The 288,358-nt window shown below is 41.4% G+C and overlaps 2 protein-coding genes and 3 long non-coding RNA genes across 9 annotated transcripts; 2 read left to right on the top strand and 3 right to left on the bottom strand.

Moving 5' to 3' along the window:
- The first annotated feature begins 73,800 nt into the window (after positions 1 to 73,800).
- Positions 73,801 to 88,054, top strand: RXYLT1 (ribitol xylosyltransferase 1). 3 transcript variants are annotated; one of them, XM_037389719.1, is made up of 6 exons: positions 73,801 to 74,523; positions 75,072 to 75,242; positions 76,206 to 76,308; positions 81,082 to 81,396; positions 82,946 to 83,116; positions 84,213 to 88,054. In XM_037389719.1, exons 1-6 carry the CDS (start codon positions 74,379 to 74,381, stop codon positions 84,628 to 84,630), a joined length of 1,323 nt encoding a protein of 440 aa, XP_037245616.1. In that variant the 5' UTR covers positions 73,801 to 74,378; the 3' UTR covers positions 84,631 to 88,054. The 3 variants fall into 3 exon arrangements, with proteins under 3 accessions (XP_037245616.1, XP_037245615.1, XP_037245617.1); XM_037389718.1 differs by lacking the exon at positions 73,801 to 74,523 and adding an exon at positions 74,609 to 74,975; XM_037389720.1 differs by lacking the exons at positions 73,801 to 74,523; positions 75,072 to 75,242; positions 76,206 to 76,308; positions 81,082 to 81,396 and adding an exon at positions 81,685 to 81,748.
- Positions 88,055 to 123,165: 35,111 nt separating this feature from the next.
- Positions 123,166 to 273,589, top strand: SRGAP1 (SLIT-ROBO Rho GTPase activating protein 1). Of its 2 annotated transcripts, none has more exons than XM_037388666.1 (22): positions 123,166 to 123,864; positions 199,442 to 199,637; positions 202,230 to 202,392; positions 210,927 to 210,989; positions 220,832 to 221,014; positions 221,396 to 221,524; positions 228,743 to 228,964; positions 229,765 to 229,866; positions 231,539 to 231,736; positions 231,853 to 231,937; positions 236,292 to 236,319; positions 239,423 to 239,456; positions 242,547 to 242,607; positions 242,768 to 242,845; positions 244,391 to 244,525; positions 255,039 to 255,144; positions 258,611 to 258,835; positions 259,930 to 260,009; positions 267,326 to 267,506; positions 268,084 to 268,218; positions 268,345 to 268,690; positions 270,474 to 273,589. In XM_037388666.1, exons 1-22 carry the CDS (start codon positions 123,798 to 123,800, stop codon positions 270,849 to 270,851), a joined length of 3,195 nt encoding a protein of 1,064 aa, XP_037244563.1. In that variant the 5' UTR covers positions 123,166 to 123,797; the 3' UTR covers positions 270,852 to 273,589. The 2 variants fall into 2 exon arrangements, with proteins under 2 accessions (XP_037244563.1, XP_037244562.1); XM_037388665.1 differs by lacking the exon at positions 239,423 to 239,456 and adding an exon at positions 238,818 to 238,920.
- On the bottom strand, positions 133,522 to 154,529 carry LOC119148468. Its single transcript, XR_005104391.1, has 3 exons — positions 154,519 to 154,529; positions 138,179 to 138,189; positions 133,522 to 133,604 (listed from the first exon to the last, which is right to left on the bottom strand). It is a non-coding gene; the product is annotated as an uncharacterized LOC119148468 (long non-coding RNA).
- LOC119148469 lies at positions 193,497 to 199,495 on the bottom strand. Its single transcript, XR_005104392.1, has 2 exons — positions 199,414 to 199,495; positions 193,497 to 195,899 (listed from the first exon to the last, which is right to left on the bottom strand). It is a non-coding gene; the product is annotated as an uncharacterized LOC119148469 (long non-coding RNA).
- LOC119148467 lies at positions 199,494 to 211,367 on the bottom strand. Of its 2 annotated transcripts, XR_005104389.1 has the most exons (6): positions 211,274 to 211,367; positions 208,582 to 208,818; positions 203,653 to 204,604; positions 202,330 to 202,455; positions 201,243 to 201,331; positions 199,494 to 199,581 (listed from the first exon to the last, which is right to left on the bottom strand). It is a non-coding gene; the product is annotated as an uncharacterized LOC119148467 (long non-coding RNA). The 2 variants fall into 2 exon arrangements; XR_005104390.1 differs by lacking the exon at positions 208,582 to 208,818.
- Positions 273,590 to 288,358: the final 14,769 nt, after the last annotated feature.

The following is a 288,358-nucleotide window of genomic DNA, read 5'->3' as shown; positions in this document are numbered from 1 at the left end:
ATTTCTGGGAAAGACTCTGGATCCCTTTATAGTCAGTAGAACAAAATAAGTGTTTTGTAAGGTGTAATCCATCTTATTTGAAGATTTAGGAATCAGCTATGTAAATCCTTCTTCTTTCATATAGCCTTCTATGCTTGAAAGCGTCTTAGCTTGAACCCTCCCCCAGAGTCCTGAGTGAAAGAATGTGCATTGAGGGTATATCTTTTTTCTTAAAGCACTTGTTATGCTTTGTCTTTGGCAGGGCTGTGAACTTGTCTCCTTTTGTTCTTGCTTGCACATGCTTATGAGAGAAACTCCAGTATTTCCAGACTTGGGGAAGGAGAAACAGGAGATCTGGGTGATGAAAGAGGATGGCCAAGGGAAGAGCTCAGAGAGGAGACAGCACTCTTTGGGATACCATACGTGTCTGGACAAAACACATAGATGCACATGACACACTGTCACCCTTCTCATCACAAAATTCAGCATCGCCACCATAAAAGTCAACCTCTGGCCAGCCACTCCTGCACTTTTTGAACTTCACCCTCTTCTCTCTGTCTTTCATGCCTGTAACACAGAACCATGAGTTTCCCATGACAATGCTCACCAAACAGTCCCATCTAAATCCAGCCAGTCTCTCTCAGATGGGATCCTTAGCATCAGGCAGGAGTGTGCATAGATGACACCACCAGGTGCCTAGTCCACACAACTGGCACAGTATCATACTGTAGGCATCTTATTTAGAAGTGAGTCATTTCAAAACACCGGAGATTAGCACAGTGACACCTACACAAGTGCAAAGTGTCTTCTGACAGAGCAATGCAAAATGGCTTCCCATCATACAGGCAAGTGTGGAGACAAAGGGAAGAAAAAGAAAGGCCAGGCTGGCAGCCAGGGCACATCATCTCCTGAGCAGGGCAGTGCCAAGGGACAGCGTGGGGTGGGGGGGGAGGATGCGACAGGGAGAGGAAGAGCAGAAATGGCCACCTTTAGGGAGACAGCAATACATCCAGCGAGAAACTGGCAAACTCAGACACGTGAGCCCCCTTTAACAAGCCCCCAGGGTCTCACTGACAACTCTCTGTAACAAGCTATTCTGATAGCATCTGCTGTGGGTTAATTCCATCTAAAAATCTCTTAGAAAAAACAGATTTCTTCATTTTTTCACTCCGTTAGACTTCCCATTCAAAATTCTACTCTTCCCGATACCTACACATTCCTACAGTCAATGGCTACATTTCTTAAGTAAAATTTATATAATCTGGTTCAGTATTTCCAGGGTTTTCAACTAAAGCAGCTAGAATCATAACTTTTAATATAGACATGCTGTCTGCAGAAGATTTCTACATTGTGAGGGTTATACTAAGCGGTCTTGTCTGTATAATTTAATGGTTCATAGCTATGTGAAGGTCCATGCACGACATGGCTGAGGTTTTTTTCATTCCTTTGCAATAACCAATGATCCACCTAATCATTGCTGTTGAAAAAATTACATAGCAAATTACAGTTAAACTGAAAACTCATATTTGTAAGAATAAGGAATCTTTACATTGTTTACTACTTGCCTTTATAGTATGCTAAATTATAGCAACTAATTAATTGCCAGCAGAGCCAACATAAAATATTTCTCTACCGTTCTTATCCTACATTTACAGACACTGCAGCTTTCTCTAGCTCAGATTAATTTGTTGCTATAGTTGTAGCAGCTTTAGTTTGCAAGTTTCCAAAAAACAGTGGCTATTCTTTTGGTAACAGGAATGTTCTTCTTCACTACAGTAGCTTCACAAAAGTTCCTACAATGCACTTCTCCATGTGGAAGGTTTGGACCCACTGTGAGTTATCCCTGGTACATATGATGGCATCAGTTCTCCTGTCCACATCCAAAACTTCCCCATGAAGGGACCTGTAAGAATAGTGACCAACACAAAGTCCTTGAGCCAACCAGTATTCACCTCACCCACTGATCACATCACCCCAAAGAGCCCCTTGGCCCTCAGATCTCCAGCACCTGAGTGTCCCAGCCCTGGTAGAGGGTATTTGTTTTGGAGACTTGGCTAGACCCTCCTACAGAGACCTTCTGCAAGGCAGGCCTGCAGGACAGACAGACTAGTACATCAAAATGAACTGCATCACATCTCATTGTCCGCAAATAGAGTCTATAGCTGGCTGTAGCTTTGCAAAGGGAAAGGAGTAGGAGCCTGCCAGCTGACACTGACAACCAAAATGCTGGTAGATATCCCCTGTGCAGCAGTGTAAAGTGAAGGCTCTAGGGAAAAACAGAAAGCAAACAGCAAAAAGGGTCATAGAATCATGAAACAGGTTGGAAAAGACCTGTAAGATCATTGAGTCCAACAATAAACTTAACACTGCCAAGTCCACCACTAAACCACATCCCTAAGTGCCACATCTACAGGTCTTTTAAATACCTCATGTTGAACCATTTGCCTTACTCCAAAAACCAGAGTGTAGTTGAACAAATGAGATTTTTTCCATCAGTGAACATCAATTCATCCAGCATAAAATTGTGAAGGTACTAAACATACATATCGAGGGAAAAGGAATAATTTAACACATTGTGTTTCAGTTCACACACAATTGAATTTTAAATTGTTTTGAACTTTCTGTATTGAATTTTATGCTGTGCCTCTGTAGAATCCTCCAGCAAAGTGATTTCTACTGAGAAGAATCCCAGCATTACTGGGATTTTGGATTTAGTAGCTTTCTGTATATAATTGCAGGAAGTCTGACACTTTGATGTGAAACTAATTTATAAACACATTTTGAGTGCATATCTTTTGATGGAAATACATTATTAATGTGCTCTGCAAGTTGATGGGAAAATGTTCTATTAACAGACTAATTGTTGCAAGCAAAATGTTAGCAAAGTAGGGAAATATGTTGGTGTCTCCTTGGCATACGATCAAGGCATAGAAATATCTTTTGCTCCTTTTACACTGCATGGAAGTTTCACAATTACAGCAAAAACTGTAAAATTGTTTGAAGGAACTGTGATCTTCCATTTTTAAGCCATTAACTTTTGAACATGTTCCTGTAGCTGTACAATTTTCTATATTATTCTGAGCGGATATACAATTTATCTGTAGAGGCAAAGTTTGAACACCTCCTTAAGAAACATAACGGAGGGCAACCACAATATATTCCTGCATGGTGGCCAAAACATAGCCTATATATCCTGAGCAGAAACTGACTTTAATCCCAGTAATCTATTTTAGGTAGAAGGCCATTAAAATTATTAAATCAGTATACCTTTAGGAGAAATAGTAGCAGCACAGGAACAGTAATGGCATTATTCATTAGCTGGTCCAAAAAATGAAAACATAACCATGATGGTTTTATTCCCTGGTCTCCCATATTGCTTAATGGGGCACCATCAAAGTGTAAGAATCTATTTTGAAGTAGGAACAGTTGCCCTGCATGGCTCTGAGACAATCAGCAGCATTTGCCCCAGCAACGTGTTTAGGAAAGAGCAGGACAGGTCCCTGGAAAGCCTGCCTCAACCTCTCTCCTTGATTTGCCAGCTCTACACTCTTCAACTTGGGAAGATGACTCCTCAAGGAATACCATCTAAAAGCAGACAACAGACCTTTCTAAGGAGTCTAGGGCTGCAGCCCGCTCTCTGCAGAAGTGAAGTGAAATACTTGGCATGCTCACTCCCCTAAGGAGCAGGGTTCTGGGAGCTCCCCAGCTGCCCCATGCCAGTCAGGCTGCTGGCCTCTCATCCCATCCCATGCTCGTCATCTACTGGTAGCTAAGAGTGCTTTATCCATTTCCTCATAATCTAGCGGTCTCAGACGAGAACTTTGCACAGTTTATACTACAAAAGCACTTTCTGGGAGGTGAGTAATACCCAAATCAATGTCTGGAAGCCAACCAGAGCATCTTTGACTTCCCACAGGACAAGCACTGAGCACCTCTACCACCTCTAAACAACCAGCTATTTCTTGTATGGACATTTCCTCTAAATTTATGTGGTGCGTGCATGAACACTTCCACACTGCTGACTAAAACAGCAACAGGCTATGCTTTGGAGCATAAAACCCCAGCTACCACCCTAACCCAGGCCACATCAGATGTACCCTCAGCAGCATGTAATAACGCCCTCATGGCTGTGGAGAGGAGTGCAGTAGCTCCAAGGGGGCCATTGCTCCAGCTGGAGTTTCTCTTGCCACCCCAGAAGGCAGCAGCACACATCTGCATTCACAGAGCCACGTCGCTTACCAAAACAAAGCACCCACCGCTGCCTCAATGCAGCCAGACACTTTCAGCACAGACCAGCCCACAGAGGGGTCCCACTGCCAGCTTGGCTCACAGTCCCCATCGCCACTGCAGCTGGATAGACCAGGGGCAGCCAGGGACATCTTGCGTGCAGCAACCCCACACATGACCCTTGAAGGACAGCTCCATCTCCCCCAGCCCCACTCCCCTGCCTTCATCAGCTCTTTTATTCTCCCTGCCCCTCCAGAAGGCCCCACCCATCCTGATGCCCTTTGAGGGTCTTCTGCCCTTCCTGCCTCACCTCTGCCCCATGCCTTTCCCTCAGGTATGGCTGAGGAGTCCCCAGACAGATTGTTTTGGAGATTAAATCCATTTCCTCATCTCTTTGCCTGAGCAGCAGATGTATTTGTTTGTTCCTCAGGGAAGTGTGTATGTGCTGCAAACAACTGATGAGCATGTGGCAGCTGCTGAGTTAAGGAGGCTGGGGAGGGCCAGCAGGTGTGGAGACATTGCTGTGGGTGGGCAGCAAGGCACAGTGGTGAGACAGCTGTGAGATCAGAGACTAGTGGTGGGGAAGCCAGGTTGGAGCCATGGTGACAGGAGGAAGCCATGCCAGTGGAGTGGTGGCAGCAGGCACAAGGTAGGCTGCTCATGGAGAGAAGTTCAGGCAGCTGGTGGCAGCAGGTGGCCCGGCACACATGGGGCACTGTGAGGCAGCCACCTGCCCGGAGGCCCCACGCACATGGGAGCACGTCCTGTCCCACTGTTCTGGGCAGCCCAGGGAGAAACATGGCCTCGCAGGCTTCCCTTTGCAAGAAAAGAGGGAGACATCAGGGGTTCAAGGGCAGTCAGGATGTACTTTAGCCAGGGAACAGCAAATGGCTGCAAGAGCACCAGGAGGGGAAAGATGACCCCTTAAAGACTTCACTATTGTTATCAAGAGAGTACCAGTTCTCCCTGTGGCAATCCCAGCAAGCCCTGCAGCCTCTCACACCACCACCTCTCACACACACACACACAAACCATGAGGCGCACGCTGCGTGCCAGGCTGTGAACACACTTCTCTGAGGGGTGCAAGCAGCCTGCCTGTTATTTGTGTGAGTTTCAGGGTTAGCAACAGCAACTCTGTCCAAAGGACACTGTAGGGATGTGTGATGTTCCAAAGAGACAGATGCTTTATTGGGTTGTAGAGGACATGGCCCAGGAAGCAGAGGTTCCTCCTGGATCCTCTTTGCAGGACAATCCCATTCCAGGCAGTGGATCCAGGCCATTCCTCAACGACTGTGCAGGAGCACATTCCAGATATTTAAGAAGTCGCCTGTGGCAGAGCTGGAGATGAAACACACCAAGCGAGTGCATCTCGATGTAGTTACCATGATTATGTGAAGCTGCCCTGGATCTGACTTGTACAATCATACCACTGCCCTGCCTGTATCCCTATGATCTAGGGCTGCCATACTGCCAGATTACTTTTCCACAATCACCACATCCCAGTCTAGGGCAGCTGAAAAGGACTCAGGAAGGAGCTGCAAACCACTGTTGGGGCCACCTCTTGGCCCACCTGAGCCAGGAGCAGAATGTCTGTGCTGCTCCTATGATCTATCATTCTCTTTAACCCACTTTGTTTTAAGCTCCCTATGTTGCATTTATGTCCAGTCCTATAACTGTTTTCTCCAGAAAGCATGATCCTAAATAGCTGCCAAAGATGGAGGAAGTCAGATCAGACTCATCCAATTGCACACATAGAGTCACTCTGTCTCCCATCTATTCATAGCAGTGGTCACTTCTCTTTGTGAAGTTGGAGGGTGCTTTAGGAGCTACATGCTGTCTAACCAGTTGAGTGGCAGAGGAGAGAAGCAATGTGAGGGCAGCCCCTTGAAGTTCCTAAGGGACTCTGGGGTCCAGCTGACACCATCTTCTTCTGAGTTGTGTAATAGCTCTAATATCTTTCCTGCACAGTAAGAATATCTGATCCTGTCTTCCATCTGCTCTTAGTCACTTGGGATGTGTTCTAGACAACTCAGAGCTGCCACCATCTCTTTGACAAGGCAATACCAATAAAGATTAGAGCAGTTGTAGGAACCTAGAGGATTTTCTCATATATATTCTTCACAATACAGAAATAAAAGTTGATTGAGATCATACATCTGAGCTTCTTATGTGTCTCCTGTTTATAAGAGCCCCTATTAAATGGGGAAATGGCAAAAACGGCATTTATTTTGTTAATTAAGTCTGTGTTTTCCGTCATTAACTTAGTGCCTGTTATAATATCCTCAGAAGAGAAGTATGGGAGGGATTCTGGCAGTTAATCAAATTACATCCAGAAGGGTTGATTTGATAATTGACTTTGCTTTGAGGACTAGTCTTACATTTGTTTGATGTTTGTTATTGTGTAGATTGTTAATAAATTTTAAAAGAAGGCAGAGAGACTTGATGCTGTATCAGGCATGCTTTGTTAATCTTAGGGCATGCAAGAGGAAGTTCTGTCTCACATAGTGAAACAAGCATTTATTAGCCAAATGAACATAAGTGGCATTTGGTCTAGCAAAGCAGCATTCTCACCTGCCAGGAAATAATACAATATTTATTTCAGTTGATTTTCCTAATCTTCCATCTCCACGGTAATTTTGAAAAGCATACCAGAAATGCTGGATCTGCTCAGACAGTCTGAGGGAGTAATGGCTGCAACCTGAGATTTATCAGCTGGAAAAAAAAATAGAATCCGTATCAGAATGTGATACCACAAGGTGTATCAGCACCAGAGAGATAACTTCAGATGTGAGGATAAATAGTTGCTCCTGGGTCGTTTCATAGCAAACCAATTAGCTGTGTCGGAGATGACAAATTTAGGTCTTTTGGGAACTGTTCTCTATAAACAACGTGGTCAAGATTACAGCACTTTAGCTTCTTCCACCAAATACAGGCCTCCAAAATGATCCTGTTGGGCTCTGCACATTCACATACTCCCATGCCCCATGAAGTGCCTCTGGGCGCATCACACATACTTTTTGCTGTCATGTGGTATATACACTGCCCGGGAGGTAGCTCAGTCTTGCCTGCAGACATCTGCCCTGAATCAGCAACCTGCAGTAGACAAAACCAGCCATACAGTCCCAGCAAGCCTTCTGTGGGGTCAAGGTGACCCCAGAGGGCATGGCTAACCTCCTTTCCCCTGGCATGGTCCCCAGGAGGGACAATGCTGCTGTAGGATAGCAGGAACACTTTCCAGCAGACCACTTCAGAGCCTTTACATCCACAAGTACTGACCCCTCTGTTGCTCACCCAGATGTGTAGTGCTGTCTAGGTCCAAACCCCGCATTTGTTGATGGGGAGGTGGCCATAAATGGTGGCCAGGGCTGTCCCTCAAGAACAGAGGGTCAGACACACTGATCCATCACTTGGCAGCCATCAATCACCTCCATGTTGTGGAAAACCAGTGCCTACAGGGTGGTGGCAAATATCAACCTTACGGCACCAACCTTGTGGCAACATGCCTGGTCCTAGCACAGAGGCCCAGCAACAGAGTTGAGAAGCTGGTGATGTTTCCTGGCAGAACAGCTAACACAAGTTTTACTCTGATGCAGGCAAGGGAAAGACTTGGGCATGCAGATCGGAGACGCTCCTCTCATGGCAGGGAGTGAGACTTGCTCCCCAGAGAAGAAGGCTTGTTAAAACCTTGGTGACAGCTCCACTGTGCCTTTTATTTTTGTTTTTGTTTTGGGTTTTTTGTTTTATAGTAATATCAATGAACAAACCTCCTGTAAGGAAGATAATCAAATGATGTCCATCCCACCGACTCATGTTTTGGAAGCCAGCAGAAGGCTTTGTATTAATTCCTAAACTTTGGACAGGTGGTAACAGTCAGTTCAGGATCTGTGCATTTATATGTGAAAGAATGTATTTCCAGAAACCCTTCGCTCAATACAGAAGGAGCAAACCATGAAAACTGAACACCAAAGGCGGAATTAAACAGAGTGATGCCTAAAGCCAGCACCAGGACCTGCACTGCAGGCTCTTCGGAGTTCTGCAGGAGACTCCAGCCATACTCCATAGCTTCAGTACACCAAGTGTTTTATGGGAATAAGTGATTGCTCCTTATGTATACATCAAAGAGGAAATGTACACAAAGAGTGCTAGAGGGGGTTTAGTAATGTTAATACACCTTATAAAGCATTAAACCTTATTCTTAAATCCTGCTAGGGGATATATAACAACCTTGCTTTATAAGTTAGAATTTATGGTGTAATTTGGGTGCAAAAAATGTGAAAGAAAGATGACTTGAGAAAAATGATGATGTATGACAGGCAGTAAAATCAGTGAACATTTCACCTCAACATCTAGAAATTATCACAAAAGATCACATTGGTTCAGGTATTGAAATTAGGCTAAAGGTTAGTTCCAGTAAACTCAGAGTAGGAAGATAAATACATCTCCTTGCTGTGTCTGTGCTATATATTTTTCCTCATTAGTATACATTTTGATAGAAGGGCTCTGCCTTGATATTGAACTCTTCTCTGTGCTCAGGTCCCAGCCTACCCATACAGAAAAACTTTTTCTTCCTTGCAACTTGTCATCTGAAGTTTGGATGAGATTTATTCTGAACACCTGATGGTTCTTCTCCAACACCTTAAAGAAAAACCTGGAAATCACAATACGCAACTCTTTGAAGTTTATAACAGTTATACTAGTTATGTATGTATGACTTTCATGTAATCTTCATCACAATTTTTAATTTATTTTAACTAATTTGATGTAGCACATCATTATCTTTTTCAGCAAAGTTCTTTTATAAATCAGTTCTTTCCAGCACCTGGCTTTTCTGGAGCTAGGTCTTTGAACACTGGAACATGGTTTCAAGTTCATGTCAAGAGGGTCAGCAAAATATTCTAGGGAAATAATTTTTGTGAACAGAAATCACTATAAACACTGATACTTCCCAAAGCCTTCTGACTCCAGAAACTTGGAAACATTACTTCCTTGATTAACAGTTAAGTGCTTAGAGCAGAGGTCGTGATCTATTAGATGACTGTCTTCACATAAGCTATATGAAACATCACTCCTTTTCTGTCTAACTTATTTTTCTTTTCCCCTTAACCCCTAGGGCACTGTAGAACGTTTGATGTTTGGATGTAATTATGGCTGCCACATTAGAAAGTGTCTTAAAAACTGTTAAACTGAAATAAAAGATTTTTTTTTCTTGCAAGACCATTTCACAAACTCTCAAGTGGGAGCAGATGAAAGGAGAATGAGGTTTTAGGGGGAAAGGGGTTTTGACCTCTTAAAATACATTTGTGTGTGTTTTGACAAGCAAAATATTCCCAGATGATACTGGGGTACAAGCCAGACCTCCAGTTACAGAATCAGTTTTACAAGACAGAAACATACAACAGCGCCTACTTGCCTAACCTAAGGGAAAATCTCTGCCCATACCTCAAACCTGCCAATTAATTTAAACAAAAAAACTGTGGCTAAACCAACATTTTTGAGACTCCAGGGTATCTTGCTTCTGTGTTCTTGTTCCTGCAATTTCTGAGAAGGAAACTGTTGCTTCTCCCAAAGAAGAAAAGAAAAAAAATCCTAACTTCTGAGCAGCAGGACAGTTCTTTACCAGCTAAATTATCTTCCAGTTTCTATTTCCATGTGGACAAGCACGAGACATTCCCAGCAGATCTCAGCTCTTCCTGTCTCCACAACCACATTCATATTTTTTCTTTCTCCTCACAAAATGGAAATTAAAACTCTCTCCTGAATGCCCCTGCTTTCTCCACCTCTGACTGAAGCTCTTTACATTGCTTGTCAGACCTAATTCCAGGAGAACTCTCCTCCACAAGAAGATCTTTCACCATAAGCAAAACATAATTGCTTAGGTGCCTTTTGTAACTGTACACTAAAGTCATTGTAACTGTCCTAGATGGAAAGATTTAAGGTCTGACAAAGAAAATCCTTCAGAAAGAGGATTGTGCATTGAGCTGTGAAGACACACAGCTATCCCTGAGAGATCCTTGTTTGCTTTTTGCTTTTATGGAAAAGCCATTTCCACTATGTAAATACAAGGCTGCAGCTTCCCACACAAACAGCAGCTTTCAAAACGGGAAAAATAGGCCATACCAGGTCAAATATCTTCTCAGTACTCAAATATCCATCAGTACTGCACCTAATTAGAGCCTCCAGTCTCCACTCCACACCACTTTTACTCTGGTGTAAGTGTCACGCAGACCTGAAAGAAGGCTGAGAAGCCTGGGCTTTTCAAGTCAGAGAGTACCCTACAGCTACTCTGGTGCAATCCCTTGCCACACTGCAGCACAAAATGAATGCAATATATAGTGGTTCATAAGCTCTACAGCCAGCTAAGAACATGCACAGCTCTCTTGGGATTATTAAGGTAAATCTATAGCACCTCACCACCTGATATATGGTCAGGTTAAAATTAATAATTCAAATATTAACAAATATGACTTGCAGTAATGGACTACACTGTCCAAGCTAGCCCATGCATCATCAGAAGCCTGTTTATATTATCGTAAAATCACCTCTGAAATGGGTCCGGGTCTTGTGATTATGCTGAAGGTTTGTTTACTCAGCTATTCTAAACCTGCTAAAGTGATATATCTTCCAGAATTTCATGCTAAGTGTTCTTACTACTTAGTTTTTTTCCACACAGCTCCAAACTCACCCTCTCACCCTTCTACTCAGACTTATACCAGCTCCCCAGTGCTCTGTATATCAAATTCAGAGCCCCTGCTTTGAAGGCTTGTCATGTAGCAGCATGTGTCTATGGCAGTGAACTTGCAATCTTTTACAAACTGTATTTTCTACATTTGTGTCTTCACCTCCAGCTCAAAAGATATGCAGTTCCTTTCCTATTGCCTTACAATTCTGGAATGCCCACCCTAAATCTGTCCTAGCGGTATGAATCTACAACTGTTCCTGATCTTCTGCTGTTTTCTTAAATTACATAATTAGGCTGGTTTCAATGCAATCAAAAGCTAGTAAAAACTTCGTCATCTAACAATCATGCTCTCCTCTGGTCCTCCAGACACATATTGATACAAATTAAATCAGAAGTCTTCATCTTTTAAACTGTAAAAGGACCTTACAGTTGATCCAAAACTGTTACCTTGACAGTAAGGTATATAGGGCAAACAGCTGTGATTTCTTTAATTCTTGACAAGATATTTTAAGCCTTATCTTACTATCCCTTGGTTGAAGTGGAAGGAATAAGTGTCTGAAAGAAGAATATAGGTAGCCTATTAAAAATAATGTTGATAAAGCTGAAAATGAAGCATAGGCAAGGACTGTCAGGTTAGTGAAGTTCACTGTGGAATTCCTGATAAGACACAGTGAGCTTCCATTTTCTTAATTAGAGACTGAAGACTCCTCTTTCAGATACCCAATTAAAAATGATACAGACATTACTATTCTGGATTTCCATGAGAATCTGTAGTAACCACAGTACAAATACCTCATAAGAATGAATACAATTGATGTATAAATAAATAACCCTCAATATGCTTATTACTACCTATAAATAATGCATCTAAGCAATGCATATGCATAAAAATAACGTGTATGCACATAAATAATATGCAATGAATTACAGCTAAAACTTAAAAGCACCCGCTATGCATTCTGTGAAGCTCTTAAAGGCTTCTGAAGCCTGAAGTCTACTTCTGTTGCTTTACCTGGGATACTCACACCTAGGGTGAGCATAAACATGAGCCCCTGGATGGTTTCAAAGAGGTGCCTCGTGTGTGGGTTCAGGCCTTAGAGCTGTTTCTGCATAGGAGATCTCAATTCTTTCTGGAGGATCCAGGAGAGGATGCCCCACTCCACACCAGCTCCCAAACCAGCACAGGCACACGTTCCAGGCTCGCCCATGGATCGTGTCCCAAGGAGGTCCCCCATGGGCCCTAGCAAACAGGCGTTGCTGGAGGTACAGCCAGCCTAGGAAGCACTCAGACTCCTGCAGAGCTGGCAGACAGGGTTGCTCTTAGACAGAAGGAGTTTGAGGGGAAAAAGAAGAAAAGATGTCCAGATTCCACTTCTGAAAAATATAAGATATATATATGATCTGTCTTGTCTAGATGAGACAGCCTGCTCCTTGGCACAGATGCTCTCTTTAGCACTGATTGCTAAGGAAATGAGGAGTGGAGGATCACGTTGCATGTATCTCTCTACCTGTTCATTTCCCAGAATAAGCCATGGGCCAATTAAGGCAAGTTTGACAGGGGAGTAGAGACCTCAAAGATACTGTTTTCCTCTTACTTGCTGTAAATAGGCAACTAGGCATTTAAAGCAGTCTGCATAGTAAACAGCTCAGACTCCATGAGAACAATTCATCTAGGAGGGAGATGTTATGATTGACCAAGTGCAGGGCAATACTCTTTGGGACTTATTTGCTAAACACAATGGAGAATCTGCATGCAACACACTTATCAATGGGAAGCTAAGTTTCCTGCTATGTGACTGCTAAACCATCCATCTGCATACCAAGCATATGATACAGAGCCTGATCTCTTTGGAGACCTGGTCTGAAAATGATGTGAGGAATGAACAAAGAAATGAACAAAAGCCAGACTAGTCTGTTGACTAGAGCTGATCCAGATCTAGCCATGACCCCTAGCATTTCAGGCAGCTCTCAGGGATGTTGTAAACAAGTGCATTTTATAAGCTACCTCTTAACCTCCAGTAACACACCTGCTTTAGGTCTCTTTCCAGTAGCTAATTCACACCTGTATTTCTTCCTGCATCATTTGGAGGCTAGAGGATGCTATATTAAATGCTGTAGCTTCCTTCTGATAACAAGTCTCTTTAGCGTTAGCTCTGTACCTAGGACTTCATCACTGAACACCAAAATTTTTATGGCCACATTTACATTTGGATGATGAACCTTCATATCATATAATGTTTCAATGTCATATTGTCTCAGTAATATTAGTAAAGTCTGGGATGGGATTTTGCTGAGTTTCACAGGCAACTTCAGGAATTCCAAAGCCAGCTCCAAAAGAGACAAATTTGTGTGGATCAAGATGTCTGAAGAAAAGAGCACAGAACGGTGTGCGTTTCTCTCCTCACCCTGAAGCTGAAGCTGAAGCTGGTTGAGTGGTGCACATAACTCAAATAGATTGAAATTTAATGATTACGCTTTTCTGGTTTTTATTGCTCCTTATAGTCCATTCCTTTGTTTCCCTGTCTTGAGCAACATTACGTTAATTAAGTATAAATAAGCATGTCACTTTTGAAAGATCTCTAATTATCTTGTGCTGGTGGGTTAGCAATTCAGATGACTTGAGTTATGTCTCTGAGCAAGGGTCTTAAGAAGTGAATCTCTGATGAATATTCAAACAGGTTCCCTCAAGTTAACCCAGACTGGCATTGCAAGAAAAACTTCCTTACACAGTAAGAAAGGGTGAAACACTCCCTTCCACCCAATAAATGGGGACCTAAGAGTATATCAGTGTTTGCAACAGACTGAAAACTGCCTTGCATATTGGTTATCTCTTATCTTTTAAAGGGATAAAGGCCATTTTATTTAAGGGATTGAATACCAGAACACTTAACAGGTGTCAGTATTCATCAACGTATAACCATCCTAGCTGGCTAACAGGAGAGAAGTCCACCTGGAAAGCAGAAAGCCTGGTAAACTCCAGAATGGTGAGTCAGCCAACAGATGTTTATTTCTGTAAACACTGAAGGACGAAGAGACCCTGTCAGAAATAAAGAGGATTTTAAAATAATAACAGTAATAAATAATAGGAAAGATAAATACAGCAGTATCCTATTACAATAAACCAACCTGCAGACCAGTGATGGAAAATACCTGAAGATGACACTTGCACAGCCCTTATATTGATCCTGATGACTGTCAGTAGGAGAGGGGAAAAATTTTCGTGATTTTGTCATTTTCCATTTCTTGTAACAGATGAGCTGTTAGATACTAACGGCAGATGTGTTTGTATCAAAGGTACCCTGAAGGGAACATTAACAATAACTTCTATATGTACCTACATGCAAGGTCAACTGTCTTCATATTTTGGGGTGGCCATAGTAAATGTTGGAAACGGAAAGGGAAAAGGAAGAGAATTTCAATGAGGCCATAAAGGTGGACTTCAATAACCAGCAGATTGTTAGGATGGGATCTGAATGAATGGAGAATGAAAGATTTTGAATACAAGAACAGTGTTTTCTAGGCTATAACTACATGACTTACATTCCAGCATCAATATACCCCATTTCTCCAGCACCTTAGAAAATCACTCAACTTCAACCTCAAGAGAGTGAGGTGATCTAATTAATCATCACTAAATCTATCTGGCATTATTCAGCCAGGAGTTAACTTACACATATTAACTTCTGCTTAAGGTATTTACAGGCTTCTAAAAATGGAGTAAGGACTCAAGAGATAAGAGAAAGTAAGGCAATAATGCAAAGTATTATTACTAAAACTTTCATCTTGGTAAATGAAACATAAAGCAAAAAGGGATAAGGTTCCTTCTGGCATTAATTCAGCCAGGAGTTAACTTACACATATTAACTTCTGCTTAAGGTATTTACAGGCTTCTAAAAATGGAGTAAGGACTCAAGAGATAAGAGAAAGTAAGGCAATAATGCAAAGTATTATTACTAAAACTTTCATCTTGGTAAATGAAACATAAAGCAAAAAGGGATAAGGTTCCTTCTGGCATTAATTCAGCCAGGAGTTAACTTACACATATTAACTTCTGCTTAAGGTATTTACAGGCTTCTAAAAATGGAGTAAGGACTCAAGAGATAAGAGAAAGTAAGGCAATAATGCAAAGTATTATTACTAAAGCTTTCATCTTGGTAAATGAAACATAAAGCAAAAGGGGATAAATTTCTTTCAGTTTTGCAATTAAGCAGCAAACTACATAAACTTCCAAACTTCACGAAAAGATACTGTAAGCTGAAGAAAACAGGATCTCCCACGAAATTGTGCCAGTGTAAAGAGGGCAGATAAGAGCTTAAGTAAAAAACATCAGAAAAAATCTCATAGGATGGTGAGCCCATAGGGATAAGGGAGATCTGATAAACTAGCACAGATGAGGTAGAGAATGCCCTTGGAAAATTTTATAAAAACCTGGGTATCACAGAGTAATAACACTCAAGTCAACAACAGAATATCAAAGAAAATTACTACCTCAAAGAACTATCTTTTCTGTATTTAAAAACAGAAGATAGATAAATTCTGCATAGTTTGCATTGCAGAAAAGAAAAGTAAGGGGGTTTAATGTGTGCATTCATTTATTTACCGAACAAAATCAAACAATGAGAAGCAGCAGTTTTCTTTAGTAGAAGTTCAGGTGGTTCAGATGTCTAAAGAGTAGGGCAACTGGACTAGCTGCTTTCCACATGAGCCGATTTTATTAATAAATGTTCACACAAGTCTGTTTGGCAAATAAAGAAAAGTGAGTATATCAGTTACATGCAGCCAGATAAACCAGCATCTGTAGTTTCCTGACTTTGTGGAGTGTGCTAAGAAGACTCTTGAGCAATAGTTTACAGGTAAAAAAGCTTTCAGGGCATTTTAGTCTTTGTCTGCATGACTGCTTACCCTGTCCTTATGCACTGAGAAGAGGGTCATAAGCTGTCTTTGTGGTGTTTAATCCCAGACAGTCAAAAGCATATTGATATATGCATAGTAAACACAAACTCATTCTTGCCTAAAGCAGAAAAAAAAATCTTTTTGACCAAGCAGAACAGGCAGTGAAGTACATGGAGTGCAGAAAACAATATTTTTGAGGTTTTTAATTTCTGCCTTACTTAAGGACTGCAGTATTTCTCTTTTAGAGAGTGAAATTATCTTAAATAGATTTAAGTTAATAGAAAAGTACCTGACAGGGTACTCTCTGTCCCTCTCTGGGGCATGTCTGAACCAGGAAACTCTTGACATAGTAATATCCTAGACCCTACCACATGAGGAATAAATGTTGGATCAGACCCAGATCACAGTTTTATGCAAATAATTGCTACTTTTACTACAACACCCCTGTTCTTGAAAGCAGTAACATCCTTGTTAGATCTTAGTTCTGATTCAACTCCTATTTCACTGCAGATCCCCCAGTCATCCACACTACCCACAGTGGTAGGTCACTCAAATCTGCCTGGAAACCAGGAATCCAGCAGGGATACTTGGTGTTTAAGAATGAATCACATCAAGTTTCAATCCTGCCACCTGAGATCATCCTCCAGCAACATCCCAGGAAGTCCTCTTACCCATTGATCTCCTTGCTATTTGCCAGCATGCAGTTAGCATTACAGGATTTTTTGGAAATGAAACAAGAATTATAACCAGGTAGATTTTGGAATCTAAATGTGCTTTACCAATCAAAATATTTACACCACAGAACACCAGTAAAATAGTATTTTTTTAAGTCATGATAGGTAGTAATCCAAAGAATGTGAAGCCCTTCTATGTCTCCATATAATTAATGCATCTGATATTTTAAGAGTGAATGAGTAATACAATGTTTTGGAAAAAAGATATTCCAACAACAAATAAGAATGTTGTTGCTGCATTAACTTTCCCATGCATGAGAAACAGGCACAACCATTATTCATTTATTTTACTATTCCTGAATAATACTTTACGGCCCTACCAGCAAGGCAATAAAAGTACAATCTATTGACTTACTAAATTGTTAGTGAAAATGGGTATTGCTTATTTCATTTTTTGTAACAGTTTATTCCGTGACACAGATGCTCATTAATATCTTCTTCTGACAAGTGACGGTTACAAGCACAACAGTTTATTTAATGATCTGATCTCCTGTGAATATTCCAGTCATTACAATTCTAGTCAGAGCTAGCAAGTACTTTTGACAAATTCAGTGTATCCACAAACAGCTTATTAAATTCTGTTAGAATTACATTTGACATCACCAAAATACGTTGTTCTCCTTTAAACATTTGTGCAGGCCAGGTTCTTTGAGAACAGAGCTCTGTTACCGCATCTATCATTCACACATCACCTTGCGTGAGCCTGGAGACTCTCTACACTGTGCACAGTGCACAGAAGTCTCATCAGACCAAAGGGCAGGGCACGTCTGCTCGGCTGGAACAGAGGAAGATGTACTGACTCATTGGGAGTACCACACCTGGATGCCAGAGCTGTGTCCACACGTAGCACTTGGCTGTGGAAGCAGTATCTCAGCGCTCACATAAGTGAGACAGCAAAGAAGCACAGCTTAAACGCAGCACTGCATGCATGCAGTGTACAGTGCTGGTGATTTGCCAAAGTTCATGCTGGAAATCAGTGATGGAGAGCAAAGCTGAAGCAGATAACTGCTGGAAAAGCTTAACCCACCAGCCTGTACTTCCTGTTTCAAAGGAGAATCCCAGATTTAGGGTGTCATAAACTTTTTATCACGAAAGTAGGCAGGGAGTGCAGGATCTTATAAAGAATGCAATATTGTCTTTCTTGGACTGGGCTGTTCAAAGCTGCTCGGGGAGGGGGGGGTGTCATTCAGTGGGAGAACTCAGCAGCTGCAGGAATAAGATTGGGCCAATAATGAGCATTTACAGAAATTTCACTGATGTTTTTAAAGCAAAAATCTAGAAATATGAGTTCATTCACAGTCAAGGTTATTTAGAAAAAATACGGTCTTTGCATGGTGAGGCCTTTTCTGAAGCTGTGACAGTCTGACCCAAGCCTCCTGGACTGACATTTTGCTCCCATTTGCAAAAAGATACTCTGGCTGCTGCACTATTTTCACCAAAAGTTTCCATATACTTTCAAGTTAAAGTTTAATGTTAACTTGAAATGAAAACACAGATTTGACAAACAGCTATTTAGGTCACTGTACTATGTGAAACCAGTTAAGGTTTCTCCCAGGTATTCTTAAAAATTCTGGAGCCTGCAGTCTGTTATACGCATAAGCACTGAAATTTCACAGCTGTGTCTGGAGAACATTTAGTTCTTTTACGAGCTTCTGTTCTTCCATTTAGTTTATCCAGCTTCATCTACTGTTTTTTACTGCTGTATTCTGAGGCATTACAAATGCCAGAGAACATGGGACTAGCAAAGGTAGTATCATCTTTAGCAATAGCACAGCAGATAAAAGTTTCTGAATTTTATTTTTTTTCAGTGAGTAAATATGTGTGATCCTTCACTTTTCAGTGAAGCTTTCTTCTGTCTCTCATTTTAGAAATGTTCCTCTACTCCATTTTAAATCATACTCAGACTGCATAAAATGCCGCACCAAAAGCTTCAGTTAGAATGGTTTGCTCATCTGAAGCATTTGCTTTGATCATGACCAACGGCAATAACGAAATTAAGGAAAATTCTTTATAAATTGGCATCGCTTGTAAAATCATGATTCCTACAATACTAATGCAGAGCCACAGATCCCCCTGCTCCTCTCCCCTGCCCAACAGTGTTACTTCTGAGGTAGAAGGTGTGAAGCATTTTTTTTTTTACTATTCTTTCCAGTAATGCTAAGAGGAGGTAATAAAAAATAAATGGCACTTTCATGATATTATTCTTGCTTCACATTCCAAGAAAGAAACCTAGACAATTCTTCAGCCTAGGCTATACACAAATAAATAAGATACATAAGATATATGAGAAACACCAGAAACAAGCCAGAGCTGCTTTGTCTCAGAACATTTTTATTAACATGACGTACAAATGTTGCTCTTTCCCATCATGATCTCACATCATTTCAATACTATAAAGCAACACATAAAAATGACTATCAGAAAGAAACATTGTGGGGAAGAAAACCTTTTTGGGATGACATCCTTCCTACTCCACCAACCTCCTTTCTCCAGGTTTGGTGTGGTATGTGTGGCATGTGAGCAAAGGAATCTCTTTTTTTCAGTGCTACCATGGGAGGGGTGTCAGGCGGTGATAAATCTGAGCAAAGTCAGTGCAGGAGGCCCATCTCTGCTACACCCCAAGACAGGGGGTGCACAGCTGGGTCCGGGTCTGGGACCAGCAGGATCTGCTGGTCCAGCTTCCTCCTCCAGACAGGGCTGCATCTTTGCCACTACAGGTCCTGCTGCTTGGAGCAGGTCAACAAGGAAAGGGAAGACCTCACCCATTTTCCTGATGGTGGCTTTTTCATCAGCCTGCAGGACTGCTATGCTTCCCCCAGGAACGTGTACAGATGGGATGACTGGCACTATCCAGGTGCCACCCTAAAAACACATCCTTGCTGTCTACTGAGGAGATCACCCTGTGGATTAAAACCCACTGAGTCTGAAAGGACTCCAATGGTTGAGCATGATAATTGTCAAGTCTGGGTGAAGACTTTCATAATGTGTGCACAACAGGATCAACAGATCCTGTTGCCTTCAAAAGAAGCTCTGCATTTCATTAATTTCATCATCCATCTAGGTTCACAAGGCAGGTAAAACAACAGAAGTAGTTCACCCAACATCAGGACTCAGTTTTTCCCCCAGGGAATTAGATAGTCATCACTCATAAAAATGTTACATTCAAGAACTAGCCCAATCCAGGATTTACAATGTTGGTCTGTCTGACTGTGGGCACACTGGAATTTGTTGCTGTTTATTTTAGTCTTAATATCCACAATAATCAAGAAAAAGATTAAATTAATTCACTGGGGAGGAAATGAAGCAATCCTTATTTTTCAAGATATTGCCACCTCTAAGAATATGCTAATAGAATAAAAGATCTCTTTACCAGTTTGCACATTTCTCCATGATATGGCATAGGGACTTGTTCAGATATATAAAAAAATTCCCATAGGCTCAGTACACAGTTTTGTACAGAATGTTCTAAAGTGCCAAAAATTATTTAGGACCCATTTTTCAAGAGGAACTACAGTAATTTCAGCAGTGTAGTTGCTTTCAGTTAGTATTTTGCTGAAAACATGATCTATTCACGTAATGAATGGGACTAGTTGTGTATGGAGTAGGATTTGGTTTCAAAAGTGGTCTTGAGCTATGAAAAAACTGTTTCAGTTATGATTAATAAGCAGCTTTGAAGCAGAAAAGGAGCAGATGATAAAACCAAAGCAAGAACTGTGGTACATATAATACGGTATCAAGTTGTGGGGCTGCAGAACAAACACTTAGAAAGTGTTTTCTGTAATATTTTTACTGGGATGATGTTACACTAAGAATTAAAAAAACCTCTTCCAGATTTCACCATGAAACAGTTTATGGTGTCATCTGATTGAAAAGCTATGCAAGAGCCAGTAATAATCACCATCTGGGGAACAGATGCAGATAATTAAGGAAAATAATTCCTTGAGTTCTATATTGTCATTCATTAGAAATTAAGTTTATTTAAGGTGATTAAACCGCAACATAATTTTCAGCAGTAGAGCATCCTGTAGTTGTAATGATACAGTGACTGTACTCTGCTTTTGACTAGGTCTGGAAGTTTTTCATGGGAGAGAAATCCCCCATCCTTTCAATAGAGAATGGAGAGGAAAGGGTTGTTCAGCCAAAAATGGTAAACAAACATTAAGTAAGAGGAATTTACTTAATGTGGAAAAGAAGGTGGCACTTCTAGGTCAGCAAGAAGATAATGTAAGGATCAGACTGTCTTTATGTTGCTTAGCCAGACAGTCACCGTAAAAGGAATTGATCCAGCAAGTATCTAGTACAGCTCTTTTTGATTCCAGTTCAGCAAAGCGTCAAATTCATTCTTGTATCTAAACACATGCTTTACTACTTCACTGTGTTATGGCTATTTGGATTCTTATTTTGTCCTGCAGCTTCTAGTTTTGTGGATTTAAGCATGCAAGCCAAACTGTGTGCTGACACCTATGCCACAGTTGTTCCAAACTAATCCACAGTTAAATCTGAAATAACCAGTTTTGTTTATATGTGTAATAACCACAGAGGTAGTTTTGTAGTCAGCTCCATGTTTGGATATAAATACCATCAAGAGGCAGAAAAACAAGTAAAGATTTTGAGAAACCATAGATGACATGAAAAAGGACAGAAAAACAGTGAAATAGTTTTAAGTTTAGAGCTTATAGTTCAGAAGAGGATGTAAATAAGTGCTCAGTTGTATGTGCTTAAATGGGGCTATGCAAGTGCTTAAATTTAGGCATATTCTCTAATGCATTTCTGGATGTGTCAGAATGGGGGCTTTTTCTATACAAGTTAAATTTCAGACATATAAAAATATTATCACCCATAAGCTGCTAGCTAGTGTGACTTAACATTTTCTCTTTTGTTGAAATACAGCTAATGGATCTCATGTCTAGACACTCTGTGCAGAATTTGGCTCTTTGGTAAGGATCCTATGCTGTAATTCACATCCCCAGGACCAAGCTCGGTGCTGCCACAAAAGTGAATGTGTTTGCCGGAGCCTCTGTGCAAAGGCCCAGCTGAAAACCAAATGTTTATTCCAAAATTAAATTTTACAGCACTGACATTTTCATTCTGATTTATAGCAAAGTAGCTCTTTTTAGAATCAAATCAGTAACACACAAGGTAGTAAAGATACCACTATTTTTTATGCTATGGTTTTCATTGGATTATTCATGGCACTGTTTCAGGGGCTACTCTGAAAGCCTTTTTGTTGCTGCTCCTATTTATATATGAAAATATGACTTAAGACTACTTTGACTATCCATTCTAAGAAGCCTCTTTATGAAAAAAAAAAAGTAGGATCTTAGCATAGTTAGAAGTAAGGACTAGAAGGCACACTATAATTAGCTGAGCCATGCAATCAATGAAGAAAAGATAATTAAAAAACCAGATGTAATATGCAAAAAGTGTATTCTCTTCATTCATTTTGACAGGTGATTTTATTAATCATAATATAGCTGGCTAATCTGATGAATATATTATACATTGTGGAAACAGGAACACAATGCTATAGCAACAAAATTGTCATATTTAAGTTTCTATTTTTATGTATATTTAAAATGGACTCTAAAGAGTAATAACCTATTAACATGTTTTGCTTAGGGGATAACCAGCAGCAATAGATTCCACTGGAAGTCCCAAAGAATCCATGAAGAGAGAGCGTCTCAACCTGAGCTGCTATTGCCAGGCAGTTCTGCAGGTCTGGCATCCATCCTGCTTACTGCTGGAGATCCCCTAGCACAGACCAGGACCAGGACAAAAATGCGAATGTTGCTGGGTAGCAGCTGCCTCTCCCCAGCCATCCTTCCTCCCCAGTGCAGCCAGTGGAAAGAAAACCATCCTGCTAAACCAACTCTTCCAGGTAGCCTCTGTCCTGCTGCACGGGCACAGGGCTCCCAGGCCAGACTGTGCAGCTGTCCAGAGCCACAGAGAAGGGTGGCAGCTCTGCTCAGCTGGAGCCGGCGAGCAGCCCTGCATGGGGGTCCTGCTCCGGCCACAGAGGGCATGGCAAAGAGCCAAGAGGCTCTTTTCTGCCAATCGAAAAGGTTGATACTTTCCTGGCCAAAGTGCTGGCCATCACAGACAGATCTTGAGCTATTTCCGCTGATCCATGTAAAACATGCTGCTATCAACAATTATTAATCATTGATTATGTCTTTATAAAACATTTTTTTGGGTTTAGAGGATCCTACCTCCAAATCTGTGGCATCAAAGGAGGAGAATCTGCTTTGGTTGTAATGCACAGGAGAAAACACGTGAAGACCTACCTAAAACTTGGTAAATTTGGGCATCATTATCATCCTATTTGTGCTGGTGCCAAACTGTCTTTTCAATAACATTTCCAAAGTCAATATGTGTACAGGCTGTTACCAATTATATGGCGTTGCTACAATGCCCCTACTCTAGTACACTTCCTGTTTTGGGGGTACGTAAAGCATATGAAATAAAAAGGGAAAATTATTAGACAGATGAAAAATCTTTCCACTATAAAAGTTCCTGTGGCTGACTAGCTCTGACATTCCACAGGTTTTTCTATTGAACCATCCCTGCAACAAAATAGTAATAAATATTATAATTTACCAGTTAAATACATTTAAAGACCTTGTAAGGGAGGCTGAAAGTAGTTTGTAAGAGATATCAGTAAGATAAATGGCCGTTTTTAGAAACAGACATTTGTAATGTTAGTCGCTTCTCTTTCAATCAGCCCTAAAGCACAGATATTGTTCTTAAGATTGCTGTGTCTAAACATAAATATTTCTTATACTGTTCTATACTTCATTAAAAATAATGGTAGGAAAGACTTTCAAATCTCAACATGAACCATCTCATGTCAAACATCTGGTCAGTTCTGTTTTTAATAAAAATCTCCATCTTCAAATTCAGATTACCCTGGTTTGTTTTGCATAAGTGGAGTATATGCCTTGTACGTACCCTGGGCGGTTCCTGAAGGCAATTGTAAAGCTATAAAGCCTTCCATGTTCCCTGCTTAATTTCTGTATCACCTGTCTAGTTTTCACAACAAGATTTCTTCAAACCTGTAATCCAACCACCAAATTATCTCCTTATAATTAACTTTAACCTGTGGTTTGAGTCTCTTACAAAACAGCATGCAGTGTTACTCCTTTTGTTCACAGACATGCACAAATCAACCTTCTGAGGCTTTCTGCAAAATCTATTTGCATTAAAATGCACTAAAAAGAAAAATAACACAATTTTTTGGAATCATCATTTGGACCAGTTGTGACACAGTGTGATACTCAAAGGAATCAAACTTTCATTACTTTTACACAAGTTCTTGAAGATTAATTCATCCAGAAGTTATAAAAGAAATAATAGTATTAGAGTATTTGCTGTATATAGGGAGTCATAACCTTTCTTTGACTGCTGAAGTCTGTATTGTGTAGTGGTCAATAAATTTGATTACTACTTTCTGATTGCTTCTGAGTTTGGACAGAATCAATGAGAAATAGCTGCTAACCTGCTGCCCGTGATGCTCTGAAGTATTCCTCTGAGAGAGGAAAAAACTAAATAATGAAGAACTTGGAGATTTCAGTAGCAGCAAGTGAAAATACATATCAGACTGGGTGCAATTTTGCCAAAAAAGGATCTGCCTAGGTTCACTGCCAGTGTTACAGCTCCACATCTAAGACTGCAAGTAAAGATCTCTGCCGTGCTGGTGGTGAACACAGGGAGCTACATTCAGCAGCCGAGCACCCCCACAGCCACCCAGCCTCTGTGGCATAGGGAGCAGAGCCCACTACCCACCGAAGCTGCACGCCAGGGGCATGCACTGATGACAGCACTGCAGGGCTTTCTGGAGCAAGTTTACTGTCCTCTGATAAAAGTAAGGAACAGTTAGGGTGAAAACCCTTGCAAACAAAGTCAGTGGAACAGCAGTACTGTTCCAGGAAGAGGGTATATCCAAATGGTGTTACAGCAGTGACACTTTGGTTCCCTACTCAGCATGAGGGAGAACTTCCCTCAGCACTTTGCTCACCTGGTTTGCTTTAATCTCTCTGCTGCCTCAGCTGAGTCAGGTGATGCACTGCCCAGTGAAGACTCAACCATTGACACCATGGCAAGAGTAATTACTGATGAGTTACTGTCTTAACACAGGACCACAACACAGGGCTATACAATGCAGGCCTGGCAATGCACGGGTCCCAACAGGAGTGAAAATTATTCAAAAAATGTTCTGAAAAATTAAATTCCAATTATTTTCTCAGTATCTGCAGGTGTCTTTATTGCAGAGCTGCAGGTTATTGCTCAGCAACACAAGCAAATGATAGAGATCGTTCATTGGTATAGCAAATGAGCACTTGCTGAACTAAGACAAGGTATTTGAAGCATATTCCTGAGCCACACAGGTGAGGACTGGTCCTGCTTCATTCTCAGACTGCCACCGTGGGTTGCAGCTCCCCCAGCAGCCCAAAGCGAGCTGACTTCAGAAACTCCTGATGACAGAAATTCCTTAAACTTTGTTATTGTCTTGCTCAATCTTCTGCTTTAATAAAAAAAATGTTGAACTTCTTGTTCATTGGTGTAAAAGTAATCTCATTTAGTGAATGCAAGTCAAGCTGGTTGACATGGTCATACTTGTAAAGCCCATGTCAGAACATGGGTTGTGTCTTGGAGAATTAAAAACTGGGGCACATGTCTCTGGAAGGTTTCCATACCTTACGAGAAAGTGGTACAAGAACTCTCCAGTTTGTCCAGAAGTTTTTAGAATCCAAAATCATTTAGAAGACAAGGATGCCAATACTCTTCCCAATACAAATCAAAATATGAAAATAACTTTGAACTCTGAAGTTGAAACTTGTTATTTTTGATTAAAGGGTTTTGCATTGGTATTGGTAGATATATATAACAGATAAGTTACCTTTTTTTCAGTAGATCATTTATTTTATAAATAGATCTTTTAGAAAACTGATAACGTCATTATGATGCTGTTAATCTTGCAGGTTGACAGCTATGATGGCCTCAGCCCTGGCATTAGAAGGAAAACACTTGTGAAGTCCTAGCTATAAGACATTTCTCTTTATTTTCAAATTCTATTAAAACTAAGAAAAGGTTACTCTGTTTAGTTTGGAAATATTACACCCAAAGGAGAAGTTTAAGGAGCAAGAACAAAACCACCAGGGTGCAACCTAAACAAAGTTATTCTTAAAAGCAGATGATATATTATTTTATTGTGAGCAAAATATTATGCAATAGTAATTTGGTTTTATGAGTAAGTTCATCGGGCAAAAATATCAATCAGACTGTGTGTCATGAAGTGAACAGTGAGCACAATGACTACAGGGACGACTTCTGAATTAACTTGGGTAAAGTAGTTCTTGGGAAACTTTCATGAAGTTACTCTCAAGAAAACAGCAGTAGAAGTGATACTAAGTAACTGTTTTCTGTTGTTGATCTGGGATCATATGCAGAGGGCCAAAGCAAATACTTTAATCAATAAGATACAGTGCAGTGGCAAAGCCTGCTTGGCTCAGCAGCCTTCAGAGCAGCAGCCCCCACGGCCACAGGCAATCCTCTCCTGCTGGGGCCATGCAAGCCAAGGGCAGGTCAAGTTGCCAAGATGTTTGCTAGCACACAGTAACATACAAAGCAACATGAGCAGGTACCTGAAGAAATCTCAGAGGAAACAAAAAAAGAAAATAATACTTGCTTCTATGAAGAGAATTTCCCTGAACAGATCAACTGCAAATGAACTGGCTGGCAGTCAGTGAATAGTCATTGTGTTTGCTTCACTCCAGGCCACGGGCAGAGATTGGGTGTTGCCACCATAGCCCAAAAAACCATGGCCTTTCCAGATATCACCCTCAGGGAGCAAATGAGAAAGCAGTTTCGTTCCATAGTCATGGTGAGCACATCGTGACTCTCAGTGGCACGGTTGCACAATAGATTTTGTTGGTAAATTAAGGTTCTTCCACATTCAGCCATTGGGAGAGTGATGGCTTAAATTCTATGGCAGTTAGTCACCGAACTGTTACAACATTTTACTACCTATGTATTCCTACATCCAACGTTATTTTGAAATAAACATTTCTTGCTTTGATTTACTTTTATAGATTTAATTACTGATTTCAGTTTATTTTGTATACTCTTATATTTTTATATAGCTACTCATGAAGAAGGGCTTCTTCACATGAAGACATTCAATGAAATTGTTCAGAATTCATTTTTCAGAATGAGCTGATTAAACTGAACCAAATCTTCTTAGGAGACTGTGCTTTCAATGGGAATTAAGGTAAAATGAATTAATTTGGCTTTGGCATTGGAAATAGAATACAGCCATTTCATTTCTGTATTGCATACAAAATATTGTGCTGTTTAACAGATCCACTATAAACTCTTACTGTTAATACAGTGAAAATTTCCTAAGTTCTCCCACAGTGATAGGCCCAAAATACCTACTACAACAGCTGTCACCAAAATGCTGTGTAGTCAACACACAGACAGTTTGTTAATATATCAGCTTTTCTTTTTAAAAAGGCAGTAGGTAGTACTAAAAAGGCTAATATTTTCTTTTCACTCATTGATTTGTCTAAAAAAATTACGAGAAGGGTCACACTGAGCAGCAAGATTATTGTACCTTGCAGCATTGTGCAATGGAAGGCATTTAAAAGTGTATATTCTTCTCTCCCTTTAATTATACAGCCTCTGCTCTGCCCAATTATCCATCTGAAATTAATGGAAATGTTTGTTAGACTGTAACTTAAATTTTTCAGGGTTTCACAGCAGTGCTGTGATGGATGATCTTTGTGTCTGATTGTGATTCAGCTGATTTTCAATTATGAGCATTGTCCCTCTTTTTCTTGGTTGTGGTGTTAAAGACAGGTGCTGACAGTCATTTTCAGAATCCTTTTTCATTCTGGGGTCAGAAAGGTAACTAATTTCTTCTGCAGACTCTCAGGTGTTCTTCCTAAGCCTTTGATATTGTGTGCAACTGGTTGAACCCTTCAGAAACCTGCCTTTATTTCTCTAGTAGCTGTAGCGGCTTAGGTTCTCAGTGACTATACAAGTCACCAAATACCGGCTGCACACAGTTATTCTGTAAGATAACTCAAAATTTAAGCCTTACTGATTTTTACAATCACTGGCCCATTAATTCCATTCAATCTAATTACTTAGCGGTATAAAATTTAAAAGACAGTATTTCCTAATTATCACTACCTATATTGATAGGTCAGCCATTATGGCTGTTTTCTTGCCTAATTATAGAGATAAACCTTACCATATTCCATACAGCATTATAGAAATTGTGAGTGAATATTAATGTTTGAGAAATTGATACTGTATATCCAACTGACTGGTTTGTTAATCTCAGGCAAGCTATTTATAGTAAATATAAATAATGAGGTTCATGCTTTCCCTTTTCTTATTGATTTAACATATTAGTAGGTCCTTGTGGGAAGATGAGCTATCACCGTTTGAATGTCAGAAATAAATGCAGCAAATAGCCAAATGACTTACTGTCTCTCCTCATCAATAACCTGACTCACTTTGTGGACACACTTTGATCAAATCAAACTGCAATTTGTATTCTAAATTTTGTATCCAGTGGGACTGTGCTCACAGGACAGCCACCTGACCTTTCCATTATGAATGTCAGAGTGAAACATATCTCCCAAAGGTAAGTACAGCCAGGAGCTCCACTAGACTGCTGGGCATTTATAGTTGTCCTCATAAACCTAAGACTGTTTCTGCCTTAGTGACTGATTTAAAATACCATGGCAGAAACAAATCATTATGGACTTCAGAAGGTTCTTATAGATGTATGGGACCTCAACTTTTTTTCTTTTTTTTTCTTTTTTAATAATTAGTGTCCAAGGTTATTTACCATCACCCTTTCTTGCAACTGAGTAGCCTGAACAAAATCAAAAGATCCATTCAGTGTCAGTGGAGACAATGCCTGCAGACAGGGACATCCAGAGCTGCACCCTGCCTAGAGGCAACAGTGAAAATATTTAGTGGAAAGGTGCTCATTCCCATGGGGCACAGTTCTTCCTATCAACAATTTCACCCAAACCTTCAGCTGCAAGCCCCCACCTTGTGTTTCCCTCAGGAACTAACCACATATGGCACCATGCTTGCTGTGGGGAACGGGCTGTCAGCATATGCTTTGTGTTTTTAATTGGAAGATGCTCTAAACCCATGGTAAACCCAGCTAAAGGGCTTTAAGGCAGTAGTTAATTTATTTGATATCTCAGTTAACAAGCTTTCTCTTGAATTTTCAGATACAATTTACACCCTTTGTCCTTAATGTTCCATAGCTGGAGAAAGGATATGGAGCAGGCTGTAAAGTCCCAACAGCAAATGAACTGTACATGATTTTCTACATCTTGTAGCCTTTCCTGAAATTTCCACAATTCTTGCCTAACAGTATTGTTTGACAAGCTCAGAAATGATCAGAGAGTTCTTTGCTCAAAAAAAAAAAAGAGTTGGCCTTTCCAGTTCTTCCTTGGCAGTGCCCAGCACTGTGCAGCTAAGGGTAGCTGAGGGGGTTGCTGTTAGATTGGAGGCAAGGCAGAACAAATATTAATGGTGCTACTGGAGGCATTTTCTACATTATACCTCATGGACTGCTCTAAATTGCCATCTGACCTATGTTATGTTCTATGGTACCTGGCAGGAGCTAGGAAGGATGGCTGACAAATTGTCTGAACTTTCTGCTGTCTCCTCTACTCCACTAAAATAGCTTAAATCCAGTTTCTGTCCTCATTACTGCACCCAAAGTTAAAATTATTCACTTTTTTTTTCCCCCCTCTTGAGAAAGCACTCGGGTCATTAATTTTTGGGGGATGGGAGGGATCAAACTTGCATTACCACATACTCAAATTTGCAAAGCATGCAGGAACATTTAGTTTAAAATCAAAAAGCTTCCATTTCCTTATTTCTTTTCCCTTTTTCAGGTGGGAGATTACAACTGGATACCTATGAAGAGCCTCTACAGTTAGAAGACAAGTTCTCCCCTCAGAAATAGCAGGCCATGAGTACAAGGAAGATAGGTACTTCATAATTTCAAAATACATTTCAGCCAATGCACGCTGAGAAACCTTTTGGTGTCACAAAATGAAGCCTAGGGACAGTCAGAAAAAGAGAAATGGTCTACAACAACCCTCACTGAACGTTATTTTGTTTATGCCTGGCCAATTTCCAATACTGGGAGCATTAAGTTCGTAGCAATCTGTTGCAGGAATTAGGACAACAGCACATCACTTCCTTAACATCTTGAGAAAATTAAAGACAGGAAACCCCATTCCTCTAAAGCAATTTCTCAATATGGAGTAATGTGGAGCCACAGCCCAATTATGGTCTCTGCAGAATTTCTAAGCAGAGTTTCTCAACCACCAGGCTGGTTTTAAAGAATATATTGTATCTTTGGTTTTGCCCTGATGTCTTTTTATCTTGTACATCTAATGGTTTGCGTCTCAGATTCTGAGTTGCTGAGCCTTTCCTCATGAGAAGAAAAACAGACTGAACTTTCCCAGAGGTGTCATCACAATATAAAAGCAGGGAAGATCCAGAGACAGCAATGTCTGTGGTGCAGCTGGCAGTAAGAGGATGGAGCTCAACCCAGCCCAACGCTTTGTTGTATTCCCTGGCACAGGCATGACCTTCCAGGGACTCATGCTCTCCTTCAGCTGACTCCCAGATGTTGAGCATCTGTCCATTAAGATGTGGCCACAGCACCTGGCCTCAAGCATGATCTTCCCCAGCCTCTGTTCTTGCCTCACCTCCCTCAGGGAAATAGAGCTGCCTGTCCAAGAGCTGGTTTTCCTGTGCTGGGTGGGTATGTAACTACCACCACAGATGGATCCATCCTTACTTGCCAGAACTGGTCTCTGCCAGATTTGCTGGAGAAGGGAAACCTCTGTAGATGGGTTGTGGAACACCTAGAGCACCTGAACTGCCCTTCCTCCATCTAGGATGGAGGTACAACTCCTTTCCTCATTTGCTTTAAGCTTTCATCAACCTGGCTGTCACAGCACTCTCCAAAGTAGCCAGCTGCAACAAGGTCTTTTACCATCTCATTCAGCATACCCTTCATGCCAGTCCCTCTACTGTCTTCTCCTTGTCTTACCTCATCCAGGGCCTGCTCTCTCTTCTCTTGCTTCTTCCTCTGCTTCTTCCTCAGCTGCTCTCTCTTCATTGGCTGCCCAACATCTTAACTTAACCAGCCACAGCTGCACCTTATCTACATCGGCCAACCCACCGCCCCTGAAGCCAGCCCACAGCTGTATATTATCAATGGTAATTAACCCAGCTTCATCCCTCTACACCTGGCTATCTCTTTAGATTTTATAGCCTTTGCCAACACAAACTCCTCATGGCAGAGAAGCAAAGAGGACTGTAGAGACAACATTTTGTCTTACAGTTTCAGGATTTGGCCTAGCATTAGACCAAATCACAAACTCAATACTAATCCGATTATTAGTAAAATTCTTTGGTATTTTCCTCAGAAAGCCTCTGTAGCAGCGGAGGCAGGTGAAGCTGGTAGGCACAGTGGAGGCAGGAGGAAACGGCTGCTACAGTGACTGGCAGGTTTGGTTTTCAACCTAAGCAACAAACAGACTGAAGTATCCAAATTAATGGCCTTGTGGACCTTAACACAAAGGACAATGATAATCTCTCTCAGTCACTAAGATATTCCTCTTCATTACAATAATCTAAGCTCAATAATACCCCAAACATTAATTTTCTTTTTATGTTATTTATGTTGAGATTTTTCAAAATCCCATTTAAATTGCTGGGGCTTATGTGATTTTAAGGTCAAGATCTTAATAATCGCTCAGAAACTGACAGCCACCCTGATGCTCAGATAACTCCTAGCATACCCAAATAGTTGCGTTGCTGCAACACCCTTTACATTAGAAGAATTACTAGGATAACCACACATGCCAATGTAGGATATACTGTGATGATGAACATCTGTAGGGACAGGAAGATGTAAAGCATTGGAAATACCTGGGTCCTGCTTTTTTCCTGTGTCACAGCATTCTGAGTTTCCTTTGGTCTTTGGTACTAGGGTACAAAGGTCTATGTATACAAACCTACCTCATAAGATTCAGGGGAAGTAAGAGGCGTAGTAGTCTGTTGTTCTCTTTTGAGGTGATTTCACATGCGTATTGACTACCAGAAGACGCTCATCTTTAGTCACAGAATCTCAACGTTATGGTCCTCTCTGCTTTCATGTTTTTATTTTATCTTCTTGTTCTGTGTTTGCATCTGATAGTATCTTTGCATCTGAATCCCATTCCATCTGCTGCATAAGGACTGCAATCTGCAAAGGAAAAATTATGCAAGAGTTTCCAGCATACAGCAAGAGCAGTTTACATGCTCTTCAATGAAAATAAGAGTCTCTCAGTACTCATGTATGCTATGTTTTCATCCTTTATAACTAACCCTACTAACCTTTTACACTAACCCTAGATTGGACTGACTTCAGCGCTACAAAATACTGCCTTAAAACTGCAAAGTACGGTCTTTAGACACTGTATTTGGGCTGTCAAGATAACTGCAAACTCATCTGAACAGCAGCGTTTTAAAGGCTTTTTTTTTTCCACCTTTCTTTTACTTTTAAAATATTTTTCATTTGAAAAACAAAACAAGTGAACAGAAGAAGGTGGTGCAGAAGAAGGATGCCAGAATGGGGGCTGAAGGATCTGTAACTTTGAAGTTCAATGCCTTTGAAGTAGTACTAAATAGCACTATTTCATGCCAGTAACTAAGAATCACACTTGGTTTACTGTTTATGTGGAATTCTACTTTTACTAGCAAAAATAAAAATACAGGCTGTCATGAAACATTCCTGCAAATCTGTGTTGCTAAATACTTTTTCCTAATTTGTGGCCCATCTCAATTCTCCTTAATTTCCCTTCTAAAACTTGAAATTATTCTTTCTTTTTCTAGCAGCTGTAATCTTTTCATGTGGCAAAAATATATTTCTTGTTTTGACTTCAAAAGAAGTACATAAATTTCTAGTTTACTTATTTCCTGGTTTGTCCATCAGTATTTTGAAAAGAATGCATTTTTACAGTTAGGATTTTCAAAGTAAACTTGGACTGATAGTTGTGTGAGTTCCAATTAAAGTCTTCAAGGACTATTGACAACCCTAACCTAAGTGTCAAAGCAGACCAAACACTGGTTATTGGATTTTTGTGGCAAAAAAGCGAACATAATTCTGTGATGCAATGGACATCTAATCACCATTAGCATAGGTGAGAATAAAAACTACAATGGATAGATAGATACCCCAGAGTTACAAGGTTTTGTTCCTACTACAGAAAGGTATAAACATATAACTGGGCAAAACCAGATCATACCCAATGACTATTGTGGGGGGGTTAATTATTATTTTGAAGGGGTCATTGCTGCAGGTAGCATCTTTACTCTTTCAGCAATATCACAATGTCTTCATAAAGCCTCAGCTGTTGAATAAAGAGACTGCCTGAGGATCTTAGCTTTCAGAGTATCCAGAAAAGATTACCAGTCCTATTTTGTGAAGATCATAGTATTTGAATGGGGTAATTTGCAAATATCACTATATTGTACCTTATTGTCTCAGAAAACCAAGCAAACAAAATTAGCCTATCAGGTTTCTGTGGTTTCAGACTCTTAAATTTTGGGTATAAGTCTTGATTTAGGGGCTTTATTTATGATTTTTCAACTTCTAGAGTTAAAATCCCTATAAAACATGACTCTACACCTCACTGTTTAGTCCAGCTTCAAATGTTCCTGCCTGTTACTGAGAAGATAGATGACACATTTACCAGAACATGGATCTGAATCTGTGTCTTTTGAGCTTAGTAATATACCATGGTTATTTAATTCTGCATGAAACAAATTGTATATTCTTTCAGCTTCTTAATTTGATTGAAGTATGCCTTTAAGAAGAAAAAAATAGCAGGCTATGCTTGAAAAATATGATTTAAAATTTCTTTGAACATGAAAATGCCTCATTAGCTCTGAAATGTGTTTCTGAATAACAATTAAACAATAAATCACTGTTTGAAGTAAGCTGATTCTCAAAGATACTAATTAAATAAAATCTATTCTCCTTTGTGAAGAAATTTAGATATATTTGAACATAAACATTACATTAGAAATTATCCACATCTTCTCAGTAGGGTACATAAGACCTAATTCTTGCTCCATTTAAATCTGTAGCTAAACTTCATTAAACTTCACAAGTGCAAGACTGGTTTTATAACATATTATAATGTTTGATTCTTCTCTTTTTAGTATTTTTTATGCATGTAACTGGATTTACTCCATAAAAATATATAAAGAATATTCTAAGAAACTGAATAGCTTTCTTCTACTTAGAACCATTGCTTCACTTCAACAATATTGTGCTAGTTGGAGGAAGGGTTTGCAAATTTTTTTTGTGTAAGCAACAGATACAACTTTGTATAAAAGATCAAAGTAGTCAGGCTTAATTTGGCTAGCTTGAACCTCCCCTGGTCTGTCCAAGTCTGTCCATTTATTTCCTTTGTTACATTGAAAAGACAATTCAACTGAAGTTCTCATCATTCAGAATACATATTCAAACATTAACAACTATAGCATGAAGGAAAAGTTATGTCTCTTCCCTGACTAAGGCTCTCTGAAGCAAGGAAGATGTTAATTAAGATGTCCCAAAGCTCGTTTCCTAAGCTTGACTCCAAATTGGCTGCAACTCTGACTCCAGAAGAGGTTGATGTCAATGAGGCCAGCTCCTCGGCAGCCACCACTGATGGCTCCAGCCAGTTTGACCTTTGATCAGCTTTTTCTACTCAGCCAAACACATCTGGAGATAAGTCCCCCCATGGATTATCTGAACCTGTATCTACATTAGACACCTAACCTTCCTAAAGGACAGCTTGCAAGTGTTTCTCAGTGCAAGGAGCTGTGACAATGTGAATGACAACACCAAAAGCAGGACAGTGTCTGCAAGCATGTAAATGTTCACTATTTCTTATAAGCAGAGTGTCAAACTATGACATATAGCATTTGTGGGTTTGTTTGTTGTGTTGAGGTTTTTTAATAGTATTTAAAAACATGCATGGTGCTTTTTTATAGCTTCTTCACCAGCAATCACTTGGAGTTGAGGCTGGGGAAATGGGGAAAGTTATTTTGTTGCTGGAAACAGCAAGAAAAGGAAAGATCCTACCCTTACCAGTCCCTAACTGAGGAACATCTCCCAGATTAATCAGACTCAGCAGTAGCTAGAGGCAATAGGTCAAACCAGTCAAAGTTGGAAGAATATGTGGGATGTGACTAATGGAAGTCCTGGGTGTCTGCCCTGGTGACTTGCAAAGTCCCTCCATCCACTTCCCCTGTGTGGATGGTGCCAGTGGTGGGGAAATTTGCAGTGTTGCCCAGCCCCTGCAAAAGCCTCTGACCACAGATGTTTCTCCCTCTTGCCTATCAGTTCTTTCCCTTGCTGGCCACCTCCCCAGCAAGGAGCCCAAAACACCACAGTTTTGTCTCTCCTCTGCTTTGCCTTCTCAGCACAGTTCTCCGGTTATCAGGGAGCCTCTCTGGGCTTCATCTGCAGGCTGACATGAACTCCAAGTTTACAAAAAACCTAAGCAAGTTTAGTAAACAGAAGGGATTATTTATACCATCTGCACCTTAAATGCCATTTTGAGTCTTTCAGGAAAGGTCATCTAAAATGGCAGTTCAACACTAGCTCTATATTTATGTGGGATTTTAGTGCATTTAATCATGGGCTGCAAAAAATTTACACCATCTTAATTCATATGTGCAAGATCTTTTTTCACTCTTCTCCATTTAGCATGAGACTTCCAGTATTTTAAAATCAAATTACTTTTATCATTGACCTGTGGAATAAATGCTAGCCAGTAGTTCCTCAAAGCTAATGTGTTTCCTTATCAACCTCCTGCCAATGTTAGCTGTGACAAAGTCAGATTGTAACTCCAGGGCAAATCCAAATATGCTGTACATTCTCTTTGGGAGAGGTAATTTTTGAAATAGACTGTAAAACCAGACAGAGCTTTACTGTTAAAAATTGTTATGCTTTTAAAGTATTTCTATCCTATCTTACATATATATAAACCAGAAAATATTGATATATGCTTTGTGTTCATAATTTGTCCCTGTAAAATGTTTCCTACTAACTTTCTATAAAAGTTACAGAAAAATGCACAAAGCTGATTCATGTCACGTTTCATTATTCAGATACATTTTTAGCAGGTGAAAGGTATGGAATGTTTTGGGGCTTTTTTCTGCTTAGTTTTGTGGGCTGATGTTGAAATATGTATGTGTAAACCCTTTATAAAAAACATACATGTAATTTCTAGTCTACACACTATCTAGTTTATCATTAACTGATGATACCTGATGAGAATCATAGTGGTAACTAACAAAAACTGTATTTTCAGAATTTATTTTTTTCATTTTCACATCTGATCCACAAGGATACTTCTTTTTGTTTAGCCTTATTGATCATAACATTGTACAAAGAAGAATCCAGCCACAAGAAGATTAAATAGGACATTCAAATGGAAATGAGAAACATAACTTTAATTTGTGAAGGACACTATTAGCATATTTTATTAGGCAGTAACATGTTTAATTTGTTTCAACCTCAAGCCATTAGGCTCATGTCATTTACTTTCAGAGCACAGCAGAATGATCCCAACTGCTGCATGTGCTCCTGTTGGAAATTTTATTGTCCCTTAACACCTACACTTGCTGGATGACAAAGAGATCTTCTGGGGCTTTGAAATCAATGTGTATAAACTCTTCAGTGCCATCCTAATCATCATTGAGGCCTTTAGGTCTTCCCTGAATATAATAAAAATATTTAAAGAATATATACAGAAAAATATTGCCATAAGAAAGATCTCAAAGAAATATCCAAAAGGGAATGGAGGAAATAATTCCAAATGTGAAATCTCTGATCTAACACCTGTTGAACTAAATAAAAAGTAGGGAAAATAAAATGTATATAAAAGGCAATTAATTAAAACACCCTAGACTCTACATGCAGTGTTGTGTCTTTATAATTTGTCAGTAGATTTGTGAAAGCATGACTGGCAGGATTTGCTATTTATGTGCTCTCCCAAATTCAGACGGTTAGTATTGTGGGGTATGATAAGCAAAGGAAGTAGAAAGATTTCTTTCCTTTCCTCCATTTTTAAAGAAAACTTTGTTAAATTTCAATCCTAGGCACATATCACCACTTCGCACATTTTACTTCATACTGCAGTCAGTGCCTGAGCAATGTTAAGAAATCAATGTAAGTAGAGCCAATATATCAACATAATTACTGATAACAATGAAACCATGTATACCACATTGGCTATCACCAAAAAACACTGTTCTGAACCATGTCATCTAGAGCACAGTTGATAAATTGTTCTTTCATTCTAATAATTAGGGGGGGGTGGGGAAAGGAGACAATAACATTTCCACCAGCAGAAATTTTTGAAAACAGTGTGCATTATTCCTCAATGTACACAAGGAATCTTTAGCAAGAACTGCTAAATATCCCATCCCTTGCACAGTATCAGAGCTCCAGATACACATGCTCTTGGACTTTTAAGTCTCCATGTAGATGAGATAATGTGAAACATCTGCCATATGGAGGGACCAACCTTCATCTTGGATAGTCTCTCACAGTCCCTACTACCCCACTGAATAAAAAAAAAAATAGTATCCTAGAAATTAAAGCCCAAAAAGGGAGGGAAAAACACTGTGACATTAACCGTAATGGTGAAGGAATAACACCCCTGCAAGAGCTGCTGTGAGAGTCCTGGCACAAATATGCACAGGCAGGGACGTGTTGGCAGGAGAAATCAGTGAGGCAGCAGCAGCTCCTCAGCTGCTACATGGGGCTTTCAGCCTCACAGGCTTTGAGGGGCATTTCTGTACTGGGGCTTTTCTCAGAGCTGCCCAGGCAACTTGTCTAACCCGGTTTCAGCTGCAGCTTCACTCAGCCGAAAGAATGATCCCCGGGACAAGTCCCTCAGCTGTCCTTGGGGCCAGCAGCTGCCTGCCCAGGTAGCCACAGCAGCACCCAGAAACAAGGCAGGGATGTGGGGGACAGGAAAACTTAATACATCTTTATTTGCAAATGTCTTCTGCCTACATTTCTGCCAGAGGAAACTTTAGACTGACCTTTGCTATGAATGGAATAGTAAGGAAAGAATTTTTTAAATAAATATAATTAAGTACAATCAACCCCAGATAAACTTTCACCCAGCATCAAATACACTTGCCGTTCCATAACAGAACCATGTATAGCAACACAAGGCCACATATGCGACAATTCATTCTTCATCTTACCTTTCTCCACCCTCCTTCCTTCAGCTCCCAGCAGTGTCTTCCCATACATAACCAATTTCATTGTGCCGAATTAATATTGGCAAGAATATGCCTTCCTTCTTCTCCCAGAACAATTAATGTAGTGCAATAAAGATGAGTCCCCAAGCTGAAAATCCTGTATTGTTCAATATTATGGGCTCTCACCTTGAACTCAGCTGGAGGCCTGCATCTTCCTTCAGTGTAAATTGGCAGAGTGCTCTGAAAAGTCACAGAGCTCTGTTGTTAGCATCACGTACTAGCTGCATTAGTTTGTATTTTATTTCCTAGCGTGATTCTCTCAGAAATGCTATGTGAAAATACTCACGCTCAGGTTTTACTTTCAATAAAGGCTATAAATAAAGGCATTAATAATTCAGGAAGAGGTATGGAGGAATTTGACCAAGAAAGTTAAAAGCAATAATAGCATTTATAGTCCAGTACTGAAAATGTATCCTTTATACACTAAAATGTATCCATTTTAAGTATGATCATGAATATAAAATTATTTCAGGGACTGGTATTTTATGAGACTTTCAAAAAGAGGTGGTGAAGAGCTCTACTCAGTTCATTCTGAAGATGAAGAAAAATGGCTGTTAATTGATGTTCAGGGGCCTCCTGGAGGAGAGGCTTGTTCTCAGTAAATCTGGGATAATCCAGAACACCTCACGGCATGGCATTATTCACTGCATGTGTTTGTCTGAAGAGAGTTCATTGCAGCTAAATACATTAAATCTACAGCTTTCAGCCCAAAGCTGTTCACTTACATTTAATGCGCTCTTGCCAAAAATACAGCAAGGCAGGCAAAGGGAAATTTTTGTTTGTTTGGGAGTTGTGGGGATTACAAGGAGGGTAGCAGGTCTTTCTGTTTATCCTCCCTGATAACAATCAAACAAGGATTAGAGGCACTTTATAAATAGCAACAGAAAAGCATTTGATCATGGTATCAACTAACTAAAATGCCAGTTTATTTGTCTTGGGTGGTGACAAGATCATCCTTTTCAAAGCACAAGTTTTAATTATTCAGTTGCAAAACAGTCAATTTTTGTGAATTTCTCCCGACACTCTCCAAAGAAATCCATATGCTGTGAAGCTGCATTTATGAACCAATTATTTCTAATAGAAACACCCTACATTTGACAAAGCAGCTTTAAATCATTTGGCCACGCAAACCAATGGAGAAAGTATCCCCTTACTTTTAACTCTCACATGAAATATGTCTAGCAGTGGAGCATGAGACTACATTCTTTAAATATTTTAAGAGTACATATTTCATACACTATATATGTATTTTTAGAAGATAAGTTGTTGTTGTTGTTGTTGTTTCCTTAAGGCCACACCAAAACTTAGAAACAGCCAAGTGAAAAGGGTTTGTATGCCAAAAGTTAATCTTTTTTAAGCACTATATAAGATGACTTAGTATCAGGTACTACTTCTCCTCGCAACCCAAACTCCACTAAACATATGATAAATGCACTTTTTGAAAGACACTCCCAACTTCTACCTGCAATAAATCTTTACAGTTTACATGTAACAGCATGTGTTAGGGCTTATTGTAAGGGTACTTGTATCCTTGTGGCTGGTATCTGCAACAGCCAAAATAAAGACAGAAGAGGAAACAAATTCCTTGTGGTTCCTAACAGTCATCTAGGGAGCCCTGCAAACACCTTGTCATTTCTGCATGTCAGTCTGGCATATGCAGCCATGAGCTGATTATTGAGTTAATTATTCTACAGCCAGATTGTACAGGTTGGTATGTGAATGCTGTTGTGCCGATCACTTTTAGGCATTATTTTTGAGACAATTCCCCAGCTCCAAATTCACCTGAAGCATCACTTCAGATATTTAGGGTGTTTTCGATAGCAAGACTGCAGGGAAGTGCCCTTTACAGGCTGTGAAGTAGATCATCAAACCTAGACAATTAAGTCTGTTTCCATGCACAACTAGTAACAACTCGTTCCTAAAATGTTTTCCACTGAGACAGATAGAGGCAAGAAATTTATGTATTAATTAATAATGGTGAATGAACGACATCCTTGTTCTTTTCCCCGTGCCGTGTTTCTTCACCAGCTGCAGAAGGGGAAGCAGCACGAGAAGTGCAGCCACGCAGTGCTGTCTGATGCTTTCCATACCCAGCGTGGGCACCGGCAGACAGCATGTCGTATTTCATTGTCTTTTCAACGAGTGTTTTTGGGAAGAGTCTCTGCACCGCACACCCTGGTTCTGTGCCATGCTGATGAGCATCGCAGGAGCTGGAAGCCCTAGTGACGTTAGGATAGTGGTGTGCACTTCTTACAAACAGTGCTAGAAAAGCTTCAAAATGTGCTCGTTGCCATCAGGCTCAGGAGGCCCCAGCTGTGGGTCTTGCAAGCATCACAATTCAAACTTCCATGTTTTAACTTACTTTTTAATGTCTTCTATACATGCCACAATGGAAGCTGCCATCCAGGGTATCAGTATGACTGAGGAACCGATTAACTGAACATCAAATCAGTGTGATCTTCAAAGCTGTTACAAATTTGAAGACCTTACTCAAAGAGAAGAAATCACTAGGTGAAAACTTCTCAGCTGGTTTGGAGCCTGACACCAGGGCTGTCCTTCCCCTTCTTTACCTGAAATCACCCCTGCAGAATTAGATGAGGGTCACTGGCATGGTGAACACTGCTCTGTGCTGCTCTAGCAGCCCCCTGCTCGTCTGAACCGGCAAAAGGGCCAGTAGCACCCAGTTTTTTGTGTTGCCAAAACAAAGCAAAATAACTCAGTGAACGGTTTTCCTTGCTCTGTATTTTTTGTATATATATGTAGTCCAGGGAGCAAACGGTTTTGCAAGATTCATGTTCTTTTGCATGTATATATTTAATGAAGTGAATAGCTTTGTTTTCCTTGATTCATTTTGTGATGTGTGTGTGCATGTATATGTATGTCATAAAAGGTCACCCCTGCTCGTCCCACCGTTTAGGCAGTGGGCTCCTCCCGAGTTGCTTCACGTGCATTGAAATCAAGTAGCATAGGTAACGAATGGGACTTAGACACCTGTATTCCAGGGACATCTCAGCTAAAGCTGCTGAATTAAGTTGCTAAGCACTGTCCTCGTTAATGACTGACTAAACATGAAAAGGGAAGCGGCAAGTTTTGTCAGACGTTGACAAACTGGGTAAATCAAGTGCTGAGTACACAGAGGGCTTTTAGGGCATGCCAGATGCTCGCAGCCAGGTCCCCCCAGCCTGACTGCCCTGCTAATGGATTAGGTTGTCATGGAGTGGCTGGATATAAATACCATGCGAATGGCAGAGCCTTGAACAGCTGGTGCCCGGGGTGCGGAGCCCTGGGGGTGACAAGGAAGCCACTCTGAGCACAGCTGTGCCACCCCCCTGGTGTGTGATGCCCCCTCAGACATCCCATGCCAGAGCCCCTGGAGGGGCAGGGGCCGGGGGACAAGCCCAGGGCTCCACGCTGTCCTGGTGCTGGGGGATTGCTCTACTCCTCTTTCTCACACAGCAGATAGCTTCATCCCAGCCCCATTAATGTTACTCAAAGCATTTATTAGCGCCATCAGTAGCCACCTATAAAAAACTGGACAGACTGCTATCTTCGCTCTTCCAGTTGCTAGCCCCTTTTGGAGGACAGAAGCCCATCAGCCCATGTCCTTACCTCATAGTCACAAATCTGCTGAGCAATGGCACACATCAAATCTTACCACAGGGAAGCAGAATCAGTACATGTTCTCCTCAAACACAACTAAAGCATTATTTCTTCTGGGTGTAGAGAAGGCAGTGGATGGTAGCCTTTGGCTGCAGGGCTCCATCTCCTGGTTTTAAGAAGATATTGTGTAGCATAAAGAAACAGGTCATTTTCAAAATACCTAAGAAATGAGGACATTATTGATATACTGGAGAGATACCGATACATTGGGTTATATGTTATTCTTTATTTCTGAAGTACTGCAAACATTATCAGAATTTTATGATCACGTATGCTGTTCTGTGTAGCTTCAAACTTGCTTCTTTGAGATTAAATGAAAACCCTTTGACCACATCGGATATCCCTGCTGTCACTGAAGCAGTGTGCTAAGTTGGAAGGGTCTCCTATTCCATCCTAGCCTTTGACTAGTTGCCGTAGCTGACCTCTAAAGCTCCCTTCCAACCCAAACCATTCTATGATTCTATGAAAACATTGCAAAGAGGTGTTTCTCTAAGTTTTCCTTTTTCAAGGACAAGGTCACTGGGGACATCACCTCAGATGTGGGGGGTGGAATGGCTCCTCCAGAAAATTCTTCCAGACCTCCATCTTCTTCCCCTATAGGCTCCATCTCACCAGCACCCCCAGCTCTGTCCAGACATGCTGGAAATACTGACCTTTACCATGGGTATGTCCTCACTAGCACTCATTCAAAGAATAATTTTGAAATGCATTTTCTTTGGGGTTTTACCTCAATCAAATGAAAAGAATGGGAGAATCCTTTCATGTATTTGCCTCTCACGTTCTACTGGGAGACAGGTACACAGCAACGTGTTCAAGTCACAGACCCAAAGCTGGCTACCAGCATACGGATGGCCATGTTTCCCTGTGCTGCCTCAGTGCAAAGGCAAAGCAACTCCAAAAAAATAATCACAGCAGAGCATAGAATTTGGGCCAACCACTCTAACAATAATCCTTGTATGAGAAGGAGTTTTACACATACATAAACAGTTTTACACATACATAAAACATACCTGGAAAGCAGGATGAAGGTCAAACCTTGAGGTGATCTGCAAAGGCAATGTCAGTGGAGGAAATGTAACATCTGCAGTGAAATGAGTAAGACAACCTGGTATATAAGAGAGTGGAGACCACCAAAAGCAAAATTCCTGCCTATTATTTTTAATTATTGAAGAGAAAGGTTTTTTTATTTCAAACTATGTATTATTAATGATGACTTACAGTGTAGTATCAAAGGAGGCATTGAGGAAAGTCAGCATTCATCACAGTCATTATTTACAGCTAATATTTGATCATCGGTCCAAAAAGCAAAGCACATCAAGGGAATACCAGATCCTTACATCACAAACCTTGTGGTCTGAGTTTCTGTCTTCTTATCTGTTGTTCACACAGCCAGAAAAATCCTGTCAGTTCTTCCTGTAAAATATTCTAAGGGGCCTCTCCTTATCTTCCCACGCTCTCTGAAGTCAATGGAAATTTCCTACTTTGCAGTGGTGATGGATCTAGTCCCATCTCTTTAAAAACACCGCTACCAGTGGGAATGATTCCTCTTCACAATAGATAATACTCCACATGGATATGACACTTTCAAAAGCTGGGGAGGTAGAGATGCAGGACATAAAGACATTTGATGCAAGTTTCCCTTTGCCCTGTCCTTCTCACAGTCTCTCTGAAGATCACACATTTTTCATACAACCGTGGATACAAAAAATTGTCATTTTCTGTCATGAGGTGCTGTTTTCGCTATGTTGCCAGGCATTGCTTTCCCCAAAGAATAGTTGTCCTGTCAATGGATGACATAAATATAAATGATAGTGTGATGTTGAAAGGCAATTTCAATGTAAATGAGCTACATGAGAACAAGAAGAATTCAAATGTAACAGCTTTCCTCCATCTGTAATAGGTGACAGGTTACTCTGCCCAGTGATCTCAGCATATGTTGAGGAGTACTGTGGCAATTAAGTATGTCCAAATTTCAGGCATTTTGCAATGCAATAAAGTGACCATTAACAAATACTTCAACAAACCCTTTTGATCAGGCTCTGGTACCTTTGATCAGGCCATGCAGCATTTTCTGCTGCATCATTCCCAATGAAACATGAAAATAGCATGGGAACGAGTCCCCATATTGTAAATTTTTATCTTTTCCCTTTTTTTTTTTGAGGATAGTACTTATGCACAACCAGGTTACAAAATACTACTTCATATCACCAATATTTGAAAAAATAATTTGACCAAACCCATTATTTGTTAAAATAACTTATGCATAAGGCCAAATGGAGGCAAAATCTTGACAACATCTTGAAATCCTCAATCTTGACAAAATCTTGAAGTCCAGCCTGACTTGCCTGCATTTAAAATGGCAAATGAACCACTGAGAACTGAATCCTCCCAACTTTACAAAAGCAAAATTTTTATTTAACTTCATCCCCTACACAGCTTCCAGATACTACCCATGAGGGTATTGTACACGGTATCATGTTCTTCTAACTCACACGTTTAATTGTTGCCTAGGGTGGTGGCTAGTGGCTCCATACTTTCGTGACTCTGGAAACTGGCAGGACTGGCTTCAGCAAGACTATGGCTGAGAACACGGGAGGTAGGGCACTGTGCTCCCTTGCACATCGTTCAGGCTTTGTCCTGCACAGATGGTGGTAATAGTAATGGTAAAGCGAGGGGAGAAAGGCTCTACAGGCATGGTGAGTTGACCTTGGCTGCCTGGTCACCAGGTGCCCACCAAGCTGCTTTCTCACTCCCCCTCTTCAGCAGGATGCGGGGAGAAAATATCACGAAAAGCTTGCGGGTCAAGATAAGGACAGGGGGATCACTCACCAATTCCAGTCATGGGCAAAACAGACTCGACTTGGGGAAGATTAATTTAATTTATTGCCAATTAATGACAGAGCAGGATACTGAGAAATAAGAATAGATCTATAAACATTTTCCCTCTACCCCTCCCTTCTTCCCAGGCTCAAGTTCTGATTTCCCTGCTTCCTCCCCCCCCGAGCAGCACAGGGGGATGAGCAATGGGGGTTGCGGTCAGTTCATAACACTTGGTCTCTGCCCCTCCTTCCTCCTCACACTCTTCCCCTGCTCCAGAGTGGTGTCCCTCCCACCGGATACTCATACTCACACTCACACGAGCTACTCCAGCGTGGGTCCTTCCCACAGGGTGCAGTCCTTCAGGAACAGACTGCTCCAGCGTGGGTCTCCCACGGGGTCACAGTTCCTGCCAGGAGCCAGCTTCCTCCCGTGCATATGTGCTCCAGTGTGGAGCCCCCCGTGGGCTGAGGGGCACAGCCTGCCTCACCATGGGCTGCCGGGGAATCTCTGCCCTGGTGCCTGGAGCCCCTCCTGCCCCTCCCCCTGCACTGGCTGGGGGGCTGCAGAGCTTTTTCTCACACATTTTTCTTACTCCTGTCCATCACAGCTGCTGCTCAGGATTTTTTACCCTTTCTTAAATATGTTGTCACTGAGGTGCTACCCACAGCAGTGGGTCTGCCACAGAGCTGGCTGACACTGGCTCTGTCCAACACGGGGGCAGCTCCTGGTATCTTCTTCCAGAAGACACCTCTGCAGCCCTCAGCTACCAAAACCTTCCCACACAAACCCAATACAACAGGCAACCCTTTCAGTAGTCCACCCTCATGACAAATGACAGTCAAGCCCAGACCTATCATATTTTAAATCTGCTTATGGAGATTAGTACCAGCTTTTGGTGAATGTTCCTAGTGGAATGGTGGTGCTGATGTATGAATGTAGAGCTGATGTTATGAACAGCCCATCACTGCATATGGTGAGGAAAATGGGAGTCAGCTAAGCAGAGCACTAGAGACTGAATCCTGAATTTTAGGGAAGCAGATAGTCCATGCTTCAAGACAGTAGAAATCAAATATGTGAAGTGCCCCAAATTCTCCCACTTCATTCCCTAATTATATTTCTGACTCATTTAAAGCTGAATTCTGAAAATTATTGCAGCAGGGTATGATGCTTAATGCTTTATGTAGCCTACTCGAAATGCTGCAGTGCTGCTTTTGTGGTATTTGTTTCTTTGTTTACTTTTTTTCCTTTCTTTATTTGCACACATTTTTGTATGCATCCTTTTTTCTCTAGTTTTAAAATGCATAATGAGATGTCAAAGTGCAGTGAGGTCACAGAATTATAGCCTCAATTTTCCTGATTTTATTTATTATTGAATTTCAGAATGCACATTTCCTACTGCCCAGGGAATAGTGAAATTCAACGGAACTATTTAAAAAAGATGGGGAAAGCTATACAGTATTCTGGTTTGTCCTAAGGAAAGCTGCATCTGTGAATCACTACATTTCCATTTTGCCTCCAGATTATCATTATTTGCCTTTCATCTCTACTGTGTATTATTCTCTGACATCTTGGGCGTACCATAAGGATCAGTATTTGTTTCCTGAAAGGGGGCAATTTTTTTTTTTTTATTGTCCAGTTGAAAGGGGTAGTGTATCGTTCATTCCTGCATTATCTAAAACAATATTTCTCAAACAAGGGACAGGGACGGATAAGGATGCATGTCAACCTCCAGTGCAGACAGGAGCCCATGGCAGTTGAAGCCTTTGAGGAGGTCGGTGAAGATTTTGAGGCAGGCAACAGCTGGCTTTTCCAGGCATAATCCCCAATGCATCAGCTGTGGCCTTCTTAAGTATAAAGGTATGGATCAAGCTCTTTATTTTTGTTCCACATTCACAGCAGCTGCATTGCTATTAAGAGGAGTGGGGACATTTATTCTGCACAACTATTAAGAGGACGTGGTGCAAAATTAAGAAGGAGTGGGGATGCGTTCAGCCTGGAGAAGAGAAGGCTCCAGGGAGACCTTACAGCAGCCTTCCAGTACCTAAAGGGGGCCTAAAGGAAAACTGGAGAGGAACTTTTTACAAGGGCATGTAGTGGTGGGACAAGGGGTCTTTAAACTGAAAAAGAGTAGATTTAGATTAGATATTAGGAAGAAATTCTTTACTGTGATGGTGGTGAGGCACTAGAACAGGTTGCCCAGAGAAGCTGTGGATGCCCCATCCCTGGAAGTGTTCAAGGCCAGGCAGGATGGGGCTCTGAGCAACCTGGTCTAGTGGAAGGTGTCCCTGCCTATGGCAACGGGGCTGGAACTAGATGATCTTTGATGTCCCTTCCAACCTAAATAATTCTATGCTTCTATGAAATGACATCCTCTTTGTATTTGGTGCTTGCTAAAGGAACAGCTGTATTGCCTACAAGCAGATAATTCCACATCTAATTTGATTTGCAGAGACTGATTAAGAGTTCCCCACAAGCGCATTTTCCTTCATTATCATCACCGTGTAGCTACAGACAGTCCCCACTGTGCAGAACCACTTCTCGGTGCAGGCGGGAGGATGGGGTTGTCTCAGAGAAGGTGAGACAAGAAGCCGGTGCAGGGTGATGCGGCAGGTGCTTGGAGCAGGTCTTGCTGTGAGTTCTGGTGCCTTTTCACAAGCACTCACCAACACTGGAGAAGCACCCCAGAGAGGGATTGGGGAGGACATTCTGGGGAAGACAGGGGAGATAAGTGAGGCTGAGGAAGGGTGTGGGTCTTATCTGCTCATCTGCATTGGTAAAAAATGTTAAGCCTGTTTCTGACACATATCTTCCAGACAGGAATTAATTTAGAGGGATTTGTACCGCTTTTCGTTGGACACTACATTTTTCCTGATGTTCCTCTTTCTAATTAATGTGCTTTGCTTCCTAGTGAATACAATATGTTCAAACAATATTCTGAGGTGAGTTTTTGTGGCTAGATCCAAGTAAAGTGGTTCTAGTGCAATCAGGGCTCTGACTCTGAGGTCTATTCCCTCAGTCAATCATCGGTCTTATGGAAAAAGCACATAACTCAGCCTGAAGCCAGGTCTTTCTAACATCACCCCTTCGAGGGCTTAGTTCAGTGGTGGTGAGTAAACGTCCACTTCAAAGCTTACTTCTGGCATAACACCAAGTTATAACAACCCAGAAATTACTGTTTTACTTTTGTAAGACAAAAACCTTACTGCTTTAACTACAGATGATTTGGGCTATTTCATTATACCACCATAATTTATATAATTGCTATTGAAAATTATTCTAACAGAGATCTTAGATATACAAGTAAGTTCTCATCTCCCTTCCAGAAAATTAAAAAATTATCACCCCAGAGTGTGTAGAAGGGTAATTTTGTTCAGTTCACTACCAGACTTGCTTGGGAATAAAGACTCAAATGTGAAAATTGACAAAACTTTTGTTTTTCTTTTCTGATTCTGCATGACTCTTGAAACTCCCAAAAGCTTCCATTGCTTTGCTCAGATCATTTTGCCTCTGAGAGAAAAGGATGAGACCATGGGGAGCTGCTGGTGCAAGACTGATGGGAATCTCGCAGAAATGTATTTCCAGCCTCCTGTGAAGAGCCGATTCCAGTCCGCTCTCCCAGACATCCAAATGCCAGAAATGACAGAGGTAGGCAGTAGACACTGAAGACGTAGGAAGGACTTTTATGATGTGGAGTGGCTTCCCCTAAATGTCACAGTAGCTATGATGAGAGACAGAACATAGCATACACAAACATAATTGAGTTCCAGTTTTACCACATGACATGTTTTATTCATAGGATATACTACATATTTTTTAAATTGCATCTTGTCATTTAAGCAGGTTTTGCAGGGAGAAACATTATGTATTTTAAATCAATTGATGGAGTTGGAAAAAGTGGGCAAGTTTTTTTATTTGGAGTTCCTTCATTAGCCCTGACAAGTTGCAAGTCCCTGCTATTGCTTGTTCAAATGACTTTCCGTGGCAGTAAGGGGGAGGAGAGAAGAAAGGGGGGAAAGAGAAAGAAGGGTCATGGAAAGGTGGAACACAGAAACACACTGTTTGCATTTCTATTGTGAAACCTGCTCATTTCCTTATTATCTACCAGAAACTGTCTTTTCCAATTTACATATATATATATATATGTTTATTTCAGAAGCTTCAGTGGAGTATTCTCATTTGATTAGAGCTGCAGTTAGAAGCGTTATATGCAAGCGTACAAGAGCAGTTATACAACAGAATATATATGATCTCTTGTCAGTCACTGCTAGTTCACCCCAAACCTCAAGATTTCAGGAGAATGTCGAGTTTGAGTTAAACATGATAAATTTCTGGGTGCTCAACCCTTCTCAGCCTTCAGGGAAATATGCTGACTGTAACTCTGCATCATTGCTGCTAGCCAGTTGAGGACTACAGGGGACATCTGAGCCCATGCCCTGCCACTGAGCTTTGAGAACAATTGCTTCAGCTTTGTCACCGTGCCATCAGTCTGCGATGTTCTGCTTATGCTACAGTCTTAATCAAACCACACAGAAAAAAAGGTGAACTTCTTAGTTTCACGCTAAGATCCCCTGCTTCTTCTCCAGCCCTTCATGGTACAAAAGAAGGGTGCAGTTCATAAAGGACCCTTCAGGGACCATGGCAGTCCCATGGCATGATGCACTGCAAAATGTTGAATACTGCTGCAAGCCTAAAAGACAAAGGGAGCAGCTGACAACAGAGCAGGTAGCAGGACCCCCTCATCTTCCAAGGCCAGAGGTCACCCAAGGTCTGACCTTCTGAGGTCAGAGCTGCACAGGCAGTCACCCTGTATTTCCAAACCTTAGTGTCCTCTACATTGTCTAAATAGATGTGAAAGGTTTGCATCCTGAATGCAATGCAGAATCTGCAAAGCAAAGAGAAAAGACTGGTTTTTTAATTCAGCCTATTTTAAGACAACTACTCTATCTGGAGGCATTTCCCCTGCATCTGTGACATGCTGTGATTGACATTTGCTTGAATTCAATGACTGGAACAAGCACAGCTTTCTCCCCATATGCAAGCTATCTTTTCCTTGGGCAACCATACAAAATCCCTCAGGGCATGAATGCCTCTTTGCTAAGGAAAATGAACCACTGGCCAGGCTGAACAAGGCATCAGCTCTCACCTGGCTCCAGCACTCTCCCAGTTAATGCATGAATTCAGCTTCCCAGGTGAGGCTTCAGTGTGCAACAGCAGAAACTGAGGAGCCAACATGCAGAAAACAAACCCTGTCACAGAGAACGTTTTCACACAGGTTGCTGTCGTTTTCCAAGCCTGAATTTGTGAAAGTCATATCAGGACAGAGATTGTTCTTGTTTGCATTTAAAACCCTAGATGAATTTCTGCTGAATCCCTAGATTAATTCCTACTCAGCAGGATCAAAATCCAGTCACTGCAGCACACGTACACACTGGCCCCTGCAGGGAGTTGTATATGGTTCTCTATTTGTAGCAGTCCTAGAAGGTTGTCACAGCACTCTCCAAACCATCAAGCTGCAACAAGGTCTTTTACCACCTCATACCAGCGTACTCTACTCTTCATAAGTCCCTCTGCTGCCTTCTCCTTGTCTCACCTCATCCAGGGCATGTGTTCTCTCTTCTCTTGCTTCTTCCTCAGCTGCTGCTCTCTTCATTGGTTCTCAACCACTTAACCAGCCACAGCTGCACCTTATCTACATCAGCCAACCCGACATCCCTGAAGCCAGCCCACAGCTGTATATTATCGATGCTAATTAACCCAGCTTCATCCCTCTACAGAAGGTAGCATTTGGGAGAGAGGCAGCACAGCCTCACAGCACATGTGTATTCCCCAGCAATATCTTTAGGACTACAAATAGCAATTTAATGCTGATGAGCAGAGCCCTCAAATTTGGGCATATTTAAATAGAGGAGAGAGCCTATATTAATGTGAAGCTTACTTCATGAGGTCCCTTATTTTTGTCCATCGCATTATGGGAACTTGGAAGTGGGATTATCCTCCGGTTATGGCAAACAAATGTGAATGTTAACTTAGGGGTCTTAAAATGTCCAGAGTACTCCACGAGGATGTGGTCAGAGGAGGCCAGAGGGTGATTCAGCCCTGCCTGGGGCTTGGCTCTGCTGCCCACACAGAGCCACCTCCTGCTCTCTGGGATGCCCAGAGGTTTCCAAGACAAGTGCTGAGGCTGAGCAAAGCTAAGGCAACCCACACGAGACCTATGCTGCTTTGGAGTGTCTGCTGGTGGTCAGCCAGGAGCCCTTACACTCTCTCAGGGGCGATAGATGCTCATGAGAGGACACCAGTGGCTGTGTAACCGAGTGGCTCGCTGCCAGCTGCTGACTGTGTCAGCTGGATCCCACAGACTCTTGCTGGGAGCTTCAACACCCACAAACCGTCTCTGACATTTAGGTGTGCAAGCCTCACACCAAACCCTGCTTTGGCAGTTTTATGGAGCATTTGCCATATCTCCCTTCGCATGACTGCAATTGTCCTTGAAGGGCAATTTTCAGTTTTTATTACTTTGTTAATTCCTCTTCATTTTACCAGGGTTCATGAGGATTTCTGAGGTAGATCAGGCATCACTGTTACCTATACCTTTTCATGACGTAAAAGTACTATGAAATATTCCTTTCATACAGCTATCCCATACTGACTTACTGCTTAATCCAGCACCAAATGCAAATTACAACATGAAATAAAATTATATTGTTGTAGGACCACAAGGGAGATGGTATTGTCAGAACTAAGACGACAACAGGAAAATACAGATGTAGAGTGTGTTCTGTCACACGGCAGGTAGCTCGTCACCTGCACATCCAAAACCCCAATCACAAACCTATACAGTAACAGCTTTTTTCTGTTCCCCTGCCATCCTGTTCATGACAGCAAGCAAGCAAAGGGAAGTCTGCTCAGAGCCTTTGCTTGTGTAATCTGCTAACAGATCTACAACACAGGGGTGGTCCCAGCAAGAGCATGGTCTCATGGATGCTCTCATGGAACAAAGCGCCAGCAGACAGCACAAGAGGGCTTTGCTCTGCTCATCTGGGCAGCCCACAGGTTTTCAGCTGGTAGCCCAAAGAAAGGCTACTGGGTAGGAACAGTGGTCTCAAAAGCAATTCCCCGCTTCAGTAGAATATTTGTAAATTATTTCACAGCCAAAAGAGCACCAGATAAGCTTCAAAAGAAGAGAGAAGTGTTTGACAGAGCACTGCCCTTCTAGAACACTGCAAGTGTGCAGCAAGAACTTTCTGGTTTTTTGGCAGCTGGTGACATTACTAGATCAAATCCTCCTTTATTTTATAAAATGCCTTGGCTGGGTAATACTTTAAAATGAAAAGAATTCTCATAAAATACATTCACTTCTATTGTTACCTTTTAAGGTATTAAAAATTGTATTTATTACATTATTGTGGATACCATATTACTTCCTGCTACATTACTAATGGACACTGCATTTTTATTGAAAAGTGACTGAGGTTTAACTGAATGAAAAGAAACCAAAATCTTCAAAAGCAAATAAAACTGGAAACACCATCACAGATGTTATGATTTGCAAAAGCTGCATAAAATAAATAACAGACACTTCTATGCTCAAAATAACTCTATTGCTGTTATAAAAGTATTTTTATTGCTTTCTGTTTCACAAAGCAACCCATGCTTTACTTAAAGATATTTCAGGCATTTTTTTTCTTCGCTGCATCAGCAGTGGCTAGGCGTACATTAGTTAAAATGTAAAAAACTTTCCCCACAGTCTGTACTAACTTACATAGGAGAACTCTGATGAGACAAATGCATTTCTGCACTGGACTGTTACACATGGTACACTTATGCTATGATGCAAAAATCATCTCTGCTAGAAAAATCTCAGAGCTAATAAGCAGCTGAGTTTTGTCTGCATCTAAACTTTTCACATGTGAGATGTTTGCATTCAGGATTTCAGCTCATTCAGAGCGGGATGATGCCAGGGATGTACCTCAACTGCTTGAGTATTCAGGAGTGATGAGACCCAGTGTTTTGACCTCAAGCCAAGTTCAATTTGCCAGTGGCGGCCAAGTCTGTTATACAAGATCAGACTTTAGAAAGCAAGCCTCAGAGGTCACAGAGGAGCTACTTATTTCAGTGAAGAACAGGTTGTCCTTACCATGAGGCAGGCTGCAGAGGTAAAGTCTGATCATTGCTGAGAGTCATGTGCAATTCCATTTATTTGATTTATTTCCATCTAAGGCTGTTTCTATTTTGACCTTATTCATGATTTGAGGTCTTTCTTCTGAAGCCTGTCCATTGAATTCTCAAATAGCAAACTCTCAGAGCATCCTGATGGCATATAGTACATACCACTGCAAGCAAGCATCTCAGGATCAGCTGCTAGGATCATTCTAGTATAAGCAAAATATTGAGAGTTTAAATCAGAAACAAATGACCATGAAATCAAAGATTTAATGTAACTCCTCAGTATTACTTGTCAAGGCTTGAAAATTATAGCTTGCTTTCTCTTGGGTTTATGAAAATGAAAATTTTGTTGAAAGCAAGTACTCTCACTTCTATTGCCAGCCTTATCTAAACACAAGAATGGAAGTCAGAGACCTTCCCATCAAAAACAGTTATCTTCCTCATGTCACTGTGATTCCTCATGTATATGTGATTAGAAGATTATTATTTCTAAGGATATGTAAACTAGCTGAGATGAAGAAACTTTCACATCCAAAGTGAAAGAGAAAAAAAAAATCAGTGAAGTTCCAAAAAGTTTAGCAAAGTTCCTTTTTCACTTCACTTTCTCTGGTCAAGTTTAATCCACATCTTAATGTATTAAGTGCTATTAGCATTAATCTCCAGGGATGTGAGACAGATGAGGCCTAATCAGTTTCTATGCCTTATCATCTAGCATTCATATGCAAATGTACTCAGATCATTTCATCACATGAGATAATGTTCCTTAATCAAGCTACCAAAACCAGAAACCATGCCAGAGAAAGATTATCCCCACAGATAAGACAGAGAGAGAGATTTTCAATTTCAAATGTTGGTTGTCTTTTTTACCTCTCGCTCAAGAATCCTTGAGTTATTTTAGAAAAGTTAGGGAAGCACATATCCTATGGCCTTCACTCTTTTTTTTCTTTAAACTGGTCATTCTTTTCTTTGGCCCAAGTTCCAGAATGAGCAAAGGGACCTTGAAGGCTTCATGCACACCTCTGCTGTGGGCCCTGGGGCTATACAGCATGCCAACAAGGTTATCAGAAACATCCTAACTCTGTAGTTAAAAGGAATGGTGATTAATTAGCTAATCCAGTTGTTAAAGTAAATAGCTGTTGGATTAACAAACAAAACACTGTTTTAGCAAAGCAAAACATTCAGAATTCTTTTTTTAGTTTCCATAAAATTGAATTTGATTATAGACTTCATTATCAAAACAGAAAACCAAGAATCATGATGGAAGTCCATGTGCTTTGTTTGGATTCATGTCATCGAACCTTGGTTATCTCACATCAGCATTTACATCTGAGTTGGTTATATAGTCTCTCTCTCCAGCGCGCAGCAAGAAATAGGCATTTAGGGAATGCAGTTCATACGATCTATTTTGTATACTTACATTTGAGTGAGCAATAGTCTGGAAATGCCTATTTCCCTCAATTAGGTAAAGTGGGAGACTGTATGATGAGCTCATCCGTAAATATTTAAAGCTGGTGAGGTGCACCTCCCCCATTTTTTGTGTATATCAAAACACTCTCACACACACGCTTGCACATACACACAAAGAAGCCCTTTATATTAGAAAAATTAGGACCTCAAATCCAGCATACAAAAATTTAGATATCTGGGGATTATGATGGTTTGAGCATCTTTAATTCACCTGTCTTACATCAACGGGTTGTGATACAGTCTTTAATTACAGGATGACATCCTTTTTTCCCATCAGATGCCTCCTTTGCTCCATCCACAATTAACAAGCTCTCACACAGTGACTGAGAAAGGGAATAGAGGTTATATGGAATAGTCAGAATCCTACAAACTTGCCACTATAAAACATTTTGATAATTTGGAAAAAAAAAAAGCAATGTGGTACACAGAAAATGAATTTTTAAAAGCTGTTGACAGGTCTCAAAATCCATTTGTAAACAGTGAGACCTCATTAAGGGCATGTATTCTTAAGGCCATGCTGAGGTCATTTCTTGGCCTTTACATTTTTATTAATGGTCTGGAAGAAATGAGAGAATCCTTACTGATTAAAGTGTACATGTGACACATGAAGAGGGTACACTGAAACAAATGAGTTGATAAGCTGCTGCAAGCAAATGACATGTGAATCAATATGCGTAATTGTAATTCAACAATATTCAGGAATTATAGACATAATGAGACACTATCTTGGGAACAGTAACTGAAACGATAGGGGCATCATGTCAGTCAGCTGGAGATCAGCTCCTTGTGCAAAGAGAATAACAGCAAAACAAAAAGGCATTGCTGGGATAAATGAGCAAAATAATACTGAAAAGGGTTAGAAAGGTTACACCACCTGGCACTAGCAGGTCTTCTTCTGAGACGCTGTGCATAGCCCCAGCACCCACAGCTCAGGATGGATGTCTCTGGTTCAGAGATGAACCAGGAGAAAGATTAAAGAATTGGAAAACCTGCCTTAGTGGAAAACTCGAGTTCAGTCTGTCTACTTTAACAGAAAGGCTAAAGTGTACCTTGATCACAGTTTCTAATTACCTCTAGGGGGAACAGAAATTCAGTAATTGAGGGCTCTTCAGTCTCAAAAGCACAAACATAACAAGATCAAGTGCCTGGAAGTTGCAAGTAGAGACATTCAAAAATAAAAATTACAAGCATTAGTATTATGAAAATTAATCACTTCAATAATTTAACAAAAATAATGATAGCTTTTCCATACTGCAAATATTTAAATTGATATTTTCTATCTTTTAAAATGAGATGCTCTAGTTAAACAAAAACTAATTCAGGGAAGAACTGACCTGTGCTACACTGGAGGTCAGAGTAAACTATCATCTCTGAATGGGACCTAGGACTATGTTGCTTCATTTCACTGCTGAGTGGGGGCCCCATGTTTTATTTACAGTACATAATTCAAAACCTCAAATAGTTAAAAATACTCTTTTTTTCATGGAATTTCCTTTACTGTAATGCTAGGGTGCTGCACCAACATTAATCTCTACGGCAGGCCAGTCCAAGATGGAGGAGTGGAATTGCTGGTATTTTAGGGAAAGAGCACCAATGTGAGATTAAATCTGAAAACACCTGTTAATTGTGGATGCACAATTTGAAAGGCTTGTACCTCATCTTTCAAAATACCTTACACTCCTGAGCACTTCACATATTTAAAGCACAGCTCTAACCAGCATCAGTCATGGCTCTGAAAGCTCAGTACTTCCACAAACCAAACCCTAGCAATTTGCATGGAAACTAGGAAAACAAGATCACACAGTTAACGATCACTTCTGGATGAAAAATTATTTCAAATGATTCCTGCAGTAGAGAACTGCAGGAACGCAGTGTCCAAACCCAGTTCTGCAGGGCAATGTTCAAAGATGTAATTCTGAGATCAATTTTTCCTACTCTGAAATCCCCTCTTATGATCAGTACCAACCTTTTTACCTTTTTGCTTCTGCAACCTTCTGCTTTTGCAACATTTTTGACCTCATAAAGGTCATACAAGAAAACAATGCACAATGAGGAAATAAAGGTACAGTATAATGCATATCCGTGAGGTTGTAGAGAATTTTTCTGCAATTCTGGTATTTCCTAGTTATCATGAGTCCAAATTTGCAATCTTGATGTTTTTTCTAACAGTTTCAATTTTAAACGTGTCAGTTCCTCGGTTCTTCTATTATCTTTTAAGCAGAAAAAGTATCATTGCCATTTTACCAGCTGGTTCCTCAAAGGAGTAAAAATACTCAGACCCAGAATGCAGAATTGTGCTGTATGAGCAAGCACAAGAAGGAGTTCACACTAGGCAGCTGCCATCCTTCTCTACCCTCACACTGTCTCACTGGATTTCCTACAAGATTGTTGGAGCAGAGGAAGAGTGCTCCGCCACCACAGATCGCTCTCCGTCATACCTCAGCGTGCCCATCCCTCCCAATATATTGCTGGTCTAGACATTCCTGCGTTCACTCACAGCTTCCTATCCATCCCTCTGGGTGCACATAAGTAGAGATACAACCGTGAGCTCTTGCAGGTGCAGAAACTAATGGAAAGATCTTCTTGGCATGCCTGTGTCTGTGTGCAAGAAAGGTAGGGAACCAAGGGAAAGTCCACAGAAAGCTGGAGGAGCTAAGTAGAGAGGGGAACCTGGAAAAACAGCTCCTCTGGACACTAGACCTGCTGGAAAGGCATGCCTGGGAACCGAACCAGGGACCAGCTCCCAAAGCTTTGCATCTAAAAAAAAAACCCTTTGGCTGCTGAGCACTTAGGGATGCATTGGGTGCATGGAGCAAGCTGAAGGCCAGGCAGAGCTGGCAGGGGCCACCAGCTAGTAGCCACCCCCGCGAGGCAGCCACAAGCCAGGCTCTGTGCCGTGCCTGTGGGCCAGCAGCAAACGCTTCCCAAAGCTGGCTGGGACATGCCTGCTGCATTGGGATACATGGTCAAACCGTGCAATGGAAGCACTGCAACAAGGCAGGGGACACCAGGCTGCTCCACCATCTTGGCACGACTCACCAGACAAGGTTTCTTAACTACTTGGTATAGTGCATAACTTTTTTAATAGTGCAGAGGTGCCTGGGAGGAAGAGGCTTTCTCTAACACACAAGGAATATACTATGCCTGAAAATGTTATGGGTCCCTATTGACAACAGACTTTATCTGTGCTTTCTATCAATTTAACTATAAATTTCCTCATTTGTGAGTTTTGACTCAAGGAGACCTATGTATTTAGTCTAACAAATGATTCTGTGTTTTATGACACTGCAATGAAATCTGTTGGTAAGATGTAATAATTCATTTTGTCATAATTAATGGGTGACAGACAACACAGTACAGAAATAACAGATTGTTAAATCAACAGACATATCAAGGTAAGCCAAAGCTTATACCAGCTGCCAGTTAAGAATTAGACAGGAGGTTTTGTACCAGTATGTAATCCAGCACAAGGTGTAAAACCAAGTTGTAAACATATTTCCAAGCAGCCCTGGTCCCAAATATCTACTGCCTGTGGTATCCCTCTAAGACATCTCTCCCTCCTCCTGTGTCTTGTTACACTGCGGTGCCACATCATATGCACACACTTTGCTTTTCCCAACCACAGTAACTTGATCTTCCCATCATATAATAAGCCTCTTACATCTCCTGAATATTGAAATACTATTATAATGCAGTGAAAAGCCACAAGCCTCCCAAAACAATCTAATTTCCCAGAGTTAACTTTCAAGATGAAGTTGAATAATGGAAATGTTACCAGTAGGTAACCCTTTATGGGCATTTAAGGTCTTTAACAAACAAAAAAAAAGAAAAATTGTGGGGTTTTAATCAGAATTTCTCCATTACCTATCCCAGGACATTTCCCACTGGAAAAGGCAGAGGCTTGAGAGGAATGCCTATGATTTGCAACCACAGGAGTAAGCCTACTGCAAACGGTGGGGGATCTGGAGCTGGAACACTGTCCTGGCAAGTCCATTTTCAGCAAGGAACCGTAATCAGCAGTCAATGTCTTCACAGCCAAGATGAATTAAGAGACTTTGCATCAGTGCAATATATTAACAAAGGCTCGCCTGCAAGGGGGGCTTTTGTGAATCTTTCTACAAGAAGTATGCCCCTGAAATTGCCAACAGCATTGCAAGCCTGCTCCTGCAAGGCATCCCGTGTCAGGCTGGGCATAGAAGTATTTACTATCTCCCTTTTTGTCTCATGTTGCTAAATGCGTGTGGCAGGTTGGAGAAGATCAGATTTACAGAGGATGTGGAGACAGAAAACAGAGAATAGAAATTTGGTACAAAATCCTCCATATTAGCCTTGACAAGAGCAAGGGAAATTGGCCCTGCGGCAGTGCAGTTTCTCAGAGGTTGGTAACGGAAATGGCTGGCAGCACTTCTGAGGCGCAGGCACTGGCTGGGGTTCAGGCTTTGGCAGCAGTGTCCCTAGCTTCACCCAAGCAGCCGCAGAAACAGCTGCTGGTTACCAGCAATGCTTCTGCTCCATCAACACCTGACCTCGCAGGCCGTGGGCTGGATTTGCTACAGCTGACTTGTCCTTCATCAAAGCCTTACACACAGAGGTGCTGCCCCTGCAGCCAGCCTGGTGATTTCCACGGACCTTTCAAGTGGATAATATTGGCCAGACAGTTGTGGAGTTGGCTTGGGTCTGTGTTGTCAGCAATAGAGAAGCAGTCTGTCTCATGAGGGCAGATACTCCACCCAGAAACAGTCCTGTGACATTTGCCATCTAATTAATATGCCATTTGGGTCCTTACATATACAATATTTCTAGAAACTTGTATTTCAATCAACAATCAGTGACTGTGAATATCAGTGTTATTATCAAAAAGCTTTTTATTCTCTGAGCAGAGGCTCTCAAAAAGATAATGTTTCTTCACCTTATTTGTGGGAAGGTCAAAATGGTATTGCAGAGGATCCTGCTGGCGTTCTTTATATATTCAATAATTATTTGGAAAAACAAAAAGTATAGACCACAGCTGATAGGCTAGACAAGGTAACAGATGTTGATACCTGTAAATAAAACAAGCCCTCCATAATTATATCTTAAAGTATTCAATTGTGAAAATCTATTAAAAAATACTAATGATGCCTGTTTTCCACTCAGTAGCCTATGGCAGTGCTCCTACAGTTTATTAAGAACATGAGCAAAGTAAGAAGCAATTTAGAAGCTTTGATTTTTCTTGCTGCTGGAATATCTCCACAGAGACTCTCCTTATGATCAGCCCAATGATTTGAAATTTGTACATAGCTTTCACCAGCAAAGACTTTGTCTGACTTGTCATATATATTAACAGATGCTTCCTACTGCAAATACTTGCCCCTGTGTCCTGTCAGCTGGGCTAGCTGCCACTTGTATTCTGAATATAATGAAAGACGGTGGTTTTAACTTTTAAACCATCCACAGCTTGGTGGTATACAAAGGAGATAAGCTCACACGCCTAATGTACAGGGAAGGCTGTAAACTCCACATTTCTAAGTAAATTCCACTTACCTGCATTTATCCTTGATGGCATGCTGGCAGAGCACATCTGCCTGCCTCCTTGCAGGGTGTGCTGGCAGCTGCAGCCACCACAGCTGCTGAAGCCACCTGCCTCTGATAGAACAATGAAGAAGGTGGCCCGTGGGCATTTTATGCTGAAAGGTTAATGAGTTCTGCCACCTTGGATCATGTGGCTACAACCACTCTGCTGTGCAGAACAGGCAGCCTCACTCATGGCCTCAGAGCCAAATCGGCTGCTGCTGTCTATTGCCTGTTATCGTGACATGGTGACAATGAAGAGGGGATTTGAGAACATGCTCTACAGCACTTCAAGGGTTTCATTACTTGCACCATATATGTGTCTGATGCTCAATGCAGTGGCTATCTGTCCTGGATGTGACAACATTAGATAGCCCAGTGACACAGGGTCCTTCCACCAAAGTCCCTGGCCACTGCTGCAGGAAGGGCTATAATTTACAGGCAGTCTGGGATCAGGATGAATTCAGGAAGAACTTTTATGTTCAGGAAGAAGCTAAGATGCATACTGTTCTTCAGGGTGGTCTGTCAAGTGCTGCAGACAACTTGTTAGGGTCTTATCTACTGCAGGGTCTTACGATATCTCAGCTGGTGACCTTCATCACTGGCAGGATACTTGACAAGGTGAATCTGTTGTCTGATCCATACATAGGCAATCTTGCCTTTGGACATATTGACCTTTACAGTGTACTGCAAAAGAGACCTTCCCAGAATTTTATAAAGGAATGGAGGAATTTGTGAACTAAATTTGGAAGTAAAGGTCATATATTGATGTTGATGCCATCAGTGTAAGGGCAGGACGTGTGGTATAAAGGAGATGTTGGGCAGCTAAGTTTTAAATCCTATTCACTACATTAAAATTACTTTAGCAATCTGCTTAGTATAGCACCAACACACAATAAAGACTAATTTTAAGTAGAATAAATAAATGAGCAGTAAGATAACTATTTTGGGGAGTTTGCTGTAGGACTGTTATAAGAGGGAAGTGAATGCCTGTGGTGGGGCTTCAGTATCTGATTAAGACATCTATCAACAGTCATTACTTTCCTCCCAAGACGAGCAGTTCCTGCTGCTGTGGAGTCTGTCCTTAGCCTTTCCTGGAAGAAGAAGGTCAGAAAAAACAGGTCAGCCCCTAGATAGGAGTGTTTGGGGGAAACCCCGATGCTTTGGTCTGATTCTGGGGTCTCTTACAAAACACACTGCCTCAAGTCAGTCTCCCCTTACTACCACCCTTTTTTTTTTCTTTTGAATGAGCAAAAAGGTTCCAGTCTCAAAGCTACTCTTGTCACAGGCTACACTGGAAAATGCTTTTTAGCAATCAAAAATTTCCTTTAATAAAAGCATCAACAAGCAAATCTTTACCTACAATCATTTGGGTCCATGCAAGCGGTCTCAGCATCAACCACAGAAAAATTTGCTGTCGAAGTTTTCTGCAAACACCCTAATTTGACTATTTATGAGCACTCCGAGATTAATATTGATGTGGTTTAGAGGTTCATAATCCACTTTAAAAGTTACATTGCATACAGACATCACCAGCCAAACCAGATGACTTCCTACTCCGAAATTAGTCAGCCAGGCTTCCGTAGCAGTCAGAGGTAGCCACTGTGCCTCTACAGAATGGTTTCTCTCTGAAACTGTGGAGCTTCGTGCAGCACTCCAAATGCACATTATCCCTGTCATAGTTTGATTCTTGCTGTCAGAGCAGGGGGTTGCCACTAAACAAGAGTCTGAAAATGATGTTGATAAAAAGGCTAGCGGACACCCTGAGAGGAATCCTGATAGGTTCCTAGTTCCGTATTTTTTATCATTAACAGTTCAATTGCACAGATTCATTCCTGTGAATGTACTATTTATTTATTCAGTGGCATAATGATAGTACTGTTTTGTTTTCTACTTCTTCCCTAATGATCTCTAATATGAGGCCTTTTTGACATTCTCTGAACATTACGTTGATGTTTTTAGAGCACTAGCTGCAATAACTTTGAATCTTTTCTCCATGAATCACAACAACTTATTCAGAGACAATCACTATGCATCCCTAGTTAGAGAGATTCTTTCTTTTTTCAAACCAAAAGCATTAACTGCCCTTATTGGGACTGAAATACATCTGCCATATTGCTGTGCAGTTCATTCAGACGAGGTCTTCTCTACCTTAAATGAAGCTTGTAACACATATAGCAAACAAGCTAATACTACATAACATCATTGTGCAGATGTCATATAAAACACAGCAGAACCAAAGGTAAGAATTTGCAGTTTTGATGCAAATTATAGTCATTTGAAGGACTGAACAAAATGCAACCCAAAGAAAAAAAAATCTTTTTCTCTCTTTTTCTCTGTTTCTCTCTTATTACTTGGTGGATTTCTCTCTATCACAGAATATTCCAGATGAGGATCTCATACTTGAAAACATCATCAAGCTGTACTCAGTATCACCAAACATTTCAAATTAACAAGATGTATTGCTTCAGTTACTTCATATGAACAAAAATTAGAAATGAAACCCTCTCTATTAATTTCACTGTTAGAACATATATAAATGGTGTTCATGTTATACTGTATTTGTTAATGAACCATGCTACAGAGTTCCCAGGAAACTCTATCGTCTTACTGAATACTGATAAAATTAAAGTGTTAATCATAATGGAAATGTTCAAAAGGTTATTTTATTGGTTGCATGAGTTTTTGTGAGGAACTTCTATCTTGAAAACAGAAGTTGCTCTAAAATTAACTGGAAAATAAGGGAATAAGCATTTGAAAAAATCAATGCCATCAATGACTGAAGGACACTGTCAGCTGACCTCAAGCTGAAATTTTTTCTATGGGGCCACACTGTTTTCAGTCCTAGTAAATGAGTATGTACCATATGACTTCCTGCTACCAGGCAAAATAAAAAGAGAAAAAAATATGCCAGATACTGCCTTCTAGGAAATCCTGAGAAGTCAGCTGCTATTCCTGTTGCAGCAATGCTTAACACTGCTGATTTCTCTTATGCAGGTCATGGTGCCCTAGCAGGCAGAATACATAGGCAGTCATGGGGATCAAGGCGTTGACTAGGATATGGGGTTTTCCCTCTTTTATTGAACCATGTTTGAATACAGAGAAAAACAAGGTGTTGAATAGGTTAGAATTCCTGATCACCCTCAAGATGATGTGTTAGAACACTCAGTGCTAACAGAATCTCTTTCCCTCTGTATGCTATGCTATCTTGGCTAACTAGGTTGTATATTTGCTATCCAATTTTCTTTATTTTTGGTAATTTGATCTCTTATGACAACCACTGAGCAGCTCTTTTACCAAATTTGCAAGTATGCCATTCTCAGAGGTCCCAAGGACTTTGAAATCAGGAAGCACTGGAAAATTTCCCTCAACATTGTATCAGATTCATCTGCTTCTCCCTTGACAGCAGTGCTGGTCCTGTCTCTCCTCTCTGGACCACTTCCCTGTAGAGGCCATGGACTAGAGGCACTGACATCAGGAACCTGATGGCATGTAATCTAATTCTCCTTAAATATTTGCTCAAGCCAGCAGAGGTTATGGATTTTCCCAACAAGAGCAACAGTCTCTGGCTGAATTAATCTATCAGAAAATGGCAAATGTCCTTTCTGAATTAGTGCGAGCATCCCCGATGTCAGCCATACCAACATGTCAACCACCATACACAATTGTAAGCAAACTCTATAACCAATAATTATAAACCTGTATTCAGATTGGGTGTTTCAGTATGTATTAGGTCCATCAAATCAACAGACAATATCCATGTGTTAACAATCTACTTCCCTGCACAGTGAGCTGTGGAGTAAATATACACAGGTAGATCAAATATGAACAATCAAAAATACAAAATCAGTAGACCAAACATATGCTAAAGTCTGCAACACTGACGCATAAGGTCCTTTCAATGGATTAGAAATCCGTGCATTAACACTTTCATTCTCATCCTGTTCCTGTTCTGGAGGGTGATACATGCTGGCTGGGTAACTCACTGTCTATAACATGGAATAGTGCTATCAACTTGTCTGAGATGTCTTCACCTGAAAATGGTATGATCAGAGACTGCCTTTCCTCAGGTCCAGTGTGCTGGCCTGGATTTTACCTCCTCATGACAGTAGGTGGTGGGTTAGGATCTCACTCTGGAGCAGACACATCATAGAGGACCAGAACTGGACTTCAGATTTAGAAAAACTAAAGCCATTGATGTATGGACGCGCACAATTTATCCACTTCCTGAAGTTTGTAAGGAGGCTGTCACAGAGCCGTAGCAAAAACCTCTCCTTAAACTGCTAGAAATATGACTACATTCAATCAGATCTTCTTGTCAGTGAAGCCTGAGTGGCAAGCCTCGCAGCAGCACCCATGAGGTCCTTGCAGAGAAGAGATCCTGTTACCTCTGACTGGTACAAAAGATGGGAGCATTAAACAATCAGTACCTTCATCATGCCAGGATGCCTAAGCACCTTCAGCGGGAGGACAGATTTGGCCTACTGTTAGAGCATGCCCCACCTGATAGACAGAGAAGACAGGCAGAGCCCTCATGCTAAAAGAGAAACATTCCGTTCTGATTTCAGTAACTTCACTTCCCCCATAATTTACTTAATCGTTAGGGATGTGAGATTCCATAAATAGATGCCATTCAGAATATAAACACTGGAGTCACTTTGATTTGTTCCCTTGTGACAGAGTACATCTGCAAGGATGATAAGCAAAGATAACGTATCTTGAAATGCCATCCCAACAAACAATAAATTAGTCTGCTGAAATCAGCCCTTCAAAGTACAACTCATGAAATTTCTCAGCCCAGCACACAGCCAGATGCCTTGAGGCCAAGTAAGCCTTTAGAAGAACAGTAGATGGCAGATCATGTAAATGGTCAATAAGAGAATCACACAAATCTCTGAAAACCAGACCAAATGAATTTCATTACAGATTCATATTCAAAGTTTCAGAAGAGTAGTTCTGAAGACAAAAAGCAGTTTTAGTACTCTTCTGTTTACTATCTGTCCGAGGACACTAAAAGAATTTGACATATAATTAAAAGCTTTCAGTGGGATGAAAGAGCTCAACAGGAAAAATCAGATGCTGAAAAATAAAAAGGTAGCTTCTAAATATAAAATCATGCTACTTGTTACAGCTTTCATAATTAGCTTATTTTTTAGTTCTTTTAACTCACTTCCTACTGGGATACATTCAGAAAGCTTAGGGCTTCCATTATTTCCATGTCTAGTAGAAAAAAATATAAAAATTAGGAAGATAAAAAAGACACAAAGGACTTGATTTAGACTGCATACATAAGAAGAAGGGAACAGCTGCATTTCCTTAGGTAATTCTGGTATAAATAACCAAAAGCAATGCTCACAATCACAAAAAAGATGAGCTACTGTTTCAAAAAATTATCTTTCTTCCGCTGTTCTCAGCCAAGAAGCAGTAATTAACTGATTTTGTGTGTCTTCTTAAGACTTATACAGTGGGAAATAAACAAGATTCACTTAAACCATCTAACATGGCCACTCACATGAAACCCAAACAGAGCTGTGACAGTAACTCTCCTAGGTAGCTAGCCCAGCTAGCACCTGGAGGACTGAAGCCACCATGCTTAAAGCACAGCAGGTTATTTTGGTTCATCTCAGAGCATTTTCTTCTGTTTTATCACTACAGATTAAAAAAAAAAAAGAAAGAAACTATAGATTAAAAAAAAATAAGAAACCACAAACAAACAGCTACTCTTCAAAATGAATTTTTACTCAACCTAGAATGAAGGAATCTCATTCAAGAAGGTGATTCATTTTATTTCTTTGCACTGTTATTCTGAAATGACAAACTAAACTGTTCATTTAAAACAAAATGTTCCACCCTCTTAAAAGTTGTTAAAGTACTCATACATAGCCTCAGATTCACAAACAGATTTGGTTAATAGACATGTGCCATTCTCAATAAAAATTTGAGTGAAAGATCATCCATGTATAGTGACTTCTTGATTGTTCAAATGGCATGAAAGAGAGTTGGAACACAGCATGCACAACAATAATTCATGCTATGTCAGGCAGTAGAAGATGAAATAGTGGATGAAACCTGATAAACAGCCATTGTATGGAAACACTCAGAGAAGTCATAAATTATAGGAAAGCCCAGGCCTTCCTGCTCAATACAGAAGTGTATGAGCTGGAAAAAAATGTGGTTCCAGTCTCCTTCTTGGAGCAGAAATCATTCTGAGAAAGAGGTCAGGGACTAAATGGTTCAGATCAGACCTAGTTCTGAAAGTTTTGATTTAAATGTAAAGACAGCAACTTAACGAGGATGTTTAAAATAAGGAGGCAGGGAGCTCTTGCACACCTAACTTTTTCCATTATACCTTTTTCCAGTGAGACACCAGGCATACTGAAATCAGGACGAGTGAAATGATATCTCTACAACAGAGCCCCATGCTCAGGGTTGAGACTAGCAAAAACACAACTTCTGTTAGCCTGTCTTTGGTTCCCAATAGGTGTTAATTCATTCAACTTTTGGCAATGAAGTTTTGGGTAAGACACAGTGCCATATTTTCAATGCCTGTGTCTGTTTTCATGGGAGTGAAATCAGGTTCCAGCAACAACAGATTCTGATCAATTAGCAACAGCTAATTCTTCCTCTTCCCCCAAACTGCAAAACTGTCATTACTGGTGCTATTAAAGAAATTAGAAGTCACCATGTAAGAATGACCAGCTACTGCAGGGTTGAGGGGATGCTAAAGAACTGAAGATGACTCACGGTCTCAGAGCCCTCCTCCAAATATCTGTATCCTCTATCTAATGAATCTTTAAGAGGTCTGGACTTTAAGATAACAAAAACTGAAGCTTGGGCATTGCCTACATGCTTCACCTCAAAATAATTAGAAATGCTGATGGGAAGAATCATAGAAATCTTGGTAGGAATGTACCTCTAGAGTTCTCTAGTCCTATGTCCAGCTTATAGCAGGACTATGGCCAACGTAAAATCAGTCATGGCTTTGCCCAGCTGGGTCTTGAAAATTTCCAAGGATGAAGATTCACAACTTCTCTGGGTAACCTGTTCCACTGCTGTACTACCCTTCTAGTGAAATGGTTTATCTTGTCTAGCTTGGACCTCCTGTGCTGCAGTCTGTGGCTCGCTGACCTTCTCTGAGTAATCTGCCAGTATTAAGAACATTCTGCCTCCAACATCGTTGTAACTGCCCTTCAAGTAGTTGTAGGCTGCTATTAAATGTCTCTTTACCCTCCTTTTTGCCAGACTAAATAATGCCAGCTTCCTAACCTCTCCTCATTTCTTGTGGGCTCATGCGCTGACCTCTCAGTAGCCTGCCATTGGACTCTCCAGTTTCCCAACACCCTGCCTGAGCTCAGGGTCTCAAAACCAAGTACAGCTGTGGCTTCATCAATGTCAAGAAAATGTATGAGTTCCTTAGATCTGCTGGTCACACTTTCCCTAGGGCTGTCCAGCATGCAGTTCACCTTATTTGTAAGTAAAACATTCAGATGAGTGACAGTCAATTTGGCATCTACTGTAACACCCAGGTTCTTCTGGCAGGTCTTCTGGCCCACACTCTGTACTGGCAACATGGAGCTACTCGATCTCAAGTGTGAAACTTCACACTTCTCTTTATTAAATTTCACAAGCAATCTGTTGGCCCAATTCTCAGTTTTCTCAAGATCTCTCCAGACTGAAAGTTCAGCATGCCACCCACCCTCCTGTCCAAATCAGTAGCACCTGCAAATTTCCTATCTCATCGTTCAGGTAATCAATAAAAAACCTGAACAGTATAATCCTTGGTATGGATCCCTGGGTAATTTTGCTCATTACCAAACACTAACTGTGCACAGAACCATTGATTACTACTTCTTGAATGCTCCTTCTTTGATTTTTAGTTCATTATGAATTTACTTCTTAGGCAAGTAGGCCCTCTGCTGAATTTTACAGTCCTCCTGCACAAAAGGATAGTTTGTTTCTGAGTGCTTAGTATGTTTTCCTTAAAAATCAGCCTGACCTTTCCACATTTTGGCAGCTTCCCCGGTGATTCTGTCTAGCAATACACAAACAGAAGTCTGCTCACCTGAACACCGGAGTCCGAACTCTACTGCTCACCATTCTAACCAACTCTCAGCTTTTAAGTAATTCACTGCCCTAAATAATTTTTAAAAGCCATTTTTTAAAAGAACTTGAGCTTCAGAACAGGCTAAATTCTTCAGTACTGAATCATAGAATCACAGACTCATTTAGGCTGGAAAATACCTTTAAGATCATAGAGTCCAACCATAAACCTAGCACTGCCAAGTCCACCACTAAACCATGTCCGTAAGTGCCACATCTACATGTCTTTTAAATACCTCCAGGGATGGTGACTCAACCCATCAGCCAAAGAAGTATTGGGTTCCAAAATCCAGAAACTTTGACCAAATTCCAAGCAAGATATGGATGCAATTTCAGAAATTCTTCTATTTAATTAAATATTTCTCCACTTACAGCTAACTGAAATTTTCTAACCTACGCTGAATGAAGCCTACTGCAAATCCATGATACCCAGCCCCTAAGTCTTTGAGCCAGAACAACTTTCATACAGACCTGCCCTTCTCTTGATAAGTCCCCAGATACAGTCAGTGAATAAACTACAGCTGATCTGAACTGTTCAGGCAGGCAGCAACACTGCCACTCTTTGCCAAGTGTTCTCTGTGTTCCTTCTCTTATCACCTGTGTAACACCATGTAAATGACGCCCGCACATGAATATCACACGCGATAGTCTGATCAAGTGCCAGAAGCAGAAGAGTTCATGTGCAGAGGGAACCATCGACTGCAGCTCTAGGATTCCTCCATGAAAGATTAAATTGCTTGCCTTCCTGAAATTAATTTTTAAAGACATTGCAGCTTCAAGTGATTTTTAAATGGTACTGCAGCCACCTCAATTAACACTGTAGACTTTAAATGATCCCTTTTTTCCCAGGTAAGCCACGTGATACAGAAACTCAGAGTGACTCGCACCACAGTGTGATATGCTAATATAGTTTCATTTTTAAATATTGTCAAAATTCCTGCTAGTATAAAACCTACTACAGTTCCTCCTAAAAGAATAAATTCTTTCCATTGGAAGCTGTTAGGTGGATGTGGTACATAAATATCTGTCTTCATGCTACTCAAAGTGAGAATGGGGGGAGGAGAGATCGTAATGTCATCTATCCACAAAGCAAGCATCTATACTATTGAAAAACCTTGAAGGTTTATGCAAAAGGTCAATGTAATGGTGTTGGTTTTATAAATATATTTAACACATTTATCTGTCTTAGATTTGCACTTAAAATTGTAGAAGATTGTGAAAACAATGGTTTTTAAGAGGGTGTATTTAGCCTATTGCAATAGATAAGCCATAAAGATTTTATCTGGGTGGGTACATCCAGTGAAATCTTAAAGGAGCAGGGAACTGACTTTACTGCCTTCTTTCATTATATACCAACAAAACAAAATATTGGAGAAGGGACAGTTATGGGAACAAGGGGGAGCATGGCTGAAGGTAGATATGGCTAACATCAAACATCTGGGTTGTTGGAAAGGTCTAACCTAGTACTGACACAGATTAAAAAATGGGTAAGACATAAAACAGTCTGGGAAATAGCAGCTATGAGTCCTTTCTTTGTGTTACAGGAGGAGACAGTGTTCTGAAGGAGAAGAGAGGAGAGGAGAGGAGAGAAGGCGAGGGGAGGAGTAGAATAGAAGCCTATACAGACAACAGCATACTCTACATGTAACACATGCTACATGGGAGGAGAACCCTTTGATATCTAAAAATGTCTTGGGATAGGTATGTCTTGTATCTGAGAGAAATACAGAACTAAGTACAGCAGTTGGTTTTGTTATTACATTAGGCTGAAAAAACCCACTTGATTTGGATGCTCCTGTAATGTGTTAGTTTCTCAGAAAGAAGCTGTTCTCATTTAAAGCTACAAGGCCAAAGGTGGTCACCTTCTTATTGGTCCAGCTGTACCAAAAAAAGAGGTCACTGTCCTTAATTTTTCACCACTATCAGTAGTTCTTTACCATCACCTCTCTGCCTCAGGCAATCACCCTGTTAAGGTGACAGTTCAGCCACCATAATTAGTTTCAGGTAAAAGTGAAGTTAACCTAAGCCTGATTCTGCCTGAAGGATGACGTCACGGTGTACTCGTATGACCCAGAGCCATCAGAACAAAGAACTATTTCTACTAATCAAGCAGTAATGAGCACCAAGGGACATTACCTCTCTCTTGTCACAAAAGACCTATCCAGAGAGGAACCTCTGCCAAAGCCCAGGAACAGGCACTGTGATGTGTGGCCAGCAGAGAGGCCTCTCTCTGGCTCTGTATCTTTAATTGCCTCCTGCAGACTTTTCCCTTTCATTCAGCCTTGTATGGTGCAGCCTAACAGGAGACTCAGGCTTTTGCAGAAGAAAAATTGCAATAGCAGCTGCCTACTACATTCTGCAGATGGCAGTAGAAAACCCTGTAAACTTCTTAATTAATGAAAATAGGACTAATAGAGCAGTAATTACATCTCAAAACCTTTCTGCAGGGATTCTGGCAACAACTGTCTTCATTCCATGTTCTCGGTAGATGTCTAATTGATGCTTTAGGTTTTTGTTCCTAGCTGTGCTCTAAAACCTCAGGTTACATGCTCAGGTTTGCATATGTTACATGCTATTCAATACTGTTTGCTTGAACTTCCCAGTGACATCTGTCAATCACTTCCAGCCCAACAGTCAATGAGCAGAGACTAAGATAAGACAAGTAATGCCACAGAATTTAACAATATTTTATTGGAAGGGTGTAACAGAGACCAAAAAATACTTTATTGTAGGCAGGAGTGAGTAAGGACTAACAACAAGTATCAGGAAGGATTGGTTTTATCATAATATGTACAGAAAAAAATACTTGTCACAAAGAAAAAAGCTTATTTTTACAGCTACTTACTCAAGTTACCTGATGTACAGCAGAATGTATTTTGACTTGGGCTTTCAGCCACACTTATCACCTTAATTTTGAAACTTCAGGTTAATTTTCATTTGCTGTAATGAACTCTTCAACAGAATAGGCATTTGTTGCATGTATTTGATACTTCTGTGCTCTTTTTTGTTCTTCTTCCTAACTCTAAACACAGTTATTGAACCTGATGAAACATCTTTCCCTTGTATCTCCCCATTTATGATGCCTTATAACGTAAAGAACTTGTAGTGTTTATTTACTGCTCAAAGTCCTTGTTATTAAATAGATTCTCCTTTTTTTGTTAGAACTCTTCCTGTCTTTGTTGAGTACGTCATTCTAAGAAAACTTCAACTACTTTATATCAATTAAGATTCATAACACTCCCAGAAGTTAATTTATGAATGTTTTACAAGGAGTCACTTGGAGCCCTGTGAGACAAGATAATTTGCCACAAGATCATACAGCAAGCTGTCTCAGAGCTAAGAAAGAATCTAAGCCTCCTGATTTACCAGATCCGGGTTCAGAACCTTTTCAACTCTCATTAGCTGCTGCTCTTTGGCTTTTCCATCCCTTCTAGACTGTAGAACACGTCTGCTTCTTAGTATAATGTAGGAGATATAAGTATCTTGCTTGCACAGAGGTCTAAGACATCACCAATGTTCTTGATCTCTCCTCCCTTCTTGTAACATATCACTTGGCTTTTGGTCTTCTACAACATATCTGAGGTTTGTTACCGAGTACTAGGAAGTAGTACTTGCTATGCCTTTGTAGGCCCCCGCAGCCACCATGTATGAAGTACAGGCATTTCCTAAATTTGGTATGTGCTGTATGGTTTCCCATGATTTCAGGGAACTCCATGGTTAAGGTGGTTCACTTCCAATTTTATGCTCCTGTAAATTTTACCTCTGTAGTCCCTAGACAAAGCTACTCTAAGATCTTAATTCATGTAGGCGTTCTGTTAAGTCCACCCCCTCAACCCCCTTAGTACATTCTTAACATTATATATATTCTTAAATCCTACTAGTTCCTATGTGATTTGAGTTTCCATTATAGGAAAACCACTTACTTGAGTCTGTCCTGAACTGGCTGGCTATTTTGAATAGGAGCCAAAGCTCTTTTTATAAAATTAACATGCTTTTTTACATTATGTATAGCTTTTTCCATCCTGTTTTTGCCATGAAATGAACCAATGCAACTTGCAAAACGTACAATGAATTAATATGGGTAGGAAATATAAGATCAAAATATTATGCTTAGGAAGTGTATGCTCTTCCTTCTCACACTTTTTCACTTCTGCATTTGAATTTCTTTCCAAACAATCAGACATTGCCATTTAGTACAGTTGTTCTAAGGCTTTGATTGATACTGTTTACTGCATTTCAGTTGGTATGCCTTTCTCATCCGCTGTAAATAAGATGACTGTGTCATCACTATTGTGAAAGATCCGCTGAGCAATGATCACTACTGTTGCGAATCACATTAACTTTCTGCATTTTTTATTGAAACGCACACATTCAAATGAAGACTTTCAAGACACACTATAAAATGCTCTATAATTCTTCTTAGATTGATCCTTCTTGACTTTTTCTTTTCAAGACTCATCTGTCATTTTTAAGAGAAATTAACTGCATCTGTATGGGGAGAAGAGAGAACTTTCTAATCATCATTCAAAGTGGGCAAGCTGTGCAAAAGGAAACCTGTCTTCCCACAATATTTAACATTTTACTTTCTTCTTTGCCCTTCTTAACTCACCTCTATTACCCTCTTCTTTCCTTTTGGCTCTCTGTCATATTTTCATTATCATATTCTGTTTTAAATTGAAGTCTTTGCAAAAAGGTTTTCTATGAGCTTTTGCAACTAAGTACACAGATCCAGTTACGATACAATCTAGAAAACAGACTGCAGTTGAAGTTGAAAATAGTTTAATATCAACTATAGACATCGTGTCTCTGACCTTCAAGTTTGTAACTGTACCACTTCACTGTGTATTCACACCGATGCACTAAGCTAGAAAGGCAAGAGAGAAGCTCAGTCTTCATTTTGAAAGTGTTTATCTGGTGCCCTTTTCCCATAAAATTATAAATCACTATAACCAAAGTAAAGTGGCCATGATGCCTAACAGGAATGAGTATATTGATTTCAATGTATAAAGAGGGCTTATAAGAAAGATGGAGAAAAAACTTTTTACCATGCCTGCAGCAACAGGCCAAGGGGCAATGGTTTTAAACTGATATTGGACATAAGGAAGGAAATTTTTACAGTGATGGTGGTGAGACACTGGAACAGGTTGCCCAGAGAAGTTGTGGATGGCCCATCCCTGGAAGTGTTCAAGGCCAGGTTGGATGGGGCTTTGAGCAACATGGTCTAGCAAATCATGTCCCTGCCCACAGCAGGGGGTTGGACTAGATCCTTAATGGTCCCTTCCAACTCTCCAATCCGAACCATTCTATAATTCTATGGTTCTGTGAAATCAGGGTCACATTTAGGATTAAGACCTGAGCTGGAAGAAAGTGGTGACTCAGGCTAATGCAGACAATCAGAAAGGGATGTCAAACTAAAGGACTCGTTGCTGCCACTGTGGGTCATCAAATTTGTAGTTCAGTGACTGTAGGAAGTCATTAAATTGGATTTACAATTTGCCAGTGGGCTGACTTTAAGCTTGTTTCAGAAGGTGTGCTAAGGCAACTAGTTACATTTTACTTTGGAGCAAGCAGAGGTCCATCAAATAACTCTTAGGTCAGAGGCAGAGCAAAGTTTAGCGTTGCTAAGGGTAAAAATTGATCCAAGAAAAAAACACTCGGATTTAGAGCAGGCTGCAGGCTTGTACGTTGTGTTATAATCTGTAGAGTTTTAGACTCCCTCTCTCCTCCAGGTTGGTGAAGGTCATTGTGCTTTTGGCTACCATTAGGATCATGGTGTTTGAGAACAGGCTGGTAGAGGCTTCACATAAGTTCTAACATCTACCCTGAGAAAGGACTCATGGATAGCCTACCAAGACCTTCAACTGTCTTACTACGCAACACAACTCCGCTTGGTCGGCCCACAGCTTTCCCCGTTACGTAAAACTTCCATGGCTTGACAGTGCTGGTCACCTACCGGCTAACAGCCCAGCTACAGAGCTCCATCACACAGCACCAGCACACAGCACCAGCACACAGCTCCATCACACAGCTCCATCACACAGCTCCATCACACAGCTCCATCACACAGCACCACCACACAGCACCACCACACAGCTCCATCACACAGCACCACCACACAGCTCCACCACACAGCACCACCACACAGCTCCACCACACAGCACCACCACACAGCACCACCACACAGCTCCATCACACAGCCCTGCAGCAGGCGGCTGCTGGCCAGGACCCCCCTTCCTCCCGCAGCCCAGCACCAAGCCGCTGGTACGGATGGCAGGAGCTCCAGCCCACGCCATCACCGCATATATAAAACGCCAAAGGTGACGTGTATTTATGTCCGTGTGACAGCCTGAAGGTGTTGGGTGCTCCTGAACCGACCTTACTGCGTGCCGATTCTGCACCTCCGAAAGCCGCTGGAGGCCCTCACGAAGGCGAGCGGCCAGGAGGCCCCAGCACCGCCCGGACACACCGCGCCGGCACCAGCGGGGAAGGACAAGGCCGGGAGCTCTCGGTCGCCACGGGACAGCCGTCTTCATGCATTCACCGTGCGCCTGGGGCGGTAACAGCAATGCCCAGCGGGCGCTGCCGCGGCAGAGGCAGAGGCAGGCCGTGGTACGCGGGCTCTAAGCCTCTACAGCGGGGGAGGCAGCCCAGGGCCGCGGGCGCAGGCCCCTCCCGCCGCCGCCGCCTGACGGCACCCCCCGCCGGGGCCTCTGCCCGCGCCGGGCGGGATGCGGGGCTCTCGCAAGCGGCTGTGCTCCGCCTTGATCGTCGCTTACGGCCTCTTCTCCCTCTACGCGGCCTACACCGTCTTCCTCCGGCCCCGCCGCCTGGCCGCCCCCCGCCCGCCGCACCGGGACCGCCGCGGCTCGCGAGGTGAGAGCGGCGGCGGGGCCGCTCCGAGCGACCCTGCCGGGGGCGGGCCGGCCTGGCCGCGACCCGCGGCGCAGCGGCTGGGACTGGGGGCGGCGGATTGATGGGGGGCGGCCGGATCGCCAGCTCCTGCCTGCGCCAGGGAAGGCCCCGGCGCCCCCGGCGGGGCGGAGCGGCTCCGCGCCGCCTCCCCCCGGTGTTGTCCCCGGTCTGCACAGCCCGGGCCAGGCCCAGAGCAGCGCGGCGTGTCCCAGCCCCTCTGCTCGGGAGCGCCGCGGCGGGCTGGCCCGGAGGCAGCCCCTTAGGGAAAGCGGGGCCGGGGCCTCCGCTCGCCGCTGCTGGGCCTGCGCCGGCGGCGGCCTTGTCGGAAGGCCCCGGGCCGCGGGCCCGGCGGAGGGGGTGCTGCGCCGGGCGCGGGGCGGCGGGAGGCTGTCAGGCGGTGGGAGGGTTGTCAGGTGCTGCTTGAAATGAGGAGTTCAAGAAAACCCGTCATTTTTCTGAAGTTGTAAATCCCTTCTTTTTAATGTAAATTCCGCTTTTGGGTTTCTTAGATCATGTTGCCTTGGGAAATGAGGAGTGGAATCCATGGGAAGAGGACGAGAAAAACGAACTGGTTGCTTCTCAGCAGAAATATGAAGCTAATCTTAAGATGATAAAAAATGCAAGATCTCATCTAGACCAAACCAGTCTTAGAGTACAGATTTGGGGCAAAGCAGCAATTGGTAAGGAGATGTAATCAATGTCTGCTGATCACTTAACCTTTCTGATACGGCACTTTTCTTTGCTTCTTTAGTGACTAAAATTTGTGTGTATGATTAAATAATATGGGTATCAGGAACATTAAGGAAGTGGTAGCTGTTACTCAGATTTAATTAATACAAGTAAAAATGTAGTTAGACTCCACTTTGTGTTGGTTCTTTTCAAGGCAGTTTTGTACATCTGTGGAAGAAAATGGCTCAAATGGCAGAGAAACACTTAGTTTTTATACCAATCTAGCTTACAATACAACACAAGGGCAGGCCTCATATTTAGCTAAACCAGAATATTTGGTTTTGTCACACTGTGTGAAATAAAGCATCTCACAATGAGAAGTAAGCCATTTTTTGTACTGCAGTACTGCTGCCACTGGTGAACTTGCAGATGACACTGAGTTTTCTGTCTACATAAACTGGGGGCCAAGGTCCTCTCAAGCTTTTTTAACTACTGCTGAAGGCATACTTGTTTTAACTTCTTTGGAAATGTAAAATTTCCAGCTTCAGTTGAACTTCTGTGTAGCATTGTAGAATTGGTATGGTACATGGTGATGCATTCCATCACAAAAATTTGATGTTTCACAAAAGCTTAGGAGAAGTATGCTTGTCCTTAAAATACTGATTAATATTTGCGCATTTTTAAGAAAGATACTAACAGAAGTGGTATACCATATCTTCATCTACTGATATTCTGACAGCCAAACAATCTTTTTAAATGCCCTGATGTACGAAAAATTCATCTTAACTGATTCGAAGTCATATAGAATTTAGGAAGCACTGTCTATATTATATAGGAAGCGCTGACATTTCTTTCCTGAGTTCTTAACACTTACGCTTTTTCATTTCCCAGAGGTACTTTTTTTTTATTTGCTTGAGTGCAAAGTAGGCAAGATCTGTGCATTCAAATTCTACATCGTATCTTCATTTATGTAGGTCTTTACCTTTGGCAACATATTATTGGAGGGCACCTTGAGCCAGCTGATGTGACTGCACAGTGGAGAGAAGGAAGCCAAAAAGCAGGAAAAATGTATTTCAGGTACTAGCTGCATGATGTTGACTTCAGTTGCATTAACTTGTAACACGTGATGCAATGGAAGGTTAATGAACATGATAGGATGCACGGTTGCATTATTTTGTCTGCCTCAAAGTTGCAGTTATTTTAATATCAGTTGCAAATACTTTAATTTTGTTGTGTTTTGATAATTCTGGAATATGCACACAGTTTCTCATTCAAAATTATCACAGAGAACCTTTAAATTTATTCATGGCGACATCCTTGATAAAACCAGCAAATTCTAGCAGAAACATGTCGTGTTTGAAACCCAGAAAACTAGGGAGCAATTTCATCTGCTGGTTTTTTTTGAAGATTTATGTGTTTGAAAGAAATGTGGAAAGGTTTGCCAATGCTGAGAGGGAGGGCCCCAAAGAGACCTCAGAAAGGGGGTGAACTACAGCCCTGAGAAACATGTAAGAATTGGGGTTTGTGGCTCATAGTTAACTGAAAGAAGCGTGGTGTTGTGAGGCAGATAGATGTCTGCTGTTTGCTTTCTGTTGTATTCAGGGAAAAGGGACTTCACTCATTCATTGATAAATAGGATTGTAGCGAAACCATAATGTGTTTCTATTTGTAACAAAAGCAATTTGTGAGATCTAGCATCTGGTTAACTATTTTATTTGCAAAGTAAAATTTTTTATGTAGAGGAAGGTTACTCTTGAAGCATTGCTTGATTTAAAAATGGATTTTCATCTTTGATTATGAATGTTTTAAGACTGTTGTCAAAGATTTTATATTATTTAGTGGCTGATACAGAACTTTTCTTTAAGGTCCTGTTTAATACCATTTTTAACACTTTCTGTAAAGATACAGTGAAAGGTGAAGGACTTTTCTTCTATTCAGCCAGTTTGCCAGTCTGCAGTAGTAGGTCTTCTACAATATTTAGTCACTTGCACCAAGACCCATCTGTTAAAAAAGTTTTCTTTTAAACCATGAATTATGTGCTAAAGTCAATTTAACTTTGAAAAATACTTTGTGTCAGAAAGGTGTTTTTTCCTCTCGCAATAAGACAGGCTTATAGTTGAAATTTGCAGATAATGTTTGAAGTAAATACGTGACTCTGAATTTAAAGGGTTTTTTTAAAGTGATCACAGAAGGTTTTTATCACTTTGAACTGTTTATCTGTGTACCTGACTGTGTACATGGTCCAGGCCATAGAATCTTTCCAATAATGCCTATATCACATTCATAAGGGATTAAAAAATGTTTTCCAGAAAGACAGGTAGGCTTGATTTAAACATAGCAATTATTAACGGGTCTGTCTTAGATATAAAGAAATAGATAAAATTACATACTCTTTAAAAAAAAATAGCCATATTTCTTGTTTGCATATACAACCTGATTCTACAAGATTAGGGAATCGGCTATGAATGATGCTGCTGCAATCTTGGTAGTCTCCTTGACAGAGCAATAGAGCTTTCCATTCACGAATTTGTACAAAGGGTACAATACTTTCTTTGAATAGGGACCAGTGCCTGTAGTGTTGTCTTGGTGGGAAAAGCCTTTTTTGTTTACAGAATTAAAATCTTGGAAGCTATAGAAATCAATTACACTCTGCCAAATAGATTGTCTTCTTGGTGTGGACACGAAGGTTTTTTTCAAACCCTCGCTTTTCATGTTTCTAATGTGAAAATAATTTGCTGCACTTGATGAGGCTGTCACTTGACTGATTATGGTTATTTTCTCTCTGATGCACCTGTTTCAGATGAGCAATAACCTCACATTGTTCCTTAGGGTATTCATCTCTCGAAGAAAGGCTTCTGTATTAGCATTTAAAAATCTTCTGGTTATGTTTAGAGGAGTCAGGGATAATAGAGTCTTTATTTAAACTTCAACTTGGATGCTAGATCATATAAAAAGATAAAGTTTAAGTTTGGCACCAGCATAACAGAAGTTAAAATTTGACAAACTAGTAGGAAGTTGTTCAAAGTATAGAAAATACATTAATATGTTATTTTAAATATTAGGATCCTGAAATAAATAGATGAAGTTCTACTTTTTACTCAAATTGGAAATGTTATTTTGTATTTTTTTTGTGTGGAAGATCTAGGACATGATTTTGGCTGCTCACTGGTTATAAAGTTTTCTAGAATTGTTGGCTTTATTGCTTGGCTAAGGTAATTTATCTCCATATGATTACTACATGAGGCTAGAAGGAACTAACTGAGGTGACATGGAGGATATGTACTACTGTGCAGTTGTTTGTGGCAAGTGTGATGATTGTTAAAACAGAGCTCTGGTGAATGGTTTTAAAGAATGTCAAAGCTAAAGGTGCAAAAATGCCAAAATATCTTGAACACAGATGCATGAGTAAGCCCATTTCATATACATATATGATGAAGAGTAATACAGATCTGTGATGGCTTCAAGTTTCTACCAAAGAAGTTGCCTAAAGAATACTAAAAGTATCACTTCTGCATGAAGTGCAGGGACATTCATTTAAAAACACGAGTGGAGAAGGAACTTCATAGCTGTGGATTTTAGTGGCATGTTGGCATATTCGTACAAGAAGTAGGAAAGCAAGGGTTTTGCACTTTCCTTGGCCTGAAGCAATTCACATCCTTCCCTCCCATCATCTAGGAGGATGATGTAGAGCAGGTAGTGCCAAACTTCTTACCGTTAAGAACATTAATAAATTTATGTTCCACTGAGAGTCACACCCTCTCTATTTTATAAATATTCAGTGCTGCCTTTCCCCAGTCTCTGTGAACCTCAGTTGTTCATCAGTTCTTAAATCTCGTTCTTCTGTCCTCCTTATGCATATTGCAACCACCTTGATTGATGCCAGAATGAAAGCATGCTGGTCAACAAAGTTAATCAGCAAAGATTTCTTTACCTGCCAAAGGATTCCACCAAGGATAGCTTGTGGCAATTTAGTTCCCTTAACAGCCTTTGGTGAAGCTCTTTGAAAATCCAAATACACTATTCTACTGGATCCCCTTTGTCCGTATTCTTATTGACATACTCTTAGATCTCCATCAGATTAGTGAGACAGGAGCACTCATTTCCAACACTGTTTATCCATGTGTGTGATCAGTGATCATACCTTTTGATAATACCCAGTGATCTTACTATTTATTACAGACTGTTCCAGAGAGGGAATTCATACTGATTGGTCTGTTCCAGAGTCCTCTCAAGCTGTTTTTGTAGATGGGAGTGATGAGTGATGCTGGCAGACCCCTTCTTATAAGGCATAGTGTCTCTTCATAATGACAGCTGCACACCTTTGCCAGCAGTTCTGCAATTTTGTGTTTGTGTTCCTTCAGAACTCTCAAGTGAATGCCATCCAGGTCCAAATTCTCCATTCAGTATAATGCTTGTGGTGTTTCACCTTGTATTTCTTGCTGAAGAGAATGAGCTAGCTGTTGGAATCTTTCCTACTATGGCTTTGTCACCCCCTTTTAAACTCTTTTTAAACTGTTGTCCCTCCAGTTCTGTAGTTTTTTCATATATTTGGTTTTTCATATATTGATGATATTTAATATATCCTCTTCACTATTTTAGTCATTGTGATGCTCAAGGTGTTTTCTCTTATGAATCCCAGTGATTCTTTTCTCATTATCTGTTAAACTGAGTGGAGTTGTTTTTCATTGTCTGTTAAAAGTTTGGGTTTAAGTCTTGACCTGACTTACATTTAATATATTAGAAGTCCTGATTCCAAATCATGAGTCTCATAGGTCTTGGCTCCAAAATATGCCACTCCCACCAAGCCAGCAGCGTGTCAGTTTAACTCAGGTTTACAATATGCTTGCCAAAGGTCAGTCTGCTTCAGATAACCTCACTGGAGTAGCTCTTAGAGCTTTTGCTTTTGCTTTTTGCTTGTGAATTTTCTTTTCCTAAGCACACTTGAACTGAAACTGGCTGTCAGCTTGGCACTTTGTGAGTTAAAAGTCATGGTCATTCTAAATTAGTTAAAACTCATGCTCACTCTAAATTAGGTTTTGCTGGTAGCTGAGAAACTGTAATAATGCAGCAGACCTCAAAAACTAACACTTAATTGACTTGAGGAAAAAAAAAAATTGCTAGATTTGTTTTCCTTTCCAGTCTTCCCCAAGCTGTGTAATCGCTCATCCTTTGAGTTCAGTCAGTCTCTGAACACAGCAGTTACCTGATTGTTAAATTAGCAGTTAAATACATTGTGCAAGATCTAGAAATGCAATTTCCTACCTAAAATGTTTGTGCTTACTAGATTGTATCAGAGCCTCAAGTTTGACCAGGGTCACACAAGCAATGTTAAGTTTACATTTAGATAGGTACCTCTTGTGTTATAGATTCTACTCAGTATCAGATGACGCAGTGTTTTTTTAGTTTAACCTTCATTTAGCCAAAATTAATGTAGTATGCCAGACCAGCTAACTGTCCCTCATAATGATACCTGGTTTACAGTATTCATTGGTTGTTACTGAAATTAGGAAAATGTTTGACCTTCAGTGAACATCAATGTACATACTTTTTTTGAAGTTAATCAATTTACCCACATTTTGAGGTTTGGATATGGTAGTAATTCTGTTTTGTTGACAAAATACCTTATTTTCATTTAAGTATCAATCCTCTTTTTCCTGAATAAAGAGAAAGGCAGCTTTATTCCTGTGTCAAGTTCTAAATAACTGACAACAGAAATGGTTACAGTTGCACAGTTACTTTGCAGTATATTGTGTTTACTGAAGAAAAAAAATCTCTGGAGTAGAGACTGTATAGTAAGGATGTCAATAATTTGTCTTCAGGGTGTTTACTGTTTTATTTTGGTTTTCACAGCTTCATCACTGGTCCATCTGTAGTTCCTGGCTACTTCTCAGTTGAAGCTGAAAATGTTGTGCTAGTTCTGAATGGAAGAGAAAAAGCAAAGATCACGTACGCCACTCAGTGGTTGCATTACGCACAAACATTAATTCAGACTCGCAAAATACAGCATGTGGTGGTTGTGCTGCTTGGGAATGAGCAGTGCAACAATGAGTGGATTCAACCATACCTGAAAAGAAATGGAGGATTTGTAAATCTACTCTTTGTTACTTATGACTACGCATTGGTAAATGAAGAAGATATTTTCCAGTGGCCTTTAGGAGTAGCTACGTAAGTGCTATAGACACAAATTACAATTGAAACTTAATTGTTATGCATGAGGTATGGAAAATATGTCTGAATGTTACTGCTGATACCCCAAAAAGTCATAGTAAATAAATTGTAGAACATGATCCTATTAATGATTTTCTAAATTGAGCTTTGGAATCTTTGGAAACTACATTTAGCAATAAAAGTGATAACAGGAGAATAATGCTAGGATTTAGGGAGCTTTAAAAAAAAAAAAAAAGCACCCATGTCTGGTGGGGTTTTCTGTTTATTTATGTTTTTCTTCAGTAGATTTGCTCTTGAGGTTTACCATAACTGCTGATGTAATATGTACCAGCAACACGGGACTTAAAAGGTTTTTATATAATCAAGTTCCAACCACTGCTTGTTTAGGAAAGGAAGGGGATGGTACTGGTGGCACTTTTTTTACCTCATGTTACAGCTCTCAAAATATTTGGCATAAAGAAAAAATGGTTTTCTGAAAGTAAGTGAATTAACATTCATCATGCAGAAGAACGAGGAAGGGGCTGTTCCATCAAAATTTGGGAAGTTGAAGAAATTGAGTATGTCTTCAGAAGCATTAATGGCAATGAAGAAATCACTGAATTAAAAGCAGAGACTGCATTTGAAACCAGTAAAGAATTGAGATCAGGGTATCGCTTTTCTTACAAAAAAAACCCCTGAACGACAGGGAAGTAGAAGAATAGTGATCCATCAAAATTAATAATATTAGAAGGAATATCTGTCTTAACTTGAGACTGCAAAGGAGCAGACATCCATCTGTTCCAGAAAAAATGCTACCTTTATGTAATGAAAAAGTTAGTGCTGGTCCTTCAGCTGAAGCAGTGTTTCAATGCCTGTCATGCTGACCAAAATAAGGGATGTAATAAGATTTGAGGAATCAGTCAAAAGAAGAAAAATGCCTGATGTGGCAAAAACCTTTCTAAAGGGATGGCGTTCAGTTTACATTGAATCACAGGACTTTGCATTTGTTTTGTTGAGTCCCAAAAGACCAGTTAAATAGCTTGTATGACACGCTCTTTAGGACAGAAGTGAGATTTTCCTTTGAGAGGTTACCAATGGTAATTTCAGTTCATAAGCATGCCCAGAAATTTAAGGTAGCTGAGACATGAACTCCATCATTACCATTAACCTGGCCATTTCAGTTAATACTAGCGGTTGCATCAACAACAGCTGCTTTTGAAAAAGCATGTTTCTCAAAGATGTTTTCTAATATGCACAAATTATGTCTCTGCTATAAATATATATAAATATAAAGACATAAATAAAATAAAGATAAATATATATAAATATAAAGACATAAATATTTTGGAAAGTCTCTTCGGAGAGTGGTAGGGGCAAAGGAAATCCAACTTTTAGGACGGGGCTTGCACTGGTTTGCTTGTGGGTTTGTCTGTGTTTATAGATGTGGATTGGCAACAAGTAGGTGGTTTTAGTTTTGGAATCTGCTGCAGTAAAGATGAAATGGTGCAAAATGTGTTTTCTTGGACATAAAAAGTATACTTGTGTAATGTATATGTTGTTTTTACAGCTACAGAAATTTTCCAGTTGTAGAACCCAGCTGGTCGATGCTACGCGATCCAAGATCATATCTGTGTAATTTCTTAGGAACAGTTTATAAGAACTCTTCTAGGGAAAACCTAATGGAAATTCTGAAACAGGATGGGCTTGACAAACTTTGCTGGATTGCAGCCAGAGAACAGTAAGACTTTGATTTACCTCATGAAAATATTCAGACTTGCCTGGTTCATTATTACCAATCCTTTCTTGAGTGTTAAAAAATAATACAAATAAAGGTAACCAGTCATAATTAAACCAGACAACATTGCTGAGACCCTTTGTGTAGGTCTTCATAATATAACAGCCTTTCTGTTGCTATATTTTACATAAAGCACATTTTAAAATACATATGTATTTTAAATAGAATTTCTACAATATACTGTATATAAAGACCGTCTGTTTTTTCTTTTATATACATTTGATTATGATGGAAGAAGAAGTACTTGTCTTGCACCTAGGGTATATTAATGTCTTAATAGAAGAAAAAGCTGTATTTTGTTGTGTTCCATACCAAAGAGTGGATTTAATTTGTACAGCATGGCTTTTTATTTCAAGTAGGCAGAACAGATCTTTTGATTAGCAGGAATAGGATTGTGATTGTTTTTTCTTAATTTTGCCAAGCAACACCTGTAAAATACTTGACAGCGGGCACAGCTGTGCTTAGGAAGACCTCAGCTGCCCTGATGAAGAATTTCAGGAGATGGATTGTATCTGTGACATAAACTTTTATCTCACAGACATTCTGAGGCATTTCAGGCAGATAGATTCAGGTTAATGGATTCCTTTGCATCCTTTCTTTTGAAGAGCAAACCTCTACTGATTTAAAGTATTTGAGGCAAAAAAAAAAAAATCATGAAAAAGTCCATTGAGTGTCTCCCTGAATGTCTTATGTCTGAACTGTGCTGTGAAGTAAATTGACATATGCATCATCCAAATCTTGGAGATTTAAAATGGTGTTTCAATTTGCATCTTAAACTTGTAAGTATTAATAATTTCCTAAAAGGACCATATCTAAAAAGTGTTACAATCTATTTTTAACAGTGACATTTTCAATAAATTTTTAGAAAACTCTTTAAGAATAGTTAAGACTAGAAGTAAAACCCCATTGATTGTCTGTGTAATATAAAATCCCTACATTGACAGCATTTTCAGTTTTATAAGTAATTGACATTAAAACATATCTCTCATTGCAGTGCCTGTGGGAAAAATATTAATTTTCAACCCTTTTACTTTCCTAGGTGGCAGCCTCAAGAAACAAATGAAAGTTTCAAAAACTATCAAGATGCCTTGCTGCAGAGTGATTTGACATTGTGCCCAGTGGGAATAAATACAGAATGCTACAGAATTTATGAAGCTTGTTCATATGGATCTCTACCTGTTATAGAAGATGTAATGACATCGGGTGATTGTGGAAATTCATCAGTGTACCACAGTGCTCCATTACAATTATTAAAAACCATGGGGGCTCCATTTATCTTTATTAAAAACTGGAAAGAGCTTCCTGCTGTTCTAGAGAAAGAAAAAAAAATGAGCTTACAAGAAAAGATTCAAAGGAGGAAAAAGCTTATAGAATGGTATCGGAACTTCAAAGCATGGATGAGACAGAAATTCATTAATACCTTGGAAAATTCATTTTTGCCCAGTGATAAAGGATAAATTGTCCCTTTTGAAAATCTAGAATAGATTGAAAGCTTAATTTCCATTAACCTTCCAAGGAAGCTTTTATTCAAAAGTAAACTCACAGGGCGGATGCATTCCTTTTGAAGTCAACGGAATTGCACTAGGTTGGCCAAGAGCTATGTATAGCCCTCCATCCTTAACAATTTTCAGAGGTTGTTGACTTAGCAGGATGATAGTCTGTAAGGATTACAACAATTTTATTACTATTTTTACAGTTTCCATGTTGGTGTGTGACCTGATAATTTTTTTATAGAAGAATATGTTTAAGCATGTGAACTTGTTAAAATCCAGCATGATAACAACAGTTGTGTTTGAAGAAAAGAGAAGAATGAAAGCTGTATGGTAGGGGGTAATTTGTTATGTAGATGAAAGAAGGAAAGTATGATTATAGCAAAATTGCCAGGTTTAGCACAATCACTAAGATATATCCTGGTAAGTGCTTGTTTTGAAAATGTGAACTATTTACTTGATTGACATTTCATTTCCAAGAGAGTGGCCATAAAGCTAATTAAACACTGGAATAAAAGTGTTTATTCAAGGTAAAAATAGAAAACTCTTTCTTAGAAATGTTTCGTAGTAGTTTATTTCCCCTTTAAATTCAGGTATCAAAATTGCTTCGTTTCATTTCTTTTTAGTCCTGGACATACCTTACAGAATTTCTGCTGCAGGAGCATTCATTACCTGCAGTTACAGCTGCACATTCTAAACACCAGGCCTTAAACATGAATCTACTTGGAGCTTACCTGATTTCTCAAGATCTGCTGAAACTTGTCAACTCCAAAAGATGGCAGAAATATAACATTGCATGTTTGTGATGCTACATGTACAACAAACCACTTCAGTGTTTTTTCTGAAATGTAGTCAAAGGGATCCGTTGCTGTTCTTGTACATCAGAAGTGATTGTGTGCTATTATCTGCAGTGTGTTCGGCTGAGCAGTGTTACTGTATACACATCATCGGCATACCAGAGGTGGTGTATTATCCCGTTTTCTGTCTTTAAATATCAGCGTACTATGTGGGTTCCTTCTCCTGAAGGAATTCAAAAGCCCGTGCAACTGTACTGCTAAGTAACACTCATTTGTGTAATTATACTGTCCAGTTCTGGAATATGTATCATGCAAGAGCACTTCTGTGTTTTTTGCAATTTTCTTGCATCCCTTCTGTGTAAAAAACCAAACCAAAAAAAAAAACCCCAAACCTAAACATAGCAAACTAAACCCCAGTGTTTTTAACAGTGGACAATATTCACAGTAGCTGCTCGAGATCTGGAATAAGCTACGTTTCAGAACACAAGGATTTTTGCGAGCTTGCATTCTATGTGCTTAGAAGATACTCAGAAAACAAGTAATCTAAATCCAAATAATCTGAATTGTATGTCTTAATATCAGTTTCCTGTGACTATCGTGCACCCATTTTATCTGAAGCACCATGCAGTTGCAATACAATGCAAACATGCTCAGTTCAGCAGAGTCTGAAGTGCAACTATCACAACTCAGCATTGAGTTGATGACCCCTGCTTAGAGGTGGACCTTACACGAAATTTACCATAAATTTCCATACTGAGGATCTGAAGTAGCCATCTGATGAGCAGTACACTAGTACTTAGAGGGTTAGAGGAAGCTTGAGTAGCTGCAGTAGTGTAATGTGATTACTATAATTCAGTAGAATCTTTCCATAGAAGCTACAAAACTGCAGGGCAGTGATCTGGAGCAGTGTTCTACTTGTAGTCAGCAAATCCCTTGGCATTCCTGTAGGATTTCAAGGAACTGTAAAAAACAGCTGAGAGCAATTTTTATCAGTCAGCCTGGATTCTTATAAAAGAGGCTGCAGCTCCTAAAAAATTTTAATGGTATACAAGTCAAAATCTGAAAAACAGTTCAGTGTGTTTCTTGGTCATCAGTAGAAGAAACATGCTGCTATTAATGTGTTCATTTCTAAGTAAATTGTAAATTTCCAAACTCATGTGGCAATTACGGTTTAAGGGAGGCCAAGACGTGCCAAAGTTTTATCAGAATTTCACATCGAAGCTGTTTGCCTGCTCTTGGAGTTCAAAGTGATGCAATTTACATTTCATCTGTACTTAACCAGTTCTTAACGCTTCAGATTCACCTGCTTCAGTCTAACTGGAACTATCGCTAGAATTTTTTTCTTGTCTCCTATTTTCAGTGCTAATGGAGCAAAGAGAGCAGAACATCTTGCAGATAAAAGTAGGTTCCTAACACATTAGGAACATTGCTGGTATTTCAATTATTTCCTTATTCCACTGTCAAACTTGTAGGGGAGATTGTAGTTCTCCTGTTTTTACTTTCTAATTTTTTCTCATTTGGAAAAATTTTCGACTCTGTGGCCTATTTGGATCCAGAAATGAGCAAGACAACAAAAGGAACCTTGGCAAAAAAGGATGACACAGAGTGAAGAAAAGCAGTGAGAGGTGCAAGAAATCAGAGAATAGGTCTTAGCAGTGGTAGAGGAAGCTGGTTTAAAAGAAGGGAAGCAGTTAAGCCACTGGTGAAAAAGGTAGTTTATCCCCTGCATGCCGCATCTAGACAGGAGTAGATATTAGCTACTGTCAGTGAGAAGATGAAGAATCAATTCAGTTAATACTGAGAGGAGAATGCATGCTCTGCTTTTGCAGTTACCCTGCTGGTTCAAGACTGGAATGGCAAAGTACAGCTTTCCAGAGCACAAAACAAGGGCTTGAGGCCTCTTATAAGTACACGTACTATCTGTAGGAAAGGGAATTCTGCACAGAACCGAGCCTGTCTTGAGTCAAGAATGCCAATTGTAACATCAGGTAGACAGATTGCTAATTATGCAGTATTTTACATACCTTGATTTGTATGCAGAATGTATAACTCCACTGCTTTGATTATCAGAGGTATTTCCTGCTGATGAAGACCACAATTAAGCTGGATTGCCTTGCTATAAGAAGAAAAAGACCTGGCTTCTCACAATTTAGTCTAACTGTTTCTCCTACGTAATTATGAACCCATTAAGAGTGGCTGTTAATACATGGTATAAACTTGATAAAAGATTGGCTTCTAGAAAGCGCTGTGTTTCCAAAGAAATATAACCTGTCTTTGTAATTGTTGGTAATCCTGTAGATAAAGAAGTGGCTTACAAAGGATCTGGCTGCCAGTTGCTTACCATTCTTGGTCATTTAAGTTGTGATTGATAGTGTATTTCCACTAGTTAGGTTTTCTGGTATTTTTAGATACTGTCTTTAAATGACTGAAACTTATACAAACAGTGATACAATTAAGAGTTTTCTAGAAGCCTTTCTCACAGCAATTAAGTAGGATTGCTGTGTGCTGGAATCACCAGTTTCTCTCTTGGCTTACTGCCCTCACCAAAACACTTGCGAAACCACAGAAATAAAATCCTGTTCCTTCTTGGCAAACCTTGCATGTTAGTAATAAACTCTAAAAGCTGGGCAAACTCAGAAGCAACTTCCATACTATAACGTCCTAAAATATTTCCAGGAGTTCTTCCTGCTGGGGTGGGAGAAATGAATGACAGTTGAACACGATCATGTTTATTTTGGCATGTTCATAAAGACTGACATTGGGAGAGACAAAAGTATTTCAAATGTGTTTTGTCAAGCATCCCATGAAATAACATGACTCATTCTCTCAGCCAGTCTTACACAGCTTAATCACAGAAGGATAGTTTTAGGTAAGTACCTTCAAATTGCTTCATAGTTGGTATTCTGCAGTCCCAACTGACAGTGCAAAATTTCTGTTTTTCACATGGCTGCATTTGCCATTCCTATGGTTGACTTTTTTTTTTTTTTTTCATCTTCAGGAATATATCATTTGTAGCTTAGCCTGCATTTTTAAAACAAACATCAGAACTAAAGTATACACAATTTCTATTAAATATGTGTTTTCAGAAGATACAAGATGCAGAATAAATACATCAAACAGAAATGAGTCATTCACTAAGATCCAGATGAGGACACAACCCATTGAAAGACACAAGTTGTGCAGGTGGCCACAAACAAAAAAAAATTAATCTCTGAATGACTGAAATCAGCCTGATTCTTTCAAATGGAGTTATTCAAACAACATAAATCTGTTACATGTCATATTTTGAAGCTTGTTATATGAAAGAAGTTTTGTTCGGTGCCCATAATGCAAGGTTTCTACTTAAGCGATTTCTTGCTTTTCATATTTTCCCCTCTTCAATGGAATTATTTTCTGAAGAACAAGGGTAGTCCCTGGACATGGCTGGAGATCCACCTTAAGTAGCATTTACCTAGAAGATGCTGACACATCTGTGGCTGCTTATTTATTACATTTTAGTATTTGTGGCAACTCTTGTCAGCAATGAGGCTACTTCGGTGCTAGATGCCAACACACAAAATCCTCTGGGATGTGAGATAGCCGGGTTGATGTCTTTGGTCCACCTCAGGCAGGGCACGAACACGGCCACTGCTGCTGCCCAGCTGCCATTTCAGAAACATGACCACGGGGAAGGTCTGTGTTGAATCTCCTTGCTCCTACTTTTAACTGGGGGTGGGTGGGGAGTGGGGGTGTTCCTTTGTCATGGTGAAAAGCTGGGAATAATAAATCTCGAAATTTTATGAGACATGAAAACAATCCTATGCTATAGAAGACAAACCATCTCTGTCTGAAGAAACTTGAAAGACCCAAAGAAATAATCTGTGACAGGCTTTATCACAAAACCTGATTGTATTTGTCATCTCTTTTACTTCTGTTTTCTCTTTCTCATACTAATAATGTTTTCATTATTTCATTTGACATTCATAATGTCAAATAGCATTTCATCAAAATCACGTTACACTGGAATCAATTGAACTATTTGAACAGTAGGATCTACCCTGTAATGGTGGAACACAGCAGCACAGTAGTAAAGTTTGAACCTTGCTTGATGTTAAGGAGTTTTACAGGAGAAGCTATATTCCAAGATGAATATGAAGAAGTCCCGTATTCAGAACAGGATTGTATCACTATTTAACAACCTTTTTTATTCATCAAAATGTGTGAAACCATGTGTATTTTACGAAAGGTGCCATTTCACTGGAATTTAGACTGTTATAATAGCCTGAGCAAATTTAGTAACTGAACTGAACTTCAAGATAAAGTAGTAGATTTTTATAGCCTTATTACTTTGTTTTCTATTAGGCAATTGCTACTTCAGATGTAGCACAAAGATTTATTTATTTATATCCTCAGTCAAAAAGTATTGCATCAGAAACTATATAATTCTTTTTAATAATCTGTTGGCTGCTACCATTGGGTATGGGGTAGTTTGTAGTAGTTCGATTTCAAGAGAGTTTTGATTTCCACAAACACAGCCCAGTGGACTTCAGCTCAGGGATTCTCTTGATCTCCATACTCATTCGCTCTGAACATGAAAATGGAGAATTAAGGATAGCTCTGTTTCCCCTAAGGGGAAATGGATACTGATTAATTGCTGTAGGAATTTAAATGGTGCCTCACACTTCCTTCAAATGCCAGCATAGATTTAAGACAACCAGTGATGTGTGCTCTCTGGTATGCATCCTTTAAATGCATATTCCTTATTGCTGGAGGGTTCCATTTATTCATTTCATAGTGATTTATCAGTCTCTGTCAATGCAGCCCTTTGCTAATGATTGTAGATTATCGTGATTGTTTTACAGTGAAAACTAAGTAGTCTTACTAATGCTAAAACCGAAGACAATAAACCATCTGATGAGTATACAAGCACCAATTTTCCTTACTTCCCTCTCTAATCAGACTCTGATTGTTTCTTCTTGTATGTCTCTTCTTTGCTTTTTTCTTCCTTTGAACTGATTTTACCCAGCTGACCCTCTTTTCACATTGTTATTTTCAGATTATAGCAAATTGCTTTCTATCTGGCAGGGATATAATTTCCTTATCCCCATGGAGAATTTCTACCAGGTACCCAATCTCAGTGTAGATGTAATAAGGCTTTTGCTGAATTTCAGCCTTAGCAAAACTCTTGCTGTTAGACAGCTTGCTGCCAAAATATCTCTCTGTAGGATATTACATCATCTGAGTGCTTGTTTCTTAAACATTTATAGTCTGTTGTTTAAGGTTTTTGACTGTCTGTATTAAAAAGTTCAGTGAAAAGGATTATGTTTGTAGGAGCAGAAAAGAGGACTAACTTCATGTATTTCTTTGCTTTCTATTTTACAGCAAGGAATGCTCTTCATCTGAAGACAGCTTATGGTGTTTGACACCAAAGTCTTAGATATTGGCTCATAACTTTTGAAATCTGAAGTCGGTTCCCCACAACATAGATCACCGAGGGCCAAATCCACAAGAGGATATTCACATCCAGTGTAATACCTAGGACAGGTCAGTTCTGCTTAGATTGATCCAAAGGACCAATTCTTTGAAATACTACTAGATAGCCTGTGGTGCTTGGCTTGCTGGGGAGCCGTGAAACACAACAAAGTGGTCCTTAAAACTGTTCCTTTTTTTGTTTCTCAATTGCAAATGCACACTCCCCACATGCTTTGTTTTGTCTTGATTGACAAATCAAGAAGTCCCGTCCCCGGAGCCTGCCAGTGTTAGTGGTGAAACAAGATCACTTTGTTTGCTACTTATTTTTAGTAAAGCCTTTACAAACAAGAAATACAACTTAAAAAAAAAAATAAATCTATGTAGTAAGTATTTTACTATTTTTTCCTCCAACATCAAAGAGCAGCATGATGTAAGGTGGAGGCTAGGCTCTCCCCCAGCCCCCCAGCTGTTTTGAGCTCCCTTGGTTTAAAACCTGGTAGTTACTCCAGAGCTCCCACATTCTCACCAGTGGAAACCCCTCTACTTCTGCCCTTCCACGTGTCCCTGAGTTTCCTGGTCTGGTCAGGGCTGAATGACTCCGTGCCTATCTCCAGCCAAATGTTGCTCCTCAGACTATGTATTCTCATGTTTGTTTCCCTCGGGGCCCATTACACATGCCCACAGTATGCCTGCTGCTCACCTCTGGGGTTGGATTCTTCAAAAAGGAAAGGCAACTGGTTTTGTTCAGAAAGCAGCACCTCAGAAGGAGGGGATTATGCCTGTTCTTTCATGTCACTCTTCAGGCATGAGAGCACTTCTCCAAGACATCTGAGAACTGGGCTCTGTTCCCTTCCCCACCTGTGAAAACTTGAACTCACATGTTTCAGCTTCCAGAATGAAAAATGCACTAAGTGTCAGCATAAGCTAGAGTTGGCCTTTCTCCATGCAAAGTCATCCCACTCCTCACAAAACCTTCTAGTATTCGCTGGGATAGCGAATATGTGTGTATTGGTTATGGCATCCACCTAGAGGATGGGCATCCTGAGTTCCTCTCTCAGTTCCAGATGTTCATGTATTTCACATGGTATACCATGGTTATACTATAGGAAACCATTAGATAAACACCAGTTCCCCATCACCTGTTGCAACCCCCCCTCCCTGTAAGGCAACTCACTTTTGTAGGGACTTTGATGCGTAAGTCAGTATGAGGGACTCCAGCGCAGAGATCACACACCAAAGTTGAACACTGCAACACTGACCATAACGGCACTTCCATGTCCTGGCCAAACCCAGCCCAGCACACCTCTGTGCCTCTGGTCCGGTATGAGGGAGAGGTGCTGCACCTATATAGCATAAACCAGTGCAGGGCTATAAGCTTAGATCTGGAAACTGTAACGCTACGCCCTTCGTGTGTCCAAATGTGGTGGTATGTCCACAAGCCTCCCAGAGGGGCTCATGAGGAGCAGCAGCACTACGTGCACAGCAGTCCCCCAGCTGGCATGGTTGCCACTAGCTCCTGTTCTTGCTAAGCACCCACAATGGCAATATAAATATTAGAAAGAAACAGAGCAGCAGGAGTACTGTACCTAAAAAGCAACTTAGGAATTCCTGAGTTTAGCTCTGGCTCCACAAACCCTTCTCTGCCAGTTTCCCTGTTTTTCTAGAATAGCACGCTCTCTGCCACCTCCCATGGGTGCAGGTGTTGTGAAGCTGTACCGTATTGATCTGCCCGTGATTGGTCAGTAGGCTGATGTTTCAGGTTGTTGTACAAATTTATATATTCAATCCCTGTGTTGGACAACTATACATTTTCAAACTTTGCGAGTTTGAGTGTGCCTTGCTATTGGTATCCCAGTAACTGCTACTCTTGGTTTATATTTTCTGATTGTGATTTTATATATGGTTTACAAATGCATTAAAAATAATTTTTCTTAAACAGAGCTGACAACTGGACATAGTGTTTTTCTGTTTAATGCATACATCAAGCACTTAACCTGCTTCTGGGACTATAATCAGCAAGATATTTCTGCTGCATACAGCAACTACCAACCTCCCCCTTTTTCTCTGTTGACTTTAATTAGAGTGTTTCCCTTATTAACTGAACCTCCTTCATGCAACATTAAATTGTTTTATCAAAGGATCATAGCTTCTCCCTGTTGAATTCACATCCTACCAGTAACGCCCTGTTCTCCAGTGCCTTGATTGCTCTGAGCTTTCATTAGAAGCAGTGCTCTGGGCTTTGGCTAATTTTGGTTCCTTAGCCTGCAAAGTCGTATGCTGTAGTCACCCCCCCCAAAGCCTACTCATGATCAGGGCTATCCTTCTGCTACCTTCTGCTACAAACAGAGGTAACGGATGATACTGAAGGGAGCCATTGTTTTGTTATGATCTTGGAATGACCATACCTAATATACTTTAATATACCTAATGTCAGTACAAGAAGTATCAATCTTTCAAAAACTTTGTTAACAATTTTTCAGGTGCTTAATGTGGCAACCATAATGTAGCATTCATGGGGAGGGTGTGTTGGATGGCTGACTTGCAGCAGTTCAGTAGGCAGAAAAGAGAGACAAATATACTTACTTACTTATATTTTATGGACTTCCAGCAACACTTGACAAAGAAATATTCAAGTTGCTAAGAAACAAATAAAACTGCACACACGAAAAAAAAAAGAAAAAAGTTTTCAACCTCACGTTTTCTCACTTGTCACCCACAATCACAGAGCAGTCTGAGTTTTTGGTGAAAAGTTTTGGTAGGTTTTGTAGCTGGCATTTCACATGGATGGGCGAGGGGATGAGACTGAAGGAGCAGCAGAAGAACAGAAACCTGAGGCTCCAACAGCATGGGACAAATGAGGATTGGGGACGGCAGTAGCAAGGTCTGCTTCAAATATCTTCAAGCACTGCCCAAAACAGTAGGTTCACTTCCCACTCTAAGAAACTTGGCAGTGTGATACTTCCAGTACCCATATTAAGTGTATATCCTGGAGGCCACTGTTTCCGTAGTTACCAAGTGAAGCGACTCAATAATACAGTGTAAATGCATTCTTGCCAGAGACAAAAGACTGCCAGTGGCTGAGGCACTGAGGATTTGGGTAGATTTTCTGTGGGTTTATCCCAGACACACTTGACCTTCTGGGCTGGGCTTGTTGAAACTAGATACATAGACTCTGAAGGGAGCCGAGATCTCCAAGCAAATAGGTTTTATTTAAACAGTAAATGCATGGCATGGGGGCAGAAGTGGAGTGAAATCGGAAGCACTGAAAACAACCACAGGGACACAGGGGCTCTGGCAGTGGCTACGAGTCCTGATACTCCAGTTTTGCAGAAGCAAGATCTGGGGTCATTCATTGTCAAGGCTGTTGATGACAGGGTGAACTGGAAAACAAAATCTGAGCACTTTAGATGAGTACCAGCCCCTAAAGAGCAAAACAGAAGAGAAGCAACGTGTCTGATAAGATCACAGGCTAAACTGTAATGCTGTATTTGATTTTGGTGATTAAAGAAGGAAATCTTTATAATATTTTAATTAACAAGTTTGAATAAATATTTTATCTCTTCCTGAACTATCTTCTACCTCAACTTCAGAATGATTAGAGGAGAATTCTGTGCAAAATTTCAGTACACCTCTCTTTAACACAATATTGCAGTGTTACTGGCATACTGAAATGGTGCATGTTAGAAAAGCTCCGGTTTGCTACTGATTCAACACTTACAGTAATTCAAATGGCTATGCAGGTCAAAAATGTGAGGATGTAACAACAGATGCTGTGGTGTCCCACTAGTTCCACAGGCAATATTTATATTGCTGCCCAGTGCTAGTCATCAAAGAAACACCAAACATCATTCTGATAATAACCCAGTCACCCTGAAAAGAACCAGACAGGTACACATAGGCAAAAAATATACCAAATCACTGTATGCACCTGGTGTTGATACATCATTAGACATGCCCATAATGAACGCCTTCTAAGAACGTCCCATGGAGCAGAATCACAATAGTGAGCCAGTGTCCCTAAGGCAGGCAGATTTCACAGTCCAGAGCTAACTTCTGCCAATACTTTCCTATGATTAGATCTGGCAAATAGACCTCAGCCAAGTCATTGGTCCTTGGACACCGAGACACTTCAGTCTCCTTCAAGATTCACAAGGGAACAGAAGTCACAAGTGAGAAGTTGCATAAATCTATTTTGGTTTTCAATTTAAGCAGCTTCCTACTGACAAGAAACTTTCTGCACATGAGAAGATGCTTCTGCAGATCATCAATATGTTGAACAATTAGCTGAAAAGATGCTATGTGTGTAGCCAAAGACCTCACATCATGTCTGCTGAGCTGCAGTGGAAGGGAAGGAGGCCTGGTCACACGCTGAAGTTCTGGGCCACCTTTCATATTTGCAGCATCCCATAATTCCATATCCCTTGGGGAAGGCTGTCCACAAACAACTCCAAGTAGTCCACAAGGGAGTTCTTGAATCAAGCAGTGAGTCTTCTGAATGGTACATGCTACCTGCACTGATGACTTGGAGCTCAAGAAAAATATGAAGTATATGTGTTATCCCAAATAAGATCCAACTCCACTGGCTGGAAAATGGCAAAATTCCCAGCAAGTTCAATGCCAAACTTTGGATTTTGGCAGATATTTCTGTTGATAATCATTCTGTCTGAGAGTTTCAGTTGCCTGCTCTTTGGATTTTTGTCGTCATCTGAGGTCTTTCAGAGAAAGAAGAGACAGTTGTTGGAAAGTCTGCAAGGGATGGTCTGTCATTTTTATAATATCCTGGTTCATAATTCTTTTGTCAAGACTAATAACAATTACCTATGCAAAATATTGCAAATACTTCAGGAAATCACATATCATCTGGTGCACAGTAACTGTAATCTTCAAAGAGGCAACATTTTGCTTTCTGGGTCTCATAACCACTGGTGACAGTGATTATTAAAGTAAGGATAAGAATGAAGCCATTTTCAAAATATTAGCTGAACCAATCCAAGTCAGTGTCATGAGATGCTGTCTGTTTATACTAATTGTTAAGGCACAGCAGTACCTGGAACTTCTGATGTCTACAACTTTTTCATGAGCTTTACCCTGCAACAGTAGTTATTGGCACCATTTGAGGAGAAGGCTTTTTATCAGATCAGTGAGGTTTTTATATCCATTCTGAGTTCGGTCATTTCAATCTGTGCAAAGCAATGATTGCTTTGCCTGATGAGTTGTCCAACATCAGATACAGCAAAATAAGATGAGAGCTCTACTACACGTAGAACTTCTCATACAGGGAAAATAAAAACCTAGAAAAAGGGAAAAGGAAAGATCTGGCAATGACCTCAGCATGTGGATCCTTCTGTGACTCTGTTGTAGACTGGCGTAACCAGCAAAAATAACAGCAAACCACCCTTTTTTGGAAATGCCTTGGATCACAATTAATAACAATCATTTAATATTTTATGACTGATTATTGATTTTGTGATCAACCCTCCTAAATAACTCTGTACTCATTTATGATCCTTTATACATATTTGCAGCAGATGCACTATGAAGAACCTTTGGTAAGGCAGTGCCTCTGAAGGCAGGTAATCCTTACTGCTTTACTAGCCACAGATCAGGAGTTATCTGAAATCCATCTGGATGTGAACCATGGCTGAAATCTAATCAGCTCAGCAAATCAATAAAACGTACCACCAGCTGGCCAGGTGGCAAGTTATTTGGCCTATGAAATATAAAATGATTTCTGATTACAGATTGTAATGGAGACACGGACAGTAAACTATGGTACGAGATGGACCACTGATGAACAGGGTGCTTTTGGTCATCCCTGCAATCCTGCTAACTATAATTCTCCAGAGGCTACATGATGCACAGCATCAAGGTACACAAAATGATGAGCTCTGCAAACCATCTGAAGGCCAAGCCATGTCTCAGGTAAGTACTTATCAGCACTGTCTGATACATCCGCATAAAGAGAACCACAGACACGGACACTTGTGGATTGACCACGGTCAGCAGCTAAGCACCCACACAGCCTCTCAGCAGGACAGGGGAGAGAACAGGAGGAGAAAAGGTGAAAACAGTCATAGGCTGAGACAAGAATAGTTTAATAAGTAAAGGAAAGAGGAAAAAGCAAGTAATGCAACAGCAATTATTCAGTCTCCTACAAGCAGACCAATGCCCAGCCAGTCTCCGAGCAACAGCTGCTTTGGAAGACAAAATCCCCCTTTTTCAGTGGTAAACAGGACATATCACAAGGAATATCGCTATAGCAAATTTGGGTCAGGTGTCCCTGCTGTGTCCCCTCCCAATTTCTTACCCACCCCCACGCTACTCACTGCAGGGGAAGGGGCAGAGTGAGAAAAAGAAAAAACATCAACACCGTGCACGCACTGCTCAGCGACAGCCAAAATGTTGGTAGTATCAACACAGTTTTAGCCACAAATCCAAACCACAGCATCATAGGGGCTGCTATGCAGAAGGTTAACTCTGCCCTGGCCACAGCCAGTGAACGGCTTCTGCTGCCTACCTTCCCTGAGCATCTTGCTCCCCTTGAACGGCCAGTGGTGGCTTTTCATGGCTGACTGCTATTCATATTATTTCAGGTAGAGAAAATCGAGGAGCTTTCGCTTCAATGCAGTTATCACATGAATTTCACCGCTGCCAGGTGTGATTTCCGAGAGACACTGGTGAGAAGTTGCACTGGAATCATCCCAAAAGCGTGTCTCTTCATCGCAATAGAAAAAGACCAGTCTTACCTAGTCATCCCTTCCTGTTCACTGGGAACTGAGTCCACCAAGGCTGCAGTGAACATAATGGCGTTTAGAGAAGGCCAGTGATCCAGACAAGGCCTTACAGCTTACCACAACACCCCACGTACAAGTGGTTTTGGCCCGACTCCTGAAGAACTGTTTCTGCACCACAGGTCCAGTAGTAAGTCTATGACAGTTTAAACATCCCTGGCAGCCACAGGAAGGAGAAACAACACTTGGAACAACAAAGGAAGGGTTATAACAGGCATTACACAGCATGAGATCTTTGTGAACTCTGGTTTAGACTAATCAGTCCAGATTACCAGTAGGTAAATAGAGCAGATGGTCAGTTTGTCACATGGGCGGCACTGTAGACAGCACATGCCTGTATGTCTTTCACTGCAAGTATCTGAGGGAGCAATACGGACTCAAAGAAGATGCCAGCTGTGCTCCTGCATCCATTCCCTGTTTATCACCCAACTTTGTTCCAGTTGTACTTCTGGCTGGTAATTCTTGTTCATACTTCTCCTACTGAAAGCTGAATCAGGAATGAGGAAAAAGTCCCCAGAGGTTACTTTTAAAAAGTAATGCATAATTCCTTTCATTGGAAGTAGATGAGCTCTTGCTCACCCTTTTTTTTCCCCCACAGTCTTTTCACAGAAAGTACTGGTTTGCTGGAGAAACTAAATAAACACAAACAGCAGAGAACAGAGCTTTAGCTAGTTTTTATTTTAGCAATAAAAAAGCAATACTGCGATCCTTAATTATAGCAAGTTTGAGACAAATATGTGGTTTGATGATCTGGTAGAACCTCTTTTATTCCAAGAAGAGTTACATTCAGCAAGAAAGGAACAATCGGGGAAATATATCTAGTTTACCTCACAACAGAACCAGTATCATCTGCTGAAAACAGCAGAATACTCCATTTTAGGAACTGCATTCATAGTTACCTTCCCAATTCCCTCTTTGTGCCCCTGAGTAAATGTGCATGTGGTTATTTACACAGGAGTACCCTCAGAAGACATGGAGCTGGCATCATCTGCTAGGCAGCATCTATTCTTACTTGTCACCTCATCCCAGCATCGTAGCCATGCCAGACAATAAATGGCAGCACTGTAGCAAAGCATTGCAAAAAGCACTTGGCAATTCTAGACTACCAGTCTGTGTAGTTACAGAATTATTTCTCAAACTCTCCTTTGCTCAGCTCTCTTCAGCACCTAATCCCCCAGGTCATACATGTAAAAGCTGCTTCTACACAGCAAGGGGTCCTCTGTTTGTACACTGGGAACATACTATCTACCTCAGATCCATGGTATTTCATCAACAGCAACTTGCCTATGAATGCGAATGGGAAGGGATATGCACAAAAGCACTTGCATCCTGCTTGGTCTGGAGATTTTCCCCTACGATGCCCTGAGCAGCTATGACTAGAAAGAGCAGTATTATCCTCCATTAAGATCACACAGAGACATGTGACAACTGTGGCAACACCTTGTGTTCTTAAAGGTTGTTTTGTCCTAAAAGAGGGTGGAATTTGCATCTTACTTTTATATAAGCTTGATGCCTGCCTCAAAGCAGCAGGTGGCTGGAACCATTTAGTCACATTTGTTCCAGTAATTTTCCTCTGATGATCACATTTACTAATGTTTAACTCCTGGGAAACTGAGACATATGCCCATGGTATCAAGAAGACTGTAAAACACTGGGAGAGATGTTCTCTGCCTTTGTGTTTCTAAGGAGCAGAAACACAAGCTGTCCCTGCTAGTGCTCAGCTCAGGTAAGGGGCTTGTGCCTGGAACCACTTTAGCACATGAAGAGCATTTCCAGAACTGTTTTATAATTAGGATTTATAAAGATCATTAAATACATAGCAGAAGAGGATTTTTTGTACTATCCTTTTCTTTTTGGGAATCCCCAAAACTGCTAAGATATTAGATTACAGGTTTTTCCAGAAAAAAAGACATTTATCAGTGGTTACAGGCTGGTCTCAATTAAGAATAGTGAAGTGCAGTTGCTTTATGTTTCTTTTTACCCCAAAATCTGCAAATAGAGCATTTCCATGATGACTATTTAGAAAAATGGTGTGTAGCCAGGCCAGTTTTCATGACACCTTTCCACCAGAGGAAAACAGCACTTTATGACATGGTGCTTTTCAAAGGAAAATGTATGTGTCTTTTTCTGGAAATCTTCTTTCAATGCGTATTTTGGTATAAAACTCATTTATCTAAAAAATATTTACATAATAAATTCAAGCTGTTTATTTCAGAAAGCTCTCGCAGATAACGACTGATCCATGCAATGGAATAAAAAGACCTGAGTAGACCAAATGAAGCAGATCTGATGGGTATCCTGAGAAAGCCTGAGATTAACCTTCACATCTGAAAACTACGCAGTTCTATTAAACTAAACAGCGAGGCTGACTGCTGGCTGTAGTGTTCACTAGGTAAGCTCATGAGATGGGACACACAGGTAGTAACTTTGGAGCTGGACACCCTGCGTGGGGCATGACCAAGGGCAGCTGCTGGCCAAGCAGAAGAGCTCTCCTGGGGTGCATGTTCTGCCAGAAAGAGCAAAGAAAATCATCTTGTGTGGGGTGAGCAGGTAGCAGTAGGGTGCTGAGGGGTTCCTGGGGCCAGCCAAGGCAAGGATGGATGCATTTCAAGCTGACTAAGCAAGGAAGGCTGAGCTGGTGGCCATGTACCATGGACCCTGTGCACAGCCTGCATCCTTGGAAGAGCGTGGAAAGCAGAGGAATATTGAGACCACTCTGAAGCTTCCTCTGTACCTCTATAATCAGAGGAAGATTAAATTCTTCCACAGTCAGTCCCCACGGGATGGGAATTGTTGGTGCAGACACAGCCAGTGCCAGGGTCAGTCCTGGCTTCTGGCTCCTCTCCTTGCCCCCAGTCCCCATCACACACTGGCAAAAAGAAAGAAAAAATGAGCACTTGTTCCACCTGAGCTCAGGATGCCAAGAACAAGAACTGATCTAGATGCCAAGGAATATAAAAGAAAGAAAGAAAGAAATTAATTGCAAGAGGAATTAAAGCTGTTCCTTTAAGAACACAAATTCTGCCTACTTGGTGTTTTTCAAACCTGTAGGATGATTCAGGTGATTAGGCTAATAAAAGGATGGCTTACGGCCTGCTGAGGAAATAGAGAGGGCAAAAAGGAAAATGGAGCAGGTCCCTGTGTCAAACGTCACCATTTCTTTCTGAGTCACTAACAGCTTGAAAATAAATTGCCGTGGTTACATCTAGACCAGTGCTCTGTAAAGGCAGAAAGAGCCTTGCAAGTTGGTGTTTACCACAGATCACCATAACACTTTGGTAGACACAACCACCAGCACATAAACAGCTGTCTGTAACATGCAGGGAGAAAAAACAGCATTACTGTGAGGGATTTTGGTATGAGTGATATAAATAGAAAACTCATAAAGCCAGAATGAAATAGCCTTGAAACTCTTCAGTATTAGAAATTATGATTTTCTAACTAGTGAAATACTACATCCAATATCAGGGGGTTCTAGCTGTGCAAAAACTTCATCTTGCAAAGGAGAGGAGAAAGGACTGTACAACAAAAAAGCAATAGTTTTTAGGTTATACTGACAGTGTTTTGGCCATAAGCAGCCTGTTTGCTGTGGGGCAGCATCTCAGCCAGCGCTGCAGGTTTTGGTGATTGCCCCCAGAAAAAACTCTGTCTGGGTTTGGGGGGAGTTCCAGCACTGAATGTACTTAACCAAGATTGGAACTTTTTCTCAAAAACATGTTCTGTTTCAGTCTGAACTACTGGACCTTAAGCAGCCATTAATTCCTGAAATCTCATGCTTTGTATAATGCAGCAGATCAGCCTGGGAGATCAAAGTGGCTTTTTCTTAATAACTCAGCCTGAATAAGTATGAGTATTAGTGTAGGCTAGTGTCATAATTTACTGGTGATGCCATATCCACAAGCACTTGGTATTCTCAGGGTAAACTCTGTAAGATAAACTGTAGAAATGAATGAATTGTAATGTTTGAGTTCTTCATACACTTCTGCCTTTAGCAGGAGGCACTCAGTTTACATTTTGCTGAGTATTCTATGTGTTACTTAGAGATTGGCAATCTTTTCTAACATCCAGATGATGTGGGATATCATTGTAAATATAATAAGCATCGTTTTCATGTAAGTCACACTGAAAAAGGGAATTATTATCCAGAGTCAATACTCCACCAACAAGTATCCCTCAGGGACCAGGAGCCAGTATGTTTACAAAAATAAAGGAGGAACTGGCACGGTGTCAAGCCATCCTAGAACCTACACTCATCTGTTGCTTGCTTTTGATCATTTTCTTTCAACAGCTTTTTATTCCTGGTTAAAGACAGAACATCAGGTTCCCAGAGCTGTAACCAAATATTTAGAAAAATGTTAGCATAGCTGAATAATAATATATAATTGATAATAATTATGATTATGACAATAATAAGATTCATTGTGCTAAAATAAGATATTAGAAATTACTTATTTTTTTGCTAGAAAAAAATTACTATAGTCTGACATTGTGGGTTCAGCATTCTGAGGATGAACTAGGTATCATCCTGGTTTGGCACTGAGACTCCCATATTTTATAGAATATCACTAAATCAACAACATGTGAGCTTTACTCTCACAGATGAATGTCAAAACGAGCTTGAAAGGTTATTAGAGTTGGTATTTTTATTCTGCTGGCAAAACAGGACCCTGTGTCTATCAATCAACCACATCTGCTAGTCAAAACTCCAAATGGTCTTTCATTTGTCTGCAACTTTTGAACCATTCTTTGAGAAGATTATATTACACTAATCAGTGTAGTGCCACGAGAAATGCTGCCTTGACTCTTGTAGAAACGCCATATTCTGTGTTTCTCATCAGCTGTACTTCCTGAGGCATTTTTATCTTAATCCAGTCACAGGAAAAGATTAAAGCAAAGTTTTACAGAAAACACCCAGGCTAAGACAGTTTGAAATAACCAGGAGTATGTTGGTAATGGTGTAAAGAAAGTGAGCTTTAAGCTAGCACTGAAAAGCATTCAAACTCAATTCTTGCTCAGCGGAGTCTCTTAAATGACATTAATGGGAGAAAAAGTCACATCATCCTGAAGTGGAGGAAGAAAAAGGAGTATGTCCTTTCTGGTAGAAACACTGTTCAGAAGGTTTTACTGTATCTTAGTGATAGTACATTTAACAATGCACTGATATTATTTTTTTTTTTTCAATCTGGCTGATTAAAAACCACTTTTCTGACTGGTTACTGTAGGCCTTTGTGCTACTTACAGTTTCTGTTCTCAGTCAGCTAATAAGCCTAGTCCTACCTGCACGCACCAGAACTGCTGCTTAGTGTTCAAAGTAAACATTTTCTTTCCACCAGCAACATTTGCCCATTCCTCCAAGAAAGGTTTGTTATTTCACTTACAGAGATGAAAAGCAAGCCCTCCTGAGGGTGGGCTTAATGGGTGACAGCAGACTGCACAGGCAGCTGGAGGAAAGGGATGCTTCCCTTGGCATCCCTGGCCCAGCAGTGGTGCTTACAGGAGGGGATGCATGTCACTCTTGGCTGACAAGGAGCCACCACAGTACCTTGCTGTTATATCTCTGTAGAGAAAAAGGCTGGCTGGGAAGTCAGTCAGTTTATCGTTACTATTTTTCAGCTCTGTTTCAAAATATTATATTTATCTGATTTAAACTGAGAAATCCAGTAGATTTCCTCATCTTAGAAATATTCTTCATGTTGTGTATTCTTTAGAGATTAATGCTCTAAGCCTGCTGTAAATTATGACAGGATACGTGTGATCTCACAGTGACACACCTCGGTGCTTAAAAGCCTTTGGCCTCCAGCCTTGGGCATATCAAGGACCAAGCACGTTGCTCTTAGCTCATCCTGTTCCCTCCCTCACAGCTCAGTAACCGGCCCCCACTGAAGCGGAGGGCAAAGCTCTGCCCTTCATCAGTGTTTGCAGAAGAAGTTTAAGCGGTTTAGCACTGGAGACATTCTTGTTTCACAAGCACAGGGTCAAATTAAACACAGGGAACAGCCAGGTAGCTGTTAGCATGAGGAAGATGGAGATGGTGGAGAGAGCCCCAGCCTAGGAACTGGGAGCTCTGATGACAGTTTGCTGTTCTGCCACAGGCTTTCTGTAACTTAGACTTGGCAAGTATGGCTACACTGCTAACCCAAGCCTGAGCTGGCTTGCTGTAACTGTTCAACGGTGCCAGCTCTCCCTCAGCTTCTATTTTCAAGACAGTTAAATTTGCATTCATGCTATAGATGTTGTTTCACGGCACAACTTTCCACATGACAGGTGGTTTTCAAGTGAGATGACATTTTGTTCTAGAGAGATGACATTTTGTTCCTAATTAACGTATGCAGTTCTTTGCTCAGGCTAGGTGATCAAAACAAGCCCTGCCAAGAAGAAAGGAAAAAGCATCCACAGCTTGAACACTGGGCCAGCTTTCCCAACTGTTTCAGACAATTAGTTCTGAAGCTGACATAAAATGTATCCTTCCTTCCTGTTCCACTTACATCTGTTAGTTTATGATTATATTGCCTTCTGCAAGATCACGGACAAGGTGAGACCATTGGGGAGCAAGTTGCTCTGAGTGATCTAAAAGGGGAGGAAGCCTCTCTGTTCTTCCTGTCTCCCTCAATGAATTTTCTTTCTTCCTTGTGTAATGAAAATGACTGCTGAGTTGTCAAGAACCATCAGAGAATTTACAAGTCCATCCATGGAAAGAAGACCTTGAAAGAATAGAACCTTTGCAAGTTCATGATCCCTTTTGGGTAATGGAAACCAGAAGACAGTAGGTAGCAATAGATGTTGGCTGAATCAGAAATGTTCTGGAAAACCACGGGAAACAAGTTTGGGAGTTTGTGTCATTTAGAAGTTGGGAAAAGAGAATTGGTGGAATAGTTTCTTTAGCAAATCCTGGCTTCCAACCCTGACTTTTAGATGACTACCGCATGGTTAGAAGATGCTCCTGCTCAGCGCTTGCATTCACATCTGCACAGCCCAGTGCAGGCTGCTCATCATGAGCAAGAGCTTAACTTTCTTGCCAGGAGCTCCAGTTCCAGAAAGCAAGCTAGAAATGGCTACATGCAGACCCAAGACATGTTATGGCGTATTTTAAGACTGAAGCGAGGCTTAGTCTGCGTGACAGAGACAAAGCCGTTATTCACATGCGAGCGTACAACATGACTCTGATACAGCCTGTCTCCAAGCTCTCCGTGGAGGGAAAGCCAAATACTAGCACAGGCCCAAGGTATCTTCATGCAGTGTGAACGCAGCCAGCCCCAGCTTGGGCCAGGTACACCACAGGCCTGTAAATCATTTGACCCACACTCAGCTTTAAGTATGGCAAAGACACTGCAGCCAGGCTGGCAGCTCCTCAGTCCAGACAGAAAGCACACAGTGGTGGCTCAGTGTCCTCCTGGGGCCAAAGCACTAACTAAAACTGAAGACATGACTTCTGTGTGTCTGATCACTGTTCCTAAATGAGGCATTGCAGAATTTGCCTCTTGTCACCATGCCTTGGCAAGAACCAGTACAGAGAAAGCTTCAGATGCTCAGGAGGTGCCATGGTAGGGGCCAAGTACATACTGCAGATACTAAGTGCCTGTGTCCCTCCTTATGTTCAAGGTTTGTTGCTTCCTCTGAACTGTTCCTCAAGTTGGAGCTTCCTTTAGTCACCTGGTTAGTGCCATCATTTCTTGGTAAATACAGCCAGCCGTGTGCTCCCTGGCCTGCCCTCTGATGAGCAAAGCCTGTGCTACTGTGCTCCAAGGCTTGTAATTTGTAGCCAGTTACTTGAAGGATGCCTTGGGTGCATCTGCATTGTCATCTTTGCTCAGAACATCAGTTTGCAGTCAGCCAAAGCTCCCTGCTCCCTACAGTGCTTTGCCTTGCTTTGTGCCCTACTCTGGAGAGAGCCAACTGCTGCTATGCTCTGTGCAACTTGGGTAGCCCAGCAGAAAGTGGCACTGGTCCACAGGTGTATTCAAGCCCTCTGGCAGGATGGATGCACCTGGTTCTGCAGGTTTGTACCTAGCAGAGGTGGCTTAGCCTCTGCCCACCAGACTAGCCAGGTCGGTAAAGAGACACAGACTACCCATGCTACCCAGCTCCTCACCTACCCATTGTCCCTGCACCACTGGAGCAGGAATGGTGGCTGCTACAGTGATGGATGCAACTTAGTGCAAGTAGCAGAAGACCTCCCTGGCCCCTAGAAAGGGGAACATGCTTCCTCCCCTCTCAGGGGAAGATGATCCTTTTTTACACACAGTGAGAGAAGAGGACAGGGTATGTGTGTAGTGGGACAGATATGGGCCAGAAAGGGTCAGAAGAGGGGCTGCACTGACTTTCCAGACCTGATGACTTGGGCTTATCAGGTACCTGGAGAGTACGAATGGCAGGTGTGTGCCTGTGGAGGTGCAAATACCCATCAAAAGGGAAAATACAGAGTGGAGAGGGCAGCACAAGAAAAAAAGTGAAGCCTGCTCTTGGGAAAAAGAGGAACTGTTCTTCATCTAACTCTGGAGCCTCTCCTGAAAGGGTTTTTTTCTTTAATTCCTCCCACTACAGAAGGAAGTTATTAAAATATGAAAAGATGCTGGGATAAAGCACCTAACATCACTGTGTACTCAGTTAAAAAAGTCTAAATCAATATCCTAATGAAGTTTTAGCTGAGGCACAGCAGTCTCTTCTTCTTACCTGGTACTTTGAGGAAGAGTCTCTTATTTGTCCTCACGGTATGAGTCATCTATAAAAAAGGAGCTTATTGCGTGTGCTTGCCATAATTAATGACACCCACATAAAATGAGACTTTTCCCCCTCTGTGAGTTAAAGCTTAACTTGCAGTAGGATCCTTTTGAACGCAGTGGCGCTAAACTTATCGGTGGCTGAGCACAAAGCATTTTCATCTTACTTTGAAGCTGTTTATGAGGGTCTTGCAGGAGCAGAGAATAAAGTTACCTTTCTCTCCTATATGCTCCTTCATTACAAGTTCCCCAAGGATCATAGAGAAGCAGAGAAAATAATAAATATTCATTTCAAAAAGTTCAGTTAACTCTTGTGCATGAAGACTTTCAGTGGGTTTACGCAAAAGCACATTGGAGACTTGGCTGTGTTGCTGTACATAAACCCCAGAATATCAACCACTCAGAAAGTTGTGGCTGTCTCTTTCTCTAAATTGTACTGCAAGATCTTATTCCTCCTCTACTTCATCTTTCTATCATCAGATGGCTTTAAGTAACTCTTCATATTGAGAAAATTACAGGATACAGTGGACTAAATATGACATGCAATAACCCTTAACAAACAACTTTGCCATAGGACTATGCGTAAAGCAGTCTCTTTTTTATACCTTGAGGAATTCCTTCTTTAAAGCATGTGTTGTCTTCTCCATTAAAGTTAGTAACCATGCTGAATCACATTTCTTTTTCTATTCATATATTATGCAAAATAGATTTTTTAAAAATGTGACTTTACCTCCCATTTGATGCCTCACCTGCCAGGGTTCAGCCCAAGTGCCCAAGCAGTATGACCATCTACTTACTCCTCTTTTTGAGGACTAAAAAATGGAACAAAATCATAGGCTCTGGTATTTTAAACTTTTTCTTATTACTTTCAGCAATAAAGGACTTCCAGTTTTCATCATCTAAGCCACTTTTCATGCACTGCAAAATTGCAGACAGAGCGTATTTTGACCTGGGCCTCCCTGACATCCCTGCTCCCACCACCATCACTTCCATCCTTACCCGTGACGTGGCTGCCTAGACAGTGGAGTCTCCTGATGTCCCTAGCTGGAATACAGCCATTTGGCACCCAGCCCTTTGCTCTTTCAGCTCCCAAACACAGGACCCCTGTCTGTGGCTGACGGTCACAGGGCCACCACCACCACTGCCCCCAGGCTCCCAGCATTTGGGGGAGCAGGGGTCTGCAGATATGGCATGTCCAAGCGACAGGTCAGGCTACAGGCAGTGATCCAGAGGAACAGAGAGATTGACTCTGGCTTGGTGACAAGGTGATTTGTTGGGGGCACAGTGTGACAGGAAGGTGTAAGGGGAATGGGACAGTTGTAAAAGCCCTAGAGGTGCAGCAAAGTGGGGACTGAACTCTGTCTATGGGGCAGAGTGCCAGTGCCAAGAGGGGCAGAAATTGCAGTCACCGGCTCTGGTCCTCAAGGTGGTTGTGTCAGCTGGAAAGAAGGGAGATGGATCAGAGCTATGAAAGCTACCTCCTGCCTTCTCCTCCTGGTCACCCCAGAAGCGACACAGCTTTCCCTCCAGGGAGGAAGTGTGGTGCCGGGAAGAGAGGAGCCTATGTCCCACTTCCCGTTTGGTCTCATCTCACCCACCAAGAATCCATCATGAAAAAAAAGAATTTAAAGGGCTTACTTCTTAGTCTCATATAAGATAAAAGAAACTTTTTGGCTGGCATATAAGAGTTGGACTTTGAAAACATTTGAACAATTCTGAAGAGCAACATGAAAATTGTGGCGTTGTGGCAGGACTCAGTAACCGGGAATGAAATGAGGTCTCAGGTAACTGAAATGAAGCTAAACAGTACAAAAGCCCTGATCCAGCAAAGCCACCTCACACAGGCGCTGCAGTCCCCATGTTCTATCCTGATAGTGAGGTTCAGCTGAGATGTTGTGATTACCATCTTATGTCTGGTTTAATATCCTAGTGAATAAGCTACTGACAGCATAGCTGAAGGTGGAAAATATGTTTTTCCCAGCAAAGACAACACAGAATATTGACAAGTAGAGAACTGTTCTCACCAGATTGTAATTTTCTCTTCACCTTTGAGCCTGCCTTCTGTAAAAAGGCATTAGCTTCACACTCCCTTGGCAAAGTCAGTGGCAACAAAAATCCAAGGTTTCAGCTTTGCAATACATGAACTTTGAAATGTTTGTTTTCAGAATAGTTATTCCACACTCAAATTAAAATTTCAGCTGTTATGCTAAAAAAAAAGGTTAATGAGATTTCTGGCAGTGAAAGAACCATCTCAGATAAAATGCTTTCTAAACATCAGATATAGACTCTTTGTATTCCTTTCTATAAAGGAATATCACGTCAGAGTACCTGCCCTTTCCTCCCAGCCCAAGGTAAGTTGTAGCCTTTATTTCAGAGAGTTTCTGGGTTGACTCTTCTCAAGTTAACATACATACTGCTAAAGAGAAAAGTGACACTCTTTCTGGCTTTTTTTAAAAGCTAATGGAAGACAAGCTGGTTGAAATTCTGTTTGCCTGAGGCAAACAGGTTTTTTGATATGTGCGTAAGGTATTATTAGTTTTTTTCATCTTAGTAAACGTAGGACAAGTAGGACTGTGTGTCTAGGCTTGTAAATTTTCATGACAGCTTTGCATACTGAAATGATTCATGAAATGAAATAATGCTGGAAGTCAATAAAAGAAACACAGCTTCTCCCATCATGCAGATACTCACCAAGATACAGAATCCTATAGCTTCTTGAAGTCAGTATGATGCCAAATGATTTCAGCAGCTTTGGAATATACATATCAAGGCCAAATTAAATTTTCCTTCTATTTTGGTACCTGCTCTTCATGGTGACTTATCCAGGGCATTGTTCTAGCAGAAGGTAAGTAAACACTTGCTTAACACTAAAGACAGAAGAATCACTCCTGTGTTTCATTGGCAAAGTAATGAAAGTCCATGAAAAGAGACAGTTGAGTTCTAAATACCAGTCTGGGCACAGTCCTGTCCTAGAATAGGACTAAATAGTTGGCCAGTGTCCTGGTTTTGTCTGGGATGGGATAGCTACTAAGAAGAAAATTAACTCTATCCCAGCCAAAACTAGGATAGCCAGATACCTAACCTTGCTGCATACACACTTGTCTGCTTAACCTAACCATCCCCTCCATCCCTGCTTTTGGGCATGCAGAGGATCAGACTCATCTGAGCAGCAAATTGGCTGTTCTGGACCTGTAATTAAACATATCCAGAAAACAGAGGCTGGTTAGCCAAAGAAAGAAGAAAAGGAAACAAAAGGCTTAATGTCTACAGTTTATACCAGGGGTCCTCAAACTACAGTCCGCGGGCTGGGTAGAGCCCCCCAGGGTCCTCAATCCGGCCCCCGGTATTTACAGACCCCTCCGCCGGGGGTTGGGGGGGGGGGGGGAACCAAGCAGCCGCAGATGACTGCCTGCCACTGCATCCGCGTGCCAGCCCCCTGGTTAAAAAGTCTGAGGACCCCTGGTTTATACAACGAGTTCAAACTTAAGCACCGCGGGGCTTAATGTTGGATGTCTGAGCCCCAAAATGGAGTCCAGGACCCTGTGCTACAGCTTCATACTGAATGCACAGAGGTAGTCAGGCACCCCATTTCCTCCTGGCTACTCTGTTGGCCTGCTTACACATCAGTTTTGTAGCTCTCCATCCTGATATAATTCTTTTATCCCATGCACTGCACAGTTTCATACCTGACTTTGTACAAACTTGGGAGATGCCTGACACAAGCCTTGGGACTCTGTTTTGCATGCCAAATACCTAAAAGCCAGTACATCATCTGACTCACCAGGGCTGAAGTCCTCCATTGAATTCAGCCAAAGGAAGTAGCAGTTTAAATCCATCAAACATTAAATTGGACCTGAGAAGAAAAGAAAAATTTTAACTGCATGGATAAATGTCAATATGCTGTGGGGCATTTTGGGAAGGTACAGCTGCAGTTGCTGGTGTTCTTGAGGAGTCGGCAAAAGCTGCAGCTTTGCAAAGTGAACCTGATTTGACTTGTTTCCTGCGGCTCCCAGAACTGAGTCATACTGTTCAGTATGTCCAGCTTTGGTACAAAACCTGTTCATTACATCACCTCTAGATCAACTGTGCAAGGAAAATAGATCTGGCACACATTTTTAACTCGCAATGATTGTCTTTGCCAGCTTTTCCTAATTCGTGCAGATTCTCTCCATGACCTATTTTCAGGAACTGAGCAGTTCAGTGAGGTCTGGCTAATAAAAGCCCACACTTTTACTTCTACAAAATAACAAAAAGCTCATCTGTAACTTCAAATTTGCCTTTAGCTGCTGCAAAAAGGTTATAGGTACAAAACAGGCCACTTGTTTTCAAGGTTAAACCTTAAAAGTCCTTCAAGTCCTCAACACTGCAGACATTTTCAGTCAGAGAATCTCTTCTCCATCTCCACATTACTTTATATCTATATAGAGCAAATGTGACTTCCTCACCTCAACTCCTCACCAGACTACAGAGTAAGACTGGTTTTTTTCACTCTTTCTTTCTCTTGTGGTCCTGCCTGTTTGTTCTTCAGTGAACCTTATTATCCTATCTGAACAGTTTAATGGGTGTAGCAGGAATGACTTCTCCAGACATCACTGCCTATAGTCTAGCGGACAGGACACTTTCTTGGGCAGTAAGAGATGCAGCTGTGAATCCCCTGGCCATGGCAGGCATGCATTCTGATGGAGCACTCTAGCCTGTAGGCAGCCACAAAGTGGAAAAGACTGGAGTATGCCCCATTCTTTAAAATAATAACTGTAGGTATCAGACACTATGCCCTGTGTGGCCGCCTGCTCCCACGCTGGGGACCTGCGGGCTTACTCCCATGCTGTGTCTCCTGGCCCACACAAGGCAGCTCCCACACAGCACACAGGACTTTCTGGGCAGCCGCTTCTCCCCGTACACTGTAAAAGTGAAGAACAGCTAAGACTGCATTGCCATAGCGCTTGATTTGTAGGGACTAAAGTCTTACAATGGGCCAATCTGTTCTATCTAAAAGACAATCCCTGCAGTGTGCTGATAACCCTCTATCAATCCTTCACAGTTCTTACGGAAAGAGACATAAAGCCCCCCCAGCCTAACACAATTTCAAACCTAATCAAGAAACTCTCCAACAAAAAAAAGTCTTGTGGTAGATGGTTCTGTTCTGCTCTGCCCTGACTGCTCAGATGGGATGTATCAGCTGCCGGTCCCCCAGCTCCCTTTGGCTGCTTGGGAGCTGCCTGTAAGTCTCTAGATTTAAAAATGGGCTCTTTGCTCTGCTTGCCAGGCTGAACTTGCCAATTTCAGAATCATATCCTATTGCCATGGGTTTGGGTACTGAGATCTATTTTTTCTCTGTCTCTGCAGGTGCTTTCATGTTAGCTGAGAAGGTATGGGGGAAGGGAGGAGGGAGAGACAGGCAGTAACTGGGTCTTCTTGATTAGACTCCCTTCACTATACATTTCACAGAATCACAGAATGGTTGAGGTTTGAAGGCACCTCTGGAGGTCATCTGTTCCAGCCACTCTGCTCAAGCCAGGCCACCTACAGCTGGTTTCCAAGGACCGTGTCCAGATGGCTTTTAAATATCTTCAAGGATGGAGACCCCCTGCGTAACCTGTTCAGTGCTGAATTTAATAATGTACATGTTCATATTCATAGTAAGTTCAGTACATTGCTTATTAGGTGAGAACTCCATACACATAGAAGAAAAAAATAGTAATATGAAATTAGTTTTCAAAATTCTGAGTATGAAGCAATAGTGCCTGAACAAATGTGGCCTTTGTTCTCATGTAACCATACAGTGAAAAAGCTGTACAGAGCTGAGTATGATATGAGGGAGTACTATCAATGCCATCCACTCTAAGATGATCTCCCAGGGCTATTTTCTTAGAAGGAGTGATCTAGCACTCAGTTATTTCTAGAAGACTCCTTAATAGGCAATTAGGTGTAAAAACACCAAAAAAGCACAATCCCAATAGGGACTTGGGCCCATATATAAAATATATATATATATTTAAAAAAAATTGCAGAAAAATGTACTAGGTTTTTGGTAAAATATAGAAATAAGGTAGATCAGAATACCTATGTCCAAGAATTCAATTCAAAGAACTCTGCAGCAACTGGTTAGTAATGCTGGAGGCACCTTACCTCATGAGAAACTTGCCCACGCAACTTGAAAATTCTCGTTCGGTGCAGCTAATTTCCACATGTATCTGGGATTTCTTGCCTATGAGCAAGACCCTCAAACAGGCAGGAGTCCACAAAACAGAGATGTGAAATCGTGACACCCTTTATATCACTCACCTTCAGGTTAGAATATTCACCCCTAAAATAGGAGAGCTACTCCTAATTCATTCCATCAAAGTGGGCTTGAATAGCAGGGTGACTCCTACACTGCTGGACATCCCAGGCAGTGTGCTTCAGGGAACTGGTGACACCTTTCCTGCTGAAGCTGGGCCTGCAAAACTTCATGAGATTTACAATTTCTTCTCTACATATGTTCTTCTCAGAGGCTAGTGCACTAAAGACCATGGATTAGAGTGTGCATCAGAGCTGTGATTTTTATTACTAATGTATTCCAGTCTCAGCCTTTTTAAGACACAGTGCAGTAGTTACAGTTTACAGAAACCTAGCAGTATAGTATATATTGGATCAAATTTTTCAGGTGTACTTAGCTTACCTAAATCCAGATGAAGTATATTGTAAACTACTGATATGTGCCAAGACAGTCTGCAAATTAGTGGCTTTCCTTACACACATTAGAGTTATATATACATATATATATGTACATATATATATATACATATAGAGAGTATATATACAACAGAGCTATAGGAGAGCAAAATAGCCCCAATTTCTTGTCTCTGTGGGTACAGGGACATAAGCACAAACTGATAGAGAAACAAGAAGAAGCAGCATCCCCTGGCTACATGAAGGATGCTTTATAAATCCTTTAAATCCTGCAATATTCAGTGAAAAGAAAACAGCTTCTTCATAATTATCCTTGAACTGCAATTCTGTAATGTGTGCTTGGGAACAACACCAGGAACACAGAATTCTTGATTAAGGTAAGGCATACTGATGACTGGGAAAATGAGCTTTATTTTCTTAATAAATATAATTTCTAAAGTGATCAGGCAGAGTTAGTGTTCTTAATTCTATGGTCATGCAGTATCACAGGGAATAATTAAAAACACTTGGCCAAGCTGGGAGACAGGCAGTTGCCAGGCAACATCTTATGTACCTTGAGAACATATAACAATGCATGTGTTTTGTGTAGTGCTGCTGTTGTGTCTCCAGATGCTGATACCATTGTATCTAATGCAGATCCTCATAGGCTGAGCCACCACTTAGCTATAACCATCATGCTGAGTCTATTCTTTGGTTTGCCAGCACCATCCATCAGCTGCACGCCCATTTTTAAACCTATAGCTTGATTCACTACTTAATATAGTCAGTAATGTAAGTAGAAGTTGGCTGGAAAGAATCGGTAATGAACTGCATTAAACCCCATTACTTTTCCTCTCATATCAAATTATTAATCTAATAATATTAAATTATCAATCTAAAATTATTAATATAGGTGGTGTTTTTACTGTATTTGGGAAAGTCAAGATACTAAAAAAACATGTATGTCATAAGGCATCATCTCCCCAGAAGCCACAAAGATTCTTGGGATATGAAAGTCACACAAAAAATTACTCCCAGAATTAGAAATATTGGAGATCTCCCAGAAAAATTGTTCTGTGTTCTCAGGTTCTTGAAAAGAAAGAACCCATTCCCATTGTCATTCTGTTACTTAGACTGGGCTAAGACTTTGTCATTCACATGGACGTGGCTTCATCCACTGTCACACTTGAAAACCCACAAAAAGAGGCACTGGCTCCTGTAGAGGTTCAAAAATACTGGTACTCTGTGTTACGCAAGCAAACCTACACCAACTCACACATGTTCAAATAAACGACATGCATTTTGTGCTGTATTTGTTGCAGTTATCTGGTGTTGGACAATGACACTTGCAGGATGTTAATACAGGAAACCTTCCTTATCCTAGTCCATCTCAGATGCTGTGGTTTCATAAGCTGTGCCACCCAATTCAACATGACCAACCATCTTCACATGGTAGTCAACGAACTGTTTTGAGCATACATGAAAATTTGGTCCATTTGGGTTAATTTTCTCAGATTTTATACAAATCTTTGGTTCAAATATTATTGTGAGGAGAGAAGAGAGAATCAGCTACTGTATTCGGTGGGGGGCGGGGGGTGGAAAGGTGATTTCAATATTTTCTTGTTAAGTTTAGAAAGCTTTGGGTAGATGTCTGCAGAAACCTCCTCCCTGCAGCAGCCCGCCGCCTTCATCTTCCCACTGGAGGGAGCTGTGACATCTGAAATACATCCGCAGCCTCTGCTGGAAACTGCCTGGAGGCCCCCAGGAAGGATTTTCTACACATCTTTTGTCTTCCGCACTTTTGAAAACTATGGATGATCTTAAACAGATATTGTCAGTTACAGTAAGTCTTTGGACAAAATAAATTTCTGAAGCAGTTGGTGTTAGCAGAAAGCTTTCGGTTATATGTGTATGAGAAACAGAGAGACTACTCTATAAAAAAAAATACTCAGAGACAAGCGTTTGAGTGTAGTTTGCGATATTTGTACACCCAATTATTGTGACATTGGGCTGCCAAACAGAAATAACAGAAGGAAGTTAAGACCAAGAAAAGTACAAACAAATGCCAAAAATGAAAAGAAAAAATGCTTTTGAACTCCTTACTGATTTTCTTCAATGTGGAAGAAACACACACTGGAAAAAAGCTTAAAAGCTTTACTTTGAAACCACAGTTGTGAGGGTCAGATCATTATATTTTACCTTTGAACTACTGTGAGTCTCCTATTGACAAGAGCCAGCAGCCCAAGTGTGCAGAGAGGGTCAGCCGCAACCTCAGGATGTGACAGAAAGCCAGGTCCAATGGAGGATGTGGGTACCCACAGCATCTCCGGCCTCCCAGCTCCCCGAGAGTCCACACTTCTGCAGCAGGCACTTGGGCACTGCCTGAGGAATCACAGGCATCTCAAAATTCACCCCAAAACCCGCATGCTACATGAAGGGATTCTCACAGCCAGGTGATAAGAAAAGCCAAGGACAGAGAAACGTCCAAAGTCTCCCTCTTCCTCCTGCCCAGGACTAGGTGTTTAGCACAGAGTTTTGTCAGGGACACTCAGCAAGGACCACCTTTCCTTTAGAGTCACGGAAGTATCAAGTCTTTAAAAGAACATCATTTGGGTCTTTTAAAACCCGATGGCAGGAGAAGGACATTGTGACGCCTTTTAATACAGGAGAGCCGCAGCCTGAGAAGTGGAAGGTCTGGCATCAATTCCTTCTGCAGCCTGAAACCACTCCAGCTGCCACCACACAGCTCACCCTGGACTGGCCTCGAGCCATGCTAGCAGCTGGGATTTTGAAAGATGTTAAACTGGTATTAAGCAAAATGTAGAAATACCAGGTGTCCCCAGGCCCATCTTGGTGCCTGTGTCCTTTCCTACCTCCATTTACCTCGGTATCACCACCTTTAGCCACCTGGCACCCCACCCGTGTGATGCTGGTTTGTCTTTTTGCAACAGCAACGGCAAAAGTAGCTGAGGGAAAAAAGAACTCAGGAAAGCAGCATGTTGCTGCTATCACTGATCAAAAGACAAAATGCTACAGAAATAGCCTTCCTTGTTCCATTCTTGTTTCTCTCCATGTATGCCTTTCTCTTGGGCAAGGGCTCAGCCACAGGGTGGGACAAGGGCCTGAATCAGAGAAATGGCAGCGTGCTGGGTAGACCATTAATAGCAAGGCACTTTTTTAGCCTGATAGGCTGCAGCTGTTCCCACCCCTTTAGCCCACACTAATGCATAAGCAGACTAGCTGGATGTTTCCACAAAAATGAACTAGGCTAGGCTGACATTTGAAGTGTCATTGCTAGGCTTCAAAATTAATGCCCTCTTGAGATAAATGAGGGTGATACACAACCTTCAAACTACTGGCACAGACTGAAGCAGCCCAGAAAGCTGAGATTCTGCAAAATCTGGATGGCCTGTGAAGACCATTTAAGCATAGCAAGACCAGGAGCTGCGTTCCCTTATCCAAGTTCTGAGGGTACAATCCATCAGCCTTATTTATACAACCATTCTAGTTGAAGTCAGATAACAGTAGCACAATGAAGTACACAGGACTGCTTTTTTAAAATACTTAATTCTTTTTTTTAAGAATTTTAAATTTTAAGAATTTTAAAATTCTTACTTCTCTGATGCTGCTTCAAGCAGTTTCTTCATTTAAATTTAACCCAACTTTTTATGTTCTCCACTCAAAATCATTAGCATGAGAAGGTCAGGAGTAATGAAGTAGCAGAAGTATTTTATTTTTAGCTGAGAACTGACAGAACAAACACAAACAATGCAAACAGAAAATTTAAACCCAAAAGTTAATTATCAGAGTTGCAACTATCTGCTCATCAAAGACTTGAATTACCACAAACATAGTCCCTTAGGCTTGCTTGGAAGAGTTCTCTCAAACACACTGGTGTTCCCATACCAGGCTTGGAAAGAAAAGCTGAACCAAAAATGCTCTTTGTGCTTCACTGGATGGCATAGCTGTAAAATTTAAGATAAAGATCCAGAATAATGCTAGCACATGTAAGCTGGCAGGCGTAAGGCACATGCCATTGCTTAAATTTAGGTGTGTGAAGCTTACCAATTAGACACTCAGCTCATTATGTTCAGAAGAAGCGGAATACCAGAGTCTCAAAGGCTACCAACAGGACAAAAGTAGCCCCACAGAGAACACAAACCCTGCAGTGAGGACGCAATTACGTCTATATTTCTTCTCCTTCAAAATGGCAAGACTGCCTCAGACTCTTCTCATTAAGTGAGAAAGTTATTACTCAGAATTCATTCCTCCCTGTAATTACTAACTGGGAAGTGAATAGCAACACCATATAAAAAAAGGATAGCATTCTTAACAACAGTAAAAGGCATAAAGTAGCCTCATCACTTTCTATATATGTTATGTCATTAGTCCTATTAGCACTGCTCAAAACGAACAAGTTAACAAGGAAACAAAAATGCACTTCATGACTGTAAAGCCAAACGACTACTAAATATTGACATACCAATTACTACTGCTTTAAGTGGCGTTAATTTCTTCAAACAAAATAGCTATGAAATGAATGTGGGGAGGTTTGGGTTTGGTGCTTTTCTTTTTGCTTTACAAGAAATACAGTGCTCGTTCATGTCCCAGACTGTATCAGTCCTCCAGGGCTGAAATCTTACCTCACTGAGACAGAAGGATCTCTTTCATTTCAAGCCAGTGATTTGACCTGGAAGATTATTTTTTTCCTGTGATGTGAACAATTCTCTACTGGATTCAGATGTATTTCATACCGAGAGAGCTATCACATGCATTTGAACATGGCAAATTGGCTGTATGCATGCACACACACACACATACAGAAGGTTACCTAACGGTATTTTTCCTGAATCCTCCTTTAGATGACAGGCTGACAGGATTCCTTTCCAATGTGACTGCAAATAGTAAATGAACAAATGTACTCTGCATAAGCTTAGCCGTGCATTTTATTCAGGAGCAAGTGACTATAAATAATAACCATATTCCTGATAGACTGCTGTTAACATTCACCATATTACATTCAGGTTTTATGAAGAGGATGTCATTCCTGTGTTTTATGACCCCTGGTTATGATAGCAAGGAAAACTGGAACAAAATCCATACTAAACAAAGTATCTAAAAGAAGTGAACTGTAGTGATCACCACCAAAGGCATACCCACCTCTCTTGATTGACTTTTGAAGGAGGTTAAATGACTTGGTTAAATGACTCATTTAGATCAGTCATGTGACTTTGGTTGCCTAAATTTAGGTGTATGAAACTCACAAAATGGACACTCAGACCATTATGTCCAAAAGAAACCCAGCAATTGCTCAACAGACAAAACCAGAAAGCTGAAGAAATAGTAAATCCCTAGAGCTCAAAAGTCATTATAAAATCATAGAATCATTTATGTTGAAAAAGACCTTTGAGATCATTGAGTCCAACCAATAACCTAGCATTGCCAAGTCTACCACTACACCATGTCCCTAAACACCACATCTACAGGTTTTTTAAATACCTCCAGGGATGGTGACTCAACCGCTTCCTTGGGCAGCCTGTTCCAATGTGTGACAACCCTGGATCCAGGTATAGCATGCATTTGAAGCCCATTAGCAATTCTACACACTCCACCTGTAGAGACTCTTAGTGTGATTTACTCTGCTTCTGGAAGAGATTGTGTCCGCACGCCCTTATAATTAGTACACCTGGGCCAGTGGTCCGAGTACTGTTCCTGGAAAGGAAAGGTTAGTGACAGCTTAGGCTCACAGAGGAACTCAGGTAACAAACACATCTTCACTGAACTACTGAACTTCGGGCAGCTCGCAATCCTCATTTCATTGCTGCAAAGGTCCAGCTGAATGCTTTAGAGCAACTCTCTTTCAGATCAGCCAGGGTGAAGTCCTGGCTCTTCTGCAGCCTGTGACAAACCCCATAAGCCCAGATTTCATCTCCATGTCTCGGGAGTTCATAAGCATGGAGCAGCATTAAGTGCTGCATTGGTTGGGGGCAGGGGAGAGGAAAAAAGCCTCGCTGGTTTTATATCTTAGATAAGCAACTGTATTTACTAAAATAATCTCATTCCTAAGCAAATAGATTTGATTCTATAGAAATGTGCATCTTATCAGTAACAAACATTTGAACAAGCTCTTTGAATGGTGTCTCTTACTGATTTTTTAATAACAATCAAATGTTTCATTGTTTCAATTAAGGCTTGGTTTTTCATTTAGAGACTTACTGTCCAACTGTAAAATGACTGACTGCAATTATAAAACACGATGAATTATTTTGGTCTTCTTTTCAGCCTAAAGAAAATTAGTGTGGGGTTTTGTTGTTTAAGGGGGTCGATGCATTTCATTATGTGCTCCCAGAGAACAACTCAGTGATATTCCAGCATGGTCTATTTTTATTAGCAGCACAAGAAAGCAAATACTGCACAGCTCATCACACTGTGTAAATGAAATGCAATAATGAAGTTCTCAAGCAAGCAGAATTCAGCATGCCTGTGTTATTCCCTTTTTGCACTGAGTGCATGAAGTATTGCAGGAGCTGCTCTCTGTATAAACACATCTCTCCTCTATCATACATAATTCAGAATTTCCAGTTCCCTGATGGAGTGGATTATCTAACTCCATACACTGAGATACAGTCCACAAACCCTGCATCAGTACTGTACTGCTGCAGTACCCTACTACACTGCATTATTGATATAACTCTGCCTCTTGCAACAACATATGTTCTCTCAATCAGCTTTATCCTAATACTTTTTAAATGTCTCCCTGCCAAAACCTGGATATGCTCTACATGCAATAATTTAGAGTTCACAGAACAGTTACACTGTGGATAAACATGAGTTTTCAAGCATCATCCACAGGTGCGGATGGGTTCACATAACAAGATTGCTCCACAGCTCCAGCACTCGCTGCTGTTGGAAATGATGGGAAGTCTGTGGGCACCTCTTATTGGAACAGGTCTCAAAAGACAGGCATTTCTGTAATAATCTTCTGTGTCCTGTAAGTCACCTCAAACCTGGCATTGCAGAGCCCTGGCAGGGTCTGTTCCTGTGCAATCGCCATCCTCACAATGGGATTGCAGGCTGTGTAAATCAGTGTGGAATTGAGTCCAGAGACTTGAGCTGCCACGAACATCTTAAAAGAAGATTATACCCATGTAATAATGCACAATCCTTTGCCAATCCCTAAAGAAGGGTGGGGCAGGGGGGGAAATCAGATTTCTCATCCAGCTCAATCTTGGTTGTCCTGGAGGCCAACCCTAACTCAGGGATTCACAGTCTGTGCAGCTCTGAGCTTGGCACACTCAAGCCTGCTAGGATATAGGTCCATCCTTTGTTGGTGGTCCTGCCACAGACATGCAGCCCTGAGCCAAGTGGCTGAATGCAGGGAGATCAGTCTCCAGAGCCAGAAGATGGTTTCTGCATCTTCACAGGCAATTGCCTTTGCAGAGTAACAAAAACGCTCCATCTGCAGCCTCTGGTTTGGCTCTGTGGAGCCAGGCCCATCCTCTGGCTGCAGCATCAAGCACAGAGGGAAGGGATGTTGTAGGCATGGGCATTCAGCCTGCCTCTGCACCCTTCTCCTGGGGAGAAAAATCTGGACAGCATTTTCAAGCATATGTTCAGTGGCAAGAGAGGGCTGTGCCCTTCAGCTCCCAGGAGAGGTGAGGGCAGATAACTTTGTGTCTACACCTCCAACCACGTCAGGTGTTTCTCATGCCCAGCTGCTGGGTAAGGTTGATGGGGACTGGACGGGCTGCAGGTGCCAATCTGCATAGCCTCAGGCAAAACACGAGGGGACTTGACCACGTTCTCTGTCCTTACCGTGCTCTGCAAGACCAGCCAAGACTCACAGATAATCTCCAGATAGTGTCCTGTGTCCCCCAGGAACATGGCCCACTGTCTTGTAAATCAGCCTGTCCCCAGCCTAAGGGATGGACTGGAACAGCCAGGAGGCAAGACATGAGCATCAAAGGCTGAGATGAAAAACAGAGTTGTGTGGGATTACAGAGGTGATTGCTCTGAGGCTGGGCTTCTTATTCAAGGGATGTAATTTGACCATCCAGCTTGGAGTTAAATTGGCTTCAGACAATAACCTCCTGTACTAAGATTGCTTTAGGTGATCTGAATTGGGATCAGCACTGCAAAGAGATTGTGCTGGGAGGGCAAGAGGAAGAAATGTAACAAAATGACAGAGAACAATACATGAAGAGGATAAGGGAACAGGAATCCTGCTACCCTGACCCTGTAGCAGGGGACAGCATGCCACCCAATGAAACTGTAAGATGAACTGCAAAGGACAGAAGTACACTTACTGCTCAAATGCAGAGGTATGGTGGTAAACGACTGCAACACCAAGGCAATGTGTTTATAAGAATGAAACATAAACACAGGCAAGAATGCCTGCATAAGTACAGTTAGCTGTGCCATCGCCCTCTGAGGGCCAGGTCCTCATAGCACTAAAGCTCAAACCCAGCCAAATTACTGGGTGGCTGGCTTGAACTTTCCCAGGAGCAGATGAACCCACCATTCATGCTCATTTGTCCTGAAGGGTCAGGTCCTGGCACGACTAGCTGTCCAGGATAGGATCTCTGGGCACTTTCATCACGTGAATCACACTGCAGCCACCTTTGGAAACTCCTTGTGAATAGTTTGCAACTTTGCCTAATCACTCCTGGACACATCTGACATCAGTAGAGCCCTCTGTGCCCCCAGAAAGACCCCTGCCTGCCTTTAACCTCCTCAGAGTTGACCTACCTGCAGCCCAAAGTCTGCAGCTGTGGCCTTGGGGTTTGGCTTTGATCAAGGAATGACAGCCACATTCTTTGGCCATCACAAGGCAGCACTGCCCATCACTCTTCACTTTTTCCATGTTTCTTTTAGCAAGCTCTTCTCGGGCAAAGGCTGGGTTTCAGGGCAGCCAGGGGAAAGGGAAAGGGGCTGTGCAACCTGAATCATGTCTGACTCCTTTTGCACGTGACTCCCAGCCTTAGAGCCCAGAACCTAGGAGGAGTGTGAACCAGGTCTGTGAACCACCGTGCTCTACTCTTGGCATGCACGGCCTCATCTCTGCCTGCAGCCCTGGCAGCCAGCTCACCCTCTGCAGCCCTGAAAGGCTGAGCCAGGTGCCAGCTCTGCAGGCAGAGGAGGCCGCTGTCCCCATGGCTGCTGGAGGTACTGCAGGGGCAAGGGCACCCCTGGGCCACCTCTCCTCTTTGGTAACTCACCCCGTGCTCCCAACCTCAGCTCTTCCTGCCCTCCTGGACCACCTCCTTCCCCTTCTGACAGCCCCAGCTTTGCAGGGAAGGCTGTGCACCATTGCTTGCAGGGCTGCAGTCCATCCTAACACGGACGCTGACCGTGACCATCTGACAGGGCCAGCCACCAGCGCGTGCCACGCACAGCCCTTCAAGGGAGCGGCATTGTGGATGGCCTCCCACACTCTCTCGCTAGTTTCCCCCAGCAGCTGCAGGGCAGCGTGCCGCACACCGGGGTGCTGCCAGCCCTGCCCCCGAGAACATGCTGCATCCGCGGTGGCACACCGTGCGGGCACCGGCGGCGGTGGCAGGACGCGCTGTGCCGAGGGCAGCGGCAGCCCCGCAGGGCCCAGGCTCTGAGCACGCCGGGGCAGCCACGGCTGCGCTCGGCCCTGCCCTGCCTCCAGACACAGCGAGGAAACAGGGGTCCCCAAAGGCCACGTCTCCCCTCCCCGTGCGGCGCGGCGCTGGCGGCAGCACGAGGCTTTAACTTTCCCGACGGATCTAGGGCTTTCCGTCACCAAACCGCCGCCTCACACCCCTGTCCCCCGAGGGCACTCGGCCACCATATGTTCGCTGGGCGGCGGCCCCTACCCGCCCACCCCCGCCCTGGCCCGCCGAGCCTGTGAGGCCTCCCGCCGCGGGGCTGCCGCGGGAGGCGGGCGGCGGGGCCTGCGGGGCCTGCGGGCCCGGCCCGCGGCGCGGTGGTGGGCGGCTGCCGGCAGGGGGGAGGCGGAGCGGGCGCCACCGGGGAGAAGGCGAGCGCGGAGCGGAGGCGGGCGGGGAGGCAGGAAGGGCGGAGAGAGCGGCGGGAGGGCGGGGAGAAGTTTATTCCCGGAGACACCTCTCTAGGGCGCGGCGGGGGTGCCGCCCCGCGCCGGCCGCTGCTCGGGCTGCGGGGCTGGGACATGCGCCTCCGCGCTGCCGCCCGCGGTTAGTCACGGCGGGGCGCCGGCCCCGAGTCCCCACCCAGGCGAGCGCGGCGACGGGAGTAACTAGTGCCTCTGGCGTACGGACGGAGCGCGGTTGCCTGCCGCCTGCCTCCCGCCCACCGCCCTCTCCCTCCTTCCCTTCCCCTCTCCCGGGTGCGTGAGGAGAGATAACAATGGTGGGGCGCAGCCGCCGGGCCCCCGCCCTCGCCTAGTGGAAGCGGGTGCCCCGCGGCCAGCGGCAACCCCGCCGCTGCCCCGCCCTGCGGCGGCCCCGGGCCGCGGACCGCGTTGCTGCCGCCGGCGGTGCCTGGAGGCGATGGTGCCCGCGCCGGGGTTAGCCTGATCGCCGCCTCCCCGCCTCGCTGCCTCCGGTGCCGGCGGCGCTCCCGCGGGGCCAGCCGCCCGCTGCCGCCCCGGCCGCCGCGCTCGCTCGGGCTTGTGGCCATCTGACACAACTTGGGAGCCCCTCCGGAAAAATAATAATAATCCGTAATAATAATTTAAAACAAGGAGAAGAAGGGGGAGAAGCGGAAGAAGCAAGTGGATAATGTCAACCCCGAGCAGATTCAAAAAGGACAAAGAGATTATAGCGGAGTATGAAAGTCAAGTGAAAGGTAAGCGCGGGGCCCCCGGCCTCAGGGGCGCGGGGCGGCGGCGCCGGGGGAGCCCTGCCGGCCCCTTCCCCCGGGCTGCGGGCCGAGGCCGGCCCCGCCGCCACCGCCGGCCGGGCGGTCTGTCCCTGTTGCCTGAACTTCGGGGCGGCGGCGGAGGGAAGCGGGGAGGGGGCGGCGGGCGCGGGCGCCCCCCGCACTCCGAGCGGCGCCGGTTTGTGTAAGGGGCGGGCGGGGGCTGGGGCCGGGGCCGGGCGGCAGCTGCCGCGGTTGCCCGCTGCCCGGCCGAGCACCTTCCCTTCCTCCGCCGGCCTCGGTAACGCTGGGGGGGGGGCGGGTGGTGTAAAAAAAAAAAAGACAGAAAAGGCTTGGCAGTTGAACTGAGGCGAGAGACAATAGTAAGCCATGCCCCTTTCTTATGGCACATGGCTGGTGGCCCCCACCCTCCCCTCAGGGCTGTAGTTTCTGTGCTGGGCTGTAGAAGATTGCTAATAGAGAATTATCCTTGACTGTTGAATGAGCCCTTTCAGCCATCCCGAGAAGTATTTCAGCCTCGCATCGCCCGGCTGTATCGCACCCAACTATTGTGCCGAGGACAGTGCCGGCTTGAGCCATCAGCGCTCCCATACCCTCGAGCTTCCTCTCCTCGCCCAGCGTTTTCCTCCTTGCCAGTGTCTTGGGTGGAACAGAGGATGGAAAAGTAGCAGCATGGGTGGTGCGGTGTGGGTCTCTTGGTGCACATCCTTTTATTCTGGGTGCTGTCTGGGAATATATTGCATAATACACAAATTGCAATAAATCCAAGCTTTGAGGATGGATGCAAACCTGAAATGCAGTGTCAAGAAAGCTATGTGATACCTCTCTTTATTAAAATTATGTTGGTGTGCACTGTACATACATGGGGTGGACCCTCCTTGATGCTACCCACCGTGGTCAGTGATGTGCAGAGACTCTGTCCCCACGCAGGTCCGTGGGCTTCAGGAGCCCTCCTGCCCCACGCAGGCAAAGGCTGGGGACCTTTCAAACCAAGGTGTCTGAAATGAAGTGGGAGGAACCAGTCCTCAGCTGTTCAAAGATTTCTTCACTTTCTGTAATTGCACAGTGGTTTTTGGTCTGTCTTGGTCCTGTGAGATCAAATTTTCAAGACAGGTCTTGGAGTTTCATTGTTTTGGTTTTTTTCTCTTAAAAGGAAAGAGGTAGTTTTTGAGTTCTCTTCTTCCTAAGGGTAACTTCTGGTGAAAAATACCTGTCGCCAATGAAAGTCTTTTTGGGTCCAGGAAGGGATTTAGGCTTAAAATAAGAGACCTGCTGGATGGGTGGGGAGTGAGGGGTTTTCTCTGAACTGGCAGGTAGGCCATGCTTCAGGTGCCTCTTTGACGTGGGCAGGGCTGAGACAGCTCTCACATAGCTGGTAGATTCACCTCGGAGGGCTGGTGCTTCTGCCTCTCTGTGGAGATGGTGCAGATTTCTCTTGATCAGTGAGCAGAAAAAATGTTCAAGATCTTCAGCTCTTTGCAGAGTGTGCAGACTGTTCTTTGGCTCCTCCTAACATGATTGTTACAGACTCAACCTTTATTAACTACAGCCAGTTGCTACATAAGCCGTTCTGTTCTTTTGAATGATGAAGAAAAAATACCATGCCCTTCAGCTACATATATCGGATCATTTCATAAAAAACCAAGATTAAGGTAGAAAGCACCTCTGATAACTTGCCTCTCCTTTGGTGTCATCATCCTCCATGATAATTGCAGAGGGATGTGACATTTGTAAACATAGCTTAGTAGGAATTTTGACTTGCTTTGCTGCTTTGTGGTGGTCTGGGGTGTGTACAGTCTGGTCCCAACTGTCTCACCTGAATTGTTGATTAGAAACTGTTTGAAAAAGTGTGCTGGGCTAGAAATTGTAGCCAGAGATGCTTTTTATTTAAAGCAGCATCACTACAATTGTATTTCAAGTGGCAAGAACTGTGTGTACTAAGACGTAATTCTGCTTGATGCTAGCTAGCTCAGTGATACTGTAACAAAGTGGTGATACCATTGTGTGATAACCTTGAAAATCTTTTTGGTATTGGGGGCTTCAGGGGCTAAGGAATCAGTCCTAATTAATCAGCAAGGTAACTTTAAGGGAACGTGAATGCAGGAAAAGCAGGTCCCTATATACTAGGAATTTCATGCATTAGAATAGGAGAAAGGGTGTGGCCAAAACGCTTTTGCTGCTTATGATTTCTGGTGTTTGCAAAGGCTAGCTGATTTCTCACTGCTGACATATTTAGTTGCCTGAAGGACATGGACAATTTGGCAGCAAACTGGCCATTTGAGGTCCTCTGGACAGGTGCGTGCAAAGGAGTGTAACAGCAAATATATCCCTTACCTTGTTATGAGATTGCATGGTGCTCAGCATGCTGGGCTCAAGTGTTTAGCAATTCAGAAACCATACCACTGACATGTGCATTTGTAAATTCTGCTGTAAGATGTCTGAATATTGATACTGAAGAAAGAGGGGCCTCTAATGTACACAACCTGTGGGGTATGTATATGGTGCTGTATTTGGAAATGAGGATTTAACAGTGCCATTCTTCACATAGCTTTTTCTGCTCTTAACTCCTCAAATAAGAAGCAGTAACAGATGTTAATTGTTCTGCCTGGTTCCTGGGTGGTGTAAACTGACATCTTCTCCTTGGGCTTCCAGTGGTATCAGTAGACTGGCTGTTGCTTTATTGGAGGTTGTACAGGAACAGTTGAAAGCCTGCAAATGTTACCTGTTTCTCAAGCTGAAACGGACAAGATACTTCTGACTTGTTGAGCAGAACTTTTTACTGAACTTTTTCCTTGCAACATCCTTGTTCTTCAGGCTAACTTTTTGTCAAGAACTATCCCAATTGTAGCAGTAAGGAATTGTGTTCACTTCCCTGCACATTATATAGAAAGCAGAAGGATATTTCTTAAAGATGTCTCAATACTGAAGTTAGGTCTATCTAGATGGATACCTATACCCATTGCTTGGGGGATGTAAGGATATTGTGATGGCATTGGTACCTTCATCTGTAAACAGAAAGGCATGTGGGAAGTATTGCTTGTTTCTGTAATTCTTACTTGTTAGCAGTGAGCTATCTTGATAAAATTCAGTTCTAGTATGACCTTGTTACTTGATAGTTTTGCTGAAGCACCTACTTCTCAGCCTTAGGAAAGGGATCAAGAGCTTGTTTATTCAAGAACATTTTGACAGTTCTGAGGAACGATTTATATTGTTAAAATGGCCTGGGCAATGTGCCTTGTAGACTTTCTGCAGACTGTATTGGATTACTGAGCAAAATCACTTCTTAAAATATCCCTGATCATCCAGACTATCAATTGTCTGTGTTTTTTCTGAAGAATGTGATAAGTTTATAGACGTTCTGAAGTAATTAGAGTTAATGGTTTCCCACCAACCTTGCGTTTAGGGTGGGGGATATGACTAGAGCTAGAAAGTGGAGAGAATCCTGTTTAAATGAGCAACAGACTGGTGGTATAGTTAGGAGTTGAGTTTTAACTTTCTGATATGTGAGCCTACTTAGATTTATACACGGCATTCCTTAACTGAAAGCTCGATTTACTATAGTAGCCTATTATTATCCTACCTTTTGTATTCTGAGGACCAGCTGTTCCTTGGTCTGATAACGTCAAATCATTTCTGTTGGTAAAGTTACCGCGCAATCCACAGTAGCGAAGAAGTACTCTGATGGCCCTGTGGGTATCTCAGGTATGGTGAAGGGTGAGCTAGTCAGATCTTGAATACCTGGCTCACTTGAGAAATTTATCCTTCTGGAGAAGAAATGTGTAGTAGTAGCAGAGGATCAGGCGTGCTGCTCAATAGCTTTAATATCATTCAAGTGTTGAACTGGCCTGTTTACCTTCTTAAGACTTGCAACTGGCCTTCCTTGCGCAGCAGAAGTGTGCTTTGAATAGGTAAGCATTGTGCTGACTGATTATCTAGGCCTGTCTGTTCGGTGAGATCCTCTGTACAGTCTGAACTGTTGAATGTCTTTGGAGTTTAGCAGTATTGGCCTTCCTATGCAACTGCATCTCCAACTGAAAAGGAGAGAGGGAAGAGCTACTTACAAGGTTCCTTTTCCCACCTTTGTTTTCCAGTTGGAAGTGACTGGGTAGAAATGTAAGTCCAAATTCAGCTTTGTGAAGGGAGACACTTCCCTAAGACCAATATTTGGATGGTCTCCTTTGGAACAAAATACTCCTATTTTCCACCAGAAACAACCTGTTAGCACTCTGTATTACGTTGCCTAATTAATTTTCATGGAAAATTAAAATTCTGATTTGTGAAACTGAATTCAAACTTTCATTCAAAACAATCTAGAATTAAAAACAACAGAAGCCCTTCTGAGGAAAGGCTGAGTTCTAAAATACACATTAGTTTGACTTTTTCTTGGTACCTTTTTGAAAATATGGCCAACAGTCAGGAAAGCAGACTTTTCCTGGTCTGGCCACACTGCAGCTGGTGTCTCCCAGCCCTGCGATGAAACTGTTTATTATTTTACTTGAATTTAAAGGTGAATAAGGTCCTAATTATTACAGCACACATGAAAGGGTGAGCAATGAATAGATTGTATGATTAGTGTTTCTTTCTGGCAATGTGGCAATTGTAAAGTGTACTTAATATGTACGGTTTGTGTATATCTGCACTTTTTTTGTTAGTCTCTAAGAAAGCCTTCACTTACCTCTGACTCTGAAGCAGAGTCTGACTCTGGATCCTTTATGATCTCTTCTTTAGGGCGCTTTTTCCCTTCAAAGTGTACTTTCTGTGCAGTTTTGCTGTTGCAGAACAATGCTCTAAATCATGCTAAGGTTCATTTAATTTCCTGCCATTATCTTTTATTGGTCACTTTTTTACGAACTCAAGTCCTAGTTGCTAATAAAATTAAACTTACAGCTTTGAAATGGCTGTGGTAAGGCAGAATGGGATGCAAATTTAATCTCATTTTCTTCCTCAAACTTTGCTTGGGTTAGGTTTTGCCTTTAGTGAAAACTGGTCTCCTTGTCAGTCAGAGGTGATGGATGGTAGCACTAGAAAAAAAGTGCTGTTGAGACTGGATAAGAAATCCCCTGCTGACCATTACACAGGCTGTTAGAAATTACTGACCATGACCTGACAGTGCAGCATGTCTAATCTCTGGTTTGGACACGGCTGGATGTAGGGGGGAGCACAAATGGAGCCAGACAGGTGTCAGTGGAAGCTCCTGTTGTGCTTTTCCTTCCCTTTACCTGTTTTTCAAGCCCCCGTTGCATCTAGCTGTCATGCTGTCCCATGTCTAACCTTTCTGGTCTCCCTAGTGGAAATCAGTGCTACCTTAACTTGTATTAATCCCTATTAGAGCCTAATCTACTCTTACTGCTCGGCTTTCACAGAGCAAAATAGGCTTTGGAGTGTGGGGGTTTGGTTTTGTGTGCAAGCGATTAGTCTAAATGTGTACCAGGGCTACTTACGTGCTGTGTGTGCCCCCTCTACTTGCTGCAGGTTTTAGGCTCATGGCAGCGTTTCCTCTGTGACTAGCTTCTCCCACCTTGCCAGTTACTGGCCTGACCTTTCTGGCACCCCCCTGTGCTCTCTGCTCTGAGCTATCTGGGCTGATCCGATCAAGTGCTGGCCACCTTCAAGGCAAGGCTGGCTGACCTTGCTCTGTGCTGGTCAGTCCAGGAGCTGTGAATCATGAGTAGCCTATTCTGCCTGAAGTTACTTTGTCTTTTCCTTCCGCACTTCTTGTCTCTTGGGCACAGTGCCAAATACCCTGAGGTTCAAGAGATTGTGGGGGTATGTATGTGTATATGTATGTATGCATGCATGTGGAGGAAGAGCAACAGCTGAAAACTGGAGACAGTGGTTGAAGGTGTAATGGCTGGCATTGCTGCTTGTGTACCAGTAACAGGCATGAGGCTGGTGGGCTGTGCAGTAGCAGATACTTGGGGTGAAGCAGAGAGGGCCATTGCTGAGAGCATGGGACCATCTCCTGGGTAAGAGGCAGAGCAGTCTGCACAGGAAGACTGCTTGCTGTGTATGTTTTACATTACCAAGACTGTATCTGGCACCAAAACCAAAGGAGTTGGCTATCACTGCTCTTTTTTCCTTTGTTTCCAAGACTTAAACAACTGCAAGCTGTTCAGGCAGTTCGTGTGGTGGCTTGGTCCTGTGGGAGTGCTCTAAGACAAACAATTCACTTTGATCTGGTGTAATGGGAGTGGTAATCCTGAGGCAGCACTTCCTCAGGAATCTACTGTTTTCTGCAGCTTGTGGAAGTTATCTTCTGGTAGACACAGAAGTGTGCCACAAGTCAGCTATAGCCACCTGGTAGGCTAAAGGTGGTGTATTATGTTTTACCTATGCTTTACACACTAATCTATCTTGTCCAGGTAAAACGCCGGTATTCTCAAGCCATTTTCTGTTAGCTACAGCTTAGTAACTGGACAAGGAAAATCCCTTCAATAGCCCCTTCCCTCTTCCCTGTTCGTGTCACTGTTTCTCAGGTATATACCTGCATGAATTTCAAGATGCAGAATTCAATCTGGTATCATACAACCCACTGGAAACCTGGCTTTTACCTGGAGGTGACAGTTTGATAAATTCTGAGACTGAGATGTAATCGCTTTACAGAAAACGAAGGATGTTTTGGAAATAACCCCAGGCAAATCTAATGCTGTTTCCAAGACCATGGCCATGACTTCATATTACTACTCTCTGCCAGCCAGTGAGTGCAAACATTATAGTGACAGTTTGTCTTCTCTAGAAGGAGAAAATGCTTGTTTTAGTTCATGGTTGGCACAACAAAATCATCCCAGCTCTAAATGCGTGTTAAATGAGGTTAGCATTGCAGGTAGGAAGGGAAGATGCTCTTCGTAGTCTTTCACTTGAAACATTTGGGCAAGAAAAGGGCCCAGCTTCGTGTGTCAGAAAAATCTCTAGGAAACAAACACCAGCCAACACACTCTCAGAAAATGCTGTGGAGAAAGTGTATGCTTTATGATTTGATTCTGTAATAATCATATCTATGAAACGCGTTAAGGATGTCTGTGTCATTAACTTCTATATCCATCCAGTGCAGGGCAGTGCAATTGATCTGTTTATAATGAAGTCCCCCCGAAGGTGTGTGGCTACTTGATCTTCATTTGCCTTGATCATAGCGTTTAGGGGCTTGCTTTTAATTACAGTGTGATGAGAAGGGGAAAAAAGCTTTTCTTTATCTATCATTTTTCTAGAAAAAGTTTCAGTAGAACTTGCTTAGAAATATAATCATGGATTCATCAGTTAGAATATCCGTATTAAATTTGTTATGTGATCTATTATTGATTGATTAAAACCTGTTTGAGTTTCAGTTGCAACCTCCTGAGACTTCCCATTACAGACGAAGTGATGATAAACAGGCAAGAGACCTGTATGAGCATATTAACCAAAACGTTCTCAAAATATACTAGACTTACAGTTATTTTTTTTATTGTGAAATAGAACTTACAAAAAATAGAACACTTATGGTGTAGTATTTCTTGTTGACTATATTGGGAATAAAAAGAAATGCAGCTGGCTTACCGGATGATGGCTTCCAGGAAGTAATGATTGTAACCCTTTACATAATTAGCTGTTGTGGGAAACATAACTGGCTACTGCAGATTCATGTAAATGGACTGTCCAGACTCTTTAACTGACTCAGTGCTTACTCATCTGAATTACTGTGTATGTAGGTTCTGCTAGCAGTTCGTTGGTGCTGCCTTGTGCCAGGAGTCTTCAAGATGCTGCTTTGACTTACTTCTTCGAAGGTATCAGAAGTGAAGTGGTGCACATTTTTGGCTTTGCTCTGTCTGTGTGTTAAACTAAATAAAGATATGTGCTGATCCCCTTTCACTTTCCAGTGTAAGTTACTTCATATGGTGAAAGAAACCAGTCTCTACTGTTCTAGCTGGTTCCAGAGTATTTGCTTGCTGAAAATCAGAGGAATCTGCTGATGTGTACAGAGTATAGCAGAACTCTAATAAGATTCAGTGATAGTTCTAGTGTGGCTCTGTTCTTTCAACAACCTGCCTCCTTTCAAGCCTTGCTGTTCTCTGCTTTTCCTCTCTGACTCCAGAGAAGAGAGGATAAACAATCTAAAGCGTTAGTTCAGAGGCAAGATAAAGTAAGTATTCATTCCATACCAAAATGAGCAGGCATCTGAACTGAAACTTTCTAACTCAACAATTAAGCCACTGTTTTAGAAAGCAATAGAGAAATTGAAAGGATTGCAAGTCACTTTATTTATTTTTTTACATGATAGAACAAGATCTATTATTTTGCTTTTTCTGGTGAAAAGACATTTTAGACTTTCTTCATTAACTTTTTTTAGATGCCAACTATTCAATAAATAATCTTTTAGGAAAGATTTATAAGATAGGATTGCCTGTGGTAACAACAGGCTGGACTTGATGATCCACGCAGTCCCTTTCCTTAAAGTTTTGTATTCCTGGCAGTCAGGGCATTGTGTCTGACAGCTGTCTAGTGCTTGTAGTCATTGTTGTTCTTGCTTCGCACGTACACGGCAATACAGATCTCTGTACCAAAACATGCTACGCTAAATTGATAGGCATAAAGTTACTCCTTTGATAATATTTATGCAGCCATTCAAAAGGTATTCTAAAAATAAAAAAGTTCTCACCCTTATTATAGGATACTTAACACACTAAGGTTGTTCTAACACAGCACAGCATGCTCTTCCTCTTGCAAATCACTAATCTGATGATTAGTAGAAAAAAGTGTATAAACTCTTGCTCATAGGTGCCTTGCATATGTGGCAAATTGGTGCTGCATCCTTGGCATAGGTAATACCAGCTCCATGAAGAACCAGCTGTGTAATGGAAAGCTATCTTGTTTGTTTTGTGTTGCAAAGGAATAACTGGGTATGTTTAAAAACTTGATTTAAGATAAGAAATCGATTTAAGAACTTGACGACTATGCTGTCTTTGCTGCCCAGCAGACTACTGAAGTTTAAGACCCAATGTAATAGCGTTGTGTGCATTATGTGCCTTTTTTTAAGGCTGCCTTCATGTATTTGTATCTTCCTAATTTCCAAGTAACTGTGCATAAAATTAGTGAGATTCTTAATGTTATGATATCACCGAAATCAGGAGTAAACCTCTTAAGACCAATATATCATTAAGAAACAAGCATTCTCATTATTTACAGCACTGGATGCAGAAGGGATTGCTCTGCCCAGCGTGCACACCAAGTTACTTGAGGGTACACATTGTATGCAGTAGAGTACGTGCACATGCATAGTGTATTACATGTTCATCTTCATTCACATACAGGGTTGGTTACAAGTTTCTCACTTCTAATGCAAACTAGTATGCATCCTCAGCACTACTGAAGTTTTTTACTAACTATGCATGCTTCCCAAGTGGGGGGTTGCCCTCTGTCAGGGGGGCTATTTGAGTTGGAGGTCACGATCTCTCACTACCGCAATTACCTTTATCTTACTTTCAACCAAGTTTCAGTGAATTGCGACGCTTCAGTAACTTGTCTCCTCTTGCAGCCAGAACTTCCTCACTTGGAGGCTTTTTTCTGCATAACTTAAGATAATGGTGTTCTTTTCACCATCCATTCTTTGTTTTCCTCCTTCCCAAGGCTGACTCCCTTGATTAGAAGTCACTTCATTCATCACTTTTAACAACTTTAGAGAGTCAGCTTGGCCTAAACTTTGTGCGCAGGTCTGTTTAACATACAGCTAAACGCTACATCCGTTTGGTAATTTGGGAGTTTAGACAACAATGACAGAAAATAGAACAAAAGTGTTAGTCTCCACAGGTACCCTTGCATTGAAGTCACAACTACATGCAGAGTGGGAGAAGGTCTCCAGTGCAGAACTGATGAGGGAGCCCAGTGCAGTTAGCCGGTCCCCACCTACTAGGTGCTCCTCTCCTCCCAGGGTGCTGTGGAGGAGCCTGGCAGCTGTGAGTGCTGTTGTGCATGCCTGGCATCACTTCTTCCCCGGCAGCCTGCTGTGAGCAAACTGTGTGCATCTGCAGCTGAGCTCATCGGATTATCATCGACTGTATTGTAATCCTTTAATTGCCAGCCACTTCTGATGCCATGATATTGTAGTTGTGGGTCAAATCCCATGCTTCTTAAGCAGTACGCCCACTGCTGTCTTTAACTTTACCTGTGAGATGGTGGACTACACTACACCTTGCAAACTTGGTCATATGGCCTCATTGAGAAGCAAGTGGCCAGGAGCATCTTATGCCATCCTGTTCCTTGGACCTGACTGAAGTTACTGATCTTCACTGGAGTCTAGATAGAGATCTCTAGCACTGACCTTGTTTAAGCCAGCACCTATACATTGAGAATATGGAATAAAATGATACTTTTTCAGTTTTCTGTTGGGCCAGAGAGGCTATAGGATGTGAGAATTGGGGGGTTTATTGTTTTTCCTCCAACCCTCCTTTGAGACTTCTTCCTGCTTCAGGTGTCTTCTGCCAAGGTTTTAATGCATTATCATGATAACAATTCTGAATAAAGGCACCTTAGGGAGGCATGACGTCCGGTCTCGTGGTGATGTCTCTGGTACTTCAAGTAAAGAACAGTATGAAAATGTTAATAGCAAAACTGAGGACAAGAAAAATAGTCTGTATTTGAGCAGGGCTCCAGCGCTGCTTCTACCTGCTTACATAGCAGAACAAGGGGAAGTGAATGCTGAATTGCTTGTAGCTTTGGCTGACTGTACCTACACACAGAAAACTGGAGCGCCTTTTCATTATGAGGCTGCTTTTATGTCTAAAAAAACAAATGGTGAAGTATATGTATGTTGCGCTAGGTGCAATGAGGCATGCAGTACTGAGACGCTGGTAGAAAGAACAAGGATGATTCTGACTACCAAAGACCAGGTAGTTAGAATGTGTACAATTTGCTTAGCAGCGTTTGTCTGTCCTTCAAAACATCTTTGGGAAACCTTTCCAAACAGTCCCTGATAACTGGTTTTGTAATGCTGAGCAAGAAAAAACCCCTCTTCTTCATATCAAAAGGGCAAAATCGATGACAATAAGAGCCAAAGTAATTCCTCCAATATGTACCACGCTGGCTAACAAATTAGGAGGTTACTGGTGGGAGGGAATGGGTTGGCAGAGGGACTGTTTAAGGAGATAGCAAGCATATGCCTTGCTGGTGGCCCACCAGGCAGCTCAGTACAGCTCTGTGTCATTGCCTGGTGGTTGCAGGACTGCAATGGAGGTGGTCTCTGCTCAGGCCTGAGATAACAAGACTTTTAGGTTACAACAGCAGTTTTCACACTCATCCACATGGACTTAAAGAGGTTTAGGGTGAAAAATATCCTGTGGGATTAAATCCATAAAAGAACTCTAGTTCCTGTGTTTGCCTTTCAGACGCCATGTTTAGTTCCCCTTTGGCTGCTGTCTTACTTCAGAAGTGTCTGTGGGTATGTTTATGTGACTGCACATACTGGCCTACATGTTTATTCTGCAGACTGTTTGCAGGAGTTATAATCTGAAACACAGCATCTCACTGACAATTTCTTTCTCTATAGACCAGAAACTGCCTTGCCTCCAGCTGGCAGAGGCAAGAGGTAAGTGCCAGCCCCATCCATGCTGGTGTCATCTGAGTTGCCACCAGAGAAGACCTAAAAATATTAGCTGCTTTTGCTGAGCCATGTGGAAATATGTGTGAAATTGCAGTGTTAGGAATCTGATCGGTGCATCTGTTCTAGTGATCAGAACATGCATGAGGAGTCTGGTTTCACACCTTGCTACCTTTATCTTAACCAAAATTCAGTCTTGAATCCAGCTCTCCCACCTTGTAAGTGATTGCTCAGACAACTAGGGAACAGAGTATTCTGAGACAAGTCTCCCTGTTTTCTTGTTTGTTGAAGCGCTCCTGCTTTTTCCACGACCTAATGAATATTTAATTATTTACAGAGCGATTATGAATCCATTGCCTGGTAGTCAGAGCAGTCACCTGAGAGGTATGGGTCTCACTATGCATTCCAGCAAGTGTGTGTGTTTCCTGCTCTACTTCTTTTTTGAAGAAATGGAAAAGGGGGAGGGCTGTAGGATTGAGATATTTGTGTCACCATTCTAAATTAAGAATAGTTTATTAATCTGGAAGGGGAAGTATTCAGAGGATAACATATTTATTCATTGCATGTGGTCATACAGTATACAGAAAAAAACCCAACCCTTCCCTTTGTATTGATTTTTAATCTTAACGCCCTGCCAGTGTTTAAAGCAATTTTTAGCAGATTTTCTCTATTTTTGCAGGCAATCTAGGAAAAAAAACCATTTGTTCAGAGTTATTTAAAAGGTTCACTAATGAATGTTTGTGTGAACCTTTGCTCCCATGACTTTTCATGCAGAACTCCTTTCATATGGCACTTTCATGCAGCATATTCAGTCCCCTGTCTCATGGTGTTTCTGCTCTTCAAATGCCTGAGCTCCAGATTCACAAACAGCTTTCACAGCAGCCAGCAGGAACTTGCTCTGCAAATATTCCTGACTTATTTCGTATCTGTGAAGAGTAGGGTTTTTATTTTTTGAAGGTGGAAAAATTGCCTCAACTGATGTTTAAGGAGGAAAGCAGGGGAGTGGGTCTGCAAATATTACTCGGGCAAGTCTGCAGTTGTTAGTCAAATAACAGTGAATGTTTTGGGGTTTAGTGACTAGAGGTGAATGATTACAGTGCATTAATATAGATGTAAAGAGGAGAAAACCTGAAGAACTTATCAGTCATGGTAGTTGATCAGGTTATTTCCTTTACAGAGTTTTGAAGGGCAGCAGACTACTTCAGAAAGCCAAGGTGTAGATGTTGGGCTTTACTTGGGTGTATTAACGTGTCTGTTCTTTATTTGTACTACTTAAGCTGCATGTGGTGAAATGAGGTTGTTTGAACAGCTGTATGCGAAGTACCATAGCTCAGAGTCAGGCAAGAAGATGGAAAGGATGGACATGTCCAAATTCTTTTCAACTTAATTTAAAAAGGGGATTTAAGAAAACCCTTCAGGTATGTTTCTGAATTTGTGCACTGGCATATTTTGTGTTGGAATTTTGGAATTAAGTTTGTTCTTCGTTCTGTTCTGTGCCCCACTTGGTTAGATGGTAATTTATCTAGCTATTAATTTGATTACTTTTCTAAACAAAATTCTAATTGGCTGTTGTATTAAATGCATAGCTAATGCATCCTGAATCAGTAGCAGTTCCTACTGGATAAGAGGATGCTTATCTGTTAATTAAAGGTACTGTAAATAAGAAGATAGAATATGTGTGAAGACTTAATAGAAATGTTAGTTCTGTAGCTAAGTATTTATATGTAATCTGTTTTCTCAGTTTTAACATTTGACTTGCAGAGCACATGCTGTTTACATTATGTAGCTTTGTTTTTCCTTAGCATTGCTTGTATTAGAATATTTGAAAGTAAATTTAATTCAAAATACTTTTTTTAAAATTTATTGTAGGTAACATCTCTGCAATTACTTTTTTCTCAGTTCATAAGATATCAGGAGTATGTTTGTGAGATCATGGGATTAGGTATGGTAACTACCTGTAGTTGAGGAACCTCCTCCTTGCTTGAAGGTCTATTTGCAAGATGCTGTGAAGGTGAGATTTTTAAGTTAGCAGTGGGGATTCAGACCTGTTATTAGGATCATGTGGGTCATTATTCCTATTACAGTTTTTCTATAACCTTGGAATTACCCCTTTGAATCTCATCTCAAGAGTCTGTGATTTTGTGAAGACATAACTCTTCTGTAGTTCTTGTGCAAACAGATGTGACTTGGTGGGAAAAAAACACTTCTAGTCTCTCCTCCAAGTCTGGGAAAGACTGCTCTAACTTGGGCAAGAGCACTTGATTTAAAGTGAAGAAAGATCTTGATTTCAGGTGACTGAATACACTGACAAGAGTCTCCAGAAGTTGACTTAAGGTAGCCTTACTCAAAGCAAAACCCAAGTACCTTGTAATATGATGCAGACTTCACAACACTGAATGAGTATTGAAACTACTGTTTCCCTTTGTGTATTTTATTTTTCCTGTAATGTCTTAAGATTTTTGCCAACATCTGGTAATTAGCCAGGTCTCCTTTACTTTAACTGGTGGCTTCCCAAGTAGTGAGGTGGCCCTTGCTCAAGCAGTGCCCTACGTAGGTGGGGTGGAGCTTGCTGAAACTCCTTGGTTGTGTATAGATACATCAATGCTCTCGAATGAGCCATGGCTACAGGAAAAACTTGAGACCCACTGCTGTAAAACTTCAATCAGTTAAAGCATTAGGCTTTGTAATGTGTTCAGTGCTCTGAATAGTTGCTACCTAATGCAGGGCTGGAGGGATGAATGGGGTGGTTGGTATTGCTTTTACGAGAAGTATGTGTGTCTTCTGTTATGCACAGCCTTGTTTACTTTACACACATGAATTTGTTGACCTCACCAGAGCTCTTAACCTTCCTAAGGCTACTAATCTCCATAAATGTCTGCAGGATTGGGCTTAATTTTGGCATGGAAGTATGCAAAATGAATGAATCAAACTGTGAGTCATCGTTTTTTACAGTAAAACATTCTGACCTAGTCTCACAGTCCACGTGCCTGGCTGATGCTTCCCTGAGAGCTTGTAAGGTCTGACCAATGCTTTGGGAATCCTGACTTCTTAAGTGTAGCAGAGACTGTTCTGAAACAAAGGAAATGTAATGCAGAATACACTGAAGAAAGCAAGAACTGTCACTTGATTCAGATGCAACTCTCAAGATAAAATTAATGTAGGCTGCAGACAAGATTAAGTGCACATTACAGAATGTTTCTGTAGTACTCAGGATGCCTTGTGAAAACTGTAGTGGAGATGTTTTCAATTTGTTGAGTGTTGTTTCCCTTTTTTGCATATAGCTTAACTAAAGTATGGTACAGTAAAATAAACTCACTTTTAAAATTTATCGGAGGCACTGACTTGTGGAGCTAATGCAAATAAATGATGTGAATGTCACTTTCATGTCTGCACTATAAAATGCAAAAGTACAAACGTAGTAAACACAAGGCTTTTTTTGATATTTTAATCTTTTAAACCTTTGAAATGTGGGTGTGCTTGAAAGAGCTTCTAAATCCATTGGTTAGTCTGTGCTATCTCGTATTGTGTTCGAAATCATAGCAGATAAAGCAAGAGTGATCAGAAAGCTTAATGCAGTCAGAGCGTCACGACCTGTTATGTAAAGCAGCATTTGGCAGGGCCTTCCCAGCTGCTGTAAATGAATGTTAACAGCATTTTATCATCTGCTTTCACTGTCTTTATTACATAATCTGAATATTTATGACCCTATTAATAAGTTTAGCTGTGAAATTGCAATATTGATGGAATGAAGGTTCCATGGAAGATTGAACAAGGAGAATGATTTTTGCCTTATAAACACAAGTTGTGTTAATATTAAAAAGCTTTGAGTTCATATTTCAGAGAAGTTTGTTGAGTTGCTTTACAGATGTGGCATGCTATTTCCCTAAACATTGTTGCAGAAAAAGTATTTTGGTGACAGGATAGTGTTGCTGAACATCATGTATGTCTGTGTATGTATAAAATACAGAGCACTGGCAAGAAAGTGGTGATTTTTTGTTTAATTTTTTTTTCTTTTAATGCAAATCCCTGAATCCATAATGATGATATTCTGTAACCTTGAGCAAACATAGCCAGCCTGTGGACCATAGACCAGATCCAGTTTATCAGAATCACCTCCCCAGGTAGGTTTCAGGAGCAAGCTGTGGCCCAAGTTATTATTACAATTTTATTTTATTTAATTGGTTGGGTTTTTTTGGTAACCAAGATCTTGCTTTCTGCCTCACTTCCTCATGACCCTACATGCCCTCCTTCCATTGTGACTAGATAAACTGTTGTCTTGTGACCTGAAATACATGTCCCGTAATTAGGGTATGCATGCACCACATTATATGGCTGAGGACTGGTTACAGATTCTGTTCCATTACTGAATGTGCACTTGCCTGTATTGTGATTGTACTTGGAATGTGTGGGAAGGCAATATGCTTGGTCAAGAGATGAATGAGGAACTGTAAGGCAGTTCCATTGGGAGCCTCTTAGATATTATGCCCCTAAACAGAATTGAACACCACCATTTCAAGAGAGATCTGCAAATTTCTAAGATTCAAGAAAATGTTTAGAGACTCAATACTGTTGTGTTCACTGGCTCCCACCTATGGAATTTGCAAGTGAAGTCAGTATCATGCTTTATCATTCTGCAGGATACATAGCTCAGTTAGCTACAGGCACAATTGTGTCTGCAGGTTGCTTGCAAAAAGCTGAGCTGGAAAAGTAGATTTTGCATTTATTTTGAGTGGGATGAGGTTGCTGGTCTCTTTTATCTTCAAGTGCAAAACTTGTGCCGTGCCTGGGAACCCTCCAGTTCCCATAGCCTGTCTGAAAGCTGCTGTCCTATGTGTCTTGCCACTGGTTATCAGGACTAGAGCTTCTGAGAAATGCAGCTGTTTGTGGAGGTCCCATTTGTTTGCAAAAGTCTCATGGGTGGTAGTGCAAATCCTGTGGTATATTCTGACACTATACCTAATTCTGAGTAGCTCTGTTTTTAGTGGTTTCTACTTCCATCCTCTCCACAGTTCAAACCTCATGAGCTGGTACAGGAGGCAGCTGCACATGAGTGCAGATGTGCAAAATGTTAGAAATGTAAAGATAAGTGTGTACAGGGTGTGGAATGTTACTCAGGAAGAAAGTTTAGATTAATAAATATTTTTAATAGTATTTTGTCCCAAAGCCAGATTTTTATAGTTACTGCAGAGCTCCAAAAGGACTCTCTGCCCTTGTGGGGATTAGAGATTTAAATATGTATTGTTCTTCTGGGCAATACATATTGAGCAGTCAAGTAAGGTTCATAATAGAACAAAGAAACCTTTAATTAGGACAGGAGTTCCAGTTGCATTCTTTTTTGCTTTGTGTAAGAGAAACTTGCATTAAATCAGATAAATAAATAAAACAATGGATTAAGCGGAGGAAGTTTGGAATAAGTACATCTGTTTACAAAGTTAAGTGCTGAGTTTACAATAAACCAGTGATTCTTACTTGGGAAGCTCTTAAAATAAGATTCCCTTTCTCCACATCCCTGAGCATCTGGGTCAGAGTATTTTAAGGAAATGTTTTTAACTTATTCAATGGTTTTGTTTGGGGTTTTCTTGCTCACTTCAATTTTTCATACAGGAAGTACCTTTATTGCAATGTAAACGTAATAGTGATGTTTATACTGTTACCATAGTTTGGGTTTAGGTCTGTACATGCATTATAATGCATTCTTCCCATACTTATCTTTGTACTTAATTTGCGTGATCTAAATACAATGCAGTATTTCCTTCAAATATGAAGAATGACAATACATCTTTTCTGGTCTGTTCTGGGGTGTACATTGCTCTGTGTTGCCAAGGCTCTGAAGTCACTAACCTTCTGCACAGCCACAGCAATTTGCCAGCGTGCAATAAATTATAAAACTGGGACTTTTAAGGAGTAATATGTAGTAGCTTCAAGGGTTTCTTAATTGGTCTATGAAATAACCTTTGGCAAAAATACAAACCATAGTCTCCTCTTCCCAACAGACACTGGTAAGAGGAAGCCTAGCAGATTTGAAGCTGGTTTTCTTTTGCACTGGCTTATCTAATGTTTAGTTGCTTACTATGTGTGATGAGACAATGGAATAATCTCCTGTCTTAATTAAATCATTTTTTTAAAAGGAACACCTTAAAAAGATGGTTGTGATGAAGCTTTGGCCATCTGTCCTATGCCTGTCCTCTGCAGTTTAAATGCCAAATCCAACAATGACAAAAGACTGCTGTTGTCTGGGAAACGATTGATTCTACTCCTTGTTTGGGTGGAAGACCTCTCAGACAGGGCTTGAGATAGTCCATTTCCCTAATTACCTATCTCTGGGTATTTTACAGCCTCCTGCTCTTTCCTATCAAGAGAGTGCTTTCCAGAGCAAAATCCATCGTGTCTCTTAATGGACCTAATCAAAACTCGTGAAATTCAGAAGAGAGCTGCTGTTGACTTCAGTGGACTTTTGGTCAGGCTTTTGGAGGAAGAGCATAGCCCTTTGCATTAAATAACTGATGTGATCTTTGTTGGTCAAAATTTTATTTTGTGGGTTGTTCTAGAAATATAATGTTCCAGTTTTATTGGATGCACAGTGAACTCCATTTTAAGTGCAGAACACAGTGCATCTTGCTTGTGACGGTGCAAAGGATACTTCGTGTTAACAGTATACTTGGAGCCTGTTTAAGTGTCCTGCTCTGACCCATGTATTGCATCCCTTTTACTGCATCCCATACAAGTAATTAATTTGCAGAATAAAGCTATTTTCCTCCCTCCCCTTGGAACAACCTCAACTGGCATGTGGGATTCTTTACCAGGAAGGAGTGTCAGGGACATTCTGTTGCATTTATAGAATGTACTACTAAATGACTCTTCCTGTTGCCTGACTTGATCGTGGCTGTTTCTTGTTTGTCACAAGGATCAGTATGGTAACCTCATGTATGGGATATACTAGTAACTTGAGAGTGGAAATTTAAAAAGGTCTTTTCTTCCTGAATATCAATTAGTGTGTGTTGCTGCTTGTCCTTTGCCTGGGCATCACTGGGAAGAGTCTGGCTCCATCTTCTCTCTTCCCCTTCCCTGTCCCCCATCAGATATTTTGACACATTATTAAGATCCTCCTTGAGCCTTCACTTTGTCAGGATGAACTATCCCAGCTCTCTCAGCTTCTCCCTGTATGACAGATGGTCTAATGCTTTAATCATCTTTGTGGCCCATTGCTGAACTCACTCTAGTATGTCCATCATACTGGGGAGCCTAGAAGTGGACGCAGCACTGCAGGTGACATCTCACCAGTGCTGAGTAGAGACAAAATATCACCCCTCTCAACCTGCTGGCAATGCCTTCCTAGTGCAACCCAGGAGGCTGTTGGCCGCCTTTGCCGCAAAGGCACATTGTGGACTCACGTTCAGCTTGGTGTCCCTCAAGACTTCTTTTTTTTGCCAAGCTGCTTCCCAGCCAGTACAGGTGCAGGACTTTGCATTTCCCTTTGTTAAACTTCATGAGGTTCCCATTTATCCATTTCTCCAGCCTGTTGAGGTCCCTGTGAATGGCAGCATAACCATATGGTATATCAACTGCTCTTCCCAGTTTTGTATTATCTGTAGACTTGCTGAGGATGCACTCTGACCAGTCACCTAGGTTGTTAATGAAAATATGAAACAGTACTGATCCCGGTATCAGCCCCTAGGGTACACCACTAATGACTGGCTTCCAGTTGGACTTTATACTGCTGGTCACAAGCCTTTGAGGTTGACAATTCAACCAGTTTTCAGTCCACTTCAACCTCCATTCATCTAGCCCATACTTCTATCCATTTTTCCATGAAGATATTGTAGGGGAGAGTGCTGAAAGCCTTGCTAAAGTAAAGATAGACAACATCCACTGTTCTTCCCTCATCTGCCAAACAAATGGTCTCATTGTAGGAGTCTTATCAGGTTAGTCAAGCCTGATTTTTCTTCCGTAAATACATACTGACTATTTGAAATCACCTTCTTATCCTTAATGTGCCTGACCAACCTAATAGTCTTCTGTTGGTGGAATGACTAGCTGAGTAGACAAGGGAGAGCAGTGGATGTTGTCTGCCTTGACCTCAGTATGGCTTTTGACAGTGTCTCCCGTAACATTCTCACAGGTAAGCTCAGGAAGAGTGGCTTGGAGGAGTGGACAGTGAGGTCATTTGAGAACTGGCTGAATGGCAGAGCTCAGAGGATTGTGATCAACAACACAGAGTCTAGTTGTAGGCCTATAGCTTGCTAGTGGTGTTCCCCAGGGGTCAGCACTGGGTCCAGTCCTGTTCAACTTGCTCATCAACGACTTGGATGAAGGGACGGAGTGTACCCCCAGCAGGTTTGCTGATGATAGAAAACTGGGAGCAGTGGCTGATACACCCGAAGGCTGCGCTGCCATTCAGCGAGACCTGGGCAGGCTGGAGAGTTGGGTGGAGAGGAACCTAAAGTTCAACAAAGTCAATTGTAAGTAAGGTCCTGCACCTGGGGAGGAACAGCCCCAGGCACCAGTACAGGCTGGGGGCTGACCTGCTGGGAGGCAGCTCTGCAGAGAAGGACCTGGGAGTTCTGGTGGACAGCAAGTTGCCCAGGAGCCAGCAGTGTGCCCGTGTGGCCACGAAGGCCAATGGGATCCTGGGGTGCATTAGGGGGAGCATGGCCAGCAGGTTGGTGGAGGTGATTCTCCCCCTCTCTTCCACCCTGGTGAGGCTGCATCTGGAGTGCTGTGTCCAGTTCTGGGCTCCCCAGTTCAAGAGATACAGGGAACTACTGGAGAGGGTCCAGCAGAGGGCTACAAAGGTGATGAGGGGATTGGAGCATCTCCCTTATGAGGAAAGGCTGAGAGAGCTGGGACTATTTTTCTTGGTGAAGAGAAGACTGAGAGGGGTTCTTATCAATGTCTACAAATAACTTAAGGGCAAGTGTCAGGAGGATGGGACCAGGCTCTTTTCAGTGATGCCCAGTGACAGGCAAGGGGCAATGGGCACAAGCTGCAACACAGGAAGTTCCATCTTCATATGAGGGGAAAACTGCTTTGAGGGCGACAAAGCACTGGAACAGGCTGCCCAGAGAGCTTGTGGAGTCTCCTTGTCTGAAGACTTCAAACCCCACCTGGATAAAACTCTGCAGCCTGCTCTAGGAGAACCTGCTTTAGCAGGGGTTGGACTAGATGATCTCCAGAGGTCCCAACCCTGACTATTTTGTGATATGTTTGGAAATTATTTCCAGAATTACTTGGTCCTTCACCTTCCCTGGGATCAAGGTGAAGTTGGCTGCCCTGTAGTTCCCAGATCTTCCTCCTTTTCCTTCTTGAGGATAGGAGTTGCATTTGCTTTTTTTATTCCTCAGGAACTTCCTGCTAGCTATGACCTTTTGAAGATAATCAGGAGTGGCCTTGTAATGACATTAACCAGCTCTCTCAGCATTCATAGGTGTGTCTGATCAGGTCTAGTTGGACCTATGTATGTCCAATTGTATAAACGTTCCCTAAACCAATCCTCTTGTACCAAGGGTAAGTCCTACTTACTTCTGACTTTCCCACTGGTCTCAGGAACCTGAGATTGCCAAAGGCAAATCTTGCCAATGAAGTCCAAAGTGAAGATGACATTGAGTAGCTCTGTCTTTTCTGTGTCCTTTGTCACAGTGTTCTCTGCTCCATTCAGCAATGGCCCCATGTTCTTCTCTAATCTTCCTTTTGTTGCTGGGATGCTTGCAGAAGCCCTTCTTTTTGCCCTTTGTGTCCCTAGCCAGATGCAAGACCAGACAGGCTTTGGCTTTCCTAACTTTGTCCCTGCATGCTTGGATAATGTCTCTGTATTCTTCCTGTGTCACCTGTCCCTGTTGCTACCTCTCATATGCCTTGTTTTTATGTTTGAGTTTTGTCAAGAGCTCCATGTTCATCCATGTAGACCTACTGCCACTCTTGCTTGACTTTCTGCTCATCAGGGCAGACCATGCTTGAGTTTGAAGGAGGTGATACTTGATAATCAACCAACTGTCCTAGACCCTCTTCTCTCCAGGACAGTATCCCATGGGCTGCTAGCCTGTCCATGAACAGACCAAAGTCTGCTCTCCTGAGGTCCAGGGCTCTGATCCTGCTATTTGTCTCATTCCCTCTTCATACAGTCCTGCACTCCACCATCTCATAGTCATTGTGGCCATGACTGCCCCAGCCTTCACGTTCCTGGCCAGTTCTTCCTTATTTGTAAGTATGAGGTACAATAGGTATCTCCTCTCATTGGTTCCTTGATCATCCATGTCAGGAAACTATTATCAGGGTGCTCGGGAGACCTCCTGGATTGCTTGTGCTGTGCTGCCCTTCCAGCAGTTACTGGGATGGTTTAAGTCTCCCATGAAGACTACAGCCTGCAAACATGAGGCTTCTTCCAGATGCCTGAAGAAGGCCTCATATTCTACTTCCTCTTGATGGGGTGGTCTATAGTAAACACCAACCACAGTGCTGCCCATGTTGGTCTGCACTCTAATACTGACCCATAAGGTCCTAGCTTGCTCATTGTCCATCCCAGAGCAGAGCTCCATACATTCCTGCCACTTTCTCACATGAAAGGCAGCTCTCTCTCCTCCCTGTCCAGGCCTGTCCTTTCCTAAAGAACCTGTATCTGTCCATTGTAGTACTCCAGTTGTGTGAGCCATCCTGATGCATCTCTATGATCCAGATGAGATTGTAGCCCTGCAATTGCAATCAAATCTCTAATGCCTCCTGTTTGTGCTCCACACTGTAAATGTTAGTGTACAGGCGTATCAGAGAAGTATCCCTGTCATGCTGATTTCCCAGAGTAGGTGTGAGCTTCCCACATGATACCATTCTTGTAAGTACTTTATTATTTCTGTGCATACAGTTGAGGTGGCCCCCTTCAACCCTGTTTTGTTGATAACAAGGTCTCTCTTGTCCCCATTACCCTGACCCCTTTGCTTGTCATCCTGGTCTACTACTTCTTCACTGGATTGTAATTGTCTTCTTCCTCCCCTCTTGTTCCAATTCAAAAGCTCTCCTCACTGGGTTGGCCAGAGATCCTTTTGCCACCAGCTTATGTGGGATCGGGATACAGGGATTCTTACTACATGATGATAACATTATGTGCTTAATGAAGTGAAAATACATTACATGAGCACGCTCAAGGACCCTACTGTAAAATGACTTGGTATATTCTTTTACCTTAGTTACTAAAATTTTCCTAGCCATCACCTAGATTTTTCCTCTTCCCCCTGCCTTCTGTACAAGCAGTGGGGAAAAAATTGGGGGTAGGTTGTTTTTTGGTTTTTTTTTAAAGTGTGTTTCTGTTATTAAGAAGCATTTTCTTTGGAAATTAAATGCAACTATGTTTCCATGACCCCAGTCATTTAAAGGTTGCCTGAATCTTCTAACTGCTTTCTTGAAGCTTGCCTTCAGCCTGCAAGAGGTTTCTGTGCAAAATGGCATCACTTACTCTAGCTGCAGGAGAAAGCAGAAGATCCAGGAAGCTTTCCTGATGTCCTTCTGTATGTACTGATTTAAGGTCTGCCACTTTTCCCCTGCTTATCCACCCAGACACGCAAGGGGGTGTCTTAGAGAAAGGGGGTGGCTTACAAATCAGGGGAACTTAGGAATCAATTGCTGTCATGTCGTGTTGCTCTTCTGGAGACATTTTGTCATGCCAGGGCAGCAGTAACATGAGCTAGCTCTGCTGCCCTTGGGTAATTAGCAAAACTGCTCTGTTCAGGAAGAACAGAGAAGAATGTGTGCCTTGTAAAACTCCCCATGACTGCTCCTCAAGTCATCTGTGTAGATGAGGAGATTTTGTTTGTTTGTTTTTCCCTAGCTCTGATTTAAAATCAGTTCTTCACCTTGATCAAAATAGGATGGAACATGTGGTGAGGATGTACTGGCAGTGAATGTGTGCTTATGATGGATGGATTAATGGAGGTAATTAGATTTAATAAAACTTAGATTACATAATTAAAGCAATCAGGAAAATACTACTATATAGCTCTTAAAGTCTGGACTAATACTAAAGATACTGTGAATTAACCTCTGCTTAAGCAATGATATTCCTCAGTAAACTTTTTAAACCAATCTTGTCTTGAATAATTCTAGAATAAGTTCTGCAGGGTGGATTTAGGAGAAAAACATCCCTAGGTCAGTGACATATGCTGACTATAGTCTTTGCAAGAATTTTCCCTGTGAACAACCAAAAAAAAGTGCATCCTCCATCTTAATTGAAGCCTTGAAATTCATGCCTACAAACCAAATGAAAATGGAAACTTTATACATCTTGTCAGCAAATTGCAAGCTATCAGTCACAGCTACAGATGAAAGCTAGCATGACCTACATCTGTCGTGTTGCTACAATGGTGCCGGCATTACAGTTCCATTGTTTAGGTTTAGGGTCAAGCCTGTTGAGACCTCTCTTTATGCAGCTTTGAATGTATCCATTTTCATTAAGTTTTTCAAAGCCATATGAAAGACTCAGCAGGGCAAGATGTGACGATGTCAAACCTAAGTTAGTCTTGCAGCTATCAAACTGTCTTGTAGTCACAGATGGTCACTGCGACTGTCCACACCAGTCTACCACCAGAGCTGCTATTGAAAGGGCACAAAACTGACGGTACAAAGAGACGCCTTTTTTCCCGCCAATAAATGAGCCTACTGTTGCTCTGAGCTGGCATTGTCGGAGGTTTTGTACAGGGGAAGAATGGCTGTTGACAAACCAGTTTCCATGCTGAAAAATGCTACTCTTATTCCTAAACTTGGGGATCTTTCCTTGGGTGAATAACTCTGTCTGACTGATATCAGAGTGGCATTTTGCAAACTATTTTTATTGATTATGTGGATGATGGCTGTACTGGGAGGTCTCATGCTGACAGCAGTAAATGCAAGCTTGTTAACGTGCTAGACAAGGCATGCTTCTGTTTTGTAATTCCATTAGAGGAAAAATCTCTTTGGCTGTACACTGTTAGAAACATTGGGGGCATTAATTGTAATGTTTCTGTGTTGAATCCTCAAATGTTAGTGTCCTTACATAGATTGAAGGAACTCTGTCAGTTGTCTTCCCAAGTCATGGTAACTTGGTTAACCAAATATCTTACTCTTTACACTATAAAAAGTACAGTTTTAGAGCTAGTAAGTAAATCTTCCAAATCCTCCTTATTGACCATGTGAATGTGCTTTTTGTTTTGTTTTTGTCTTTAATCAGAACTGCTTTTTCCAAGTGTTAACTACCATTTTCTTCCTTTTCTGGTACAGTAGGGTGCAAGCTTTTGCACAAGTGACCTGCCTGTTTGTTAGCAGCCTGGTGAAGGTTCTGGTGAGATTAAAATAGTTCTTGCCTGAAAGAACAATAAAAAGTAATAAACCTGATTCCTATTATATGGGATCCTATGTGGCTTCTGACAGATCAGTTTACCACTGGCCAGGGAATCCTTAAAATTCAAGTGACCACAGCGATGAAATGGATGCCTGTTCCTGGATGGAAAATACCAAGCCACTATGGAGACCAGTTGAATGAATCGCCCCATAATGTTTAGAATTTGTATTTTAATTAGGGTGTGGGGGTTTTTTGGTGGTGGGTGTTTGGTTTGGTTTGGATTTTTTTTTTTTGCCACCCTTATACCACTGAAGCTGTCTGTTGGTTAGCCTCCTGTGCTATAGTAGAATTTTTCAGCTCCCTAAGGCCCTCAGTAATTTCTGTGTGGCCTGTTGCCCCACAAATTTTACAGCTCTATGAGTACGTTAATGTTTTATTTGGTTTTTTTGTTCCTTCATCTACACCTGGGAGTCTGTTGCTAGATGAAATGTCTCAGCCAGACAGGTATAAGTTACAGAAGAGTATATTTCTGTGTATGAGAGGTAATGCACCTGCTAATGTACTTCAGCTTGTGGTCACTAAAATTAAATACTTCGGTGCCAAAGATGGAACTAAAAAAGGTGAATCTTCTTCCCATAAGATGAAAATTATTTGCAGGGCGATGGGCCTGACTGTTCCAGAAAGAAATTTCTAACTTCCTTCTCCCTGGATTATTCTGTTAACAAGGGAATCTAAAGAATGAAACTTCTTGCCAGGAAAGAGATGAAAACTGATGATTTTCGTGATTCTGAAAGAACTGAAAGGAATTTGACACTGACCTAAAGCAGTCACTTGTGCAGCTAGTCCTTCTTAATAAATTCAGTCAATGTCCCCTTGCTTCTGTGGTCATGCTTTTTGCTGCTGCCTTGCTTGGGCTCAGCTCTGGTGCATGCAAATAATCCCTAAACAAACATGATGTAAATTACTAGAATTTGTCAATAGTGATTTCCTGGAAGCTGCGTTCTGTTTGGGGGTCGGTTTCTAGGCTGGCAGTTTCCTTTCTTAGCTAGTCTGTGTTTATCATGACATCAGAGTAGCTTGTGCTGTATGTATTTCAGGCAGAAGTTTTTCCCTGTTTCTGACGTAATGGGTGCTGGTAGATTAAGCAACAAATATACTTGAGCCAAGCAGTACAGATTTCACAAATTCAAAGCCTTGTGAAAAAACAGTCAGCCTTTGCAGGCCAGGGACTGTAGAGCTCTGAGGTCTGAGAGTAGGGAGCGTCAGAGGTGGCAGTCGGGTGATGTGAGCTGGAGCCTGGGCCCTCCACTGCAATGTGGAACTGGCCCGGGCAAGTGCTGGGAACAACCATAACTGCTTCAGCAGCCTCTGTGCTAGGCAGTTCTGGCACCTTCTGCACCTACCTGGTGTGTGCTGACTGCCTCAGTTCTGTGCTCTGGGACCCTACCACCTACAGATAAACAACCTTTCAGTGAACTGGTCAGGCACTGGTCAGGTTTAATTACTAGCTTGAGTAATACTAAAAAAGAACTACTTCAGATTTTCCATAGTCGCTGTCAGAACAGAAATACCATTTCAGCCCCACTTTTCATCTTCAGTTTAACTTCACATCCAGAAAGAAATCAAGGCCTTGCCCTGTCAAATGCACTAGAGTCAAACAGAGGATCTTATTGACATGTCCATGAGTTTTACCAACTTAACAAGTGCTTGTGGGTTTCATTTTAAGATGTTGTTTGCTGGCTTTGCACATGGAGTCAAATTTCAGGGGATAAATAAATCTAAAGCAAAAACTTTGGAGTACCAGTATTCTCTGCTGAGGGAGTAGTTCCTGGTACATTTAAACTGGTTGTACCTTCTTTGTCTGGTTTCAGATACAGCTGTAAGTTAGATGGAACAGCAAATCCAAAAACACTGTTAAAACAAGTCTGATGTGATTTGTGTGGTGTTTCCTTTTCTTTTTTTCTTTTTAGCCTTACATTACAATGAAAGGAAAACCTATCCTGTTAGTTATCCAACAGGAGTTAAGGTATTAAATAAAATGTGCTGGCTGCATAAATTATATTGAGGTTTGAGGTTTAAGGTAACAGCAGCATCCTGAAAAAATGGGCAGGCTTAAGCTTTGGATGCATGAAGATAAACCTTCCTCCTTTGTGAGGAGTTACTACTCTGCACTTTAGGGCAAAGCCAAAGTGTTGCTATTCACACTGCAAAATTAACCTCATTTATATTGTCCCAGTGTCATAGGAATATTCTGCCGATTACCTACTTTAAATGCCCAAAGTAATTCTGTATGCACTTCCTTACTATTTTAATGTTTTAAAATGTTACTTTCTTATCCTATGCCACTTATTTTAGAAGATACTTGTAAAATCAAGTTTGCCATTCCACACACAGCAGAATTTGTTGTAACTGTTTTTGTAGATTGTAAAATGGCTTCTGGATGTTCACAAAACCCAGAACAGCATAGGACTTTTCACCTTACCTGATGATATAGCTGAAAGCATCTCTATCACCTTTAGAGACATGTCATGTTCTATGACAGAATTGAAATGCCTGGCAAGTGTTTTGCATGCTGGTTATTACCATCATAGTTTCCTTCAAGACACCTATTTCCAATGACCTATCCTGCTTTATGGCCTTTCTTCAGAAGAGAAGGATAGAGTCTACCCCAGGTAACTGTGGTCACCCAGACCATTTTCATATCATCTAGGAACCTGAGGGATATTTCAGCATTCCAGTCTGGCAGGAGGATACAAGATCCCAGAACTCATCAGCTTGAGGTTGTTGCTACATGAGAGCTTTCAGTGCAAGGACACTTGGGAGTTCGTGACTACTTCTAAGGGGGTCTGGACCCAGAAGGCTAGGAAGGCAAACCTGTTGATAATAGACTTGTATTTGCTGTGTATATACCTCTTCGGGAAAATACTTGTGGAGTTGCTCAACTCAAATGGGGTTGAAATGCAGTGCAGCCAGGGTGCTGCATGTCGCTGTATGCCTCTGCCTACAATTTATTTTAACTGCTAGGACCATTTTTCACTGCTCTGTGATGCTTCCTTTCTGTTGTGTTCACTCCTTTTGCATCCTGTGTCTCAAAGGTGGCTGTTGCTACCCTTTTGCCAGAGGCATGCTGGCAGAGTCCCACCTCTGAGCTCCTCCATGTGAATTCTTAATCAGCACCATGAAAGCAAATGTGTTCCCTCTGTGTCTCACCTGCTAAGAGCGTGGAACTGTGATGTTTGTCTTTCTGTGATGGCTGGACCTTGCCCACTTTGTGTCTGTTTGTCTCTGCGGGGCTTAAACATCTTAGTTTTAAAGGTTTTCCTGTGGTTTTGTGGTGTTTGCTATTGGTTACCAGTTAGGTAGTTCTGCGTGACAAGCCACTGCTGCTTTTAAGGCTCCTTTTCCTCCATCCCTTGACTTCCTTTCAAAAATATGCCAAAAAAAGCAGCAAACATTTCAGGTACTTCTGTTGTTACCAATGCAAACGCTTTGAGGCATTCTCCTGAGAGAAATTAGCAACACCTTATTCAGCAGTGTACTTGACAGTATCGCTGGGTTGCGTGGTTGTTGTTTGGTTACTTTGCATTCCAGTACAAAGGATAGGGAATACAGTTTGCATGATTTATGAGTGGGTTATATCAGCAAGAACTGAAATTTGCTTTCACTCTTCAAGCGTATAATTCCTTCATAAGTTGCTTATTAAGTTAAAAACTAATTACAGCTGGAGCTTTACATGAAACTGAGAAGTGGCAGAGATTGAGACTTCCAGTAACACACTGAAAGCGGTACGTTGCAACAGAGGCTGGAATTGGGCCTCATACTTCCCAAAGAGGTGGCCATACCTCTGTGCTTTAAGTTCATCTTTCATTACCTTGACTCAAGAAAGAATTAATTTCTTTCTCCACCTTGATGTGTCGTACTGTTTAAAAGTAGCTGAAGTTTCTTTTTTTAATTTTTTTTTTTTTTTAGGTGGAGTTTAACCTTAAAGCTACTCAGTATGTTTTTAAAGAAATATTTTTGGGAGGTACGTGATATAAAAAGCTCAAAATAAAAAAACACAAAGGAACTTCTAAGTGCTTGAGCTGCATATGCTTAAAGTTTATGAAAAGAGGTATTCAGGGACAGGGTGCAGTGTTGTCTCTTGCATCCTCAATGCAGCTGCTTAGCAGCGATAAGGAAGCAATGCTCTATTCATGCTGACCTTGTTTCCAAAGAAGCCTTGTCCTATGAACTACTGAAAATAAGGAAGAATTTCCTGTGACATGCTGCTCGTGTTGGCTTTTGAAGGGGAGTAGAATGAAATCTCTGAGCACGATGCATACAGTATCTAACCACACAGGATTTCCTGTGCTGGAATGGAAGCTTAGTGGAAGCCACGTTTTTCTCTTCCTCTTAATTCATTCAGAAAAATAGAGGTCAGCATCATGAATTGATATGGCTGTAGTTGCTGTTAAAAGCTGCAATCAGTAGTTGCTAATGGATACATAGTGATGCCAAGAGGACTGCAATGCAAAATTGTTTTGCTTTAACACAATAAAACCTACACATGCTCTTGATTAGACTTCTAAACTCTCGTAAGAGAAGAATTGTGCAATTAAAAATTCCACATCAGTCAAGGTCAGAAAAATAATAGATACATTGCATTAGACTTCAGTGTCTTTTGGTAGTTTTCTTTTTTTCTAATCAAAATGAATTAAGCTATTGGTGAACTTGTGAAAGACACAGAACAACAATTGGATTTTGTTTCTAAAAACATTGCTGAAGCTGAAAAGGGTTAAAAATATTTACTTTTTTCCTTAAATTAGACTTTATTTTATAATACTTTAGTTAAATAAAATTCCCAGTGTGCGGCCAGCAACCAAGCACCACACCACCCGGAGGGGTGGGGAGGAGAATCTTGAGGGTTGAGATAAGAGCGATTTAATAATATAAACAGAATAAAGACATAAGAAAAACAGTAATAACAATAATAATATTAACAGTTAGGATCGAAAGGTGGGGAAAAAGGGTAAAATCCAAAGGAAAAGGGAAAAAAACCCAAGTGATGCACAGTACAACTGCTCACCACCCGCTGACCGATGCCCAGCCAGTCCCTGAGCAACGATCCCCTCCAGGTAACCCTCCAAGTTTATATACCAAGCATGATGTCCCATGGTATGGAACACCTCTTCGGCTGGTTCAGATCAGCTGCCCTGGCTGTGTCCCTTCTCAGTCTCTTGTGTCCCTCCAACCCTCTGGCTGGCAGGGCCCAAGAAACCAAAAAGTCCTTGACTTAGTATAAACATCACCCAGCAACAACTGAAAAATCAGTGTGGTTATCAACATTGTTCTCACATCACAGCCAAAACACAGCACTGTACTAACTACTAAGAAGAAATAACTCCATCCCAGCTGGAACCAGGACAGTGTTTTTTCTGTCTGCTGCTGATTTGCAGCATTATCTTCCTGGTAGTGTTTCAGTGGGTTTGACTGGTAAAATCGCAGCTTCCTGTCATAACCACAGTGAAGTTAGGAGTCATGTAGCTGATTTTGATAGGATAGAGCGCATATATTTTTAATCCTGTTTAAAAAATAATCACCCTGTTTTCAGTAGATCTTCAGAGAGTGAGCTAACAGCCTGTGCCTTTTCCTAATGTCCTGCCTGTGCTTAATGGCAAGTCATCTAGACACGCTCATGCTGTAGGACCATGGAAGCTCACTTTGCTCTGGAGCCAAGCTGACGAAACAACCTCCTGACTCTGCTGTCTTAGTGGTGAACCCAGAGCCTCCTTGGTGTTACTTGACTTGGGTGCAGTGCTTTAAGTTGCTAGCACATTTTAATTCTTCCCTTAGTCCAAATTGTGGTGTGGTGTCATCCTGGAATATGGGTAAAAGTGTGTTTACTGACTCAGGTTGCTGTATGTACCCTGTAGAAGTCTTCTCCCCAGTTATGGCATTCATAGTGGAGAGTGATTCATTCATCTATAGTTTTCACTTTTACTTGAGTGATGTGATTTCTATTACTTTAATGTCATCTGGATACAGATAATGTGATAATGTTATCTTCTCATGCCCAAGCAATTTTTTTTTCCTAAGTAGTACAAGTTTTCTTACACCTGGAACAGTTCTTCTTCCCTTTAGCAGTTCTGAGACATCTGTCTTAAAGAGCTTTTTTTGAAAGGGGAAAAGGTCAACTCATGGCACACCTGCAGCATTTCTACTTTGTAGAGTCTTTGTACTTCATTTTCTTCCAAAGTATTCATAGCCCGGTCCTGCAGTCTCTCAGTGTCATGAGAGCCAAAGAATGGTATATGCAAAAGATCTACATGGATGGACTTGACCTGCTTTTTAGCATGGTCCCACTTGACATGTTTTCATGTTATGCGTACCAACCTAGCACATCAGCTGTTTCTATACAATGGCTCTGCAGTTCAGTTTTTACTTAAGTCAGGATTTCCATTTGTATATTACTGAGAGGATACTTGGCTCTTGTTATGTCTTGATTAAATATTTTAATCTCAAAGTAAAATCATAAGAGGCAAACTATTAAGGAATTTTTGTGTATGTTTTACATGAGGACTTCCTTCTGTGCCACTTCACATATATTTTGGTTGTGTATTTATCTTGAAAGAACAGAACAGTGCCCTGGAGCCACTACAAACAGATGGGTATGTAAACAGTTTGCAGAACCAAATAGAACTTGTAGATCAGAACATTTCCACTCAATGATGATCTGTTAAATAAGGCAGAATGTAAAGGCACTTCTAAACAAAATGTGTGGGGTTTTTCCTCTCCCTATCTCTCCCTACACCCCCAGCTTCTCCTTGGATAACTGTTTGAACAAACCTACTTACTACTGGAACTGGGTAGTTAAAGAGGGAACTTGATCTGTTTTGTTTTGAGTTTGCTATAAAACCTATTGAGTTGCGTAAAGAAAAAGTAGCATAGCTTTTAAAAATATATTTTACTCAGAACACAAGGTATCACAAGTTTTTGAAGTGTCAACAACTTAAAAATACTGTGTATCTTGCAGCATAACATACATAAATCAAAGTAATAATGTCTTCTATCTTTTTACCTAAAAGGAAGTATTGTTCACCTTTGGTTTTCATATCGTACTGCATGCTGTACTCTGGGTGAGGATAGTCGCATATGTTGTTCAGTTTGAGCAAGACTGTACGTGTGTTGATCCAGCAGGAATACTTTGGCAGCTGGGGGTAAGTCCTAGAAGTACTTCATTGAGAGGAATAGAGTTTTCTTGGCTCTTACAAAGGCCTTCCTAGTTGTGGCATCATTTGCATGCTTCCTGTTTCTCTGGTCCCCAAAGGAACCACACTTCTATTCATCAGGTTAATTTCCTCTTCTGAAGAATATTTATGAATTTGCACAGCACAACCAAAACTAAAATCCAGTATATATGGGTCTGCTGTGCACTGCTTATCTCAGCCTACAGATTCTTTTACTTGCCAGTCAGCATAGTAATGCAGCTTAATTCCAGTAACACGTTTTACCTGGTGTGTAGGAAAACACCTAGTGCATTTATAATGTGTTTTTCTGAACCTTTCAATTTAACTAAAACTTAGCTAAGAGGACACAAGCAGCCTGTGTTTCAATTTATGGCTCCTGGGCTTCTGCCTGACAATTCTTTTGAAATTCTGCAAGCAATGGTAGGCACAGCTTGGCATACTCTTATCTGAATTACAATTTGACTTGAGTGTAATTTTTTGTAGCTATGTACGAAGATAGGTACAGAGCATAACTATCATGCTGCCTTTAAGGAAGTAAAAGTAGTTTTAAAGTGACAATTTGCCATTAGCAATAGTCTGATAAGGTTCCAAAGTTGATAAAACCAAAAGGGAGATATCTAAAGCTACACAGCAAGTGCAGGCCTGTTTATCCTACTGACTTAGAGGGAAATTGTACTATATATTGCTTACCACATGCGCTAAATTTATGTCAGTGAGACCTCAGTGCCCATTACCCTGGTCATTGGTCTTTCTTTCATTGCTGCTTAATGAATGAGTTGCAAAGAATAGCTTTGCATCTGCAGGTTGTCAGTGAAACATTGGGTTGCATTTTAACATGATGGCCTTCCTGTGTGGCATTTTGGTTGCCCAGAGACAGTAACCACACTTCCTTTTGATACCTAATTTAAATACATACATACTTTTGTGTGTATATATATATCTGTGAGATATATAGTATGAGGATGCCATTTTAAACATATGGTGGTCTTTGACTATGTTTGTGGTAACCCAGAAAACCAGTTAAAAAAAAAAATATCTAGTGTACTTGAGAATCGTACTGTAAGCCTGCTGTATCAGCACTTTCCTGACACTATTTGTCTGGATGCATGCTGAAGGCTGCATGCCCGAAGGCTGTGAAGGGGAAGGTGGGAGGTTTGCTGACCTTTCTGGGTATCAGACAGACTGTTACTGAGCGATAGTGTTTAGTGCTTGCTGTGAAGATGCTGAATGGCAGATACTGAAGATTATTCCAGTTCACCTTTCTTTGTATTTTTTCCCTCACTTGTTTGAAGACAAAAGAAATTTGGGTGGAAGCCCAAGAAGCCAGTCTGACAGTGACTTGTTTGCTTGCTTGTTAAACAGTTTATCACTCTTGCCCATCTGGGAAAGGTGCACTAGCACAGTTATCTGCAAAGGAAAGAAACACTTATCAATAGAACAGACACAGTGGAAAGAAGACAGTAAATATTCTAAATGTCACTTTAAGCCTTTTCAGTTTGAAAATATAAAATAATTGCTGTTACTTTTCAGTGGCAATGATTGTTTCATGTTGTCTGTAAACAGAAAGATTCATCAATAAACATGTCGGTCTACTAGCAACTGCATTTGTGTTTTGTGCAGGTACTTACATATGATAAATGGAAGACAAGAAAATATCCCTGTATTAGTGTATAGGGAGTAGTAAGGATATATTGCCAGAGTTAAAACTGGAGAATATTTGTAGAATAATAGATGAAGCAAGGAGAGAGGAATCATTTTGTGTATCCACCATAACTTGTGTGTTGTGCACATGCAGAATAGGAGAAGTTGCACTGCTGAACAAACCTTTGAGGTGGAAGTACCTAATAAGGATTTCAGGACTTATTTGGGTTAATACTTTGTATTTTTGTTGCACTTGTACTGAGACTTTATTGCTGTTAGCAATTAAAACAATTGCTAATCTCCCTAGAGTCACTAGTTTTGGTTTAAGTAGATAGGATCATCATCTTTTACCAATTTCCAGTTTAACCATTGGAATTACCCCAGTATATTCTGCAAGGTCTTCCACACACACACACTTTGGTAAGTAACAGACAGCAGGTGCAGCTGGTCACAGATCTTACCAGATTTGGCTGTCTGGTCAGATTGATGATGTTATTTTGAAGCAGTGACATGGAGTGAAGTGTTCCCTGTGCCTCTTCAGAGAGCTGATGCCTGTCAGGTGCCTAAACATCTTTGGCAAGCTGGAGTCACAAAGTACCTGTGGGCTCCCTGGAGAAGACAAAATCATAATATATATTCAGGGAGGACTGCATCTTCTGGTAGATTGCTTATTTAAGAGAGATGCAAAACTTTCTTCTATAAGTGCTCTGTGTAATTTTATCAAAGTAATCCCCAGCGTCCACAGCCTGCACCTTTTACTTTCTTTTCTGGACCAGGTGGAGGCTAGGTTGCAGACCGCAATTAGTCATGACAGATCATGCTGTGGTTTCTTCTATCCCAGGGGGAACAATTTCCCTGCTGACACCACCGAAATGTTAACTAAGGCTCTCCCATCATGTGCTGGGGAAAGACACCTGCGTTTCAGTAGATGGTAATTACAAGCAACTTCCAGTTGTATGCCCAGCTGCACCTCCTGCCATGGCTACCAGGTATCTGGGTACAGGAATGCCTACAAACTATAGAACTTAACACTTGTTTCTCCGGAAGGTTTTCCCTAGTGGAGGAATAATACCTAAAGCACTGCTACTCTAGCCAAAAAATTAAAGGTATCCAGGGAAGAAAATACACTATCGTTACACAAGTGTTCATTTTGATTCATAATCTGTGATTTTTTGCTACATTAACTAAACAGCTGCAGCAATATTTAAGTAACTTTGAAGAACAGAAGTCACAGAAGCTCTTTCAATATCACATTGGGTTACTTTTCATATATTGACCTATAGCAGCTTTTAACGTCTTCTAGCCTTGGATTCTTTTTGTCTGGCTTTCAGATAAAGTGAAGCTTCTCAGGATAGTCCACACCTCAATTTTTGGGACAGCCTTGCTCTCATTTCTTTCAGACAGAACTTCAACCTAGACTGTGTCATGCTTGGTGACCAATCTTAACAATAGACTTTTGAATATCATTTTCTTTTGCCTGTCTTTCTTTCAAGGAAGAGTTAGAAGTTTGAATCCTCTTTTGAAGTGAATGTCTGAAGTGTGTGTATCTCAGTTCAGGGAGCTGTTTCTGAGCCTCAGATACAGCCCCTGCAAACTCCCTTCTGTTTCACAGTGGAAGGCAAACATCTTTGTCCTGGCACTGGGAAGCAGCAGAACTACATTTGCATGATACTGTGTTAGAACAAATAACTCTTGCTTCCCCTCCCAACCTAAAGATTTGGAAAAATAAATCAATGCAAACAAATACACACTTTGGTATGATGTCTCTTCTACACTAAAAAGTATAAAAAGATTATCTGGGAAGAACAGATAGGAGAGTTACCAGTTGTATCAAACTGCAAAGTTTCTTTCTAACTCACAGTCTCCTTTAAACAGAGCACGTAAAACCAGGTTAATCAAACCAAGACCCAGTCTGCTTCTATCCAAATGTCAAACCCTTAAAGCTAATGCTGATGGATTTGAGTGTCTGGATTTCGGTTAGGATACATTCACAGTGAGTATCCCAGAAGTTGTAATATTGGTTTGTATGTCATGATAAGAGTAGGTTACACCATTAGGGTAATGGCTTTGTGCTTTAAGGAAAGTGAAACTGGATAGCATTAATAAGCCAAATGTATCAACAAGTGACTCAGTCCATGTGGATAGAAATTAAGTGAATATATAGAAATATCCTGGCAATATACTGGCCGTTATGACACAGCGCGGTGGATAACAGGTGTTAATGATGCAGGATACAGACAAAGAGGAGGATTGCTGTGAGGCTAGAAAACAATAATGACCAGAGACTTCAGTTACCTCTACATACACAAAGGAGAAGTCACAAAAGATATGATGTAGAAATAATGGTCAAGTATAAATGACTTTCTTAGAGAACCCACAAGAAAAAATCTGATTTTGTCCTGGTGCTTCATTCACAATTTATATACTGAAGAGTTGTAACAGACAATGTAATTATTTTAATTCAGTTTTCTCATTAAAAATGAAAAGGCCTTAAAAAAACCCTCTTACTTCCCACTATAATGTTTCAGAAAGGAAGTAGATAAAAATGAGGAAACAATCAAAAGCATATTAAAAGGAGCAGCTGAAAGGGCAAATACATAATACAATATGGATTAAACCATGGGTTAACCTATTAAACCATGTGTATGGTTTAATACATTGTCTTTAAGTGTTCCAAGCTACATATCAGAAAGAGTCTGCTATATAAATAACATTGTATATGGTTGTAGTAACTCTTTATCTCAGAAAGAAGGTAGCATAACTAAAAATGTACAGGAGGTGGTCAGAAGTATGGAACCACTTTGGTGCAAAGGTGATTCTATATAGCCTGGGCAGAAATGGCTGGGGAGAGAAAGGGGAAGTTGTGTGTGACTAAAGTCAGCAAAATAATGAAGGTCATGGAGAAGATGACTAGGAATGACTGAAGTAGTGACATTCTGGAACACATTCTTCCTGGAGATCGTGAGTACAGAGGATGCATAGGATTGGGAAGGAATTAGACAGTTATTAGCCCTCCTTAGAAGTGTCCAGTGTGAATGGTGGTGATCTCTAACTTGGGAAGCAACTGCCAACTTGCAAGTTCTTCAGCCACCAGTGGTCAAAGATTGGAATCACATACAGGAGCCAGTCTGCATTTCCTGTTTCTCCACTTACCCTGGCTTTTGTTAGAGATAATGTACAGGGCTGCACAGGCTTTTGGACTGAGTTGTTAGGGCTGTTCTTCTATTTTTATGTAATGTTTACAATGTTGAGTTTCATACAGATAACCTTGGTTCCTGCAGCCTGTGGGCATGAAGCGTTACAATTCATAGGCTAAAATGACTAGCTGATGGAAAATTCTTTCTCAAGAAACTTTTCATGAAGTGTTAAGTAGGTGGGAATATCTTCTGACTGACAACTGAAAAAATTGCCTCCGTACCCTATGAATAGGATATAGTTATGTGTGCTGTGTTTAATTCCTTGCTAAGAAGAGAATATTTAGTTCAAGGATAAAACCAAGTATTGGGAACGCTAGAAAGCCTTGTTCTATGAAAAATGTCACTGACTCAAAGTTCACAAATTGTCTGAAAATATTGCTTTATAATAGAAATGTGCATATCAAATAACCATATTTAACAGTCTCTTTGTTTTTCACACAGTTCTTTACAGAACTCTTTGTATTCTCTTAGGGAGGTTTCAATGTCTTCCTGATCCAGGCAAATTGTATGTACAACAATATTGAGTATTTTTATTTTGAGAATTATTTTTCTTGTTTCCAAATGAGTTTAGCATATGATTTTGTTTATTTGAAAAAAAATTTCTGACTTGTCTAAAGGACTGTGTACAATGCAAAGAAGAGTTCAGTTAAGTTTTCTTTAACTAATTGTGTAGCAAAATTATTATTCAGAAGTAGATGTACATGAAGAAGAACATGTACATTTGCTTTGCTGGTGAAGATGCAGATTATATTTTCAGTGCCTGTATAGAATCGTGCTATGATTTAGATGGGGAGGCTCATCTGGAGGGCATCTAGACCAGCCCCTCCAAGCAGCCCCTTAGATGAAGTTGCCCAGGGCCATTTCCACTTGAGATTTGCGTATGTCCAAGGATGGAGATTCCACTACCTCTCTAGGCAACCTGTTCCCTTGTTTAACCACCATCACAGAGCAAACTTTTTCCTTACAGCTAATAAGAATTTCTTGTCATGCAGTTGTGTCTACTGGCTCTCCCTCTGTCACTCTGCACCTCTGAGAATAGCATGGTCTGTCTTCTGTAATGCCTTCCCATTAGGTAGCTGAGAACAGGACTTCCCCTGTGTTTTAGTCAATGATTAAATGTGGAAAAACATTCAAGTTGCCATTTTGTTTTCCTGTGGCAATTGTAATATGGAAGTCTTTTGCCTCAAAAGTCCTTTGTCAGCTGTATTTTCTAATTATAAGATTTTTTTTGTCTTCCTTTTTAAGGCAGTGTAGTCCAGTTGAAGTTGTCCATTAGATGGTAGTGGAAGGTATAAAGCACTTGAATTACATCTTCCTGAGAATTACAATTCCATTTTGAATCCAGGTATTTTCAGCTTGAATTGTTTTGTTCTTTCAGGCTCTCTTCCAACAAAATATCAAAATCTTGTCTGCGTAAAGCAATGTTTTATAGGAAAAACTAGAGTTTTGCCATTCAATACAAAATTTGGTTTTGACTTGATTTTGCTAGAAAGCTTTGAAGCAGATGGTTAATACATCTAATACATCTGGATGCATTTCTACTGCTGCCAGAGGAATTGTGCTGTAGTGATTTCTGAAGATGATGGCCTTATCATGTTTTCCAAGACCTCTGGAAGTTCATCTTTGTATAAGTAGTAGCGGTTTCTGATGTTCCAGCCAATTTTGATTTGGTTGGAACTTTTGACTCTTTTTAATAACCAAGTAATTTTTCTTTACTACTACACAAAGAAGCATAAAATGGATGTAGGTTTTGTGTGCTTTTCAAATACTAAATTTGAACTTGCTTTGGAATATCCAGAAAACAAAACAAAAAGGCAGGAGGAGTTGCTATACTGAACCATGGTGGTTGATTCTGTTATAGTGATGCCAACAGGTTTAACTGCTCAAAATATACCACGCATAAGCAGGCACGCTGTGGTACTTTTGACAACAGGACCTTACTTACCTTGGTATTGAACAAGCTAGTTTTACTTTCTAAGGTTTATAAAGAAGCATTTTGTTGGTTGGAGGCTTATATGATTTAAAGCATACGAAATGCTTGTATTTTCAAATTAGTAAAAAGGAAAGAGAATTGAATATGGTTTATATTGGCCTCTCAAACAGTGTAACTCAACTTGTTCAGATGCATGAAATGCAGTGAGATTCTTAGGGCCCAATGTTTGAAGCTAATGAACATAGCCCCATGGCTTTCATTTAGTTAGCATCACACCTTGATGTGTTTGACCTGGTTTGAGCCTTTTAGAGGGACAAGGCACCTTCACCTTCTCAAGCTCATTCCTTGGAGAGCAAGCTTTGAAAAAAACTTTTCATCTTGGAAGGTTTTAAAATAGCTCATTGTGGCAGGCAGAGGCAAACCCCATCTGGTGCTTGGGCTTGGATCCCCAAGGGAATTAAAATAAAAATGAGAAGAATTTTGCAACTTATTTTTTAGGGGTAACAACATTGATAAACGTTAATACAGTGAAGGTTAGAAGGACTGTGTGAAAGCACTAAAAATTTCTTTTTAAGTATTTCTCATGAAACACACTGAAAGTGCTCATAGCAACTATCACCAGGGAGACCAGTGAAATCCTGAAAGATCTTAAGGTCAGATGTGAATACCAGGAGACATTCCATCTCAATTAACTGGCCTTTGGATTGAGCAGTCCCTTTCCCCCCTATTTCAACATTTTTTTAAATGGCTGAAGAACAACATGCTGTAGAATAAAGTAATTCTTCATTGCTGAAAAAAGTTACAGACAGTATTACATAAGGCTTGCGTGGGGTTGGCGTCGTAATGATCTCAAACCTCAGGGTAAGCTGTCAGGATATGAAATGGCTGTGAAAAGCAGTTGTGATGGGCATACACTTAATGCATATTAGGCATAAGTCCACAGTGTAACAGCTTGCAGCTTCTTTACTTTTGTAGCGTATAAATGGTCACCTCCTGCAGGTGCTGCTTTTTTTTTCTTTTTTTTTTAACTTAACAGGGAATTTTAGGTAACATCGACAAATGTCTGTTTTGGGTACTATGACAGAGTTGTTAAATGCACAGCTTGGAGACATTCCAGAGGATGTGTTATTTGTGTTTGTTTTATTTTTAGCTTGTAAATTGGGAGGAAGTATTTCACAATACTGTTACAAATATTAAGTAAAAAAGGATACTGGAAATTCAAAATGTTGAACTGGCAAATCCTGGGACAATTGTTCCATAATTTTTGAAAGGGTGACTGCTATATCCAAATGTCCTGTTTCTCTAGAAGCAGTTAAATAATGGGTATGACATCCTTGGTGGCAGTCAAGAGATTTTCTATTTGTTCTTATTTTCTTACAGTGCTCTCTTGAAAGAGAATACCTTTTCATCTACTTCATACCGCTCAGTAGCCTCCTTTTTTTAAAGTTTACTTTGCTGAGTCCAGGACTTTACTCTATTGCATTATGCTAAGTCTTAATGTATATTGCTGGCTTGAGGTTTATATGTAACTTTTGCCAATTTTATACTTGGGTTCTGGGAAACACGCACTGGTGTATGTCACACCTTGGCTCACTCTCCAGCCAGTCACCATCCTTCACTTGTCTGACACATCTTCTGTTTTGTGGCCTTTTTATTGCTGCTTTTTAAAATGAGAGCAATAAATAGGCCATCCAGCGTAAGAAGTAGAGATAGCTGTTTTCTGCTATCGATTAACTTACGCATGACCACACTTTTTAATTTGTGTGGCTAAACAAAAAAGAAGCAGCCAAGCCAGCAGCTCATTTCTTATGTAACATTTCCAAATGAGTCTCTTTGGGCTGCAGCCTGGGTTGGTCGGTCAGGCTTGTATTGATGAAACTTAGTGGTAGTAGAAAGATGCAGCAGCTGTTAGTGTTCTAACTGGCTTCACTGGTCTGTGGCCTGATGAGCTCTGGGTAAAACAAATGGTTAGAAAAGTCATTGGGATTTGTTCTGGAGTAAGGGCCTCCTTTACGTTCTGGAATAAATTAGATCTCGCTGTAGTGACTGCTATATTTAAGTTTTTGCTAAGAGGGTCTTCAAGGTGAGCTATGCTGCTGTTAGCAAGCAGGGTGTGAGGTTGCAGACTGCGCTATGTGAATGCCAATGCACTTATGCTGCTGCCTGCCTGCTTCCCCAATATATGCCTCAACAAGCTGACAGGGTTTTCAAGTTCCTGGGAAGCAGTCACCGAGCAGCTCTGCTGGCTGCAGCCCAGCCAAACCCATGGCAGTCACAGGGCTTCAGTGGGGACAGAGTGCTTTGTGCAGAGGTGACCTGTCCAGGAGAAGCCAGCCCATGCAGGAACAGTGGCAAGGTTGCAAAGAGGGTGGCAGAGGGTGCAAAAGTCTGTGTAGAAGCAGGTGACTGCCCGTGCTGTGTTCTTAGAGGGCTGGAACAGACCTGCTTTCCTTGGGATGACGGTTGTAAGAAGAAGAAAGCAACAAAAGAAAGCAGAATGCATTCTTACAGAATGGACCAGATCAAATGTCTTAGCATTGTATCACTTGCCCAGTGTCAGGATGAGGTGCAACACTAGCGAGAAAGAAGTACCTGTTTTAAGAACTACGCCTGGTGATGCCTATGGTTGCAGGGAAAATACCAAAGAATTTATGGCTTTTTCCACAGATTTCATGCTTATACTCCTAAATTGTTCATCTTTGGTATACAAAAAAAATAAGTGTAGTTCAGAGCTGTCAATGTTTTCAGGGATATTTGAGTTTTAAATCAGCAAACTATCCCTAATATTTTAAGTGTTGCCTTAAAATTCATAATTCTGTGGCTTTCAGATGCTGCTGGCATCATCCTAGTTGTGTTACATGATATCCCTACTTGCTTTTGTGCTGATCTTAGTTTCAGCTTAGAACAAGGCTGAAACTTGTCACTGAAGTTAATAATGCTCTTCCATATACACCACCTTATTTCAGGCTTAATAAAGGATTGGAAAGTTTTCAGTAAAAGAATTGATTTTTTTCTGGAAATGAAAATGGTTTTAATACTGGACTTTCATACTATATGAAAGAACAAATTGATTTGACCTTAAAATTTGACTTATGTAAACCAGAAAAAAAATCTGAATTTTCAGTACCTTTTATGTAATTTGCAGAGTTTGGGGGTTTGGATGGGTTGTTTGGTTCGCCTTGGGTATTTATAGTAGAACTGCAAAACACAAGAGTAGGAAATAACTTTTTGTGAGACTTCTGTAAAGGCCTATGATACGCCTTTAATAACAGTATCCCTGCCCATTCTAAGCAAATAAATATCATGGCATTTGCTGAGAAATACATCCTGTACCATTTACTATTTTAGCTTCATAACAAAATGCTCATAAAAAGAATGCAGAATTGCATAAGAATATGCTCTTTCCTCTCAATAATAGGAGGAAATGCTTGTGAATTGAGACATTTTTTATTCTTACTGGTGGTGATGGTGGAAGTATGTTCTGCAAGATGATAGTCTTCTTGTAGAAGATAGAAAATAAATCTTTCATTTCACTAATTTGCTCCTAAACCATCGGTTTCTTTGCCAGAGTTACAATATTCAGGTAATCTCAATATGGAAAGAATTAGGTTGCTTTGTTAACTTTGCCTCTTAAGTATTTGATTCTCTACTGCTTTGATTCTTAATGGGGAGAACATGGTAATTCTGCATTTAAAAGGACTAGGGTGGCAGTGTCACCTTATTGGATCATTTATAAACATTATCATTTACTTAACTGAATTAATTACATAGGTAATTTGTATGTTCCTAACTGATGACAGCAGGGATGGTTTTTACTTCGGAGGATTGCATTTGTTCAGACTTACAAGCTGTCTTTCAAGTGCTTTTCTTCACATGGGCTTACACTGAAATCTTGCTGGTCAGTTTACCTCCACATGTATTTATAGCAGACTTCATTCAGGTTGTATGCTCATTTTGCTTCCCTCAGATAATACTATACGATGCAGTGACTGCCACAGAATGCACATCCCGAAAAACCTTGCTGTAGCCAGCACCTTGATTGCTGGGTGGGCAGCAGCCTGCCTGTGCCTTCCTGGCATCTCCAGTTATCCCTGTCTGAGCCAGGAGACCTTGAACCTTCTCATCTTAGGGAGGAAACCTCTAACTCTCCCACTCTTAGGTGGTACCCTGAGTTTCAGTCCTCCAATTATAGACTGTGGTTTCCTCACCAAGCCTAATTTATTCCCTAGACTGTGTAATTTTGTTCTTTCTGGAGCAAGGACATGCTGGTTTTAGAACAAAACCTGCACAAAATAAGCTTTAGCTTTGAAATCATTAAAATGGTTTAAATGCAGTGCATGTTTACTACATGTTTAGCCAACACTGGATGAGCTCAGATCCTTCTTTGGAGCTTCCCTCTTTGCTACCTTGTTTCCGGGATCGCTGACACTTTGAGGAACTCCTGGCAACCCATCCAACCTTTGCAGCAAAGGTGCCGTTTATCCTGTCGGGTAAGTCTTTGGTCTGGTTGTGCCAGCTCCTGCAAAGCAAGATTTGCACCTAATTGGAGACAGAGGAAATCAATTCCTTGAAGCTAACAGCTTGGCCCATTGTATTTCAGGAGTGTGCTTAAATGTTCTTATCTGGGAACCCATTGTGTTGCTTCCATGTTTGCTCTTCCCACAGCCCTATTGAATTTCAGCATTAAGACATACAATAACTGCTCTGTTAGACAATGCTGAGTTACGGAGTCTCAACAACTGGCTTATGCTGCAGTGCCTTAACTATTCTTTTGCATAGCAGCTTTCTTAGTATTCATAGTTTTGTTGTGTATTGCTTCTATTTCACAGCTTATATCATCCATCTTTTGAATCATGGTTGATATATTGATACGTTTGTTACTGCAGGGGCATATTATGGTCCTATCATAGCATTTCTTTTAAGTGTGCTGGACTTACACAACACAGTGTGGTTTTCTTTAATAGCACTTTGCAAATTATGTGATATTTCTGTCTTCAAAAAAGCAGAGAGCAATCTCTGTGCGTCTCCTGGAATTTTTTTAAGACCTACCTCTACAGGTAAGCTGCTTCCATCATCTCCAATGGAATGGATGTTAGTAACCATTAAAAGAAGCTGCTCAGAACAAAGCTTAAAACACTTGCAGCTAAAACAGAACATGACAAAATCACAAGGAAATGTGTGATCTGTTAATAGTAAGTAGGGAAGAATTTAATGAGCCACTTTGAGTTGAACTACTGGTGACTCTGAAATGACAAATAACTCATTAATGTGCCACAATTTAAAAAAAGAAAAGGGGGCGAGGGAGGGGGAGTGAGCAGGCAGTACAAGGGGAAGAGGGCTGAAGGAGATCATACCTTCTGAAGGACATCATCCTTCATTTTCCTACTAGTACACTAGTAACTCTCACAAGGTAAGACCTCTTAGTTTGATCCTGACCATGGCTGGAGGTAGACATTGTGTTGTGGTTAAGTCATTGTATCAGATCTCTGCAGACCTGGATTCCTTTCTCAGCTTTCCTGTGTGGCTTGAACAATGTAAAGCAGGGATGGTAGTTTTGTCATCCTGCTGCTGGTAAACTTTGGGAGAATATTGTGTGTTACTCTATATTTGTACATCATTTAGCACAGTGGGGTTCCTTCTCAGCTGGGGTTTCTGGGAGCTTTTATACTGAAGGAATGAAATAATTCTGTCTACTTCAATTGTTCAGCCATGCACATCTTCAAAAAAATGAAAATGATAGCTAACTTTTTTTGTGCCATGGAAATAAACTTAATACACTTAACTGTTGTATTTAAATATACACTTGATACTGAAGAACATTAACCTTGAACAGAAATACCCCACTAAATCTTTTACACTCAAAACCTGCTTTGAAAGAAAAAGAGTTTGTAGTCCTCTAATGTGGAAAGAACTGGGCTATCAAATGATATTCACAAATCTCAATAAAAAATTAATTCAAGATTCTGTCAGTATCAGTGCACTCCTGGAGTGCTTCCATCAAAGATGTTCTTTGCAGGGGGTACCAACAATTCAGGTGAACTATTGTTTTTTCCAATTGACAGAACTAGGCAAAAACTTCTGTCTTAATTACAAAACACAGTGGAATCTTCCGGGGGATTCCAGTGAAATCAAGCTTCCCATGAAGCTTCCTCTAGAAAAGCCTCTTGCTGATTTGCATCAAGAAACCCCAGTTCTTCTTGTCTGTAATTTAATGAATGAGATATCAAGCTGGCATGTTGTACAGTCCCATATGTTCTTCAGGAGGTCGCTGTGGTGTGTTCTTTTCTGCCTACAGAGTCAAGCCAGGAGCATAGTGCAGGCTGGATTAGCTGTTCTGCTAAAAGCAACCAGCTCTGCTTTCAGCATGTAACAGAAGTGAAGATGGTCTTCATGCATCGTTGCCATTTAGGGAATCATAGAATACCCAGAGTTGGAAGGGGCCCATGAGGATCATCAGGTCTACCTCCTAACTCCACACAGAGCAACCTAAAAGTTAAACCATAGATCTAAGCGCATTGTCCAAATGCTTCTTGACCACTGAGAGGCTTGGGGCTATGACCACTTCCTTGGGGAGATTGTTATAGTACTTGACCACCCTTTCAGTGGAGAGCTGATATCCAGCCTGAACTTCCCCTGATGTCCTGCTGATACAGAAGGGAAAGGAATCGGGGAAGAAGGTGACAAGGAGCACATTTCCATGAAAACTGCCCATAACTGCAGGACACTCAAATGGCAGCTGGGAGGCAGCTACACAAATCACTGTGATGGCAACAGGCTGTTCATGCCCAAGCTTCCTCCTGGAGCTCTCCTGCCCTGAGCAGGGAGGAGGTATGGATTTAACAGTAGAAGCATGTACTTGTGCCCAGTCATGTGTGCCCTTTAACTCGTGCTCACAGGGAATGACCTGCAGCACAGATGAAGGGGACATGTTCTGCAGACACATGAATGACTGAGCTTGCTGTAAGGTGGAGGCCACCATGTTTCACCCTTTTCTCCTGTTAAAGGCCCACCACAACAATAGAATTTGGAACTACTGTGCGGTCACCTAAACTGTACTTAAAGCTTCTGTGATGGGCTTCATGATTCTCCAGTTATAGCTGAACCCTTTGAAATGTTAGGCATTTCCTGTGCAATATCAACTCCTACCTGGTAAAAATCATGGTGACATCTAGAAGCTGTTTCAGGCTGTTTCCTTTTCCAGTTTTAATATCTCTGATTGTATTCCACAGTTGTCCCTAAGGTGGCTATGGCTGTGCTGCTTCCTCATACCTGAGATTTTAACCACAGGTACAAGGCAGTTGTTTATAGGACATTTTTTACAATTGCTGATGGGAAGTAACAAATGTAAACAGTTCACCTTGCATTTATTAAGAGGCTGAATGTTCAAGTGTGTGTTCTGTCTTTCAGCAAGTTTCAAAGTGCATACTTGTTGGTTGATAGTAACTGTTGCATTCACATCTATGATTGTGAATCTCCTTTCTTGTTACTCTTTGTTTAGGACAAAGAAAGATAATGGCATTTGTAGTGTTGATGGCTAAAGGCATGTCCTGGTTCTGGGTGTTACTAGTTAAACTTGTGTCTCTACAAGGCTTGAAGATCAAGAACCACAAGTGAGGACCTGATGCCATCTCCAGCAGAGTCAGCAGTAGAACTTGCTTTGATTCATTGGTGCAAAACTGGATCTTAAGTGAACAGTGCTCTTTTCATCCTTATGTTTGTCTTGGCTTTAGTTTTCATTGTTTTCCACACTTAAAATTTTTCATCTAATAGTAATTCACAGCACTGAAAAAAAAACCCCAAAACATCGAAACACAGCAAGAACTGTAATCTTTGAAATATTGAAGAAATCACGTACTGGATTTGTATTGAACTGTCAGTGGTGCCTTTTGCAAGACTTGTGTCTCTGATTTGCTTGTCTTGGATCTTACAAGTGGTTTTGCATAAATGAAAACTGAGAGACTTAGGTGATCTGTCTGATTAACTAAATCCCAATGCATTGAAAAGTTTCCTCTTCCTAAAGCTAAACTTTCAATGAAAGAAACCATTACTATTTTAATTATTCTTGTTTTATTTACTTGACTTTTTATATAAAAATACATGGTGGAATCGCCATCCCTGGAAGAGTTCAAAAAACGTGTAGATGTGGTACTTAGGGACATGGTTTAGTGGTGGACTTGGCAGTCCCAGGTAAATGGTTGCACTTGATGATCTTAAAGGTCTTTTCCAACCTAAATGATTCTATGATAAAAATGTAAACATAGTGCTGCCTGGAGTGCTTGGATGTCTGGCTATTTTTGCTCTCATTATATAATATTGATGGGTCATTCTGTTAAAACTCAAATATTCCTGTTGGCAGTCTGGAGCATCCCTTCTTGCGCTGGACTTGGAAAGCATGGCCTTCTTTTTTGTGAGGTTCAGGCTTTTCTGAGTTGTTGACTACAAGAGTAAGCTTGTGTTTCGTGACTGCTTGTGTTATTCATGCTGGAAATGTATGACTCTTCACAGGGTCATGGCTGTGTAGGAGATTTTGATATTATGCATGAAATTTTTTGTTGTGGTAACAGCCAGTGGGTTTTGGTGACATTATTGCTGTGAGCATCAGAAGTAAATTATGGTTTAGAAAATGCATATCACTTCAGAGTTTAAGTTCATGCTTCCTTTTCTGACTTTCTCAGCGTATTGGGATTTTACTATCACAGTTGTGCTGGCATTTTGAGAAGCTGTCTTAAAATTTTGAGTTCTTAAGTACACAAAGCTACCCATCAGCATTCCAGTTTGCTTGTCTTTTCCAGCCAGTTCCCATTTCCCTCTTAAAAGCCTCAGAAGATAATTTGTTTTCTCTCAGTATAAGAGGAACGTGCTTGTTTGTGTTTCTTTATCCTTCAGATTTTTAACCTGTTTTCCCAAGGAGACATGTACCACGAGGTCCTGCTGTGTCTCTCTGCCCGGCTGCCTGTCCTCCTCTCTCCAGCACCTTTTGAACTGGCAGGCAGATCTCAGCCACACGGGCCAGAGGGTCAGCAGTCTGAAAGACAGGATGCTCCTGAGAGCTTTTACAATATGCATAGCTATCTGTAGGAGGGAGTTTTTATTCCCATTTCAGCTGAGGGATGTGCTAATTAATTAGCTCATCTTTCATTAGCTATCAGGAGACAGAAGCAAACAGGTTTCATCCCTTCGGCTTTTATTTTTTCCTTTCCTCTGCCCTTGCTATACTTTTTCACCATTTGCTTCCCCTCTCTGAACAATGCCGCTCCCTTGGGAGATCCTGTTGTTTGTCATCCTGTTATTTTGACCAATACCTTGTCTTTGCTCCACAGCTGCTTATCTTTTGAACTTTGCTCACCTAAAAATTATTGGAGATGCTGCAGGGAGGCCAGCTGGGAGTCAGAAAAGCCATTGAAGCTGCAAGGTCTGTCAGGAAACAGGAAACCCGAGTTGTACAGGGCGGGGGGTTCTCTGCTGCAAGGCTGCAGCCAGGGGAAAGTCTAATCCTGCCATCCTTTGCTCAAGTGACTAATCCTAGTTCGTGTGCTCAGGCTCTGGGAAGTCAGCAGAGGCAATCTCTGTGTGTAAGGAGTTGCTGGACCAAGTCTTTATTTTGAGAGCCAGCTAAATTGCTTCTTGCCTTTAAAACTGGTGCCAGCAGAAGCAATCTGTGTGTGATGAAGTAACAATGTTCTTTGGTGGGCTAATCGCTTCAGTGTTCAACAAATGGCAAAGTGGTAAACTTTGAGCAGATCATGTTTCACTGAATTGTTTTCCCTGTTTGTTTTTTAAAATGTTAAATATATCACAATGTAATTTATGAAGACATGCCTTCAAGTAGAACCACAAGCATTTATAGGGACACTTGCTTCAGACAACATATGGCACATCCTATGAATTATGCACAGCTGACATACGGAGAATGGAGACAGCCTAAGGAAATGATTAGACCTGTTATTGTAGCAGTGACTGTACATTATTTTCACTTGACTGGAAAAAAGGCAATTTTACTCTAGATCGGGGCAGAGATTGTTGCTTCCAGGTGCAATATATTAACAATGCATGTGAGTATTTAATGGTTGCTAGGAAAAGTGGTCGTTTAGTTTTGGCTACAACATTAGTTCATTGAAAAGCTAGTTCTCTTCTGTGCTGAACTCAGTGTTTCTGATGTAGCTGGTACAGTTCTGTTGCAGGAGTAGTGGCATAAAAATAGATCTCAATTTTTTTAAGTGTATTATTGTAAAACATAAGTTACACACCAGCAAATATCATACTCCAGATGGGCGGCTTTCAGCAAGTTTGAATTTACTGAGTCCTGCTTTTCTTGATCTGAAAAGTAGATGTTATCATTTTACACTCAGGTTAATTGCATTGTTCCACCAACAGGATTTGCTCATCCTCCAGCAGAAATGGTATTAGTAAAATGCTGATAATGTGGAGTTTGAACTCTTCTGGTGTGAAAGGCCCAAAGGTTTTTGATAAAAATCCTGGCTTTGCTTCTGAAGATTGTCAGTGTCTTCCATAGCATTTACTTCCTGGAAAAAGACCTAAAACTGGTTTATTCCACTGCAGCCTAGCCTACAGCGTTTCCCTGCAACCATACAAGTGCCCATGGGTGACAGGGCACCCAGGACATTTGGGCCAGCCATAGCAGTCAATGTTGGGTGGCCTTGATGCTCCCAAAATTTCTACTACAGTTAAAAAAGAATTCTGGAGGTGACATTTTAAGTTTAGATGGTTCCAATTTGCATTGCAGAAGTAAAAATCTTCTGGAACTTGGTGCACTTTAAGTATCGCAAAACGCAAGAAGCAGAAGCTATAGAAAAGAATTAGCTTCTTTTGCCCCTTAGGGTTTCCAGCCAGACCTGCCGTACGCTAGGAACCTGACAGAAGCTTAAGCATCAGACTGCTGCTGTCAAGCTTATCTGTAAAGCACTTGTCCATTATCTCCTCTTTTTTGATAGTGTTAGGCATTTAATTCTTCCCAGCTGACTGATAGTTAAATAGGTGTTCTTCAGCCTCTTAATTAGATATGTTTCCCGTCACGCTTTCACCTAGCCAGCCTCCTAGAAAGAGCTATGTGCTGATAATGAGCTAAATCAGAATCCATACTCCGTTTTAACAGTCTTCATTCTGCCACTGTTGCTTTCAGCACCCTATATATTAGGTGTGTGAACGTATGTTGGCTAAAGATATTAAAGCATCTAGTTCGTACACACTGTAAATCCATAAAACTCCTATGCTTCTGAATTGTTGATAAAGCTTTCTGGCTTTGCCTTCCCTGATAACATCTGTCAGAGCGCTATTTAATAGCTTTCACCATAGAGAATTCACAGATGCTTCACAACATTTCTATGCAAAAAATGTATGGAAAAGTTTTTACCTTTTCTGTGGAGGGTGAAGAGGAAAAGGCAGGAAGTGTCTCAGTTGAATGATGAACAACATTATTCATTTTGGAAGGGGAAATTTATAGATAAATCTTCATGTCCTTGTGTCTAGGCTATATGGTGAAAGGTATTTATCTGATTATTCTCTTTCTGGAAATCCAGGGCACCTTCCTTTAAGAGAAGCTGGAGTGAACATAACTCTTCTCCTTTTGAAATTATCAAGATTTAGAGCAGTGCTGCCTTGCTTTGCACAGTTAAGGCAACTGTGCCTATAATGATGTGAAAAACCTGATAGATTTGGATGTCACATGCAGCTGTAGATGATGTAACTCTTAAAAGATGTTGAATTTATTCAGCTTGATGCCTCTAAAAGTTGAGATCAGGGCTTGATCCTAGTTTTACTATGAAGGAGTCCAGAATCCTGAATGTTTTCTGTCTTGTTTGTCATATCAGCATCTGTAGAAATGGATGTCCGCACTGCAGAAAGATCAGGCCATTAAGCCTTGTAGTGCATTGAACAAGATCTTTGTACAGTTGGTCGAAATTGAACATAAAATTTGAAAGACATAAAATCAGAACAGAAAATTTTGATAATGTCTTTTGGAAAACTGGCTGAAATCAGCCTTCTCCTGTGTTATGTTTAGTGGAGTCAAGGTTTTATAAGAGGAAATGTATTCCAATGTCTTTTTTCAGCCACCTTGGCTTTTGTTTGTTGCTGCAACAGTTCTGCTGAGCTGTGACTAGCCTTAAGTTGTGGATGTCTTGAAAAAAATAAGTTTCTGAAATGAGGTTGTGTTTGTATGGTAATATATCTTGTTAGATACCCAGATCATTGAAAACATACAGATGAGTTTTAGGATGTAAAGATGTAATGGACTCGGAAGGAAGCAAACAGAAAGCTTATTTGTCCAACAGTGGTTTTATAAGAGGCACACTGACCTAGGAGCTAACCCTGCAGCTCTGCTGCCTGCTACAGTGCAAGTCACCAGGCAGGCTTGTAATCAGAAAAATGTCCTTTTACTTTTGAAGGAAATATGTTTTTCCTTTTTAGGAGGCAATAAGAGTGTCACCCTACATTTCAGAGGCACTTTTTAATCAAGAGTCACAAAAGGCTTGCTTTCTTTGAGTCTGAAGATTTGAACTTTAACTTAGGGATTTTCCACAAGATTTTCTCCACTCTGTAAAATGCGGTCAGTGTGCTGAGTTTCTTCAAACAAGTTGAAAAGTTTCAGAAAGGCAGTTTAATAATAAATTTTGTTTGTAAACCGGAATTTACTTTAACTGCAGCTTTTATCTAACTAATGTATGCTTCAACTACTTTCCAGATCAGATAGCATTTTTCAGACAAGAAGCAGAAAATCGTAAACTTTGTATTATTAAAAACTACCATTAAAATTTCTAGAGTTAGAATTTTAGACTTGCAGCCAGAATAATACAGAATAGCTATAACTTCATTTTGGAGCCTTCAGAGATGAGTAAGGTTACAAATGGGCAACCTTTAATGTAAATGTAGATTGGTTGAAGTGTTGCCAGACAGTTTATAGCAGCTCTTCATACTTCCGATGTTTTTACATGACTGTGGTCTAGTTGTGTCATTCCTCTCTCATTTAGGCATTTTGCCATTATAATGGAACCTCATGCACTGTCCTCAACAGCAGCACTTATTTCTTCTTGTAGCCCCAGCTGCTGGAAGTAGATGTAGACAGCTGTAGGGCTCTTCTGCTTTTGAACTTGGACAATAAACCGCTTGTGACTATGCAGATGTTTGTTTTGCACACTGAAAGCAGGGTTGCACACAATTTCCTCTCTTCATCCTACAGAAATCTGCATATTTGAGTTGTGGAAATGGGCTTCTTGACACCTAGAACAAAATGTTTTCCTTAGGAAGCAGGAGGAAGTTATTAGTATGCAAACCTGCAGCAGAGCTTTTAAATGAGCTGTTTTGAAAGTACTGGTATGCGGGTAAATGTGTCTCATACTCTCTCTATACCCTAATTGTCTACTCCTGGATTTCCTTTACCATCGATGCCAAGCCTTGTATCTGTCAGTGTGCTATGGGGTCGAGTCTACAGCCATCAGGAGGAGGTAGTTTTGGTGTCAGAAATCTGCTCTCAGTCACAGCTCCTTGTCCTGGTACTCAGCTGTTTCTTCAATGCCGTGCCCTCGTTTCCTCCAGTGGGACCTCAGACAAGTCCTCCTGCCCATGCCTGTCTCGGTTCCCCAGGCACCACAATGGCATACCAATAGCAGCCCGACTTTATACAGTGCTTTGATAAAGACAGCATAGGAGTTCACTGTAGTATTAATTGTATGTTGTTTTAATAAGGGCTGCCTCTGTGAGTCATGGCACATGAGCACCTGTAGCTTGGAGGCTCGTGTTAACCACAGGAGACTAGAATAGAGTCATGATGGGGGGGAGCAGCTGAGGAAGGAGAATCGATTGTGAGCTCTGACAAGGAGATGTACGCTAATCTATGTAGCTCTCAGGTCCCTTGTGCCCAACTTCATTAAGGTCAGGAGAAGGAAAGAAGATACTCTGATACACCTTTCCTCCCCTACTGCTGTGTGTATAGAGTGGCAAAACCACTCTCCTCAGTATATGATGGCAGCAAGAGGAGAGAGACCGTATCATCTCTTTTTTACTCCCTGACAGCAGGCAGACAGGAAGACGTGAGATGTATAAGCCTTCTCCCACACTCTGTCTGTCCCCAGTAGCCCGAGAAAGCTGAGTAGGAAAAAATGAGCAGGAAGGAGGCATAAGGGACTGAAAATGAGCTTTCAAGAATGACTGACAACTGTGTCTTTGGAGCACAAAAAGCAGAGGACGTGGGGGACAGGAAGAATAACACTGAGTTAGGAACAGCAGTGTAACACCCCTGACACCTGGCTGTGTGCAATAGAGCTGCTCTGAGCCGGGGGTCCATCACACACTCTGCTTTGACAACCAGCAGCCAGCGCAAGGTCATGGCAGACACCTGGAAACAGCAGCAGTAGGTCCTGGAGGGGAACACTTAGCTCAAAAGTTTAGAGGGGGGAAGTGCTTTTCATTTTCTTGGCTTTTGATCCCCATGTATTTCAACACATAGTTAGATTTTTCCTCCTTTCTCCTATGGCATTGATTCCCCAGGAGCCTTTTCATTTTTTGTTGGTGAGGATGTTTTTAATATGTCAGCAAAAAAACCCTCCAAAAAACCATAAAGTCACAGATCTTAACCTGGGTGACTCTGTCTGGCAGCTTGGAGATTGGCTGAGTTGGAGTTGGTGGTATGCCTTTAAGATTGGGAATGCTAAGGGAAATCAAGCCAGGCCAGCTGAGCTCTGCAGAGAGGCAATTCTGGGAAGATTATTGCCCCATTAGTGTTTCTCATTCTGCCATAGTTATGGACTTGTTATTACTGTGGTTTTCTAGCTATCATCTTACACCTGGAAAGCATTAACAAAGGATTCAGTTCCTTGTAGAATTCCCTCAAATGCATTTGTTTGTTATCTGTTGATTTGATGTGACATTTATAATAATTATAATTCCTTCCTCCTGAGACAGATCCTTGTTTTGTTCTTGTGAATGTTTTTTTGCCATAGCATTTCCTTTCTGATATATTTGCTTTATAGTTGTAAGTCTTTTTGAACAGAAAGATATTTTTGTTCCTTATTTAATTGCCATAACTACACTTTTTCCTGACTAGTGTGTTTGTAGGCATTCATAACTTCTTTTGTGTTAGCATTCCAACATCTGAACTTCAACATCCTTACTGAGTGCCTCTGATCCATAATATGTGCTGGATATCATCTTCCATAGAGCTCTTACTGAAGTAGTTGCCTTGGGACATCAAAAATATTGCATCCTATCTTCCTAACAGAGAAAAAACCAACTTGGAAAGACCAGTAGCAATAAGGGAAGTGTTGCTGTAGTTACAAAAGGCATCCCACTGGTGCAGGAGAGGTTGTCTCAAGTCAGTCTGCTGTGGTGCACAGCAAGGAGGCATGTTTCTACTCCCTCAGAAAAGAGCAGTATGTGTCCCTGTCTAGCATATGTGTATTAGCCAGCTGGTGACCTGGCCAGGCTCCTGCTTGGCAAATCTGTCCCTTTCCTGCATTGATGCATGGGCTAATGTTGTATCCAGCCTTTCACATAAAGGGAGAAGTCTTGAGCAGTCCTATAGATGTGTCCTACCTCTCTGGGACTGGCCGTTTCAGAGAGCCAACTCCTGTCGTGGGAGTCTTTTTCTCTCTCCCCAGTAAAAATAACCAGACCTACAGGATATTTCCTTTTCCTCACAACTGAGTAACATCCTGACACTTCCATGCCTCAGGCTTAATGCACACGTGAAGAAGCAATTATATGACAGACCATTTCCTCCTCAGCTTCCTCCATGATTCAGTTGCACATGGGAATCCATGTTCTCCCCGTACTGGATTACCTGTCCCTCATCACAGGTGTCCAGGACCCTCAGGATTAGGAACCTGCCTAAAGTTGGTGGAGGAGGTATTCACTCTGGGAATTGTGCCTGCCTCAAATTCCCTGCGGGAGGACTCCTCATGTAGGAGGAATAATTAGATTCCTGAACATAGGTACTGCTGTATCTGGCTTAGATATCCAACACAAGTACTTGCCCTCCTGAGACCACAGCATCCTGTGGACTGCTGCTCTGTACCACTGCAAACCCAGTAGTGAGGTGGATGTGTGAAATGATGGTCTGATCCGCAAAACCAAAAGGAAATTCGTCCACAGGAAATGAGATGAAATATGTGGTTGTCTGCGGCAGGCTTTAGGCAAGAAAGTAATTTATCAAGGAAGAAGCTGCATCATCCTTCTTGGTAATGCTTTACACATGCATTTTTACTCAAGTGCTTGACAATATCCATTGTAGTTTATGGCTGACAGTAATAGAAATTGTCCCCGTGCTGTAGGGTTTGGACTGGAAGACAGCGAGCCCTTGGCATTAGTGCCATTACTCTTGCCAAGGCATTGGAGCGTCATTTCTCGGGAAATGTATCCTTGCAGGTACCTCACCAGGGTGCCTAATGCACAGCTGACAGGTAAGACCGCGCCTGTGCCAGGCACTGTGAGAAATGGTACAGAATGCGATCAGGTGACAGTGTAGAACATAGGGCAAAGAGGGCTTTTCTTGACCCTTTTTTTCTGAAACATGTGACCGCACATCTGAATAATTTAAGTGAATTTTTGCCCATGTGCTGCTGCACCTGTGTGCCGTTGTTTATTCAGCCTCTCGCTGACTCACTGGCATGGAGGAGCTGCCACTTGCCATTTCAGGTGCTACAGATCTGTTTGCTGATGCAAAAAAATGGATTGTATGGAGACTAGTGGTTTATAGTTATCAAATCTTTTTGGAAAGGGACTGGTTTCTCTGGGTTCCCTCTGTCGGCAATGGAGAGAGGAGCAGCTCTCCCAGGGAGCAGACCAGTGCACATGGCACTTGACTGCTGCTCCGAATCAGTGGCTGAAAGAGAAGCAGGGTGGAAGATGAGCTCTCCTAGGACAGAGTGATAATGCAACCCTAATATAAGGGAACTGGCATGGGTGGAAAACAAACCTTACTCTCAATTCCCTCTCCTGCTTTTTTTTTTTTTCTGGCTGGATTCAGGACTTGGTCTGACAGATCAAGGAGCCACATGCATCTTACCACTGGAGGGGCTAGTGGGAAAGAGGTGGGAAGAGCAAGCAGGGAGAGGAGGGAAGGTGAAACCATATATTTCCTCAGCAGCCCACAACTAGTCAGCTAACAGAGAACAGCCGAGGCTTCAGTCCATCTGCACTCTAGGTCCCATGACCAGTCTGGTTTGCAATAGCCACCTTAGCCCTCATTACATGTTCTTGCCTTCTCTTTCCTCTCATGCTGGCAGCAGTGTGGTTGTACTGATATGAAGGATAATCTTTTTACCTTGTTAATTTTTAGTGAGATCAACACCCTGAGCAGGCATAACACATGTTACAGCGCAGATGCGCTGCTTTAGATCCAGCTTGGGTCAGCTTAAGTTGCACCTCTGCGGTGTGCAAAGGGCAGAGTCAGATGGAGATTTAGCAGCAAATGCAAAGATAAGCAATAAGGTTTCCCCTCTCTCATAACACCAAATTTGATGTACTATCAAAACCAGAATTGTTAATAATATGTGTAGTAGATAGGGTGGCTGCTGGGGTTTTGTTCTGCTGGATTTCCTTTTTCCTGAAAGAATCTCTTAGGTCTTGCTTTCAGAACACAAAAGTAGACTCATCCTCCCGCTCCTTTGCTTTGTCTGAATGACAGAGCTTGGGTTTGCCTCCATGCTGCTGTCGGAGGTCAGCTGGATTTTAGGCAGCGATAAGTGGCCCATGGTAGAGAAAGCACAGCCAGATACAGTCCTGTCAAACTGAAGTTTTTTTTCTTTTCATCACAGAGACCACTCCTAGACAGCTTCATCTTGAGATAATACTCCTTCATTTATAAGTGGTTAAAAAAAAAAAGTATGTGGTTGTCTGCTTGGTAACAATCCAACTTCAACTTCGTACTGAAATGCCTTTCCCCTTATTAAAAAAACACCAAACAACCCACACTTTTTTTTTCCTTTCTTTGTTTTTTTTTTCCTTTTTTTTTTAAGAACTTCAAAAATTGAGGGTACAAAAAATGCTTGAAAAGGATGGATAAGTTGCAGTGTCACTGTGAATTCAGTACAGGAGAAGGTAGATCATCTTCACCTTAGATCACATGAGAATTTAGTGAAAGCTGAGAATAAAATTCTTGTTTCCCAGCTTTTGTGTTTGTACCGTCTTCACCCTCAGCCAGGCAGCTCCTGTCTTGCCTGTCTGAGTTCTGGCATGGGATACTTAACGCCGGGTGAAAAACACATTGTTCCTGTATGTGCAGCATTTGTCAAACAGTGGTTTGAGATTGAGATGGACATGGTTGATAGAAAGGTCACCATTATGTACCACACAAGAATGAGCATAGCTGCACATCCATTCATTTGATCAATACAGCTGCTGTCGTGAGCTGTAAATGGTTTCCTTGACCAAATCTTAACAAAAGATGTCTCCTATTGAAGGGGGTGCAATATTCTGTCTTTTTATGCAGGGAAGGAACAGCTTTCTGAGCTGAGCTGACCTTTTTTGATTTTTTTCTTAAGTAGCACACCTGTATTCAGATGTTTATGTCTACAGGCTTTAATAAGGAATGTCCTTAATATCACAAAGCCTTGTTCTTTATTTTTGCAGAAGTTTTTGAACTGAAAGATCAAAAATCTCATGTATTTATCAAGTAGATTCTTCTATCCTCTTCTGCACTTTCAAATGTTTCTCGTATCAGCTGCCTGCAATGGAGCAAATGATTCCACTCGTCCAAATTTATTTTTAAAAAAACCCAAAACATATGGGAAATACAGAGTGAGCATATGCCTGCTAAGTAAAACATCTTGGTAAATAGAGAGGAGCGTCCAGCAAATCAGTGTGGTTTACGTATCTGCCTGTGTAAAAATGTAATGAAAGGATTTCCTTTTGCCCCCAAGCACTTAAGGTTCTTGCTGTCCCTCCCTCCCCACGTTCACGGAGCATCAATGGAGGCTCTTGAGCAATGGCAAAAGGTGTTGGGGTATCTGTCTAGGGCAGGAGAAATACAGGGAAGGCATCCAAAAACCCATTTCCAAAAGAAGACCTGAAACTGATACCAAGGTAGTTTTGGATTTGTTTGCTTGGGAGCACTGTACTGAAGTCACCCATGCACAGAGTTCAGAGGAAGGACGTAGGTGGTGGTAAATCCAGCCCGCAACAGAGGCGGATATATTTGGCATTATACGAACAGCGTCCGGCCAGACAGCGTGTTCTCTTGCATAGCTAAGATGTGAACGAGTGCGGGTTTCTAATAAGACCAAGTGTCTGAGACGTGCCACGGCGCTGAGCTAGTGGATTATGTGCAGAGTGACAACACAAGGAGCAAGGACGGCACTTTTTCTCATTATATTTCAGTGAACAAAGGCATAGATCTGAAGGTGCAAACTGGAAAAAGTCTGGGACTTGTGAGAATGCTGACAGGTTTGTCAGGTATCCCCCCTGCCAGATGCAGCCTCTGTAAGGTTGCTGCTTCTTCTGGATCCACTATTGTTACGTCACTGATATTTTTTATTCCTTCCCTTAAATTTCCTTTGGCAGCAGTTGTTTAGGTCTTCTTAATTGGATATTTAAATTATAAAATTTCTGTCTAAATCATACTGACTAATGAAATATTAAAAAAAATGATCATAATTTCCCTCCTGCAGGAAATGAGAATATTTTGAACTTTTGTTTACATCTTAATTACAAGCTTTTAATAAATCAAAAGACTGAAAATTTGCAGAGGAGGGAAGTTTTAATTAAAATCATTAGATGTTTTAGAACTGGAATGTGTTTGTTCTCCTTTGTTGAATATGAATGCTTAACAACTTTGCTGATTTGTTTAGATTATTTTTTTTTTAATCACTTTTGCCTACACTGTCCATGCACCCTCATGGGTTGAAATATACTTTGAAAGTTGTGAAAGCATCTTTCCTTTTCTTCCACAAAGCTGGTGGATCTGCAGTGCTGGCAGTGGTAGTGTTGGTAGGAGTGAGCCGCAGGCAGGCAGTGCCCGGGAGGAGGCAGGCTGGCTGGCTCCTTATTCCCAGCAAAACACCTGAGGGCCAGAGGCAGGTGAAGGTGAGCAGTACCCTTGATAGGATGGCAATGAGGAGTTTTTTTGAGAGGAATGATCCTTTTTCAGAGTTGTAAGTGACCTACCCTGAAATTGAAATCTGGTATGTTTCTATCAAAATACAGTTTTTACATCTAGCCTTAATGATGATTCAAGAAACGATTATTTGTAAGTGTTAAACTGTTGCAGACGTGCTTCTCACTGAAAGGACGTGAGATAGGTCTCCAGTTGTCATCTCCTCACATTGCTTCAGTCAGAGACTACACTAATTCTGGGCGGCTTTGCTGTCTGCTTTGAGGATCTTGAGCAGCTTCTTTGGCCCAAGTGTGAGCTGCTTGTAGGTTTTCTGGAAAACATTTTTCCTAGCAAGCTGGCTTACAACCAGCTTTTTCTTCTTGAGCTACTGCTTTTTCTAATCTGAATCTCTCCTTCATGAGCGCCGTATACCTGTGCAGTTAGAGCACTCTGGCTATAGCTTGCTTGGCTGGTTGGGAGGAGGAGGCTGAGCTCAGCAGCCTGCCTGGTGCCATGTGCAGTGATCTCCCAGACCAAGGGAGGCATTTGCCAGCCTCTGCCTTGCAAGCAATTTTGTAAATCCATCTCTGGGGCAAGGAGCAAATGTCTAGTTGCAACTTCTCAGTAGATTTCAGTTGTATTTGCAAACAGTTTCAGGGTAATTGACAGTTTTGGGCAGGGTTGGTTGTTCTCCAAACAAGTTTACTGTTCTTTGGAGGTAGCAAGAGGGTGTTCCTGGTGAAGTTAGCTGGACTCATTTGCTGCAGGATTGGGTTTCACAGTTCTGTTGAGTTTCCTGACCAGCGTTCTTCGTGCATTAAGTTCTTTTGTTTTATTATGGCTAACCATTAACCAATGCTAATTTGGGATGGAACTGAGTTTTACCGACAAGGAAAGAACCATTACCTTGAACAGTGTGTCAGAAAGACTTGACTTGCAGCATGCTTAAGTACTATCAGAGCACTTACTGTTGTTACTTTCCATTCTGAAAAGTTCATTTGTTTTCCTCCTATTAGCAGTTTGTTCCTTCAAAGTAGAAAAAAGCAAATTATATTCAAAACCCTTTTTAGCATCTTCTGGCTATCTTATTCTTGTTCCTCATAACCTGAGAGTTTGTGTCCACAAGTAAAAACGTGTCTCCACACTTTCTGATAAGACTGTTTGGTTTAGAATTTGTAACTTGCCTTTCAATCTCAGATGCTTAGACCTTGTTATTTGTAGTACAGTAGTGTTTATAAATACAGTGTGGAACATCAGGATCATACAATTTCCAGCCCTGTGTGGAGGTACAGTCTTGTACCTTTCTGAACTGTAGTTGTGCACGTGCTCATAAACAGGTGTATAGTGGTGAGTCAATTATAGACTGCCGTGGCTTCACCTTTAGTGTTCGATGTGTGTGGTGTAGCTGCCTACAGTCACATCTGGGTTTGGCACTTTGTTCAGCGCTGTGCAGGCATGCAGTAAGTTGGAAGTAGCGGCTGGGTAATAGATGGCTGTCCTGAGGAGAGCGCAGCTAGCTGTGAGATGGTGGTTGGCTAGAGAAGCCTCAGCGGGGGTCTTACAGATGGTGCCCAGTTTGGACACAAGTGATCTACCATTTTAGACGTGTCAGATGTCTGTGATGCATGTATGGAGCCAACTAGGACAAATTTGAACTTCATACAGATGTAGACTCTTCATTTCTTTGTGATTTTTATGTGGCTGGATTATGACAGATTACCACCAAAGTACTAAAGCAGTAGCTTAACACTAAGGTGAAAATGTGTGTCCAGGTAGAGAGGACAAGACTGATCCTTGAGTAAACACTCCCTCTGTACTTTGACAGACTAGGTGCAGGAAGGAAGCTGCAGCCAAAGTGCAGGTTTTCCAGAAATGAGGAAGATTAAATTCTTTTTACCTGGGTTATCTGTATTTTCTGTGCCCTTAAAGGTTTGTTGATAGATTTTAAACGGAGCAGTAATAGAATAATTTGAGGCTAAGGACTGCAGGTAACTTGAAACTGGAGGTCAGCTGGGTTTAAGTTATCCATTACCTGTTGATAAGCTCGAGTAACTAATAGCTTGCCACCCTAATTTTATTTTCCAGGGACTGCCCTGGTTTCTCCTTATCTCTCTACCTACTTTTGTTTCATAAGTATTTCTGATGAGAGCTTCGTTGTGATTTGCTTGCCTAGAACACATTGACATCTCTCTCTGTGCCACCTCACCCTTTCCAGGAGATGTTCTCCAGCCCTTTGGTCACAGCAGCCACTTCTGGGGTGAAGGACACACGAACATTCTTGTCATCAGTTTGGCCACTGCACCCCTGGGCTCATCCAGGCTGAGTGGGTGTGTGCTGCCCACATTTGGAAATTTAGCACTGCTGTAAAACCAGTATCAGGAGTATTTAGAGTATTCCTGTCATCCTTAACTGAGAATAAAGCTTCCTTTGGCAAATTGTCAGAAGCCTATGAGACTCGTATCATTTGCTGGCATGTCTAGTTTGTCCTTTCGAATACCCTTGCTTTTTTCCCCAGTTGGTGTCTGTTTACTGCATTTATTCTTTCCAGAAGTTCCCCTGGTTTTTTTGCTCAAGTCTGGAGGATGGGCTTGTTACAGGATGGAGATTTCTCCATCTTAGTTAGTCAAGCTTTGATTTCTTCACTAAGTTGCACACTTCTTTCTGTGAATTACCAAACTACATTTTTTTCCCAGGATAATAGATAACTATTTCTGCAGGTTGCCACTTTGCCATTCAGCTGCTATGGCTGCTACTGTGCTTCTCAGAGCTGGTATTTTGTGCATATGAAAATTAAGTTGCTCAGGTTCAATTTCAGTTTAGCCCCCAGAAAGCGTCTAGGAGCTACTGTCCTGCCCTGCCCGTTGTAACCCTTCTCCTTTACTCACTCCAGCAGGGTTTTGCTACCATAATGTCTACTTCTAAGTGGAACTAAGCTAAAAACATTGCCAATAGTTGGGTTTTTTTATGACCTTTTTTTTATAAAGGGATCCTAAACTAAGTAGCACATGAAGGATTTATCCCTTGGCCTTTCACTGAAAGTGCCCTAAGTGGCACATCTGTTTTCTACAGCTGTTCTTGGTGCCTTTGCTTCCATAGAGCAGTCATTGGAGCCCTGCTGGAAACCCTAACCACCCATATGTCTCTCAGAGAGAGACATTTGCTGGATAGACAACCCAGTGAATTAATGCAGGAAAACGATGCAGATAGTAGGTTCTACAAATCATCAACTTTAAATTTTGCTGGTTCTGATATGTCATCTCATAAAAACAAATGTGAGTAACTTTTTTTTTTTACAGTTTTTTTTAACTTCTAACAGAGTAAAGGTTGTTTCCAGGGGAGCTGGAAATATGCAGATGATTTTAGCCCAAAGTTCACTTACTAGCAGATACTGTTCTTCCTCTTATTGTTGAGTGAATGAGCAAGAGTTACCTACAAGCAGTCTCACATTGGATTTTTTTTCTATTTCCATTAGCAGGAGCCTCAGGGGGGGCTTTCTTCTTCTCCTACTGTAACAACTGAAGATAAATTTAATTAAATGTGGTCCACAATCCAATTTATACTTCCCTGTAGCAGGAAGATGGAACAAAGAACCCACTCTGTGACACTGAAGATTTTTTTTCCCAGCTGCTGTTAGTGGAATTTGGGGCTGTGAGTAATTGGGTTCAAACTTGTCAGAAAACCTTCCTTTGAGGTAGGGATTTTATTTTCACACTTAGAAATTATATATTTTACCAAATCAGAGCAGTATGTAGACAAATGTATTTGAAATTTGACAGAATTTATATAATCTTACTAATTCAGTGACATATAAAAATACCTGGCTGTTACTACTATTTGTTTGATATTTATAATCAACCCACATGGTGATTGTCATTTTACATTTTTTAAGATTCCCACAGACAGAAGTAGTTCTTCCATCATGATAGAGGTTATTGGTTTGTTTAATTAGTAAAAATACTAACTTATTCTGCTCAAAGTTTGGCATATGAAACCTTTTTTTCATTCCCAGAATGTGATGTTGTCATGTTTCTTAAATCATCTATTGAATCAAGTTCAGTATTATTGGCTATGTGAAATGGAGACAATACATTAAAATATATTTTTGGATAGCATTGTAGACATGCTCAGAGGACCAGTAATCACACACTGGGGCTTGCCTTGCACAGGCTCAGGCCATGTTTCTACTGAAAGATGATGCAGATCAAGGTCCATTTGGTCTGGCAGACGTATTTCCCAGCAAGGCTTGCATTTGTACAGATAAAGGAGTATGAAGCATGGTGATACGATTTAGTTCAGAAATTTATTGGATGGTAGACCCCGTCCTTTGCTCAGCACTGAGTGGGTAAGGGAGGAGCTCCAGTCCCCCACTGCCATGGGGCCACCTCATCGATGCACGGTGATGGGGACAGTCCCTGGTCCGTGCTGTCTTCTGAGCCCTGCACAGCTGGTGTGAGCGAGGAGGGTGCTTATGGACAGGGGCTAACACTGTGCCCAAAGGCGTGCAAGTAACAAACCCATACTGTCCAGCTCTGGCCTTTTCCCCAAGACAGGGGTTTTTCCCCCCGCTTGCTTGACTGGAGTCAACAGGACCTTATGCAACTACAAGGATGTACTCAGGTGATAATTAGCATGGGATGTGGACATCAAGTTTTAAAACTGGTGTTGAAGGCATCACAATAGCATAGATATTTGTCTCAATGAAGAAGGTCTGTCATGGATCTTCATAAGAAGAAAACCACAAAAGTAATCACTATGTTAAATTTGCATTTTTGGGGAGTTAAATGTATGGAAGATAAATGAGCCATAGTGAAACCTGTTAGGCAGGTTGGGCTGAAAAGGGATGTGGGTAAAATCTTGGCACACAGAGCACAGATTGCAGTTTCTTTTTTTGTCCTTAAGTGGACTGTGACTTCACCTTGGGACTTAAAAAGCTGTCACTGGAAATCATGGCTGGGTCAAACGTACGCTCTTATTTATGGCATGCAGTGGGGTGTGTGTTGTGCTAAAAATGTTTTACTGACCTCCTAAAGGTGTGCCATGCATGGAGAACCATTTTTACAGGATGTAGGGAAGGCATTTGCTCTAGTTACCAATTCCTGAGTCTTATTGCACCAATAGTCACCAATGCAGGAGCGGCCATTTCTGATGGCTGCGCAGGTTTCCTGGCTATCTCGCTTGTCCTGCTGCTCAGGAGTTCCTGCCCTGCACTGCTGCCAGCATAACTCTTATTATTTTAGCAGCTATGTCACCTGCTGGAGGGTCAGAATAATTAATATTTTGTCAAGAAAAGACACATCTATCAACATTTATTTTCTAGAAAAAGCCTGCAGACATTTTCACTTGTCAGCTGTCCACCTGACATATTAAGAAGGAAGGGGTTTATTGTGGCAGAGCTTTACAAAATGAAATGTCTGTGTGGTAGGGTGGTTTCTGCTTCTCTGGAGGTAAAGGATGTGTACCAGCACCAAGCCTGGATCATTTCAGGGAGGCATCAGCAGACAGGTGGTGCAGTCTCTGTTGCAGAGTGGACGCTACTGCACTGCCCAGAGTCAGCTCCATCCTCAGCCTTGCAGCAGCCAGGGTAAGGACTTAACCTGGCTTCACCCAGCTTACAAGTAAGGAAGCTGATTAAAATCAGTAGGTTTTCATTACTGCTCGGATCATGACAAATTGTGGGGGGGGTTCTGCTGCGTATTTACCTTTATGCTGTGTTTTGCACTTTGAAGAAACTTTAGAAGAACCTTCTGAAAGCAGATGCTGCAGCTACCAAATGTTTTATGGTTAGTGGACATACATATGCAGCTTGTTGAGGTACTGGTGCAGCTTCTAGTAGTTGACTACTTGTTTCTGTTTAATCTTGCCTAGGGCAGAATGATGTGAACTGTTCTTTGAATTGTTGCATTACACCTTTCAAGAAAATAAACTTTTTGAGTTTGTGGAAGCAGGGAAGAGAAAGGGCATCTAAAACTAGGGTTCTGAAGGAGTTGCCTTGAATTATTTTGAGGGTAACTGGGAACTTGCTTTCACTACAGATCTTATTTTCTAACTTGCACTTGGATGTTATTCTGAAAAATCATAGCACTGTCTTAAATCAGTTTTAGGTATTTTTTACCATCTAAATTTAGTGAAAGGAGTCATGAGTTAATAAAAACACTACAATAATTTCTAAGTGCTAGAGAAGAGTGAACAAAGTGGACCTAAATCTGCTGTGTTGAGATAATTAAGCAGCGTTGGGCAGGGCTGAAGGTTCCCCAGTGCTTCAGCAGCTCCTGCACACTCAGAACACTGTCTCCAAAGTGCAAATTAAAATGGGGAAAAAAGGGACTACCGCATCTTGTCAGCCTTACAATTTTCTCCTTTTTGCTGCTGCTTACAAGACAAATTGCAAACCCAAATATAGCAGTGACCAAAAATGATTGCATGTGGGAAACAAAAGACTATCCAGAAGTCCTCCATGGCAAGAATGGATTTCTTTAACAAACTTGCTTGCATTTTAGTGTACAGTCAATGATGGTGATCTCAGAGTCTGTAAACCTGCATACATCCAGCATTGCTTTTATATTTTACCATCAACTTTAAGACTACCAGCTGCTGCTCCTGTTCAATTTCTTGCCATTTGTTGCTGTAGTCTGATGGGTACATGATTCATGTCAGAGGAGCCCTTTGGAGGGCAGGAGTCCACACCACCTCATAAGGAAATTCTGTGGCTAGTTGACCACCACATCTAGTAGCTGAGAAGTTTAGGGCTGTGGGCCCAGAAGTACCGCCGGAGGTGGGGCACTGGGCCTGGAAGCTTAACTGAAATCAAACTGTTTTGGGGAATGCTGATTAAGATATATTTCTTGAACTTTCATGGTCATTTTCCATTGGCAGAGGCTCAGTGATGGTTCACATTATATTGCTTATTTCATTGTACAGATAATTAGCTCTATAAACAGTGCCCTGAGTGGTAGGAAACTGTAACTGTGTTCTCAAGTCTGTTCTGCCTTTAAAAGAAAGTAACAAAACACAAACCGAGGAGAAATTATTATACTAATTTTAAAAAAGCAAATATTACGAGTTCTTCATTAAAATAGTGAATTCACAGACTGAAAATTTCTACAAAAATAAGGAGATTTTTTTTTAAGTTCCAGGTGACCTGAATTAGAAGCACAACAGGTAAGTGTTATACGTACAGAAAGATAAAACCTGCCAGCAGTTTGTCTATGAAGAGCAAGAGAATTGACTGTCACTCAGAAAAGTGATATCTCGTAGTGTGATTTAATTTGCAGAACGGATACGGCATCTTAGGAGCAGTAAAACCACCCCACCTGTCCAGCAGTGGTATGTTCACATCAGAACAGCTTCTCTGCTGATCCCCAAAGATCATCCCATTCATAAGGCTGAGCTTCCCTTGCAGTCCCAGTCTTGCGGCAATGGCATGTGTGTCCCCAACTCTGCTGCTCCCCAGCCTGGCCACTTCCACCCCGAGCACCTGCATGCTGCCGTCAGTGCAAAACAGGCAGCCTCTCCAGAGAGTCCGTGCATGCTCCTGCCAAGCCTGGGGAGAACACAGTATTTCACTCACCAGTGTAAGCTGCTGCTGGGAAATTATGTTGGCTATACCTACCAACTTTTGGGAAGTTTTCAAAAGAGGCTGAGGCTGATCTATGATGACACTGACATGAGTGGTCTGAGCTGTGCCCGCTGTTCTCTTCCCTGCTCTGAAAATACTTGTGGAGCATGAACTGACAGGAAACACTTCTCCCGCTATGGATTTTTCCTTCTGTCTGTAGTTCTAAAGAGAAGTTGTAGATGGGTTGGGGGTAGGTCTTTTCTCCCAGGTAACAAGCAATAGGACAAACAGCCTCAAGTTGCACCAGGAGAGGTTTAGATTAGATATTAGGAAAAAATTCTTCACTGAAAGGGTGGTCAAGCATTGGAACAAGCTGCTCAGGGAGGCGGTAGAATCACCATCCCTGGAAGTGTTTAAAAAATGTGTAGATGTGGTGCTTAGGGATGTGGTTTAGTGGTGCACTTGACACTGCTAGGTTGATGGTTGGACTTGATGATATTCCAGCTTAAATGATTCTATGATTTATTGAGACATGGTGACCTGGGAGAGTTGTGTAGCCTGGATGTTAGAGGGAAGAAGACTGCCTGCTTTGACAGCAGTATGTCTGTTGGATGAGCATAAGCTTCTTGTAAGTTTAAGTAAAGATAGTAATCCCAGCCTGAGTAAAGTTAGTGACAAATCTCTATTTCAGGGAGGTCAGAATTTAGCTTACAAGCCTTGATCTTTTGCTGACGTGAATTTTCTGGGAGATGTGATCTTGACCATCGGTTGATGCTAAAACCGCTTTTATTGCTGTGGAAATGAAGGGGTTCTTTTGTTCCACATTAAGAAGTGACATAGCTAAAATAACATTTCCTCAGATGCTAGTTAAAATGTAGAATTTAAATCCAAACAGACGAGAGCAAGTATGTAACAAGAATACAGCACAGAGCATGCACTGGGTGAATTCTGTTGAATAGTTAAACACAGTTTGTGTTCTATAAAGAAAGAATTTTCTATACAGAGAAAATAATCAGAAGGAATGATAGATTTCATCTACCAATTAGAGCAATCAAGCAGTCTATAATAACCAAATTAAATAATAGACTTACAGAAATCTGTGGCCAGTAAGGGGTATGGTTTGGGGTTTTTTTTTGTATAGAGTGCTCATGTCAGTCCAGCATTCCAGACATTGCTGCAAAGAATTATTCAGAGATCCATGAGTCATTTTTCTGTGCTGCTGGCACATACCTCATTGTGGAGAAGAGAAGGCATACTTGGGCATACTAAGTTTCCTTTTAATTTTCTCATGTGCCCAAAATTTAAGACTGCAAGGAAAGGCTCATGGTAACTTTAACAAGCATAACCCCCCCACCCCCCCCCCACCCACCCCCGATGGTCAAAGCCCTTTAGAAGCTTCAGAGTAAGTTGTCACATAGATCTTGACAGTTTGGATGGCCTAAATGGCTTTTCAGACACCTACTGCATGATCGCCTGTCTGTTTGGCAGACAGAGATTGCAGAGACTCCTCTCTTCCTCCCCTCACCTTCTTTCCTCTCTCAGGCTGCAGAACTTTGCCATGAACGCCATATCTGGGGTAGTTTAGGCTTTGTTTTGTTCTTCTTAGATGTGTTTTGTGGCTTACTTGATGTGGATTCTTTGTTTTTCTTTTGTGTGCTGGTGGTTTGCAGAGCTCATTTGCCCATTTGGAAGTGGGGCAGCTGGAAAAAGCTAGAGGTGTGTCAGTGTGTTCAGGATCACCACTTAACAGCAAAGACCCACGAGCAGATTTCTTTTCATGTTTGCTGAATGCAAACTAAGCTATTTAGATTGTATATTAGGGAAAATTTCTTCACCGAAAGGGCTGTCAGGCATTGGCACAGGCTGCCCAGGGTAGTGGATGGAGCCACCAGCCGTGGAGGTATTTAAAAGACATGTAGATGTGCTTAGGCATATGGTTTAGTGGTGGACTTGGCAGTGTGAGGTTTATGGTTGGACTCGATGATCTCAAAGATCCTTTCCATCCTAAATGATTCTACAATTGCAGGAGAGCATCTGCTCCTGCAGCAGAAAGTGAGCGCTGGATCACACTGGTGAAAGACTTTGCATCAGACCATTGAGGCAGAGGAGGCATCTTTTGCTTTGCTTGCTTGCTTCTCTTCCGGTCAGCAGTGTTTTGGGATGAGCTGGGATTTTACTGTTGAGCAAAACAAATTTCTTCTCCTCTGAGGGGTAGAAGTTTTTGTCCTCACAGTCCCAGCTCCTGTGACCAGAATGACAAAGTATGCCATGCTTAAGGTTTGGTAGGACCTGGTGCCAGCACTTAGTTATGGGTACAAAGAAGGAGTTGCCACAAAAGCAGTGGCACTGAAAATGTGGTGCAGGCAAAGTGCCTGCTTAAATCCATGGTCACTTGGCAGTAGGGTTGTGGCAAGAAGTGTCCTGCCAAGTTGTGAGCTGGCATGCTGCCCTCCATTCAGGCTTGGACTGTAGGCAGCCAAGTGATCAGCAGCTGTGGCTGTGAATAGCAGGAGGGCATTAGTCCAAGAACAACAAGAAGAAGAGCTTCTTTAGCTATGTATGGAGGTTTTCTTGGCTTTTCCAGAAATGCCTTCCCATTTCAAGGGAACTGAAAGGTGGAAGGTGACCTAATGCATCCACCCCTTTGGATCCCATCCACTGGGATACCCAAGTTACACGGTTCTGACTGGGGGCATGTTGTTGCTCAGTCTGAGGCTGCAGTAGCCAGGAGTGTGTGTGCTTGAGTGTTTAGAACAATGTTTGCAGCTGCAAGGAGAGAATTCTTTGTTTACTCTCTTTGTTTCAGCACCACAACTAAAGCAACCGGTAAACAATTGTCTTCATCCTGCAGAGGACGTCTACACCAGCTTTTCTGCTAATGGCTGCACAAAGACTGTTTTTATCTTTATGCATGCCAAAGTGCTTGAATGAAAGAGGTTTACAGTTTTTAAAGGTGTTGACAGATGTCAACAGAGGCTTCAGATTCCTGACCCTTTGTACAGCCCTTCAGATACCAGGTGTGATTCTCACACCCCATCTATTTCCACAAGCTACTACAGCCTGGAGATGTGTTCTGTTGAATGCAACCTCCACCACATCCCCAGAAACTCCCAAACAAACAAAAAGTCTGAAATAAATTCTGTGGGAAATGGCACGAAGCCAAACAGTAAATTTGTAACTGGAGTGTGTATTGCACAGTTTTCACTTTAAGTAGGAACATGCATAAAGCTGTATGCTCAATGTCCTAAGTGAAGTCAGCTGAGCAGTAGGGCAAAGTCACAAAAGTCCTGCCTCCAGAAGCTCAAGGGCATCACTGTCTATGCAGCCACACTTCTTAACTTGCATGTTGAACACAGGGAAGTGATTTCCACTAGTTTGTCATAGAAAGTTAATGGTGTGGGACAGACTCATGATCTATTTAAAGGCATTTCTGCAGCAACCTGCGAGATTCTCACCCCAACATCTCTCATCAGCCTTCAGGCTGGTGGAATTTCCTGCTTGTGGTCCAGGAAAACGGTAGCGAGGACCTGGAAGACAGTGTGAGCCAGACTCCCTGCCAACCACAGAGGTTCCTTGCTATTTGTCATAGAAACACTTAAATAGCTGTCTAGCCATTGCTCTGAGAAATTAAAACTTGTCCAGTACTAGTATCTTTAGGCTGTGTATCTCAGACAGGAGTATCAGTAGCTGGGCCAGAGCACCCACCACAGGGCTGATACCTCTTACCATCTTTGTCTTGTCTGTTGACAGGAACAACCCTGGGAGGTGTGGAGGCACTGATCCTAGGAGTGACGCAGCATTAAGGGCTACTAACTATGCACAGGGGCACCTCCAGGCCCCTCTCAGTGACTCCTGCTGCGGTTTCTCTGCCAGCAGTGTCCTCAGTGGGCTGGAGCCAAGTGCTTTCCTGAAACAAAACCTAACTGCAGATGTTGGCCAGCTGTGTTCAGCTGGACCAAAGCTCTGCCCATCTCAACAGAGAAGCCAAAAGCAAGTCCTTAAAAAGGCAGAGAGCTGGGGTGAAACTGGAAAGATCAGCCCTCCGCAGTGCAGCACCCCAGCTTCTAGCAGCAGGCTACGTAACTAAGGCACAGTGAGAGTCATGTAAGACTCAAGTGTCTTCAAGGAGGAACTGCAAGATGATTAATGCTCCAATATCTGCTTAATTACAAGCACATGTCAGTCACCAGATGATGTCTGGACTGAATTTAAGGACTGAATATTTTCCTATGAATTATGATCTGGATATCATAAATGTGAGAATGAGGGATGTGTGTTGATAGCTCACTGGGGTAAGAAAATTACTAAGTTGTAATGGTTTGGAAATCAAAGTCTAAGATATCGTCCTTAGTGCAATATTTGATGAGACATTTTTGAGTGTTCTAAAACTGATCTAAATTTTTTTGGTGTGTGCATGAAAGAGGTATTTAAAGAGAGATGAGAGGTGATACGTCTTTGTCTGAAGTTATCCAAGGAGACAAAACCTGCAAACATAACAATGCCTTGTGAGAGCCTCTTTGTACACTTCTGATGGGCTACTTGCTTTTGTAATCGTTTTCAGGGTGGGACCCTGAGGCTCTTTGTGTTATTATCCAGTAGCTGCGCTGGATTAATGTGTCTGCCCCATTTGTGTATTGTAATCCGTGCTGGGCGTAGTGAGGCAGCTGGTGGGAGGCTTGCAGTGCAGCTGAGGTGGCGACTAGGGAGAGGTGTATGGCCCTCCATCACCTTCCAGAGCTTTCAGCAAACACCCAAAACCATGGCAGGGCTGCTCTGCAAGCAAAAAAGTTAATTCTTCTTAAACAGGAGTTCAGGGTGGCAAGCTGCACCAGCTGTTGGGGTAGCTTGGCCAGGAAGCAGCTTGCAACAGGCATGTAACAGCACCTTGAAGCATTCATTAGAGTTGCTTTGGTCAAGAGTTAATAAGGAGGGTTCATGGTGGTCTGGAAGGTCTCTGAGGGCTGACAAGACCATGCACAGCCTAGCATGGTGTGGCAGGAGTGCTGCAGCATCTCAGGGCAAGGATGTGGGCATTGCAGTGGACAGTACTGCGGTAGGGTGGCAGTCTGCGTGCATCGTGTTGATCTGACAGGGGTTATTTTGGTTAATACTGTGTATTTATGAAGTGTCCAGCTTCTGAGGTCAGGAGGGGATTTCCTGTGGGTTTTCAGGATGTCTGATGGAGCCTGGTGCTTTGGTGTGTGTGGAAGTGAACATGACGAGTTTTGTTGCTTGCTGGTGTGTTGCCAACGTCATAGTTGTGTGTCACATTGCAGTGTATCTCACCACAGGGGCCTTCAGGTGAGGCACTGGCCCGTAACTGGTTACACATATCTTCCTCAGGATAGTACAGTATATGACTGCAGTGCTGTACGTCATTATTTGTAATACTCTACTGTGTGCAGAGAGGTAACCTTGATGAGTTTATTTCTGATTATGATTTGGGTGATGTCAGGAGTTCGGCTTCATCTGCTCTGTACTTAACTCTCAAAACAGCCATAATCTTGTCTCCTTTTGTTTTTCATAGTGTACTGATTTAACCCCTAGTCAGAAGAAAATACAGATTTGTTGAAAAGGTTAGAGTTACATATTGAAGGCTGCCACAAACAAAATCTAATTTTATACTTAATGCAGTAATTCTAGAGCATGGTGTCAATGAGTACATAATTGATACAATTTTAAACATGAAAATCTTTAGAAAGAAAACTTTACACAGAGGTTATTGATTTAATTATGGTCACATTACCTGCTTCCTTGCTTTAGTCATGTGTGCAGATCTTGGATGAAGGATGGGTTGTTTTATTTTCACTTGATGTGCATGCAGTCTGTTCGAGCTCCATTTGGATGGGATTTCTTTAGAACCAGTCCTTGGCCAGCAAACCAGTAAGCATGACTCAAAGCTGCTGTACAGAGAAGGTGTTAATTTGTCCAGGGTTTAAACGTGCCTGTTCCTGGCACAGAATAGCCTGACAATTATTTGACATCAGACACCCTGCAGAGCAGAATAGGATAATGTCATTGTCCATTACAGCTGGTATCAGTTTGACTTTGAATTTAAATTGTGCCATCAAAGACAGGCACTCTTCTGTTGCCTGCTGCGCCTGTGTCTGTATCTATGGAGTTTGGGTTTTACTAGTTTTTAACTCGGCACCTTCTCGGCATGTTGGGTATTTATGTTTTTTAATACAGTGCAAAAAATTTCCATGCCACTCTTTGTAGCCCTAGGGAAATCACACGTGGATTGGTTAGAGAAGAAAGTGTTGCCTTGGTGCATTTTCCCATAGCAGCAGGTAATGGGCAGTCTATGTTAGTTAATAGTACTTGGACAGTTGTTATTTTGTGATGCATAACCTGGCTGTCTGCCTGTTACGCCATTGTTAGTTGGCGGGGGTGGGGGGTGGGGTGGGGTGTTAGGTGTGGTTGTTTTTTTGTTTGTTTTGTTTTTTTGTTTTGTTTTTTTTTTTTCCAAAAATCCACAGCTTTTTCTTATCAGAGCGTAAAAAGCACAACATTTGCTGTTATGATTTCTTATTCATTGCCATTTCTTCAGCCTGCCAGTAAGGCATTCCATACATTATTGGTAAAAGAATTAAAAAGTTCAGGAGCAGAAGAACGTGAAAGACAGGAAAGAGAACTGCTATGCTCAAGTCTCTTCTGGGCAGACTGGTCAGCTGGTATGAGTGGGACGTGTCTCCCCTTTTTCTCCTCCAGCAGGAGGCCAGAGGCTCAGCGTTTTGAAGCCAGCACGCTGGCTCTCCTTGCCGAGATTCAAATAGCCATGAATTGTGGAACTTCCTTCATAAAGCTGCAGTCCCCCTGTACCCCTAATTTACCACCTTACTCAGAGCTTAGACACCTCCAGCCACCATCAGCTTTCAGAGATCATGCTTCGATTTTGTTTTCTAGTATACAAGTTTGAAACAAGCCACGACTGTCCACTGGAAATCCAGACAGTGTCAGAAAGCTAATGCAATTTCTCATATTGTATCTGTCATCCCTTATTCATTGTTTCTTGTATCTCTATTCATATATTCCTGTTTCTAAAATCTTTCTCTCTCCTGTTGCTATGGTAAAAGCCTGCCTAAAAAGGAGGAATTATAGCAGCAAGATCCACTGACCAACAAAATAATCAGAACATAGTTGCTCTGTACAGACCTCTGCTTTTAAAGTAACTGGCAGAAAATCTGTAGTGGAAAAGGGAGATGGCCAAAGTACAGAGACAATGTACATGGATTTAAATTTAGTTAAAACTCCACCTTATGAGCAAAATTGCTGCTGCTTCTGATTAGTGAATCTGTGCAATTCGTTTCCTATATGCAGGAATTTTCTATGCTTGCAATATTAAAAGGAGCGGACACCCAAAAAAGCAGTCTTGGGTTTTTGTTTCTGTTGATAACCTTCTAGCTCCAATGTGAACTTCTTTATATACATGAATGTCATTGATAATAGTCTTGTATTACAGTGGCTTATCATTGCTGGAGGCACGATCCTTTTCCAACTAACTGATTTGAAATTAAATGAAAACTGAACCATGAGTTTTTTGGTTCACCTCCCAGCCTGTAAAAATGGATGGTCTCATTAATGATTAACACAGCAGCTGGTAGCTCAAAGGAGATCTGGAAGAAAACACTGCAGTGTCTCCCTCCTCCAGTAATTATATTGGCTTAACAGTTTTCTGTGCTCATATTTCCTTATTTCAGCGTACACATTTGAATCCCAGCAGAGTGGATCTCTGCCTTCATACCTGCTTTAAAATCAGTAAGGATGCATTAGTTCCTAGTTGCATCAGATAATTTTTGCAATGTTATTGCTACTTACTGGTTTGCAGTTCCCTGTGATATTAGCAGTGCTGTTTAGAATGATTCCCTATTTCAAACCAGTGAGGCATCTAAGATTTCCAACATCTTCTTGCCCACAGCATGGTTACATCGTTAGGAATCAAGTAAAAGTTCACAACAATTTCGCATTACGCAGACATCACTTCTGGCATGTTGTTTCGCTATCAATAAGTCCTTGTTATAGCATTAAAGTGTTTAAAAAATATATACATATATTACGGTCACAAAATGTTTACTCCTGTGTTTACCCCACAATGTTGGATTACACTGTGCCTGGGCAGCTGGCAAAACTTTAATGAACCAGTCTCTGAAAAGAACCAGAGGGATGTTTTTAGACTAAGTGTTCCCAGAATATGATTAACTGCTTAGCACTCAAGAAATAGAAGTGCTAAAACAAACCCCAAACCACAAACAAACCCAAAAAGAAAAACCCTACCACATAGCAATTGTGCGTATAGCAGTGGTAAGAAATCTGGAGGCTTTTCCCTGTTACCCTAGATAATAATTGTAAGCATATATTCAGTTCTAAATTGACTGGGTTTGTTTTATGTTAATAAATATACCACAGTCTCTGGATCATTGTGCAAATTTTCAATAGCTATCTCTAAATATACGTACACTTTTTCCTCCATATACACTGTAAAATATTGGTGAATGCATGTATAGTACACCAGTTCCCTCCCTGGCAGAAATGGAGCAGATACAGAAATTCATCTGTGCACAGTTAAGATGGATAATGCCTCCGGATTTTATCATAAGATTGTTTCTGTGGCGTACATGATGATACCAACCAGCATGGTCCACCTGGGAGTCAGTCAGCAAGCTGATCCCAGCCCAAAGGGTGCTTGTTTATCCTGCCATTTTTCAGGGGAGCAGAGGCAGCTGGTGCTCAAACGGTTGCACACCATTTGCTGCAAGGAGGTAACTCCAAGCCAGATGTGCTGATGCCAGAGGCCAGCAAGAGATGGGAGAGGAAGGAGGCAGCAGTTATTCTGCTCACATAAGCCCAGCAGAGCCCTTGCTGTAGCCACTTGTGAGACAGACCATGGGTGGGAGGATGCTGGGGCGTAAGCATGTGGTGACAGAAATGAGAGCTGCCACTGCTGTGTCCCACCACAGGACCTGAAATCCAGGTCCAGCTCATGTAGCTATGACGCTGAAGTACACTGGAGTATTTGTGGTTTTGGCTGGTAACGTGCAGTTATTTGTTTTTGCTGACCTGAGTGCCTATGTGCTTCTTTCATCAGAGATCCGAGCTCAACTCATCGAGCAGCAGAAATGCCTGGAGCAGCAGACTGAAATGAGAGTGCAGCTTCTTCAGGATCTGCAGGATTTCTTCCGCAAGAAGTCAGAAATAGAGATGGAGTATTCACGAAACCTGGAAAAACTGGCAGAGAGATTCATGGCAAAAACAAGAAGTACAAAGGATCATCAGCAGTACAAGTAGGAGAGATTTCCTACCCCCTCACCCCCATGTTAGCCGTTGCTGGAGTGCTACACCACTCTCTGCTTCTGCTGGTTTTGAGTACCGCTAGGTTGAGCCCAGGTTCAAAGGTATATTCTAAATGCCCACCCCTATTTAGCAGCATAAGAATTCTCATTGCTGTTGAAGGTACACAGGTGCCTAAATACTGTTTTGTTGATTTGGCCCTCTGCAATTATTCGTGTAAGCTTCTGACAAGTTTCTTAAAAGGTAAGCTGCACAAATGTTATCGCTAACCTACCATATGGAATTTAAACCACCCAAAATACATACAGTATCTAGAATAGATGCAGAGCCCCAAAAGGGGTTGAAAGCTGTATGCTGATCTGTTGCAGTAGAGTTGATAGGGTTTGGAAGTGTCTAAATGAAGGTCAATCACCATTACAAAAAATAATAATAAAAAAAGACAAGAACTTTGGCAAAAAAAGCCATTAAGAAGAAAAACTATTTTGATTTGTTGTTGCATGTGACCTTGTGCTACCTCTTGACTCCTCTTACTCCTGGAAATGAAGATGATGTGAATGTTATGCCTTGCTTACAATGTAATGTATCCCTTTCATGGCCTAATAACTTGTATGCAAAACAAAAGGGTCAGGTAGTGTCTGGCAAAATGTGCGTACAGCACATTTTCCAAAGTGTTTTAGATGCATTACTGGCTGGCATAGTCTCATGGTTATTTTCCTGACTTGAGCTGATTAATGAATGCATTTGCCTGACCCTGTTATGCTTTTTTTATGCTATATTTTGTGTTTGTAAAACTGAAAAATGAGTACCTTTTTCCACTGTCCAGTTAGTGCTGTGCTAGAGATACACAGACAGAGCTTTTGTTTCACAAAAAAAGTCTTTTCCAAACACATCTGGCAAAGGAAAGGTTAATCCAAATACATCTCGCACAGTTCAAAGAGTAGTAACATATATTTCTTAAAATTCAGTTAAGTGACTCAATGCTTCTCTGAAATAACCAATGTGTGCATATGTCACTACTTCAGAGAGCGAGCTCTGGCATTTATTCAGCTTGTGGCAAAATCTTTTCGCCTTGCTCATACAAACATCGTTCCTCATTCTTAAACATGTTAAATCCAGACTGGCAGATGTGCACAGGGGTTATGACTGGAGCCCTGCCTTTGGCTTTGTTCTGCAATTCTCTGCTTTGAGAAGAGGTTGCAGCAAAAGTCACTTTAGCTGGTGGTCCCCTATGCTGTTCCCACCATTCCCTCCAGAACAGGCAGGAAGATATGTGGGACTGGCTTTGGGACGTGCAGAAGCTTAATGGTCAGCGCAGCCCTTCAGGGGTGCTTCTGTTGGCTGACCTGGCTGATAAAACCCTGAAGCTCCTTGCTGTGAGTAACACTGTTAAGATGTCCATCTCCAACCAAAAATGGGGAAGTCTCCTTAACTCACTTCTGATTCATAGCAAGGCACTGATGATTAAGAAAAGGCTTTTGTCTATTAATCACTTCTTGTTGCTCTGATTCTGAGGATGAAAGCTAAAGGTAGACAATGAGATGAGGAATTAAAAGGCATATTTCTAACAGTGAGAACAGTTAATTATTAGAACAATTTACCAAGAGTTGAAGGAGTTTCTCCCTCAGTTTATCACCACCTCTGGCTGTTTTATCTTCATGTGCTTGATCCCTTTGACTATAGAAGAAACCTGCACAAGACAAGGGAAGAGAAAGAAAAAAAAAAAAAAGAGCAGCAAGTTTCTAGAGCACTTAGTTGCAAGGCAAACTTGAAATTAAAATTTTAATAAAATCATAACGTACATTTAAAAGCACATAAATAGGCTTTTGTTGTTTGTGAAACAGTTGCTGAAAGAAATGAGAAGTCATCTGTGATTTCAGTTTTTGTAATATTAAAAGCTTGGCGTGGGCCTCCAATGCAAAAAGTCTGTCAAGGAAATTCAGAACTGGACCGCGGTGGAAAAAGTCCAGTCCTGCTGATTGTCTTGTAATTGAACCATCTGGGACTGGCAGTAGCAGTATATTTATGAGTGCTGTGAATTTATGAACGCTGATCACAGAATATGTATGCTTCTGATATTTCCTTCTACTTTTATAGCAGTTATACAAATCCGTCACAGTGAAACAGCTACATCTGCAATTTTGCTCATGAAGGATTTGGGATGCGCTTGCAGTGCTTACCTATTTCTAATGTCAAAAATTAATTACTGTTGCTCTTTCAGCAGTGACCTTTATTGATTTTGAGTGTTTATTGATTTTGAGTATTTATTGATTTTGAATATTTACATGGGCTCCACCTGTAAGCAGCTGTAATGTTTGTGGCAAGGGTTTTTTTAGACTCTCAGGTGGCTCTGAATTCTTACGGTTTTTCTATATTTTTATATCCACGCTTCATGGGATTTGTAGAGTATGTCTTAAAAGTGATCTGAAGCTTACCTAACCCAAGTTATTCCAAGAATGGATTATCTGACTGTTCAGAAGCAGCCATTTTTACACAGCAAGTTATGACTGTAAATGTTAAGGATATGTTTGTGTTAATAATGTAACTTTTTCATTTCTGTACATAATACATGTGTATCTCCTCCTTAGGAAAGACCAGAACCTCTTGTCACCAGTGAACTGCTGGTACTTACTCCTGAACCAGGTGAGAAGAGAAAGCAAAGACCATGCAACATTGAGTGATATCTACCTGAACAATGTGATCATGCGGTTCATGCAGATAAGTGAAGACTCCACCAGAATGTTCAAGAAGGTAATGCTTCCCCTGCAGTCCTCCAGCTGGGCTTGTGAGATGCGTGAGTGAGGCAGAAGTGTCCTAATAGGTAGCATTTGAGGAGAAGATTCAGCACACGTAGCATAAAATCTGTTTTAGCACACATATAAATTCTTCATGACTGTTCTCACAGAGCAAATCCTTAGTGCTGAAATGTCTGGGAACCTGCTGTATATGCTGGTGACCTTAAGAGCTGAATCACAAATATCCAAAAGGCAGGAAAAAAGGCTGTTCTTCTCTCAAAAGCATGCTTGTCTACCCATGCAGAAAGGGAACAGTTTTCACTTAGGACTCCCAAAATAGTAATGCTGTGTATTAATGAATTATTTGTAAAAACTGTATTTCATTGTAACTCTGTCATGAGAGAAATGGATTCAAGCCAAAGTAAGAGTGTGCCTTGCAGTACCTTGGCGTAAAGGTGGTAGTATACGCTGCAATTCTCCTAAAAGCGTTTTCTTTCCTTCCCAATATTAAATATAAACATATATTTTTGATAACTACTTCTATTAGATCATTTAAGCATTGTCTCTGTACATTTGTCCTTGTACATGCCCATTATGTGTTTTCATAACACATACAGTGTGTAAATCCCTCTTGTGCTACGCAAGCACTCTAGGCAGCCTTAGTCTGAGATCTACATAATGTGTTTGCAGTCATTGTTGTTATAATGTTCCGAAATAAAAATAGATTATAAATGCATATCCATCAGTCACAGTGGGATGCTGGTAGGCAAGCATCATAGAAAATACAGTTCAAAAAGAATAAAGGTTAAAGAACGTAAAGTGTGTGACTAGATGACAGCAAGGGTACCAGATTAATATTTTCTAAGTAGGGAACTGATTTCAAATATACCTGACCACAATCCTAGATAGATAGCAATGTGGTGGGGAGAAGAATCATTTAGGGAGCACATAGGTTGTACTTGGAGGAAAAAAAGGTAAAAACATGAATCAAATTCATTGGTGTGGATTGAAACCTGTAACAGTGATAGAGCTGAGATTTATAGTTTCTCAATCAGTAACGGTCTGTTCGTACAGTAGGTCTGATGCATAAAACTGTAGCTCACAAACTACTAAACTTATCAATATGGAAGATTATTATAGAAGTTGAAGAGATAACAGGAAAAGCAATTTGAGTGTGCTACAGTACTGTCTATGTGTAGCATCTCAGACTTGCTTGGACCAGTAGAAATTTTTAAGTAGTGAATCTGGAATAGTTTTTCAGTTGTTTATGTCATACCTCAGAAATCTCTTCTTCACCAAGTGTGCATTATTAGACTAGCTTGTTCAGTTCTTTAGCACTGGAAATCTTGCTTTTCCTTCCCTTTCCTCCAGATGGACTGTACAAAAATGCCTGAAGTTTTCTGTGAAGTGTGTGTCCTTCTTTACTCCTCATAACTTATAAATGGAGATTGCTGCAGCTTATCTCTCAGGAGGAGGAAAATACGGGGACATTTTCAGTGCATTAACAGGAGGCATATCATCCCATCTTCCTGACAGGCTCATCTCTTCACTCCATGTTGTGTCCAGGAAGGTGCAACATTTCAAATTTTCTCTTCCTAGCATGGTTTCTTGAAGAAGAGCAAGTAGCTGCTCTTGCTTTTTTATTCCTGACTTGGACCTTCTACAGGGAAAGAAGAGAAAGGAAATTGAGGGAGTCCTGCTGCATACAACCTGGAACACACATTAGTGGAGCCCAGATTCACAACAGCCCTATCTTACCCTTCAGCAGGGTTTGACAGCTAACACTTGGCATGATAGAGTCACATCAAACAGTTGTTAGCTGAGGTGGAGGATGGGCAGAGTGAGATCACCAAGAGCCGCTTGAAAGCACCTGAGCCAGACTGATAATGTGAGGGGAAGGCTGGCAGGAAGACACGCCGCACCTTGGCATGGCGTAAGTGAGCTTCATGGGTGTGTGGCCTGAATGTGGCAGCGGCTGTTCACCAGTATCAATTCTGAGCACACATTTTTAGGACAGTCCATCAGGAATCAATACTTGTTGGAGAAGGCTGGTATTTCCACTGAGTCCCAGGGTGCACAGTTCTCGCTGTGGTGCTTGCTGCATAGTACTGGTGATTTATTTGCTGTTAGTTCCCAGCTGCTTATACCTTGCATGATACCAGCTGCTTATGCCTTGAATACCTTGAACTGATTATACCTTGAATGATGATGAAGCTCTGGTTTCTCTTCTGTGAAAAGGGAAAGGAGTTATAAAATGAGGTGAACAACATTGGACAGAGAGAAAACCAAGGCCTGTGGAGGAGGTGAAGCTGTTGGCAAATTGGCTTGTTTTATTGATGACGAACATAAGCTGCCTACATCTATGTTTAGTCCAAATGGGCAGCTTCAACCATAATGATTTTTAAAGGTCCCTTTCAACCCAAACTATTCTATGATTCTGTGGTAATTTCTGTCAGATGTGAAAAAGCATCTTAAGGTATGTCACAGACTGTCTCAAAACTGCTCAATGGGTGTCCACCAGGCAACAGAAAGAGATCAGGTGCAAAACACATGCCCTGTACTATAGTCCCCCTTACTGGAAAGAGGTCACAGAAGCAAAGAGAAGGGGCACTTAAAATAAAAGAGATGACATCCAACACTCTTCTCCATCAAAATCTTATTCTCCCTGAAGAAAATGCTGTGGGATTTGTTGAAGATCTGTAAACATGAAATAGAATATTTAACCAATTTATGTCACTTTCTGTACGTTACTTTTGAAAAAGACTGGATTTGGAATAAAATTCTGTTGGAGAGAACTATAATCACTCTCAGTGGGTGTCATCCCTATGAAAGCCTATGGGATTTGTTCACTGTTAGCAGATTGCAGATTGAAGTAAAGACCAACCAGAGACTGCAGGTACTTCTACATTGGAGTCTGGATCATACTGTTCTGTGAAATATGTACTTTCTCTCTTATAAGTAATAAAAGTCAATATAACAGCAGTAACGTGAAGATTTCAAAAATGAAGGTTAACAAGTGCATGCTTAATATCTTACTGCAGTCCATGGTCAGGAGCAGGAAATACACCCTTCTAACATATCTATACTCCTGGGTTTCACAACATTGCACATAGGAGCATTTAATATCTTTCTAAGTAATTTCCAAATACCAGCTAATTAAGTTTCTCTGTATTCAATAATTAGGTCATTTAATTATGTATCTTCCAGTTTATCAACCTAATAGTATTATGCATCACTATTATCACCTTGGTTTACTTCTCCCTCAGTCTTGGCAGCAGCTTCTTGCATCTTTGGAGATGCTTTAACTCTACTTCCAAGTCTGGAGAGTAACTATGCCAAGTCTACAGAGGAGATCTCCATTCTCCTGCTCTGAACCCTCAATCTGCCTGTTGCAGAAGGGAAAAATGTCTCTGAGTGGATTGCCCTATTGCTCACAAGAAAGATACAGAGAGACAACAGCAAAGTCATTCTGAGCTTCTTGGCTGTTTCTGCTCCTTCTTTTTTCTCCTCCCCTCTCCTCCCAAGAGGATGAGGCTTCTTACTCAGCTTCTCGGCGGCAGCCCTTAGTGGCTTTTTCCACCTCACTGGTGGGCACTTAGGTCCTCAAATGAAACTTTTCCATGAAGTAAGCCCAACATTTTCTAGAGAGATACTGTTTGTATGCTAGCCTAAATTGAATTGTCGTAAAGAAAAGATCAAACAATTTCATCATTTCCTGGACATGCTTACCAGTAGAGTATTGTTTTGTTCCCTCTCCTGCTGATGTCTCCTGTGTGGGGTAGAGCACAAAGTCATTTGTCTGTAGCAACCCCTTTCTGTAGTCCTGTAAAAGGTGTGTGTGGTACCCAGTGTTGGTTTATATGAAATGTAGTGATGAGGAGTGTCTGTACCCCTTGGTCTTTGTACATTACCCTTGTCTCAACTGTCTGTTCTTCCTCATTCTGGTTCTTCCTTTTGTGTGCATCTATACATCTGTCTCAACATTTGGATTGCTTTGGTGAAGTCATCCCTGTTGGTTCTACCATATATGTTCTGATGGGCCAGGATATTTTGTATTCAGGCACCTGGTTGTACATAGCTTTCCTGTCTAGACTGGTCTGCTTAACATGTAGATACTCATTAATTTTGTTCTCCCAGGAGCTCTTTTTTCCAAGGGTCAGGAACCAGCATCTGTTTAAATGTACTAAATGCAGGACAAAGATAGGATCTAGTCCAGAGATTTTGTGGCATTTATCTGATGATGTTACGTCAGGCCTCATACTTCCAGATAGGCACTTAAGTTCTTTTTAGTTGCTGGCATATAAAAGCAGTACAGATTGCTGTTCATGCCTGGCCTTCATGCTGCACATAAAAATACGAACATAAAGTAGCAGAGTTCAAACCTTGTATGCTTGCGTGTTTCTTCAGGCAGATGGGGTGGATGGCCTCATGGGAACAATTAAAGAATAAAGTAATAAGGAAAAATGTCAAGCAGAAGGGAAAAGTATTATGCAGAACATTTCATGCAGTGATTCTGGTTACCCCAGCATTAATAATCAACTGTATAAACACATACCCACAAAATCCTTAAGCAGATTTGTATATTTATAATTTATAAACATGTATTTTCTTTGGACAGAAACCATAATGAGCCAAGATGAACATATCTTCCAGTGTTTACAGTAAAAGATGCTGGAGAAGCCAAGCACAATAAATATTTTAGTTCCATAATCTGGCTATTAACAAGGAATATGACTACCTGCCAAATCTATTTGATGTTATAAAAATTGTGGCATATATTGAGATTTTTTGCATCTAAAACATTTTCTTAAACATTTAAAGGTTTAAAAGGATAGCAGAGCTATTTGTTGCTATAGACCAGCAAATCTGGGACAAAATTTTACTATAAGTTGGTTCTGTCAGTGTTAACGCAACTCATGAAAGCTCCTTAAAAGAAGGGTTTGCACATCACTTCCCCCAGGGACCTACAGCAGACTCATTTAAAAGCAATAGTCATAGAATATTTTCCCTAAATGATGTAACTGCGAGTAGCATTGTGTGTGCTAAATACAGACACTAAAGAGTTCCAGGAAGAACTGAACTGACTCTTAAATTTCACTGAAAAACCCAAAAGAGTAAAGTTTGGGTGCCCAGTTATGCTCTAACTGAATTGGATGGGAAAATTCATACATACTTCAATGAAAGGGTATTAGTGTGGAGTAAAATTTGAAGTTTCTCAGGCATTAATCCATAAATGTAAATCTTGATAACATCAGTAGGACCGCTGATGTGTTGAAAGGTAGCACATACTGAAAGGGTGGTTTAGGTACACTTATTTGTCTGTTGCATGGGCGTGATCTATCCTACTAACAGGTGAAAAAAATATGCCAATGTTTCTTAATGCTTTGAACCAGATTAGTAACATATGTAATATTTTTAGCAAGAGTTTGCATGTGCTCTAACATTTTTATGTTCTTTCTTCTTTTGGTTAATAGATGCTAATACATTTCTCTAAGTCATAGTGAGTAAAGAAGCACCTCAGTGATTGATTGTCAGGTTTTAATAGCCTGATCAGACCTATCAACTCAGCTCCAGGAAAATGCGTGCTGCATCTTACATTCTATTGTTTGGCTACCCTGAGGATAGGCTCCTAGAGGAGCACACAGTTCAAACATACTAAAGTACTGCAGGGAATAGGTAGCATAAAAGAGAAATAGGAGAGCCATTAACCACTGAAAATAAATGCACTTCTTATCTGGTGCTCTAACATGCTATATATTACACACTAAAAGCTGTATCATTTGCCACTTGAGTCAGTATTTCTTGATCTTAAATGCTAATGTAAAATGTGTTGGTTCTTTACAGTAAATCCTTTTTATACTGCTAAGCTTAACCAAATTTCCTGATCTTTATTGGACAATTCCTACAAAATCTTTCATCAGAAAGTGGCAGCAACTGACATGTTATCCATCACTACAGACACGCTCTGCAGGTTGGATCCCCAGATGAACTGGTGGAAGGATAACTCCTCTGTGATCCTGTGGCATTGCTAGGCTGTCTCTTCCTAATTTTTACTCTTTTTGTTGGTCACCTCCCTCCCTCCCTCCCTCCCTGTCTTTTTGCTTCCCATTTTAAAGCCTACTTTCCTTTCCTAAAAATATCTCCCTCCTTCCTCTACTGTGATCTTTTCCCTTCACTTCAAATTTACCATCAATCAACATGTTACCTGGAAGAGATCATGTATGCATGGTAGCCAGTAAATCCCGGGGGCTGGACTGCTTGTGCTTCAGTGCGGCATAAAGCTCTACAAGAGCAAAGAGAAGAAATGGGTCCTAGCAAACAGTGATCATTCCCCAAATCCTCAACTCATCCGGTGTCTTATTTGCGTTAAGGTGTAACTGAAGAGCAGAAAAGAAGGATGCGTCCTTCGGTGAACTGCTGCATGCTTTGCTTACAACAAAATCTACAAAAGGGAAAGAGAAAATTGGTTTGTGGATTTTGGTCTCATCTTCTCAAATAAACTTTTGCACTGCTAGGTTAAGGCATGCCGCCTTAGAATCTGTGTTGCTGTATTTTGGGCTTGTGTTGTCATCAGCTTTGAGATGGTAGTGACCAATAGTTGAAAGAGATAAATTGCTTGAAGATGGAGTTTGTCTACAGTTTTTTTCCCTACACGTGTATGCTTCCATCTTCCAGTCTTAATGTCAGCCATCTTATTTATATGTTTTGTCCTTCTTTCTGATAAAGTAAATTACAAAAAAAGACCACTCATATTCAGCACTATAGAAGCAGCTATCCAAGAGAAAACAGGTGGCCTCTGCTTCTTGGGGCTTTGAGGAAATGTGTAAGCTGTGTCAGAGCTGTGCTGCTGACTTTTAAAGGCAGGGTGCCAATGTAAAGCAATGAAAAGCAATTCAAAATTTTTGCTGAAGCTTTTACTATGTTCCCCTACAGCAGCTTGCAAGTCTGCAGTCCTTTTACAATTCTTTACAAGCACTCTGTGCACTGTTATGCATATGAATTTTTGTCCTTAATATTAGATGAAAATAATCTGATATTTGCAAAGAAATGTCAGTAGTAAGCCTTATGTTTTAGATAATTCAGTAGTAGAGCACATGAAAAACACCAGACTTTGAAAAGTGTGGGCAATAAGGAAAGTTTCATAGTAGTTCTTTGTAACTTGGCTTCAGAGCGTCTCTCTCACTGTGCCTTAGCTACTACAGCTAATGCCCTTGGGAATACAAGAATTTCACTGAAGTTTTTTTTAATTTATATTCTAGGTTCTTGTCGGTTAAAAATCATCTTGCGTATAGGGACTGGAGTGAATGCTAATAAGGGATATGGCTAGTTCCTTAAAATATTGCCCAGAGTTAGGAGTATGACAGTAGGAATAGGAGAAAAAAATCAAGATTTTCTATTCCAGCTACTGTATGTGTCTGTTTCATCCTCCTGGAAGACACAGTGGGTGGGATGTGTGGCGTAGTTCCTCCTCGTACGTGGGTGTTGCACTGGAAAGTCTCATTCAGAAAACATTAGTCCTGCAGGTGTTTTAGTGATGGCCAAGTATGTGTTAGCAGCTTTGGGGATGAGTTGTCCCTGAGGATTTTCCTTTGGCTCCTATACATATACAAAGTACTTCTCATAGCTAAGGCCATTATCTATCATGAAATTGGAGTTTTTAGAAGCTAGGCTACTTGTCAATTTATTCACAGAAGAAAAAGCTGACGTTTCCAGCATGGATGTTACAACTCTGAGAGTAGCAGAAGAAACACAGCCAGGCTGTTTGCCAGGTCCCGTAGCTCTATTCTATAGCTGTTTTCCAAAGGCTGTGGTACAAATGCCTTCAACTCTTGCACAGTTGCCACAATTTTCATCTGATTGAACTGCTATGGACAGCTAACAAAGGAATATATTTGAATGAGACTCCAATTAAATACTCATATTTTGACAAACTTCCTTTCATTATTAACTGCTGCTAAGCATTTCATTTTTTTCTGGGTCAGAATGAAAGTAAAGACACAGTCCAGAAAAGCTAAACAAAGCTGTTTCAGCAGCCCACTCTGTGGAATATTATGCAGTTGGGTATCTGTTTCAAAGATGAGCCACAGTTATTTCTTGCATAAATATTTAGATAGTTGCATGTGCTGAGAAACAAAGACTATTTTAGATGTAAAATTGGGTGGGTTGTCCCTCTAGAATATCACATTCCACATGGTTTAGTTTTCGTATGTATCATGGCAGTTATAAAACAGTACACAGTTTGTTCCATTAAAAAGGCTTATAGCATTAATCCTGAACTTCACCGTATCTGTTGGCACCTAACCTTCCTGGGAAAACCTCTCCAATTACTTCTGGGTTTCATTTTAGAAGTCTTCTAAATGTTATGTTATCTGTCTACCTCTGCATCCCTGAAACATTATTTTTAGCGTACTGTAATCCTGTCAGAGCAGTGTCATCGCGACCAATGTTGCATTCACTATCTAGGATGAACAATGAGTGCGAATGTTAAGAAGCAAATGTACGCTGCAGTTTTGCTGTGCCTTTTTCCTGATCATTTCTTTCTAATTACAGAGTAAAGAGATTGCGTTTCAACTTCATGAAGACTTAATGAAAGTACTTAACGAGCTTTACACAGTAAGTACAGTTACTTTCTTAGGTTATCTTATACAAATTCCATATCAGACTTCTGCTATAAGCTTTAAGTGGCCTTTTATACCCCTCAGTGGAGATGCCTATTTTTGTCTTTTACACAAGTCTAAACTATCTCTTTTGGGAAGACTGCTCACTTGTTTAGAATACATATGCTAATGCTTTCAGGATTACTATTTACTTCAACCCTTTTTCCCCCCAGACTCTGCTAAGCTAGTTTATTATAAGTTTTGTTGATTATTAATGAGACATTTCTACTCAGAGCTTACCAGAGCAAAGCTTCCTTTTCTGCCTTGTTTTTGTCCATGCTGACATCCTGCTTGGTTTAACTCATGGGCTACACTCAGTAAAAATCATAGGTGCTTGCAGATCCAGTGCTGTGCTGTCTAAATGTTACCTATGTGCCCTTCCGCCTCCCCTTCCCCCCGCCGCCTGATAAGGGATAAGTAAATAATGAAAAATAGAGGGTTGTATACCATACCATTTAGAAAGGTCAAGAAAAAAATACCATGAGCATTTTAGCAAGCTGCTGCCAACCCATTGAAAACTCTGAAAGGAGTTAGGTCTAAAGTTGTTTTCTTATTTGAAACCCATCTACACAACTTGTTACTACAGAATGATGTCTTGTCTACCTAATAACTATTTTCCCAAATACTTTTTGAGGGGGTACTTTCTGAGAATGAAGAAAGCAAGAATTACTGGGTGTTTTTTAAACATAGCTATAAAATGAAGAGGAACTGGTAACATCTACCTCTTATAAAAATCTGTTGATTCCTGCTGGTTAAGGTTGTTGTACATCTAAATTATCTTTTCTGACTGGAAGAACTGAAATATCTATGCTCCAGTACCCTGCATAACAATTCTAAAGTGCTCCCTTCCCTATCCTCAAAATTTGTGGGACCATCCCCCACCCCCCATTTATATCAAGGAACAATTTGTGATTTTAAGGAAGTTTAGGAAGATACCAGAGACCAGCTTCCCTCAAGCAGAGATCAGTCAAATGTTACTTTTGTACATCTTGTCAGTTTTTCTTTTGATCTGGGGAGAACTGTGCATCCATCAGTGGATGGGTTGAAGAGCATTGGCACTGAAGAACAACTTATGCAGCAAAAAGGAGATCCAAAGAAAATTAGACCTCTCTCACTGCCCTGCATTCTTTTGGATTGTAGTTATGCACAGCTGGAATATGCCTGAGCTTTGTTTGTTTGTTTGTTTGTTTGAGGGCTTTTCTTCGGGGCTGTTTTTTTTCTGAATCACCACTGATTTTGTAGGGTGTAATACTGCAAAACCTTGTTGGCCGAGGCCTGTAGTCAGTGAGGTATGCTGGGATCAGCTTCTGCAAAGTAGTGATAGCCGCAGACAGCTCACAGCTGCAGGGGATCAGCGACTATAGGAGCCATTGCACAAGTGGGGCTTCAGCGGTGAGTAAGCCCTGAAGATACAGTCTTGTTTCAATTAAACAGTTGCATAACTCCAGTGCCTAGCGAGGCGCGGGATTAGTGCCTGTGCTCTCAGGGTAGGAAAACAGTGAAGCATGTGCTGAAATACTTGCTGAATCACCAGTGAAAATCTGCAAGACCGGACTTCGGTATTTTCACTCTTCTTCTTCTTCACACTGGCGCTGTATCTTCCCCCTGATGGCTACAGATTTATTCAGATATTAACTTCCATGTTACAGCTTCCAGTGAATGCTAATTCCTTTCTCAGAATTTTAAGATTTTCGTAAAATAAGAAGTTTTTTGAAGTTAATGAAATACAAAGCACATGCACAATTCGAATTAGGTTACTGCTGCATGATGGTTTCTTGGGATGGAATTTACTTAACCTAATTTTCAGACATCTGCAGTGTAGGTACAAATACCATTGCTTGCCTTCTGGATTCCAGTTATAGTCACTGGAGGTCTAATATGGGGAGATCAGACCCCTTTGTCTGATCAGATTCAAGCATCTGCTTCAGATGAAATGATTACACTGTTAACTCCATTGTCCAGCTTTTCATTGATTGCAAAGGACTTGCTCAGGTGTAGATGCCCACATTTAGCCAGATACAGCCCACTTTTAGTAAAGTGACAATATGGTGCAGGGTAGCATCTGTTCCATTGCTTGCGTGTTTAGAATGATCATCAGCATATGTGTATTATAGCTGCTTGTGTACATAAAGGTAGAACAATATCTAGACAGATGGAAACCTCATGCACAGGTTTTTAATTCTGTGACATTTACTATTTACAGAATAAGATCATAGTGGCCTTACCAAAACAAACGTCTACAATTTTAATCTCCAGGGGGTATGCTTCTCAGTCACTTACGAAGAGAAATCATGTTCCTGTTTGCCCTATGATTTATAGGGGGTGGGTGGGGGGTGGTGGAATTCAATCTTACTATTGTGAGATAAATTTTTGTGTCCAAAAGAGACCAAATTAGTTTCAAGTCTGTGAATAATGTACTGATATTGAAGTCTCTCCCTACTATTTGGTTCTGGGTTGGTTTTTTTTTTAAGGAATGGTGCCTTCATGAAGTGTAACTTAAAATATGAAGCCTTATTGGAGTTTAAATACATCTAAAACTTTTGAGTGAGGAGAATGTATCAGAGCTTTTAATGTGTTTGAAGAAGAGTTTAATAATTTGTTTACTTCTTATCATCATTCCATATCTTACAAGAAAGGTCTAAATTGAGGTCCCCTTTCAGAATTAAAAACCAAACAGTTGTGCATAAGCGTGCATTGAAGAGAATGAAAGAAGAGAATTGAAATCGCTAAAAGCTAAAGTAAGAGTACTTATTCTGAGGCACAGATATGTAGCCAACGTAAGGAAATTGCATGTTTTATTTGTTACTCCTTGAACTTCTCGGATGAGGAGTGGGTCTGTTAGACACACAAATTAAGACGGCATGTTCCTGAGTTTCTCTAATGCTTTGGGATCAAGGCCTGGATTAAATGCTTGTTTCAAACCCAAATGATGAGAAGCTTTACCACCCATCTCTAGCATGCCAGACAGACTTGAGGCCTCACCAAGACTTCTCAAGCACGAGATATCTCAAAACCAGTTTATCTAGAATGATCCAGAATAAACAGGATGTTTAAAGGAATTGCTACTGGTTTGGTCCAGATGTTTTTACTGGGTGGGTTCAAATACAAGCTACTATCAGAATAATAACTGACTTTTTTTTTCTGGTGATAATGTTGTATCAAGTGTCCTAGTCTTTTGTATCATAGAAGGTGCCAGAAAAATAAGGTGACTTTGGGACCCATCTCTGAATATCTAGTCTTCCACTTCTGCCTCAGAAAATCCTGTTTAACCTGTTCATAGGGCCAAATCTAAAACCTGCTGTAGTTAGGGAGTTGTGTCCATTGGTTTTCACAGGGTTTAGATCCAACAAGTCAATAAGCAGTGCTGTAGATTTTGCAAAGAAGAAGCTGCTCTAAGAGTAGAAAATAAGAAATTACTAAGAAATTGTAGAGACATGCCACCTTCCACTAAGAGTACGTTATGAATATTTTCAATTTAAAAAACTTTCTGCTCAAATATATTTTTTAACTTGTGAAAGTTTTAACCTCTGCCTTTTGAGAGAGACTAGAAAGCATTTTGGCTGCTTATTTAATGTGGAAAAACTCAGAACTGCAATGAAATGTAAAAAAAAATAATCAGATGCTTTGAAGTATTAAATACCTACTGTTCTTTAAAAATGCACACTAATAAGAGATCTTTCTCCTTGCTTACACTTTATGTAACTAATTCCTTTTCCCATTTTCATTACTAGGAATTATTGTGGAAATAGGAAATTTGTACCATAGGTCTTCATTTATTCCCTGGGAGTAGCTTAGCTTGTGTTGACGTTGACGTTGACTTGTCCCATCCTCATTAAAATTACGCATCATGTATCGGATTGTTCAAAAATAAGAGCAGGAGCAGGTGAACCACAACTTCAGAAGATATTCTGAGAACCTGTCAGCAAAGCAGGCTTACTTTGCTAGAATAATCAGAATTTTGTAAGGGAAACTTTTTCATTTTCTATCTCTTTCACATAGAGAAGATTTTCTTACACATTATGTTACTTATTTATATGTTTTCTGTGTGTTATATGACTAGTGAAAAATGCATTTTAAGATTATATTTTCAAATGTCAGTATTTTATGCACTGGTTCTTAAATTATGATTCAAGTGATCATGCTAAAAACAATTGAATAGCTAAGCTTCATTCTGTATCTTTGCAAGTGCAATAAATCGCAAGTGGCGAGTACTTCCAATTATGAATGGTTTCTCCCTGGCGGTGCCAGCCAGTCAGTATTTTCAGGTGGCATCCCAGCTGCTGCATTCCTCTCTTACTCCTTGCCCTACTACACATTAACCTGATGTAGACTAGTAATTAGTCCCATGTTTTATGTAAGGATATAAGCGATGGAAACTAGAGTGAGGTGTATCTTTTGAGTGAGCGTGGATGGGGAAAGAGGAGCCCGGTTAGTTGTGTGGTGTCACAGAGCAGAGTTTATTTCCTGGAAATTACAGGGGGAAAAACTGGTGAAACTGAAAACTGTAGGAGGTTTGGGTTGGTATTTTTTGTGAACAGAGGGATTTAGAAATCTTACATCTTGACTTGAAAGAGGCAACAAGTTACTGATTTTACAATAGATCATCTTTGTGAGAGAGCACTCCCCAGTCAAACTTCTCTTCTATTTCTCTGGAAAGCTAAAATACCTTGTATTATCAAACCAAGGACTGGAATATGGCAATAACATCTGAGTGATTGGGAATGGTAGGAAACAGAAGGTAGGCAGACTCTTTGCTTGCAATGGAGGGAGGTCTCTACTGGATTTTTTTAGGTGTCAGGACATACTCATAAATGACCTCTAAAGGAGTCATGGAGGGGTATCAATGAGGTGGCAAGTTTGCTAAAAATACAGAGCTGCTTCAGTAATAAGGGTGAAGCTGAATGGTGGAGAAAAGTGATGCACAGATTAAAGATGCATCTTCATGTCTCCCACTTGGCTTTCCAAATTACTCCTACTGGCATCACTTTTCACAAGCAATACAAATGTAAGGCTTTCAGAAAAATGAAGAAGTAGGGACAGTCCAAAGCAAACAATTCAATATTAAGCAAGACAGGGCTGCTTTGCCTCTTGCATTTTCCATTGCTTTATCTTACTCTTTAGAAATCTTGGCTGTTTTATTTCTCAAGGTAGTTGCTGCCAGATTTTCTTTTTTCTTTGCTGAAATAACACAGAATCTAGTCTCTTTACAGAAAAGTTAAGTTCAATTTACTGTAGCACACCAGAGATCTAAGAAGGTGAAATCAGTCATTCTGTATTGGTAGTAGTGTATCTGTGACAATTCCTAGAACCACATCAGAGGTTGGTTTGGAAGTGAACAGGATGCTGAAAACAGCTAGTGCTGAGCCTACTTAACTGCTAGAGGCCACTGATGTAGTAAAATTTGCATGAGATTTTACTTATTTCTTGGGGAAAGTACTGGCTAACCTGAATTACAGAATCCCTTGCAACTCCACCTTCTAATAAGAACTCATAAACTTAGCAGAGACAATTCTGAAACAATTCAAACACAGTAATTGCAACAGGCACCAACTACTGTTCTGGTAAACGCCTATTTCCTGAGAAACACTGTGAAAAAGCTCTTAATTATGCAGTTTTATTTAAAAAATAAAGCGCATGGTAGGACATGGTAATTCCAATATATTTTAACTTTGTAGCATTCAGTGTTAGTACCTTGGGTTAAGAAGTTTTGTAGAAAAGAAGTACTCATGTAGAAAAGGAAAGCCAGCGCCCTGCTGCGGAAACATTCCTCTCTTGTAGCCCACAGAAGTACAGCACTAATTACTGTCTTGTTGATGTATTTGTCCAGATAACAATTGTGGGTTTAAATGAAGTAATTATCTAAGGGCTTACTCTGCTGTGCCCTTCACTGTGACAACTGCTATCTTCTGCCCTAAGCCTGCTTGCTGAGGTCTTACGAATGCTGCTGGAAATTTGGCACACAAAATGAAACATTTATATCACTAAGTGAACAGTCTGTCACCTACAAGTGGGAGAGTGTATAGTTTGGGTAGCATAGTCTTTTTTTATCTGCTTGTAGTCTGACTTGGCTATCTGACAGAAATCTATATTTTACATCACTGGATCTGCAAAATAAACCTGCTAAATTAATAGGAGATAAACTCACCATTTTATTTTAGAAAGATACTAGTACGCATTTGGCAATTCTTGTTCACTATAGCAGAGAAGTGCAGCATATGCCATGACGACAGTTCAGCATCTGCAAAATTACGACCTTGCTCTCTCTTTTCAGTGCATGCTTGATGGCTGATCAATAAGCACTTTGGGGACTAATTAAAGTCAGTTCAGTGATGGATACTCTCACAAGATAGTCTATCAGTTCAGCAGTTTGGTGGACATTTGACAAGCACTGTTGCTTATGTCATTAGATTGTTTGTGGTTTGAATAACGGATCTATGGTTCTGTTACATATTCACGGATCGGGCATCTGTGGATCTCAGAACTCTTCACACAGTAAGTCTCTTTACAAGAACTAGGCAAGCCTGTTACTGTCTTTTACAGTATCTAACAATCTTTTAAAAATTCCAGGGAGAAAAGATGGTATAATGTTAAGGCAAAGGGTCATATATGCAATTTAGCATCCAAATTCTAAGCTAATTTGTTGAGGAAGTGTGCACTAAAATACTTCATAGCCAGCTCCCTAGCCTGTTCCCATTTATTTTCCATGTGTGTCTTTCTAGTGCTTTCTCAAGTTTAAGTTAGCTGCTACAAAATTAGCTCTTAAAAAACATGAACATGGACAAATCATGGAAAAGGCTGGAGCTGTCAGCTTTCCCCAGAGGCTTGCAAAACAATGATGTCACTAGTGCATGAGATAAGCACGGCTATCAACATAAACTGGACAGGAGTCAAATACATCTCTGTACATAGTTTGTATTGATTTCTAAGCTAGTGTGGCTTGGGTAGAACTGTTGTCCAGCCCTGTGAACACTGCCAAAGGGAGGGCTTCTTTTTCAATTTTAGTTATCTCAGGAATTTGTACCAAGAACTTGTGCACAGTTTGTTGTGAGAACATGGATTTCAAGTAGACATCTTGGTTCCTGATAGAAACTATAAGCTCCATGTAGTTCTCACACAAAACTTGACTTTCAAACAGTGTGGAGTGAGACAGTCTGGATTTAGTAGCATATTTATTGTAAGCAGGCAGTGACGGGAAGAAATACTCTTCAGTGTTGTGAGGTTAGCAGAGTCAGCATGGAGACATCTGAGCCTCTTGGTGAGAGCTAGTAGTGATACACTTGTATTCCTTAACACAACAAGGAGGCAAGCTGAATTCTCATAGCCACTGCAGGGGGACATTTATGCCTGGCTGGGTAGGCTATGTGGCACTCGGAAATACTGTTTGAAAAACTTCAGTGCTTACTGCTTTTGGCAAGCAGAACAAATCCTTGCTTCACCACTTAAGTCAGATGCTTTGAGATGTGCTGTTAGGAAAGTGTGAGATATTATTGTTCCCTTTGCAGGCAGAAAAACAGAGAGTACAAAAGAAAATAATTTTTCTAGGTGGTAAGACACATGGGTTAGTCTTGTCCCACCAACTAAAAAGTCTGTGGAGCTGACACAGAACAAATGATAAAAAAATAAAAGCAAACTCCTGTAGCCTTCTGTAAAGAAGCACTCAAAAAACTGAATAAAAAGGACAAAGGAGAAGGACAAAACCTTGATTTTAATTTCCTTTTCCCATAATTTTTAATAGAGACATATCTCTTGTGCTTCTCAGAATTACTTTATAAATCATTTCTTTAAGAAGTGCATTTCTTCTCTTTGCAGTAATTCTTTTATTTCCGTGTGGCTGTATGAGTTAGAACCCCAAGGCACAGTTATTGACAACTTTAGGAACGCCTTTGTAACAGTGCAGGATACAGGAGGCTGAACATGCCGTTTGGTTAAGCCAGGAACCGTGCAGACCTCAGCTCTGCAGGCTTGCCTTCTCTTCCCAGCCTGGCTTTGTTCATCTTCTGGTTGTTGCATCATCCGTGTAGACTGAGCTGCTGGGGCAGCGGCTGTTCCCAGCAGGTGCAGGCAGTGCTCGGGCAGAGAGCTCTGCACTCCGGTCAGGCCTTGAAGCACAACTGTGCTGTAAAATAGCAGCAGCAGCAGCAACACTAAGCCCTGCTCCAGGCAGCTTGGTTTTTTTTCAGCAGAGAGCTGTAAACATATGTTTCTAAAAATTAAAACAAGGCCACTCTTTTTGATGGGCGTCTCCAACTGTTTTACCTTCCTACAGAAAGTTACTGAAGTTGCCTGTTTAATTTTTAATATCAATACTATTTCAGTTGTATCATTAGCATGGCATCAGTATTAAAGTGGCATACACAGTTATGGTATATAACATAGGCATAACATACGTGGTTATGCAAAATTGCAACTCTCTAAAAGGTTCTTTCTGTTGCACAGGACTTTAAATATGCATCAGTTCAGCCATCACCCAACACAATGTGCAGTTGGTTTGTGTCAATCCACACTAAGCCATGCTGCAGTGAACTTGCACTATCTAGCTTTAGTGTCCCCCATGTTGCCACTCTATGGATGCTCCTTAGCCTGGCCTGACTACTCAGTTACAAAAAGTACTCCTCTCCCTAGGGAGTATTTCAGGGCAGCTCCCCAATCTAGTCCATCTCTGCCATGGGTCACACAAAGCTTTGCTGAGGAAGGAACAGCCAGTTTGATTCCTCCCTGACTGTGTCCTTTGGAGGAGATGTAAATGGCTTGCGTGGCCTTGGCCCAAAGATAACATCTGCTGGTGAGAGCTCTGGCACCCTGTGAAGAAAAGAGGAGGCTGCCATCCGCCTGAGGATACCTTCCTGCTTTGTTCCTTGCTTGAAACTTAAGACAATAACAACAACAACAACAAAACAAACAAAAAACCCCCAACAAAATAAAGCAAAAGGCTGGGGACAGTGGAAAGAGGCTTTCTTTTCTGGAAGGGGGCAGAGACAGCCCTCCCCAGCAGAGGTGGGTGGTTTGTGGTTGCTTGCTGCCCACTACACAGCATTCAAGCTGAGGCTTTTCTTGCTTGAAAAAGAAAGGGTGGACTGGGCTGAACCGGTCCCTCTCCTTCTTTGTGGTCTGTGCAAGCGCATATTTGCAGGCTATCAGCCCAAGCTCTCTTGGCTGCAGAGCCAGCATGTGTGTAAAGGGAAGATAATGGTATTAACTGGGGGGCTATGGGGAAAGTGTCTGACATATTTACCAGGAAACTCCTTCTCCAGCTCTCATCTGGTTTTACATTGTGCCCAATCTGCTGGCTGCACAGTTGGGAGCCACTTCATCCCAGGCTGTGGACAGCCACCCAGCTGGCTGGGGATGTGCTCCCAGACCAAAGCTTCCTGTTGGCTTCCTGCTTCCTTCCTCTTTCCTCAGTGCTGACGGTTCTTCCGCTTTCAAACATTCAGTGTCCACAGCTGAGCTGTTAACTTAGCTCTGAGGAAGTCAGATAGATATGGCACTGATATGGCTTTAGTTTTATTGCTCCTTATTTCAGGTTTTCACTTAAAGACAATAATCCTGAAGTTTAATAAGAAGGATTTTGCTCTTCCCTATCAGAGCAATGAAAAAAAAAATCCCTATTGGTATACTATTAAATAAATTAGAAAAGATAAATGCAACCAGAAGTCCTTAGTCTCTGTTGGCTAAGAAACTTATCCAAGGTTCACATGTATAAGAGAACATTTTACCCAGCAACCCCGTGACTTTTTTTGTAGATACCTTTGTATTTTCATTTTCTCCTAACTCTCCTTTGACTCTTGTCTTTTGCAGGTCATGAAAACATACCACATGTATCATGCAGAGAGCATCAGTGCAGAAAGCAAACTGAAGGAGGCAGAGAAGCAAGAAGAAAAACAGATTGGGAGGTCAGGGGACCCTGTTTTTCACATTCGACTAGAAGAAAGGCACCAGAGACGGAGCTCTGTGAAAAAGATTGAAAAAATGAAGGAAAAAGTAAATATTCCTTTTATTTAGATTCATTTGAAGTAAATTCAGTGCATTTCTGACATTCTTTAGCATGATTTTAGACAGAGAAGTCCAGCTGAGAAATAAAATCAAACAAGGTACACGTAATAAACTAGCAGTGAGTTATAGATAACTTAATTGCAGTTCAGAGAGGGGAATACTCTATTCCCAGTATAATTCTTACAATATGGTTTGTCACATTTGAAACAAAATACTAAGTTATCACTTTGCATTACACTTATATGCATAACAGGCTGGCAGTTCAGATTCTTTCTTGTTAATAGGAATATGTGCTTGAATTGTTACTGGTTTTGCTACATACGAAAAATGAAGTAATTCAAATACATTACTATACAATCTCTTTCCTAGCGTCAAGCAAAATATTCTGAAAACAAGCTGAAATCTATTAAGGCCCGTAATGAATACCTGCTCACCCTTGAAGCAACCAATGCATCCGTTTTCAAGTATTATATTCATGACCTTTCAGATTTAATTGACGTAAGTATTGGCACATTTGTTTTTATGGTTGTTCTGTTCAGGAATAATACTTTTTTCTTTTTTTTCATTTTCAAAGGGAATACATTAGTCATATGGTTTGCTTACAATATGCTTATCATTTATAATATTTTATGATACAATCAGCAGATTTTCCCTTTAGCTTTGTATTTCACAAAATAAAATGTCAATAACGTGCTGAACCCATTCCTTTAAAGTTAGAACATCATGTTTTCTCCCCATGCAACAAGAGAAAGTTTGGCAGGAATAACACAAGAAGGTAGAAATTTCCATTTTGTACTATAAAAGGATTTCTGGGGTACAGATACTTTTTACGAGTTAATCTTTGTAAATGGGCATCTAATAATGGTATTTAATTCAAAAGAAGGCATTTCCTCTGTGATTTCAAAATAATTTAGTTTCATACATTTACCCATTTAATCAAATATATAGTGCTTTTTCTTCTTATTTCATGCAGTTTGCAGAACAGACACAATCAATCCTGTACTCTATACTGTCAACAGAATTGTTACTGATTTTCAGTAAGTTATTCCTGTGAGAACATCCTAGGAGAATAAGGTTAGACACTGATGTTAACTTGTACCAGCATTTGGTCTCCAGAACCTGTATCACTGGCATTTTTGCATGATACAGAGGGAGTGTCCCACATTCTATTATGTCCCACCCTCTTCATAATTTGACTACATATTTGGTAGAGAAAAATTGGAGACAGCAAACGCAAGCTCAACAGTATTCTTTCACAAGCAGTGTAGTGTTAAGTAAGTTGGTGGGTACAACCCTGTGCCCCATATGAAATCATAGATATTTGAATATACTTTCTACTGCAACAGTAGTTACAGCAGTAAGCGACATTCACATACAGTCATTTCTGGTGGGATGTTCATCACATAAATAAGCCAGCTAAGCTCTGGTTTATGATACAGCATAAATTAATAGAGCATTTGACAAGAGGTTTCCTCATTTCTGCTGTCTGGAGAAGCAAAGCTTGATAGAGAAAGGGGAAAAAGCCTGTTTGAGATGAATGGACTACAACAGCTGCATATATGTGTTTTATTATATGTTTTCTAAATGCTGAGAGTGAGTTTTCGTTGTCATTTCTGTTTTTTCTGTAATTTATAAAATCTTGCCTGATTTTGTTATAACATTTCCCTTTTCCCTCTCAACGTTTTTTCCCTGGTTTTGCTTCATTTTTTTCTTGCTTTCTTATAAGAGATGGCAATGTATCTTTTTTGTGTTTTCAGTATTTCTTGCTGTCTTTATCTCAACATTTCTGGATTCTTCCTCTTTCCTACTCACCGTTGCATGTTTCGTCTCTTCTGATTTCTTCTGGTTTATTGTGCTGTATTCTGTCCCTGTCTAAGCTACACCCATGCACCTACTCATCCTGCTCCACCCACCTGACCTGCCCAGGCAATGAAAACATTTACCAGGATCCCAATAGACAGATGACCAGGGCAGAAGACTAAGGACAAGCAGGATACTTGCTAGGGTACCACCCAAGTGAGTTGTCCCTACCTAAGGGAATGTTTTCCTAATACTACTTAAAGGATGATGGATTTTTATCCTCTGGTTAGGGTGTGTCTGATAAATATGAACTTTATGAGTTCTTCTTGACTGCTGGAAGGAAGGAAAGGTCCCTTTCCCTCTCTTTGCAGCACCCCTACCCCTTCAGAAGCTGGAAAGATGCTCATTTTGCTTTCTCTCCTGCCTTCCCTTTTGGAGCTCTCATTTCCCAGTGCATGTCTCCATGCATGTTTCTGCTTGGTCAGAACTTTCTCAGGTTGGAAAATGCACCTGGTTCTTAGCCATTTCATTGATGTCCACAGAGGTTGCCATAGCAGTGAAAGCTGAGGAGAGGAACCACACAGCCCTGGAGCTTCAAAGAATTGCAAGGGGAGAAGTGAAGCACTCTGCATACATATACAAAGGCAATACTCTTTGGAGTTAGTGTATGTAAAGATATTTACACAACCATGAAGACTAGAGCTTTCTAACTGCTAGTTTTTAATATAAATATATATTCTACAATATTCAGTACCACAGGAAAATGATACCTACTTTGTGTGGCTTTTTCCAGCTGTGGACCAATGTAGACAATAACATTCTTTTGGCAAAATGGCTTTAGAATTACTCTTCCCTAAGGAATTTAAATGGAAAGTCTAGCTGCCCTTTCCATCACTGTTTTGTAAGAGTAGGCTGTAAACATGTGCAACCAGAATTTGCTTCAGAGCCGATCTAATCCAATTGTGAGCTTGTTTAAATGGTGTCTTTCAGACATTTGTATTTAATTAGAATATGCTGTGAAAGTGTTGGTATCTAGACAGAGTGTTTGCTATTTGACAAAGGAAACGCTTTTTGTAAATGCAAGAGTCTTGGCAAGATTTTGGGGTTATATCATTGGAATGTGAGACGTGCTTCCCACTGGCCATATGTTGCAACAGTCCAGGCTATCTCAGTCTGTAAATCTATTAATGTCATGGTACAATTTGGAGTTTTCAGAGCAGTAGTGGCGATTTCATTCTTTGCCCTCTCTGTTTTGTCCCCATCTGCCTGACAGACTTTCTGTACTTTCCTGAACTCTCTCTCTCTGCCTGTGCAGAAGGGGATTACCTCTCCTGTGTCTGAATTCCAGTTAACATGGAAAATATTTAGATCTCCCTGAGCTGTTGGTGTTGCCCATAAATGAAACGGAATGTTTTCCTACATTACTGAAAAATAAGTCTGATAAAAGTGGGATAAATACATGAAGGAATGTGGTGAACTGTTCAGTGATTTTTTTTTTTGCAACAAGATTGGGGAGGGTTGTGGGACTTATTTTTTTACCAAAAAAAAATTACTGTTTTTTCATTTGGTTTCCACTGCATTTTCCATTTGTGAGGCTCATATGGTGAATCCTAAATTACAGTTCCTCAGCTGAACTCGGTCTGAACTGATCAACCCCTTCATTTCATTAACAAGGCTCAGGGCTTCTGTCTTAAAATGATGACGTGTTGTTCATCTTAAGCTCTTGTGATAAAAGCAAGATAAAAATATTGCTGGATGTTTAGTGAGCTGAGGGTTGGGACCAACATTTGCAGAGAAGTAGGGAGATAAACAGGATTTGATATGCACAGTATATCCTTTGCATATTGTACTAGAGGAATTGGAATTTTCTGTTGAGTATTTCTTTTCTGCTGACAATGTAGTAGGATCTAGTTCAAATAGAGGACAGGATTAGTTTTTTTCTTTATTTGTATCATGTAGAAAATAGTAAACGTTACTTTTTAGCTAAATTAAATAAGCTTTGCCTAGTATGTAGATTATTTTTTTTAATTGTGGGATTCAGAGGAGCAACAGAGTACATACCTCTGCTAATCTGTTAGTACCGACATCTGTCTGTATGGCACATACTATTACTCATTTAGGTGAAGATTTCCATGTAATTGGGTTTGTTAGATTTATCTGGGTATAAAAGGAAGGTAGGGACCTTTTTTCAGACTTAGTGTGCACTCATATGATCTGAAAATAAATGCTAGGAAATAGTGATCAAAAACAATTTGACTATAGTCCTGCTGCTGGAATAAATAAAATATTCATGTGTTGATCTTTTTTGAGTGGAGTTTCTGAATCTCTAATTGCAGTCTGCATGCTTTGGATGGTTAAGAACTTAGGGAGCATTTAGCTATTATGAACTTAATTTATTCTGTAAAGGTTCTTTGTTTATCATTCATGGAACCAAGTCTAAAACTAGGGTAAAGTGTGTGCAGCTCGCAATCTTTATTACATAAGTTCTCATAAATATGATATGTGCAGCCAGATCCCTTTGATTTGAATGTTGATGTCTGTGTAACAGGATGATTAGAAAGTGACTTACTCAGAGGTTAAGGCTTTTTTAATGAATTTCTCTCTGCATTGGCATTAGAATTTTATTATTATTCCTGAAATGAAATGAAGAGCAGCTTGGTTGTTTGGTTGAAGCTCTGTGCTAAGCACTGCAGTTTGTTTTGTTCAAGCCTAAATATACTCTGGGGTACAATAAAGACAGTAAATGCTCTTGAGACTGCTTCAGATTTAATTCCAAATAAGAATAAAATGCAAATTACAAAATTAATTTTTCACACATATCCCAAATGCATCACTCATCTCCCTCCACTTTGCCCAACCAAAAGTCTTTATGAGTCCAGAAATGCAATAAAACTCGGCCTATGACTTCATTCTCTCATTTCTCATCTTCATGTCTTACTGCAGCAACTGACATCTCTCTAGCCCATAGGTTGGTAGCAGATCTCATTAGCCATCCAGCCTGTAGCCTTGGTATGCTGATTAGTCGACCTCAAAAATTCATATTTGTTTTGGCTAACAGTGTGGTTGCTTGCTTCAGCTTTACATATCTTTCTACAAATCTACAGATTTTTCCTGAAAGTCATATAAATGTGCATGCAGGTGTGTGTGTTTGTGTGTATATCTGCGTACATATGTGCTTTTTTGCAACACCAGAAAGGTTGGTGATGATTTTTTCCAAGCGTGGTCAGACAGGATGTGGTGATGACAGCAGTTTAGTGGCAGTACCTTAAATTTTTAATCTTAGTAATGAACAAATACCCCAAATGCCATCTCTATTATAGACAATTCTCTTTCTAAACCATCACTAGTACTAGCAGATTGAAACAATACTTTTCTTTCTGAATAGCCATGAGTTGATACTGTGACAGAGCCGTTCCCCAGTGAAAATTATCTTTGTCTCAAAATTTTTGAGAAAGTGAGCTATGGTCTGGCAGAAGTAAAAGTTGTGATGTCTGAGTGTTTATTTTTGCTTTTTAAAAATAACTTCCTCATACAAATTCTATTTTTACTGAAATTGTTGAAGCAAAATTCCAAATTCAGGCATTTTAAATTCCATTCAAAGAGCGCTGGTGATAAGGCATTAGTTCAGGTTCTGGATTTAGTTCGTTTGCTCTGCTGGCATTGACATTGCAAGAAAATGCCTTAGTTTGGCAGGATGTTCTGCTTCACTTGAAGAATCCTTCTTGGCCGAGAGGCCGTCTTTGTTACCCTGTTCAGCTGTCATCACCTGTAAAAGATGACCATGGTGATAGTTACTGAGTAGATTAAGGGTTAAACAATGAAGTTCTTGGTACCGTCACAGCATAAAGGCTACAATCTTATATTCCAACTTGTAAAAATCTGCATCAGAAACCCAGACAGCTCTAATTGTAAATCGGTAAACTTTCTATTAATACTCAGATTAATCCTCTAGAACCAAAATTTGGGCTCTAGATGCCTGTAGTTTCATAATGCATGGATAGTTGGCCATGCTAAAACTGGCATTGCCCTCTGTTTCTAATTTCCTCTCAGTTTAATCTTCCATGAATTCTCTCTGAAACTAATGCACATGAAATAAAACAGCTGTCCTGATCCACTTTGTTATCAGCACTTTTAGCCCATCTTTTTCATCCAAGATAGTGAATTAAATATGAGATCTTACTTGGCATCGAACAAGAGGAAAACACCAAGAGACTTTTCCTTTTAGAAACAATTTTTTTAGGCTGGAGGTCTTTGAAATATGGATGTGCTTTAGTATAGAAGTTGAGTGGCTGCTTTAGTAAGCGTAGCACAAATTTCCATTCTATAAATGCAGTAGAGAGTGGTTAACCTATGTGTCTTTGACTGAACATGACATCTTTTTTTCCATTTTCTTTAAATGGTTCAGCAGATGTTTTTTTGGAGAGCCACTGTCCCTACCTGGAGGCTAGGACTGAAAGCTTGTTTTTTCTAGAAGCTTTGTTGTGAATAAAACAGCCCTCTGTTGTCAGACTTGGGAGGGCAGTTTGATCACTAGTCATTAGCACACCTAAGGCAAGGTATGAGGAGGGGTTCCTTTCTCTTCTACACACAGGTTTAGGTATGGTGAACAGGTCACATGATTGCATGAATCCTAAGGGTTTATAATAGCTGTGAGGGAGGTATGCATGTAAAGAGTCTACATATAAACCAAACTGTAGTCTACATACTGGTCACACAAACTGAATACAGTGTACAGCGGACTGAATTCAAACTACTTCTTTACCCAACTGCCTCACTTAACTTGTGAGTCCTGCAGGGAGGGATGATTTCAAACTGCGAGTGGGCACCCAGGACAGGGGGCTGGGGGCTGAGGGGTGCCCTGAAGCAGCGTGCTCTCTGACTGCCCTGGGCAGGCACTGGCCTCTGACTGGGACAGATCTCTCCTGTTCACATAAAGAACATTGCTCTGTTTGCAATGGTAAGCAGACTGATGTGCCCCTGTTGGGGTGACAGAGAGGTTTGCAGTAGGTCTGCCATTATCTGGAAACTCACTGAGCAGAAGCTGAGGGTATTGTTTGCTGTGTAATGTGGGGAAAAAACTAAGGAAACAATCACTTGATATGTTACTGCAGTGACATTTTAAAAATATATTCAGCTCTTCCTCTAAAATATTAACCAATCATGAATAATGCAGACCAAGGATGTTTAAAATTCAAGAACAAACACAACTTTATGTTCTACCAATTAGGTTTCAATTACATTCCAGTGTTATTCTCACCCCTAGAAAAAAAGACACAGATTATGACTTTCTGCATTTAGTAACATGATGTACATTGCTGGCTCTGTCTGAGCAGGGGAAATAAGGTGTTTACAGTAAATACATTTTCACTGTCGGGAAAAACATGGTAAACCATTCTTGTTGCATCAAAAAGCATCTTTGATGGGTCACTAATGCTAGAGGCAGTTGTGGGTGTTTTTGTTTGGGCAAAGACATTGTGAGCAGGAATTGCTTAATTTTCAGCTTGGTGCTGGCATTGACTTCCATGGTAGATTTATGTCAGGCTGGGTTTGAATAGATGGTCTGAGGCTTACATATGACAATAATACTGAAAAGCCCCTTGTGTGGAGTCCCAGATCTTTTCTATGTAAATACAGTGACTGCACATCTGTATCTGATAAACAAATGCAAACATATTGCCATATATGTACACTTGATCTCCTTTCTAAAACTGTCCTTTGATCTTTGAACAAAATGAGGATACTAAATGCTTACTGTCTTGACCCCAGTGTTGTATTTTAGTTTAGATTATTTTATAAAATATTTCAAAGGCAGAAGAATTTCAGGACAGAAAATTTTAGTGTAATTTGTGGCTTGGAATATTGCAATGGTGTTCCTCCTTTTTAATTTGTTTTCTTTTCCTTTTCTTGTGTTTTTAGTGTTGCGATCTTGGATACCATGCTAGTCTGAACAGAGCCCTAAGAACATACCTTTCTGCAGAGTATAACCTTGAAACTTCAAGGCATGAGGGCTTAGACATCATTGAAAATGCAGTTGACAGCTTGGAGCCACGAAGTGACAAGCAGAGATTCATGGAAATGTACCCCACTGCTTTTTGTCCACCAATGAAATTTGAGTTCCAATCTCATATGGGTGATGAGGTCTGTATACCAACAAGTATCCCCATGGTGACTGTTTCTTTTTCTGTGTAACAAGATGGAGAATTAATCTGTTTTTACAAAGAGTTCGGTAAAAGCTGTTATTGCTACCCAAATGCAAGTGGATCAGCTAGCATTTTATAAAACTGGCAGCGCTTTTCTGAGTTTCTTCAGAGTTCTCAAGTAAAAACCATTGTGTGATATTATATTCTGTGTTAATCATAATTATATTGCTGTGAATTTGCTGGCCAGCCTGTGCTCAGCCCAGCACTGGTGTTAGTAAGTGACTTTGTCTTCACTACCTGCCTCACCCATAACAGAGTTTGTGGGTGCTATTTGAGAGCAACTGCAGAGCTGCTCCAAATTATACATGCTGTAATGCAGTCTTTTCCCCTTCTTCCTCCACCATTTTATCATCTGGAGATTTCAAGTGTACAGGGTACCCCAGCTGTGCCCTGTTCTGCTGCACCAAAGGCCAGTGGTGAAGCAGAATGCAGTCACCCATGTACACCTTTTACCTGAAGGTAACTCCAGGGTTTGCATTTCTGTGTGGTAAAGCAGCAATGCAAAGCAGCCATACAACAAGGCTGTGCTCTCTAGTTGTAAGGTGTGGTACATAGTTCCACACCTGGTAATACATAAATACTTTAAATCTGGATGGACATATTTTATTGTCTGCTTTATTAAGTTTTAATAGATTTGGTAGGCCAAATCTCAAACCTAGTTTTAAGGACAGCAACCACAGACTGTTGACTGTGTCTTTTAACTCCTTGCATCTTACAATCTTTTTGATTCTTTGTTAGGTTTGTCAAGTCACTGCCCAGCAACCCGTGCAAGCAGAGCTTATGCTTAGGTATCAGCAACTACAGTCGCGATTGGCCACGCTCAAAATTGAAAATGAGGAGGTAAGATCTGTGTTTACAAGGGCTATGCATTGAACGCCATTTTCAAGAAGGTGCAGTATTTTCTACCTTGTCAAAAGCCTGTAAGTGACCCTGAAATGGCTTCAATCTATATGAGCTGGTTTAATTTTAAAAATCAAATACTGGCAAATATACTAAGGTAGATCCTTGTCTGCTTTATAGAGGTTTGGAAACTCATCTTTCACCTGTCCAGCCATTCATGTTAGTTCTATGTTTTGCAGACACTTCAGTGTAAACTTGTTAGAGCACATATTTTTAATGTTTGAGGGGCAGAAAGCCACTGAGCACAGTTATTGTCTTCTGTGACCACCCTCTGTCCAGTCCCCAAGTTGCTACAAAGGAATTTGGACTGTCTTTTGTGGTAGCTGAGTCAAAATCTCTTATGCTGTCAGCTACGGCTATTTATAAATGTGAGTACTGCATGCCTGTGATGAGAATAGCTCACCTAGTACAATAAAATGCATTTTTTTGTAAAACATAGCTATGCTGTTCTCTTTGCCCTGCTCTGGCAGCAGAGAGAGGACTCCCAGTGTGTGTAAACTGTACTTTTATCACATTTAAGGCAATGTGAAAGGCCCTTGGTTTAAATGAGACTCTGTTCCTAAATTAACACATTGGAATAAATTAATTTCGTGGTGCACTTTATTGATCAGTTTTCAGGACTCCAATTTTTCTGATTCTATGTTATGTGCTGAATGCCTAAAACAAAGTATTAATGTCCATGAGACAAGCACAGTAGTCTAAAAAAACCCCAACACTTGAAGTCAAAAAGTATCTCAAGGTAATAAAGACAAAAGGAAGGAGAAAGATAATTTCTTTCAGTAAAGTGAAGTGCAAGGGCATAGGGGGAGAAATCATGTTGGCAGACACAGAAGGGCTGTTTGCCTGCACTGAAGATGTGGGTATGACTTGGTTAAGTTGACTCTACTAGAGACTTTCCTAAAGCAGAACTGGGAAGTAAATCACATCCTTGTGAATCTTGCCAGTTAATTACTGCGTTGTGGGAATGCTGCATCCATGGTTCCACAGCCTCCATGCCCTGGTTTCCACTTTGAGCAGTGGTGCTCTGTAGTTCGTAGGAAGTGCTTTGAGGCTGGTGTAAATTGTTCTTTTTTCAGACTCCTCCTCCAGCTGGGTATTCCACCTCTGCAGTCTAAACATCACTGTGTTCCCCACCATACCACTCCACAGAATGGTGTCACAGATATTTTTCTTGGAAGACCATGTTGTTCTGGCAGCCAGATCCTTGGATGTACATATTCAATCTAACATGTTGACCACACTTAGAAGAGTTGACCCTTCAGAGCAGTGTATCATCTCTGTTACCTCCCAGATTAGGGACCATAATCAAATCATGTCACATTTCGATTCTAATTTCAGGAAACAAATGCTTGAGAGTGTTACCAGTCAGCACAAGAGTACAACCATGTTTGTGGATTGGAGCATGGTAAAGCAGAGAACTAGATAGGAAACCTAATCATGTCATTCTTCTGTTACATAGGTATCTGTTATAGTATGCCTAACTTTTCACATTCAAACACCAGTTTGTTTGGGGGAGTGTGCCAGAGAATTATTTTGGGTAACGAGCCTCCTTTCTAAACTGTTCTGATCTATATTTGTATTGTATTTGGCAAACTGTGCTTTTTAACACCAGGTGAAGAAAACGACAGAGGCTACCCTGCAGACCATACAAGATATGGTCACCATTGAAGACTATGATGTGTCAGAGTGTTTCCAGCACAGTCGCTCAACAGAATCTGTGAAGTCAACAGTCTCTGAGACCTACCTGAGTAAGCCTAGCATTGCAAAAAGAAGAGCTAACCAGCAGGAAACAGAGCAATTCTATTTCATGGTATGTTGATTGCTTCCTCATTCGTGATACAAGCCAAACACCTGAAGTAAACATTAGGCAGAAGTTCCTGGAATTTATGTACCTACATAGTAATAGATTGATCTGCATCTCTACAGAAATTCAGAGAATATCTGGAAGGTAGTAATCTCATCACAAAACTTCAAGCAAAACACGACCTGCTGCAGAGGACACTTGGAGAAGGTAAATATCACATGATAAACTGAAAAGTGATTCCGGACTTTACAGTGAACCCACTGAAATGCCAAAGGTATGCAGGAAAAAAAACCTTTAAAGCTTAACTATCCAGTAAACATAGATTTGACTTTTACCAGTCATAGTTTTGGTGCAATGATAAGGATAAGCACTATAAATTGATCTTATTTCTTCAACAGATATTTATTCCTACTGTGCAGACGTTTAGACAAGTGACTATATTTGGAAATGGAACTGCTGAATGAAAAATCTTGTGTCTGAATGGAGAGCTGACACAGTCAGTGCAGGGTGATTTAAGAGCTCTGACAAATGTACTGTTTCTACTTCCTAACAATTACTGTTGACTTGAGTTTTTTCTAAGAGTTGGGGGAGAGTGATATTTTTTTAAGCTTACAAAATTATCCAGGGTGCATCTCTTACAATGTACTCACTAGTTCAACATTTCTGACACATGGACATGAATGTCCTTCTTGCAGCCTAACAACTCATTTATGAAAGGTAAAAGGTGAAATCCTGACCTCACTGATGTCAGTAGTGAGATTCGTATCAACTTAATTTAATGTTGGGTTTCTACACAGTATTTTCATGTTGTGAACTGGAATAAATTAAAACTTAATGAATAGATGTATACCTGTTGATTAGAATTATTCCATATAAAATTATTGTGTTACAAATTATGATAGCAGAGAATTATCTGTTGTCCTGAACACTCTCCGCAATTTTTAAAAATGCTTCTTAAAATATAAACCAAGTCAGCAGATGTCCATGCTCAAATACAGTAAAGCTGAATTAGGGCAGTAATGAATCAGGCACTAAACCAAGCTCCAGCCCACCTCCTACAAGCCCTCTCAACAGGCACTTCCTCATGGACCAAAGGGAAAAGGAGGATCACCCTGCAAGCCTTGAGGAGTAGCCACACAGACTGTTTACAGACTTGAGGGGAAGTGAATTACACCACAAAGAATAAAAATCCTCTTCTGAAGGTTAAAGACTATAATTCAAAGTTCAGACTCAAGAAAGAAACTTGTTCTCTAAAGAGTGTCTCTAAAGGATGTGTCAATTTATTTTCTTTTTGCTGCCAAATATCTGTTGTTAATCAGGTCTCTTCTTGCTTTTAATACAAAAGCCCAGATCCACAAATTCAGTTGTGGATGTGCCTAAAGAGCTATTAACAGTTCAGTGGGTATGACCCAAACAAAGCCCCTGGCCAGGGGGTGACTGAGGTTGGGGGTAGGAAATAAACAGCTTTTTCTTGCAAAGCTGGACTGTAGAATATGGTAGCTGGTTTTAGACAACTGGCTATATTATGTTCTTTCTCATGGAAGTTTTCATTGAATAGAATTTTTTTTTAATGTGTGCATTGAGCAGTTTATTCACGCAAAAGAATGCGCAGCTGATGTTAGTCAAAAAAGAGGAGAATTTTCCTCTAAAGGCTCACAGAAAATGTATTTGGAAAAATAAAGTGAATGTTATTTGGAAGCCCGGTAAAATGCATAATCATCTACTGAAGGGAGAAAGATAAAAGGCAACAGAATCTGTTGCCTAATGCATGTTGGAAAGAAATAAGGAAAGAGCTGTATAAAAGGAAATCCAAAGAAAAACTTCTCAGCAGGGTGGCCTAAGTGATAAACTGACATCAGGCTTGCAGCTATTCTGCCGTGCTTGGGCATGCTTGGACTGTTCAGTTTGAAGAGTTCCCTTCGACCCCCCCAGCTGTAACCCCGAACAGTTGATCTGTGTTGCCCACAGTGGTTTTGCACATAGTTGTCACATCATCATAGCACAGCACAGCACATACAAATAGTACCCCAAACATCATGTTCAAAGATGGTATTTGGAGGAAAAGCCGTCATTCTTATAGATAAAAAAGTTGAAGTACCCCCTTCTATTGAGGCATGTCCTGCATTAAAATGCATGTGCCTGGGAAGGGGCACCTGGATTCTATACATTCCTTGAATGGGGATGATGGAAAGGGTAGAATTACAGTGGAATTATGAACATTATTGCTGTAACTAGTATAGAAATGAATTTGTGGGAAGGGGACTGCTCCCCTGCTGCACTCAAACTGCCTTTTCTGGGAACTTTCACGTCAGCAAGACAGCAGGCAAGTAACATGGGGCACTGTATTTAAGTAATGCAGGGAAGAATTAGGGAGGGGGGAGAGGGTTGTCTGAACTGCAGGTTTTCCCTTGGCATCCTTGCTTGCTTTTATTCAAACCTGTACAGTGTAAGGGCGTAGGCTGAGTAAATCCAGATTACCATCTGGTGTCCACAACATTGACAGCATTTGGCTTCTGTTCCAGCTCATCACCTGCCTACTACAGTCTTTTGCTGTTTATGGACATAGAAGATACATATTCATGATCTGCACAAGGGAGAGAGATGAGGTGCTTTGCGCTGAGTCTGCACCTACAAATCTGGAAAAGTAAATGAGAAATACTAAATGAAATTGTTACAAAGCATAGGAAGCACACTGATACTTATATTAAATCTGACCCAAGGCTCATCTATTGAACAAACAAATGAGCAAAGCCGAGGGAAATGCAAGAAAGACAATAAGCAGTTATAAATTAAATTGCCCCTGTGTCCCAGATAGTTTTTGCTCTAATGGGTTAAATATCAAAGATGTGTTTAAAATCCCCCAGACTCAGGATTTGTGACATCTATTGTTTTACTAACATTTATTATTGGGATTCTTAGTCTCAATGAACTTCCCTTGGCTACATGAGTAGGGAGAAGTCCCTGGCTTACTCTTCTTCTGTCATAGGTTATTTTACGTACTCTTCTTTCATGCCTCTTTTTCACCTCTCTTTGAAATTGATGCCAACAATCTTCACGTGTCTTATTAATGCCAGAGTTTTTTCCCAGAGCTTATTCTTTGTGCCATCTTCTGCAGATCCCCGCTCTTCTGCTCCCGCAACATATATTTTCAGATTAGGGTTTTCAGTACTGTGCAGTATTTCAGGTGCACCTGGACATTGCCACATAATGTTATGTTTTGCAAATCACTGTTTTTCGTTCTTTCTGCAGTCTGACTTTTTTTGGTATCACTTTTGAAGTGAGCGGTATGCTTAGACCTAGCCTGAGTGACGTTCAGACTGATTTTCAAAGTCAGTATAATTACCTATAGTTCTGTTAGCTGCATAGGCGTTTAGCTCTTTCTTCCCTAATATCTTTCTTGAACCTGTTGATACTGAATTTCATTTTCTGTTGTGTGTCTTGTTCGTTAATGTGGTTAAACCCCTCTGAAGGGCTTCATGGTTTTTTCAGAACTCTGATGCAAAAGTATTTCAGTCATCTGCACAATATTCTGCCTCCTTAGCTGCTCTGATCTCCCCAAGACATTAATAAATGTATTATGTATTACGTAAATGGTCCTAACGGGAAGGCTTGAGTAAATGAGTGTTATACTTTGTCATGATGAAAAAGATCGTTTAATTCCACTTGGTTTCCCTTTTCTTCACTAGCTTTTGATCAATGAGAATATTTTGCCACTCAGTTCATGGCTGTTTAGTTGCTTTAGTCGCCTCTTGTGAAGAAACTTACCAGGGGCCTTTGAAAATCTAAGTCAATTAATTCAACCGATTCTCCTTTATCCAGTATTTTACTGACATGTTCAAAGAATTCTAATAAATTAATAGGGTACAATCTCCCTTTGGGAAAACTGGGCTGGTTGGAACTTATCATACCATGACCTTCATACTGTTTCATTATTTTACTTTTCATTATCATGAATTGACACAGTGCACATGCCTGTCTTACTGGTCTGCTGTTCTGCAAAGGTTATCCAGGAACCTTTCTGGAATATGGTATTTGCTTCCTCACAATTCTTCACAGTTCTATGTGGTGTTTCCCAGTGGTAGTGTTGTATTTTTTCCCTGCAATACACAGACAAAAGAGCGGAAGGAGTCTTGTAATAGCAAGCCATTGATGGCTAGAGCTCTGGATTTTCAGCACTGTACAGGTTTATGCACGAGGGGAGATGTAATCTAATCGTGGTGCAGCTCTTATTTCCATACTGATTTAGCCATTAAAACACATAAGCACAAACAGTAGACATTGTTTGGAGTTTTCCTTCAAATTATTTACAGTATCAAGTGACTCTCTAGTCTATGGGCAGGCCTCTTAAAAGTTGTTCCATAACATGGGTTGTGTTTATATTTTACACGTATCTGTGGAGATGGTAGGTAACTGAACTACCCTGTTTGTTGTATAGTTGTCTATCTTTTGCTGGTAATGTGAAAGTTAGGGTTAACGGTAATTTGCCAAGCATAGTTTAGATACAAAAAAAATCTGCCTAAAACCTACAAATGATTGTTTCCTGTTTATTGAACTTTTCTAGGTCACAGGGCTGAATACATGACAACAAGGTAAGATATTTTTATTTGACTTGATTTAGTTGCAAATGTAATAAAATCATAGGAATTAGAAATTTTAGAATAAGTCCATAAGGGTATATAACATTGTTGTTGTTGCTGTTGTTACATAAATTGTGTCCAGGCCCTGTGTGCTTTAACATTCAGCATTTCTGCTTCTGCATGCTGAAGGGTAAAGGACCAGAATATTCATTTTCCTCAATTGTGAGCTGCTTGGGCCATTGTCAAAGGTGGGACTAGATGGGAGGCCTTTAAAAATATTTTGAGTCACACAGGAAATTTGAAAGTTGCAGGGCGCTTTGCTTCTCACGGTTTGTAATTCATTTGGTCAATATACACAGTTCAGAAGACTCTGATACAGACATGAATTTAGGGGATAGGCTGCATCTTTGATAACCTAGCTCTGGACAGGAATACCTGCCTCCCCCAACATCCCTGTGTTTGATACATGAATAGGTCTCTATATTCACAGAAGAAAAGGGATACAGGAGTAGATCTCCCTGCTTTGTGCAGCACATACTTTTTCAGTTGTGTAATGCCTGTACATCTGCAGTGCTGCCTCCCAACATAAACACGGATGCTGAAGCCCCCAGGGTATCAGGCCCTGGGCCGGCAATGGCAACTGTTTGGATTTGCAGCTGCCACTTGTGTGTATCACTGCGACAGACACCACCCCTCTGGTCCTGATGACAGCAGGAACATTCAGCCCAGCTTTCCTAGTCCCACTCTGCTCTTCCCTTTCCATGCAGTACATCCTTGCTCAGTGCCTCCTCTTTCTCCTTTTTGCTTCCTGGTCATGAATGGCTTTGCCACCACCCCTCAACTTTGACTTAAAAAAAAAAAAAAAAAAAAAAAAGTCCTGTGCTCCAGCTAAGAAGTTTGGATCTGGCTCTGCCTTTGCCGGACCACTCGATTTTGTATAATTTCTTGTGCCTGGCCCCCATATTCCTGGGGACAACTCTACAGACTTCAAGCCAGCCATTCTCCCACCAGTCCATGGTCCATTTTAGCTCTGTAGAGCTGAACTTACCATCTTTCCTTACATGACCCCAGTTGAAAAGCAGTAACAAATCAGAGCGTTCTTTCCAATTGCTGACATTAACTCTGAGACCTGTGCCTTTAACTCTGCCCCCAGATGCTACCAGGAATGCGTGAAAGTCAGCAAGCTTATGTCCAATCAGAAAAACATTCTTGACTCCAAAGCAGGTGACTCCTCAGGCTCACATCATCCTAAATTCCCTGCTGTGTAAGCAGCTGAAAGAAGACGATGGATTTAGGCAGTGATTTTACCTTAGTAAAGTGAGGGAGCAGCTTCAAACCATTTTACCTCCTATATTCTCACAGCTGGTCGTTTACAGAGAGAAACTGAGCGAGTAAGGCCTGCCCACCCATTCCTCAGCACGAGTTCCCCCACTGCAGCTGGGACCTGCCTGTTGCCCCAAGGTTCAGTTAAGTTTCCAGACTCTGAGACATGCAAACAGAGATGTACTTCAAGGTCAAAGTTAAATTGCAGAAGGGAAGAGGATATCTTTAAAGATGAGTTTGCAAATACCGGATAGTACCCAAACAGGCCAAAGTCCCAACATTAAATACTCTATGTGTTACTGTTCTCACTGTTTCCCCAGAAACATTTGATTTTTTGCTAATTCCTGAAAAACCTATGGAAAGATTGGACTCCTGGTGCAGTGGAACTAGGGAAGCTGTTGGCATGTAGCTGTTGGCATGACATGCGCAAAATAAATTCTGACCTAGAGAACAATATTTATTCCCTTTAATTTCTTTCATTTGTCACTATCACATGTGTAACACACTAGGTAAACATTTTGCAGACCAGTTTTGTGTGTTCTTCCTTTTTTTTTTTGGTTATGCTGCTTATGTTTATTTGTTTCAAGTTGATGGTATTCTTTTAATTCCTTTAGCTAATTTGCAATATGTTTCTTTTCATGGGTGAAGATCTTGATGGTTGGATGTAGAAGGCTAAAGCTGTTTAGCCTTCCTGGCTCTAGTTGAAAATGCAGATGGTTTGGTTTTGAAGTATCTTAGGAGTGTGCTGAGCAGCTTTAATTTGCATTTGAAGTTTCTCCAGTATGAAGCAACTTTTCTGCTTGATAAGAGGTGCTTGGAGTGGCCTGTGTTCTGCCATGGCTGGCAGGATGAATTCCAGTGGTTGCTGCACATTTCATGCATGACCGCCACAAAAAAGGCCATTCCGATTGTGCAGTGTTTGGAATAAATGTATATGGTAAAACTGCAAAGCAGTGATTCATAAAGAATGTCATTATTTATCCATAAGTAATGCATTTTTCATGGGGGAGTTCTCTACTCTTTAATCACTGTTACACTTAAATTTGATGGGAAGTCTTTATTTGATAAGTACTGTGTTAATTTCTCCCTTTATAATGTTCTGTTGTTTTGCCATGAGCTTACAGACATTTCGTTTTATTGTGTCACTTAATTCTACCTTGCTCAGTAATCATATTCCCTTCCCTTAGGCCTCCAAATCTTCCCCCTAAGCCCCAGAAACACAGGAAGCCCAGACCCCGATCACAGTATAGTGCTAAGTTGTTTAATGGTGATTTGGAGTCATTCATCAAGGTACTGGCACCAGCCACACCAGTGGCTGATCCTAACACTTCTTACTATAATGGTCACCACCTCACGTGAGCTGAGGCAGATCATTATGTTTAAGTCTGTCCTGGGGCTCTTTTATTTCCCGGTTGATCAATATAATACTTCCTGAAGTCAGAGGGAAAGAGGAATTTCTCACATTAGCCTCCCTACGATTTTGTTAATCAAGTAGGGATAGTATTTGCAGCCTGGCTTTATTAGGAAACTTAGCATTGTGTAGAAGATAGGATGTAGTGGTGCATCCCACGACTCCGCAGAATTTCCTGCTTGCCATCTTCATTACATTCAGTATTCAAAGTCTGTGGAGGCAGTATTGCCCTGGGTTTGATATCCAGCTTTTGATTGCCTATGACTTTAGGAATGTATTATATTGTGTGAAATTGTGATCACCACTATTCTGGATCTTGTATCTTTGCTGTATTTACTATCTTCTTCTTTCTTATACTTTTATTCCTAATAATGCTTCTAGCCGAGGCCGAAGGAACTCTCACACAAGACATCAGGTATAGTTCTGGTGACAAGAGAACCATCTCCACCTCGCTCTCGGGTTGCATTCACGCCTGGCTCAAAATTAGTTCTTCCACGGAGCTGGAGGGAGAAGTTTGCATTAAGAAATGAGTGTACGAGTACAGTAGGCAAAACTGAACCAGAGCACAACTCTGGAGTGATTGTAGTCTTAAATGATGGATATTTCCTTATTCATTAACAAACACCTGCCCATCACAATCAATTGGCACCTCTGGACACCAGCTGACAGAGCTAAGGGAAAGAAATCTTCAAAAAATATGTAACAGTGCATTTATAAACACAGTGAATTAAATTCTTGACTGCAAGGTCTGTGCATTGGGTTTGAATGTTACAGGCATTTGTTTTTCTTCTTCCTGTGCAGCATAGCTAGTGACAAATTTTTTGCAGAACAAATGCTGTACTTAGTGGCATCATATCAGTTTAGCTGTCTTTGAATCAAGCTTTCAGCCACCCTCAGTACAACTATAGCAAAAACTATTATTATTATTATGCAGATGGTGCTGCGAGGTGTAAAGACTTTCAGGAAATCATCACGTGATGTAAGAAATTAATATCATGGACAGTTTCTTGCTCAAGGATGAAAGTAAGCAAAGAAGCAGAAACTCCCACAACAAAAAGCCCCTGGATTAGAGAAGCACAAGCAAATCAGGAGAAATGGTACCCCATCATTTTCTCTCACAGAGAACAGGGTTATGTTGCATGGCAGTGTGGGTGACAGGGCTTACTTGCAAGTGGAGAATCCTACATGATTAGCCTTTCAAAAGGAAAGAGGAAAAGAAAGCTGGTAGCCTTATGGCAGGTTTGCTGTTGTGGGAGCTCACCTAGGAAAGCATCCCTGCCCGAAGACCGAGTCATTCCTGATAGGGGTGAGTCATTTTGACAGTCAGAAAAGGATTAGCGCTAGTGAAATACAGTATTGCACCAAATTGGTTTTTGTTACGTTTTTGCATCATAAGAAATTAGAATTAGTCCCAAACATACATTCACTGACTACACACATCAGATTAAATTCACAGCAGCAGTAGGGTCACTGTTCTTGACATTTCACCAACACAGATTGTTACTTCAAATTACTTTCCTGTCACCAGATCCAAAACACAAAGCTGTTTAGATTATTTCAAGGAATTGATTAACTACAAAGTTGTGCGCGGTTGTGAAAAGATTCTCCAAAACCAGGTATGAAAGTAATATATTTTTGTTTTAATTTCTTACTGCAAACGCTATCTTTCCCAAGGCTTTACATTCTTTGCATGAACCAGTGTACTAACAGGAGATACGGGTGCATGTTGTGCATGTTTTCTAATACTCTGCTTTTTTGGAGAGCCAGGCTGCTCAGTGTTGGTGAAGATGGAAGTATTCCTGGGTTTAGCAACTGACCTGTTCCATGGGGGTGGTTTTATTCAGCTGCTACTGAATCACAATACAACTCAAACAGAAAATGCTCATCCAGACATTACTGGCTCTTGGCTAGCCAGTCTTTGCTAGGTTTTAAATTAAAAGACAAACAAGCTACAATTTAAACAGCATAGTTAGTGGTACAGTCTTTTGTAAGCCCCACTAAAACAACATGGAGTACACGGAAGATCAGGACTTAGGTTATCTCAGGAAGTACATTGTTTCATTGCTTTACTGTGTGTTATTTTTCAAACTTTTTTTAGTAGTTAGCTGTTCTTCTACTTGGGCTTAATTCATAAATTTCCCATTAGTGTAATTTAGCATGACAATGAAGTACTAGTTTGTAAGAGGAAATGTCTATTCTTAGTTACAGGGTGCTTTTGAATTCATGGTTTTGTAATACAGACTGGTTTTATATTAAACTTCCAAATGAATTAGTCAATTCTCTGAGCTCTTACATAACTGAAATTCATTTTGAAAGAAAAATTATAGCTTCCAAGACAAGAATTTCAGAGGTACCTATTATTTATGAAACAGTAATTTTTCCAGCATAAGCACCAACTTTTCTAAATAATTTTTAATCATGTGATTTTTCTTTAATAGATATTTGATGACTTGTAGTCATTAATGTGCTTGTGTTAAAACAAATTTTTTAAAGTGCCAAAACACACAAAGGACTGTGATAGTTCTTCTAAAATGCTGATTTTCCAAAAGTAAAAGACAACTCACTGAAAACTAGTGTATAGTCATCTTCTCCCCTCCCATCACAAGCATTTTTTCTCTTTTATTAAAACACTTCTACTTAACTGAAGATGTAGCTGTAGACGTGCTGCTGTATCATGGCAGAAGCTGGGAGCTTTGATTCCTGAGCTCTGCCAGTTGCAGGCAGGGAGGTGTAGGCTGTGACGTGCTTTTCCCGGGACCTCTGTGCCTACAGAAGAGGCAGCTGAACCACACGCTCAGCTCAGAGTGGCTGAGGTTTACCACCAGCATACTACCAGCTAGTTAGAGCAGTCTGAAGCAATGTGCCAGGCCATCATCTGCCCTATGCCACACAGATCAGCACAGCACATGGGAGCGCTCTCAGGTGTGGAGGGAGGCACCTGGTACCCCATGCAGTGTCATGTGGTGGCTCTGTTTGTGATCAACGTTTTTTACCGGGTGGGGGGGAAGTACCTCAAGGAATTAGGTCCTGTGTAATCCTGTGTAATTAGTTCCGTGTGGCATTTTCTCCACCAGGAAAAGAAAGGTAAGTTAAATGGATGCAGAGTGATCACCTTCATTATGAATTTTTATTCTTAATAATAAAACTTTTTAGAAGGCAAATTCACTGCTTTAACTCATTTGGCTTCAAAATTCTAAAACACATGCATGAGCTTTTGATGTCACATACAGTGTTAGCCAGATACAGTGTCAGAGGTAGACAGTGAAGTCTCTGAATTTCCCAAATCAGTTATTTTAATGAAGAACTGTAATCCTTTCTCTTCGCCTGTTCCTTTCCCTCCCTCCCTAAATGGGAAGAGAACTCTGTTAAAAATGGTATTTTCTTATGTGTTTTTTTGCCAGCACTGTATGTCCATTTGAATTGACCAAGAAAATGTATTTTCACATTCAGTCCAGAGTAGGGAGGTTTCCTCTCTCCAATCTGCAGTTCATTCTTGTTTTTTCAGGATTCAGGACAAGTCATTCCTCTCATTGTGGAAAGCTGTATCAGATTTATCAATTTATACGGTAAGCTTTGAAACATACTATGTCATTTCACTATTGCCTGACTTTTTGTGTATCTTTTGCATAATGCATTTATCACCACAGCTTTGTTTTTAAAATAGAGATTAAAAGTATTTTAAAAACTAGATTCATTTCTCACCACTGTCTCCCATCTTTGCTACAGGTCTTCAGCATCAGGGAATTTTTAGGGTGTCTGGTTCCCAGGTGGAAGTCAATGATATTAAAAATTCATTTGAGAGAGGTAATTGCATTTTCATTTATTTGAGCACCTTACTAACTGATATTTAAAGATCTTTTAAATTCTAATTACTTTCTTGGCTGTTTAAGCAGTGTGTGTGCACTTTGTATACTGTACTTAAAACTTTGCACCGTCATATGCTTAAAGATGAAGTGTAGTGATGACGTGTACATGCTTTTCCTGTTATGTCTTAAGAGCTTTAGGTTGTTTTTAATTTTTTAGATGAGACATATGACTCTTGAATCAACTGTAAACTTTAGTCTTTTGTTAATGATAAACTGCAAGTAATAGTTTGTCTATATTTTATTTTAAAGATCCTCAGAAAGGAAAGGTTGTGGGTTTTAATTAGATTCAAGAGACTACTTAACACAATTTGAGAACCCTGTTACTTGATCTTCTGCAATACAAGTGCTCATCTTTCTGGTCCTTCTGCCAAAGTGGAATCATGATCAATGAGCGTACAGGCTGTGAAAGAGCCATTCCATTTCCAACCACTGTTTTCATTACTGAAGGTAAACTGCAGCCCTGCAGAAGGAATTACAGGAGAGATACCAGGAAGTGAAAACAACTTTTTAAACATGAGTAGCTTGCAACACTCAGCCTAGGTTTGCTCTGCAAGGGGAGCCAGGATCCAGCAATCCCCTAATTGTGTTAAAACAATACTAGTTACATTTTTTTAAAATCTTACATTCTCTTTTCTTGGGTCTTAGAAGCTGGTTCTTTTATTTCGAGAAAAATCTTTTGCATATCATCTGCTAATGAGAAAACCCTTGGAGCAATAAGTCTTGTGACTAAAAGCATGAAAAAATACACACAGTATTTTTCTCCCCAAGATTAGTTATATATCTTGTTAAAGTTGATCTCATCTTTGACAAGTCATATGAAACAAATGTTTTTACAAGCTAAAGGAAGCCACATCCTCCTATTCTCCAGCTTTTAAATACGCCTTATTGTTAACTGCTTCTCCTATGTAGTGTTGTTCTGGAAGGTACGTACATTTTGAACTGTTTTAAAACAAAGATTAAGTCTTTAAAATGGCCATGGCTGAGGTTTCAGTTAGGCTTTTGGGTTCCTGTACAGTGTTTGCACAAAATGGTTGCACATATTCCTGAATGGTTTAATTTTTCAGAATGAAAACAGGTTTCCAATTCAAAGAGTTATCTAACTCAATTTTCTTTATGTAAGCTCCCAAAGAATAGTCTGAGAAACCCTATTTAATTAAGAAAATTTGGCTTTTCCATTTTACTAATTGTAAATTACAACATATCCATAAATACCTAGTTGGAAGTTCAGGACCTAGAAGATCACTAGGTTATGTAATTTAAAGGAAGCTTAATTTAGGATGCTAGTTTTGGTTTACTCGTAGCCTGGGATTTCTAAATCAGTGTTTATTACCTTACTTGAATGCTTCTATTGCCATCTCCCACACACTAAAAACAAAAAAAATCCCAACAACAACAACAAAACCGCCAAAAAACCACTCATAAAAATTTTGCATGCAAAAATATTCCTGCGTGTGTGTTTCATTCGCTTTATTTACTTTTCAAGGTGAAAATCCTTTGGCAGATGACCAAAGTAACCATGACATTAACTCAGTTGCTGGAGTACTGAAGCTCTATTTCCGAGGGCTGGAAAATCCTGTCTTTCCTAAGGAAAGATTTAATGATCTTATTTCTTGTATCAGTAAGTAGAAATCTCTGTTTCTTTCTCAATAAAATTTTACTTTCACATATACAGTAGCGGCCTGAAAAAAGCGCTAACTTCACAGATTTTTCTAAGACAGTTTGTTTGCCATCTGTAAAGTCTAGGTCAGTTATTAGTCATACTCGCAGCTGTGGTTGTTCCCTTTTTCCAGTGGGATTAATGTACAGTACAACTCTTTGTTTAATAGGGCAGGAAGAATATCTTTTGGTATACAGGAGATAGTTAAATTTAAATGCATTATTATTTTCCTCTGTGCACTGGGGCAGACAGAAGGGGATGAAGTCATGACCATGCAAACAGCCTACGTTACTTTTCACAAAGGTTTTCATGCCCTGCAGCTTGGAGTCAGCACTGGTGAATAAGTAACTAACTGCTCAACTTTGTGTGTTTCCGGACCTTTATTGTGCTCGGGTTAAAAACCCCGACCCAATCAGCAGGAAAACCCCTCAATGCGAGAACAGGGGGGAGCAGCTAGATGTTGTCTGCAGAAGAGCCCAGTCTGCCTTCCAATACACAAGTCGTAATGGGATGTGTTGGAGGAGTGGTGCCTGGGTCTGTCTGTGCACTGCTGGTGTTGGTAGCCGGACACAGAGAGGCTGTAGTAATTTAGGAAGTTCACAGTGGATGAGTGAATTGCTCTGGCATGCACAAAACCTCTCCCAGTTCACAGATCCCGGCAGATGTTGAGGAGGGGTGAGGCTGAGCCAACCATCAGTAGGCTTACTGTTCCCAGTGGGTCCATTAGAAGCGGTCAGAGGTGCTAGCTTTGCGGAAAAATTTCCTCCTTTCAACCTTTCCTTTATAGCTTGCCTGCTTCAGCCAAATGGAGAAAGCGGCAGTTTCACAGGTAACGAGGGCCAGCCCTTTGGGATATTAATTAGGGCAGGCTCTCTCCAAACCATGTTATTTTGGCAAAGGGGTCTCAGCCCAGCAGGCAGGACCGCAGATCGATGTGTGCACAGTGTCCTTGGCTGGCCATCAGATGGGCCTTTCTGCTGCTTGCTGGGGGAGCCCAACATGTGTGGTTTCCTTTCCGCACACGGAGGATTGCAGTAATTCAGTCTGGAGGTTACAAATACATGGATTGCTTTGACCAGCTCTGTGTGCAATACCTTGTGTTTCATTTTTTGCGGGGTTTTCTGCAGCTGTTGCTATTTACAGACTCGGTGGTACTGAGAAGTCCTGAAGGACCTCAAAACTGCAGTTTAACAGTCGGATCCCTGATGCTGAGGGGCACGCTGTCTCTTTAGGAACCATGATCTTGGTTCTACCTGAGTTCAGCTTTAGCTAACTGCGGTGCCACAGCCCAGAAAATGTCTGTGAGTCGTAGAAACTGAAATCTAAAACCGGATCATTTTGACTGAGTGATTTTCTGCATGACAGGCATGATGGAACTTTACCTAATAATCCTGCACTGATTTCCATAACTTCTGGATGAATTAAAGCGTCTGTGCTGGAAAAAAATTATTGATTTAATGGCTTCAGTTGACAGAAAATCTACGACATTCTTGGATAAGCTGTTCAAATGATTAATCACTTTCATCGTTAAACATTTGTACCACATTTCCTTTTCAAAATTTCTGCTGTCAGATTCTGCCCATTGGATCTCTTGATGACTTTATTATTTTGACTAAGTATTAAGAAAAATATAAGTGGCGGTTCTTACATGTGGAGATGGTATGGCTATGTTGAAAAGCTTTAAATAGAATTGTAAAATATCAAGAATGAGTATTCAACGTACAGAGATTGTACAGGTGAGTGCTAGGAGATGGAAAAATATTTGCACAGAACAACTTTTTAAATGTGTTCCAGGAAGGGGAACCTGGATAATTTCAAAGAGTTTCAGTTCACCGTTGAAGCTTCTGAAGACAGGATGGAGTATTTGGACAGAGGGGTGGAAGTTCAATGTGTACTATGTGTACGTGGCACCTGCAGAGGCAGGAGAGATTCACCAATCTCTCAGAGCATCACTGTCTGAGAGGGATCCAGTTCAGGTATCCCCAAATGGTCTTTTGTTACAAAGAACCTCAAGAAAAACAGCAATGAATACTAGATCCTTAGCGTTAGGCCTTGGTTTCCTTTGAGCATGTCCAGCTATTGCATGTTCAAGGTAGGCAGCAGATTATTTTCTTGCAGAAGAGTTGACAGCCTTTCTGTTGAATAATAGTACCATCCAGCAGATTTGAAATCGGTAACGACGACTAGCCTGGAACAAAGTTACTGCCTTTCGATGCCACATTTTACAATGAGACAATTATTGGGAAAGAGGTGTTGCCATCTGATCCTGGTTTAGACTGGCTGTTTTTGGAGGCTGTCTTAAGTCTGGATTATCATCTCTATGACAGTTTGTCAAAACAAGGTGTAACGACTGAGTAGTTCTGCTAGGTTTGACTTCTGCTATTGTTGTTGCAGAAGAAAGCAGAGGATTTTCTTCCTGATAATGTGTTGTAAGAGTCGCAGATCTGTCTGGCAGGTTTTGGAGGAAGCTAGGGTAGGATGATTTTGTTGTTTGGTTTGGTTTCCACAAGGTTATCACGAGGGGCACTCTGAAATGGTATGTCAATACCTGCCTCCAGCAGAGGGAGGAGCAGTAAGTTTGGAACACAGCAGGTTTTCACTTTGGAACAAAAACCCTTTGGAAAAGCAGTTTTTGCTTTGAGCACATTGGGATGAGTTGACTTTGTGTTGTCACAGTGGGGGGCTTGAATGTTGTATGAGGAGGGAAAGAAACATCTCTTGTGCCTTGCATCCACAGCCAGCCCCAGACCTGCATGCTAGGAACAGAGAGCTGTGCATCTGCATATTCTGATTATCTGAGAAGCCTGAGGTGGAGTGTTTTCACAGCTGTGTACCTAGTCTGTGTACTTTGTTAAGTGGTCTACCACTTCCAGGGATAAGATGCTGCTTTTAAAAAAACAAAACAAAACAAAAAACAAACAAACAAACAAACAAAAAAAACAAACCAAAAAACCTACAAGAGTTTCAGAATAGACTACCTGTCACAGTTTAGTTTAAATAGCACCTACTTGGCACATACTATCAAAAACTGTTGGTCTCAAACACCCATTCCATTGCTATCTTTTAACCTTAGTGCTTTGTATGTCTGGCAAAAAGGAAGAGAGTGCAGGCAAGATTTTTCTCCCAATTCAGACTTTGAACCTGTTTGCATTAATTTCTTTTTCTCTGCTCATGTGTCCTGAGTGCCTGAGAGCACTGTAACTTCTTTAGATCACTATTGATATGTAAAGTCCAGAAAGCTTTCAATTTTTAATTAAGAGGGTTTAAATATTCTTAATTCATATTGCATTCACTGTCTCATAAACAGTGAGGATTTAAATACTCTTAATTCATATTGCATTCACTGTCTGATAAACAGTGAGGAAAGGAATAAACATTAAGTTGTTTTTGAATAGTTTTTCAAGATAAATGTCAGTGTGGTTTTCCTAATCATTGGCAGAAATTGTTATAAAGGGGGGGGAGTGAGAAAGCAAATTCATAAGGTTAATGTTCACATAAAACTGTAAAAGGGCAGAATGTCACACATTTTATATGGAAATGTAACGTTGCCAGTGAAAAACCCCTTGAAACTGAAGTACTTGGTTATGGATGTCAAGCATAATTGAGGTTGCAGCTGCAAAATGAACCTTTCCTCAGTACAGCCACTGAGGAATTCTTTTGCATTTATGCATATATTTCCAAATGAAATAGAGCATTGTGATTTAATGCTTTCCCTTTTGTAAATACAGTCGAAACAGTGCAAAATGACTGTGACTTTTAGGGCAATTTGTATTAATTACACTCATGAGAACAATGTTACTCTGTTTGGGTTTATGAACTGTTTTAGATAAAATTTGGGCTGAGTTATGACTTCTCATAGGACAGAACGTAAAGAATCCATCTGATTACGGGCCATAATTCTGCATTGTCAGCAAAAGCAGTGGCTACTATTGCTCCCAGCAGCATCTGGCAATCCAGAGGGTAAAATAAGGCGGGGGGGGGGGGGGGGGGGGGGGGGGGGGGGGGGATGTTGCACTGCACTCTTTTTTCTGCCCCTTTGTAGAAACAAGCAAAATATTCGTAACAGAAGTTAGGTGAAGACAGAAGATACTGAAGCTGTGCTTAGGGCTGGCCATAATTCACCTTCACTGCTGGGGGACTGCAGTTCTTCTCCTGTGTCAGTTCTTAGACATGTGAATTACAGTTCACATTTACATACATAGCTGTGCAATGCAGCAGCAGACACATCTCAGCTACCCAGACTGTTTAGCTTCTGCTCAGGTCATTATAATTCTTCATGGTTTCATCTCCCTTGCCCTAAATTTGATATACTAAGATGCCAGGCTGGATGAAAACTTACATCTTTTTTCCTTCTGATTTTCATTTCAGTCCCTTGCTGCCAGCAATGCCTATTTACCTAAAGGCGTAAATGTTATGAAAGGAAATTATTTTATTGCTTTCTCAGACTATTGCCCATTACTTAAAAAGCAAAGAACTATATTCTGAATTGTCAACTCTTCCTGAAAAAGTTTCAACAAAATGACAACAGCTTCCTTCCCTAAGTGACAGTGGAGACCGTTGTGTTTGTCCTCCTGTAATGCCTTCTTAAATAGATCTGAAAGAGCTGTAAGTGGCATTGCTGAGTTAATGTATACGTATCTTTGAGTTGGATTGGATTCATCTACCAGAGTGGAAAGAGGCACAAATTGTTAACTTCAGCACTAATACATATTCATGAAGATTACTTGTCAGCTGCAAACTGATCATAAAAATTACATCTGCAAATGTAACTGAGTCCCATGTGACATCCAGCAGGTGTGTAAAATACATGTTAGGCATTCATTCTGTTCCTAGTAGCCACCACACCAAGTGGAAGTAGCAAGTGACCCCCACATAGAGTTATCACACTGGATTTTATCCTTCAAAACAGTGGTCCTAAAGGAGAGATGTCTTACATTACCATTGTTTGCTTGCTTCTTCCTCCTTTGTGCTACCCTTGCCTGTGAAATATGCTTACCTTGCACAGCACCGGCTGTTGATGTAGCACAATTCATTCACTGCTGACACCAGCTTTCTCCTTCCACGTGTTCTGATTGGTAATATCTTCCCTTTGCCAAATGTTTGCAATCCTTTTGTTACTACTGACCCATGGGGGCTGTCTGGTAACACAGGGTGGCAGAGCGTACACAACGCTCATGTTTCTGAGCTCTGACTGCTCCCAGGCTGAATCTTCTTGTTGGATAACCATGTCTCACCACCAGTGCAGGAGAGGCCATGAGTAGACCCAAGACCAATGAAAGTACAGTGCTTTTGTAGCATTTTTAGCTGAACCAGAGTGATAAAGGCACATAGCTGTCCAGTTGGCCCAAAATATTTTGTAACCACCAGCAATTGCTCTCTTACAAAAGTCTCTTGTTCTCCATCACCAAAGCGCTGCATTTATATATTTGAATATTTATTGCCTTTTACATGCTCCACTACTTCAGGATTACTGCTTAATTAAACATCAATTTACATTTTCTTAATGTTATTTAGGATGATTGCATCCCTGTCTTTATTTATAATTTAGTTTTGTTTTATTTGTATTTAGGGGCTTATGTTAGTAATCATGTTTGCTCCCCTCTCAGCTTTCCTTTGATCTTCTGAGGCAGATGGTTCACTTTTGATCTGTTTTACTTTAGAGTCTGCCTTTGCAAAAAACTCATCGTGAATGACCAAGCGGTTAAAATGTGTTATCTCTCGTGGAAGGGAAAAGTGGACATTCATTGATTCTGTGTGTCTCTGCAGTAAGCAAAGGTGACACCACCTCTCCAGAACAGGTTCCAGGGTTCTTGGAGGCTGAAGATCACACCTTTTAAGGCTTGAGTACTTAGCATTTATGCTTATCTCATGCTATTGAGAACTGCTTCTTAGCTCATGGCTGACAAAGTGGCAGCTAGCTGATAAGTAATTCTTTCATTTACACAATGACATTAGTCTCATCTGGATTCACTCATCCACGTGGGACATGAATAAATAATCCTTTTCCAACAGCAATGCAAGTTTGTACCTCAACAGATTTTCTTGTGAGGGTTGTGATCTGCCTCTTTGGAGGATTTTATAAACAGGTTGGACAGCTGTCTCTCAGAGGTGATTAAGGTGAAGTTGAAGGGTGAGTTTGTAGATTTAAATGACCTCTGAAGAGTCCTTTGAGCTCTCTTTTTAATGTTTTCTGCAGCAGCTGGTGGAGGCTTCTTAGATCCCAAGTACCTCTGATGCTTAGATGCCTAGATAATTTTATGGATACACAGAAAATCAAGGTCCTTATATTATTAGGGTGCTTTGTTCCATTATTGTCTGATAAAGATACATTAATAGGTTTGGACATAGGTGCCCAGCTCTTGCACAGAGTGCTATAGTCATGAAGCCCCAGAAGCTGGCCTCTTCCCCTTCTCTTGTTTCACCCCACAAATGTCTCCTGTGCTCTGGGCTGCACTGTAGCTCCACTTTGACAGAAGCACAGTGTTCCCACACCAAACTCCTTCACGTCTGGCTGGCAGAAAGCTCTTCTGCTTGGGGGTTTGACCTCGGTGGCTGAGACGGGTCTGGAAGGCAGGTGTGTCAGACCGGAGCTCCAAAAGTTTTGCTCTGCTCTGAGAACTGGGAACTAAAAAATAATAACCATTTATATTTGTGATGTTTACCTGATGGTAGTCTTGATTTGTGGTTGATATTCATGTGTCCTTCACACACATCTCCCTTCCCTCCTTCACTCCACAGTCAGAAAAAACATGTTAGTTCTCATTGTGCTTGGCCTTGCCAGAGGCTTGTCCTGTTGCGTGTGTTTGGGAATGTGAGTCTTATTGTATCATTAGAGTAATGAACCAGTTTTCAAATCCCCTGATTTCTGTTTCTGCTTGGCAGCTAATTGCATTATTAGGACAAGTCGTGTAATATCAGCACTTCAGTTTTCTTAGCTGAGAAATGGGTAATACCTCACCAGGCACTGAGGTAGGGCTAATTACAGTTCTTGAAAATCAAAGTAATGAAAAGAGGGCCACGACAGAAGTGCTGTGAGAGGGGAGACACAGCCAGCTTTCTGCAGTGTTGGGCCTGCCAGTGGTTCTTCACAGCAGCAGCTCGTAGCTTGGATGGCCGCTCTGCCCTGAGGTGCTCTTCAGCAAAGCAGAGCCTGTGGAGGCAAAGCAATGCTTTCTCTTCCCTCTGCATGCGAAGCTGCAGAGCTGCAAATTATTTTTGCCTGGGTGCAGAAAGATCACTCTGTTTTCATTCTTCCTTCCTTATGTGCCCAAACACTCACACACAGCATACACGCAACTATGAAATCTGGCCCCTCATTTAAAAGCAACATACAAATACATGACGTTGTTACCTATCTCCTTTAAACCAAATCAGTGCTGTGAGAAAGAAAAACGAGCCTTTTGAAATAGCATGGAAAGCACATGAATTTACCACTTGGCAGTAGTTTGGATTTTCAATAAGGGGGGCTTTCATGGAAGCTGGAACTGGGTTACCAGGAAGGTATTGGAAATACACACACCTCATTCCAGCATGTATAGCTTGTAACTGCTTCACTGTAGAGGTGACCTGCTAATACTTCGTACTGATCATGCTCCTAGTAGGGCAGCACAGATAGCTCAACACATGGCCATGCAGCCACTCACTGTACCTACTCTGCTGTGTCCGTGCTGCCTAGTGGGACCAGTTCCTGGCTCATGCACCCTGCGAACCATGTCTAGGAACTGCTTGGAAGAGTTGTAGTTGGCCCAAACCACAAGCACAGCGGAGAGTGTAGTAACTACTGTGTTAGCTGCCTGCCAGTGTTAAAGAGTGTGCCCCATCCTGGTTTAGCTCACTGGTTTAAACAGAGCTATTGCATCCAGATAGGCAGCACAACTGCTGGAAAGAGCTGCTGGACCCACCGGGGAGCCCAGCCAGTGCATTTCTCGGCTCTGATTTGAGTTCAGCAATGACTGAACGTGGTCCAGGGCTGGTCTCCAGAAATGGCTGGAAGAGGCAGGTCTGCAGCACAAGGCATTGGCCAGGAAAGACTGTAATGCAGAAGGCAGGTCCAGGTGCTGCATCACGACTTCCCTCCAGCTTCCCACATCCAGCAGAAGGGCTGGAGAGGAGCTGTGCCACAGCACTGCACGGCAGTGCTGCTGAGGCGGGAGTGCTGGAAGATGTAACAAAAGCACCTTTGGACGTGCCTCCCTCAGCCCCACTCCAGAAAATCCACCTGTGCACATGCACACAGGCTCAAACCCACATAGACCAGGGGTCCTCAAACTACGGCCCACAGGCCAGATACGACCCCCCAGGGTCCTCAGTCCAGCCCCTGGTATTTACAGACCCCCCCGCCGGGGGTTGGGGGGGGAACCAAGCAGCCGCAGATGACTGCCTGCCACTGCATCCACGCGCCGGCCCCCTGGTTAAAAAGTTTGAGGACCCCTGGACTAGAGTTACAGCTCTGTGTACAGAGAGTCACAGACAGGCTGGTCAGGGGGAAGGTCGGCTGAGCTGGAGACCCACAAGGTGCCCTAGCTGTAACAGCAGCTGCTTTCGTATAGAAGAACGGGGACTGCAGGTGCAGGCAGGGTTCTTGCCTGGGTGTGGTTTAGTTTAGGCAGGAGGAGAAAGGCCTGGCACTAAAGCTAGTGGCTGGGGGCTTTGCAGAACAGCAGCGTGGCACTACAGTGCAGATGTGAGGGTACATAGCATTGATACCTGCAAGATGTGGTATGCACCAAAAAAGGAGAGGAGAATCGTTGCTCTGTGCAACAACCTTGCTGTGCAGGCAGCTCCCAGGCTTCGCATCTCCCTGCCATGGACTCCTTAACCAGTGACCAGAAATTACTATTTTTGATTCATGCATGAATTTCAGCTTAAGAAAATGTAGTGGCCTGAACTGATTTTCAGGTAGAGTTTGTGTTCAGTGTGACTCACTAGGTTATAAATCATACAACTTGTTAGCAGTCCTTTTTCCTGCCAGCTCTGTGGCATCTCATCAGGGACACACCATTCCAGCCTTCAGCTGCTCTGTTAGGGAATAGACTTTTATCTCCTGTGGGAGTTCCGCTTTGCTGCTCCTGCAGTAGATACCACAATCCAAATGGACTTTCTTCTTGCAAGCAGTGGTGGGCTGTTCTCCTGCAGAAACTCTCAAGGAGCTGAGTTTCATCCCATCCCTCTGTTTCCCAGCGCACTAGTGGTGTTGAGACAGTGGAATCTCCTGTAAGTGCAGATGTAGGAACAGGTTTCCCGCACCCACAGTTTACTACGGTGGCATTTCCTAATGTACTATAACACTTCTGTGTGGTAAACAGAAGCATCGCTGCCAATGTGCTGTGCTTATGCTTAGTACTGGGTACCAAAATACTAATTACTAGACACCAGTTGTTCTAAGAAACATAAGTCAACACACATTTTGCATCTACAAATAAACACTGATTGGTAGAAACAGCCATAGCAAAGAGCACAAATAAACACCAAAAACTCTGTTTACAGTTAGCACATTTTTATGTAATTATTCTAAATGCGTACTCTTAAATACCACATTTTGGGGTACAAATGGCTTTTCAGCTATTGGAATCAGCTTCTGTTTCTCATCTCCAGTTTTTTTAATAGCCATCTCAGTGCCACTCGACAGTATTTCTTATGCAGTCTGCTAAGATTTCCCCTAGATGTGGTTAATTGCAGCATTCTTTCCTGGCTGACATAAAAAGCATTACTGAAATTTTAGGTTGTTTCTGACAGTGTCATTTACACAGAAAACACACTGAGTAAAAAATTGAGATATTACTTATTTTGAAAAACAATTTATGCTTTTATCCCATCACTGTCCCACTTGCAGCCACATCGTTCTGACCAACGTAGAGGATAATGTATCCTTGTTATAAGACATTAGAAACTGATGCTTTTATTAAGCTGACCTTGTTTTGCCTGCTTCAGAAGAATTTTTGTGGACTGCTATGAAGTCATTTGGGAAAATACATCTGGTCTTTGTGTTTGTTGCTTACACACCGTAAGACATAAGGCCTTTCTCCTGCTTAGCCATTAAGAGAGTTATAGCTGAAAATTTGATTAAGAAAACTCATTAGAGAAGCTTGGTGATTGGAATATTATATCTGATATGAGCGTTCAAATAAAGAGAAGGAATCTGTATTTGAAACTGGTGGCAAACATCTCTCCTTGGTTCCCTCAGGTTATTTATGTACTGATACTGTGGTTTTGTGAGCTGTCTAGCTTAAGCAGTGGCCAGAATTTGACTTAGGCAGATTTGTGACTTCTGATATTTAAAGATGTTCCTTTTAAAACTGTGGTTTTAATGAGAGAGAGAAGGACTTAGATCTTGTTTTTCTAATAGGCCAAAATGAGAAGATACTGGCTACGTCCATGTGATGGTAAAGAGTCGAAGTAAATTGAGTAAACCGACTGAATGCTATTTTAGACCATTATATGAAAGGGAACTTAAAATACTTTCTTCTTTTTTCAGGAATAGACAATCTCTATGAGAGGGCTCTTCACATCCGCAAACTCCTCCTCACTTTGCCCAGGTCGGTCCTTATAGTGATGAGATACCTCTTCGCCTTCCTCAACCAGTAAGTGCTTTATAATTCCCGAGGTACTGTGTCTTTATCTGCCTTCCTCTGCTGGAATTGAAGTTCTTGGGGTTTACTCATGCTGTATGTAGAACTTATATTTAAGCTCCATTTAACACAAAAGATGATGTTCTAATAGGCAATGAAAATAGAAGGAAAACACCAGTTTTCATTCAAATTAAAATTCTATTTGTCCAAAACTGAGCAAGGTTGTAATAAGACAGATTAAATTGTTGTCTGAAATGGGGAGGCTACAGCATTGAAGCCAGTAACAAAATAAGCTGGTAAGAAAAATAACAAATACAAACTGTATCTACATTAGACATGGTTTACGTAATTTAAAAGTAGAAAATTTTTTTCCGTATCTCAAGCTGGATTTAATCTCCTAATGGGAAAAATAAACAGTATATTCAAGCAGCACAGGCACTACAAGCTACCTATTTGATGCCAGGAACTGCTAGGGTGAGACTTTGTGTTGCTGCTTCTATTTTCTGGCGATAGGGCTACAGTACAGAGAACATGCATCCCCTGTGTATGCTTCGATATAAAGTAGCTTGGTTCTCACATTGCAAAACAGAGGCAGCTGCTGGAAGGAGGGTTGTGTGAGAAAGGGAAAGTGGTGTTCAAGTCTTCATCATCCCAGAAAAACTTCTTCATTCTCAAAAAGAAAATAAAAGACAGGTTGAGCAATTACACTGTGTTTCTCCCTCCAGTCCTTCACAGCCCTCTCTGGTTTTGCTGACCCCCGGTATTTTCACTGAAAATTTTGCTTCTTGTGCACTTTGCCCTGATTCTAGCTTTTCTTTTTCTGCTGTCATATTGTCTGTTTCCTTTATATCTGATTTTGTATTGCCTTCTTCCTCTTTTTTCCCTAAATTTGCCCTCTGCTGATTCATTCTGTCTTTATGACCTTCCTCATTTCATTCATCCTGTCTGTTCCTATAGAAACAGGGTCTTTCAGCCCGGTTATGTGTGCATGCCTGTATTCACAGCTGTTCCCATTTCCTTTCTTCTAGTAATTTGTGAACCACTTTCAAGCAATATTTAAGAGAGGGGCAGAGATCTACAGTTTTATGAAAATAACCATTCATTTGAAACATTAATTCATCCCCCAAAAGTGACGCTGTGTAAATGTCTCAAAGGCTTATATCACAGCTTCTCCTCTACTTAGATATACAGATTGACCAGAGCTGTATGAGGTTGTGCTTGTTACATGGTCTTGTTAGCTACATCTGTGCTCTCCACAGGAATGCAATGCAGAAAGCAGCCTAAATCCCTTACTGCCTCCAAATTGCTCTTGGTGCATCCACAGGAAAAACATTCCTCTGACTTTCTGCAAATCCAATTCTGCTTTTTGCATATGCAGTTATGCCTGCTTGGCCACATGAAGTCATCGGACCTCATGGCAAACCTCATTTGGTCTAGCCTTCTGCTTAAAGTTTCTAACATTAGAACAAGTTGCTCAAGGCTCTGTCCAGTCAAGAACCTCAAAGGGCAGAGAATCCACAGCCTCTCTGAGCAGTCAGTCCCAGTGCCTGGTCACTCGTATAGTGAATATATATATATATATAGTGTGCACTTCCAATTGGAATATCTCTTGTTGTGACTTGAATCTATTGCCTCTCATCCCTTTGCTGTGCACCTATGTCTGACTCTCTCTTGTTTTTAATTTTGATAGTAGAAGATTGCAGCTAGATTCCTCAGTAGCCTTCTCTTCTTAGAGGCTGAACAAACCTAGTTGTCTCCACTTCACTTTATAATCCACATGCTCCAGCTCCCTAGCTGTGTCAGTAGTCCTCTGCTGGATTTGTACCAGTTTGTCAGTCTCTCAAAACAAGACACAGTACCTCACGTCCAGCTTCGTGAGCACCGAGTGGAAGAGCGATAATCAATTCCCTTGGCCTGCTGGCTTTGCTCTTCCTAATAAGCCACGTATGCAACCAGCCTTCTTTGTGGGCGTATGGAATTGCTGCATCACATCCAACCCCTTGTCCAAGAAGTGCTTTTCCCAGTGCTTTCCTTTGGGAGCTGCTATCCAACAGTCAGCTCCAGACTGTAATAATACATCTGATTATTCCATCCCATGGGCAGGACTTTGCATTCATCCTTATTGAACTTGATGAATTCCCTGTTCATTCATTCCTCCATCTTGTCAGGGTCCTTCAAAATGGTAACCCTGACGTTCAGCATATCTACTGCCCCTCCACAGTGTGGCATCATTTGTACGTCAGCTGAGCGTGCACTCCACCCCATTGTCTAGGTCATTCACAGGAAGATGTTGAATGGTATTGGCCCCAGTATTGAGCCCTGAGGAGCACCACGTCTCCAGCCACCAGCAGAACTTAACATGTTTCACAATGATAGATACAATCTTTTTTACGCATTCTTGCACACATAGAAAGGCAAAATCACCTTATAAAACAGTACAACAAGATGTCTCCAATTAACACACAGGACATAATAAATCACGGCATAAAAAAGAGGAGAGCATGATGAATTTTAGTTATGAGAGGAGCTAGTTATGAGGGAAGTCATTTAGAAGGTTTGCCTCTTCAGTTTGTATTATTTGTACATGGAAAGCACTCTCTAAAATGCCCTTTCTAAAGGGAATATGATGCTGTATTTACATACAACCAGACATAATAATTCATATGCCTTACAGAGTGCAGAGCAACACTGAGGCAAAGGACATCCCAGTGCTTCAGGTTCTGTTTGACTGGCCCTGAACAGAACCACTCAAAAGCCAGCATTTCCACTAGAAATGTCAGTGCTTCTAAACAAAGAAATAAATAGCAACTTTTCATTCAAAATCAAAATTGAAAACTAGTAATATTTCATTTTCTGGCGGAAAGGAGAGCTTGCAAAAGTTGTTTAATAAGAACAATCAAAGCCTTTCATTTGGACACTTCCAAAATGAAACTTGTGGGAGTTTGTGGGCAGAAGGCAACATGCTCAGGGATTTTGGGTTGTATGGTAAAAGCAAACCAGAAGTTGCAAGAGCCTCTGCCAGATCCAGGAACTTAGTTGCCTCCAGAAGACAATCCGGTCTGCCTAAGTTATATAGCCAGTTGATGGGAGAGATGCATTGAAGTCTGATGAGAAATGATAGGCATGTATACCCACTTTGCATCCTGTCTTCTTGGGCCTCCAGGGATAAGCACTGATGAGAGAGAAGCAGCAGCAGGTCATGCATTTTACATTAGCCCATTAGATCATAGTACACTAAACACAATAATGTGGGAACACATACATATGCTTACATATATGTGCTCTAAACTCACTTTATAATGTATATAGCCTATTGAAAAAACCCTCTTTTTTTGTTTTGTTACTTTATGTGGGATTAAGTTTCAAGGAAAACAGGAGATCTCTTAAGCTGTGATGTAAAATAAAGTTTCTCCAGTTTTCAGAATAAGGTTAGTCACAGTGGAAAAGTCAATTTTTCTTTATTTTTATGTTATAACAGCCTTTCACAGTACAGTGATGAAAACATGATGGATCCGTACAACCTGGCCATTTGTTTTGGGCCAACCCTGATGCCTGTTCCAGACATACAAGACCAGGTATCTTGTCAGGCACACGTGAATGAGATAATCAAAACCATCATCATCCATCATGAGGCTATTTTTCCAGATGCTAAAGAACTTGATGGCCCAGTGTATGAAAAATGCATGGCTGGAGATGACTACTGGTAAGTCAGAGTATTACCCTTCTATCTTATCCTTAAGAAAATCATTAGGCTGCTTGTCTGGGTAACTCCTGTAATACAAAATTACTTTCGCATGCAATAGATTTATGAAGATAAATGTGAAGAGCATTTAGGTTTGCATAGTAAAGTGTTAGCTATAAAAAACCATGAAGCAGCCAGATGCAGCCAGAATTCCAGGTGTACCGTGCAGAGCACACAGCCAAGTAGGAAATTGGCTTTCTGGCTGTGAACCACCTTAACAAATTTCAGCTTATGATGCCTTCCCCCTGCTCCTTTCCTCTCTGTCATGGTTTAACCTAGCAGGGTAGCTAAACACCACACACCTGCTCTCTTACTTCCACCCCACCAGTGGGATGCAGGAGAGAACTGGCAAAAAAAAGTAAAATTCATGGGTTGAGGTAAAGGCAGTTTAATAGGACAGAAACAGATGGAAAATAATAATAATAACAACAAAACAACAACATATAAAAGAAGTGATGCACAATACCAAGTGAGCAAGTCATGCTCACCACCCGCCAAACGATGCCCCACCAGTTCCGGAGCAGCAGCCCCAGGCCAGCTTTCCCCCTAGTTTGTATACTGAACATGACATCATATGGTGTGGAATATTCCTTTGGCCAGTTTGAGTCAGCTGTCCTGGCTTTGTCTCTTCCAAGCTTCTTGTGCTGATGAGAAGCTGAAAAGTCCTTGACTTAATGTAAACATAGCTTAGCAACAACCGAAACATCAGTGAGTTACCAAGATTATTCTCATCCTAAATCCAAAACACAGCACTGTACCAGCTACTAGGAAGAAAATTAACTCTATCCCAGCCAAAACCAGGACATTCTCTTAGCAACATACACTTTTATAAATTCAAGGATTCAAAGGTTCTGGGAACTTCTTAACTGACAATGTTGTTTGAAGGAGAGGTGTGTAGGCTTCTTCAGTAATTGTACATTCATAGAATGTCATGAGAATTATGTTGCACATAACGTTATAACATTATAAGAATAATTGTAAATAATCTCATAGGGGTGGCGTATTTTTGATACGTGTGGTTTCTCTCTCTGCCTCAACCTTCTGTTTCCCTTCAGTGACAGCCCATACAGTGAACATGGTACATTAGAGGAAGTGGACCAGGATGCTAGTACAGAGCCCCATACCAGTGAAGACGGTATGTCTGTTACATTGCTGTGCCTTCGATGGGAGTAAGTTTTACAGGTGCTCCATGCGGGAAACCTTCTTCCTTTCCTAATTTTGTCCTATTTGAAAGAAGGAGATTTCAGTCCTGGTGTTCTGTGGCAAAGCCAGCATCTTTAATCTCTGTTTGTGTGCTTTTTCACACTGATTCATCTGTGTTTGACCAGCTGTTTCCTTGTTCTCTCCTGATTTGCCCAGACACAGGAAGGGCAAGAGAGAAACTATTTCGGTCAGCACATGTTATTTTCTGATATAATGTTAACATTTTTAGTGACTGTATTTCGTCCACAAAAACTAAACTTATCAAAAGTGTCTTTAAATACTTCAACTAAGGTATATATGCCATTCAGTGGGCTCTATTTTTATGTGAATTTAAAAGCTGTTCCATCAAAGGGATTTAAAATGACTGAAAAACATGTGTGTATCCCCCACAATGAAACTTTGAACAATAGTCATTTGCTGTACCTATTAATCACATTAACTGTGACAGTTCTTGGTATGATAGATGTGAATGAAAAATTTGATGCATCTCTATCATACCAATTCTTTTTAACCAAGTTTCCTGAAGGTGTATTTGACTGACATATTTCAGTTGGACCATCCTTCAGATGTCCCTCCCAGTAACTTCTGCCCAGTTTCAAGAAAATGCAACAGATGGGAAGAGGTGTCAAAATTGTTAAATAACTACAATTTTCCTGACAATCAGTAGCCAGTTAGAAGTGAAGGATTCAGAATAATGCTTTCTTTAGAGAATAGCTGCAGTGTGAGCTCACTGCATATCTGGCCAGCAGGCAACGCAGACAGAGCAACCAGCACGTGTGCACTTAGCACCAGCAGAAACAAAAGTTGCCTCTTGTCCCTCTCAGAGAATGCATGGAAAGAGGAAGAGGAAGAGACAGAGAGGGGGAAAGGGGAGGAAGTGAGCTACAGCAGAGAGGGAATTCTTAAATTTTTTTTAGAAGGATGTCATAAGGGATACTGGTTAGGAGCTGGGACAGTTGCCATAAGGAAGGGGAACAGGAAGGTGTATCTATAGGAAAACTGGCTGCACTGGTCCCATTGCACACAGAACAATGTAAACAATAGTTCCACTCTAGCTGTACCCGTCTTTTGTCACGTAGACAAGCTGTCAGTGACAGATTGCCTGTCTCTTCCCCTTTGCTGCAGTGAGGAGGGGCAGGCAGAGTCTATTAGTGCAGCTGTTTGGAGAGGAGGGACAGTTGGGTGGGCAGACACCGCAGAAGGGAGAAAAACTGAGAAGTCAGTGTTAATCTTCCGCTTGGGGTGTATACCCATGCCTGCACCCACAGTAGGGAATACTGACAGTTTTATGAGGCAGCTTTTGCATAGGTTCCTCTTGACCAGCTCTGTAGAGCTAAACCCACCGTCTTTTTCCAACACAGTGGCACTAAGTGATATGAACAAACTCATAATTGCACTTTTTCAAGACAGTATAGCTATACTTTTATAAGAGCTCCTTCTTCCATTAGAGGTATGAAGCAAGAGTGGAAGCTGAAGAAGTCTGTCCGTCTGTCATTTAGAACCCAAGTGAAGTAGTGAAAAGCAGGCAACACACCAGTTCCATATACTGCGACCAACTTTGGGGTCTCGTGACCAAATTGAGGCCCAAGCAGGCATGAAAAAGTGGTACAGCTTTTCAGCAGTAATCGAAAGCGGTTACTTCAAAACCACACCTAGGAAAGAATGAAACATCAGCAGGATCCAGGGGAGCAGGACCATGTCATCATGTAATGCATCACCCGTGCCTCGATAATCATGGGCTCTACCCCACCACTGCGTTGTTATAACAACAGTTTTACATTCCTGTTGTGGTGCTACCTGTGTTATGACTGTGCCACTGGTGAAGACAAACCCTGAAGAGAATAGCTGTCGAAAGGACAAAGTTCTGTTAAAAGATTTCACTGCTCGAGAAATGTTGTTTTGTTCACCAGATTGGCCAGCAATTTAGTTCTAGTTGCCCCATCACACCTTTTTAATTAATTCAGTGCTGAAAGGAAGTGGACATTTGTGTTTACAGCAAAATAATTGTTAGCACAAAAATATTTGTAATCTAGGGAAATACTGCTGCAAAGATAAAGATTAACAAGCCTGGATCACATACAAAACAGTGTCAGTCTTCAGTTCCTGCCAGCTCTAACCCATTTTTTTCCATGGATGCAGCTTTCTGTTATATAGCACATTTTTCTAACATAGGTTACAGGCTTTAAATTAAATGCATTCATCATCTCTGCACATATATTCATATGTTTGTCCTTTGGACAATTATTTTAAAAAAAATGTTCTTCACTAGGTATGAGAATAGGTGAGAACTTTTCAGTTTGCATATTGAGCTTCAGGAGAGTCACTGATTGACCTGTGGTGGACAAAAAAAAAGCTTCTGTTAAAGGGTCTGGAGTATTTTGGGGGTTTAATGTGAATGATTCATTGATCATAAGCTGGATGCATCACTGCCAGCTGTATGTGGAGAGAGAAAAAGAGAGGCATAGCATTGCTGCTGTATTGATCAGACACATGATACTTACATATTTCCTTCTGTTATGAGATGGAAGGAACGGGTTCTATAAATGGAGGGGTGGTTATGTTGAAAATCTGATTAATTTTATGCTGAAATGTTGTATATGCAAGACGAAGCAGCTAATCCCATAGGAATTACAGTTATTGAAACATAATTGAGAGGCTATGACCAAAAGTGAAGGGATTTATTTTTCTACTTTATTCTTGTTATAAGAGTCACTTGCTGTATAAAGTTAAACTACAAATGACTCTCTCTGTGCCTACTAGAATAAAGCCATCTGTAGGGACTGGCTCAGTAGTGCTAGGAATGTTTAGTTACAATTTAGAAAACACAAGAATTATTAAAATTAAATTATGTCTGCAGAGTTAAAATCTGGTAGCTTGGGGAAAAGAAGATGGGAACTTATGATTGAGCATGTAAATACTTAATAACTGTTAATTTTAAGCATATAAATTGCCCTTTTTTTCTAAGGTTACTGGTGTTCTATATTTCTGTTGATCACTGGAAAGGGAAGAGTGAAAGAGAAGGAGTTGTATTTTACTGCAGTGTTTTCAGTCTTTCTTAAATGTGCAGAAAGTATCCCTATTAAGGAAAACACATAAGTTTCTTTTTTTCTCCAAAATGTGGAAATGAGATTTAATTTGTGAAGTTCAGAACATCTGGGCTCAGGCTGAGGCACAAAAAAAATCTATCTGTAATTTGGCTGCAGAAGAGTCTTTACCTGCAAGTGTTTCTGCAGTAAAGATTCAAAGGATGTTGGTCGTGTTTCGCTGAAGCAGTTTTTAGCATATTTCCTTTACCTTCAGTTTGCTGGAGGTTTTTTATTCTTGTTGAAGGCATATGGAAAAGGGTGAGTAGGTTTGTTTTCAAAGGAAGTAAGAGAGAATTTCCTGAGGAAGTTGAACAGATGGATTTCTCCTGGGAAAACACATATAATTAGTGTCATACTGTTCATAGACATCTCATGCACATAGGGTAAAAACTGAGATCGTAGTTCTGCTGGGAACAAAAATTGCAGGGACATGTAAGACTGTTAAGTTACTGTTGTGTCCCCAACACTTAGTAATTTTCCTGCTTTTCAGTAGTGCATGCTGTGATCAATGTTTTGCCAAATTCTGTTCTGTCAACACCTTGCAACACTTCTCTGCTTTTGCTGTTCCCCAGTCAGAGAGCTGCTGTCCTGAGGGCAGGACTTTGAAACTGCAAAGCCGCTGTTCTCTGATGGGGTGCAAGAAGAGGATGGAGATATCAAAAGATAGCATCTTCCCAGGGAGTTCAAGGACATACTCTTCCTGACAGCCAGGGTACATCTGGGAGAATTGAGGAAGAGCAGAGCAACAGCAAACTCCCTACAAAAGCGCAGGGGATGGTCTCCCCCATTTTCCTTAGCTCCTTGTACCCTGAGGTGCAGAGGGCGGTGCGGTGCCACTTCAGTGCCATCACCTCTGTAGGGAGGCTACTGCTACATCTGGCACTCCAATCCCAAAATCAAAATTAGCACTTACGTTTCTTCTGCCCTTTCTGCTCTTCCAAGCAGTGGAAGATTTTCCCACAGTTCTTCAGTTTGTCCTAATTTTTCACTTCCATAGCATTGCCTGAGTCACTAGAGATGATAGCTGGTGAGATCCTTTATGTCGTCAAATACTTCTTGCTATTGTAGGCGAATGCCCCCAGGAATGGATAGAACAGCGCAATTACATTTCCTCCAAGGTGTCAGTTGTACAGTTAGACATTCAGTACCACACAAAATTTGTGTTACAGATCCCAAATCTAGCTTTCATCACCTTTGCTTTTTTAGAAAAGCTTGTCTGTCATTCAGTAACCTTGATATTAAATGGCTTAACTTTTCAAAATGCATTTATTTCTAGGAGTAATTGTCATGGTACTTTGGTTTTAACTATTAAGGCTTGACCTGTAACAAGGTGAATTACTGTTTAAGTAGTCTCAGTACTGTTTGCTATAGGGAAGTTCACTCCATGTAAAAGCAACACTCGAGCAAAGAAAATGCCCCTTTCAAGACAGTAAAACCTGTCTGAACTGATTTCTGGTTCTATTAAGAAAACTGTGTGAGATCTACTGGGCACGCCTCCCAGTAGAGGTGGGATTTGTTACCGAGGCGATCTAATGAATGTGTCTCAAAAGCCACACTTGTTATGGGCACATTACCAACTCATACAGCTGGTTCCAGTGGGGCAGCTTCCTTCAGACCTCTGAGAAAGTGTGTGAGTCTTGCAGGCGACGGAAGGATACAAAAACCAGATTCCTGTCGTGCACCACACTTAGATTAGTGTAACTCTACTGAGGGAGGTAGAACTATTTCAAGTTTAGTCCATTAATCTGTAAATAAAAAGACCTGTATACAAAAATGTGGGATACAATATGGTCTGTTTAAATTAGCAGAGAAATGGGAAATCCCATAGTTAATCAGCATAGGCATCTATCAATCAGTCCAGTACCCATGACTGTTACCAGTTACCTTCAGAGAATGTCAAAGGAAAATAGGTACAGGAAATTTGGGATTTTCTTTCTTGATGTAAAGTTTTTATAGTTTGGTTGGGGTTTTTTACATTTTAAAGTATTACTGGCTAGTGAGTGTCTGGCTCTCTGAAACCTGGGAGCTTTTGCTTCTGAATTCTTGACCCGTTCTTCCATAGCCCATAACTTACCTGCAGTCTCAGAACAGTGTGTTCATACAGATGTCTGCTCCTTCTGAATCCTACCTGATTCCAGTAATACCTTCTTATAAAGAATTCCACAAACAACATGCATTAGGTGCATTAAGAACAGCATTCTTTTGTCAGTGTTACATTATTGCTATTCAATTGAATATTGTCATCTTCAACACGATGGAAGATAAACAGGCATGTTCAGTTTTATTTCTTTTCATTTGTCAATAGTGTCTTTCCATGCCTATAGTCGCTTTGTCACATCTGTACTCTCTGTTAGGGATATACTGTAAACAGAGTATCTAGAAATGAAAACAAGATTGTATATTAGAATATACACACCAGCATTAAAGGTTTCATTTTCCAGAACGTTTCTTTCTATGTCATCTTTACCTTTTCTTCGCTTAAAAACATAAAACCAAGAAATATATCACCACCCACCCACCAGGGAATGCCTGTAGCGAGCCATCCAGTAAGGATGCATTTTCAGGAATTATTACTATCATTGCTGGGTTCTTATTTGCGTTTATATAATCAAAGTAATTTCTGCCAGTGTACATCACTTTTGCATTTGTAACAGTGGATTCCTCATACCACTTTATGCCATTTCTGGAAAGTTTCCAAGTTTATGACTCCTGAACACCCTGGAGTTTTTCACTGACAGAAGCTCTTAGCATGACTGCAGAAGCAGCAAACCACAAGGGAGCCTTCTGCAGGCTGGGCAAGTTATTAAAAAAATGAGCTGCAAAGTATAAGCTCGGTAAAGGTGCTATCATTAACGTTTTCATGCTGCAGGATGAAGTTAATTTTAAAAAGACATTCCTCTGCAAAATGTTGTCATAAAGGGACAGTGGCTTTCATTACCAGCCTGGTTCTTTAGGGAATTACAACCTCAGCGATTTTAATTTGTACCAGACAGAGAGTTGCTATATTAGTCATTAGCCCAGATGTTAATTTCCATCTAAATATTGCTCCAATTATGTAAAGAAGTTCGTCATTTTGGAGACTCTGGGTTACTGGAATCAACAAAGCGTGTGATTTTTAAACCCGTATTTTGCAGGTTGTTCATTATGTTTTGAGACCGTGATGATAAATTTTGATCTGTTTGAGTGCAGGTGCTTTGGGTTTTGTGCAGAAGAAACTACAGGTTGCTAAATTCGCAGCTGTTTTATTGATGTCTGGGCACAGCTCTGAAGATACCTGCAGGCAGACGTTCAGCAGGGACCCTTCACTGACATCAGTAGGTTTCTGACCCAAGCATAGGTTACAGGATGGAGTCCATTACCAATGTAAGGCTGAATTTACCAGCATACTGACAGGACTGCTGTAACCAATGTTTGACTTCAGAAAATACCAGCAGAACCAGAGGAACTCAGGATGTTGGAGCAGGCAGAGCTGCCTTAGGCAACTTCAGGCCACACAGGGACTGCCCCCATGGAGTCATCGTCCTGAGGCAGTCTGGAGCCATGTGCCTCGCTCGGAAAGAGTGTTAAGGAAGAGATTAAAGCACTAGGCTTCAGTGTTGTGTAAAACACTAGGTTTTCACTAGGTCTGCACACTCATCACATAAAAGACAGAAATCTCTTAGCCCAATTAGGCAGAATATCCCTGCACAGGGAAATCCTGTCTTCCTTCCTTTGCCACTGCAGATGTTACAGGCACTCCTGTTTACTTTTCCTTTATCACACTGGTTCCTCAAGCCTCTGATGATTCATCTGAGTTTGTTCATCTTATTTTCAGAGGTCTTCATTGTCTGACCTCCATCCCGCTCCCCAGCCATGAAGGAGCCCTTGCAGCAGGAGGCAGAGGCCCTTTCCCAGCTGCAGCTATTGCAACTTTTGAGTATGCTGTTATTTGCAGCTTGCAAAGCAACCCAGATGTTTCACACATGGGGCACAGATTGATTATGTTTCTTTGTAAGAGACGTAACTACTGCCTGAAGTCTGCCTTAGCTGAGCTGATGTCAGTCAGCTCTGCTCAATAAGAATGAGCACTGAGAAAATGCAATAAATGGGTTTTATGAAAGCAAAATGAGCAGATAAGCCAGTGTGGAATCTGATTATCTGTTCTTCTTCCCTCCCTACCCAGAGTGCGAGCCCATAGAAGCTATAGCCAAGTTTGACTACATTGGAAGATCTGCACGAGAACTGTCTTTCAAGAAAGGAGCTTCCCTTCTGCTCTATCACCGAGCATCTGAAGACTGGTGGGAAGGAAGGCACAACGGAATTGATGGCCTTGTCCCTCACCAGTACATAGTGGTGCAGGATATGTAAGCAGTGTCTGGTGTGACTAAGTTCTTGGTGGGGTGTAAAAACATGCTGAAGCAGTTAACAAAGTGACTTCCAAATGGGACAGTGGTTTGAAGGCTCAGATAGATTAAACATTTGCCTTCCGTGCAGGATGCCTCTGTCTTTATTGCCCTGAATTGACAGCTCTTAATCAAAAGCTACCGTGAGGTTAAGCTGATTTGTTTATGGATATGTTCCCAGAACATTAAGAGACAGATGCTGCTGCACCTTTTTTAATTTGACTATCTCTTTGTAGCAGTTGCTGACATTTAATTTCAGAATAACAAGGGCTGGAGAAATGCAGCCCTGAACTCTTGTTTTATAGTATTAAGAATGTGCTTTGCCAAGTATGACAAAGTTGTTCTTTACAGAAAGGTTACACTCAAAATGTAAAAAGCTCAATAAACAGAAGGATTATGAGCAATATTTGGAGACATGGAGAGGCTTCAGCGCGTTGTAACATGCCAGCTTTTCTTAAGGGGGTTAAAATCTGGGAGTGCCAAGGTGCTTTCTGTCACACTTAACTCACTGACTTCTCACCATGTGTGTTCTGTTTAGGGATGATACTTTCTCAGATACACTGAGCCAAAAAGCAGACAGTGAGGCCAGCAGCGGACCCATAACTGAGGACAAGTCATCATCAAAGGACATGAACTCTCCTACTGACCGTCACTCTGATGTGTATTCAGGAAGGTAAGCTTGAGCATAACATGTTTTCAGTAGTACTGCTCACAGCTCAGGTAGCATAGCAATTACTTCTCCACATGCTTTCGGTGGGTCACTGCAACTTGTCCTGTAACCGCTTCTTCATTGGCGCAGGCAAAGAAAGAGATCAGAACCTCCACCTCCTCTAAGACGCCCTGGCAGGAGCAGTGATGGTCACTGCCCAGTACACGCACCTCACCCTCTCTCCAACTCATCCGTGGAGCTAGGTTCCCCCAACCTGGCAACTCACTGCAGTCCCAGAGCCCTCCTTCAAAACCGCAACCTCAATGCTGACAGCCCTGAAAGACGGCGTAGACCTGGGCATGGCAGTCTCACTAACATCAGTAGGCACGATTCTCTAAAGAAGATTGATAGCCCTCCAATTAGAAGATCTACATCATCTGGTCAGTACACCGGTTTCAATGACCATAAACCACTGGACCCAGAGTCAATAGCTCAGGTTTGTGTCTCTTTTATTTTACGTCACTCTGTGATTTTCTGAGAAGAAAGCCTCGGTGAATAGCATAGCACAGAGCACAGACGCTGGTAGGAGTGCGTGTGCAGGAGAATATCCTACTTAGCTTTCCAAACAGAGTGTGTGTGGAAGAAGATGAATTAAGGGGTCTCGGATAGAAGAAGCACAAGGGGAAATAGACATTGCAGAAGCAATAAAAAGAAATTATTTTCCGTTATACTGTAACGAAATTGCCTCAGCCACACGGAACACCAGGATGGTATATGATTACAACAGCTACGTAAATCACTGCTCGGATGAAGGTTGGCCTATTCTAACTTGCATGTAATTAGTGTTCAATTATGTCTCAGTATGATGGTATTCAGAAAAGTGCTCTGATGGTGAGTAGCAACCATTGCCATTCAAAGCACAGATTTACATTCCAGGGCCTTGTGGATTTTACGTAGTTTTCATATAGTTCATATATAGGTCATACCGTATTTGATTTGGTGCTTATAGTTGAGCCTAAGAACATAATGTGCAAGATGATGTGCATGCATAAATGGTGGGCCATCTTATCTCTGTGTGAACACACACCGGTCTCATTCCTGGCAGTGAAGAGTTGAAAAGGATGGACTAGGGAGCACCCTGATCATCAGATTGGTCTGGTGTACAGAGCTGGTAACAGCTCTTGAGCAGATAGATAGCACTGTCTCCAGAGCTAGCATTTTGTCTAGGTAGAATAACATGATTACTAGGGGCACCCTGTGGGTGCAATATGATTGCAAAAGTATTTTACAATAACGCTGGCACTTGTATTTTAAAGTTCAATGTACTGGTAATGCTTACTTTCAAACTCTGCTTCCAGCGGAGGGCAGAAGGGTCATGCTTGCATCAGAAAGCTGAACCATGTATTTGAGTTACAAAGTGTAAATGTTGTTTTTGTTTTATTTTCTGTAATTTATTTGTTTACTTTCCTGGAACTACAGACAGTGCTGTTTGGCTGAAGCTTTTTATTTTTTATTTTTTGCCTTTTTTTTTTGCCTAGACTAGTGATCATTCAGCAGCGAGAGAACCCAAACTTTGATTAAACTGTGTCAAAGTCACTGTGAGCAAGCAGGGAACACCAGATATTTTAACCGTAGTTGTATCTCAGTACCACTGAAAAGTAGTAAATTAGTGTCTTGGTGCATTCTTTTAGCATTTGTGCCAGAAATCCTGATGAAGGAAATAACTTCTTAGGTAAGTTCACTGAATGATATCTTGCAGGTCTTTTCTGATTAAGATGTAACTCAGAGAAACAAGAGGAGAGAGGAGCTGATAGACACACAAGTTTTGTTTCCTTACAAAACCAGGTCTTATAATCCATGTGAGGGAATACAGATCCTGAATGCCTGAGGCACTAGATAAGGGGAGCAGTTAGCAAGTGGACTAAAATCTTTACAGCTGTCAGTGGCAGAAATCTTTACAGTTAAAAACACTCCTAAGCAAATATCCATTGTCCTGACAGTCATTTAATGAAATGGCTTGCAGGTTGATTGATTTTTTTGATTCCGTCATGTAAAAAGGTTAAATATTTGTAAAGTCCAGCCAAAGCTACCATCTTGTCAGTCATAGTGTCTTTCAAATAAATCTGGTGGAAATTGGTTTTAGCACTATAATATTCGTTAAAGAGAGGATGGTTGGCAACTTAATTAATGCATTTTTCACCCCCTCCCATTGCTCTTCTGGTGCTTTGCGTTCAGTAGAAATTCAAATGACCTGCTGCTCTCTCTGTGCTCTGATCCAGGACATCGAGGAGACTATGAACACGGCACTGAACGAGCTCCGTGAGCTGGAGCGGCAGAGCTCAGCGAAGCACGCCCCCGATGTTGTGTTGGACACCTTGGAACAAATGAAAAACACCCCCACCCCTGCCACCTCCACGGAGTCACTCAGCCCTCTCCACAGTGTCGTTTTAAGGAGCTCCGAGCCCCAGATCCGCCGTAGCACTAGTTCTTCCAGTGACACCATGAGTACTTTCAAGCCCATGGTGGCCCCTAGAATGGGAGTGCAGCTGAAACCTCCTGCTCTTAGGCCAAAACCTATTGTTCTTCCAAAAACAAATCCTAGCATAGGGCCTTCCCCTCCTTCCCAGGGTCCAGCCGACAAATCTTGCACAATGTAGACAACTCAGCCACCCACAGTGCCCAGCTGGGGTATGCTAGGGAAAGGGATGGATTAAAAATAAGAAGTCAGGGCTCCATAACATTGTTTGTTCATGTTTGTAACTGGAGAGGCTTTGTTTTTCAGTGTTTTTGAATGTATTGTCTGAAACTAGCTACATTAACATGGGCATTTGTATTTTGTATGGTTTCAATTAAAAGAAAAACTGGACAATTGTGCATCGTTTTAAAAACAAACATAGACTTACTTGAAAACTTGATGCTGCACCATTTGTAATAAAAACAACACAGATCACAAACAGCTTGCCACGTTGTACCATACTTCACAGTTTTGCTGTAGCTATATAATAACAGATCCTGCACGAAACTAAGGGGCAGGGGGTCAAGGGAGGTGGGACCTCTCACTTCTGGGTCACCAAACCAAATCTCAAGCAGGTTAGTAAGAGCTGAAATTTAGCGTGTGAGGATTAAGTGTCTGTGGAATGTCTAAGTCATCTCAGGCCACAGTTCTTATTTAAGACACACCAAAAAAACCCCACCAAACCCTCACAACTCTTATAACTGGCACCAAGTTTTAGCTTTCCCGTTGGCAGTCTCACTAGAGACAAGCGCTAGATGGATCTGGCGATCACATTGCTCTCACCGATAAAAAGCAGCATTCCAGGTCACAGCTAAGGCACATCTCCAGGATAGTATCTAGAAACTCCTTTTGCAGCCCTCTGTAATAGTGTCCCTGTTCCTATGAAGCTAGACCTTCTTTCCCTGATACCATGTTTTTCACAAAAGCTAAATTCATTTAAGTTCATAGTTGAGCAAGCCAGGCTCTGGGGGAGTATGTGAACCTGTTGGTCCATTAGGCAGGCTGATAGGCAATTGAAAGGATCAACTACACAGTAATTCAGCCAAGTATCCCACTGACTTTATTGCTCAGTGTCCAAGTAAAGACACAGTGTGAGTCATCATGGTTGGAGTTTGAGCTGACCTAGCTCCGCTGGCTGCCTTGCGCAGCGCAAGCGCTGCACCCGTCCTGGGTTATGCTGACGGCACCAGGACAGGGACTCTCTGAAGAGGGACAACCTCCTGCCAGTGATGCAGGGGTCACTCACAGGACAGATAGCTGAGTTTCGACTGCCTAGATTCAAGCTGACTAAAGTTTTCCATAACAACTTCCCCTCCTTCCCCCCCCCCTTTTTTTTTTTTTGAATGACAGAAACCAGTACCTTTCTTCTGTCTGTGAGTGACAACTGTTAACTTTGCTTAGAGCACTGTTGTTAAGCTTTGTTGGGCGTGAACTAAATGTACAGCTGTTTTGCACATTGCAACAGTAAGCCATAGTATTATTTCTGTGAATATATTTTCCGACATCCAATCCATAAAATAAGTTTCAGTGAAGAAGATGGGAGGAAGAAAAAGAATCTGTTGTGGTCCACCAACAGGAGTACAACTGGCTTTAAGTAAGATCTGTCTTTCCATGGGTTCTTTAAGATCTCACTGTTGGAAAGCTTGGAGTGGTACCACTCGCTATACATAAACAATTAAGTCTGGGAGAAGAATAACAACAACATTTGACAGGCATAATTACTGAGGTGATGGGAGCAGTTTCCTGTTGTTTAGGAACAACTTATTCCTGCTCTGGTTTACACCCTGTAGATAGCTAATGCGAAGCCCCAGGTGTGAAAAGTACCTCATGAACTGCCTCCGACACCCAAACCGCTCCTGCTCTTTGCAAACCCTTCTCGATCCAGCTGCAGACTTCATGCACGTCTAGGTTAAAGGCAAAGTCTTAATCCGCCACAGTGGACTGTGCTGCATCAGTCAGCGAACCTCCAGCCCTCTCGACCATACTGCCTAGTCCTAATGCCGGGGCAAGAGCCTAAGCCAGGGCAGCCCCAGCTGCTGACCAGCACTGATCTATAGGGTCTGTTCACTTGGTCAGGACCAGAGATATTTTCAAGTAGTTCCCCAATTTACTAGAATCAGTGGAACAAACTGGAATTTCAGCTTTCATTCACATGCAGTTTTAGTCTAGCATTTTTAAATTAACCCACCTGGCATAATTGAGATGGATACCTGTATCTTTAAATTGCATAGGGAATTTTGTATGTTTAAATAACTGTACTGGACTACATAATGCTTATATTAGAAATTGTTTAGCAAAAGAAAATATTAGAAACAGTGCATTTAGTGAATGCATCCACTTAGTGCATTCACACAGTTAAATGTGTAGTTTGATGGTTATTATAGATACTTAAAAGTATAGTAAGTGGATATGTAACAGGAAAGACTGCTACAACTACAGACGTACTAAAGGGTAACTCCTGCACACCTAATCCAATCAGTATTGTCCTTTACTGTCAAGTTTGATGAATTGCAGTACTGGTAGCTTCCTGCTTGTTGACTGTTACCTAATTGTGTCAATGTACATCTGTAGTATGTACATGTGAAAGTGCCTTTAAATTTTAGAGGAGCTTTAGCCTTGCTCTTGTACTGTTGCATTTCCATTGCATCCTTCTCTGTTCCTGTATGGCTGCATTCCCATTGCATTCCTTCCACTCCTGAAAAACAAATAAAACCAAGGAAATTTCACAGTTCTGGAAGAGAAATGTACTGTTAATCTGTTGTGACAATGCACTTTTATGTATAGTACTGTACATTTTTGGCATGTACCATTACAAGCTTCAGTATACATTCAGGTTTGTTCCTCATAGTGTATCTTTATAATAAAGAAGATAGTTCTGTCTGTGCGTGTAGTTTTGCTGGGTAAACTGCCGTTATCTTCTAACATGGACTGCCAATCTACCTTTACCTTCCACAGAAAGGGAAAACAACCAGCACCCCCAGCCACCCACACACCCCCCTGCATCAGCTCCCATCATCGTCTCGGCCTGAAGAAGTCCTTTTCCCCCGACAGGCTCAAAAAGCACCACCCCCATAAACTCGCTCAAGTCCCTCTGTAGCTGGAGATCCCCCCACAAAGAGCCACCAACCTCGTGCGGTTCTGCCTGAGCACCCATCAAGGGTGGCCCACCCTGCTCCTGCTGGCTCTGGGAACTGCCTGCCACCCACCCACCGGGCACCTCACCTCAACCCTCCTGCTTCCCGCAGGAAAAACAGGCACACGCCAGCCAGCCCGGCTCCCTTCGTGCTGGGAAAGCTGCTGTAACGCAACTGTTTGTTAGTGGGCTCATCGATCAGCCCGTGGTGTCAGCCCTTGCATCGCCCTGTCCAGTGACCTACTTTGAGTATTTCTTCTCATCCCCTACTGCACAAAAGCCGACTAAGACATGCAGGAGGGGACAGCAAAGGTCATTCATTGCTCATTCAAGGTCCCGCACAGCCCGGAGGATGCATAAGCCAATTTCCACAGTCAGCCCATACGCTAGTGAGGAGAGAGGCTTCTGGTGGCCTTTCATTCATTTTAAAATAAATAAGGACACACAGGAAGAGGGGTCTCCTCCTGTTGTGTAACGTGATGTTTCGGTGTTACACTGTGCTGCCTTCTTAGCTTGCTTCCAGGTTTAGTAGTGGGAAAAAACACAGCTCTCACAGAGACAGCCAAGGGGTTTGCCAGGTGACTAGGGAACCACTGATTTACCAGTACTCAGAAACGCAAAGGGGCGGTGAGTTGTTTTGCTGGGAAAACCAATTAACCGACCAGAAAACCAGCAGCAGCAGCAGCGGGGTGCTCAGCTCTCGGGCCGCTGCCGAAAATCGCTGTTTCAAGCCACATGCAGCTCCAGGACACGGCACTGCCACAGCCCACAGAAACACACACCCCCAACCGGCCCAAGGACACAGCAGAGGAGCAGCCCAGGTTTTAAGTTCTTGGTAGAGACGCAGGGTTTGTTACTTACTCTGTGGCTCGCAGGGACTTATCCTGCCCAGAAGGATCCACGGTCACTCTGTTCCATCACTGCTAGTCTGCGGAACAGGCCTTGACATTAGTCTGGATGGTGCTGGTATGGGGAACAACTGAAGCCAGCTGAAGCTAGCGATGGTACAGGATCCAAGTACCATTCTTGTAGGTAAGAATATTGCTTTTCCCATGAACAAGGCTCTTGGGAGAGAAAGGAAAGAAAACAATCTATAATAGATGAAAGCCCAAATTGATCGACAGACTGCCACAGCCTCGGCCTCAGCCTGGCTCACACGGCCCCCCCAGCCCCCTCCCGGCACGCAGCCCTGCTGCACACACACCCCCCCGCCACCACCCTGCTCCCCAGCAGGGCTGCAGCCCCAGCACGGTGCGCCCGTTCCCCTCATCCAGCCACCCCGCTGATCAGCGAGGCCAAAACTGGTGGAAAGGAAAACAGAACATGGCAGGTCACCAACCAGGCCATCTCATCCACCATCCCAGCCAGATGGGAGAACAAAACTTGTGTGGCAGCGCTAAGCCAGACTTCGGGGAGAAAAGAGCGGTGTAATTCCTCACCTTCCCACTCCCGTGGCAGATACAGCGGGAGCCAGCAGGCCCACGGGCTGGAAGGTGACACGCAGAATTTGATGCTGACTGAGGGATTCAATAGCATTAAATAATATTTAATAATCTGGCTCTGGCTGAGTTGGACAAGTCTCTGTAGGTTTTCTTTCACCTTTCTCAGTACGTACGTGCAGATTAAAAAAATGCAGGAATACAGGTTTTACACTTGACCCTGTGGTCACCTGAGCCGGTGCCCCACAGCCGCACAAGGACGGTGCATCCCTCAGCTGTGTCTGCGCCATCTCCCAGCAGGGTCAGGCCACACCGGTCGCTGCAGAGACCCAGCAGCAGCTTTTTGTCTGGGGTCGGAGATAGTGGGTTTTCCTTTTTTAATTAACAAACTGCATTGATTTTTTTTTTTTTCCAGGTAGCATAGTAATGGAGTAAGACTGGAAGTACAAGGCGTAACAAATTTGGCTGTAAAACATAGACAAGTTGTGCTGTAGAAAAGAGGTCAAACATTTCCAGGACTGAAATCAATAGTAGCTGCACTCAGTACTGCGGCACGGATAAACCAAAAACATTGGAGCACATCAATTCCTCCCTTAATATCTGCCATGTCCATTTTCAGTGGTGTACACTGACATCTATAAACACTGACCAAACAACACAAACCAATGATTTACATTTATTTGAATGAATTACCCTCCGGGAGGGACAAATCACCGAGCCCAGCACTGCTCCGGAGTGTAATAAGACAGTCACTGAAATGGTTGGGGTTTTAGCAGTGACTTCTTGACTGCAATGAAACAGCATTAACATGGAGGTTGTTACCAGAGTCATGAATAGTGAATTTAGGTGTGCCAAAGGTGGAAAATAAAACCATTCACAACTTCGACCAAGAACTGCTGAGTACTGTAAAGAGACCCAGTACAACAGATATTTTAATTGGGGTTTTTCCTGCCTACAACGCTTTCAGAGATAGCCATTACAGTAGCACACCAGCACCCCTGGTGACCAGCATCTGGGTGAATACAACAGGGTTATCCACCAGTATTCAACCACTATGCTTTTCTCAGCTCTTTAAATGAATGCTATTCCAAGCATGGGTGAAACATTAATTTGAGATCTAGTGTTAAGAGCGTTTTTTAATTTGTCACACACATCACAAGGCACATTTTACGGCTAAGTCAAAGTTTTTCTGAACAAAATCAGTTCATGCACAAGGTTACAATTAGGGATTGAAACATGGTTAATTGTGGGCTGCCAAATCACGAGTTAATTCTGAACTCTCCTTCATTCCCCCTCCAAAATCACTAATCAAAAATAAAATAGATATATACGTACATATCATTTCTCCAAAGCATAGAGCCGGGTGCACTGCAAAATTCCCGCTGCATGTTTTGTTAAGAAAACACAGTGATGCGGTCTGCCGGGGGGACAAAGCCCTCCATCCCTGCACAGCGTGAATGGCAGGTGGGAGCGGGGCACAGTGGCAGGCAGCAGCATGGGGGACACAGTGCATCCCTGTGGGAGGGACCCCCATTTTCACACACCCACAGGACCACTCCTCTCCTGCACCCCAAGCTGGCAGCACTGCGGGTCCTGCCCAGCTTGCTCCAGCCAGTCCCAGGGCAATGTTTGCCTTGATGCCGTCATATACCTCCGTCCTGCAAAATGCTCCCAGTATTAAAGCATAACTTTGTCAAATACTAGAAGTTTAGGAATCATATAATTTCTTAGGCATTGTAGGCCTAAATGCCATTCGTATCTGTGTACAACAATGAAGTATCCACGTAAAAATGCATGTGTTCAGTGAAGCAGCAGCTGGTTTACAAACTTTTCCATAGAAACCTAAGCTTCTTCTGTACCTGCATTGTAATATTGCATCTCTGATTTAACTTCTATAGAAATAACTGGATTTTCCATTTACAAGTCATCAATTTTGGTGTTTCCTGTTTCACTGTTCTACTTTTTCTTAATTTTTCCTACTTTAGAGGTGTACCAGCAGGCTCAAGTATTTAAACACAATTTTTGCGTGCATTACAATTCATCTCCAGTATCAGGTACATTTCCTATTACTCTAAAGTAAACTCAATCTTTCCAGAGATCTATTAGCAATGCTAGTCATAGAATAATTCAGTTATGCTTAATGTAGTTTTCATTCTTAGTATAAATAAAATTGATGAGAAGACAATTCCTGCAGATAATTTAGTTTTTCCCCAATATTTCCCTTTTTTTTGGTGAAAATATAGAGCTCTGCTCAAGCCTTACAAATTTCCCAGTAGCTTCTGGCCACCCCAGATGTCAGCTGAGCAAGGAGCCCTGTGTGAGGGTGCCTGCGCTGGGTGGCAGCGCTACCCTGGTCCCTGCACCACAGCCTCCAGCCCTCACCGCACCAACAGCTCTGGTCACAGCAACATCAGTAGGACATTTTCCCCTCTGTTAACCTGAATAAGACTATGCATGAGAGCGATCAGATCTATATATCTCCCCTAATATAATCTGAAACTTCTGTGGCACGGTCCAAGTAAAGCAGCATTCAAATGCTGTAGGAGTCGATCCACACCTTGCTCACATGGAGGAGGACTGGAGGCAAATGTGCAACCTGTGCTGTCCCTTCAAAGCTGCTGATGGTCAGACATCACCCCTGAGGCTCTTTTCCCTCTTTGCTAAAGCCAACACAAGCATCTCCAGTGCCTGCGGTGGCTCAGGCTTCCCCCCTGCATCCAGGGCATGGGTTTCTTCAAAGCACTCAAAACAATTGTCTCAGCTGATTAAAGGAAGGATCTCAGTATCAAATAAAAACACATTGGGCAGGAAAACCACATTTGTGTGTGGCAGAAATCCTCCCAGAGTGAGATGCTGCAATTCTGCAAAAGGAAATATATATCACTTTGCCATTACGCTTACACGCAGGAATATTTTTCAGTGTTGCTCACAGTACTCTGAGTAATGGCCAGGAATAATCTGGTTTGTTCATACCTTGTGTCAAAATAGTGCTGAAATGACATTGGTGCTCTTCGCTCCCTGGGCATTTGTTATTCAGCCTGGATCTCTTGGAAATGTCATTGGTAACATCTGCCAGCCCCGGTGAGGGGGTGCTGGGCAGCCCCCTCCCAGCCCCTGCCAGCATCTCGCTCTGCCAGAGGCGGAGGTGAGCCAGGGGAAGGACCTGAGTATGGGATGGTCTTAAGCAGGTCAGAAGAGGATTCTGCATTGGAGTGACAAAAATACGGGACAGCTGAGAAGGAAAGCTGATGTGTTATCCATTAGCCAGCCAGGACTCTTCTCCGCATGACACCTACAGCATTCAATAAAACAGGTACCCATGTGTGGCTGACTGCCCTACTATTTTTAGCTGCTCTGCTTCTCCCCAGACAAAATGTTTAGAGAGAGAAGGAAAGACCAATGTAAGCTGTACCTCTGAGGATAACATCCACATACCTGCACAAACAAAAATACAGCACTTCAACAAGTAAAAATAAATTCAAAAATTAAAAAGAATGAAAAATATATCTGCATGCAAGGTGCACTGAAATCAAGACTCATTTTTTTCAGCTGGTAAAGCCAAAGACTGTAAAAGCCATCCCCTTGTATATACTGGTTTATTGCACTGAGATTTAGGATTTTACATCTTTAATCTCCATGCCTCCTCTCGGAAAAACAAAGGACAGAGAGGGGCTGAGGAAGGGTGGAGGAGATATTGCTTTCTAAGATGGTAGCCCAAAACAGCAATCTTGTAGCCAAAATCATTTACTTTCCGTGAGACACAGGCATTTAGGACAGCGACACGGGAAAGCCACTGCATGTTGAATGATGTCTGGGCAGGGTCCCAGCTGGCTGCCTGCCCCAGCCTTGCCCTCCTTCCGCACCGCCCATCACCTGGGGGTGTGAAACGAAAGGCAGCCCCCCCAAACGCTGCCACGCTGGGCAATGCCCGGCTCAGCTTTCTGTGGCACCAAACGTTTCCACCAGGCAGCTCTTGCACAAGCCCCAGGCGCCCACTCGCTGTTTCTGCGGTGGCATCTGATGCTGCGGGAGCCCCAACAGCAAAAATAAAGTTTCCTGACCACATTGCTGGTTTACTGCTGATCTCTCAGCATTTCCTTCCAAGGAGATTATTCCAATTCCTATGAAAGGCAAAAAACCCTTTGATGGAAACCGTTGGGTTTGTCAATGGCAATGCACTCATTTTAGAAAGTTTTCCTTTTTTTTTTTTGGTTTTTTTTTTTTTTTTTTGGTTGGTTGGTTGGTTTTTTTAAGCAAAAGATCCAAGCAAAGAGGAAGTGAACTGGGTCCAACTTACTCTTACACACCCAAGATGCCAGGAGGTATTTTGCAGCCGGGTCCTCTCCCTGCCAGGACAGCGGGACGCAAGCAGCACAGGCTAAGGGAAGTTGCAGGACACTTCAAGCCCTGTTTCCTCCAACATTTCAACACTTAAAAGTTCGGGGGGTGGGGGTGGGGTGGGGTGTGTGGTGTGAATATTTCCAGTGAAAAGTGATGCTTCAATTCCTGTTAAGCTTCCTATCCACCACAAGTTTTTCTGTGCCTGTTACCTTATTGTTGAAGGCAGGGGCGACAGCTCACGTTGCAACGACCACCAAGGCCACGCAAGAAGTCTTGACCAAGCAGGAGGTGAGACACCAGACATGGACAGGTGATGGACGGCACCACCAGATTATTTTCTCATGCACAGTCTGGTACAAACCTGTCTCTGGGGTGATTATTTGTAAAAGCGCTCTGTTCAACCCAAAGCAAAGAACCCTTTGGAAACTTCAGTTCTCTTCATGTATCATTACATGCACTACTCAGAGTATGAAAGATATAAAGCAATATATTTTAAGCTCTAGTTTGTACCTCAGGGTATCCAAATATTAAAAATTCATGGGTCAATTAACTCATTCAGTTGCTCATAGTTTGTATGGGTTTGCTGTAGGGTTTACCTTCTGAGGAGAGCCAAATGCACTTTCCATAGCGGCAACACTGGGGCTTGGCCCACGGCACATTGCGCACCCTCCAGCAAGACATCAGCAAGTCATCCTATATAAAAACATAGGACTTACTCTACTGCCTTGTGCTCCAAAATGCACCATTTGGATTTTTATAGAGGAAGAACCCTCCCAAAGGCCTAAACCAATCTGCCCAATGCCCCATAAGTAGCTTCTGTTTAAATTTGACTAATTATTTCACAAGGGACACCCTTCCTTCCAGACTTAAATGCCAAGCCAGTGAGTCCCACCATCCTTTAAGCGACTCAAGAATGAGAATCAACTGCATCTCTCATTTTAGATATTCTATATTAACTCTAAATTACATCTTTATGAAGTACTGTATAACTAAGTTATAAATTACAGAAGGACAGACTGTAAAGATACAATACAGCAAATGAGTTTAAGCAATCAAAAGGTCAACCACAAACTCAGAAAATGTTATTTCTTGCACAGCCGAACACCTTGTTAATAGAAGACATAAAACAAAACAAAGCAGCGCAGAGAGAGAAAACAAAGCTGACTTGTAATAGGATTTTCCCTTTCACAGCAAATTTTACAAGCTTAAATATATTCTCCATAATAAAAATGGAGAAAACATCGGTAACTTGTTCTTAAATTATTTTTTTTTTAGCAAAATGCTTTGCTGCAATTTTTTCATCCTTATAGGATAAATGCATTTCATTGTAATATCTTATACAAAACAATTCTGCTTTAACATAAGGAAAATACTTTTTTTTGCTCTCTCTAAAATTATATATTGCTAAGTATGTCTTCAGGAGATAGCTTGTGTTCCACAAAGCAGCATTTTTCTGATGAGACAACGACTTACAAGGGAAATTATAGGTCAGTTCTGGCAAACAGCTTTGGGAGGTCCCAGCTCCCTTGTGCAAAGAAAGCCCCCAGGGCACATGGGGAAACCCCAGACTCCAGGCTGGGGTGCTGGTGGGCAAATATTGCTATTAAAATAGTAATACTTCAGAATACAAAAGGAAGACTGTCCAACTAAGAACTTCCATTTGAGAGAGACAGATAAAAAATTTAGCAGGTGCATGCTTTATTTATGGAGTTCAGCCCAGTGGTCTGAGGACACTGAAACACGTCTGCTCTCCCTTCCTCCAGAGCACGCCGTCCTCTGCTCAGCAGGGCCCCGAGAAGAAGTTCACCCAGTGAAATATAAGTCGTATAAACTGAGGGTTTCATAACACTCATATTAGAGTCAAGTCTTACCCCAGACTGTAGAGTCTCAGCTCCTACCTACCCTTTTCCTTTAGGTCACAAGCACCGTGGGAAGGGACAGAAACTCACAGTCTTTTAAACTCCAGCTGTTAATCATTCAGGGTTTGTAAATGTCCTGCAGCCACTGACTTTTCACAAACATTATTTTTCTGACACTGCTTTCTTTTAAATGTATCTGTTAATATCAGGTGTCTCTTGGTGAGCCTTTAAAGTGCTTTATAAAGAAATACTCCCCATATATATATGTATTTATGGCAGCCACTTGATTAAACTGCTACATCATTTTTCACTTCTCCCATTTATTGTGCAACCAATTACTTTCCCTGCATGGATAAGATTGATAGCTCTTGGCTTCTCTTTCAAGTCCCCATGACACATGAACACACACTCACAAATTGGTTTCACACCCCTAGCCCAGACCTGGAGGACAGAAGATTTCCTAATCCCAAGGCTTTGGCAAAGTTCCCTAACATGTTTCCTCAGCCAACAGACCCATCAAACAGGGAAAACATTCCTCAGGTGTTTTATGGATATACATTTATTTACATACTTAGGAAGGCTGAAAGTGATGTCACAAGTTGACATCAATCCTCTTTGATGTAGTGCATGTGTTTCCCATCATTAAAACCAGTTCATGAACAGCCCAGTCACCTTCACATGGATGCCAAACCTCTCCTCCGTTCTGGACTTTCTTTGCATTTTAGTAAGCAGCCTTCTGCAGTACACTCATGGCAGAGCATCAAGAGTCCATCATCTGTTGCTTGGCTTTGCTCACAGAAGGAAAAAGATTAGGCCACCACATCAATTTATTTTGGTAGTTCTTTGTAGCATGCTGCAGCATCTCATTAACACTCCTTGCCATGTAAAGAAGCAGTGAAGTACATATACCAGAGGAGTTTTACTGCTCTTTAAATTGCCTCCACTCATCTACTAACTGTAATAGTTTGTTGAACATCTTAGAAAAATCTCTAGGACAAACATTCACTCATCAGAGCTTCCTATTAAAATATCTGCAGCAATTTCATAAACCCTCCTTCTAGCCAGAGAACAAGTTTCTGAACCAACGCTGACATCATAAACACTTTCCCAAAAGATGAGGGTTTTGACTGTATCTAGTAGAGTTAGGTTAACATCACTGAAGTTTCCTCGGTGCTTGTAAACCCCAGATTTACTCATTAGCAGGCTTGTGCATGCTCTAATCCTGTGAGCAGCCTCCACTGTAAGCAGATACTAGCGTAACTTCAAACAATATCCTTCATCTCAGTAAGCTTTAAAGTTTTTCAGCAGCTGAACACAGTTATATCCACCTCTCAAGGTACGGTGACAGATATCGTGTCTTTCATTTGGGAGGAAGAGGGGACGGAGCACTCAACAAGTCTGGGCATAAATCTTCTAATCTATACCTGTGTAACACCAGAGTTACTAACTATTTCAAAAGCCAGCTTTTCTTTTATCATCTGAAAGACTGATAAGGTAGAAAACAATCACTGCGGTATGAGATTTCTCGAGGTCACTTGCCACAAATCACAGTAACATACCTGCAGAACAGCAATGCAGTTTAGAAACCTTCATTCACTGGCATCACCCAATCTGGGACCCAGCCGCGTTCAGACTACAGTTCATGCCTGCGTAAATATCCAAATAAAGACCCTATGAAGTTTTTCATACTTCGTTTATTCGTAATTTCCCCATGGCCACAGACTTGCATTAACCCAAACAGAAGTAGATTGGGCAGACCCTAGTGGAGGGGAGGGGCTGTCTAGGGAGGTTTTGAACAGCTTCCAGGGCTGATGAAACACCCAAAAAACAAGATGGGCACCACACAGGCCTTGCGATTTTTTTTTTTTTTTTTTTGCAACAGTGGGATAACCCAAGGAGACTCTGGACTGAAGCCCAGCATTTAAAAAGACTCAAGCAAGTAAAAGCACAGAATGTTTTGTATGAAAAGCAACAAACTGTAAGAAGCAGAGATGATATGGCAGTGGTGTCACATTTGCAAGATCTTTAATGAGACGGAGTGATGTTTTCCCAAAGTTTTACACAGCTTGTAAAACTAATGGCTCTGAGAAGCCTGTGTTCAGAAGCCAACCAAGAAAGGTTGCACCGGGCTTGACTACAGGTCCACGTAGCTCTGTACCTCATCTCTAATAAAGACCCTTGGATATACCCAGGAAAGTCTAGAAAAACAGGACCTGCACATGGTGGTACCTCACTGCTTCCCAGCAACTTGCAGCTGACAGTTTACCTCACCCAGAAGCTGCTTTTTTTGTTGTTTTTTTGTTTGCTGGCTTTTTTTCTTGTTTTCTTAAATTAGTACATGGAACCACACAGCTCAGTGAATTTCTGAAAACTTAGTTTCTTAGGTCAATGAGTTTAACATCATTTATGGGAGTAATTGCAAGGCCGTGAACAAGGAAATAAGTAAAAGTATTTTCTGTAGACATCAATAGTGACACTGAACTTTTCTTAGAAGAGCTAGAACAAGCACTCCAGCACGTGTAGCTGACAGGAGCTCCTCACATTAGTCATGTGCTGAAGCACACAGCAAACATATTACTGCCATTACTTTCCTAAATATAAAGCTATACAGCCTCAAGCATAACCCAGATTCCAACCCAGCACTACAGAGGTCCAAATCCCAAGACGTTTTAGAGCCAACATTTTTCCCGTGCTCCCTGGCAACAAATACAGTTCTGCTAGCTCACCCAAAACCTACCTGCTGAAAAGCACAGAAAATAATAAAATATTGGAGGCACTTACAAAATATCAATGCTATTCAGTTGTACACCCCAAATTCAGATTTTCCATTTCCCAGACTCCCTGATGCCTGCAAATGACACTTTATGAAAGCAGCATGTATGCCTTGTAAAACAGCCCTAATGCTGTTTTTCAGACTTCATTTTGAGGGGTATGGTTTAACACAGAAACTTACATGTAACGAAGGGTTTAGGGAATCTTAAAAGCAGATTATGAGCAGAATGTTTTGGTTTTTTAATTCTGAGTCAAGCTGAATATGAGATTTTTATCCTTACAAAACCAAACTGTTGAATATGCTTTGCACTCAAGGAGTTTACTTTCTCGCACAACTGAAAAAACATAGCATAGGTATGCCCTTGGTTTCTATAGAAGTAAAATAGGAGTTCCACCAGCTCTCCTAAGGAAAGAACCATTGAAATCAATATAATTTACATACAGTATATTTGTCCTGTTGATGACCTGAATTTAAAAAAAACCCTGACAAGGAGGAACTTATGTATAGCTCATGAGTAAGGAAAAAGACTGTGCATTGCTCTTAAAGCTCAAGAAGGAAGAGAAAACAAAGACAGTTTAAATAAAACTGCAACAAAAACATGCATTTCTAAGACAGATCATACATTATTCTGCACTAAAAGGGAATATTTTAAGTAAATTTAGTCCAGATCAACTTAAAATTATTTTTTTCAAATAGGCAATTAATGTCCTATTGAATTGTATTATGGGCAGGTACAGAGGTGAAGAGCACATGCAAGAATTAAGGGAATGTCTGGAAACAGCCTCACTAGCAGAAGTATGTTTTATTAACACACCCTGTATAACAGTTCACATAATCAGATTAGGCTTAGCAACTCATGGTTTACCAGAGCTGATCTTAATTTACTAAAAGTAAAAGAAAAAAATCAGCATCAGAAAACCAGGTAACAGTACTGGGAGGACAGGCACGTTCACCAACTGCAGCAGGTGCCAGTGTTTCAACCAAGGAGAAAGATAGGAGGCAAATGGTCAGGTTCAGTGTCCCCCAAACGGCATCTATCACATTCCTGCAGGAACGTGATGAGAAATTTCACTCCATCACCATGACAACTCATGCTACATCATTGCCATAGCAACCAGCTGAACATCATTAGTTTTTAACCACAAGCACAGTGGCCAACATGCCACTGAGGAGTGGCCACCACTGCAGCCAGTCCCACCCCAACCCATCCTTGTGGTTTAATCCGACCTCCTTCCACATTTCCCAGCCCCACACCGCCAGCCAAGCTCCCCACCACTGCTGACTTTCCAAACCCCAGTCTGTCTCATCACCAGAGCACTAATTCCATGCATTTTACTGCTGCTTTTTCACTGTCCACCCATATCCCTTCCAGCACCAACACCACACACACCCCCCCCCCGAGTGATTTATCAAGCTAAGATTAAATGTGAGTTGAAAAATTTTGTCTTCCCAATGAGTCACTGAAAATCTGTTCTATTAAACCAGCGCACCATGGGGTGGCTTTACACAGTGCATTTGCATCCCACGCACGCACTCGCAGTATCAGTTCAAAGGCGCCAACTGTCCTGTCCCCTGAAGAGCCACGATTTCAGCATCGTCATGGAGAAAGAATGTGTTTGCTCTGCACCACCGAAACCCATGTGATCGTCATTTTAACACACCAGCACAGGCCGGGCCGTTGCCTCCCTGGCAGAGTTGTCATCGTGTGTGGTGATATAGCACAGCAGCAGGGGAGCCACACACTAATGCTTTTCAGATCACATCAAAGCCCAAAAGCTCGTGGCTAGATAATGTCTTTTGTCCAGCTATCTTCCAGCATGGAAGAAAGAAAAATAAATACAATTATTACTGGATTTCAACCCAGCTTGGGGGCAGATGGTGAAGCAAGGGTGATGCACAAGCTTGGCCATCAGCGCAGAAGGACGTAGCAAGTTTGCAGCAGTCTGTAGCGGGGGTCTGGGGATACCCCGATGGCCCAGGGGCACTGTCCCCACCCAGCTCCTGGGCACAGCAAGCCCACGACCCTGCCGAGCACCACAGGTCTGCCCTGCATGCATCATGCTGAAAGTGTCATGAAATTAGCTAGTTCTCCTCTTGGAGGGCACATGGAGAGGGCAAGGTCCCTGCCACTGCTTTGGCCCTTGTGTTTCCTCCACTTCCATTTCTCACATCCCTCCTCTGCCTCCCTCAGGTTCTCCTTGGGGTCGATGCAGGCTGCAGCGCTGGCAAAACTCCCTCATCTGGACACCAAAGGGCAGCAGTGGGGTGGCACGGGCACCTGCAGCCAGCCCCTGTGCCCGAGCACACCCAGCAGCATCTGACAGTGCTTGTGACTGCCCAAAGTAGCACAGCAACATCGCCCTGGCACCTGAGCCACCCAGTCACTACGCTACCCCATCTCCACACCTCGGCCTCTGCTGCTCAGGGTCGGTATGGTATAACCATATAACATATAGTTATACCATATACCATACACACATATGTATATACAAACTGGTTTACCATATACATATAGTTGTATACCACAGTAGCTCTGCCCACATTAAACTATCAAAACCCTCTTACTTTGCATTAAGCTTAAACCCTAGCCTGATGCTCCCTGAATGGACTTTGTCATTCAATCATACTGCACTACACCTTGGTAAAAAATAATTTAAGTCTTCCACTGTTTAAGAATAAAATAAAAGGAATTAGCAGGAAAAAAAAAACCACCACCCCATCTTTTCTAAAATGGAATGCAATTTTAAGTGAATGGGTAGTTTTCAACAGAAAAGTCATAAAAACTTTTTTATGGTTTTTTTTGCAAGCCAGTAAAAAAAGTCCCTCGCAAAGAAGATGAAACAACGTATCCTTAGTATTCATATATACATTAAAGGATGAAACTAGGTACCCGCTATTTCTGTTTGCAGCTGAAACAGAACTACATAAATCACTTTACAAGGGAAAAAAACCAACAAGATTCAAACAAATCTGAACACAGCAGTAAAATCTATCCCATGTTTATAAACATGTAGGAGAGTATAAATTATTTTATCCTGGAAGAGACAAGAGTCCAAAATGACTTTTTTCTTGTTATGTTAATACCACCCTCTAGTGGCAGTTTTTCTTGCTTTGCTGAAACAAAAACGTAGTTTAACACAGTGATCTTGTGCATTAAAATATGGTACAAAAATTGCAAACAGCAATTTGCTTACCTGTGCTGAATTTAACGCCCACACTCCGCAGTCTCTGAATCTCTGCAGCTTTGGAAAAAGACTTATCTGGCTCGTTTCAAATATAACTTAAAAAAACAAGTGCCTAAAAAAATGCTACCACAAAAAAAATAAAATACTGAAGTCCCTATAATGCAGTTACAGAATAACCTTCCAGATGGACAAGTTCCGCGGTGCTTGGTAAGCAAATTACACACTGATGCTTGAGCCTTATGTTTTTAATATATTATTATCTCCTGAAGATACTTTGGTCAACAGCTTGAAAGAGAGTTATGGCAAGAACTTGTGACAGTTCAGTCTCTGGACTTGCACCTCCTTCTTGGACATACTACAAACTCATCAATAAGATGGTGGTGGGATTTTTTTTTACTGTTTTACCATTTCAGTCAGAAACATCTAGGATGAGCCATTCCTAATCTAGCAGCCAGTTTTAACAGCGATAGGCCTGAGGCACCACAGCGTATTGATATTGAGCACCTTACACGTTTGGGGATGAACGGATCTGGGGCACCATTTCAGTCTATAGGGATAGCAAGAAAATTTACATACTGCCATGAATCCCACTAGGCTGGTCCAAGACTTAGACCCATCTACTTTTATACGTAGTAGAGAGTGAGTAACGTACAACTTCAAAAATCTGCCTCCCACTTCTCTTGCTGCGAGGTACGCTCTGCAGGTCAGTCAGCTTGAGGCAACCACTGAGCTGGGAAAACTCAACTTACAAAATTTTGGAGCTCTCCAAGCAAAGCCAGCCTGGGTGCAGAGTATAACCTTCAGCATAGAAATATGATAAACTACATCTAAGCATATTGAATTTGCAGGCAAAATGGTGTAGATAAATTGCTTAGAGGGTTGGGTGGGGACTTGGTTCATTGCACTAATGCTGCAATTC

This window comes from Falco rusticolus, chromosome 5 (genome assembly GCF_015220075.1).
Source record: "Falco rusticolus isolate bFalRus1 chromosome 5, bFalRus1.pri, whole genome shotgun sequence".
Classification (NCBI taxonomy): domain Eukaryota; kingdom Metazoa; phylum Chordata; class Aves; order Falconiformes; family Falconidae; genus Falco; species Falco rusticolus.
This window is presented reverse-complemented; position numbering and strand designations above follow the sequence as displayed.

Coding starts and splice junctions, on each gene's coding strand:
- SRGAP1 (XM_037388665.1), top strand. CDS start 123,798: ATGTCAACCCCGAGCAGATTCAAAAAGGACAAAGAGATTATAGCGGAG. Junction 221,525..228,742: donor ACCTTTCAGATTTAATTGAC/GTAAGTATTGGC, acceptor TTGTGTTTTTAG/TGTTGCGATCTTGGATACCA. Junction 255,145..258,610: donor CTCTTCGCCTTCCTCAACCA/GTAAGTGCTTTA, acceptor ATGTTATAACAG/CCTTTCACAGTACAGTGATG.
- RXYLT1 (XM_037389718.1), top strand. CDS start 74,624: ATGGGGGGCGGCCGGATCGCCAGCTCCTGCCTGCGCCAGGGAAGGCCC. Junction 74,976..75,071: donor GGCGGTGGGAGGGTTGTCAG/GTGCTGCTTGAA, acceptor TGGGTTTCTTAG/ATCATGTTGCCTTGGGAAAT. Junction 76,309..81,081: donor GCAGGAAAAATGTATTTCAG/GTACTAGCTGCA, acceptor TGGTTTTCACAG/CTTCATCACTGGTCCATCTG.